The sequence below is a fragment of the Ursus americanus genome, chromosome 23, assembly GCF_024610735.1.
Source record: "Ursus americanus isolate L20-20 chromosome 23, mUrsAme1.1.p, whole genome shotgun sequence".
NCBI lineage: Eukaryota > Metazoa > Chordata > Mammalia > Carnivora > Ursidae > Ursus > Ursus americanus.
The window spans coordinates 29,564,128-29,852,485 of NC_142149.1; the positions used below are offsets into that span (position 1 = coordinate 29,564,128).

Consider the following 288,358-nt stretch of genomic DNA (forward strand, 5'->3'; position numbering starts at 1 on the left):
CTAAAGGAAGTCAAAGAATATATAAAGGAAAAAACTAAAAGCATAAAATATGTAAGTTCCCAAAGTATAGGCTTAGACTCAGAAAAATTAAAGTGCCTAATATTGTATATTTGACATGTATCAGAAACTTTGTTAATTGTTTATGTGAAACCATCTTTTATCCTCACAACAAATATATAGTATGGTTAGGGCATTTTTGGCTATAATACTCCAAGCAACTGACTCATTTAATTGAAAAATGCTGATAAGTTTGGCTTCAGATGGAGCTTGATTCAGGGTCCCAAATGATACTTTTTCTATTTCTTGACTCTGATTTTCTCTATGTTTGCTCATTCTCAGCAATGAATGGTTGCCCAAGAGCCTGGGCCAGAGTCTTATTACATTTCATTGACTCTCACCAGGTCACATTTCTAGGACTATGGTAATACAGCATTCTTATTGGCTAGATTTTACTCACACACAGTAGCATCCAAAGCACATGAGCTACGAGCAGGATAGAGGGCAGCACCATAAAGAAAACTGGGGGCTTTTTGACCAGGAGATGTGTCAGTGGACACTGAGCAGCAGAAATAACTCTACTATAGGCCCAGACTCTTACTAACCACAGTTCTACAGATACGAAACAGAGGCGCAGAGAGCTTATTTGGCTGCTCCAAGATCACACAGCTAGTATGGGGGCAAGAGCGGTCCAAATGCAATTTCCCATTTCTCTGACCCGACAAGAAACACTGAAGAGCTTGACAGAGCCCCCATATCTCTGACGCAAACATAACCTCATTCTAGTCCCTTTGGGGCTGGCAGTTTGCCTGGGTTCCTCCTTCAGCTCTGGGTCTCCACATAATTGCATTCATTCAGGCTGAATGCATTTATTCATACAGCCCCAGGAGGAGACTTCCACTCGTTCTAGCTTCTGGTTTAATGAACTCACAGTTAATATTGCAGGATTTGGAGGGCAGGCGGGCTTGGGTTTAATCTCATCTCTGAAAAACGTACCATGGGAATATTTACATGGAGTGAATGTCCCTACCTTCATATGGTGGTTGTGAGAATAAAGTGCGCTCATGCCCGCGAAGCTGTTGAGAGCCATGTCTGCTCTTTGTCGGTACCCACTGGTGATTGGTCATTTGGGGGCATGAAAGGCACTGTCACCACCTCCTTCCGTGCTATTACTACCCATCCTCAGCAAAGGTCGCTTACAATTTCAAATCGAACATCTAAAGTTGAGTGTAATGCATGGTAGGGAGACAACTAATGCAAGAACGATCATTCTTTCATAGCAGAAGATTTAACCCCTCCTTCAGATTGGAATTTTGCTGGTTAACAAGGAGGTGAATGTTACAAAGGGGAGTTTATGCTTATTTCTTAACTCATGAAATTTTTATTCCACTTACTCTCAATTGCTTATCTCCCCCCCCCCCCGAATTCTTTCTTACTCGTTATATATTTTGACTTATCATAGGCTATGTTTACATGCTTTAGACGAAGCCATTTTTTTGCTGACTGAGCCCCCAGCTTCACTCTCATTTTTCTTGAATTGTGGCAAGTTCACTTTCAATTTTATTTGAGGCAAAGGAGGCTATTCAAAAAAGTACACTCTGTGCACCATGGCAGTAATGTTTATGGGTTGCCCCTTTTGTTAGGGCTCTGCAGAGGAATAGAACCAATGGGATGGAGAGAGAGAGCTAGAAAGATGTATGTTATGAGGACTGGCTCACATGATTAGGGAGGCCGAGAAGTCCCATAATCTGCTGTCTTCTAGCAGGAGGCCCAGAAAAGCTGGTGATGTAGTTTTCATCCAAAACAGAAGGCCTGAGAATCAGGGGAGCCAATGGCCTAAGTCCTAGTCTGAGTCCAAAGACCTAAGAATCAGGAGCACCAGTGTCCTAGGGCAGGAGAAGATGAATGTTCCAGCTAGAGCAGAGAGCAAACTCACCCTGCCTCCCCCTTTCTGTTCTATTCAAACCCCCAAAGACTGGATGATGCCCACCCACATTGGTGAGGATGACCTTCCTTACTCAGTCCACTATTTTCAAATGCTAAATCTCTTCCAGAAGCGTGCTCACAGACACACCCAGAAATAATGTTTTACCAGCAATCTGGGCACTCCTTAGCCCAATCAAATTGATACATAAAAAAAACTATCACACCTGAACTCCTGAAATCCCAGCTGTAGAAATGATCTAGAATATAGGAGCCATCCAGGTCAGTCTCCACTGCCGCGTTAAGGGAATGACAGCCAACTGGTAGCTGTTGGGTATGTCCACTTTTGTTTAAATATTTATTACTAAACAGCTGTCAGTTCTCTTCTTGAAATTCTCCAGGAACAAATCTGAATTCAGGAGTCAATTCCAGGATTTTTTTTTTATTCCTAAAAATCAAAAGGTCATATTTCTTTTTTACTTACTCCCGATTGTTATACAATGTTGAGTTGCATGGTGTCATACAATATTCAGTAATAAAATGCCTATTTGACTGAATATTAATCATTAAAGTAATTTTCATTTTATTCTTAAGTGATAACTAAGCACTTTGTAGACACACTTGGTGAAAAATATAGGAACATATAATTCCAAATTCTATGAATTTGACTTGCAAGATGTCAGTCTTGTTAAGTCCTTTGTTTTTAAGACCATTTCTTCTCAGGGCACCTGTGTGGCTTAGTTGGTTAAGCCCTGACTCTTGATTTCTGCTCAGGTCATGATCTCAAGGTCATGAGCTCAAGCCCTGCATCAGGCTTTGTGCTCAGCAGGGAGTCTGCTTGAGATTCTCTCTCTCTCTCTCTCTCTCTCTCTCTCTCTGTCTCTCCCCCTGCCCCCCAACACACATACACATGTGCACACATGTTCTATCTCTGTCTCTCTCAAAAATAAATAAATCTTTTTTTAAAAGACCATTTATTTTAAATTTACCAACCTACAGAGTTCTCCTATGATGATATAATAGTAATAGTAGTAACTCTTGTGTATTGAGTGCCTAGTTTGTGCCAGACACTGTCCTGGGTGCGACACATACATTTCCTTAGGCAGTCCTCACGGTAACCCTGAGAATTAAGTATTCATATTGCCATTTTACAGAGGGTAACATCAGAGTTCAAAACATTATGTCCAGAGTCCATGATAGTAAGTAACAGTACCAGAATCAAAACCAAATATAGCAAACTGCAAAGCCTACACTGCTTTAGAACTGAGTTTGCAATCCTTCAGAGTTTGAGTTTTAGAAATCTGGCTCACTGCCATAGAATCGTATTTTTAGCCCAAATGGTAGAGATCCAAGGAAGTGACAGAGCAGTTTGATTAAAGCCTGAAAGCTAGCAGTGTAGGTAAATTTTTATGGAGGACAACACGGATCATGTGATGTGCAGAGTTTCCAATAACTGAGCCAGTGGTGTTGCTGTCACTGACATCTGCACACTCTTCAGTATACCACTCTGCCAACACAAGCAAGGGATGATACCCACCGTGTCAGCATGTCTGATAAGGCGAGTTTGAAAACTTGCTCCCTTTAGAAAGTAATCATTTATCAAGGAAACAAGAGATCAACTGGTCCTTTATTACGGATCAATGACTTTTTAAACGTAACTCCCTACAAAAGCCGATTTGAATTACCCATCCACAGCAATATCAGAATGATCAAAGCAGCTTCTACCTCATGCTAAAGCCTTTTCTTGTCTAAATGCTTCTTTGCCAACCTCTCTAGCATTCTCAAAGGTAACCACAGTGGAATACAATCTGGGTCCTCACGAGATGGCCCCCAAGGAACCTTCCCTTCCCTGCCATCTCATCCCCCTCCCTCCATTACCCCTTCCTTAGTCGTCCCCTTGGATCTGAGTTTTCCAAAATCCCCAAATTAGGTATTAAGTACATGTTTATTCCATCACGATTTTCTCCTCTAATCTGGGAGATAAAAATAACAGAACGAAATGTCTGTTTGTAGTCTCATTTTATCCTCCACCATCCCCAAAGTAAACTTCAGAATGCCGCGGATCTCATGCCTCCTCTTTCTTCCTTGGGCCCAGTCCAAAACGGACAGCTTTGAGGGTGGACCCCACATACAGCTCCAGTTTAGAAAAATTATTATCACTTCAGGAATATGCAGACTGATTCTGAATGCACTTCTGGCACATCACCAGTATTTTTTTTTTTTTAGTTCTACTACAAAAACTAGAGAATAGGGTGCTTTATTGGCAAAAGTAATTCTGAGAGTTGATAACCAATACGCAGCTTGAACAACAGCTTGGAAGCTGCCTTCTGACAAAACACAAATAATCATAAATGACTCCTAAGAACCCAGAACTTCTCCCTGACTGAAACTGCCTTCATTTGTCTTGAACTGCCTCGAAATGAGAAAAATCGTGGACCTGTGACGTTTGTTTTGAAAGATGTGCAATGTGAAGCTTAAAGGTGAATGATCCATTTAGCATGGCTTGTGTTAAAGCTTTGAAATAAGCAGTGTCCGATTGTTACAGTAAAAGCTGTAGGCCTTTGGGTAGAGACATAATGGGGCTCTTAGATTTTCTTCCTCAGTAGAGTAGTCCCGTGGAACACTCATTGACCACCCTCTATGTGCCATGGCCTGTGCTAATGAGAGAAAACCAAGGAAGACAAGCATGGCTTCTGTCCTCCAGGAGCTTAAAAAAAAAGCTTATGCTGGAGAGAGAAGCACTGCAGATTCTAATATCCTCAAGTTAAAGAACTAATCATTGCATACCATCAGTTTTTCTGTCTATTGTCCTGTCATTTCTCCTTTCCAAAGAGGATGTTGAATCCCACGGAGAGAGAAAATAAATGTGCGTGCTGAGCAATGTTCTTTTCCCTGTGATGTTTAAAAGCAATTTTCTTTAAATGAAATTTCGATAGAAATTGCTAATATTGAAGTTAGTAATATTATCAGATATTCTGTGTTTTTACCCGAGAAGCATAAGAACTTCAGTCTTCATGGTGTTTCTGCAAATAGTCTTTTGTTTTTATAGCTTGAACCTTGACAACACGAAGACAGCTATTGACTTGGTATCCAGGGGTAGAATAACACACCTGGTCCTGATGCCTGAGTTCTTTCTTTCAGTCTTCCCCCTCTCTCTATTCCTTCTCTTTGTGACTTCCCAGAGGAAATTCATCTTTAGAATTTTGCTCAGTATGATACAAAGAGCTAGATAACATTCTCTGCTGGCAAGAAAACGGCAGGTATTTCACTGGGTTGGGAACTGCGCTGGTGGGTGTTTTTGTAAGGTTGACATCAATTTTGTTGTACATCCATACGACGTTGCGTGAAGAGCAGTGGGTTTAGAGTGAGTCAGTTTGTAAGTTTTGTAAATTCAGGCAACTCACTTATAACTTCTGAGCCTTAATTTCCACATTTATAAATTTGGAACCACTAAACCAGTGGTTCCCAAACTTGCTTCACATTAGAATCATCAGGAGAGCTTTTAAAAATCCTGATGCCCAGGTTGCACACCAATTAAATCAGAATATTTCAGGGTGGGAGTCATATATATGTGGTTTAAAGATCACCAGGTGGTTCCAGTGTATAGCAAGGATAAAGAACCACTACAGAACACTGTAATTTGTCCATTGTCTTTTCCAGGCCTAGTATTCTAAACCCCATGGCTCTCTGAGCTTTGGTTTTCTCATCTCTGTCATGAGGCTCAGGTTATTAACAATGTACCTAGAGCTTCAATAAAATCATAATCAAAATCTCAGTGTGCTTTTTTTTTTTTTTGGAACTTGGCAGACATTCTTAAATTTTTATGGAAATGTAAAGGATCTAAAATAGTCAAGGCAATTGTGCAAGAAAGAATTTTGAGGGCCTCGAGATTGTCAAACTACGGTAATTCAAACATGTGGTATTAGCGTGAGGACAGACAAATATATCAGTGGAACAGAAGAGAAGATCCAACACTTGACCCTCACTTATACCATCAATTGATTTTCAACAAAGGTGCCAAAAAGGAAAGGAAAACCTTTTCAATGCATAGCACTGCAACAACCAGATGATAATTTGTATAAGAAATGAATCTCAATCCCTACCTCACATCAAATATAAAAATAAATTTTATATGAATCACAGACCTAAACATACAAGCTAAAACTACAGTGTAGAGCCTCTAAAAGAAAATATAAAATATTTGTGAAGATTCCTAAACAGGATACCAAAAGTACTTGCCATTAAAAATGATAAGTTAGGAGCACCTGGGTGGCTCAGTTGGTTAAGCGTCTGCCTTTGACTCAGGTCATGATCCCAGGGTCCTGGCATCAAGTTCAGTGTCAGACTCCCTACTCAGTAGGGAGACTGCTTCTCCCTCTCCCTCTGCCCCTCCCCCTGCTTGTGCTTTCCTCTCTCTCTCTCTCTCAAATAAATAAATAAAATCTTTTTTTAAAAATGATAAATTAGGGGCACGTGGGTGGCTCGGATGATTGAGTGGCTGACTCTTGATTTTGGCTCAGGTCATGATCTCAGGGTCCTGGGATTGAGCCCCCCTCCCCCGCCAACAGTTGGGCTCTGTGCTCAGCAGGGAGTCTCCTTGAGGACTGTCTCTCTCCCCCTGCCCCTCCCCCCACTCTCTCTAAAATAATCTTTTAAAAAAGGATAAATTAAAAATTTAGAAGACTCCGTTAAAAAATATGAATAGGCAAGCCACAGACCGGGAAAAAATATTCACATTATGTAGAACCTATATTCAGAATATATAAAGAGCTCCTAAAACTCAATAATCAAAAGATTATTAACAACCCAATTTAAAAATGTGCAAAATATCTGAATAGAATAAACACTTTACAAAAGACATAAAAATTACCAGTAAGCACATAGAAAAACATTCAAACTCATTAGACATCAAGGTGATGCAAATGAAACTTCGAATGAAATCGAAATGAAAGCTCCTTGCATGCATTAGAATGACTAAATTAGAAAGACTGACAGCACCAAATGTTGGCAAGGATGTGGATCAACTGGAATTCACATATATTGGTCATAGGAAGGTAAAATGGTACAATTACATTAGAAAACTGTTTGGTGATTGCCTGTAAGGTTAAATATGTATCTACCTTATGACCCAACAATTCCACACCCTAACTGTTAGACTAAGAGAAATGAAAGCAGATGGCCATACAAAAACTTGTAAATGAATGTTCATAGGAGCCTTATCCATAATAGCCCCAAACTGGAGGTGACCCAAATATTTGCCAGCAGGATACTTGGATAAACAAATTGTATATATTCATACTCAATGATAGTAAAGAGTGAACTATTCATACAAACATCAGCATGGATGAATCTCAAAAACATGCTGGGTGAAAGAAGCCAGACACAAAATACATGCAGTATGATTGCATTTATTTTTTTTCTAAAGATTTTATTTATTTATTTCATTTTAGAGAGAGAGAGTGTGGGTGAGTGGGGAGGAGGCAGAGGGAGAGGGAGAGAAAGAATCCCAAGAAGACTCAGTGCTGAGTGCAGAGCCTGAGGTGGGGCTCAATCTCAGAACGCTGAGATCATGACCTGAGCGAAAACCAAGAGTTGGAGGTGCCCCATGATTACATTTATATGACAATAAAATCAGAACAATGGCTGTCTTTGTGTGTGAGGTGGGAGGGTGTGCAATAGACTGGAACTCTCTGTTATGTTAGAAATGTTCTGTCTTGGTCGAAGTGTGGATTACAAGGGTATATATGTTTGTTAAACATTTGTTAAAACTCATCAGACTGTATACCTAAGATCTATATGTAAATTATACCTCAAAATTAAAATATAAAATAATCATTTTTGTAAACTATGAAGTGTACTAGGGAAAGCTTTAATTTTTAAAATCTTCCAAGAAACGGATGAATTTGGGATGGTTTGAGTGCCGAACAGATGTTCAACAATCGTACAGCACCGCATATCCCATTTTCTTCTGGATATTTGATGTGATTTGCTTCAGTATGATGAGTTTGTTTCATAACTTAGAAAATGAATGCAGTGCTTTCTAAGGACTCTTGCTAGCAATTAAAAACAACAACAACAACCTGGTACCAAGAGTGATCTATGCTATGTATGAGCGTATAGAATCTTGAAGCCTGACACAGCGTTGGCACGTTCACCTAGATACTGCAGTTGCTGCTGATTTCATTTAGTGATTATTTTTTAGTGATTTAGTAATTTTACCTTTACATCGAAGTAAAAACAAAATAGAAGTTTAAAACATATGGCACTAGAAATCACATTCTGTAAAGCAAATTCTACTAATATCCAAACAATGATATGGAAGTAGGTGCATGACGCTAAAAAGGTAAAAACTGATTTAAATATTTTACAACAAAATCTCACCTGAGAAATTCTCCAAGAACAAAGTCCTGTCTCCTCTTTTTTTAGCAGACACACACACACACACACACACACACACACACACACACACCTATACACCTTCCATAGAGCGTCGGCAGTAGCGTTCATCTGTAGTCAGGTCACAAGAGTACGGGAAGACTGAACCACGAGGATAGGTGCCCAGGACGAAACCCCTCGTTGCCTGCCTTCTTTCTCAGCACATGGGTATTCAGGTGTAAAGAGCTGTTCTGGACAAAGGTGTGAAGCTGACAGAGCTTGCTCCAGCAATACCCGCCTTCTTTCAGGGCTTTGAAAAAACTGTGGGGCTGTCCCCTATGCTAGATGTTAGGCCTAGAGTGCTCCACACACACTCCTTCCCATCCCCAAAATTATTCTGTCAGGGAAGCCCCAACCTAGGTCTCATACCCAAAACAGGGAGCCTCTCCTGCAAAACACTTAACTTCGCATAAAGGTGCATCTATTGGTAGAGGACACACTCACTGGGGGCTTTGCTCACTATTAATCCCAGTACCTAAATTGGAGTCGGTGCCATATGCATCTTGTAGACCATGCAGCTCAGTGAATGAATGCTGACCTCATGACGCCATTGTAACAATTCAATGTAGTATATTTGAAGTGTTAGCAGAGCACCAAATACGTAGGTTGAATTTCTGTTCCTTTTTCCCTTTCTCTTTATAAAGATTTTTCTCCTTCAGGGACTCTTTCCTCTTATTTGATGACTAGATCTTATTCATTTTAACTACCACAACCCAATCCCTTTGGAAAATAAAAAATAATTATTTACGGCTTTCAAAAGACTGGTGCCACTTTACCGTGACTGTGTCATGGTTTCTGTTTCCTCACCCAGCAATGGACTTTTAGACACTTCTGATTGGGAAACTCTGATATTTGATAAAAGTTCCCAGAGATGTCTGGAAATGTTGCTTGCGTATCTGTGTGGGGGATGCCTGAATGTACACACATGTGTTTGTGTATGAGAGAGAAACTGATTTGTATAATTCCAGCAATGGACTTAAGTGTTATAAATTCCTGTCCCAGGATGCAAAAAAGTATTATAGAATGTCCAGTTATAGGGGCGCCTGGGTGGCTCAGTCATTAAGCGTCTGCCTTCGGCTCAGGGCATGATCCTGGAGTTCTGGGATCGAGCCCCACGTCAGGCTCTTCCACTGGGAGCCTGCTTCTTCCTCTCCCACTCCCCTGCTGTGTTCCCTCTCTCGCTGGCTGTCTCTCTCTCTGTCAAATGAATAAAATCTTTAAAAAAAATGTCCAGTTATAATTCATCTTTGAAAGTTGTCTTGGAAGGTAAAATGTCAAAAATACTCCTAAGATCTTTTATTTTCCCTTTTTCTTCACAAATAAACACACTGTCCATCTTCTCAAAGGAATCCAGTCAGGGCTAATGATTTCCCACTTATCTTGATCTAAATTTCATTGCATCTAATGGAACAGCTCAGCATAGGAAAGCACATCTTAGGAGAGAAAAGGATGGAGACCAGTAGAGTATAAAAAGCGGGGTGCTTTGGGAAGATTAAGATTTTGTGAGATTTTTGTTTCAGTTTTATATATGCAGTGTGTGTGTGTTTACCAGGTCCCGATGTAAAAAGAGTGTTTCTTAGTGAAGTGACGGTCACAGAAATTTGAAGGCCACTGCTCTGTGTAACAGCGCATAATGCTCCGGCAACAACCAAGGTAGGAGAGTCCGAATCCGGTAAAAGAACAGGGTTGAGGTGCGCCAATGTACAGAAGTGCAGGAGGTTCCAACATAAACAGGGAATTTCCAGGCACCCTAAAGAGAGACTTTGTTTAGTTCATTGAGACAAGCTTAGTGAGATGAGGAAAGAGAGGCAGGCAAATTCCTCTCAACTTCCCAAAAGAGGAACAATTTCCATAATTGTAAGAAACATGTCAGAAAGAACCCAAATTACCTAGAATGAGCTATGTAAAATATGGAGCCCGAGTCAGGATTCTGTTTATCCTGTGACTATATAAATATTGCACTATTTTTTGATAGAAAGGAATCTGTGACTACTGCAGTAAGTCATCTCACAGAGAAATCTGCAACTACGACGTCCTTATAATCTGTTCCCTTCTCACAGAATTTTAATTGAGCCATGCCAGTGTCATTTAGGGTGACAGCAGGGTGTGGTTGAGGACTGTGTGTGGTCTTTCCCTTGCAAACAAATTCCTATTCTTTAAAGAGTGTGAGGCAGAGACTGGACAGGCTGCTAAAGGCTGATTCCTTCAAGCTACTGGGCTGGAGGTGGCATCCCACCCTTGGTGAAATCTTTAGGCTCTTTTGGTCAGAAGCGACCAGCATCCCAGCCCAAGTCTGCTTCAAAACATCCTTCCTCCAGAACTTCCTTCTACCCCGCTCCTTATTTCCCTGCCTTTTCTCCCTCCGCAGGCATGCACACACACCCCAGACGACTCCTGTACGCCTCTCTCTATCTTTATTCCATCTCCCATGAAGGAGTTTCTCAAAACAAAATGGATAGTTAAAATTCACCCTCTTGGTTAAGAGAGTTCTCAGAGTTGGAGCAGTGCAATGCTGATGTGTTTTTTCTTCTTAGCTTTCTCATCATTAAGACTGAGCCTCAGGGCGCCTGGCTGGCTCAGTTGATTAAGCATCTGCCTTCAGCTCAGGTCATGATCTCAGGGTCCTGGGATCGAGCCCCGTGTTGGTCTCCCTGCTCAGTGGGGAGTCTGCTTCTCCTTCTGATGTCACCCCCCCATGCGTGTGCCTTCTCGTGCACTTGTGCTCTCTCTCACTCTCTCAAATAAGTAAATAAAATCTTAAAAAAAAAAAAAAAAAAGACTGGGCCTCTCTCTCCCTACTTAGGATCCAAATCCTGCCTGTGCACCTGGCCTTGTGATTTGGCATATAACTGTTGCAGAGACGTCCCCATCTAGGTCGTCACACTGTTCTCCCTAAACTTCCCCTTGCTGTGGTCAGCCAGCTGACCACGACCCTCATCACCTCCTACTGATTGGCTGGTGTCCCACTAGTCTCTAAGTCTGGTATACCTAGGACATTGTGGAAAGTCACTTAGCCAACCCCGTGCTGCGCCTGTTTGGTTAGCTGTCTTCCTATGGCCTGCCCTGGGGCCATCCCTTAGGTGTACCATTACAGATTGGCCCAAACAACATCTCCTGCCTCCCAGCACAATCTTGAACTTCCAGAATGGAAAGCTACCCTAGCCAGATAAACCTTAAAGAAAACTGTGATGTTGCCTTGGGGTTTCTGTGACCCGGTTTTAATATTTCCAAATCTTTTCCTGCTTAACAACCCTCCCCGGCTTAGTGACTTAAAACAGTAATTATCGTTTATTATCCCTCACGGCTTCTGTGGTTCAAAAATTCAGATTGTTGTATTTTGGGCAGCTTGTCTCTGCTCCATCATGTCTGGGGCCTCAGCTAGCACTTTCAGAGGTTGAGGGCTGAAATTATTCAGAGGCACATTCATTCACACATTGATGCTGGCTGTCAGTTGAGCCTACTTGCGTCTGTTGTCAGAACACTCACACGTGGCCTCTCCATGGTACCAGGACTTCCTCCCCATATGGTGGCAGGGTTGAAGGACAAGTACCTGAGCCAGGTGGAAGCTGATCCTTTCTTATGACGTAGGCTCATTTAACATCAAATCCCATGGTATCTCTCCACTGTGGTCCACTGATCAAGGAGGTTGCAAACCACTATCAAGATTCAAGGGCAAAGGATGTTAGATCCCACCCCTTTTTAGCAGGAGAAATGTAGTCACATTGTAAGAAAATCATCTGGGATGGGAGATGATGGATGAATGGATGGATGGATGGATGGGCAAGCAGATAGGTGATAGATAGATGATAGATAGATAGATAGATAGATAGATAGATAGATAGATAGATAGATGATAGATAGATAGATGATAGACAGACAGAATATCTAACTTACGAAAGTAACCAGGCACATCTTCCAAGCACCCCACCAACCATAGGCAAACTGTTACCATCCTTGTTAGCTCCTTCTATCAAAAATTTCTAAGGATAAGTGCCTTGATACTATGATATGGGGTGACAATTTTCTCATCAGGAATACTACTCAAATCCCTTTTTACATGCTTGTTACAGTTTCCCAAGACTTTCCGTCTGATCCTCCCAACCCTGTGAGGCGAGAAGGCAGGGTTCACACTCCCCATATTTCAAGTGAGAAGGGAAGGGCAGCCAGGTAAATAATTTACCCAAAGTCACAGATCTGGGTCTCAGTACAGTCAGTCTGATGTGGAATCAGCTTTCTTTCCACCACCAACTAACATCTGCTAATGAGCAAGCAGGACAGCCCTGGGGTCTGAGCCCGGGCTTTGCACCAGACGAGCGTGAATTGGAGTCCTGGTTCTATAGCTTGGTGGCTTGGAACAAAGAGCTTACCCACTCGGAGTTTCCATCTTCTTATCCTTTGAATGAAGGCAATACGATCCACCTCGTGTATTTAGTTCCTGCTGTGGAACTAGATGATGTTCGTAAAGAGCCTAGGACAGTGCCCCACACGTCTTTGGTGCCCAGACAGTAGTAGCTGAGAAGTTAATTTTAACAATGATGAGTGACACAACCTATTGAGAGCCTGCCCTCGGGAAGTAAGCACTAATCCTGGCCACGACAGGCAGGAGATGCTCGACATCTGAGTGTAGATGGGAGACCATCCTCTAGTCACTCCTGCAAGACGATTTTTCATCAGTTGGAAGAAGAAAACTTACAGAGGGCCACCATGCAAATATTACTGAACAGGATACAGTCTAATAATGAAATCTCCAGCTCAAAAGACGGCCGACGATCTGGAGAGTTGCTTCGTCATGCAGAGCACACGGCTGGTAGATGACCTTGGAGGGCCAAACTTGGGTGGCTGAGCACAGGGTTAACACAGTGGAGAGGCCTTCAGCAAGTTACCCTTGGATGCTGTTGTGACGTAACTCTGTATTGTATGCACATCTGTGAAGGGAGACCCTGAGTCATTCAAAGGCCTTGCGTTTTGTTCTCACTGTTTCAAGAGGACAGTGTGCTATTGGCAAGGGCTCCCGGATAGTTGTCATTAATGGGAAACAAGTAAAGGTCCAAATTCATCAGTGTTTATAGTACCTGAGATCTATGCCATAGGGGCAGGGACAGTCCTACAAGATGCCTCACAGACCTGGAGAAAAAGGCATTTTGCTAGAGCTCAGTAGTAGTTTTCCTGTCCCTTATGTCCCATCACTTGGGCCTGGCTTTGAGGCCCCAATTCTGTATCCGGGGCCAAGAGGACAGCAGATTGGCTCATCAGAAAGCCCAGGGGATTCTTAGAATTTACGAGCCGGTCCTCAGCTCCTTACTGTGTACAGTTGTCATTCATGTCACTGGGAAGCCTGTCTACAGGGCAGAGCATCTCAGTTGAGTTCTTTCTCTGCTTCGCTGGTTCCCCATCAAACTTGCCCTGTGGCTGCTTGAAGTGTTGAGATCTTAGCATCGAAAAGCAGAGAGACAGCTCCATTTCTTCTGGTGCGTGGAGCCCGTGCTTTGGGACAGCCCACCCTCTTCCCTGTGGGGTTGCTTTGGAACCCTCACTGTTTATGAAGGAAGCCCACATTGGCCCTGTTGTCACTCAGTAGCAATGGGGAGTTTAAATGTCTTAAGTGACCTCGAGGGTAACCAAAACCCTGAATTCCCTACCGGAGTAACTGACTTTCTGCTACCGTGCTGCCTTGGAGTTGAACAGCACTCTGTTTTCCAAAGCTTCTTCATGTGCTTGGTCTCCCGTGGACTGGCAGACCCTCTGAGGAAGGCACAGCAGTGGTAGCCGGTCCCATTTCACAAATGAGAAGACAGAGGCAGACAGTTCCATCATGCAGCTGGTGAGTTGTGGAGCTGGGACCTAAACTCCCCACCCATTACAGTCCCCACAGTGGCTGGGTGTTTTCCTTTCTCCTCTTCGCCCCTCTTCTGCTTATTTTCCCCTTCTCATTCCCTCTTCCTCCCCTACTCCTCTCCTCCGTTCTCCCCTTCTTCACCTCTTTCAACCTCTCTCTCCCCTCTTTCCTCAACAAAGATTTCAGGCAGGACGATGAACACTGTAGAGTTACAGCACCAACGTCCCTGTTAGTCCCACGATTGAAACAGACGCTTGAAAGCTATCAGGAGAAATCTCTTTGCATCTCCGGGACTCATTTTCTCCATCTGTGAAATCGGATGCTGTGTGGATAACTACAAGATGACAGAGTTGGAAAGGTTCTTAAAAGCCAGAAGTGCCCAAAGGAGTATTGATATAGGAGCCACATATAACCGGTGTCTCTTTAGATCGAATTTATGTCCACCTCCATGTAGCACTTTTTGCTTTCTCTTTTTGGAGTTTGGAATTACGTTCAATTGGCACATTTGAGTTGCAGCCAAACCCAGAGCTCTCTCCCCACACCACCCTCTACTTGGGGAGACATGCAGACCAGGTATTCCAGAGGTGCAGGGGAGAGCTAAGTCTGTCTGATACTCCAAATAAGGATAGCTCAGCAATCCAGAGCAAGAGTATGAAATTGTCTGTCTGCAGCCCAGCTCAGGCAGATGGTAGCTGGTCTCATTAGTCACTGCCCGGTGCCCCCGATAGCCTCTCTCACCTCAGTCTCTATTGATTTGCAGATGTTTGGAGGAATATCTGATCAAAATTACTGTCTGAACAGTGTCTGATCTCATTTTCTCCCTCCCGTGAAAAGTAATGACATACAGACAAGCTTTCATGAGTGCCTGTCTCCAGTGTCCAAGCTATGAGGTCTATAATACTTGGAGAACACTGACTTAATAGAGGGATTTAAATACCTTCAACCTAATTAGAGAGGCAAAGAAAGGTTGTCTTTCAGAACTGTGCCCCTACCTCTTTTTTTTAATTTTTATTTTATTATATTAGTCACCATACAGTACATCCCCAGTTTTTGATACAATGTTCCATGATTCGTTATTTGCATATAACACCCAGTGCACCATGTAATACGTGCCCACCTTAATACCCATCACCAGCCTATCCCAATCCCCCACCCCCCTCCCCTCTGAAGCCCTCAGTTTGTTTCCCAGAGTCCATAGTCTCTCATGGTTCATTCCCCCTTCTGTTTACCCCCCTTCATTCTTCCCTTCCTTCTCCTACCAATCTTCCTATTTCTTATGTTCCATAAATGAGTGAAACCATATGATAATTGTCTTTCTCTGCTTGACTTATTTCACTTAGCATAATCTCCTCCAGTCCCGTCCATGTTGCTGCAAATGTTGGGTAATTGTTCTTTCTGATGGCTGAGTAATATTTCACTGTATATATGGACCACATCTTCTTAATCCAGTCATCTGTTGAATGTGCCCCTACCTCTTAAAAACAGTATTTCCAGCTTGCAGATAAGAGTCTGGGTCATTTCTGACCATCCCATCCTGAGGAATGACCAGAACCAAGAAAACCCTATTGAGACTGTCAGTAATTTCAGAGGGGCAAAATGTCTCCAGAAGAATGTCACTGGAGCATCTCAAGGGTCAGTGTGTAATTTGGTCCCATGTCCACGTCTCTGGCAGAATTTGTTCTTGGTCTTCCTAAACTGCTTGTCTGATTTTCCCTCTGTAAGGGCTTTGGATGGATGTTTTAACTCATTAATTGACTGAACATATGAGATTCTTCTATTTTGAGTGTATTTACTCTCATAACATCAGAGGAAACTCCTGTGATTGGGGAGTGCCTGCCTTACATGACCAGTAATGTCCAAGTAGGGCAGATCAATTCAGGTCAAGACCATGTCAATGGACATGGGCTATCCTACTGGATAGAACTGACCTTCTGATGCCCAGATATGTACTAGCCCAAAGCACATTTAGCCCAAAGCCTGATGTTATTCCAGCTAACTGAACCTTGGCTTCATCTAGCTGGGCTGACCTGGACACTGGACAGCTGCCTGTTGCAGTGGCCTTGGGTAGCCTTTGCTTCTTGCCCAACTTGGACTATAATCCTTTGCTGCAGGGCTTGGAACTTAATAGCAGGGCCAGCAGAGAGCCTTGCCACCCAGCATGCTACTGCCTCTTCCCATGGACCATCCAGAAGTTCTCCAGTGCTCTTTCGAAGCAAGGATGGGCTGTAGCTTCTGACGCTTGGTCCAGAGGCAGCTGTTGAACTTCACTAGCGTGTTCACCTATTTCTCTGAAGTACCTTTTTAGTGCCAAATACTTGCCTTGAAAATTAATTGGCAAATGACCCTAATTTAACAAAGAACCAGCAGTAAATTGGCTTAAGAGAAGGAACTTTATCCACTAAACTACATGGAATTCTCCTACAGTTTGTGACAAATGCTTTATCTCCTTTAGAGCTGCTGCTGGTACTTCTTCCTTCATTTCAGTAGGACGCGGGAGAGCCAACCAGGTGGCATCTCAGAAGGAGCATGTTGCCGAGAACGTACGTTGCTAAGTAGTGGGCATCATTTGTACCTCCCTGGTTTTCCTTTTCATCACTGGCGTGGAAATCACAGTGCCTTCCAAAGCGGCAGAGGCTGAGTCAGATTCCTGCTAGGACAAAGTAAAACTTGGTTTCCTGGGGAGCGTAGCTGAACTGACTCAGAGACTAAGGATCTAATAATCACAGGAAAAACAAACCAAATTTCAGTACTCTTGATCCTGTACCATCTTAGGGCTGCCTTCCAGGGAACAGAGGTAATGTGCTCAAAAGCAACATGTGGTCTCACCTGGATAGAGTGTGGCTCTGAGAAGCTGAGGACCGTACCTGGGGAGAAAAGACTTGCTCTGCCAGAGTGTGCCAGATTCCAAAGGAAACCTTTTTGGGAGAAATGGAGTATCCACTCTTACTGTGTGTTTGCAGTGGGTCTCTAGGTGGTCCTGTGGAGGACAGGGGTGCAGACATCAGTATGTATGTTTTTTTTCTCCAGACCTCTGTTTTCTCCATTCACCAAACCAGTTTCTCGGTTAGCATCTGTAACCATTTCTAGCTAACATCCATATTCCCTGAAGCAACTGGAAAGCAAAGCAAATAAATGTAGAATCTCTAAGCAAAGCAGAGTTTGATTAAAAAACAAAACAAAACAAAATCTCACCTAGCTCACCCTAGCGTGTTCGAAGAGACCGCAGGATGAAGGCACGCTGCCTGGGCTGCTGAATCAACCGTAGGAAAGAGCTTCTCATGCTGAGAAGCACCAACAGCTTTATTAAATAGGGTCATACTTTTCTCACCTACTCACTCGGACTGTGATGTCCTCTGGTGGCAGCAGAATGACCATCCCCAGGGAAGCTTCGCTCCTTGGTTTGTACCTTCATTCGTGCATGCGTGCGTGCCTGCGTGCATTTTTTCCCTCAGACATTTTTAAGCTCCCACTTACCTGCCAGTGGTTTTCAATTCCATCTGTCCATCCATTTGTTCATAAATTATTTGTTTCTGAACCTGACTGGTGGGCCAAGTACCACTGTCTTGGGTACTGGGCATGGGAAGGTATATAAGACACAGCCCATAACATGAAAAAGTGATAGTCTGTGTAGTAGTTTATACTCTAGTCCCTCACCTACTCGTTCATCCATTGATCATTCCCTTGACAGATCTTTGCTGAAGACCTGCTGCGGACCAGGTGCAGCGTTAGGCATGAGCCAAACGTATCTGTCCTTGTCTTCTTCCCTACCCTCTTTTTAACTCAGTGTCTCACACGTAACCACCACCAGCCGTGCCAAACCCAGATGCAGAAACAAACCCAGCAGCGTTTTGGGTTTGGCACGGGTGGATTTGTGTGTGTGGTTATTTTAGGGGAACGGGTGAGTGGGCTTCAGGTGGGCAGGCAGGGTTAGTGAGTTCTATAGCATTCTTCCAAGTAGACATTGGTTTCATTTGGGGTAAGATATAAGAAGGCAGGTAATGAATTCAGTACAGCACAGAGCCAGCCTCTGAGCCATAGGACCATGGAGCAGTGGGATGAGCTGCCACAAAGTGGTAGCCTCCCCCCTCCCCCGCTCCCCAGGATGAGGTCAGAGGTCAGGCAATGATCTGCCAAGGCCAGCACAGAAAAGATGCTGCCTCCCAGACTTCTGATCCTTGATCTAGAGTCTCTCCCTACTCTGAGATTTCATTAGCAAAACAGCCTCCCTGGCATAACCAAGTGTTCAGTAAATACTTGTCAGATGAATGAGTGAATTTGTTGGACCTTGAGCTCCTTGAGGGTAAGAGCTGGGCCTTATTTATCCCTTGTAGTCCCAGGGCCTCCAGTCCTCCCCAGGGCTCCAGGGAATAGTCCGAAGGCCTTTGTACTGGAAGCCCCCAAGCTCCCTTTTTAGCATTCCGGGCAGAAACATCTGGTAGGTTAGCCACCCGGCAGGTTCTCTCAGCAAGGCAGGCATGCTTTATAGTCAGATTCAATTGTCTTTTCCTTAAACTCCAGGCTTTGTTGTCTTCTCTAATTAGCAAATTCCTGGTCCTCTTCCCCACCATGAGACCTTATGTACTCAGGGAACAAAAATTTGTTTTGTTATCAGCTCGAAAGGCAAAATAGCTATATAAAGAAACCGAATGATGCCTTCCCAAAGCAAACAAAAGAATTGGCTTCTGGGTCTGGTCTGTTTGGGGTTATCTGTGGCTGTTTCCCTTCCTCTGGTGGCACCCGTAATCATAAAGAGAATGCCTGATTGCCTCTGGAAACCCGAGTGATGGATCTATAGCACTGTGGGCCAGACACCACTGCCTGGAGGGAGGCTAGGGACAGGGGAAGCCAGAAGCCGACTTCAAGATTCTTGGGCCACAGGCCACACCGTAATTCAGGTCATCACACTTTGCCAAAGAAGCTTATCAAAGAAGAAAGCAGACTGACATTTTCTGGCCCTCTGGTCTGCTCTCAGAATGTGAGGCTGGAAGTTAGCCTGGCTTTCTCCATCCTTGGGAAAGATAGTAGAAGTTTGAGAATTTGATTCTTTGATAATGCAGAATATTAGCCTAGTACAGCATCGCGGATGCTGTTTTGCTAAAGCAAAGACACAAAGCGAGACCCAAAGAATTGTACACTGGAGCACGGGCCTGACCTGCTTGCATTATGGCTGTGTCATTCAGGGACAGCCCAAGTCTGGCAGAAAGTTTCTGCCACCGAGCTCAACCCATTAATTTGGATGAAAATATTACTGAGAGAACACTGATTCTAAACACCCTCTACTCCCACTATGCTAAGAAACTTCCGGAAGCCGTGCACACTGCACGAGCCTGAGCCATCAGGGGGCTGGGTAATTTTTCACAGGGCATTTTGATGGGTGAATCTGGGAAAGCAATCACAGGTTTAGCAAGGGCATATAAGCTTTCCAGCCACAGGAGCAAGGTCCAATTCCTAGGATGGCTGCAGAAAATGACTAAGCTTGTTTGCAACCCTCTCTAAAATTACATCAAGGAACAAAGAAGCCAGTATCTTTTCACCTTATTGATGGAGAGGAGACTGTCGGAAAACATTGGGCCTCCTCTGGCTTTTATCTGTTAACGATCGCCCCTGGGATTTCAAGTGCCACGGCCATTCCTTGGGAAACCCCCTGTGTCATGATCTGGAAGACCCAGTTTGAAATGCGTCCGGTTCTCCGGGTGACGATCTCTCTGACCATATCACCAATCCATCATTTCAGCAGAAAGGCAGCGTGGCATGGAACTCCTTTTAAAATAACAGGCCTCTTTCTCTGGAGGGTAAAGCTTTGGCAGATCCTCTTCTCCAGCTGCATTTAGAGGTGCTCCCAGACCAGCAGGATCAGCTTCGCCTGGGGACTTGTTCGGAATGCAGACCCTTGGGCCCTACCCAGAAATCCCGACTCGGAAACTGGGGCGGGGCCCCAGCGGTCTGTTTTAACAAACCCTCCATTCCAATGCACACAAATGTTTGAGAACCACTACTCTATGCTCCATTAAGAAACAGGTCCCACCATGATATAAAGAAATTTCTCTCTATATATATAGTAATATATATACATTATATATTTAAGTAATGTATATTTAGTAATACATCCGTATATGTTTAATAATATATACACATGTGTATTTAGGTCTATGTATAAGTATATATGTGTGTTTATATTAGTGCTTAGTACTGCCATACACACACACACACACACACACACACACACACACACAATTAGTACTTAAGTTAAGGATTTTAAAAATTCAGTTTAATAGGATAGAAAGTTTTATTGAAACCTCTGGCTAATTGATGTGGTAACTAGGAGTCCCTCGTGAACGAGCTCCATGTGTTTCCTGTGATCTCAGTACCATGGGTGGTAAACCGGTAACCCAGGAAGTGAGAGGATTTTCTCCTGGCTGATTTAAAATTAACTATTATGAATCTACCCTACCACTGAAGATTCTCTAAAAAAGTGAAATGCTTGGTCTTCTTTGGCATTTCTATGAATCTGATGAAGAGAAGTTTACACAAATATGAGATACCTTCCTAAAAGAAGCTGGTTAGAGTGGTGATAACACGGACTTTGGAGTCCAATTAGATTTGGGTTTAAGTCCAACTTCATCCCTTGTCCGTTGAGTGACACTGGGCAAGTGGTTTAACCTCTCCGACCCTCCATTTCTTTCTTCATTGGTAAAATGGGAAGAGTAATAGTGCTGAACTCCTAGGGCCGATGTGAGGATTAGATCAGATAATACAACACCTATAGCATGCTTGGCCAATATCACTGTTCACGCAACACTTGGTCTCATTGTTACTATGAGTGTACGGGGTTCACCCACGGCAAATAGTACCAAAGTGCCCAGAGAGTCGTCACTGTGAAATGTAGCTTCACTGGATCTCTTTAAAATTCTTCTTCAGGGACAGTCCAAGATGATGAATGAGCACGAGAACCTCGACTCCTGTGAATGTTTGGGGAAAGTTCTGGGATGAGAAGCAAGGCGCAGGCGTGGGGTGAGGGGAATTTGTTGGCAGGGTGGAGGCTGCAGTGGGTCGCTGGCCTCCGAAGCTCTGTGGTGGCCGCAGTTTTCCTTTCTCATTGTTATGGCGTCTGGGCAGAGAGGAGCTCCGGAGCCAGACCTCTGAGGCTGTGTGTGGTGAGCCTGCAGGGGCTGGCAGTCGCTAAGGGCGGAAACCACTGTTTGGGAGCTGCTGGCGGTTTAACTGTTTCTGTGGCTCAGTGCTGAGGATGAGAAAAAGGCAGGAGGGCTAGAACATTCCACATCATGATGCTGTTCATGCTAAGACCCTGCTCACCGCGAGCGTCCGTCAGAGGTTTCTTCGGAACCATGAGCGTATCAAGAGGCTTCTGGACCTAGATTTTTAGCTAGGTGCCTGTCAGACATCCGTCTCGCAGACTCCTGTCTTGGTTCTCCTCTCCTCCTGCATATTTCGAAAGAACCGTTTGGCCCATCTCAGAAGTCAGTGATGACTGCCTTGTGAGAGACGCAAGGCTTGCTGGGGTCCTTGCCGCACACCTAAAATGATTTCCTCAGGACCGTTCCTTTCAGTGGTGTAGGCAGCATGACTCTCAAATCCGAAGTAACCGTGGGGGTGTAAATGTTTCTTTTTATCCCACAGCTTTAGATGTGCTCGCTTCTGAGTCTCAGGACATCTTCCTCACCTTAGTAGTGTTTTCTTCAAAACACGACAGCCTCCAGTCAACGGGTGGGAGGAGCTGTTCAACAGCAGGGCATGGTTAACAAATCATGTAAGGAAATGTGATGCAGCCCTGAGAAAAGATATTCTCCAACAACGTAACACCCCTGATGCCATAGGAAGCCATCCAAACCCCCCAGAGCCGTGGATCCCAGAGTGTGGTCCCCGGACAAGCAGCAGCAGCACCCAGAAACTTAGTAGAAATGCTCATTCCCAGGCCCCGCCGGCCCAGCGGAATCAGAGACTCCTCCAGTGAGCCCACAGCAATGCAGGACTTAATAGCCTGGTGACTCTGGTATAAGTTAAAATTTGAGAACCACAGGTACAGAGCATGAACTCATATAAATATGTAAAATATACGCACACGGAAGAAAATACAGAAAAAGATAAAATGCTCTTCTCTGCGATCAGACTGTGGACGCTTTTTGCTTTCCCCTATTTATCTGTTGTGTTTTTTACATATTCTACTTTTTCTACAATGGGCATATCTTGCTTTTACATTTGGAGAAAAAAGTAGGAGTGAAGTCATCAGATATTTGTCTCATACGTGTATCCTGTCAACTCACACCATATTCCCATTTTCTTGAAGACTCAATTCTTCATGCACCTTCACTATTCTTCAATTTCTTATTCTGACAAATCATCCTCCCTGTATTTTCTCTGCTAAAGCTTCTCAGCCCTGCTGCTTGTTTACTGACTTTCCTACCCTTGAGTCTTGAAGCCCCTACTTTTAATGATAAATAACATTTTGCAAACTGTCAGAAGTCTCTATGCTTGGTTTGTCATAGGTGAGCAAATAGTTGGGGGTTTTTAAGCAGGCTGTTTCTTGTATCTACTTAGAGGTTAATGTATTTTCATGCATTAGTAACAATTCTAGGCTCTACATATATTTGTACGCACAATTTACATTTTGTTGGGAATGATTTTTTAGAAACTTGCCCCTGCTAATTTTAAGGGTTCGTTTACAATTTACAAAGTAAGCAGAGACCGTGGATTTGCATTTATACAGGGGTTTAAATTCTAAAATCAGCAAATAAAATAAATATCACATATGGTTAAAATTGCTCCCTCTCAGTAACACCAACATAGACTGTTACTCCTCCAGCCGTGGAACTAGCTGATCCCCTAAGTACTAACAAAGATGGTGAAGGTCTGTGTTATGCAAAAATGGGCACCTTTCATCTCTAGAATCCCTTCACACTGTGAGATGCTCACATCACAAGAGGTTCTCAGAGTCAGAACCAACTGGAATGACAGGCTCCTCCTCCCGTCTTAGACTCAGTTTCTAGGCAATGGCAGATGAAATGGCCCACGCAATTTATTTTGGAGGGTTTGTTTTCTTTTGTTTCAGGTGATGGTTCATGATTGCACTTACCTGAGTCAGAGGTAGTGTTTGGTGGGATTTTTGTGCATCTCTGCGATACCTCCATTGTGCCTGAGGCTTCCTTCTCTCATCCCTGTCTCTCTCGGATGTGCTCCAGGCAGGAATGACTCTGACCTCTCCCCTGGTATTCCTGTGTTACCCAGCCTTTAAAACCTTATGCAAAAGCTGCTTTCTACACAAATCCTTCCTAATCTCAGTAGAAAGTAATCCTTGCCCTGAAAGTCTCTGGGACATCTATCACTCTTTATTATATTTACATTCAAATATGTCTTAGCTTGCCCAGGAGACTCTAGGATTCTTGAAGGCAGAATCCAAGTGTCTTTAACACCAGTTTTGGCTTTGAATCCTAGATCTGCCCTTTCTAGCCAATCTTAGGTAAATTACCAAATCCCACTGTGCCTCCCTCCTCCTCTGTAAAATGGAGATAGGCATAGTACCGACTTCTGGATGTTCAAGTGAGCATTAACGGAGACACTGCTCAGTAAGCCGCTATCACAATATCAAGCACGTAGTAAACCCCAATAAATGTTAGCTGCTTTTATTTCTGTTCTCCATTGTGATCCCAGAAGTACCTTTGTGTTCCGTAAGCATGTTTATTGAATGTATGAGTGCGTGAACACTATACAAATTCATACATACCCCTCTGAATTCTCAGTGCTCGACGGGGAGTTTATACTTGCCATCTGTCTATGAATCCATTATAGAACTTAATGAACCAATGATTCTCTCTTATTCTCAAGGCAGGTGCAGGGTGTATATGGGTAAATTTTCTGTCTTAAGAAAGCTGCCACCAACCATCCGTTTAAACCCCATCGAGCTCTGTGTTTTCATCCATGAAATGGGAATTATAACGCTGATCTGTGATTTTGCCTGGATACAAAGAGAACCCGAGGAGGACTAGGCCTTTAGGGAGAAATTTTATAAACAGGGACTGTTTTGAGTAATTTGAAGAATCAGAGCATGAGTTTGTAAATTAGCATATTTCAGTTACAGAGCTTCCAATCACATGGGACTCTAGATGTCGCTCAATGAGGGCATAGGGCAAACCCAGCTGCTTTTTGGGTTTGTCAAGCATCTCAAGTTATTTCTCAGGAGTTGGGGTTTGGCAAAGCCTGAAATCCGCATTGCCAAGTCCTTCTTTCCCCCTTAATTTTTAAGCCCATGTGTATTTTAAGGGAAATTTAATCCGTATGTTTCTGTTTCCTTTACACTTAACTCATAAAAATGGTTTGTCAGAGCAATTTGATGTCCCAAAAATCTTTGGAGCCTTTATAATGATATTTTTTAACCTTTCCCCCCTCCTTAGACACAGGAAATTGCGTTTTTTAGAAGAAAATGAATCAAACTGAAAGTCTCAAGGTCAGTATTGATGGGTCAGACACACAAGCTCAAGGAGCCATGCGTTTGCAAAAATGGCATCTTCCCTGGAGGCTCCTGCAGGCTCTGAGGGCGAGAGAAAGATCAGTTTCAGAGGCAGATGGCAATAATTGGCAGTGTGTTGTGATAGAGTCCTACGATATTTGATTATTTGCCCATCACACTGAGAGTCTCTCTCCTTGATGTACTCCTCCCTGAATTGGGAGGTCTGCTTAGACATGGCACACTACATCAAAAACTATGGGTGTACTGTATGGTGACTAACATAACATAATAAAAAATTATTATTAAAAAAAAAGAGTTTGGGTCCCTCCACTTGAGTCAAATCCCAGAGTTCAGCACCAGAAGTTCATGCACACAAGTCGTCTGAAAGAATTGAAACCACTAATTCCAAAACACAGTAATTGTTTTCTAATCGAGTTTTCCGCATCATCCCTAGAGAGAGAAAACAGGAGTCATCATGTGTTGACAGCCGTAGGAGTGTTCTCACAAAGCTTTGTTAGGACGGCATTCCTCCAGAGTTACGGAGCTTGCCGTCATGGAAAGGGTTCCCGTAATCCGCAGATATCCACAGCTCGGGCAGAAATGTGCCATGCATTGGTGCTGCATCTCAGCCATAAGAGGGACTGTCTCGGGTTGTTTGAGCTGCCTCAGATCCAACTTTGGAGCCGTGCGGCCTCTTTTGCCATCAGCTGGAGTTAAACTCTGGTCAGGCTCCTCTCTGGCAGCTGGATTGGATTGCTTCTTTCTGGACACTAAGAATCAAAGAGTCTCACCATGCATTGCATGTAATAGTGTAAGACAGATCAACCATAATGGCTCAGTTTAATTCAAAACACCCTACAGTGCTGGCTTATCCCATCCCACTTTCGCTATCTGGCATTAGAACTTGGTATGTAATGGCCTGAACTGATGCTTTCTCATGTGGACTTTTCTCATCTCTCAAAACACAGTTACAGATAAGGAGTCCCATCCGGGAATGCCCTGATAACTCTGCCATTTTTAAAAGGGGATAGGTGCAGAACAGCTGAGCCCATTAGATGAAGATTGAGAGCTTCGAAGGACCTCTCTCTGCACTAAGCTAGCTTATGACAGGCGGAACGGTGAAATTCCGGCCCTGGGCGGCTGAATGAAGGGTAAAAGGAGGGCATGTCTGTAGAACACCAACAGCAAGCCAGGCTATTGAGACTGCACGTGGCTTTGATTTTGGACCTTGGATGAGAATAGGAAATGATAGGAAGTGGCCAGTCTTGGAAATTCATTGAGTCGATGGGGTCTGATGACTCTGAAGCTTTTAGATGATCGATTGAGAAGTTGTAGGCACGTGTGTGAGTCAGAAATCTAGCAGTCTTGGGGCGCCTGGGTGGCACAGCGGTTAAGCGTCTGCCTTCGGCTCAGGGCGTGACCCCGGCGTTGTGGGATCGAGCCCCACATCAGGCTCTTCCGCTATGAGCCTGCTTCTTCCTCTCCCACTCCCCCTGCTTGTGTTCTCTCTCTCGCTGGCTGTCTCTAACTCTGTCGAATAAATAAATAAAAAATCTTTAAAAAAAAAGAAATCTAGCAGTCTCCCACAGCCTACGACTGTTCTAGAACTTGCTTCTAAAATTTCTTCTTGAATATCTTTTTGTGTCAATAATGCCTATCTACCAGATCCTTTTTAAGAGCTGCATGGTATTCCATTATAAGGATTGCTATGGTATATTTAAATCTATTGAATATTTTTATTCCAACTTTTGGCAACCAGAAGCACTACTGCAATGAAATGTGCACTGCTTATGTGTGATTGCACATTTGCAGGTGGAGAACCGTAGGCTACTATCTCAAGAATGGATTTGTTGGATGGAAGAATTCACAGCCCATGCTCTGTCTGCCATTCAAGGCCACTTCCTTTGGCTTCCTTTGGCTTTCTAGTTCCTTTGATTTCTGAGTAAGCTGAATACCAAATTTTCAGACAAGTAACTTTATCTTCCCCTTGTATTTCATTGCTAGGGCATCTGAGAGCCAACAATTCCATTAGATTTAAGGAACAATCAACATGGTCCAACTCTGAGGCAAAACAGCAGATTTCTGAAAGTGTCCTTTTCTTCAATATTACATTTAGGAGCTACTGACTGATTTTTAATTTTGTGCAAAGCCCTGTTCTAGATCCTGGGTAAGCAGTAAATTGGGTAGCATGCCGTTGGGCCACCGGAGACCTGGATTGTACAAAATCTCTCTGCTGCTCTGCACCGGATTACTGCCATGCAGGTAGACCTAGCTGCGGGGTTCCCAGGACCACGCCTCCGTGCTCGTGTCTGCGGAGCACTCTGAAAGGAGGTTAAATATCAGGCTACTGAATGAAGCAGGCTATTTTCACAGTTGATCAGCGTTTTAATTAAACTTTTAATTTTGAAATAACTGTAGGTCAGATGCTGTTGTAAGAAGTAACACAAGGCGATCCCGTGTGCCCTTTACCCAGCAACCCCCCCCCCATGATAACGTCTTGCATCTTATGACAACAATATTAACACCAGGTTACTGATATTGATACAGTCCAGAAACAGAACGTTTCTGCCACCACAAAGATCCTTCCTTTTGTCCTTTGACAACCACATATCCACTCCCTCCTTAGCCCCTGATAACCACTAATCTCTTCTCCATTTGGATATTTTTGCAGTTAAATGGGATCATACAGTATGTAACCATTTAAGACTGACATTTTACTCAGCAAAAAATTGTCTGGAAACGTATCCAGGTTGTTGTGTGTATCCAAAGTCTGTTCCTTATTACTGCTGAGTAGTATTCCATATTATGGATGTTTGTTTAACCATTCAGCCATTAAAGTATATCTAGCTTGTTCCCAGTTTGGGGCTATTATGAATGAAGCTGCTATAAACATTCAGGTACCTGGGCCAAAACTTGTCTCTGAGATAAATGCCTCCTAGTGCAATTGCTGGAACATAGGCTGGTGGCATGTTTAGTTTTTTAAGAAATTGCCAGTTTTCCAGAGCGACTGTACCATTTTACATTCCTACCGACAACATGAGTGATCCACTTTCTCTGCACCCTCACCAGCATTCAGTGTTGTCCACGTTTTCTTATTTTAGCCATCCTGACAGGTTTGTAGTGACATCTCATTGTGGTTTTAATCTGCATGCCCCTAATGATTAATGATGTTGAATATAATTTCATGTGCTTATGGTGTATTTGCCACCTGTACATCCTCTTTGGTAAAATGTCTCTATCTCTTGCCCATTTGAGAATTCTTTATATGTTCTAGATACCAGTTCTTTGTCAGATGTGCAGTTTGCAAGTATCTTGCCCCATTCTGCAGCTTGTCTTTTCACCTTTCCTCAAAGCAAAAGTTCATTTTGATGAAGTCCAGTTTATTGATTTCTCATTCTATGGAATGTACTTTTGGCGTCAAGTCTAAGAACTCTTTGCCTAGTTCTAGATCCTGAAGGGTTTCTCCTGTATGTTTTCTAGAAATGTCGTAGTTTTCCATTTTACACTGAAGTTCATGATCCATTTTGAATTTGTGTTTGTATCAGGTGTGAGGCTTAGGTTCTCTTTCTTTCTTCTTTCTTTCTTTCTTTCTTTCTTTCTTTCTTTCTTTCTTTCTTTCTTTCTTTCTATGGATGTTTAATTGCTTCAGCACAACTTATTGAAAGGCTGTCTTTCCTCTGCTGGGTTACTTTTGCACCTTTGTCAAAGGAACCCTGTTGGGCATGTGTGTCTGGGTTAATTTCTAAGTTGTCTGTTCTGTCCCATCAGTCTGTGTGCCTCTCCCTCTGCCAATACCACCCCGTCTTGATCACTGCAGCTGTATGATGAGTCTTGAAATTGAGTAGACTGGTTCCTCCCAGCTTAGTTTTCTTTTTCAGAATTATTGGAGGTACCCTAGTTCCTTTCCCTCCCACCTATATTTTGAAAAATCTGTTCTATATCTATAAAAAGTCTTGCAGGGATTTTGGTAGTAGGAATTGTGTTAAAACTAGCTGTCAGCTTGGGGAGAACTGACACCTTTACTATGGTGGCCTTTTCTAATCCATGGACATAGTATGTCTCTCCATTTCTTAAGATCGTGGATTTGTTTTTAATCAGTGTTTCATGGTCAGCATACAAATCTTATACAAGTTTTTTAGACTGATACCTAAGATTTTGTTTTTGGAGCAAACTGTAAATAGTATTGCATTTTTAGTTCAATGTCTATATATTCATTGCTAGTATACAGAAATACAACTAAGTTTTGTGTGTTCATTTTCTATCCTGTGTCCTTATTGAATTCACTTACTAGTGCTAGGAGTCTTTTGTAGATTCCGTGGTATTTGCTGTGTAGAAAATCATTTTGTCTGCAAATAGGGACAGTTTCAGTTCTTCCTTTTATATCTGATGTCTTGTACTTCCTTTCCTTGCTCTCCTATACCATAAGAACTCCCAGTACTGTGATGAATAATTAGAGTGGTAAGAGTTGACATCTGTGATTTACCCCTGATCTTAGGGGGTAAGTGTTCAGTCTTTCAACATTTACTATAATGTTAGATATGGATTTCTTGGTAGATGTTCTTTATCAAGCTGAGACCCTTCTCTATTACTGTCTATCTAAGAATCATTATCATGAATGAGTGTCGAATTTTGTCTGATACTTTTCTGTATCAATTGATATGATCAGGTGAGGTTTTTTTTTTTCTTCAGTCTGTTAATATGATGAATTACATTGATTGATTTTAAGATATTGAACTAGCCTTGCATGCCTTGAATAAATGCTACTTGGTCATGGTGTATAATTCTTTTATATATTGTTGGATTCTCTAGCTAATATTTGGTTAATGATTTTTACACCAGTATTTATGAGAAATTGTGCTACATGGTTTTATTTTTTGATACTCTCTTTGTCTGGTTTTGTTATCAGGGTAATACTAGTTTCATAAGATGAATTGGGATGTGTTCTTCCCTCTTCTATGTTTTGCAAGAGCTTGTGTAAAATTGATATTAGTTCTTCTTTAAACATTTGATAGAATTCTCCAGTGAAACCATCTGGGCCTGGAGATTTCTTTTTCGGATGTTTTAAAATTATGTATTTAATTTCCTCCATAGTTTAAAGACTAGTCAAGTGATCTGTTTCATATTGGCTGATTTGTGATAGTCTTTGTTATTTCAAAAAAGGGGTCTACTTCATCTAAGGTGTCAAATTTATGTTTGTAGAATTATTCATTGTATTTCCTTGTTATCCTTTTAATATCTGTAACGATAGCCCCACTTTTGGTTCCTTATATGGCCTACACAAGTTACAGGAGATGTCAGAGGAACTATTAATAGGCCACTCTATACATTTAAATTCAAAATTGAATTTAGATATATGCAAAATGACCTTGTATAAAGAGCTTAGTTTTCAGAAAAATTGTTCTGCAAAAATCATCAGCCATAGGTGTACTAAAAAGGATATTTCAAAGTTATCAAAAATTTCATTATTATTATTACTTATAACTTAACAGGTCCAGTAATAATTCCATCAACAGAAAGAGCCTCTCAAAATTAAAAATTATCAAAAAGTATCTATGATCTTGCATTTGCCAAGAGTAACTAAATAACTGATTTGCTTTCAATTATATCAACTGAAAATGAAGTTACTAAAATTATAAATTCTGATAACCAAAAAAATGAATTTCCAGAGAAGCTAGAAAAATCTTATGGCCAATCAAGATCACATTAGTAAAATGTATTACTGTATTAGATAAGATTCTGACGCCAGGATATTGTATTTTTTGCACATTGATGTTGTTACCCATTCTTGGTATCTTGCTCCTAATCCCAGCTGCCCTAGCTGCCCAGTCTCTGGCCTCCCATGGTCCTCCCCAGACCTTTGATCCCCTTCTGGTGTCCAGTTGTGTAGCCTTTGCTATCTGATCACTCACTGGGAAGGTCGCTAGCTTTCCATTTCATACCTCCCCAGACTTCTAGCTGATTTTGTCACTCAACAAACATTCACAGAGCAGCTGCTCTGTGCTAGGCACTGCACTATATTTTGGGGTATTATGTTGAACAAGAGGCGTACCCCGTGCCCTGTGGAACTCAGAGTCCTAGATGGAGGAGACGGATGAAGACCCCGTAAGGAAATACTAATTGCAAATTATTAGTGCTTTTAGGACAACAGGTGCTGAGATAGATTCATGGGGATGAGGGCAGAATATTACCCCCATGAGGAAATGGTGTTTATGCCAAGATCTGAAGGATGACAGAAAGCCCGTCCTGTGAAAACAGGGACAAATGCTTTAGGCAGGTAGAACAGTATTACAGATTGGCGAGAGCCCTCATGTAGAGCTTTGCAGGTTGCTCCTGGCACAAACAGGCCTGGCCCAAAGGGTAAAGAGTTGCTAATATTCCACCAGTCTCTGCTCCCTAGGCAGTGTGCCGCAGTGAGGGGAAAGGAAGAGGTTTGCTCTTCTTACTCTCACAAAGGCACCACAGGGGCTAGGAACAGCCCTGGCCTTGAGGTAGGAAGAGGATGGCTTAGTCCTTGGCCTGCAGCCTAGATTCGCATCCCAGGATCTGCACTTGGCCTCCAGATGCACGTCTCCAGATGCCTGCGCATAACCTAGTCTGTGTTTGCTTTTATCAATCAAACGGCAACAACACAGATTTATATGGCATTTTCCATTTGCCTTTGTTTCTCATTCAGTTTTCCAGCATCTCTGTGGGAGAGCTAGAGCAGACATTTTTTTTTCTTTAAGTTGAGATACAATAAAATGAATAGATTTTAAGTGTTTGGCTAGATATGTTTCAATAATTGAATACACCCACCTAACTAACACCTCAATCAAATACAGAACATTTCCAACATGCCTGGTGGTTTTCCTCTGCCACTGTCCATCAGATGGCCCCACAGGCCTAGGCCACCACTGTTTTGATTTCTATCCCTATTGTGATGGGGTTGCCAAATTTCTTCATAGAAATGCAATCGTATAGTAAGTATTCTATCGTGTCTGGCTTCTTTTGCTCCATATAATGTGGTGGGGGGGGTGGTGGCTGTTGTTTTCGAGGCTCATTCAGTCACATTGTTCTGTGGCTCCGCAGTTCACTCCTTCTTGTTATCCAGTCATAGTCCATAGACTGACTACACCACAGTTTGCTAATCTGTTATCCTATTGATGGCATTTGAACTGTTTTCAGATTGGTAATTTTGACCAAAGCTGCCATAAATATTCTTACAAGTCTTTTTTGTGGGTATTTCTTTTCCTCGCTTTTGGGTAAAACCCAAGGAAGAATTGCTAAATCACAAGGTACATTATATTTAATTATATAAAAGAAGTACCAAACCGTTCTCTAAAGTTCTTATACCATTTCACACTCCCATGCATTCCACTTGCTCCACACCCTCACCAACATTTGAGGGTAGCCGTTCCAGGCAGCGTACATTGGTATCTCACTGTGGTCTTATTTCACAATTCTCTGATGACTAATCAAGTTGAGCACCTTTTCATGTGCTTCTGGGGCCATTTTAAAATCTTCTGTTACAGTGTATCTATCCAGGCCTTTGGCAGGGTGACTACTAATAATTCCATTGTATAGATGAGCAAAATTGAGACTCAGAAGTCAAGTGACCTGCCAAAGAGTCCCTGCTGACAAGTAGCAAACCCAAGCCTTTTATTCACATCTCCTGACCCTAACTGGCATCTCGTTGCCAATATCCTAGACTTTTTCCTACAGTGGATCCCAGAGAAAAAGGATTCACCAAAAAAGGGATCCTGAAAAGGGATTCAGGCTCTAGAACAGAGTGAAGAAAAAGAAGTGGGACAGAGAAGTGTGGCAGAAAAAAAGGTGTACGTGTGGAGCAAGGAGGAAGGGAATGATTTTAGTTAGGGTAACTGAAAGTGGCAGTGATTCTTTTTCAAACAGAACTCAAAATCATTTCACTGTAAGCGCAGGATCTTTTGCTGTAAGCAGGTCACACCTGACGCCATCTCGGGCAGGAATCTACTGTCTCAACTACTCGGTGCTGCCACGCTCAAAATACACTCTTCCTGTTCCGGGGCGAATGTGTTTCACTAGGCTGCACGTACCTCTTCAGCCTATGTGGTTTTGATTTCATCAGTTTAAATGGCCACCGTTTCTCCTGTCCATATGCCACATGGCACTAAATTCCGATTTGGTTGATGAAGTGTCAGTGCTCCTAAGCACTTGATTTTCTCACTTATATATCCAGAGAAGATGGTGAGTATGTAGTGGAGTGTGTGTGTGTGTGTGTGTTTCAGTGTGAGAAGGAAATGCATTTTGGAGTTGGACTGTCATGGGAAATATCCCTGCTTTTCCTTAATGTTGCAGGTAAATCCCTTAGGAACGACTAGCTCAGGTTGCATGTGATACACTGAATTTGAATGTGGAGGAATGAAGAAATAAGTGAGACTTTATGACCTCCTTTCAAACCGAAAGGAGGCTGACCTAGCAAGATTGGCAGCCCTGATGGGAGGCGCCTGTTGCAGTCCTTTTAATCCTCTCTGAGCAGAGTCTTGGATTTTCCCCCAAATAATGAATGAAGTGAATAAGCCATTGAGCCTCTAATTCCATTCAGAGCCTTGCTCTCCTGCGAGGTGCATCCGGTCGGTCTGACAATGCCATAGAAGAATTACTTTGAGTACTTGGCATATGCGGTCCTTGAAAAAGCTCAGTGGAGCAATCTTACAAAGTGGCCAGAGCACCCCAGTCAGCCCCTCGTGGGCCTGCTGTCACGGTGGTGTTCAGACTCTGGGACAGAGTGAAGAAAGGAAAGTTGGGACAAAACAACTAGGCCAGGAATAAAGGGGCCGTGCCAACGTCTGTGATGGAAGGCAGGAGGAAGAGAGAGGAGGCCAAAAGTTAACGAGATGAATCTTGAAAGCCTTCTTTAAAAATACTATTACAACCTCTTTAACTTTCCTTTTATTTCGTCCTCTGTTTTTCTTTCTTCTCCAGTTCATTAAATGCCTTTTCGCTGCTGTGTGCTTTCAGTCGTATGCTCCTGACATTTGTATGGCAAACCTGATCCGGCATTTCAGGAGAAGGGGGAAGTTTTCCCTCTCAGCAGAGAGTAATTCCAGTGGGTCAAGTGGCATTTGCAGTCCAGTTTTTAAGTGACCGTGTAGACTCCCTTTGTAGCTTCTGGGTCCTGTTGTACGGCTGTAGGTCTTCATCCCCGTGTTTGAAGGTGCAAATACAATGAACGCCCTCACTTCTTTACCTCAGCATTTTGAATTCTCACTGTGATTAATTACAAAGACTTTTCTCTTCTCTACTAAGATGTGGTGTCGTGAATTCACGGACATAAACCGTTTGTCGAATGGGCGAGGTGTTTCTTGTGGGGCTGGGCAGGTGAGCCGTTGCCAGTAGACTGGGTCCTAAGCCAGCCGCACAGGGGTCATCGAAGGCACTGTCGGCTGCAAAGTAATGGAGAAAGAAAACCAGGAAAAGAGGGAAGACCTCTTGAGATTTATTTATCGGTTAACCAAGGGTCAGGGGACCCCCTCTGAAATTTGGTCTTAGGGATCTAGAATCCGACTTAAACCTAAACTTCATCGCTAAGCAGAAGTATCCCCGGACGAATTTATGGAAACCTGTTGTGCTTGGTGCTCAGGAGACAAAAACAGACGAGGGTGGAGAGAGGAGAAGTTGCTCTATGGCTTCCTTACCACCCAAACTACCCAGATTGCTCGTGCAAATCACTACCCACTGCACGGGCCACCTCGGGTAATCAGAGGACCCAGCCTTCCCGGGCAAGATGGCGAGCGTGTAGAGAGCCAGCCCCTCCAACGGAAGCAGCTTGTTGATTTTATCCAAAGAAAATCTCAATAGATCTAGGGTTCTGTTAATGAGTAAGATACATCTACATTCTTTTTCATTTTTAAAGCAGCATTCCTGATAAATTATACCTGCTGAAAGCCGATTTCATTGCACTCTAGGGAAAGAAAGTTCATGTCTGTTGGTTCTGAAGTATCAGAACCTATTTCCAATACAAACCAAGAGTCTCTGGGTAGAAAGAAAGCCTTTTGTCTTTGTGGCAGATATTCTTTTATGTGTTAAGCTCTCTAGTAGCCTCTTGGTTTCAGGGCATGTTAGAGCTGGGAGTTGCTTCAAAGTCGTCTAGTTTAACCTGCTCAATTATGAGAGGAGAAAGCTTCAAGTTGTTTGGCTTTTGTTTTTTGTTCTTCTGGGGTTTTTTGGGTTTTTTGTTTTGTTTTGTTTTGTTTTGTTTTTGTTTTTTAAGTCAGGAGACTCTTTGAGAGGATTCTAGTTGATGTCAACAGACACTACCTATCACCCTGCTCAGGCAGACCTTTCTGCAGAAAGGAACAACTCAGCCTGCCTCCATCTTTGACTCACAGAAGAGGTGTAAATCCCACCCACGTAGTTAAAGCTTTCTCGCTGGATTGCTGTTTATTTTGAGGTTAACAAAGGCTAAGCAAGCCCATTGTGAAATGTTTGTTTGGAAGGCCAGAATCTAAACTTACACTCCTTGTCATGGTCATTTTTTTAAAGAAGATGACAGATTGGAGCCACAGGAAGGGAAAGACTCCAGCCATGCCAGGAATAAGAGGATGTTCTTTGTGGTTTGTTGCTGTTATTGTTGTTTTCCATGTGCTTCTAGGGATATCAGGTTTATTACCGTGGCTGGGGACAGGGCTGAGAATGTGGTGGACAGTATGACAACTATTTTCTTCCTGGTGTGTCCCTGAATGGCCAGCACAGTCAACACGTAATCAGACAATCTGCGGCTGGACTGTGGCTGCTGACAACTTCATTGTGCCTGTGATATTCAGCTGGGTAATTCATTTCCCGAGCATGGCAATAGCTCCTGATATGTCTAATGGGTTGAATGTAATTTTCTAAGCTTTTGAAGATGAATGTCTCCCCTTGTGCTTAGCTATGCCCTAATATGGGAAACAATGATAGCTACCATTAGGAAACAACACTGTAGTGTTGGGCTTTTCAGAGCAGGTCGGGTCTCTAAACCACAAAAGCAGAAAACAGTAGTGATTGGAATGACCCGCTAGATGCAGGTCACTTAATGTCCCTTGAAACGGGTTTTCGGCCACCTCTGCATTGAACCTTCACGTGCCAGGGCATCCTACCAAATAAGGTGGCCTTGCCAAGGATATAAAATTAGTTAATTAATGGTTCCGGGGCGTGGGGTGGGCTTTGGCATGATATGCCTGCAGTCACTTACCAATGCTGTCTTAAAATGGAAGAACCAGATGACAAAAAAGAAATGTGACCCATGCATGGTTTCCAACACCTGAGCTACAATTTTTCTTGAAACCTAGGGACAGAAGTATAAAGTGTGCTCACCTGAATTCTCTTTAACTCAGTTCAACTAAACCTGTATGTGTTGACCATCCCCTACCATACACAGGGCCCAGGTCCTTGAGCTGAGAAGCGCATTCAAAAGTTAGGGAGGCCTGAGTCCTGCTGTCTTGGAGATCTCAATCCAGTAAGGGAAGTGAGGCCCCAAGTAATTCTAGCGAAGGAAGACTGTGCAAAGCACGTTAACATTAATTACAAATGCTACGGTGAGAGGAGAGAAAGACACTCATTCACTCCATTTGGGAACATGGAAAACAAGGTTAAGATGCCGTCTCTGAAGCCTTTCACCTTCATCCACCAGCCGATCTCAATTCTTTTGAGAGAACCTGGTGTCCTGAGAATCTTACTTGAGTCAACTTCTTAATTTCTGAGAGTCAGGACTCCTCATTTTATCTGATTTCTTCGTGCTTCTCAGTCATCGTTTTTGACGATCAGTTCCAGGTATCCCAAGTGAATATGGGGAAGTCAACATAAGAATAGGCCTAAGAATCTCTCAGCTTATCGTTTTATCAACCACCACACCTGTTTTCTTGACTTGGTAAAACTAAATCCTTCCAGGCAGACTCTTCTGAGCAGCCAGAAAATAGAGAGAGAGTCTGTGCTAATACTTGTAACTAAAGATATGTTTGATACGAAGATCTTCTTTACAGAAAAAAAGAGAAGGAAGAAGAGGATACATAGGAATAGGAAGAGTCTGCTGAAACCCAGCGGTCATTTATGCTGACTCATCAGCTTGACCACCTTGACTTGCGTATTAAGCACACGCTTACTTTATAGACTCCAGTTTTCATGCATATGAAGTTTCATGTGGTGTGCTGGGTGGGTGTACACGTACACAGGTTTTGAAACAACGTTGAAGCCATAAGGTCTGCCAGTTGCTTTATCATCCTGATCTGAGCAAACTTTCTCTGAATTATGAACCTCTGAATTTCCAAATCCTAGGGCATTAATGATTTCATTTTTAAATTAATTCAAAAATTCTGCATAACATTCTTAAAGTGGGTAAAGACACACAAATCATCTTTGGCTTCCTGTTGCAAACAAAAGACCTCCCCCAAAGAAATGGCCAAATGAATGTCGTGATTGGAGAGGGGTCCCGAGGTCTCTGTGATGGTGCCTTTCCCTTCGAAACAACCCACTATGGTCCAGATCTCACTCTCCAAAGGCAAGGTGGAGATCCAGTTAGTAGCTCAATTATTGTAAATGCTATTCTTTATGATAAAATCCAGTGCATCAAAGAATGTAGATGGCCTTGGGGGTGGTTGTAAGGAGAAGTGACCTGTGCTAATTCCTCTTGGAGAGATTTAGGTGAATACTGCCACCTATTGATAGGTGAACCATATGCCACAAATTCCTACTCCGACCTGACACGGTGCTAATACTTACCAGAACAGATCTCCATATTCATTTGGCCAAAATCTTTTAACAGCTCTAAGTTCAAAATTCTTCACGTATTTTTGATGAAAAAATAGCTACGTTATACTAATTTAAAATGACTCACAAGTTGTATTTCTGGGAGGAGACCGAGGAGAGAGGTACAAATGCCCTGAGCTTTGCAGTGAGAGATCTGAGTTTGAGTCTCAGCTCAGCCCCTGAATGCACAGAAACCAGTTCGTTAACCTCTCTGAGCCTTAGTTTCCTCACCAATAAGAAGTGGATAATCCTCTTCGCAGAGCGTGAGAATGCAGTGAGGTTGCTGCACGCCACACGGGCGGTGTTGGATAAATGGCAGCATTCGTTACTGTGTTTCCACCGCGCCATTAGAATTAACTATTGGTGATGCAATGATTGGTAATATGACAAAGCACATCGTGCATCAGACTCTGGTGAACTCTCCTGTGAGGTTCAATTATCCTTTGGCAATGCTGCTTGTCTCGTATAGTGTCTTTGACATTCAAAATTAGGACAGTGTGAACATAAATATTAGAACTTTAAGTGTGCCAATTGAGAAAATGAGGATAAATGGGCTTCATTACCAAACGTCTCCTGACTGCCCGAGAGGATATATGGGGCTGAGCAGATAAAGAATTATGATAAAACTCTGGAGCCAAGTATAAATGGGGCTTTGTGACCTGCTGGACAGGGTTGAGGCTTAGGACCAGACCTTGGAGGTTCACATTCCTTCCTCGGCATGGTGTGGGGGATCCCGGGCTCACACAGACAATAGGGGATTCAGAGTTTGAGAATTCTTATGATGACTGAAAGGAGGGTGGCAGCCAGAACAAGAAGACTTTTCAGAAGCTCGGACCCTGATTATCACATCGGTGCTACAGCCCGGCGAGAGGCTGCTGAGAGACGGCATGAAGCCGTTCTTGGAAAGCTTTCAGTGAAGTGTTTGTAACCTCCTTAAGAGAATCCCATTTCTCAAAAATGCAACACTGGAAAATCTCACATGATTAGTTCAGATAAACACTCTTGTCATCAAATCACAGCAGAAGCCACACGGCCCATCTCTTTTTGAAGAGTCTTTCTGAACGTCATGAGTCTAGTCTCCAAGACTGGGGGGGGGGGGACCCCAAGAGAGAGTTTCTTAGGATATTTTGGGACCTTTACTTTTAGTCTGAAAGGTCAGCTGGTGCTTAAAACAAAATAATCAAGAAATAGCATGCCTATGAACAGTCTGCACCTTTTGAAAAGGTCTGCTTTGGACTGAATAGCCACTGCCCTCCCCCACCCCTGTTTCCTTTTCTCTCTGGGGCTTAGTAATTGAGAGGGAGGAGGAGGAAGAGTTTTACATTCATTACTAACAACTTCGCACATAATAAGCATGTTCAGATACACCCTGGGGTGTTAGTTTTCTTTTCCTATTTTTTGTCTCCTTTTTAGCAGCTTTTGATAAGTAGCACATTTTATTTTTGAAAAAAGAATCGGAGCCGTTACTGGGCGGCCGCGCCCTGAGGAAGGTCAGGAGATTAGGGAGCGGAAGTAGGCTGGCCAGACTCTTTGCTGACCACAGTAAGGGACTGCTGCTTTCTTCCCATAACTTAATTTTGAGACTCCGATGAAAAGGCACCCCTAAAAAAAAAATCTTTGCTGAAAAAAAGAGTGAAAAACTGTTAGAAAAAGGTCATCAAAAAGTGATCAATTTAAATTTATGTCTTACAAACTAACCACATGGAACTAACCGCAGGGCAGACATGCATTTGCAGTGATATATGGACATTCTCAAAATATGGGCATGATTTCGCAGGAGAGAGTGGACATTGCTAGCCTCTGATGTTGGTGGGCTTTGGCCTCGTTTCACAAGTATCCTGAAATTCTCAATGTGGCACTTCACAAATCAGAGGAGATACACTGAAAGGGACCTTTGAAGTTAACTGGCCCTACTCCCTCACTTGCCAAGTGGGAAAGCTGAGACCTGGTGGATAGAAAGTAACTTGCCCAAGGTCACTCAGCCGGTGAGAAGCCCCTCGAGGACTCAAAGTCCTCACCCCCAGCTGGACTTCCACCACCAAGCTCCACAGCTCTGAGATGGGAAGCCCGGCATCGGAAGTCCTCCTGTTTCTGGGGATGCTCTGCCCCCCTTCCCCTGCAGATGGCCCCGTGTGTTGCCAGGGGTAGTTGCTCTGCCACAGCCTAAACTGACTTCTTTGGTGGCTGTTGAATGGCTTCTTCAGAGCAATGCATGCACTTTCCACGGGGCTGCAAGGATTCGGCCTCCTGCCCTTGTCTCTGCCTTCACGAGACGCACGGACCCTGCCACGAATGCCTCCATTATCCCCGTGTTTGCGCGCCCGCGTCGACGGATGTCGCCATCATCTGCCATCACTCAGGTTAAAACGTTCAAAGCCATCTTCAGCTTCTTTCTTACCCCCTCTCCCGGCTTCCCTCACTCTCAGCTGCACCACTGACAGGTCCTCCTCCAGAGCATGCCCCGCGGTCAGCTCCTGATTTCCAGTTCCACGGGCCCTCGCCATCCACGTCTTCCCGCTTCCCGGCTTTCCCGGCTGCAGTTCACCGGCCTCGATGGCTAGACCGGAGGGAGCTTAATCCACGGTGCTGCCGTTCTCCTGCCCAAATCCCTGTCAGCTCTAGGAAACAGTCCAAACTCTAACATCGCATCCATGCACACCCCAGTCCCAGCCCGGCCTGTTTCTGCAGGCTACATTCCATTAGATCTTCCCTTCCACATGTGCTCCAGCCCAGCTGGATTGCTTGTCATTCCCGAAACATTCTAGGAATTCTGTGCATCAACTCCATTTCCTTCTCTTCTGTTCAACCTCTAGAGGTCTTCATTCTGCCAGATCCAGGGCAACCGCAAACTTCTCTGTGAATCTTTCCTAAGCATCCCGGGAGGAAGTACTAATTCTCTCTCACTAAAGAGAGCTCTTTTATCTTCGAAAAGATACCTCCTCATCTTTGTTCCCCCCCCCGCCCCCCACCATACTGCTTTATCCAGCACTTTGCATAAATAACGTGTTTTTCCTTCTTAATATTGATTGAGCACTTAACTATCTCGAGACACCAGGCCAGGCCGTGTAAGGGCTAGAGAAGGAAGATACAAATTAACTAAAATCTAATCCCTGTCTTCAAAGGAGCTTGAATCAGTGAGACAGGTTCACAAATAAGCTAAGCAAGTGAGCTAACCGTGGGGGTGGAATTGGGTGGAGGGGAAGTGCTGAGTGTGGAACAAACATTCTCAGTGTTCCAGATGAGAACACGGGTATTATGATACGGAGGGTGCGGTGGTGGGGGAGGAGGAGGGAAAGAAAGTGCAAAGCTGTTTTTAAATTCTATCTCTGTGCTGTGGTCATTATTAGAGTGCTGTCTAGGTCTGGCCAATGCAATCCATTCTTCCCCCAATACCAGAGTAATCTTCCTAAAGCAAGACTCTGATCATTTCTTTCAAAGATTTCATTTATTTATTTGACAGAGAGAACACAAGCAGGGGGAGCAGCAGAAGGAGAGGAGAAAGCAGGCTCTCCACTGAGTAGGGAACCTGATGTGGGACTCGATCCTAGGGCCCTGGTATCATGATGTGAGCCGAAGGCAGACTCTTAACCGACGGAGCCACCCAGGCGCCCAAGACTGAACACTTAACTACCTGTTCAAGTGTCTGCTATTGAATGAATCAGGCATCAGATAATTGCAGGCTTATGCTAGGCGTTATAGAGAATACCAGTCCATAGAGAGGAGACAACGTCTAGGAAACAGCTGGAGAACAAAAAGCAAGAACGTGCTATAAAAGTGCTGGAGGACGGGATGAAATAAGTGTGTGATCGCTCTGGGCTGAGATTACTTGAGAAGTAATAATCACAGGAGGCACGACTTCACTGGATGGCCAGTTGGCAAGAAATATTAGATGTACTAAGTGAACTTTAGGGTTCCTTTCAATTCTTAGACCCCTATTATTCTTTGAAATGGTTTATTCATTCATGCAACAAATACATGCTAAGCACTTCAACAAAACACTCACTAAATATTTATTGAATGCCCTCTGTGTGCCAGGAATCCTGCTGGACTGGAAATAGAGCAGTGAATAGAAGACTTCACACTTGGGGCGCCTGGGTGGCTTAGTTGTTAAGCGTCTGCCTTCGGCTCAGGGCATGATCCCAGAGTCCTGGGATCAAGTCCCACATCAGGCTCCTCCTCTGGGAGCCTGCTTCTTCCTCTCCCACTCCCCCTGCTTGTGTTCCCTCTCTCGCTGGTGTCTCTCTCTCTGTCAAATAAATAAATAAAAAGTCTTTAAAAAAAAAAAAGACGACAACTTCGCACTTAAACTCTTATAGCAAAATAGGAATGGCTGACGTAAAGCAAGTAAGTATAACAAAATGTGATGGATGTCACAAGGGGCAAGTAGAAGGTGCTCTAGGACCGCAGAGCGGGGAGCCTAACAGCCCAAGGGTGAGAAGAGTATGGCGGAGAGATGATGTTTAAGCGAAGACTCTAGCTCTGTACGCGAGTTATCCAGACAACAGGGACGGAGTGTTGGGGCAGAAGAGTATCATATGCCGGAGTCTGGAGTTGAGAGACGGTATGGATGTCCAAAGATCTGAAGGACCTTTAAAAAGGCTGCAGCATGGAGGGCGAGTAAGAAGAGGGCAAGAAATTAGGCCGCAGAGGCAGGCAGAGCGGGATCACAGAGAAGGTTGCTAATTCTCAGTGATGAGCTTTTTGGTAACATTAAATATTTAGCACAATGTGACACACGGACTGAGTACTTAATAAACTTAAGTACTGTTTGTTAAGAGCGGATTGGGGAATGAATGGATGAATGAATGCAATGGACAGGAGATGCATGACATAACTCAGTCTTGGGCATTTGCCCCTGGAAGTGATGCCACTGTTACTAAGGCTTCATCCCCTTGGGTCTGCACAGCAGACAGAATCATGACCCCGAGGAGGCAGCCCCTAACCTTAGTAGAATGACTCAGTCACCTGGCTTTCCCCCGCAGAGGGAATTTAAGTAAATCTGCATTAAAGTCAAAGTTTGTTTAGAGATAAGGGTAAAGTTTTACCTGGCAATCGTTTAGGCTTAAGCTGCAAAAGGGTAGCCTGACTCTTTCTTAATCCTTGATGAAAAAAAAATAGCCTTCTGAACCTCAAGGGCATGAATACTTTCAAATTAGATTATTCATAGCAATGCTTCCATGGACCAATAAGTCTAAGGAGAGGAAGAGGAAAAAAAATATTCCAAAGAGAGATTCTGCCTGTCAAACGAGAAAAGAAAAAGTAAGACAATTGTGAAAAGCTAACCTGCGCTCCTCCTTTGGGAGATTTTATGAGTCATGGAGCCTCGCCTCAGATCCCAACTCCAGAGCAGACACTTGTCTGGGACGAGTCAGCCACCAGAGTGAACTGCTGTGTCTAGAAAGGGGGAGATTTTCAGGAACACAAGATGCCCAGGATTCTAATTAATTACCAGCCCAAAGACTAACACTCCACCCTCTTGTTTATAACTGAGACTTTCTCCTGATTTGCTGCGGAGTTGCACTCAAAATTTGGGAGTTGATTTGGCTCTCGGTATAAATAACATACCGGAGTCAGTGCCTAGTAGAAGGGTCCAAAACTATTTCTGAAGTCATCACAGCAGCTAAGCTTTCATTTGGCAGAGAGAGAATCTGAAGAAATCTTTAGAAAGATTCTTAATGCTGTTGCTAGGGATGTCCGTGTGTGTGTGTATCTGTGTGAGGGCAGGGGGCACAGGGTTTAAAATGTGCTCTCCATCAGCAACGTCTCCCTAGCATAAAAGCAGCCTGTGAAGGTCATTTGCCATTTTATTTCAGAGAGAAACATGAAAAATGCCTAAATAAGTGGCTTTTTAGGAAATTCATTCTGTGTGTTTCATTAGTCATGTAAGGCATAACGTCATGAAAGGAGCGAGGTGCACCCATACGTAGCCGGCATGAAAGGAGCACTGGAACCTTCCTCCTGAGCCTCTTGGCGTCCTAAGTCCCAGATCTGCTGACTACTTCCTCAGAATCTTTTCAGACGAAAACTCTAGCGATGCTTGAGCAGCCCCCACTGGATTGGGAGCTTTCGTAGCTCTTGCTGGGAGCTTGTAAAGGATTGCTCAGGTGCCTTAGGTGAGGGGGTGCGGTGGCCACCTGTGTGCCTCTCGTCCGGGGAGCTGTGGGAGCAAGGGGGCGTCTGGCCCCAGGAGAGCTGTAGATGATTTGCAGCCACAGATTGCTGGATGGGCTCTTGGATGCCAGACGATATGTCTTTGCCTGCAGTTGATAGAGTGCGAAGCTAACTGGCTGCCTTGCTGCCCCTCTGCTCATCGTGAGTGACAGCCCGTTCTGATTCCGGCTTGTTTGCCACGAAGCTTGTTGTCCCTGCACGCCGTTCCTAATGGACCTCACAGATACAATAGACTAAAGACACACTGAAGTCATGGCATCCTTTTACTACACGCACAGGAGATTGAGAAATCAAGCCTTCCCGGGGCTACAGTCCTGAGAATACACCTAGGTTCCGAGCCAAGCTGTTTCCCTCTCCCCTTTCCTCCCTGTGCATCATCTGCTCTTTTATTTTGCAGTAAGAGTAGCTTAGTGATCATGGACTTCAGCTCTTGCCTGTAGTGATCCTGTTCGCATTTTATTCTTTACACAGAATAGGAAGGAGGTTCGCTTGCTTTGCGCAGAGGCTGAGCCACAGGAGAAAGCAAAGCCAATGTGATTTATTGAATGAAAGCACTGGACAATTACCAACAACTTGTTCCTCTGCTGCCTCGAACAACCTAAGCTGGTAAGTAAAATTTATTGTTGTCTTTCTTCATATGAATGTGGGGCTTTCTAATACACTGATTATTTTTTAAATGTGTGTGTGTATTGCTGCCGTTTAAATGATATAAAAAAATCTGCATCTTCCGAAGTTAGCTGCAGGCAGTTCATGAAGAACGCACACAGGCACATACACGTCCATGTGGAGAGGCGAGAATGGGGGTGGGGAAGCCCCATTTGTGATAAATAGGCATTTTGTTTGTGGCAAGCTTGAGGATATTATGTGCTTGCCTAACTGATTAGCAAGAGCTATGAAACATAGAATATTCTTGTGTTGTATGAGATCATTTCCCAATCGGGTTCCTGAGTACCTACAAAATACTTGTTGGATTAGCTAAAGATGGATCCCATCGTGCTGATAATCCTGAATATAAACCCAGGCATCTTGTCTTTAATCCAACCAGACGTGCAGAGTGGGACAGCAGCATTCTGTCCATCCTGGGTCAGCCTGCCCATAAATAGCATCACGACTGTGATGTCGAGGATACCTGCTGAGGGCGCACAGTGGACATGCATGCAAACCCTAGCTTGATCCACCGCGACTTTTGTACCCATCTGCGTTACATCCTTTTTTTATTCTATGAAGATATGTGGTTGGTAGGGCGTACTAGGTTCAAAGTGGGATATTGTAAGGGTCTTGTTAGCCATGCTGATCTTTGGCCCTGCCAAGGCCACTGGAGGTACCATTGATAATCAAGTCTGATTTTGCTTCTATGCTGGGACACAAAATCCCTGTACTCACTTGATTTCTTCATGTCCTGAATAAGATGCAAGCCAACCTCTGCAGAGGGGAAAGAGGAATGGAGAAAGCTCTTGCTTTTCCCACCACCACTACCACTATCATGTCTTCCTCGTCTTTTCTTTGTCTGGCTACTATTAGGCTTTTTGGCAGCGCCAGTCCAGTTCTGCTTGGTTCAGAATCCATATCAAACAGAGTTTACTATCCTTGGTGCACTCTATCTGCAGTGTATCACTGGCCATTCAGATGAATCTGTGGCCTTGGGTGCTGACAAAGGTGGATGATGGTAGAATAGTAAAAAGCATACTTCTCTAAATAAAAAACAAAGTTAGGATATCTGAGAGATGGGCAAAGTTTTACAAAGTAGAAAGGATCCCAGGCCACTGAATCGTAAGAGCAGGGTCATTCTTGCATGTGATTTCGCTATTTCACAAATGACGGCATTCTAACAGAAAGGAGATGGAATCGCCTAATGGTTAGAAATAGCAGGATAGCAGGGCACTTTTGCTCATTCCCAGACTGTGTGTCTTTAGGAAATTCCGTTACTCTCCCTGGATCTCCATTCTTCCATTTTTTTTTCCCTTCCTGATTGTTTCAAAGAAGACATGCTAAGCTCAATTAATTTATGCATGAGATACTACTTAAAGCTTTCCAATCAAAGATGCAGTAGGTAATCAAGATCATTGTTTACACACGTTAATCCAGAGACCATGCATCGGAAACCTAGGGATGAGGGTTTATGTGGCGAGGAGGAGATATATACACCTTCCCCATCAAAGGGATACAGGGCACTCTGAAGAAAGCGTGATCACACTCAGGGGACTAGAAGGGGAGACTAGAGCTGAAAATGGCATTTAAAAAAACAACTTCAAATAAATAGGTCATTAAATAATTTTTAGCAATCCTGATCAGTAACAACTGACTTTATATACTTATGGTGCCAAGATGCTGAAGATCTTAAATGTTTTGCAATGAACATTCTGGAGGAGTTAGTCTAAGGATGAGTAGAACCCACGTATAGAATTTATGTTCAAATTACTCCCATACCCATGCATATGGAATTAACAGCAGTAAATGTACTATGATTTATTTGAGGACTTCTAGAAGACTCATTGACCAAAAGAATTGTCCGATCTCTAGGATTAAGGTACCTGAAATTCTTTCATCAGGGATTCAATTAAATATTGCTGTCTTTTATGAAACAAATATTCTTAGGAGGAATAACAAATTAAGACATTCATAGCTTATCATCAATGAATGTATTAAGTATTTTCTTCCTCGGGGGAAATCCAAAGGATGTTGCCTTAATGCTGTATTAGTTCTTCTGCTTTCTATTTATTTCATACCTGTCTCCAAGAACTTCTCTTGTAACAATCACTTCACTCTTTTTATTTAAGATTTATTTATTTATTTGAGAGAGAGAGAGTGTGTGCACATGCTAGCTGGAGGGGGGGGACAGAATCTCAAGCAGACTCCCACTGAGTACAGAGCCCGATGTGGGGCTTGATCTCACCACCCTGAGATCACAACCTGAGCTGAAACCAAGAGTCAGACGCTTAACCCACTGAGCCACCCAGGTGCCCCTTTATCCTTTCGCTCTTGATCAGAAAACTAAGTAGCCTTTAGGACAAGCTATTTCCTTCTTTTTTATGGGATGCTTGGACTAGACAATACCATCTAGATTTCCTCTAGGCCGTTAAGAGTCACATGTGGAAAGCTGAACTCACTATCTTTCCCCTTTCAGATCCACTCTTCCTCCTGCACCCTCCCCTCCTTTTTTTAATGATTGGTGGAACCGTTTGGCACCTATTCAACCAAGCAGAGCTAACAAAAACTATCCTCATGTTTCCTAACTCCTTAGGTCCCTCCAGCCGATCACTAACCAAATTTGGTACATCTTACTTCCTCCCTCTTTTAATCTGCCCAGCCCTCTCCATCCCCATTGTCACACATGGGAGTTGAAGTCACAGCTCTCACATGGGGACTTTTTCAAGGGCCTTATACTTGGTTGTCCCCTTTCACTGGTCCCTTTCAAACCACCCGCTGGATACTACCAGAGTGATTCTCTAAAAATGCAAATCTCAGCCTTTCTCTAGTGCTTCCCTGTTGTGAACAGGTTGAAATCCATTGTCCCTCATCATGGTATGCAAAGCCTTTGATGGTCTGGCCCTGCTATCTCTCCAGGCTTCTTTCCCAAGGTCCTAGTGTGATGGATGAAATATCCTTTGGAAGTGTCAGAGCCCAAAAGAATTCCATTAAGGGCCTTGTGGACATCAACCGACCAGCAACACTAAGACATGTCCTAACCTGAGCTCTTGTACCTGGATTGCCCTTCCTTTCCTTCCTGCTGGTTGATTGCTCACTCATTGTTCAAAATCTTGCTCAGTCATCGCCATCTCTAACTCATTCCCCCCATACCCTCCTGTCACTCACCCCTCTATGCTATTTCTTGCCTTAAATATTTGAGAGCAGTGTTGAGAGGCTAAGCTCTCAGATCTGTGTCACCTGCATTTGAATCCCAGATCTGACCCCTTAAAGTACCTCAGTTCCTTAATACATAAGGTGGGGATAATAGTAGTCCTTACTTCACAAGGCTGTTGTGGGATTCAGAGAGCTGTTGAACATAAAGGCATTATTCTATATAGTGCCTGACTCAGAAAGTGCTGCAGAAGTAAAAGCCATTATCATTATTCCGTGATTTTACGTATCACGACATACATACCCTTGAATAACTATCTTCCTCGTTAGCCTGTGAGTCGTTGGGGTACAGGTAGGGTAATCAACTTGTTTCAATTTGCCTGGGATTTCCTCAGTTTTAGCACTGAAAGCCTTGCATCCTGGAAACCCCGTCAGTCCCAGGCAAACCAAGACGGTTGGTCACCCTATGAGGGTGTCTTACCTCTGAAGGCCCAACGTCTGTCACAGGATACAGAGGCCACAAAGTAGATCACCCAAAGGGTTTATCGAACTATAGAATCAAAATTGTCTTTTCACCTTCTTCCTCATAAACATCCTTTTAAACTTCAAAATTCAGTCTTCTTCCTGCTGTGAAGTCACCACTGACTTTTCAAAACTTATCACTGAACAACTGAATAGATTTTTTTAAATGCACAGGACCTTGAAAGGTTGCTTCCACCCTATTATATATTATCAGTGTAATAGAATTGGCCAGTCTTTAGCAATCAGAGACATACCTGTCATGGTAACAGCGGGTGGGGAATCAGAGAGGGGTCATACTTTCTTTTCTGTCTAGTGACAGGCAGGTTGAAGTGTGAAGGTCCCTAGTTCACATCACGGCCTGAAGAGCAATCTTGTCCCAGTCAGAAATGTTCCCTTTGCTGAATGTATCTGTCTACGCTGCTGTCAAGAATGGCTAGAGTCCCTGTTTCTAATATGCTTTGTCTTACAACTGCTCCTCATCCAGACTGGCTCAGATCTTTTTTCACAGTACAAATGTGATGAGAAAGTCCCACAGCCAAGCTCCTGTGAAACAGCGACTCTGGACGTGCCAGAACTCATAACGAGGACAACATCTTCTCCTTAGAATTAAGGTCGAGGAAGAAGCTGACAGGCTGCCAGACAAAGCACCTCAGGCAGATTAATAGCAGAATTGCTAAGAGCATGGACTTTGGAGTCAGAATCAATCCTGCCTCCTCCATTTACTGGCTATAGGATCTTAGACAAGCTACCTAACCTCTCTGGGCCTCAGTTTCCCTGTTTGCAAAATGATGATATATAATAGTACCAACTTCCTCATAGGGCTATTATTTCATTTTGTCTTAGCCTTGAAAGCAGAAGCTGAGGCAAAACCAATTGTGAATGTTCTGTTGGGTATTGGGAGACCCAGCCTCAGGGCATCAAGAGTCAAGCCATCAAGGTAAAAGGGAAATGAGTTGAGGAAGGAGGGAACACAAATATAGGTGGTTTGTAACTGAACCAGCCAAGGCTTCACAAGAAAACACATCTAGTGGTTTGTTTGTGCGTGATTACTTCCAAGAAGCCCTCAAAACAATCCATAAGGGAAGAATGGAGAAGAAATTATCTGAGGGCTACTTCCAGTCTCCTGCCTCGAGTTGGTCCAGTTTTCACATTTCCAGGTAGTGTGACCCAGTCCCTCAGGGTAGCCGTGAGTAAAGCTGGAGCCTCCCTCCGTGGGTCTGGCTGGGTCAGAGCTGCTGCGGCTACTGCAGGCGTGATGGGGGCCATGCCAGAACCGCCCGTCACTTGACACAGCTGGTGTTTGGAGACAGGATAATGGTGGCAGCCAAGGCTCTTTACTAGAGCAAGTGGCCAGAACCCAGGGAACAGGTGGTTTTAAAGTAGGTCTGGGAGGCTCCACTCTCCACAGATTATTCTCGCCATTTTGGGTCTGGATTCTCCAGGCTACTATCACTCTTTCCTTAAAGCTTGGCTCCAGGTGTATTAAAAGTGTAGCTGGGATTAAGCTGTAATAAAGAGCAGAAGTTTTTAATTTTCATTAAGTATAATTCATCAATTTATTTTATGGTTTGTGCTCTCTTTGCCTCTTCTAAGAAATCATTGTCTTATTCAAGTTCACAAAGATTTTCCCCTGTTTTTTTTCTAGAAGTTTTACAGTGTGAGCTTTTGCACTTAGGTCTCCAATCTCTGTTTTTGCATACAGATACCTCATTGTTCCAGCGCTGTTTGTAGGAAAAGTTCTTCTTCCCTATTGAATTACCTTGACATCTTTGTTAACAATCAGTTGATCATACATGTGCATGCTATTTCAATGCGCTCTGTTTGGTTTCGTTAAATCTATAGGTCTGTCTTGAGGCCACAGTCTTTATCTGGAGAGCTATCCTTATACCACAGATCTTGATTACCACGACTTTATAGCAAGTCTTGAAAACAGATAGTATAAGCCTTCAACTCTGTTCTTTTTTTTCAAAGTTGTTTTGGCTATTTTAGATCCTTTACATTTTTATAAAAATTTCAGAATCAGCTTTTTTATTTCCTTAAAAAAAAAAAACCTGCTAGATTGGGACTGCATTGAATCTAGGGCTCAGTTTAGAAGAATTGATATCGTAATTCTTCTGATCTGATCCAGGAAGAAAGTATACACCTCTATTTATTTAGGTTTTCTTTCATCTTACTCATTCGTGTCATGTAGTTTCAAGTATACAAGTTTTGTTTTCATTTTGTTTATTGCTGAGTAAATTTTTGTAGGTTACAGTACTCTACAAAATGTTCATGTCATCTGCAAATGAAGACTTTCTTTCTTTCTTTCCAGTTAGTTTATGCCTTATTTTTCTTGCCTTGCTACTCTAGCTGGAATGCCCAGTGTAATAGAATAGATAGGAATGGACATCCATGCCTCGTTTCTGATCCTAGGTGGAAGACCTTGGTCTTTAATTGTTAAGTATAATGTTGTCTATAGATTTTTGTGGATTGTCTTTATCAGTTGAGGAAGTTCCCTTATATTCTTGAAAGCTTTTTTTTCTAATGAACAGATGCTGAATAATGTCAAATGCTTCTTTTTCTGCATCTATTAAGGTGACCATGTGATTTTTTTCTTTTATTCTGTTAATGAAGTGAATTACATTGATGAGCGGTTGAATGTTATACTAACCCTGCTTTCCTAGAATAAACTCGACTTGATTGTGATGTATTATCCTTTATGTATATTGCTAGATTATATTTGCTAATATTATGTTGAGCTTTTTTGCTTCTGTGTTCATGAGAGACATTGAGCAATAGCTTTCTTTTCTTGTAATGCCTGTTTTCTGGTTTTGGTATCAGGGCAATGTTAGCCTCAAAAATGAAACCAAATTTTTGGAAGAGTTTTATGTAGAATTGGTATTATTTTTTTTCTTAAATGTCTGGCAGGCTGTAGCATTTAACATTTTTATTAAATACTGTGGGAGAAAAGAAACTATGAGGATGGAAAAAGAAAGTATAAAACTAGAGACTAGCTTTCCCATACAGGGTCTCTTCCAGTCTCCTACATTCTGGTCCTGTAGCTATGTTGCAGAAACCAACCCACCTTCAATCAACAGATCTGTTTGCCCTTCTCTTTGGAGCTCAGGTCCCCTAAAGCCTCTCTGAAGGAAGAAAAGAAAGGATACATTTATTTCCTTAGAGAAACTCCAAGAGTTTTTTCTTATTAAAATAATGCCTAAAAATTGATTAATAGTGGTATACCCACCCATCCAACGAATACTACTCAGCAATAAAAAGTAAAGAACTACCGATAGATATAACAATTTGGATGAATCTCAAAATAATTCAGCTGAGTTAAAGAAGGCAGATTTAAAAAAAAAAGAGTATATAGTGATTATTCCATTTGCATGAAATTCTAGAAAAGGAAGCCTAATCTGTAGTGTCAGAAAGCAGAAAGCAGTAGTTGCCTGAGAATACTAGGTCTGAAATGAATATCTTTTGAACATCTGTTTCATTCAGGCACTTTGCTAAATAATTCATATGTATTATCTCATTTAAAACTCTAATATTCGTTTTAGACATGACTTTTATAATTGAGATAAGAAATACTGATAATGATAAGGAAATTGAAGCTTAGGGATGATAAATAATTTGCCCAATGTTGTGCAGTTAATAGGTAGAAAAGCCAAACCCAAAGTTAGATCAGCCTGATATCAAAGTCCTAGTATTTTTTTAAGGTTTATTTATTTATTTGAAAGAGAGAACACAAGGGGGAGGGGCAGAGGGAGAGGGAGAGAGAATCTCAAGCAGACTCCATGCTGAGTGCAGAGACTGATGCGGGGGCTCCATCTCATGACCCTGAGATCACGACCTGAGCTGAAATCAAGAGTCACTCGCCCAACCAGATGAGCCATCCGGGCACCCCAGAGTCTCTACTTTTAATACTGTGCTTAAAACCATCATGATTATCTTGAGGTTGAAGAATGAAATGAAATATAACTATGGATCTCAACCTGTTTTAGTAAAAGTGGCTAATAAGGAATGCCCTCTGAAGCGTGACATCCCAGACTTAACACAACAAAAACAATTTCCCCACCAGTTCTCCTGCTAGGATTCTGTATCTATTTTACCCATCAAGTACTTCATTCGGCAGTCAAGTCTCTTTTTCTTCCCCAGTTCAATGTAATACAAAAATGCAGAGAGTACTGTTGCTGTTGTTTTCAGGACACTTTTCTGGGTATTCTAGGGACTACATACTATGTTAGTAAAGTTCCCAACAGGAATGATATGGCACATGAAAACAGTAACCAAGGAAGCTTAATTCATTTTGTACTTCCTTCGTTAAATTTATTCCTCAGTATTTTAATCTTCTTAATGCTGATCTTCATGCTATAATAAATAGAATTGTTTTCTTAATTTCATTTTCATGTCATTGTTTTACATCAGAAAGGAGAATAAAAGAGTTATAAACAAAGAAAGACTTCTATTGTCTTATATTTATATTACCTTTTATGCCACCTCCATAGTTTCCTTAGCAATGTGCTTTCTTTCCTTGTGTGGACTTGAGTCACTGTCTAGTATCTTTTCATTTCAGCCTGAAGGATTCCCTTTAATATTTCGCTTTTTTAGAAAGTGTTACTATTTATTTTTAGAGGTGGGGAGGCAGAGGAGGAGGGAGAAAGAGAATCTCAAGAAGACTCCCACTGAGCAGGGAGCCCAACATGGGGCTCAGTCTCATAATCCTGAGGTCATGACCTGAGCTGAAAGCAAGAATTGGACGCTTAATGACTGAGCCACCCAGTTGCCCCTCCCTTTAATATTTCTTATAGGAAAGGTCTGCTGTCAAATTCTGTGAGTATTTTTTATCCAGGAATGTCTTAATATCACCTTCATTTTTGAAGCGTTGTTTTGCTGTATAGAGAAAGTCTTATTTAACAGTCTTTCTTTTGGCATTTGGAATAGGTCACTCCACTTCCCTCGGGCCTCTATGGTTTTCTGGTGAAAAATCAGCTGTAAATCGTTCTGAGAATTCCTTGTATGTAATGAGTTATTTCTTGTTTTCAGGATTTTCTCTTTGTTTTTAGCTTTTGGTGGTTTAATTATGGTGTATCTAGGTGTGAATCCCTTTGGATGCATCCAACTTGCTGTTCACTGAGCTTCTTGGATGTGTAGATTAATGCTTCTCATCAGTTTGGGGAAGTTTACCACCATTATTTCTGCAAATATTCTCTCTCCCGCTCCTCCTCCTTCTTAGACTCCTATTATGTGTGTGTTGGTACAGTTGGTAGTGTTCCACACTTCTCTGAGACTGTTCATTTTTCTTCATTTTTTTCTCTTTTTGCTCCTAAAACTGGATAATCTCAGTTGACCTATCTTCAAGTTTGCTGAATCTTCCTTCTTCCTATTTAAATCTGATATTGCATCCCTCTAGTGACTCTTTCATTTCAGTTATATGTTTCAACTTCATAATATCTATTTGGTGCTGGATTTGTTTTATAAATTCTACCTCTTTATTGATATTCTCTTATTTGGTGAGATGTCATTCTCACAATTCTTTATTTCTTTAGATATGGTTTCCTTTAGTATCATGTTTAAAGTTTTTGTCTAATAAGTAACATTTGGACTTCTTCAGGGCAATGTTTATTGACTACTTTATTTCCTGTGAATGGGACATATTTTTGTTTGTTTGTTTTGTGCATGGCTCATATTTTTCTTGTTAAAAACTAGACATCTTAAATAATATAATGTGGCAACTCTAGAAATCAGATTATCCCACCTCCTCAGGGTTTATTGTTTAGTGATTTTTCAGAATTAAATCTGTGAAGTCTGTATTCTTTGTCACTTCATTGCCACTGAAGTCTCTGCTTGGTTAGATTAGTGATCAGCTAACAATTGAACAAAAATTTCCTTAGATGCCTGAAACCAATAAGTCTTCCAGTCTTTACAGAAGAGCTCTGTGCACATGTTGGGGCACACTTTCTATATTTGCCAGGTGGTTGGCAGCCCTGCCTTACCCTTCACTTCCTGCTTGCACACAGCCTCAACATCAGACAGAGATAAGAGCTTAGGACCTTTTCAGGTGTTTTATGAGAATGCTCCCAGCTCTGGGCATACATGTGGTCTGCTTGATCCCTGGAAATGTGTCAGAGCTTTTCAAAGTCCTCTGTGGACATCTCATTCCCCAGCATTTCCTTTTAAGCTTTTTGGTTAGTCTATTGTTTGCCCCAACTTTTATCTACCATCTCAGGCAGCTGTGATGACAAAGTGCCTTAGAGGAAAGGGTTATTTGCACTTGGTGAACTCTGAGGCAGGTCAAATAAAGAAAAATCTTGTGAGTGGGGTCTTCCAGGAAACCACCAGTCAGGTCAAATAATGATGATTCTCTCAAAATAGGGTTGTGAAGGAGCTCTGTCACCATCCTGCACCATCCAGTGGCTGCCAGGCTACTGTTTTTTATCATGAATATACATTGATGGTCTTCAAGGCTACCACAGAGCTGGGGAAGACAGGAACTGAGCAAATTAAAAATGCCACAAGGCTCACTGTTCTTACCTAATCAGCTACTTTCCTCAAATAAACACTTCTTTGATTGCTGCAAACCTTTGGTTAATTTCCAGTGTTCTGAGAAAGTTAATTTTTACAATTCCTGCTAGTGTTCTTATTGCTTTTATGGAGGAGAGGATTTTTGGAGGTCATTACTTTGCCATTCCCACTGTCATACTATTCTTTTATTTTCAATCTCTCTGTGAAATGTTTATTTAGGTACACCATTTGTAATCTCAGTCAGAAGGGCACCTGGGTGGCTCAGCCAGTTAAGTGTCTGACTCTTGATTTCAGCTCAGGTCTTCATCTCAGGATTGTGAGTTCAAGCCCCATGTTGAGCTTCATGCTGGGCATGGAGCCTACTTTAAAAAAAAAAAAATCTCAGTTGGAAGGTTTTGTCTTTTATTAAGAAATTAAACCATGTGGGTATATTGCGCTCACAGGTATATTCAGTCTTACCCTTACTACTTCAGTTTACACGTCTATTTATTATGTTTTCTTATTTTTTTATTTTTCCCTAGGCTTATCTTTATTCTTTTCTTTCCATTAGTAGTTTGAAGTTCAATTTTCTGTTTTTCTATAAGTTACTGTAAACATCCACTTAAAAATATCTAAGCTTATATTTTTCTATCAAAATAAAACTAAATAGTATAATAAGTACATAAAGTCATATCTTAAAACAATGTTTAAAACAAAGAAGAAAACTATTTAAATTATTACACTGTACTTTAGTGTCTCTGGCTTGAGAAGAAAATTGAGGTAATCTTAACAATTGCTTCTATTTATTGAGTGACTGTTAGCATTAAACAGGACGCATGCTTTCATTTGTTAATTCATTTAATCTTCACAACTCTGTAAGAACTCTTGTTGTATATGGTGAAACGAACTCTGAGATTTTAATTAAAGTTCCTACAGTCACATAGATTATAGATAACAATATCATGATCCAAGCTTGGGTCTGCCAAATTCCAGAGCCAAAGCTACACTGCTTCTCAAAGGCTTGCCCCTTTCTGTAAGGGTAAAAATTTAAAGAGTACAGTTAGTTGGGAGGGGTATACATGTTTACGAGAACAAATAATACAAAGTGTCTTTCTCAATATCTTTCATCAGACAAAATTTTAAATATAGAGGGGGGAAAAGAAAATATAATGATAGATGAAATCTAAAAGAATAGAAACATGCTGAAAGATGGCCAGGAAGGAAGGGACAGCTGGGGCAGTATGAAAAGGAAGTCAAAGAGACAGAGAAAGTCAACCTATTTTGACTGAAGGGAACAGATGGGAGATGAGCAAAGACAAAAGGGGCCATGTGGGTAGGTGTCATCAGTTAGAGGGCAAGTAACTGGAATTTGATCAATCGACAAGAATTTATTTACTGGACTCCTGGGCACTGTGTGAGATACAAAAGAATGTAGAGTTATTTTGGGAATGATAATGATGTAGACAAGACAGATGGCTTGAACTGGGGCATTAACGCTGAAGGAAAAGGCTAGAGACAGAAGGCAGAAAGAAAGAGGTTAAGGCAATCTCCATGCGCGCCAGCTTGCATATCAATCTGGAAGTTTTGTTGGAACAGTAAGATATAGAGGAAATGCCGTGCTTGCTATTGAATCAAAGTTAAAGGATCTGTAGATGAAACGCGAAAGATGCAAATCACCTACTCCCTCTATTTTTGCTTTTGTATAAATTAAAAGATTATTAAAGATGAAAACACACCCATACGTACATACACACTACAGGTAGTGCTTTAAATCATCCTCCCAAATGTAAATATGACCATTTAGCTAAGACCAGGTGGGGCCTGATACATGTGACTAAAATTGAGTAGATCTGACAACCTCGGAAAGTACTAGGAAGTCTTTTGTGTTGGAAGAGATTGCAAGCAAGACTTAAAGACATCCAACAATGTAATGAGGATAGCTCTCCTTTTGTTAAAGTGAAAGTAAGTCAAGGTTAGTTGGCGCCAGCGGATATGGAACCCAATTCAGAAGCATGAGGAGGAAATGAGCTTTCTGAGTAGTTCCTTCGCATATCACTTTCCGTAGACTCTCATATGAGCATTCATTTATTCTAAAGTATTTGTTGAACATCTTCTGTAACAAAAATGATAGCTGCCATGAGTTTTTCCTATATTCTGAGCTCTTTACATGCATTATCTCATCAAGTCTTCATAACTGTAATGTGGTGTTAGTGTTATCCCTATTTTATAAATGATAAAAGTAAGATTCAGATATGTTAAGTAACTCACCCAAGGCCACATAGTCAGTAGCTGGAAGAGGAGCAATTCATAGCTTAATCTGTATTATATTTCTTGCACTTTGAGGCAGGGATATTTTAGGTATCAAAATTAATACTTGGTGGGCACCTGGGTGGCACAGCGGTTAAGCGTCTGCCTTCGGCTCAGGGCGTGATCCCGGCATGATGGGATCGAGCCCCACATCAGGCTCTTCTGCTATGAGCCTGCTTCTTCCTCTCCCACTCCCCCTGCTTGTGTTCCCTCTCTCGCTGGCTGTCTCTCTCTCTGTCAAATAAATAAATAAAATCTTTTAAAAAAAATTAATACTTGGCAGTCCTTGTTCTTGAGACGCGTACAGACTAGCTAGGAGACAGAAAGCCAAATAGCTGTAATACAATAAAAATATTTTCTGTAAGAGGCATATACTTAGTGAGTAAAGAAATACACAAATTTGCCTGTGGCTGTCAGAGACCACTTGAGCATAGACTTTAAGGATCAGCAATTGTTTCCTAAGTGATGAAGGCACAGATGGAATTCCAGTACAGGCAAAAGCAGTTCAAACAAGCACCCAGAGATAGGAAAGAGTTTGAACTATTTAGGAAACCCTAAGGAGATCAGAAAGACTGAAACATAAAACATAGAGGAGCAGTGAGATGAGGCCGGAGAGGCATGCACCTGTATGTGAGGCTAAACAACTTCTAATTTATCCTGTAGAAACTGGGGAAGTTTTGAAGTCAATCCTGTGAAGATGTGGGTTAATAAAAGAGGTTCTACATGATATTGTATCATGGGGTCCATAAGACTATGAAAAGTCAAGGACTGGAGTTGACCTCTGAGGGCCACAGCTAAAAAGTGTTGGCTGCATTTCAAATGGAAGACTCCATTGGAGATTCGAGGGGAGGTGGTGGGAAGGTAACAGCCTGTTCCAGAGAGACCTGGTCCCAGTGTACCAGAGGCTCCCCCAGGGTGGAGACACTTGGCACATAACAGCCAGTTATTTCATTCATGCATTTGCTCATCCAACACACAGATGCATGCCAGACAGCCATCGCCTCGGTAGCATCAATATTTCAGTAGCAATACCCAACTTAATGGTGGATGGCTTTTGAAATGGCATGGCTGATCTCCTGGAAATTGACTCTAAGGATGACATTGGTAAGGACCTGTTTAGAGATGTGTGAAACAGCAGTCAAGTACAACTTGGAGAATGCCAGTAGTGAGTGCCCTGGAGGACACTGTCTGGGGTATCTGGGGTGAGCAGGGATGGACCTATGGGTACAAATCCCCCAAACTTCTGGGCACTGAGGTAGCTCACCAAATCTCATACAAGAGGCACAATTTAGCACCTCAAGAAAAGGGGTATCTACAGAGAACAACCACACCCAACGGAGGACAGCATCTAAAAGTAGGTAGGTAGAAAGATCCCAATTACATATACCCAAGGGGAACTGAACAGAACCCCTGGGTTATAGATTTGAGACACTTCCTCCCAATGGGATAGAGACCAAAAGCCTTGAGTAGAGGCTCAGTGTCATATATATGTTTGCATGTGAATGTATATGTTTAGGTAGTAAATGGATGTTGTCATTTCATTCTTGCCCCCAATTAGCTGTGTGGCTGTAAACAAGCTGCTTTCCTCCCTGGGTTTCAGCTTTCTTGTCTAGAACATGAAAAAGCTGGACCTCTTCTCCAAGATCCCTTCCAGCTACAGTATTTTATTAGGATTCCAGATGGTTCCTGGAGATGATTAAATTCTTTGTCAACTTATAATTATCTTGTGTAAATGATACAACATCAGATTTTCCTCCTCTTAGGAACTGTCGTGTGAAAATGACCCAACAAATGCAGAATCTACATCTTTCTCAGTCGAAGAAATATAGTGCCCCATCGTCTCCCAATGCCGCCAAACGCCTGTACAGAAACCTCTCTGAGAAACTGAAAGGGAGCCACTCTTCATTTGATGAGGCCTATTTTCGAACAAGAACAGACCGGCTGAGCCTCAGAAAGACCTCAGTGGTAATAATGCTCTTTTTATTCTTGTCTCTGCTTGATTGGTGCAGTTGTGTTTGGGTTTGAAGATATTCTAAGATGTTCCACATTTACTTCGGAACCTGCATTTGCAGTTTTATAAATGCTGAGAGGTCGGGAAGGCAGGAACTGCACACGTCTGTGCTGTGAACTGAAACTTGAGTGAGTCTGAGCATTTCCCTTTCTTTTTCTTAGTTTCTTGCCCTTTCTTTTCTCTTAGTTTTTCTTTCTCTAATTTATCAAAGAAACAACAACAACAAAATGGCAGTTTGACAAATAGGGAGCATGAGTTAAATAGGCTTTCTGAGAGCTCCAGTGTTCATTCAGATATCAAATGAACAATGACCATTTCATTTACTTATTTATAATGTATGGCCCGTATGCTTTTCCAGAGGCATTCAGAACAGAATCTAGGCCAAAAAAAAAGTGTATGTATTAAATAGTGGGAAATAAAGTGATAGAGATATTTGAGGGAGAGTGAGCAAGGAAGGAAGGCAGGAAGGAGTGAAAAAAGAAAACTAGAGAATCATGGGGTTGGAAAGAGAACTAGATATATTAAAATCCTAGGCAAATATAGTACCTAAAACTTACCATGATATTTGTCTCTGAGCTCCTACTCAGTCAAAGCAGAAAGGGAAGCTCAGTTGGTTATGGCATCCCATTAGCTGATAACTGAAAGTATATCATTCTACCAGAAGAAATGAGTGTTTTCCTGTTCCTGAGTCCTCTGGCCTTTGTAAGATGCCACAGGGAATTGTGTTGTAGAGAAGGAAGGTCAGTATTGGTGATGTTACAGACATTGTCATAGAGTAGTTTCTGATACCGACCCTTGGTAAAAGCTGAGGGCATATTATTACTATGCTTGGCAAGGGCATTTCTGCAGGGGGTAATGGCACCACTTGTTTGAGGTTAACACAGAAATGAGCCCTAGCTTTTCCAGAGAGAAGCATGCTAGGGTTTGCCAACAAAAGCATGGAGGAGGAAATGACTAAAGAGTGAGAGCAAATATGGCACATGAGAAATTAGGCATACTAAGAATCACAGACAAATACACAACTGCGGACAGGCAGCACGCTAACTTTGTTCTCTCTGTTTTCTCATTTGTTGTCTCATTTCAAGCTCATCTTCTGGGAGGGCTTGGTTGTGGCTAAGTTACGGCCTCAGTAGCAGAGGCTCTTCCATTTGGCAGACTGTAGACAAAACACTTCTCCATTCAGCAGACTGTCCTGTAGCAAAGAGAGCTGCATACCAAAAATAGTTCTATCCCTTGGGACCCCATTGTCAAAACATGTATTTGCATAATAACGCTGTGTTTCCCTCAAGTTTCAATCATGTGTCATGTGCTCCGTTAGGCCGACCTGCAGCCTTCGATGGAGATAATTGATTTTTGGTGATACTGAAAATAAACCGTGCCAACCTAAATATTTATATTTGATCGCTGAAGACATTGGACAGTTTAATCAGGCAAGCCCTGTGCTATGTCAGGACCAATGATATTTCAACATTTTTAAAGAGCAAACAATTCCTAGAGAAGATACCAAATAGATGTGTAAATAGCATATGTGTTGCTCGTCTCCCATGAGCTGCAGAAATACATATTTGAGAGAATTCCAGAGCTTTTCTCATTTGTTTACTATTAATCTCTGATAGAGCTTTTCAATGTAAACCTATTGTCTAGCTATTATTTTTCTGTAGGGGATTTGTATCCTATGGATATTCAACTTTTAGCCCTCTCAGCACGGTTGGCCAGCCAGCCACTCAAACCCTCACTGGACACCACCTCTTGAGCCCTTCCCTTGAGGGCTCAGAAATGCCGGGTGTTCAGTGGTTCGGGCTTTGGGCTGAGAAGGTGCAGAGGTTAGTACAAAGGAGTCTTGGAGCTGGGGAGCTAGCCTGAAGGCAGTGAGAGCTATTCAAGAGTTGCAGAAAGGAAGGGGTATGTAACATCGTCAACTCTAGAGGGATTATTCTTGTGCCAGTATGGAGTACGGGCTGGAGGACACTAGGACCAGCAACGGGCAGGTCACTGCCATCGTCCAGGCAAGGGATGCCAATGGTCTGGGTCTGAGTGATAGTAGGGACATGGCGATGGGGAAGGGAGGGGAAGAGTCGGAGGGAAAGCGTGCTCTCAGTTCCAAGCCAGTCATCATTCCAGCAACCTGTGCTGCGTTATCTATGCCAGATTTTCCTGAAATGTGTTCTGCAGAGCACTATTCCAGGGGCAATGAAAACAAATGTAATAAAAAAAATATTCTGTGAACAAATATTTAAAACAGGTCATATTTCCCATCTATTGGAGAGTCATAACTGCATGTTAGAATTATTAAAGGCTCAGAGAGGTCTTACAGCAAAATAATGTGATAACCCAGCTTAATCCAGTGTGCACCAAATTTATATGACTGCATGCTCCATTCTTCATAGAACACCTCGTAATGACCTAGCAGACAGTGTTGCACAAAATACTGGTTTGAGGAAAGCTGATGTTTGCTCTTATCGGTAGACCAGCCATGCTATACTGTATGGTCTCAGTGCATCTAAATGTGCGGATCCATTCATGCTCATTAGAAGGATGGAGGGAGGGTCCAGCTGTGTTTAACAAGTCATGTGTGTTGGGATAAATTGCAGTTATAAGTGGGGATGCCGTCACTGACGTCAGAACAAGTAAGCCACAGAGGCCAGCTGGCGGATGAAAGTGTGCTCACCTACCTGTGTTCTTGCCCTCCAGAACTTCCAGGGCAATGACGCCATGTTCGAAGCAGTCGAACAACAGGACCTAGATGCTGTGAAGACCCTCCTGTGTCAGTACACACCGGAAGAGCTAGATCTCAACACACCTAACAGCGAGGGGCTGACGCCTCTGGATATCGCCATCATGACCAACAATGTGCCCATTGCCAGGATTCTTCTGAGGACAGGGGCCCGAGAAAGTCCACACTGTAAGTAAACCTGGGAATAAAAACATGTACTGTTAAGACTAGACCCAGCTTCCTGCCACCAAAATAGCCATTGCTGACATCGAGAGCATGAAGAGTTGATGAAGACAGGCTCCGAATTCCTTTACATGTTTTCATGGACTTTCACACAAATAGCGATAGTGTTTAACCAGTCTAGGCATCTAGTTACATTACAAACAGAATGCACTGAGTGGAATTGAAAAGGAACCTGGAAAGAACTTCCTCCTAAGAATTTAACCCAAGTTATAAAATATGTGAAACACGGCGAGCGAGGCTGTAGAGTAGGAAGCAGACACAGAAAGCATGTAAGTACGCATGTGCTAGTGTCTCGTGTCCACAGGGAATATGGTGGCTTCGTTCAGTCACTCATTCATTCAACAAACACTGAGGACAGGGCTCTGTTCTAGGTACCAGGTATGCCACGGTGAGCAAGACAGAGTCCCTATTGTCATAGAACTTAGATGCTAGTGGAGGAAACTTCCAATAAGCAAATTATAGGCTCGAGTAGTGATGAATGCTATGAAGATAATAAAGTGAGTGGCTAGAGATTGATGGAGTGGGGACTATTCTAAATAGGGTTGGGCAAGAAAAGCTTCTCTGATGCAGCGACATTTGAGCCTGGTCCTATGCGATATCAAGGAATGAGCCATGAGGAGATGTGGGGTCAAATTCTAGGCAGAGTGAACAGCAGACAGAAAGGTGTCGAGCAAGGCAGGAATGAGATTGCCATGTTCGAAGAACAAGGCCAGTGTGGCCACAGCACATCAACGGGGGGAGAGGGATCACCGAGGAAGATCGTTCGGCTCTTGCAGGCTATGGTAGATGCTCACTTTGATTATAAATGGGGGGGGACAGAGGGCAGCCGAAGCAGATGAATGACATATTCTGCCTCACGTTTTAAAAGATCGCTACCGTGCTCCGTGGGGAATAGACAGCGGTGGGCAACTGTGCAACTGGGAAGACCAGTCAGGAGGCCAGGAGACAGACGCAGTGGCTTGGACTGGCACAGTGGTGACGCTGATAGTGAGCAGGGCGTGGAATTCTGGATGGATCTTTGAACAGCTTTATTGAGCTATAATTCCCATGCATGTAATGCATCCGTTTCACGTGTACATTTCAGCGGGTTTGGTATATGCACCCTGTCTGACCGTGACCACGATCGGTTTTAAAGCATTCTCATCACTCATACCCTCTCACTCCCCAGCCACCCCTGCACTCTTCCCAGCCCTCGGCAGACACTAATCTACTGCCTCTTCCTATAGATTTGCCCATGCAGGACATGTCATGTAAGTGGAATCCTGTAATGTGTGGTCTTTCGGGACTGGCTTCTTTCTGGATATATTCTGAAGTAGAGCTGATAGTACTTTGCCAAAGGGAGCTGCTCGGGGGCCAGTGGCAGAGCCGGCCCAGGAGTGGACGGGACAAAGTCGTGGAGCCCTCAGCTAGCGCCAGGCACTATTCTGAGCACTTTACATGCATTCACTCCTTTAAGCCTCACGGCAACATTCTGAGGTAGGCACTCGCATTCCCCTTGGTGCAAACTCTGTGACCCAATGACCACAATGGCTCTGAGCCACAGTTTTTATGTTTCCTAAAAGAAAAAAGTAAACTCATCAAACTGTTACTTTCACTAATACTGATTCACTTACTTCCAAGTGGTGAGACCCAGAAGGCTGAAAGAGAAGCAAGCAAATATGTAATTAGAGGCCACATCTCTGCTCCTAAATTTCATAAACCCCCACCACCCAAAGACTAGGTACAGAGCCTGATCCTTGTATCAGAAAACTCTTTATTTTAAAAATGCTGAGCTCACCACATCCATGTCAAACAGAGTGAGGATTTGGGTTCAGTAGGATTGGGGCTTTTCGGTAAGAACTCCATCGTCAAAGTGCCACTTCTTTCAAGTGGAATGGGAGGCTCGGAGGGGTGGGCAAATAGAGATGGAAGAAACCAAAAAGTCGTCTTTGCTGCCTTCCAACTTACGTTGCAATAGTGTCTGTCCCAAAGATCCAGCGAGAGCGCGGTGGAGAATCAGAGGGTCTGAACACAGAGAATGCAGACTGAGCCCCATTCTACAGGAACAAGGAAAGCATTCATCCAGACGTTGCCTGCACTGGGCTGGATGAAACATTAGTCCCACTTACCTGAGAAGCTACAAAGAATTCTGCATTTTCCATGAAACCAGTGAGACTCCCAATCTCCCCAAGTCCCCTTGTGCATAATTAAATCTCCATAAAAGAATGCACGTCCTGAATATCGAGTTAAACCAAAAGCGAATTCATTCAAAAGGTCCCTGGTTCTTCTCATTCCCTCTGGCATGATAACCACAGTCATCATGACAACTTGTAAAGGAAGGTGAGCGAGAAACCCAGGTTTTAGCCTTCAGGAAATACGACACCTAAGTCACCTTGGCCACCCAAGAAGTCAAAGAGCGTATACCCAGTATAGACTCCCACATGTGTAAAGGTGGCAAGGGAGTATTGGTTGAGTAGCTGTGAAGCATTATCTCTGGTTTTCACAGTAGCACAGATTCTGCGAGGTTAAGTGACTAACCAAAGGTCACACATCTGGCAAGTGAATAGGGATGTCAAGGACTCAAACCCAGGTCTGTGGGACACCCATGCCTGGGGTCATCCGTCTATGCAAACTGACTGCCTTACCAGATAATCAATACGGAGGGCCGTGGCCGCTGGGCCTTGCATCTTTCCCTTTGTGCCATTTGCTAAAATCCTATGGTGTTTTTCTTTGTTCTGTCCTACACGCTAAGGTGCCATGCCTGTGGAAGAGAGGTGTGATAGAAAAGCACAAGCTGTTTTCAGGGATTTCTAATTCACTTTATATATCAAGTACAAAAGGAAGAGAATTGCTTCTGTGCATGAGTGTGAGCGAGCCCAGGAGAAAAACCATGGTCCGCCAGCCAGAGCCAGATAAGCAAACACCTGCTGCAAATCGTTCCCCAGAAGTTGCAGAGGCAGGATATAAGAGAAGAAAAATAACGATGAGGCCTTAAGCTGGTAGAACATTTCACATTGTGAAAATCCTTGTGCTTGCATCACCTCATTTGGTCCTCACACTGGCCTGCGAGATGGGAGTCCGTTTCCTCATTCTGATCAATGAGGAGACTGGAATAAGAAAAGTCAGATAATTCACCCAATGCTGCAAAACCAGGAAGTGGTAGAACTATGACTGGAACCCGGATCCTGTCTATTAAATGCTTTGGTACTTGTGTAAAAGCATTCACCGTCGTACCTCGTTCTTTCCTTCCCTGACCCTGCGTCGCTTCCTCTTCTGATGCCAGTCAAGTATCTCAAAACAGTGAGCACCGTTTCTAATAGGGTGACTTTTCTGTCTTCCTTTACCTGGGTGTTCCCTTCTGAAAACCAGCCCAGTACTCTTTCCACTCTGCCAACCAGGAATCCCAGCACAACTCAGAAGCAAGTCCTCTGTGGTGTGCCCCGATTCGTCGCAGGAATCACAAAGACACGAGTTTAGGGACTTAACTCTAAACCTTTGGTCAGGAGTGTCTTCCAGTTTTTAGCCCCCGAATCACAATGCTGTATCGAGGTGTTCCTTACAAACACGGCTTGAAACTCAACCAGGTACTCTCACTTATAGGGAAAGTACCAGAAGTGGCCACCAAACTTGCACACAGCCCCAAGGTTAAATACATGCACAGCCCCGCCTGCTCATTAGATCCATCTACTGTCTTTATTCAGCGACTTTTTCTGTTCTTCGCACCTTTAGGCAAGCAGCAAAGTAATACTCATTCCTTCTAGAAGATAGTATCAGCCATTATGAAAGTAGAATCCCAACTACTTCTACCCGGACTGGTGTGCTGCGCTCAGGACACTGGCAGAGACTCCAAAAGGACTGGAGCTAGGACAGCTAATATAGGGACACCCAGGGTCTCTGCCTTTGATGGTTCTAGCCATTCAGGATCCCAATTGCCATGACTCCTGCTCAATGGGACAAATGCTATCTGAGAAAGACTTACCTCTGTTAGTGGAAGTCCCCAGTCATCAGCCCTTCCCTTACTCTGATGAACTCGTGTCCTGCCCCCACCCTCCAGTCCCAGTTCAGGGGCCTCTGGGAGGACTGTGCTGACTCATCAGTGAGCTCCTTACCTTTCTGAGGCTGCTGTTTATCTGGCATCATCTAGGGCGTAGAAACAGCAATCATAAAGAAATGAGTTCTTTTTCAATACCTACCGTGTGCAAATCTGGTCACTCATATGGATTTTGTCTATCTTTCAACCCCAGTACCTGACACATAGTAGGTGCTCAGAAATTTTCAGTTGACATTTTGCACGCCCCTGTGTTAGGCTGCTGGGAATTACAGGTATTGAATTCAGGCACATAGAAACAGGCATGAGTTACATGCGTGCTGCATACACAGTGTGTGGGAAATACCTGTAAATCTTCCGGTGATTTATACCTGGGAATACCTTTGGCTATTGTTGTGTTGTTATTTTCCGGGTACTATTGTAGAATTTCGCTGTAAATGAGCCTGTTTTCAGTTTTACACTATTGAATAATGCAGACCAGGAAGAATGGCGGAATGTTCCTCATCTTTAGTCTCTCTGCCCTTCCCTACAGCCGTGTTCTCCCTTCTCTGCAGACCTCTCTGCGTTTCTCTGTGAACTCGCTCGCTTTCTCGTGGATAGTGTCTCTGGAACTCGGAGATGTCGCCCAGACTTAGTTGTGTGCGGTGACTTCATAAAATGGGATTGCTGAGTGGCTGTCATGTGAGTGCGGTGCAGACACCGCTGTTACAGTGTTGGCAGACTCGTCAGGATGCACCGCTGGTTTCTGCAGTAGTTGAGGGATCGTGTTGGTGCTGGGACCGGTTCAGGGCACGTCTAAGAGGTGTGACTATAAACTAATGAGCCTGGCTTTATATAAACAAACACCCCAGAAAGTCTACAATCCAAACAAATGTTATCCTTTAACATGGTCCTCATGGGAGACCCCCACACTTGCTCCAACAGAGCTGCCATTGCTCTAAACACTTTTGGATTTGTCCTCGGAGCCAGTTTATGAGAGAATCTGACTCGTTGCTTAGAGTCACACCTGATTTCTGTTCCAAAACAGCATTGCCCAGCGTCATCACCCTCCATGTTCACCAGACTTGGCTTCAAATGATTTAGAGAGGTTTCCTGAAATCAAATCCACCCTCAAAGGACAAAGATTTGCAGCCATTAAGAATATGTAAAGAACAAGCTTTGGGCAGGTCTCTAGAATGAGTCCCCAGGTATTTTTGTTTGCTTCATTAAAATAGGTGTACAAATCCTCACCCTGACTTACAGGCCTGCTCCTCGAGCCTCATCTCACACTGCTCACCCCTCATGCCCGGGACACCAGCCCCACCAGCCTCCCTCCCATCCCGTGAACACGCCGCACTCTCTTCTCAGAGCCTCTGTCCTGGCTGCTCCCCATGCGGGGGGCACTGGAATGCTTTCAGTCGTGAGCATTCCCTGGCCAGCTGCTTCCTCACATTTCCACTTAAATGTCACATCTTCGGGTGAGGCTTTCTCTGGCCACCAAGTCCAAAGTCACTTTCCAGTCACATCATTTTTTCTACATAGTACTTATCACTATATATTTTTTCATTTTATTTGTTTATTTTCTGTCTCTCCTGCATTAGAATGGAAGCTCCACAGAGCAGAACCTGTCTGTCTCATTCGTTACGGTATCCCCAGCATACAGTAGGCACTCAATAAGTATATGCTGAATTGAATGAATCCCAAGCGTACTTCTTTTGAAGGGTGTGATTATATAATTTATTTTGAAGGGAATGATTTTACCAAATACTGAGTGAATTGATCTTTTTTTGTATTTCCAAACAATTATTTAGACATCAGGCAGCCACAGCCTAAGGTCTACCGTCCTGCTCCTCAAGAGTTAATTGTCCTTTCATTCTCTTGTTTTTAATTTTTTTTAAAAGATTTTATTTATTTATGTGACAGAGAGACAGCCAGCGAGAGAGGGAACACAAGCAGGGGGAGTGGGAGAGGAAGAAGCAGGCTCCCAGCGGAGGAGCCCGATGTGGGACTCAATCCCAGAACGCCGGGATCACGCCCTGAGCCGAAGGCAGACGCTTAACGACTGCGCTACCCAGGCGCCCCATCTTGTTTTTAATTTTTAAATATTCATGGAACACAGAATATATTCTCCTTGTAAAAAATGAAAACATTCTAGATAAAGTTAAAAGATACCTTTGACAACAGACACAGCCCATCCTTGTGCCAGGCACACGCTCACAGTCGAGGCCCCCGTCCCTAAATTCCTGCAACATAACTGTTGCTATCACCTCAAGGCTCGACTGAGCTGGGGGATCCACATCTAACCTTACTCTGACCGACTATTGGCAAGCGACTTACGTTCCCTCCTGCGTGGGCCTCTCCAGAGGCCTGCTTCCTGACATGACCGTTAGCTTCTCCCAGTGCAAATGACCTGAGAGAGAGAGACACCAAGGTAGAAGCAACAGTGTCTTTTATGACCTAATCTCAGGAATGACATATTCTCATTTCCTGCTGAATGGTGTTGATCACACAGACCGACTCTGGTACGTGTAGCAGGGTGTGAACACTGAGAGACAGAGATCATTGGGGGCCCTCCTGGAGGCTGGCTGGCCCCTACCTATCTATCGGAGTTGTTGAGGATTAAATGTAGTAACAGTTTTAAACTATTTCCCTTGCACATTATAAATGGTCAGAAAAATTGTTAGTCAATATAAATAGCAAAAACAATATAAAACAAGCCAAGAGTTTCTGGTAAATAATTTAAAAAATATTTTACCCACCTGTTGTATAGTTTGTCTATTGAAAACACTGCCCAGGGGCGCCTGGGTGGCACAGTCGGTAAGCGTCTGCCTTCGGCTCAGGGCGTGATCCCAGCGTTCTGGGATCGAGCCCCACATCAGGCTCCTCCGCTAGGAGCCTGCTTCTTCCTCTCCCACTCCCCCTGCTTGTGTTCCCTCTCTCGCTGGCTGTCTGTCTCTCTCTGTCAAATAAATAAATAAAATCTTAAAAAAAAAAGAAAAAGAAGACACTGCCCAATACAAGCACTTTTTAATGTCTGTGGAATTCTGTGTTCTAAAACTGCACTGTCCCACACAGGGCCACCAGCCACGTACGACAACGGAGTATTTGAAATGCGTCCAGTCCAAATTAAAATGTGTTCTTAATGTAAAACCACCCTGAATTTTCAAGGCTTAAGATATGATACATATCACATATATTTATTTTTATATGTGTCTTATATATAATACATATACTATCTCAGTGATTTTACATTGATTACATGTTGAGATGACAATATTTTGGATCTACGGAGTTAACTAAGATGATTAAAGTTAATATCCCTTTTTTCTTTTTTTAACTTCTTCATGTTATTTATTTTCAAATTTTTATTTAAATTCTAGTTAGTTAACATATAGTGAAACGCTGGTTTCAGGAGTAGAGTTTAGTGATTCATCACTTACAAACAGCACCCAGCGCTCAACACAACAAGCGCCCTCCTTAATACCCTTCACCCACTGAGGCCATCCCCCCGCCCGCCTCCCTTCAGCAACCTTCCGCACTTTTTTTCTTTTTTAATGTCACTGCTAGGAAATTTTAAATGATGTGGTTTATACTATATTTCTGTTAGCACCAAAAGTATTGGCAGAAGATAAGATTTTCTTCTTTCATACTTAAGCCATGACATCATTTGGTGATCTGCTTTGGATTTTCTAAATAATTTCCTCAAGGCTTTTGTATGCTTGTGTTAGAAATGTCCATTTGCCCTTTGGAGCTTGGGAAACTTAGGATGGAAGTCTTTCTCTGTGTCATTGGCTCTGGCTTCTTAAAGAACCACAATTACAACTTAAACTATATAATATGGGCTTTGTGAATCCACATTCTGCTGGAAAGTAGCAGGGAAGAACATTCCAGAGCCCCATGTCCAGAATGTAATGAGCTCTAGGAGGAGAAAACACCACAGCAATTAAAATGAAACATTTAATCTCTAAATCTCTAAAACTTTTTGGAACCACATTCTCAAAATCCTTGGGAAAACCTGAAATTAAGACAACAGGTTGGGACCTGAGGGAAGCCAGAGTGAATTCTGACTCCCGAACCTCAGCAGGAGAAGTAAATTGCAATGGAGGTTTGGAGCTTTTCTGGTATGAGAAGTTTTGAATCATAAAATGGGCAGAAGATATGAACAGACACTTTTCCAATGAAGACATACAAATGGCTAACAGACACATGAAAAAATATTAAAAATCATTAGCCATCAGGGAAATTCAAATCAAACCACACTAAGATACCACCTTACGCCAGTTAGAATGGCAAAAATTGACAAGGCAAGAAACAATTGCTGGAGAGGATGTGGAGAAAGGGGATCCCTCCTACATTGTTGGTGGGAATGCAAGTTGGTACAGCCACTCTGGAAAACAGTGTGGAGGTCCCTTAAAAAGTTAAAAATTGAGCTACCCTATGACCCAGCCATTGCAATACTGGGTATTTACCCCAAAGATACAGACATAGTGAAGAGAAGGGCCATATGCACCCCAATGTTCATAGCAGCATTGTCCACAATAGCTAAATCGTGGAAGGAACCAAGATGCCCTTCAACAGATGACTGGATTAAGAAGTTGTGGTCCATATATACAATGGAATATTACTCAGCTATCAGAAAGAACGAGTTCTCAACATTTGCTGCAACATGGACGGCACTGGAGGAGATAATGCTAAGTGAAATAAGTCAAGCAGAGAAAGACAGTTATCATATGGTTTCTCTCATCTATGGAACATAAGAACTGGGAAGATCGGTAGGGGAAGAAAGGGATAAAGAAAGGGGGTAATCAGAAGGGGGAATGAAGCATGAGAGACTATGGACTATGAGAAACAAACTGGGGGCCTCAGAGGGGAGGGGGGTGGGGGAATGGGATAGACTGGTGATGGGTAGTAAGGAGGGCACGTATTGCATGGTGCACTGGGTGTTATACGCAACTAATGAATCATCGAACTTTACATCAGAAACCACGGTTGTACTGTATGGTGACTAACATAATATAATTAAAAAAATTAAAATTAAAAAAAAACATTTAATTTGGGGGGCACCTGGGTGGCTCAGTAGATTAACAGCATCTGCCTTCAGCTCAGGTCATGATCCCAGGGTCCTGGGATTGAGCCCCACACTGGGCTCCTTGCTCTGCAGGGAGCCTGCTTCTCCCTCTCCCTCTCCCTCTGCCTGCTTGTGTGCTCTCTCTCTCTCTGTCAAATAAATAAATAAAAATCTTTTTAAAAAATTTAATTTTTGAACTCCTCTATAGTATTTCTTTTGATGTCCCTACCTGAAAACAAGGCAGTTGTGAGGTTGTTAGAAGGTTGTCAGCAAAGATAAATTTTATTAACTGCTACTCTTGGTTGCCCAGAGGACTTTGGCTTACAATTCAGGGTTTATTCCTAAGTGACCTTGTTTTCTTCTCTGAAATAACAGATAGGGTTGAAATTGATACCACTTAGTATATAATATATTTCTGAATGGCAGCTGGGACAGAAAATGTTTACCTGGGGCAAGAGATTTTTTTTTTTAGATGAAAGAACATAGAGTATTTGATAAAACAAGTATTTGTTTTATTTTTGTGTGCCTCTAAAAACTATAGCACAGACCAATGAGTGTGATAATGATAATACAGAGCTCCACTAATTGAGAGCCATCTATGTAAGGATTACCAATAACTTACCGCAGCTTTTGAGACAGCTCATTACGCCACTTTTCAGATGAGACACTTGGCTTCAAGATGGCAGCGGAGCTGGGGAGGGTCACACGTTCGGAACAGGCAGCGCTTGATCTGGATCAGTAACCCAAAGCCCTCTCACCCCTTTGCGTCCAGTGTAGAAATAAGAGGAAAGCAGGTGTCAGCTTAGGATGAGGAAACTTTAAAATTAAACTCTTTCAAATTAAAACTGAGAGTGAGAATGGACAGGGCTGCCTTGGTGAGAAGCGAGTTCCCCTCCTGGAGGAAATCATACAGGGCCAAGGCTGTTACAAGAGTCATCTAAGGCTCCTTCAGACATTGAGACTGAAGGATTGCCTTGTGCCTCCTTTTCTCATCAATAAATTTAAAAAAAGAAAAGAAAAATACTAGTAACAATAGAACAGTGGTTGCTGAGTTGCAGTATGCCATAGCATTAGTCATAGGCAGATGTAGTCATTTTTTTTCAAGCAAATCGAATGAATTCTTCCCTAAAACTTTCAGTTAAGAATTAAAATTAGTTTACATCTTACCCTCGTTATATTTTCAGTCTCTAACCATTTATCAGCCAGGCCCAAACTCACCAATTGCAGGGCAAGACGAAATTAAGAAATGGTAGGTAGTAGGCGATCCATAGGTTAGAGTCTGAGGGTGAGGAAAAAACGCTCAGTCCGATCATTATTTATCTCAGGATTTAAACAGTAACCGTAATTGTATTCTTTGAACACCAAGTTCCCACCCCACCCCCACCCCCACCTCGTAGTTAATTAGCTGGGCAGGTCTTAGAACAAATACCCACTCAGACACTGGGTGGTAGAAATGCTGTTGATAATTAAACACCACAATAGCATGGGGCCTATTTCAGGAGCAGCTGAGTGGTCTTGCCCCAGCCGGACGGCTCACCACACACTCACAGACCCTCTATTGTGCTGGCTATGGCTGCTCAGAGGGATAGCTGCTTGGCTGGAGAAGGAACCAACTGCAGTAAGAGAGAGAAGACCAAACCTTGCAAACAGACCAGGAATTCTGCACTCAAGAGGAAAATATCCTGAGTGTGGAAGTAAAAGGGGAAGGGATCCAAGAAAAAGAGAAGTGGATGGGCAGGAGAACCAATCATATGATAGACATAGCCTTTCTAGTTTCTGTATCCAACCAGCCACCCAAAATGAGCTCACCGGTCTCGTGCCAAATCGATAGCAATTAGAAGATTGCAGTACATAAATATGGGGTTAATTTGCCTTCCATTTGGGTTAGAGGAAGTTCCCTGGGTTCCTTAAGGTTCTTAAGAAAATCTTGGATAATAATCTCACCTACTTGGGTCTTGATTTCTTCATCTTTATAACAGGCGAGTTAAAATAATAATAATAAGATAAGGGGGTTAAAATGTTCTCATTCTGGGGTGGCAAAAATAGGAAGGGTGCTCTCAGAATAGTTTGCAAGGTGTCAAAAAGCCTAAACTTCCCATCATCACTCAAGAGAAAACTACACAGTCTAATATAATTATCATATTGCTTCTGCTTAAAATATATTAACCCACTTTGCTAGGCTGATTATCTCATACTGAACAGATGCGACTGTTGGCAGTTATATAGGTCATTAATAATAGGGAGAAAATGATTACTTTATAAGTGAGCTGATTTGGTAGTCAATAAAGAAAATCTTTCAAAAGAGAGTGTTTTATTAAGCTATTAAAAAATCCATAGAAAAAAATAATAAACGTTTTGCTGTGTGAAATGGTTGGAAACCACTGCCTCTTCTACTCGTCCATGGAATTACGTCTAGCAACAGAGGCAAGTGAGCTCTCGGGGGCACCTGGGGACTTAGCCTGGAAAAAGGGGGGGCGGGTTTCTATAAAGTTCCTCTTTTTTTTTTTTTTAACTTTCAATTTTGGGGAAAATTTTCCATTCTCCTCCAGACATGTTTGTTTTGATTTCTAAATAATATGCTTTCACCAAAATCTGTATGGAGAAACTGATGCCCCAGGAAGATGCACGTATTCATTCTGTGGCTCCAGAGAGGCCCGCTGCCCCCCCCCCCCCCGTTGTGTTGATGTTCAGGTGCCCTGGTTTGAGAAGCACAGGGATCTAGATGGTCTTGGAAAATTCACCTGGCTATAAAATTGAACAGGTTTCCCTTTAGCCTCTGAAGAGGCAACATGCTTTACCTTAAAGATTTAGAATCCCTTCACCACTACAACTCAAATAGCGTCAAGGCCGCAGCCTCGGAGAAAAGGGAAAGTGTAGAAACAAAGCATGTTGTGCTAAGGAAAGTAGGAAAAATTTCAGGGGGAGCCAAGCATAGCTCAAGAGAAGCTGTCCATCTCAAATGCCACCTGGAATTCACACCAGTAATAACTGTTGTGGATATAAAAATTAATAGGGGGGATTTCATAGTATTAGAAAAATTTATTTTTATAAATCATGTGTCTATCACCCAAGTGTTGACGTATGCATGCAACTCAAGCATCAGGCTTACAATAAAAAGCTCACTGAATGACTTAGCAAGGACAATTCCCCCATTTTCTCTATAATTTGGAGTGGAAGAAGGAGGGGGGCCGTGGGTAGAGGGTGCAGTTACTGGGTCAATTAATCAACCTGAGAACTGTGACACAAACCCTGACGCCTAACCTATGTCTAAAAATACACAAATGTATACGGATTTGTTTTCAACTGTCAATGCCTATATTTAGGACCTTCCCAGCAAGGCCATAATGAGACTGTGTTTGAGGCCTTCAGTCATAGCAGACTCTACCATTAATCTGAAGTTAGTTAAATTAACAGCATTTAGTACTGACTTGTCAATCTCACTGCTCCAGGAAATTGCACCTTGAGGCTACTAATATTGCCAATTTTTCCACTGGAGTGTGCGCCCGCGTGTGTGTGTGTGTGTGTGTTTTTCTCCAGAGCCTCTGCGTTCATACGCCATCATTGCTTCCCTACGTCCACAGCACTTACATTAGCATTTACTCTGGCCCCCTTTAGCCCTCCCGGGGGATTCTGCATAGTGTAGCTGCTCAGTGAAAGAGTTTTTTAGCTTTATATTTATTTGTTTATTTTTCTGTCATGGCTCATGACTGAGGCTTTAAAAAAAAGGGTGACGGTATTCAGAGTACATGACTGACCTGCTACGGCAACATTCATTAACCGTGAGAGATCCGCAGCAAAACACAGTCCTGAGTGTTCCAAACAGCAACTTGAACAAGAAGAAAGAAAGAAAGAAAAAGAAAAAAAAAAAAAAAGACTTGACTAATTTTTCATTGACCTCATCTGTAAATAAATGGAGACTGATGGTGAGCAGGGGCAATAATAAATTAGTATTCATTTCCTGTAATTAATGCAAACATGCCTATGAACACAGAGAATATGAATATATAACCACCTAATTTCCATTTCAAAATACACCTAACACATTTTCACTTGAGTTATCTTCATAATATTTTCCCCCCTTACTTAGAAGAATGAAATGTTTGGATTTCTTTCCCACCCACCAGGGGAAATACTGTTTTGGTCACACGGAGTATCAAGCACACGCTGACGACAGAGCAGTGGGGCTTGACTCTGGTCCCTTCCGTTCTTTGTGCGGTTCCCTTCCACACACCCGCGCTGAGTCTGTCGCCCCCTTACTGCTCACTGGGGAGGGCTCCTCCCAAATGACCAAGGGACCGCCAAGGCAGCTCTCAAATGTATGGGAGCCATGAGGGAACCCCAAGAAGCAGCTTCCCAACCTGACACACGAATGCGAAGTGTTCTGCCACTGTCCCGAACATTCACTCGCACAAGGGTGGGTCGGAGGAACAGCGCGATGTGAATTTTGTGGAGATACCATGTATGGAGTAAAACAGAAATATCAAACTGTATAATCTCCCTCAGCAAGAAGAGCAGTGGAACTTCGCTGTTGAGCCTGGGCATCTGCAGAGACCACTCATTCCTTCCCTGAGATCGCAGTCGGAGATGGAGTTGATAAGTCATCACAGTCTGATCATACCCAGGCATCAGAACTCACTGGCGCTACTGTGGCAATGGTAGTCGAACATTTTGTCAGCAACAAATAAATTAATTACAACCGAATGATGCCACTAAGACGTACATACAAAAATGTCTATGAGCTGGGCAGAACGTGATAAGAGCAGAACATTCAAATCAGATTCTACCAAAAAAAGAAAGAAAAAAGGACCAAACAACTTTAACAGAATGCAGCTTCCCTCGTGGATGCCTTTTCCTATGACCTTCCTAGCCCTACAGAGCTTTTGCCCCTAAGTGTTTGTCTTTGCAAAGATCATGGAAACAACTTTGTGCAGTCTGGGTTAGAAGTGGGCCTCATGGGTACTTGATGGTGGAATTCTAATGAACTGTGCTAGGCAGCTATTCGGGGTGCATATGACAAGAGGGCCCCAGGGCAATGTAAGTATCTTAAATTGATGGACTTACCATTTAATCTAGTTGTCAGTGTCACCACTTAGATCTTGTTGGGATAAGTCAGTTAATAAGGAATATAGATCCCTCTTACCCCGGGGCATTTTTAAAAACCCTGCCAACAAAGCAGCGTTCCCCCAGAAAGAGAAAGGAGTCACCCATGTCTTTCCCTGCAGTTGTCAGCCTGGAAAGCCGAGCAATGCACCTCGCCACGCTGGTGCAGGAAGCCCAGCAGAGGGTGAGTGAACTGTCTGCCCAGGTGGAGAATGAAGGACCCAGTCTGGACAACACAGAGAAAGAGAAACAGCTCAAAGCTTGGGAGTGGAGGTGTCGGCTCTACAGACGCATGAGGACCGGCTTCGAGCACGCCAGTGAGTATAAGCAGAGGACTTCTGCGTCTAACTAGAAGCCAGGTTGGCTGGAGACAGCCAGGCCTTCTTTTACTGATTTTTTTTTTTCAGCTCTGTTCCAGGGTCACGGATGGCCGTTGTCAGCCTATTTGGAGTGAGGGCTCTGGGCGGCTGTAAAAGGATCTTTTGTCTTGCTTGATTTTCTGGCTCCCGATAGGTTCTCTGACCACAGCCACGAGGCTTCAGTGCTCCTGGCCTCTCTCCACCATGTCACACTCATCTAGTGCTTTCCACCCGATACGCCCTAATGCCTAATAACCTGGATGGTCTGATACCCTAAGTGGCTATATTTTGGGATGGGGAGGTGGAAAATATTTGTTTGCCTATTTGTCCAGTTTCTGCCTCCAACCCGAGTTTAAGTTGTTTTCAACTCTCTACTGCATTTTTTATAGAGAGCTTATATAAACCAACCTTCGAGTTAATACAGGCCACAGAGGATAGTCAGTCAGCCCCTGAATTATGCTTTGTCTGCACTTCCATTCTCTTCATCAGTTCTTTTTGTTAGTTTTAAGAAAAGCCTTGTTTCTGGATAATGCTTATTAGCACTGGAAGGTATGGTGTAGAGCAGTCCCTAATATAAAAAAGTATAAAATTCAAACACTTGGGGAATATTAAAATCTTGTTCCAAAAGTAGATCTTATTTAAACAACAGTTTAAAAAGTTAGACTTGAGAATTTAAATATAAGACACAGACCAGTTCATTAGTTTGGAAATATCTGCCTCTGCTTTGTGCGATAAAGACCAAAGGCAGTGAAAATCTTGTTCTCTGAAGCAGTTCTGTGTACTAAGGACTGAATCTAAGCCTAATCCTTTCTCTTAAGCAAACAGCTTAAGCGACATTAATGAAAGTTTGCTTTCAAAATCAACAATCTCTTCAGCAATGCTGATACATGGGTTTTTTATTTTTAAAAAAAGACATTCAGCAATTGTTTTAATAAATGCATTTGCGATTGTGCCTCATTTAGGACACGTTACTACTAGAAGCATCATAGTTTTAGACTTACTGCCGTTTGGAGGGTAATTTTCTTAATCACAAAACACCTTCTGGGTGTTAAGGAACACCTGAAACTATCAGGAGTCCTTTAAAACCTGAGGTTAATGGGCATGACATTTGTCCGTGAATGCTTTTTTTTTTTTTTTTTAAGATTTTATTTATTTATTTGACAGAGACAGCCAGCGAGAGAGGGAACACAAGCAGGGGGAGTGGGAGAGGAAGAAGCAGGCTCCTAGCAGAGGACCCCGATGTGGGGCTCGATCCCAGAACGCTGGGATCACGCCCTGAGCCGAAGGCAAACACTTAACGACTGAGGCACCCAGGCGCCCCTTGTCCATGAATTCTTTCTCAGAAAATATTCCTTGATATAATAGGAGGCAGCGTGAGAGAAGGCAGGTTGGCATTCTATACTGGGAAGAGCCCAGAATCAGGCAACCGAAGCCGTGGGCCTTCGTCCCAGCTGTGTGTCTTTGCTGTGTCCTTGAACATGTAGTGTGGACTCTTGGGACTGCAGGTTCCTCGTCCTAGATGGGCACATGTTTTACTTGCCTTTTCTACCCAACAGGGTTGCAAAAAGCCTCCAATGAAATGATTTCCATGAAAGTACTTTATGAAGTGTAACAGTCTCTATCAATAGCCGGTTCCTGATAACACTTTCTGGCCTCCTCTCCACTGGTCCAGGCCAATCTCTTGTTGTGTTTCCAGGATACTTTGGGAAGGCTTAAGGGGTATTATTTACCCCTTCAGAAGATGTTCTAATGCTCAAATAAGACCACGATGGCAACAAATAAAGGCCATTGAGACTTCTAATGAAAATGTTCAAAAGCAAAAGCTATTAGGCTCTACAAACAAATGTTTCCATAGTGCGTGTTTCAGGGTATCCTTTGAAGAGGCAGGAACATTGTTTAAAAAGGATTTGTGATGTTAAGATCCTTATGTTTTTCCTTCTGTCCCAGGAGCCCCCGAGGTGCCAACCAACGCCTGTCTCATGGTAACCGGCAGCACAGCGCTCACTGTCAGCTTTCAAGAGCCTCTGAGTGTCAACGCAGCTGTAGTAACCAGATATAAAGGTACTCTACTCCAGATTGTTTTTTCATTGCTTCTTCTTCAAAAACAATCCATTGTTTGGGGATCAGTTGTGCATTTTGTATGTTTGTTTTTCCTGCTGATAGGATTTTTTTTTTTTTATCCCATGTACTTTTTGAGTTGAAATAGTTCCATAGGCACTCATGTACAGAGCAAAAGGTTAATGAGAATATGTCACAGACAGGATGGACCACAGGACCAGGCTTTCATTATTTCAAGCCCCTCCAAAATATTAATAATTCCATTCTTGTTTGCAAAGGCCTGTTTTGTGCATAGTATAGGGTTGGGGACAGGACTAAGTAGGGCACATGGAAGAATCAGCCTCCATCCAAGGAGCTCAGAGGGTGCGATATGGAACATACTAAGTAGCGGGGCATAAGAATTGACACATGTAATTGCAGGTAACTAGGGTTAAGGATTTTAAAACAAACAAACAAACAAACAAACAAACAAACAGATGAAGGACATTGGGGGTCAGAAAAGAAAGAGGGAGGTAACATGATAGGATCAGAAAAGCCCCAGGGTGCAGGTGGCATTTGGCTTTCAAGGATGGCTAGGATTTGGACCAGAAGATGCTGGGGGAAAGTAACCTCCAAGTGGAGAGAACGGGGCACAGGTTTATACCTGTGAAGCAAGAACATGCTAGGACAGGCAGAAGAGAGTGAGGGAACTAGTCGTGGCTCCAGGGATGGTGAGAGGTCATGAGACGGCGCAGTGAAATATAAGAGCAGAGAGAGAAATGAGGGCAGGAGGCTGGAGTACAGTAAGACTTGAATTAAAAATTAAGGAGTTTTGACATTATTTGATGAACTCTGCAGAACACTGAATAAGGTGGGGACAGGATCAGAGGTAGACTGTGAAAGATTTGGGTCCAAAGACTGTGTACGATGTACTGAAGAGATGTGGGCCAGGAATAGGGAAGTGAGTTAGGCAGCTAGCCAGGAGAAACCATGACAGCCTGATATGGCCATGAAAGGAGAGAGGGAGCCCAGAGGAGACTGACAGCAGAGTGATGCTGTGATGGGAACAGCCAAGGCTACAAAGCGCCTGCTGTATACCAGGTGCCGTTGTCAAGCCATCATCTGTACTAACTCCATGTGATCTTCACAACAACCCTGGAAGTGGCACTGTTAGGATTTCCACTTTGCGGATGAGAAGACTGAGGCATTGAGGTTATGCCTAAAGACACAAAGCAGTGCGAGAAGTGTCACATTATGTGGATTCTCGAATGTGGTGGACAAAAAAAAGAGCGAAATCGATTTTCCCGACTCAGGAGGACATATGGAAATAGGCTGAATGGTCCTAAAACCTGATAAAGTCCTCCATGCATATATTCCACGATGCCAGCCCACAAGGCAGAAGTCCTATGTCCAAGTAGTGTATGTGCCTCCTGTCTCCTTCCCAGCGCCTACTCCCGGGAGAATCTTCTAGATCTGCAAAATTTACTCTGCCCATACCCTGTAGCTTTCTGAGGTACTTGGAATTTTCCAGATAACTCCACTCTGTTTGTACTACCTTCAGTAAGGCAGCCTAGAATTGGTTACCACTTTGGGTTTTCTGTATCAAAGAGAAGGCAGCCTGAGGGTACTAGTGACAAAAAAACAAATGAAGCCAGCAGGGAAGCCTCCCACAGCCATCCTTTGATACAATTCTGATACTTTCTCTTGGTTGTCTGCTCTGCCAAGACTTCCTGAAATTCAGAGCCAGTGTTCTCAGGCAGTGTCAGACTTGGACATTTTCCTCTCTCTCTACCTCTCTCCAGCTCAGGGTTGTGATGAAGGGTTTCATCGGTGCTGCCAAACTCGACATTTTCTTCTTACATTTGATTAGTGAGCTATCGGGAGCTAATTTATCCAGACTGTCAGCTATTTAATACTCGACCATCATGCCAGCAAATTCTATCAGCATTCACATATTAACACGTCTCATCTCGGGAGACTTGCGTTTGGGCGAGGTTGAAATGAAAGCCACAAGTGGGTTCTGTTAGTGACTGGAGGGGATTAATTAAGCATTATAAATAGAATTGTCTGTTGCATTATGGAGTAGGTTTCCTTGTGTTAATTTATAAGGTCATAAATTGAGTCCTTAACCTGACCACTCTCAGGGGGTTATTTAAAACAGCTGGCAGCCTACTGTACCCAGAGACAGCAGGACAGCTTTTAATTCAGAGTTGAAGTAATTATTTAATTATGGAAATATTAGCAAAATTACCCTGAAACAAGGCTAATTATTTTGTTTGCTTTAAAAAAGAAGAAACAATTGAGAAATCTACAGAATAAAATGTCAGTTATCTAATTGGTTAGAGGGAAGGCTTAACCGTACAGTATTTAGGTTTTGGAAAACATCTCAAACTGCTCTCCAGAATTTCTGGGTTCAGAAAACCTCAAGTCTGTTTTGACAACTGGATGTTCTCCCCCTTCATACCGAAGCCTGTGTTTCAAAGAAAATCTGAATCCTTCCATTTCTCCCATGCGTACACTCAACTCACGAACATGTTCCGGTGTTTTAAAGAGTTTGTTGATGTCCAGAAATCTTTTTAAGAGCATCTCTTTAGTGGCGCCTGGGTGGCTCAGTCAGTTAAGCGTCTGCCTTCGCTCAGGTCATGATCCCAGGGTGCTGGGATCGAGTCCCACATCGGGCTCCTTGCTCAGCAGGAGCCTGCTTCTCCCTCTGCCTGCTGCTCCCCCTGCTTGTGCTCTTGCTCTCTCTGTCAAATAAAAAAATCTTAAAAAAAAAAAAAAAAAAAAGAGCATCTCTTTATAAGCCCTCTTTAAGCCCAGGAGCAATGCACCAGGCCAATTGCTGTCACAACTTGGACATTAAAGGCATGAATTTCAGTTTAAAACCCAGAAACAGTTTTGAGTAAGACCCACTGGAGTTTTCTGCCTGCATCTCCCCTAAATGCAGGAAAATGGGGCTAAGAGAGCAACTGTCTGTTTCTAGGTGTTTCTTCCTTGGATTCAAAGAGCACTGGCATCCTTTGGTCCCATCTCACCAATTTCCATGGCTTACAGAGCCAAACTAGAGTTATTTAAAATGCTTTGATGCTTTGGACAACTGCCAGAACTTCCCTCCGCATTTTCTCCCCCCTGCCGTGGGTAACCTGCTTGCAGCTCCCAGTGCCAGAGGATATGTCCTTTCTCTGCAGTCCCAAAGCAGAGAACATTTTCAAAAGTGATTTTGCTGCTCTTTGCCGGGTTGGGAATGGAAAGGAAAGTATCCTCTAACAGACGCAGTGCGGCATCTGTTTTCTATCCACAGGATGAATTCTTTTCTATCTTTATCTTAAAAGCAGGGCTTGACATGGTCACCCTTTGGAGTTTGCCGATGATGGGCTGCTCCAGTAGCTGCCCCAGTGGGTGCGGGCAGGATGCGGTTTGGGCGGTGCCCTGCCCCATCTCTTCTCACCTTGTTCTCTGACAGATTAGAAGCCACCACCCTAATTCCTTCCTACAAAAGCTTGTAAGAGCAAACTATCTAACTGCTCTTCATTTGATGGCATTCTCAAAACAAAACAAACAAACAAAAAAAAAAAATGAAAGCATTTCTCCTCGCAGAGATTGCCAGGAGCTGGTCGTGGATCTGCTCCTGCAAAGACCAGGCGGTGCTTCTGGCAACTACCACCTCCAACTTCTTTCCCAGAAAGAAAGGAAGCCAGAGAATTCCAAAGAGATGTCCAGGGGCCCTGCAGCTTCTAGGAGGGAGAGTCCACCATTTGTCCATGAAAATCCTCTGGGTCAGCAATTTGTAGTACCAGTGTGAACTTGAGCATGACTTAATCATTTGGGCCATCTTTTCACAAGACTTAAGAAAAACTGACTTCGTGGGACTTGGATGCACACTGCTTAGTATTTATATTATTTTTACCTCTTCTATTATTTTTTCCCTCCTACATCTTATAACTGGAAAGAGAAAAGTGCATTGCATTAGAGACTAGAATTATCTTTCTTTTTTTTTTTTTTTTTTAAAGATTTTATTTATTTATTCGACAGAGATAGAGACAGCCAGCGAGAGAGGGAGGGAACACAGCAGGGGGAGTGGTAGAGGAAGAAGCAGGCTCACAGCAGAGGAGCCTGATGTGGGACTCGATCCCGGCACGCCAGGATCACGCCCTGAGCCGAAGGCAGACGCTTTAACGACTGCGCTACCCAGGCGCCCCTAGAATTATCTTTCATGTTTAATTAATTGAAGAATTAGTCTGATCCTAAGCATGAGGTAGCTACTGAGGTGATTGGATTTCACAAAACAAAAGGATTTATCATTTTAGGTAGCCTGTTTGGGCGGGGGTGAGACCAGAAGTTTACAGATGAGAAGCAACGAGGAGAGGCAGAAGATGTTATGTCCAGGGGACAGGAAACTCAGTGGGTTAACGTTTTTTTGCATGCAAGTAAAAATATGGAAATAAGTTCAGCAAGTACACGTATGATGAGGAAAAGCAGCAGGTCCAATGAGAGCAAGAGAACAGCAACACTCCTCAAGTTCTTTCTTCTAAGCTGCCACAGGCTTCATAGGCCAGTTCTCGATTCCTCCACTGGTTGCCGAGGATCTAGCTAGTTGACTCTTCCACCGTCTTGCGAACCACCTTAAAACCCTTCTCCAGTACGGTCTGTTGTAAAGCATAGCCTTTTTGCCTTTTCTTCACTTAGGAAAGTTTTTAGCCCTCAAACAGTACAGGTTATACAAAAGACAAAGTAAAAGATTTACCCTTCCCCCAATGTCACATCCCTGTTACAGAATTAATATGTTACGAGTTCCATGTATGTCCTTACAAATCCTTCCTTGGTGCACGTACCCACATGTATAAGCACACAGATGTATAGGTTTGTGTGCTAAAATTTATCATGCTGTCTAATGCTACAACTAGATTTAAGATTTTATTTATTTATTTGAGAGAGAGAGAGCACAGAGGGAGAATGAGAGGGAGAAGCAGACTCCACGTTGAGTGGAGAGTCCCATGCGGGGCTCGATCCCAGAACCCTGAGATCACCACCCAAGCCAAAGGCAGACACTTAACCAACCAAGCGACCCAGGCACCCCTAGATTTATTTTTAATTCACCAATGTATCATATATTTCAGATATCTTTCTATGTCAGTGTGTTTGGATCTTCATTCAATAGCTGTGCAGTATTCCTATTCCCTAGCTAGAGGTGCCGTAATTTAATCATTCTTCCACTGATAGACATAAGTTGTTTCCATTTTTTTCCTATTATATAATATTGCAAGCCTTGTCTGTGTCTCTGTTTTACTTGGAACAATATTTTCTTCTGGGATTATTAACTAGAAGTGGAAAAGTTTATGCAGTCCCATTCTCTGTCTCACTCACCTGTCTATAGCCATTGTTAACATTAAAAATAAAACCATCAAAAAAACAGCAAACAAACGAAAAACCTTCAGTCATTTCACCAGGAAAAAAAAAAATGGGTGTATTTAGCAAAGGTAGAGAGTTGCAAGTCGGCATAAGCAAGCTATAAGTCCAGAGAACAAAGGAGAAGAACACCCTTAAAAAAGGAAAGGGGGCAGTTGGGTGGGGCTGTTATAAACAAAAAGTCCATTGGAGTAAACTGGGAGTTTGAAGTATAGTGGCTTTTCATTGGCTGAGTTGTGAGGTCTCTGATTGGCTGGGCTGTTGACGAGGCAAGAGAAAAGCCTTTCTTCCTGCTGGGGTAGTAGGTAAAGTACTATGGTACTGAGGTACAGCTCTTCTCCTTGGGTCATTGACAATGAGTGGTAGGGTGTAAGAGCTCCCCCTTCTGGCCTCCCCAATCCATTTTAGTGTTTCCTTTTATTAATTTTCACACCATATAGTAACTTTATAGTGTATTTTAGCATCTGGTAGGGCAAGTCCCTCCCCATGGTAATCTTTTCAAAATGTCTCAGTTTTTTTGCACACGTTCTCTTCCAAATGAATTTTAGAATTGGTTTGTCAAGTTTAATTTTCAAAATCATATTGGTTGGGATAGCATCATATTCCTAAATTAATTTGGAGAGAGCCTTTCCATCTAAGACCGGTCTTGCTAATCGAGTTGTATTTTATATATTCAGGAAAGTTTCATAATTTTCTCTGTATGGGCCTTCTACATTTACTGTTATGTTCATGCAGGATCTATTGTACAGGTTTTGTGGCTGCTATGAATGAACTCTCTTTTCGAGGTACAGTCTCTAATTGGCTATTTGTGGGACAATAGAAGAGCGAGTGCTAGTTCAAAAGAAATCCTTAGGGGCGCCTGGGTGGCTCAGTCGTTAAGTGTCTGCCTTCAGCTCAGGGCGTGATCCCAGAGTCCTGGGATCGAGCCCCACATCGGGCTCCTCTGCTGGGAGCCTGCTTCTTCCTCTCCTACTCCCTCTGCTGTGTTCCCTCTCTTGCGGGCTGTCAGGCTGTCTTTCTCTCTGTCAAATAAATAAATAAAATCTTAAAAAAAAAAAAAAGAAAGAAAGCTTTAGTTGGTTGCTTTGCTGAACTCTCAGTAATGATGGGTTTTGGGGTTTTTTTCTTCAGTAGATTGTCTTGCATCTTATGATTTTTTTTTTTTTACATCATCTTCAAGTAAGGATCATTTTGTCCTTCCTTTTGAGTACTTTTTATTCTTTCTCAGATCTCACTTCATTAACTAGAGTCAGTGTAGTTTTTAGTTCCCACTACATTGAGTATAGTAAGTGGGACAATAGATATCCTCTCTCTTACCTGCTTTTGCCAACATGCATCTAATATTTTACCATCAAGTGTGATGTCTAGGCTAGGCTTCTGGTAGGTAACCTTTACCAAATTGAGGAATCTCCATGTGGATTATGATGGATGATAGAGTATTGAACGTAATTTTTAAATCTCCGCTGTGATCATGGTCCCTTTAGTATGTCAAAAGTCATGTATTTGTGCCCTTTCTTTTAGAATTGTTGAACATTTGTCTATTTTATTGGTTTGTTTGAAAAATTAACTTTTTTCATTCATAAAACCTATTTCTTATTTATCTTCTATTTTATTAATTTCTGGCTTTAGCTTTGCCAATTCCTGCTACTTTCTGTTGTTTATTCTTTCTTTCCCAGTTTTTTTTTTTTTTGAAAACTTAACTTACTTCTTTTTCTTGTTTTCTAACCCATATATTTAAGGCTATAAATTTTCCCCTGACTACTATTTTGTCCATATCCAAGAAGTTTAAAGTGAGGTGCTATAATCATCCTTTATTTATAAATAATTTAACATTTCCACTTTTAAAGAGAGTTTTTAGGCAAGCCTTTTTAAACTTCTAAGTGACCATAATTTTTTGCTATATTTTTAATGTTAATTTCTAATTTTACCATAAGAAGAAAAAATGTTAATGTGCTCAGTATACTGTTGAGCTATTTTAAAACTCTTGTAGCTAACCAATAAACCAGTGTATGTGTGCCATCGTTGGTGTTTGAAAAGAATGTAACTCCATTGGGTATAAAGTGTGAATGTGTGTGTGTTGTTTAAATCCCTTTTTCTGAAGTGTTTGTCCCTTTGATCTTTGATCTCTGAGAAGCTGCTTTATTTGTCTTGCTTAATGCTGTTTGCTTCAGCTTCTGTTTTGTCTGTAACTAACAGTGCTTTCTAGGTTTTCATTTGCCTGCTGCCTTTCAGTCTTCCTATTTTCATCCTTTCCATGACATTTGAGAAACATTTATCTCTTATAAAGAGTATATAGTTAAACTGATTTACTCAAACTGCAAGTCTGTCTCTTTTTATATACACTTTTTATTTTTGTTTTTGTCCAAAGTGATCTAAGAACGGGATTAAAAAACAAATTTGTACCAAAAGGCTTATAATAAAAAAACAAGTTATGTGCTCTGTTCTTCCCACCCTTCTCTTCAGAGCCAGCCAGTTTTAATTCCTCTAGTTCTTGCAATTACCTGTCTGCTTTCATTAATATGCTTCTATGGGCTCTTTCTTGATGCAGCAATTGCAGGTCTCACATATGCAATTATAACTAGAACAGAAAAGAATTTAACTCTCTCATAAAACCACACTCATTGCCAGTTCCTTATTCTCTCCACATAATTATATTTCCATTTTTAGTTAAGTCAACAATGTTTATACTATTATGAGTGTGGACATTTTTGGTTGTTGTTGTTGTTGTTGTTTTACCTAAAATCTTGACTTTATTCAGATAACTTTAGTTTCCACTTGATGTCTCTCTTTTTTTAAGATTTTATTTATTTGAGAGAGACAGCAAGAGAAAGAGAGAGTGTGTGAGTGGGGGGAGGGGCAGAGGGAGAAGGAGAGAGAGAATCCCAAGCAGACCTGCACACTGAGCCTGGAGCCCAACGTGGGGCTCGATCTCACAGGGCCCCTGAGATCATGACCCGAGCCAAAATCAAGAGTTGGATGCTCAACCGACTGAGCTACCCAGGTGCCCTTGATGTCCCTTTTTTGTCGCAGGACCTTATCCAAGACCCCATATGACATTTAGTTATCATATCTCCTTGAGCTCTTCTGGCTGACAGTTTCTCAGACTTCCCTTGTTTCTGATGACCTTGACAATCTGGAGGAAGACTGTGCAGGGATTTTGTAGAGTGTCCCTCTTTTGGATATGACTGATATTTTTCTTCATGATTGGACTGGGATGTGGGTTTGGGGGCAGAAGACCACAGAGTTAAAGTTTTAGCCATTTCATCCCATCATATCAAGAGCACATGCTCCCAATATGAAGTCATCACTGTTGATGTTGACCTTGTTCACCTGGCTGGGTGTGTTTGTCTGCTTTCTCCACTGTAAAGTTATGCTTTAAACCCCTCCCACCGTGTATTCTTTGGGAGGAAGTCACTATGTGCGCCCTACACTGACTGTGTAAGTTTTGACATTGCAAAGTCAAAGAGTGTACTATGATTATATTTCCTTACCTACGTATTTTCCTCAAATCTCTAATTGCTTCTTTTCTCTTTCCTACCCGACTTGCCATTATCGTATTCAAAATTTGTTTCAAATAATCCTTTTAGAGTAGTACCTATTTTCCCTCCTCAACTACTATCTATCTATTCATGTTCCACTATATAATAACTCATCGGGTTTGCATTTAGCAAATGTAAATTAAAAACACAATGAAAGGGGCACCTGAGTGGCTCAGTCAGTTAAGCCTCTGACTCTTGGTTTTGGCTCAGGTCATGGGATGGAGCCCTGAGTTGGGCTCCTTGCTCAGTGGGGAGTCTGCTTGAGATTCCGTCTCTCCCTCCCCCTCTGCCCCTCCCCGCTCTCTCGTGCATGCTCTCTCTCTTCTCTCTCCCTAAAATAAATAAGTAAATCTTTAAACACACACGCACACACAATGAAATATTGCTACATGCCTATCAGAGTAGCAAAAAATTTGAAAATCGTGACACCACCAAATGGCAAGGATGTAGAAACATTGGATTGCTCATACTTTGCTGGTGGGAATGTAAAATGATGCAGGCACTCTGAAAAACAGTTCAGCAATCTCTTTAAAAAAGAAACATGCAAGGTACCATACATCTTACCAACTGGTAGGCATTCACCCCAGAAAAATGAAAACTCATGTTCATATAAAAACCTGTTCACAACTGTTTATAGAAGCTTTATCTGTAATAACCAAAAACTGGAGACAAGTCAGGTGACCTCCAGTTTGGTGAACGGCTAAAGCAGCAGTGGCACATTCAAACCACAGAACAATACTCAGCAGTGAAAGGGATACATTGTCAGTACACACCAGCCTGGATGGATCTCTTCCAAATGATGCTGCGTGAAAATGTCAGTCCATAATACATAGCACATTGTTCCATTTATATAACACTCTTGAAATAACAAGATTATAGAAATCGAGAACAGATTAGTGGCTGCTAGGGATTAAGGAGGAAATGAGGAGGAAAATGGGTATATATGGCTCCCTTTTTTGTTTTCTAGCTAATAGATATATTTTTAAACACTGTATACCTTGTTTTCCTTTAAAGGATTTGGAGAGAAAAATGGTAGGCAGGCATGTGTGTCAGTTTGGCGTCTTGATTCAATCTCCAGGTCACTTCTCCCTCTTACGCAGCCTGAGTGCTCAGTAAACAGGACCTGATACTATTATTACCCTAAGCCAACATACTTATGAAAGCATTTCAGCTGTTTCAAAAAATAATATAAGTTACCTAGGGACAAATATGAAACTGGATTTTTATATCAGCTGGTGAAGGATTATTCCTCACAGTGATTTCTTCTTCTTCCTGTTATATTTGGAAAATCATAGATCCATAGAGTAATTGGAGTTTTTAGAATATGTGAGTTTTCCCCTAAGATATGAGTTCCTTGAAGGCAGAAATCTTGGTCTTTTATTCCCCTCACCTCCTACATTGCAGTAGCATTGACCACCTTTCTGTTCTAAAAGCGTTTACCTCACCACGGGACCTTTGCACATGACGATCCCTCTGCCTAGTACACTGCCCCTCCCATCCCCTGACCTCATATCATTGATTGTTAAGGTCTCTATTAAAAGTCATTTCTTCAGAGAAGCATTTCTAAGTATTTAATATAATCATGCCTAATAAGTTCTACCATGCCTTTTCAAATAATGTTCACAAATTACAAACATCTATTTTCATGGTATATTTTTAAGTTTAAATATATTTCCTTATTATATAACTTTTAGAGTCTCTAAAGTTTCTTTATTATATAACTTTTTAGAGTTTCTAATATATCTAGTAAATTATTTTCCAAATTTCATTTGACTGTCATTGGCTGTTTCATGGGAATAATGTTTCATGGAACCAGGAGCATATTTAGAGCATATTTAGAACCCTCAAATGAAGCTGACCATTAGAGTCATCTTAGGCTCCATGCCAGGGCCCCTTCCAAGATGAATCAAATCTTGAGTCTTCGCAGGATAGGGACCCAAGCATAGATACTTTTCAAGAGCTGCTAGGTCATTCTAATGTGTGGCTAGACTGTGAATGTGTGGTCATGTTGTTAATATGGGTCCCTCCCATCAGTCTGTAAACCTCATGTGAACAGGGATGTTTTGTTCATCTCTGTATTCCCAGAACTTGGCACAGGGCTTAACTTGTGTGTGTATATGTATATATATGTAAATATATATGTATATATATAAATAACACATATATATGGCATATATATAGCTAAGTCTGCAGTGAATTCATTGTGAGTCACAATGAACACGATAAACACAGTCCACCTATCTATGGGGCTTAGAGGTTAGCGGGGAAAAGAAGTCTCACCAACGTAAGAATTCACTTCATAGTAAAAAGAGAATAAGGCCCAAGGTGTTGAGGCTGGAGTTTTTAACTGACTTTGTCCAACACTGTCTTTTACTGAGCCTCGCCTCTCATCCCTTTATAAGTCACCCACAGTTCTCTTCTTGGACGCACCCCGAACCCCCACCTTCAGTCTCATCCTTCTGTACCCTGCCGGCTCCCCCAGGCTCGCTGTCTTCAACACACTTGCCACTGGAAAGTTTCTGCAAAGGTGATCACATCATACTGAGTAGAGTGGCTTATTTCTCCTCCTCCCCCTCACATACCCCTCCGGAACTTTGGAGCCACGAAGCCTCTTGGCGGAGAGGGAGGCCCACCAGGCAGCTCTTTATTGCCATGCAACTGTGAGATTCCTCCCCACACTTCCTCCTGGGGAAAGTCAGCCTGCCAATCGAGATTTAACAGCGGAGCAGTGCACGGTGATCTGCCAAACCCCCCCAGCCCCCCCCCAACCAGCCCCATCACCACCTCACACCGCCATCCCCACCCCCGGACTGAACAAACTGTATCACTTACCCCCTGGGAGCCTGGCAGTTGCTGAGCCCAGACGCCACAGGGGCTGGTGAGTTTCCAGTGGCCACAGAGGCAGGTCTCCACTCAAGGCCCAGCTCTGTCCGCACTGCCCAACGGGGCACACAGCTGGCACGGCAGGGGATGAGCCACTTCCGGGCCACCTTCTCCCCTTGGACATTTTCCTCTTGATTCCTTTTTGGCCAGATCCCTTTGCAGCATTATAGTTTGTCAATAGCCCGCGACTGCTTTCTAGAATTTCTCTCCAGGAGAAAGTGTGTTTTTCTAAGAAATAGGTGTTCTAGCCTGAAGCCTGATTTCATGTGAGGGCTCAAAAATGAAACAAAAATAATCACCCTCAAGTCTGGAAGCTGAGAGGCCTCTCTACTCCGTGAGGAGTGCTTCCTTTTGGGAGGTGGAAGGCAGGGGTGGTCCTTTGTGCTTCTTAAATAAAATTTTCCCAATTATAAAAATAATGTATGCTCCTTGTATCAGCCAGCGTCCCAGCAGAAACAGAAGCATACTCAGCTTGAATTCTGAAGAAATTTTAATGAAGGGATTATTTACAGAGAGGTGAGCAGGGTTCATGAATGGACAAGGGATAGCAAGGCACCCAGGACCAGCTACAATGGGGAGTTCTTATCACCCCTCCACTTGAAGGGAGAGGGGTAAAAGCTGGGGTGGGGGCATCAGTCAGGAATCGCTGTGTGAAAGGACACACCCATCGCCAGACCCAGGCACTGACTGAAGCCAACTAGAAGCCTGAGGGCAAGGGGCCCTGGCTGATGCAGTCCATAGGGATCAACCTCCTGGAGACACAGAGTAGGTCAGTAAAGGTCAAAGTTTTTCCTGGTGAAAAGAGAGTGGGGAACAAATGGAAAGACCAGTATAAGAATTATAGAATATTGCTGGGGCGCCTGGGTGGCACAGCGGTTAAGAGTCTGCCTTCGGCTCAGGGCGTGATCCCGGCGTTATGGGATCAAGCCCCACATCAGGCTCCTCTGCTATGAGCCTGCTTCTTCCTCTCCCACTCCCCCTGCTTGTGTTCCCTCTCTCTCTGGCTGTCTCTATCTCTGTCGAATGAATAAATAAAATCTTGAGAAAAAAAAAAGAATTATAGAATATTGCAAAGAACAGAAATTATAAATGAAGAGACAAATCACTCACCCTCAATCCTATAACCCAAAGAAATCTAGTCTTGGAAGGAACTTTTGATATTTTTTGACCCCATAATAAGTTGAGACCATACACTGAACAAGCCCATACTGCATGCCAGGCGTTGGGTCAAGGCTTTACAAGTATTACTTCTTCTAAACCTCACGAAGCCCTACAGAATAGGTACAATTTATCCTCTCGTTATGACCGAGGAACCCAAGGCAAACAGAGAACTTGCTGAGGTCCTACAGCCATGCAAGAGTCCAGTTTAACCCTGTCATCATCCCAGAGCCCCTACTTTAGTGACCCTGCGGTACTGCCTTCTTTTCTACTTCACATCCCCATGTTCTGACCTTTGCTTTGAAGCTTGGCATTCATTGCATGAAATACGTCAGTATGCATTTTACCCTTTTTTGATCATTGGCTGTTCCAGTGGCTCCCAGTTGTTTCACTGTTACAAATGCTGCTGCCATGAACATCTCTGGATTTAGGGCATTTCCTGCATTCTGGAGTGTTTTTTTAAAGGAGAGTTCTACTCAGTTTTCCCCCATTTTAAAACCAGTCTTGACTGTTCTATCATTTTAAGTGACATAGTTGTAAATAGCTAAATGTGGATATGGTAAAAAATATTAAAATTCTCCAATTCTGTCACTCCACTCATCTCCCCAAAAAAGAAAAAGAAAATTAAGTGAGGGGAAGCATAATGAGTCAAGGAGTCAGGGAACCCTAAATGGCATTCAAGCAAGCTGAAGACCCATCACCCCTACCTAATCCCACTGCCCTGGTTCTTAAATGGGGATACATCCATGAGCCGTGAGCATGTAACACGCAGGAAGTACTGTATACATAATAACCAAATCCAGATACATGGGGTTGTATCTCTTCTAATCAACCACTTCTTTTTTTTTTTTTTTCATGGACCAATCTAAGTTATTTATTTAAGCCATCTCTTGCCTTAAGCAAAGGAATGGAAGATCAGTATACTGGTCATCTTTTGATACAAGCAAGGAAGTTGAGCTTAAGGTCCCATATTCTCTTCTGGTCCATGTGTAGAATCATGGGCCAAACCAGTGCTGTGGTCCCCACTGGGCAGTGGTCCGGATTCTCTTTATTCATCTTCGTAGCCAGTTGGAAGTGGATTCACGTGAGAGTTATGAAACAGAGTATGATTACCACGTCCCCAAGAAAAGGGCTTGGACCTGATACAGAGAGGGAGGTGGGCAACGAACTCGGGTCTCTTGTACTCTCTCTGATAGACTTCAGAAGACGTTCGGCATGCTCACTCCCAAACCGGGGCGCACTACAAAGTGGGTGAGGGCCTCCCACATGAGAGCTTAGCCCTCCTTGCCATGGCACCACCATTTCCAACCCGGACTAACCACTTCCACTTCTGACGAGGTATGTGCTAAGGATGACACTGGTGGATAGAAACAATCTATCAAGAGAACTTAGGTCAAACTGTTCACCGCCAAAGAAAATTTACCCGTTGACAAAGAAAGAATTCAGGCTACCCTGCAAAGTACTCTGAATTCTAAAAACATGCACTCAGTTTAGGACAGTCCAGCTCATTCTTTAGTACAATAACTGATGAACCACTCAAGGAAAATAGGAAAAGCTATTTTCTAGAAAATACCTAGATTCATTGGCAAGTGTTTGTCAAAATCTTGATTTGTCTGTTCTACGCAGGGTGCTGATTATGGGGTGGTATAAACTAAGTCAAAGTGCCACAGTCTCCCGGGAGCCTGTGACTTGTGAAGAGTCGTATCACTGGGAACTCTGGTAGCAGAGCACGGGTCTGCACTGAGGGCATTTATACAGTGGAAGGAGCCCTAGAAAGAAAGTTAGGAGGTCGCTGCTCTAACTAGCTAGGTGACCTTTTTGGGTAAATCACATCTCCTCTGTGAATTTCAGTTCTGTCCTCTGAAGAAATGAGGGAATAGAACAGGATCAGTGGTTTTCACACTGATCCATGGAATCTTAGGTCTTAGAGATGCTGCAGGGACCACACAGCAGACTGGAGTTGGGGGTGGGGAGAGCAGTGGGAGGTTTCCCAGACTCTGAAGTCTAAATAATTAGGTCTTCCTGTTGTATTCTTTCAGAGCACCATATAAGTTTCCCTTATAGTCTTTTTCCCAGTTTGTAATTACATCTTTATCCATATATTATTTGCTTGATATCTGTTTCTCTTCTAGACTATTATTCTCCATGAAGGCAGCGACTGTGCCTATTTGGTTCACCATTATAAACCCAATGTCTAGCAAGTGCCTGGCACAGTGCCTTGTAAATTACAGCGTATATTTTATATATATATATATATTTAAGATGATGCTATCATCATTATTATTAGCTCACCAGAAAGCTCATGATTCTAACACATTATAAAGCCAAAATAACTCAACAGTGCCATACTGGTACATGATAAGCTAGTGGATTAGAAGGGAAGCTTCTACCATAGGTAGCTCTAAAATGCAGGAATTTAATATAAGGTAAAATTAATATCACACATAAGTAGGGGAAAGATGTAAAATTCAATAAGACTACTGGACAGAAAAAGAAAATGTAATTGGATTCATGTCTCATGGTTTACCACAGCATAAATTATAAATGTATCAGAGATTTCAATGTAAAAACAAAATGAAATGATAAAAGTTCTGAAAAAAACTGGAAGAAATCCTTTAAAACTAGAGTGGGAAAGGCCTTCATCATGATTCAAGATTTAGAGTAAATTCAACCTCATTTGAAAAAACTGTCTTCTGCAGAAACAACTATAAGCAACATAAAAAAAAGACACCATTTTATACAATAGGCATAGACTCATCTTTCTAATATATAAATAGCTTTCAAAGTCTATAAGAAAAAAATGAGGGAAGGATAGTTCATAGAGAAAGAAACACAGATGGCTCCTAAGCATATAAAAAGAAGTTCAGATTCTCCCATTATAAAAGAAATGCAATTTAAAACGAACCTGAGGTATCAATTTTCACCTTTCAGAAGGGCAAAAATTTTAAAGTTTTAAGACATGCTCTGTAGATTAGAGTTGAGGAAACTCACTTTTATAGAATGCTGATGGAAGAATACATTTTTAGGAGCCTTATGGAGAGCAGTTTGGCAATATCTATCAAAATCACAAATGCAAATAACCTTTGACCCAGCTGTCCTTATTAGGAGTAGTTATCCTACAGATACACTTAGGGATTTATAAAATGAAATATGCACAAGGTTATTCATATCAGCAATGTTTGTAAGAGTTGCATCATATACAGTTTATAAGAGTAAAATACAGAAAATCTATCAATAGAGGACTGGTTAAATAAATTGTCACACACATCCATATACAGAAGCTATAGGACAGAATGTGGAATCTCATTATGTATTTATATATGGAAAGATCTCCAAGATAAATTAAGTTTAAAAAAAATTTTGGAAGAGTACATATGATTCCTGTTACATAAAATGATGGTGGGGGGGGTCTATATTCATTTTTGGTTGTGTGAATAAAGAAACCTGGAAAGATACATAAAACACCAAGAACAGTGGATGCCTGTGGGGGGAGAGCAAATCTGGGAACTGGGAAGATGGCAGAGAGGGCTGAGGGAGACTTATCGCTGTATCACCGATTATACCTTTTGATTTTGAACCACGTGGATCTATTCAAAACATTAAATTTAATAAAAGGACCAAAAGAAAAAAAATAAATTTCATGGCATACAGGGGGAAACAGAGTGGGTCAAGAGAAGAACAAGCAAAGGCAAGAGACCTGTCAGACAGAAGAGGCCTAGGAAGGGATTTACAGAAATAGACCACCTTGAGAGACATTCTGTATCCCATGCGTGGGGGAAGAAAAGCTCAAAAGTACACCTCACAGAGAAAGAGAACAAAATTCTTCTGTCAAGGTCCACAGTGTTTTTCCTGTATTGACAAATAGGAGAGAATAATGCAGTAAGCCAAAGTGGGCGAATTATTTCAGATCTTTCAGGAAGCCAGAAAAAAATATCTTTTGCCATCATTTCTGTGACCATAGCGGGTGAATTTCATGCAGCAGGCTCCCAAATTCTATGAAATAACAAATTTCTCCAAAGGAGTCTTTTGTAGTGCTTATTTAAGCTATCAGGAAAGTGAGGAGTCTTAAATGACAAGAGTGTTTACATATTTAATTTTTGTGTAACATTAGAACCAGAAAAGCTCTCTCCTTAAGATGGGGAATATGTGACACATGCAGTTAATTTCCACATTAAATTATTGAATGAAAACTACACACATTATCCATCGCGACTCCAGGATTAGGTCAGGTCAAATTTTATTGCTTTTGGCCAAGGGCTTTTGTAAGACTTACAAGGCTAAGAGCAGGTACAGTGTGATCTCTGGTGTAAGTTATAGAGTTAGAATGAGGTTTGGAGTGAGAAAATACTTAGCATTTCAGAGGTAAGTTCATGAAGGTCATCATGAGACTAGCATCCCCATGTTGATCTAACTAGAACTTTATAAGATCACTTTAGCTCTGGTTTCTGAAACTGCCAACGTTCATGTATCCGCCTGACAATGAATAGCCAACCTTTTCTAGATTGATCTGTAATGGATGCTAATTTTAATTACCCCCAAGAAATTTCTGGCATAAGACCAAATAAACATGGTAAGGGCAAAAAGGGGGAGGAAATGCGGATGATTCCCTAGCTCAGGGGTTCCAAAAATAAACATTTGATGGGTTAAAAGTGTCTAATAGTATCTGCCTTCAAACCTGGTCATGGGCATGAAATCTGGAACGGGTTTAATTATTCTATTAGGGTAAAGAGAATTTGTATCTGATAAAAAGCAGTCTACCAAACACGGCATTTTGAACAAAGTGCTGTTCTTCTTTATGTGAGAAATGCAGTAGAAGTGGTAGCAGAGTAACAGTCGGAAATATTTATTGAGCTCTTCCTGGTCAAGCTAGTGTATGTGTTGTATGCATTACCTCATTTAATGCTCTCAACAGCCTTATTTGACAGGGTCTATCTGCTTCATTGTTTAGATGAGGAAAATTAGAAAGTTGCCCAAGCTCTTAAGTGATGAAGCCAGGATACATATTCCTCCAAAAGGCACACCCATAACATTATACTAAACTTCCATTTATATTAAAACATATTCAGGCTTTTATTGTTCTATAGTCATGGGTCAGAGCTTACTTATGATCGATAGATTCTCTGTATTTGATGGGGGCTTCTAAACCACAGACTCGAATTAAGGGGAATCCAGTCTCTCCCAGCTCAGAACTGCTGAAGTATCAGAGGACTAAATGTAGGGATAGGAAATAATGTATAATACTTTTACAAAGAATTATTGGCTACAGTAACCGTAGACCATTTTGACTCCCTGTGCCTGTATCAGACATAATTTAGGCTGGAATAATCTCTGAGCCAGAGTTTGGCAAAACGTCCAGATGCTTTCCTCAGTGATTGTGGTGACAGCTGCTATTTTCAATATGAACTTTCTAGAAGAACATTTCAGTAAGAGTAAATAGCTACATATTTAAATTCCATATATTGGTTGGCCCATCACAACATGGTGGGTGTCTTTCTGAAAATTATCGTAGGCGTTTTCATAAGAGTTTTATCTCCCTAAGCACATATGTTTGTTAACTATATTCCCTCCATTTCTTTTCTTTGACACATCTGGTTAAGCCTGGGTTCCTATTATGCATTAGCAGAGCTGTAAATTGCTAGTGGATTAGGATAAAGGCACCTGTGAAAATGATGGGAGCTTTTATGTGGACCCCTCAGGAATACTCTCTCATATTACCCTAGTGGTGGAGGAAGACAGCAATCAGATTCTTTATCTCCAAAACGACATTCAACTCACAGATCTTGTGAAAAAGCAACAGAAGAGAGGATCAGAGATACCAAGGCTAGACTACTGGATAAGCAAAAGCTTTCGTTTTTGTTACCTACTTCAAAAACATGCCAGGTAAAAAACAGAGAACGAAATTTTGAGGCAGCTTATGGTATCGGCATCCTTCCTGTTTACAAAGGTAAGCAGCCCCTGAGCCATCAGCACAGTGGATTCTGTGGAGATGGTTAAATTGATACAAAAACAGAAGTTTCTCCTCCCCTTTCAGACTGGGTTTGACCACAGGAATGAAAAATGACTAATAGCTGGGGGATGGGAGGAAGTCATGAGATCATGCTGCTTAGAAACACAAAAAGGTAAATGCTGTTAAGATTTTTTTAAGTCCATATCTTAGAATTTGTGTCTCTATCCTATGAGATTCTAAGGAAACAGCTGGATTGCAATAATCTTAAAATCTCACTCAGAGACAACTAGAATTTATAAGGCAGAGGAGACAGAACTTTCCCTATTCTTCCTAAATACAGCTAAAAACACTGGACTGATTTTTCTGAGGAGCCAGCTCAAACAGACATTTTAAAAGACAGCCTGGGTCTCATAAAATATGAAAATGTCGAGCTTTCGATTGAAAATCATTCATAAGAGCAAGAACCAGGATGGTCTCAAACTGGGTGAAAGAAGACAATCAACAGAGGCCGACAACAAAACAGAGATGTTAGAATTTTCTGACACAGTCTATAGCCATGATAAAAAATGTTTCAACAGGCAATTACATACACACTTGGAACACACGAAGAAATAAAATGCCTAAGGAAAGTAACAGAAAGTCGTAGCAAGGAAATGGAAAGTATAAAGAAAAACTAAATGCAAATGTTACAACCAAAAAAGGCAAGCGCTGAAACACCAACTCTCCATGAATATGCCCAACAGCGGCATGGAGGGGAAGGTGGGAGAAAATCGGGGAGCGGGAAGATAGAACAGCAGAAATTACAGTGTGAAACACAGAGCAAAAGCAGACTGAAAAAAAAAATAGATGGAGCATTAAGGACCAGAGGGATGATAACAAAAGATCTAACATTCCTGTCATAGGAGTCATCGGACGAGAGGAGGAAAAGGGGAGTGCTGGAAAAGTACTTAAAGAAATGATGGCTGAAAACTGCCCGATTTTGGCAAATGACAGAAACCTACAGATTCCAATAGCTGAGCAAACCCCAAACAGGATCAATCAAAAGAAATCCACACCAACACACAAAACAGTCAAATTTCTAAAAGCTAAAGACAAAGAAAAAAAATCTGGAACGCAACAAGAGAAAAACAACACCTGACCCACAGGAGAAAAACAATTCAAATGATAGCGGATTTCTCATCAGAAACCGCGGAGTTCAGCCAGAAGAGGAACACTGTTTTCCAAGCACTGAAAGAAGAAACTTGTCAGCCCAGAATGCTATGCTCTGCAAACGAACCTATCAAAGTGCGAGTGACATTTTTTTGTAGACACAGACAAGGCTTTTTTAAGTGGATACTGACAGGCAGAGGAACTAAAATAGCTACAGTGATTCTAGAAAAGCAGCATACGATGGGGGCAACTGGTCTGCCCAATCCCAAGACTTGACTGCAAAGCTGCGGTCATCAAGGCTGTGTAGCATTAGTGAAAGGAAGAGACCCCAGAATTTGAGCCACACAAATACGCCCAACTGATTTTTGACAAAAGCAATCCAGTTGCCAACAGATAACCCTTTCAACAAATGGTGTTGCAGCAAGTGGATATCTAGAGGCAAAACCAAACCAAACCAAACCTTTACCTGAAGTTTCAAACCTTGCATCAATGGTTTGATGCAAAGTGGATCATGGACTTAAATGTGGAAGGGAAAAGAAAAAATTTTTTTAAAAATTTAAATTTGTTAGTATTAGTGGTAACCAGCAAGTTTTTCATTTTATTTTTGTCTCCGTTAGTGTTATGTTCCTTATTTTAAAAACAAATATCTTCTTTAAGTTTATGCAAAAAGCCCATAAATGGGATGATTTCCATAAGTAATGACTATAAAACTACTCTGGGAATGCTGAAAATTTTAGAGGTTTCCATGGGAAGAAGAATTCATTTTTTAAAATATTTTCTTAGGGGCGCCTGGGTGGCACAGCGGTTAAGCGTCTGCCTTCGGCTCAGGGCGTGATCCCAGTGTTATGGGATCGAGCCCCACATCAGGCTCCTCCGCTATGAGCCTGCTTCTTCCTCTCCCACTCCCCCTGCTTGTGTTCCTTCTCTCGTTGGCTGTCTCTGTCTCTTTCGAATAAATAAATAAAAAATCTTTAAAATAAAATAAAATAAAATAAAATAAAATATTTTCTTAATTCCAGTATAGTTAACATACAGTGTTATATTCATTGCAGGCGTACAATATAGTGATTTGACGCTTCCATACATCACCTGGTGCTCATCAGAACGGTGCCCTCCTTCATCCCCATCTCCTGTCTCCCCCATTCCCCACCCACCTCCCCTCTGGCAGCCATCAGTGTGTTCTCTATAGTTGAGTCTGTTTCTTGGTTTGTCTGTCTTTTTTCTTTTGCTCATTTGTTTTGTTTAGAATTTATTTTAAAGTCTTATATACTTAAAAGCTTTTTCCTCATGGCATCTGAATAAATCCTGATCACTGAATAAATCCTGACTGGATAAATCCTGATCACTGAATAAATCCTGACTGTTCCATGAGGAGGGGAGCCTTACACAAGTTCATCAGCATCTCTTTAAATGAAACTCACATAAGCCTCCATGACCCCCGTTCCTCCTCCTTAAGCCAAGTTATCCCCAGGTAACGAAATCATGACATTAACACTGTTATTGTGCCTATTTTTTCCTAAAACCTGAGTTTTATTTTTTTTTAAAGATTTTATTTATTTATTCGACAGAGATAGAGACAGCCAGCGAGAGAGGGAACACAAGCAGGGGGAGTGGGAGAGGAAGAAGCAGGCTCATAGCGGAAGAGTCTGATGTGGGGCTCGATCTCAGAACACCGGGATCACGCCCTGAGCCGGAGGCAGACACTTAACGACTGCGCCACCCAGGCGCCCCTAAAACCTGAGTTTTATAATAAGGAAGAACAGTTACTATTTTTGAAACACAAGCAATCGCAATTCCTTTCCTCATCGATTTGAATTTTTTTCCACGTTCCTCTACTTGTTAGCTGCGTGAACTTGAGCAAGTACTTAACTCCTCTGGCCTCAATTTCTTCCTGAAATAGAAAGGCAGTGTTTCTGCTGTTTTCAGAGTCATAAAATGGAGCCACAGCTACTTAAATAATATATAATTTAAAAATAAGAACGGATAGTACAATAAGCAAGAGAAAAGCCAGGCCAGTTTTGAGAGTTGAAGCCCCAAATGACAGACTTCCCATTTTCTTTGCCCTGAGAATAACATCATCTTGTTATTACTGGGAACCTACTAGAATTCTCCAAAGTCTGTATTCTTCTCTTTCTCCAAGGAGTTAGATCTTAACATGGTTTTCTCCATGCAGGAGGAAGAGCACTGCTGGAGGCTTCATCTTCCCTACTGCCTGTTTCTGTGAATCAGTCTGTTCTGTTCACTTTGTTAGTCGGGAAGAGGGACTCTTAATTTCTTTCAAATTCTGTTTGAGTTGTTTTCACTTAGATAGCTCTAGCTACTTAACAGAAATAGTGTGCCAAAACGTCCCCAGAATTTCCAAGTGAATTTATTTGGTAATTATTAAATGGTTTCTAGCTGTATCCTTTTAAACCTACCTTATTTTCTGGTCATTTTATTCTTCCGTGTTGAAAGAGTTCCATCCGTTTGACACTGTGGTGGTAAATTCTCTGGGATTTGATAAGGAATTAATGAAGATAAAGAATGTGTTTGTGTTGATTTGATGGTCTTTGAGATCAGAGGATAAAGGTTTGGTTTTTGAATCTTTTGCTCATGTTGTCTGATTGACTTCTGGAAAATCAAAATCCAGTAAAAGTTAAAAAAATAATTGGGATTTTTTTTTAATTGTCTTAAGAGATGACCATTTTTTAAAAATCATTAATAGTAAAACAGTGATAAAAAAATAAAAAGGCATAAAAATGAGAATATATAAAATCAGTTTTAGAAAAGAGTTTTTACTTAAAATGGTGATATGGTGGGATCTAAAAAGCAAGAGCAAAATTGTAAAACACTATGAGCCATATGCAATATGTAATAATAAATAATAGAAGCAGCCCCAGGGTTTTAGAATTTAACAACCAAGGAAAAGCAGCGATCATATGGCCCAACCTATTCTTTTAGAACAGAGGAAACTGAGTCCCAGAAAGTTAAAAGGATTTGCTCAAGGTCACAGAGCCAAGATGAAAATCCGAGATCCCTGCTCCCAGTTCACTGTTATGTCCCCGATAGCATATACTCGCCCAAGTAAAGCTCACCAGAGAGAAGCCCAGGCAGGGGCCTTCAGGGGTTAATGTGCCTCACCTGTAATCGGAGCAATCTGCAGAATTATGATGAGATTGCTGGAGTTTGCAGAAGTTGAGAATCCTCAGCAAGAGGAGCTTACTCAGCTCTGATCTCCCCGCGATTAGAGTAACGTGCCGAGGGCTCTTAGACCCTTGCTACTTCTGCTGGCATTAGAGGTTTGTTCACACCTCAGCCCTCAGATCCCTGCACTCCTACCTGGGGTGGACTGTGGGAAGCAACATGGCAGGTAGGAACCTCAACCTTGACAGTTGGCCAGCCCCCAGCCAGTGTATGGGAGTGGCCCGTTGGCCTTCCCTCTCCAGCATGGTGGCCGTGATCTTAAGGAACGTGAATTCAAGAGTCTGATTTTGCTCTTTATGTGAATTCTTTCGAGCATGACCAGCTTTACGTGGTGATGACCACATGATCCATACCCCTTAATGTGCAAAGAGTCTTTTCACAAGCTGGCCCCAACCCTTCCTCCCGGTTTCATCTCCCACCACTCGTCCTCCTCCAACCCCTCCAGGGCTGACACCACAGAGCAGCTCACCTTACCTGGGACTCATCATACGTCTCGTGCTCCATGCCCTTGCACACATCGTTCCCTCTGCACAGCATGCCCTTCCATCTTCCTCCAGTGTCTAGACTGGACAGACAGACGGCTGGCTGGATGAACGAGTGCATGGGAAATGAACGAAGGAGTAAGCGAATATAATACGAGGTGCGCTAGAAAAGCCTGCCATCTGAAAGCGGCTCCAGCTCCCATCCAACAACTGAACATTCAGCACCGGTGCTGTGATGAGCAGCCATGACGTGTAGAGCAACCAGCCGAAGTAGTGCTGATGAGCCTGAAGCTGGAGTGCTGAGGCTGGCAAAAAAATAAATACGTAAAATAAAATTCCTTTTCTTAATGTTACAGGGAACTCAGGGATATTGATATAATATTACTCTCACTCCCTTGCATTTCTGGAGCACAGAAGAGGTGAACTTATGCCCGGGGTGCAGGTAATCATGCCTAACCCTGCCTGCATCGGGGGCGTGCAGCACGTGTGGGAAGACATGCGCAGCAAAGGAAACGAGCTTGGGAACTCGCTCTGGAAGAAATAAGTATTCTGTGTTGTCCTCTGACTTCCTCCTTTAACAGGAAAGTGCTTTGGGGGAAAAAAATAACTAAAATGCATAAATGAAAATAAAGAATCTCAGGGCATAACCACCACTCAAACTTTGATGCAAAGTAATTTATCATGAGATGTCTTTAATTTTTAATCAGAAGTTCAACTTTCCCGTGTGACAACCGGCTGTAGAGTTTGGATAACGAGAGAATGCAGGGAGGCAATTTTGGGAGGCTGGCGCCACGGTGCAAGTGAGGAGGCTGATTTCGAGGACTGGGATGGCTCAGGAGGGGCAGGTAGACCCTGTTCTGGGTGAAGGCCAGGAGAGGAGGAGACCCAGAAAAAGACAGAAAGCCTGAAGGACAACTGTACTACCTCCCAGTGTCTGTCCTCTCTTTCATGTGATACGCATTCAAAGAATAGGGCACAGCCCCGAGAAAATGGCACCCAGGCTCTAGAATGCTGGTCCTCAACCACTTTTGTATCATCCTCCCTTTGAAAAGTTCATAGCCACAGTGGCTCTGCCTGCCCAGGAAAAACACAAGTTTAAATTTCAAGGTCTTTGTAAACACTCTGCAGCTAAGCCTTAGGTTTTGCAGAGGTCCGTGAACCCCAGGTGAAGGACCCCAAAGTCAGTCAATATTTGCAGACCCTTCTAAAGTCTGTCAAGTATTTTTCATATCATTCTGTCTTTTAATGACCCAGTTAGCCAGGTACTCTCTCATTTTACCCGGGAGGAAACAGGATGCCCTCCTGGTAGGTCAGCATCTATTCTCTATTTTGTCTCTGTGGAAAATAGCTGGAAGCAGAGTCAAGAACAGGTATCCGTGGTGGCCTGTGGGAAGCAAGCTTCAAAGGAATATAGCCTTTTGTAGTACTCGCATTTTTTCCATGTGCGATGCCACTTGTTTTTTTAAAAGAAAGATATCAGATCTGCTACTTTCAAACCTGTATTTTCATCCCTTTAAATGGGTGAAATGATGTGTGCACATAGATAAGTCAAAAGATTTCCAATGTCTTCTGAAAATGAAATCTTTTCTATGCATATTCCTATGTCAGTTATCTCTGAATACCAGTCAAATAATTTATGGATAAATTATACATTTTAAAAGTAAATTTGTGGGACACCTGGGTGGCTCAGTCAGTTAAGCAGACGACTCTTGGTTTTGGCTCAGGTCATGATCCCCTCTGCCCCACCGGCCCCCCGCCCCCACACTCTCTCTAAAAATAAATAAATAAATCTTTTAAAAAATAAAATAAAAATGTTGTTGCTGCACGGTGAGACCACATCTTGCAAATATATGGTACTTATATTCCTAACAACTAAATATCTTATTAGGTCTCCTTGGCCTTTTCCTTGCAAATAAGTTTTCAGTAGAATTATTGGGTTGTGCAATTTTATGCCAGATTTTTTGATACAGTAAATACTAAAATAAAAAAAAAAAACTTTCACATCTCAATTTTCATTCCCAGGCAGCATTTAGCCTCCTCCCTGACGTACACACACATTTTCAACTCCTTCTCCTTGTATGCGATTCAATTTTTTGGGTAACTAAATAATCAGTACCCAACGTCTGCAAATGTTTTTTTTTTAAGTTGAAGTATAATTAACATACAGTATAAGACTAGTTTCAGGTGTACAGTACAGTGATTCAACAATTCGATACATTTCTCAGTGTTCCATCAGGAGAAATGTGCTCTTGATCCCCTTCACCTACTTCCCCCATCCCCCACCCATCTGCCCTCTGGCCACTGCTAGCTCGTTCTCTGTAGTTAAGAGTCTAGTTTTTTGTTTGTCTCTTTTTTATTTTGCTCGTTTTAAAAATCAAAACCCTGAAGCCTGAGGTGCTCATTACGTTTCCATTTTGAGGCTTAATGAAATACAAAACGCTAAGGACATTTATAAAACATGTGAAGCTGATGAACACCTTGATGTGAGAACTTACCATTCAAAATGATTTGAAATAAATTATTGAGTGGGGCCCCCTAAGATGCTAGAAACAATTTCAGCCATGACCACCTCCAGTAGGTTTTTTCTAGTTTCCGTTATAAATGGAAGAATCTATTCCACAAAAGGGTCAGCCAAAGCAGTGTAATTATTTTTAGCTTCTGCCTGGATTCTGGCTTTTGCTTGCGTTCACTGCTGGAGCTCAGTGGCAGGTCTGGTGTTGCAAAGTGAACTTCAAAGCAGAGCCCTCCACCAGGTTTGCTGCGACGGGAGAGCCCGCGTGCTGGGTCTGGAACTTCAGCTGACCAGGACCCCAGAGTCCTGGCCCCGTCCTAGCAGGGTGAAAGCAACAGTGGGCTCAGGTGGCATGGCTTTGGGGGTCTGCTGTCAGCACAGCTGAAGTCAGAGGACATAAGTCAGAGAGGACGTAAGTCAAGCATGTGTCAACACTGTCCAGCAATTCCTCTGAGGAGATTCATCTTGGCGATGAAGTTGAAGTAAGAAAAGAAAGAAAAAGAATCGTGTGGAAAGGTCAATGTTCTCAGGTATGACCGACCTACACAGGAAATCTAAGTTACTGTGCACAATGTCGGTGGTGAATGAGCTGGGCAGACCACCCCAGATATTATAAACCGAAGGCTCTACAGAAAACAGAGAGGTTCAGGGCCATGTGTCACACAGGCACGTGGTATTTATCGGAACTGAAGTCAGAAATTGTACAGCTGGGTTGTGATACCCGGACCTACCAGCCATCTGGAAGTCACCAGGACATGTTAAGAATCAGCTCCTTTACTTGAAATATAAGCGTGAGAGCTCACCTAGCAGAGCTAGTGAAGTTTAAATGTCTCCCATGACCCTCCTTACATCAACACAGGTCATCAGATTAAAACGTGAATTGATCATGTCATTCTTTTGCTCATGAGCCTTCACTGGCTCTCACGAGATAAAAACTCTCAGCATTACATTCGAGGATTTTCACGTTATCAGCCCATCCGTCAGCCCCCACATGCCACTTCCCTCTGCTTCAGACCATCCCTCCTTTACCGACCCTCAGTCTCCCTCCCCAGAATGCCCTTCTCCGTGTGGCAAAATCCTACCCAGTCTTTGAAACCCAGGCCAGACGTCACCGTCCCTTGTCCCATCCCCTTGCCAATTTTGTTGGTCCTCAGAACTTGAACACCACCTTGCTCACCTGCCTGTGATGGGGAGCATCGAGTCCTACTATAATCACCTGGGTCTTTATCCATCTGCCTGCTGGTGAGTCCCGATGCAAGGAAGAGGTCTTATTCATGTTTACATCCCATCACCCAGCATGTCCCTTCCAGCGTGAAAGATGCAGAGAAAAGTGTTGGCTGCTGTGTGGAAAGTTAGTATCACCACTAACGAAGGGGAAGCACCCGAGCTCCCAAACTGCGCTTGAAAGGAAAGAGGATCAAAACCCTTCCACATCGAAATGCTGCGTGTTTTTCCAGGGTCCTGCAGGGAAGTGGGTGGGTGCACTGAGGGTGAGCCCCTTGGGGTGCCCAAGGCAGCACGCCCTACCCCTAACTGTGGAGCTGTACCTTCATCTGATAGCTAACTAAACAATCAGAAGGATCGCCTGACAGACTTTCTCAAACCTCTACGATTCCTTCTCGGCAGCGACTGTTCTCACCGTGCAGCACCTGCGGAAGTGTCACTTAACTGTGAGGAAAGAGGCACTGGAACGGACGCCCACACGGACCTGTGTTCAGATTTGCCCCTCCCGTCCGTTGCCAGTGTGTGGCCCTGGAGAGCACGTTCAGTCTCGCAGAGCCTGTGATCTCACCTCTGAACTGAGAAAAATGCAGAGCGAGGTGAATCAAATGAGAAAAATGTGAAGGAAAGTATCACAAACTGAAAATGCTATGAAACTCTAAGATGTTCTTCCTATGACGATAAGTAGACAAGTACCAGCCACAGTCTGACTTTTGTGTGTTCCTTCTTCCCCCTTTTCTCCCACCTGGATTCCTCGCAGAGGAAACAGTGTGAAGGAACATCTCACTGGGCTTGGGTCTGCTTTTGCAGGAAGGAGCGTTGGCTCCAGTCCCTAATAAGGCTGATCGAGCAGACCGATTTTGGGGGGGAAATAAGAGTGTCAGCAGCCCCTGCGGTAACCACGTTTCTTTGATCTCTTGCTACCCAGTGTTGTTTTGAAAGTTATTTAAGTTTGAAAGCCTCCCCACAAAAAACTGTCAAAGGGGATTCCAGCTTACCTCAAATCCAACCAACTCTGTTTTGCGTGCGTAAAACTGAGATGGTGACCGCTTCATCAATATGAAATGAGCAATGAGAGGTCAGTGTTTTTCTTACTGCTTGCAGTGGAGCGCTGAGTAAAGCTGAGACCAGTTACATACATCTGCCGGGGGAGCATGGTTTTTGATATGACCACGGTATTTGATTTGGAAATTGAAAAATATACAGTGTTGTTAATAGCTCTTAGTTAAAAAGAAAAAAGTAGTTGAAGTCCAGTATTCACGATTTCCTATAAGAGCTGGAGATGCCAAGTCTTTGGGTTTACATAAACATTTAGCTCACAGATGCCTCAATGAATGGGAAAAGCTGTCTCTTGGTGGACAACAGGAAGTCAAGCAGTTTCTTCCTCTTCACAAAGACTGAAGATAGGGCCAACCCTGAGCTGGTATTCTATCTCCATGGATCATGGCACTAATCTTTCTGGTCTCCCTGGCCACAGCCTTCCCCGCCCCCCGGTTTTTCTCCCATAGGCTACAAGAGTGATCTTTCTAAAATGCTTTCTATCAATCAATATCTCCAAAATGCCTTCAAGATATGTTCGGATGATGAGCTCTTGCCCCTCTGTCAAATCTCTTCTCTGATTAAGGTCACACTCCCATCCCACCTCACCTCTTCTCCTGTTCCCCATAATTGCCTTGCAATCCCGACCACATCATGATTCTGTGCCTTTGCACGCACAGCAACCTCTACCTGGAACATCTCTGACCACTCTCTTCCCTCAGCAGACCTATGGACTTCTGGACTCTGTCTGGAGCCAGCTTGTCCAGAAAGCGTCCCTAGCCACCTTCTCCCCAGAATGCTGAGGGCACCTCTACTCTGAACCTTCCTCTCTCACAGCATGCATCACACTGCATTAGAACCTTGAGTGACTTGTCCATCACCATTGGACTGCCACTGTCTTGAGGGCTGGGATCAGACTTCATTCATAATCCTATCCCCAGTACTTTATATCATCTGGTCCCTACTAGGAAGTCAGTAAAAGTGTGACAAATCAATCCATCAAACAGCACTAGGTGGAAAGTTAGATTTGACTTCTTATCCCAAATATGCCAGCAATGAGCTTGGTGTTGCATAGTGGGCAAATAGATAGAAAATGCAATAATTTCAGCTCTATTTACTGAGACCCTATTATGTGTATTTCACTCCAGTGAGTCCACATAATTCTTTTTCTCAGTTTATGGGCCAGTACCTTACTCCTAAGAATTAAATATTGCCAATGACTGTCCTGCCCCACCTTGTTATCTTAGAATAGGTAAGAGACTTTTCAAAATCTGAAGAGCTCCTCACCTTCATCCTCCCCACAGTGGGTGACTGCTTTTGAGACCTCTTGCAAAATAGCAGTCTTGTTCTTCCTTTGTAATTGTGAATGTGACAAGAGTCATCTTTATTAAATTAATTATTGCATTTATTCATTTAAGACATCTTTATTAGGAATCTGCTATGTGCTAGCTGCTCCCATGGACCAAGATAAAAGACACAGGGGAATCTGCCCATTAAACAGACGAGTTGGAAAATAGTCAACAGTATACATTTTAGGTCCAGACTACTGACTCAAAGATGTTTTATAAATGCTAAAAATTTAGATATGTCCCATATAAGTAGAAATGTAGAACCAAAAGGCAACAAAGTCAAGATAACTATAGCACTACCCTCCAAAAAAGTAATTAAGCCCTTTGAATAGCTCAAGCTAGGATATACCTTGTGCATTGTGATGTGTAGCCTTTCATAGGGATCTGGGGGGGAAATACATCTATGTTGCTTACAATACGAAGGGCTTTCTTTGATCCCCTGAAGCCCATTTGGAATTCCTTGTCCCTAAGTAAAGAACCCCCAAATGGGCATACTGAGGTTTGTGCCCTCAACATCAGCCATTCTGGTCATCCGCACAGAAACAGACGCTGAGTCTGGGAATGGAAGATAGGACTCTTTGCCTCCCTGGGAAGCTCTGGAAGGCTTATACTTGCCTTGATGGGAAAAATGTAAAGATTGGATTTTTCAGGATCAATCAGGCACCTTGTTGAGTAATTTATAGTAGAATGTGAAAACAAATACAGAAGGGAAGCACCCAAACAGCACACTCCCCTTGGTGAGACAAAGGGAAGACGACTGTGGCTGACTGCTCCCAAGGTGGTCTTGTCCGTTCTTACTTATTTCTGTCCTCCCACAAATTCCTTTGGATCCTGGAGAACCACTCCTTCTCTGGAGTTGATCTGTTCCCAGGTCATCTACCCTCTCTCACCTCGGCCCCACTGTCTCTAGCAAGAAGTGAGGCTGGACTGGGGAGGGCCAGGACGGGCTACCATAGAGGGGAGGAAGGAAGTTTTGGCACAGGTGAGGTTATAGAACATGAACCAGGCTCAAATTATATGCCAGCAATTTACCTGAGTCTTCTGAGACTGTTTACACTGCTATTTATTTATATTTTTAAAATCAGTACTTATCTTGGCCACCACAGCCACATGTAGCTGACATGAAAATACAGAACACCTTCATGAGACTCACAGTCCCCAGCATCAGTAGAATCCCCTGTTCTGCTCCGTGGTTACTGCCCCTAACTCTCTCTCCCTCTTGAAACCACAATAAGGAAACCACAGTATTAGAGACAACGCTGGCCCTTGGGGAAAAGTGACAGAGACACCAACCAGGAGCCCCTGCCTTAGGTTCCCTCAGTAGAAGTCAAATATTGCAAATGCTTTCTGCAAGCTTTTCACAGTTGGTGCTTTCTCTCACTTAAAAGACCTCAATATGGCTGCCAGTCCATTTATCCCTTTCTCCTCATACGGGCTTGGGAAGCAGACAAGACAGACAGGGGTTCGAGTCCAGACTCTGCATTGACAAGCTGTGTTGTCTTGAGCCAATTGTTTAAAAGTTTAAAAGTTTGAGTCTCAGTTTCCTCAGCTGTCCAATGAGAAAAATATTACCTACCATGCAGGATTGTTATGAGGATTAAGTGAAATATTTAGGAGTGAAGCACAGTTCCCCGACAGATATTAATAGACGTCTTCCCAGGATCCTCTAAAGATCCCTAAGCATTAGCTTCCTATAAACCATTATCTGTTTTTGTTTAATTCAGGATTCCCTTTTTATCTTTAATTTTTTGTCACATTTTATACATGCTATATTTTAAAAGGTAACCTATTACCTTTTTAAAAAAATAATTAGAGCAATTTTCTTAGGAAAAACTGCCAGCCTCACCCTTGGCCAATGGTTCTTTCCCATCATCAGAAAACACCTAGCGTAACTCCACATCAGCTGAAAACATCCTCTTCCGGACACTTGATATACCCATAGCCACAGTGCCCGGAGGAATATGCTGGAATCCATGGCCCCTCCCTAAAATGTGCTCTCGAACAATGGAGTGTGGACAAAGTGAAAAAGATGCTGCACACGTTTTATTGTTTCTTGGGCTCCTGCTGACAGCAAGTGTTTTCTCACTTCGTCCCAGGAGGAAGAGAAAGTGGCATTTTATTTGGTCAAGAGCTATTTTGGGAACTATTACTCCATACAAGACACAATGTGGGCCACTGTGGGGGATGCAGAAATGAGTCAGACACAGTGTCTTCCCTGAAGAACTTACAGGGAAGATAAATGCTCATTTCACACAATTTTTGGAATGCCTACAATGTGCATATCCTCTTGCAGGCCCCGGGGACACAGTGAGTAAAAGCAGACCAGCTCATGTAGCTCATGTTTTCTTGGATAAGCAAGTAAACTAATAAATATTTTCAGGTTACAAAAATATGATAAATGCAAAGATAAAAGAACAGAAGATGTATAAGAGTGAAGTGCAGGATGAACTTGGTAGAAATAACTCAGGAAGTTAGAGACGCAGAGAGTGCAGATGAAGGAAAATGGGGAAAATAACAGGTCAGGGAGTTTCGCAGAAGTCAAGAGGAGTCAGATCATGACTATATGGACTGGGGTCTGTAGACTCTACAAAGTGTCAGACAATAAACATGTTAGGCTTTGTGGGCCATGTGGTCTGAACTGCACTGTTCAATTCCACCATTGAGATGAGATGCAAAATGATGAGTGGGTGTGTTCCAGTAAACTTTTATGGACACTGAGACATGAATTTCACATAATTTTCATGTTACAAAATAAATTGATTTTTTCCCCCTCAGTGTAGAAACCATTCTCAGCTCACAGGCTGTACAAAAACAGGCAGTAGACTGGATTTGGCCCATAGGTCCCACCTGCTCACCCGTTATAGACTCTGTTAGGGAGTTAGGATTTTACTCCAAGTGCACTTAGGAGGTTTGAGTGATGGAGAGTATTGTGATACGATTCATGCTGTGAAGAGACTGTTCTGGCTTCTGTGGACTGGTGAGGGGTGGCAGAGAGGCAGAGAGAGCAGTTAAGCTCTGAAACCATCACAGAGAACCAATGTAGAACGATGGGGATGTGGACGAGAGTGACAATAATGGAGTTAAAAGAAATGAAAAGGAGGCCAATTTGAAATACATTGTGCAGGCAGAGTTGAAAGCACATGTGCGTATGTCACTGTATTACAAAATAGAGTATTAACGTCAGGAAGAGTGATAGATACAATTACTGTTGGAAATCGGAGAGAGTGAGCTCCTGTGGAAGGAGCCTGGGCCTCTCACTTGGGTAGGTTTTTGACAAGAGGAGATGGGAGAGACATGGCTGGAAAGACGACTTGTTTCCTGAGAGTCTGCATGGTAGTGGGGAAGGAACTTTGGTCTGAGACCCACTCGAACTCTCCAAACCTCCTGTCTTCATCTGTAAACTCATATTAAACTGTAAGCTCCTTGAGACCAGGGACCACATCACTTGCCTCTCCATACCCCTGCAACCTAGCTGGCCCACAGTCTACCACGGATTCAGTGGGCATGTACTGACCTACGCCATGCTGCAGCATATGCCAGCTGTGTATATACACAGTTCGTGTCCCCGTGGAGCTCGTAGAATTAATGATAATTGCCCTCACAGTGCTCCAAAGGGACAGTATTTGGTGGTCTGTGAGACAGAACAGGGACTTCACGTTACCTTAGGATCAGAGAAGGCTTATACACAGGAATGACATTTTACATTGATTGCTGAGGGAAAAGGAAGGGATAATTCATGAAATCAAAGTCAGAAAGAAGGAGGAAGTATATTTCTGGCAAAACGAACAGTCTGTGTGAGAGGAAGAAGCCTGACACGTTTGGAGACCCGACAATCAGGGAGAAGAGAACAAGTGGGCGTGATGGGGCAGGGGCTGGAAGACGGAGACGGCTCAGGTCCCCAGGGCCTTCCCGGCCAGGGTGAGGACAGAGTTCTGATCCCAGATGGAAGAGGAGGCTGTAGGTGAATTTGGGGTTCACACAGACCGGCTTTAATTTCCAGCTCTGCCACTGGTTAAATCGGTAGAATGGCCGAACGAGCGACTCAGTCCATCTCGGAGGACTATTGTAAGAAATGATGAAATTATCTGTAAAACAATCTGGTAGATTTTCATTAAATGTTAGTTTTCCTTCGTTGGAGCACAGAGCAAATATAGGGAGTTGTGCGAAATAAGGCTCAGAAATTAGGTTAAATGCCCAGTGAAGGAGTCCTTATTTTGTAGTTCACAGGAAGCCAGACAGAACTACGAGGACTGTCCCTGACCTGTCAGCGTCCACACAGAAGTCAGACTTGCTCCATCTGAGCTCCTACTCCATGCTTGTACAAGAAAGGGTGGGGTGTGTCCAGAGATCCATATGGCATGGGTCCTGCCTTCAAGGGTTTTAATCGCTTAAAGTGATAAGGAGGAGCACAGGAGGGTGAAATGGGCGCAGCCAGAGAATGAAAGAACAGCCAAGCAGCTAAGAGTGCCAGGCTCTTAAGGAAGATGCCACGTCTGGCGGGGAGAGTTGGAATATGGTTACTTTTGCCCCTGGGACTGGTTATTTTAATTCCATGGGGGCCCAGAAGGATTCAGAAAGCTGTGAACTGGCCACCTATCTTGGACCCTGTGTGTATAAATCAGACAGTTGATGCTGGGCTTCCTTTCATGCCTTTTAGAAACATCAAGCAGCTTGCCAGAGCTCTCCCTTGCAGGCAAGAAGGGCATCTCTCTGCTGGGAACACAACACAAAAATCTCAGCATCCCAGGAAGCTAAGCCAAGAGAAGGGCTCTTCCCCAGTGGAAGAGGTGCCTGTTCTCAGAGGAAGGCTGGAGGGGCAACAGTCCTGGCCTTCAGCTCTCTGTCACTTGGTTTTGAGTCTCTGCTATTGTTCAACTATATCCACTGCAGCCTTCAAAAAGCTTATACTTCTTTAATTTGTTTAATTCTTTTTTTTTTTTAAAGATTTTATTTATTTATGTGACAGAGAGACAGCCAGCGAGAGAGGGAACACAGCAGGGGGAGTGGGAGAGGAAGAAGCAGGCTCATAGCAGAGGAGCCCGATGTGGGACTCGATCCCGGTACGCCGGGATCACGCCCTGAGCCGAAGGCAGACGCTTTAACGACTGCGCTACCCAGGCGCCCCTAATTTGTTTAATTCTTAAATTTATTATCTGGACAGTTTCTATTAAAAAGTACTCTAAAACAAGTGAAAATCTATCTGGACATCCTATAACTCAAGAATATGGCAGTATTCCAGGGAGAAAGGAAGAGTCTAAAGTCTGTCTTAATTAATGACCTGTGTGCTTATTTTCAGTCCATAGTGTCTCAAAAGTACTCATACATAGAACCCAGAGAATCACAAAATAAACCATAATATTGATATATAATAATAAAACATAATAAAGAGTATAATAATAATGAAGCCAGGATAATCCGGTCTAGGAATGGAGCTCTTTCACGCCATCGGAAGTACTGGATTGGCATGTCTTCTCCTACCTGCCGTCAACATGCAGGTTTCTGCCACCCTGGCTGCAGTCAAGGCCATGGATGCCTGCCCCGCAGGCTCTATTATTCGCCAGTTTCCAGGCCAGCCCTGGCTTGGGCTGGAAGACCTGACGCAGGAAGCCTAGACACCTGGCTTCCCTGATGTTGACTGCTTGGTAACTGAACTTTTGCCCCAGAGGCCCTCACTGTGCCACTCCTGCCTCTTAAAGGGGTTTGTGTACCTCATTCTTGCCTCCTGGTAACAGATGTTACCTAAATTATGCCTAAGACATCCACTGCCCCCGACACTATACCCTGCTGGTTAGGATACATCCACCCTTCGAGTCTGTCTGAGCAATCACTTAGCGCGTATTCAGCGGTATGATGGTAAACCTTTAACAACTGGCTCTCAGCGGGGCGGCGGGTGGTCTGTGTGTGTGTGCGTGTGCGTGTACTTACACCTAAGACTATCATAAATTTTACTGATAGGATATGTAGCACACAGTTTTCAAATCATCATAATAAAATATACAATACTCTTTTTTGTAAGTTTCTGATAGCCTCTATGATTCACCCAAAATGCTTTCGTTTATTTTTATCAAACTCTCAAATCTGTAAACCAACCTGTAGCTGCAGCTAACGGGTGAGCAGAGCTACCATTTAAGTGTTGGTGGATGTTTCCATCTACTTTAAGGAAATGAAACAAGGAGAAACAACAAAGCCTTATGGTGGAACTCCGCTCATTCATCAATGGCATAAAGCAACTTTTTTGTTTATTACAATCAAGTAATAATTTTTGAGAACTAGAAGAATATTTCCTCCGAGTTTTTTGTGCTATCCAGAGAAACTTTTAACCTGCATTACTGATATTCTCTTGATCGCTTTCTTAAGTCTGGACCAGTGATCAGCACATTTCTCCTGCCACGTGCCAGAAAGTAAATATATTGGGCTTTGTGGGCACGTATGGTCTCTGTCACATATTCTTCTGTGTTTCACAGTCTTCTAGAAATGTAAAAAATGTAAAAAAACGGACACCATCCTCAGTTCCTGGGCCACAAAAAAATTTTTTGATTTTTATGGTGTAAATATTCCGACCTTGGCCAATTTCAAGCTACCAACGAGTGTCCCTAAAAGAGATGTGCACTGGTGCACCATTGTGTATTATTTCCACTATTCAGAGACCACAGATCTAATCATCTCAAGAGCATAAATAATAGCAAAATTCAGTGAAATAGGGAGCATGAGTTTTAAATAGTTACTGTCTTTGTCTTTAATGTAATTTAACTTTAAGTTCATATAATTTAATTTCTCATGATGGCTGTGCTTAAACACTAGCTTGCAAAATTCCTGAAATTTTAACAGTGCATTCTTGCAAGCTATCTGGGTCAACCCCAGCTCCCTGCTGCATTTATCCCATTCAGACATGGTTGAGGGCCAAGCCCTGACATGCTCCGTCTCCCTATCTGTGCCGCCTCTCAGAGCCACCCTGTCACACCACCTCCTCTTTGATGTGCCATGATGAGTGGATTTTGCACTCTGTACTTTGTGATAAATCCGTGACCGTCCCAACTTTTAGTTTAATGTTCTAGGAAAACCAGGAGGTGAATCTACCAAGGAAAAATATCCTATAAATGTAAAGAGAAAAGTGATTTCTAGATGAGCTGGGGCTTGGGGGTTACTTCTGCTTCCAGTAATCCTAATGATGCCAATGATTCAGACTTTCTAAGCCCAGAACTGCAGAAATTACTGAAGGCAGTTTCGTTTGGAGGCATCCGGGGTTAAGTGTCCAAAGCAGTAAATGAGAGGTGAAGCTCCATGAAAAGGTAAAGGCTGGAAGCACCTGGGTCCCTGGAAAACTGGCATTCGTTCAACAAACATTTCACGCTAGGCTTGGAAAGAGAAAAAAACTATTAGTAATAGTAAGAATCATACAAATGATAACACCTTTCATTTAGAAAGCCAAAGGGATCAAGAGAAAGAGTAAATTTAGATAAGAACCATAATAGGAGGGAAATAAAAATGCAAATAGATCAGACTGTGGTTATTTGTAGTGCTTATGTACTTTTCAAAACCCTGAATTTTAGACAACCGTGCTTCTGCTCAGTATCTGTGTGTCATTCTGTCATTTAGGAGGCAAAACTATCACGATACACAATGTATAGACAGGGACGTGTTATTTTTGTGGTTACAAAATCTGACCATAAATACATGAATATAGCTCTCTGATTCCAACTTTGCTTTTAATCTTCTAGAAGTAGTGGGTGCAGGAGGGCTTTACTAGTGTCAAAAAAAAAAAAAAAAAAGCCTTTTGCCCTTAATTTAAATCATTGTTTTTCTAGGGAAATTTAATTTGGGGAAAAAAAATGTTTTTCTAATTAACTGGAAGACTGTGTGCTATGCAAACAATAAAGATTCTTGTTTGAAAGTAATGCATGCCCCTGCTCCTAGGACTACCAAGGGAATTAAAATAAAAAATGCAAGCAGCTCCGACCTGTTATTTTGCCAGAGCTAAACAGAATTCCCAGATCCAGAGTTTTCACGTCAGTTCCCAATTTAAAACCCACAAGTGTTGAGTGGGTTCATGCTTCGGCAAGACACATCTTCTCATCTCTAGAAATGACTGTATTTGATCTCTTTCTGGGTTTCTCGGCACGTCCCTCACTCCCTCTTTCTTCCTCTTGTGCTATGGTTGGCCTCAAAGGTTAGAAACTACACAATTAGATGGATCGGGGAGGATTTCATAATGCTCTGGTGCTGGGCTGGGCAGTCTAGCCAAATTCCGTTCATTAGCTAAGGCGCCGGGGTGAGTGTGGCCAGTAAGAATGCCGTTTTGGTTCCATTGAAGTGCTGATAGGGAGAGGAAATAAACTTTTATTTTTTTGGTTCCTGAGTGGCAGTATGGACAAGTGAAGAGTCTGGGATGCTGGGAATCTGGAGGCCAGGAATTAATCTCCATCTCAACCACTTACTGGGCAGCTCAAGCGACTTCTGTTCTCTTTTTTTCTATTCTGACACTGTTTTCTTATTCTCTATGTACCAGCATCAGATTTCCATCTACCTTAGACTTGAAGCATTCCAAAGTCGAGAATCAAGTAATCAGGTCACACACCAGTTACTGAGCCACCTATGCTGTGCTACGTGCCCAGACAGGTGCTTTGTAAATTGACATTAATCCAACATGCTCCCTGATCTCAGAGAACTTAAAGAAGACAGAGGAAGCAGATCTCTTAGAAAATGAATACCAAACAATAAAGCAAGTGCAGCGTGAGAGATATATTAAAGTTGCTATGGGAAAATGGGCAAAGGAGCTTTCCTTGGAAAGCCAGGGAAAGCTGTGGAAAGAAAGGGACTTCAAACCACTCCCGTTTGAATGAAAGGGAAGGTAATTTTGGGGAAGAGGAGAGCATACCAAAAGAGAAAAAACAGCAAAAACGATGGGTCTGAGTTCAAGTGACAGAAGGCTAGAAGTGGAGGGTTCAAGCAGGGCATGGGTAAGAAGCAAGAGTACACCTCTTACGGTATGCTTCTGCTGACGTGTGCACAGGATAAAGCAGCTCTGGGCTTTGGGGAAGAACCTGGACAATACCAGGTTTTCAATGTTTTTTATCAATTAAGTAGACATTAATTAGACACTGCTGCAATGTTATCTCTCTTTTTTAAAGAATTTATTTATTTATTTATTTATTTAGAGAGAAAGAGCATAAGTGGGAAGAGGTGAAGAGAAAGGGAGAGAGAGAATCTTAAGCAGGTTCCACGCTCAGCAAGGGAGCGTGACACAGGGCTCGATCCCAGGACCCTGAAATCATGACCTGAGCTGAAATCAAGAGTTGGACATTTAACCGACTAAGCCATCCAGGTGCCCCTGAAATGTTATCTCTTTATGCCTTTATTTTTGAAGGGTCTTTACTGCTCAAGAAACTGGCCTGAAAATTTAAGAGAGTTACTGGCCCAAGCAGGGCATATTAGTCACAGAACTCAGACCACGAGGCTGGAAATGTACACGCGCTGTAGACTGTCCTGCTTGTGCACCCTAACACTTCCAGTCATGGATTTTCTCCTCTTGCACTAACTCTGTGACTCTTTCCTCACATTATAGACTTTAGATAAGAACCATAATAAGGTAGACCTTCAGGAGCTTTGTTTCTTCTTAAGCTTTCAGCACGTGGTTTTTATAGCTGCCATCCGGTAAACAGAGGTGTTCAGCTACAACTCTCCTTCCCCAATGACTCTACTTGCTAAAGCTTAGATAAAAACGAAATATTTGTTAAAATAATAAAGTGTCATATTTAAAATATTCAGTTATTTGATATAAATATAGTGAATCACAGCTTGAGCCAGAGCCAAATTTTGAGAAATACTAACACCTAGGTTGTGTCTGGTACCTTTCTTGCTTATGTCCAACTGCTATGAGCCATTGCATGATTAAACCCTGCTTCGATTTCCCAGACCTAAGTAGAAACAGTTGCCCTGATCTTTATCTTAAAATTATAAGTCTTATAGAGTTTTAAACTTCATATACATGGCTCCAGTCCTTCAGGGATTTAGAGCAGGCTTATAAGTGATTTTCTCATGGCTTTAATATTAAGTCTTTAAACTACCTACACATAACTTTCCAGAGAGACCATGCTAAGTTGCCTTCTTAGAATTCCCAGTGGGCTCTCAAAGTGATTCCTGCTCGCTCTGTTTCCCCTCCCTGGTTTTTTAAATGACCAGAAGCTCCTTTCTTCATGTCGAAAGAGTCCACCAACCCAATGAAGTACATAGAAGAAAAAGACTGTTGGTTGCCCCAGAACAGATTGTCCATTCCAACAGAGAGGATTTTTTCCTTCCATGTGAATCTTCTTTCATGATATGAGATCTAATTAGACTTAAATGCTTAAAAAAACTTTCTATTAACTTCCAAAGCAGTACCGTATCTCCTTACAAAGCTGTTCTATTTGTTTTTTGCTTTGTCTTTCAAGAAGCCAGGTCCTCTTTTCCACCTAAAACATGTTTTGTAAGACATATTTCAATAGAACATGAACAGTTGTTACTCAAAAATAGTTTCTTTCAAATTCTAAAGACTGTATCTTTGAGGAACTTGTCACTAATTCCTTGGAGGTATTCCCACTAATCCCTAGCTCTTCTTTGAGGAAGTCACCCTGAATCCTTAGCCTGGAATCAGAAACCCTTGACTCTTACCCTTCCGCTTGGAGCTCCTCCACATCAGTCAATGATGCATGTGTCAGTGGCAACCAAGGATATTTCTGTTTCCAGAATTTTCCTGTATTCCTTGCTTTTACTAGATACCCTTGCAAATTTGCTACTGATTTTCATTTTGTTTTGTGATAATGTCTTCAATGGTTTCCTTTTTTTTTCTTTAGCTAGTTATATGCACCCTTAAGTCCAGGTTGACTTTCAGAAAGTTGGCTTCTTTAGAGCTAGTAGCTCATAAGCATAATAAAATATTTTGGAAAAAAAATGCATACATAGATACATATATAATGTATATATTAAATGTTTTAGAATATATATTTATAAGGAAGTGTAGGCCTAATTTGAGATTTAACATACAATCTTAATCATTTGATTCTAATTACATTTTACAACATGCCTGAGAGCTTCAAAGGGCAAGGGACTGGAGAAGGAGAAGATTCACAGGAAGAAAAATATCTCCTCGTTGAAAAAACCAGTCTACTCTGGGCGTGTGTGTGTGTGTGTGTGTGTGTGTGTATCTATGCATATAATCAAACTGAATATATTTGATTTATAAAATATTTAGGAAGCACATTCTATGCACCAAACGCACAAATCCATGTACTAGAGAAGAGAGAGAGAAAGGTATTTCTCCTATTCTCAAATTTGTCACAATCTAACAAGAAAAAGAGAAACATACAATAAAGCATAATATGTGTGTAATAAATCTTGCTTTCATATGAATAAAGGGCTTTGGGAGCACAGAATCAGGTGTATTTAATTATTCCTGAGGAATTTAGAGTTAACTTTGCTAGATCTTAACGGATTAGTAGAGTTTCACCAAGCAGTGGTTGGAAGATGAGCAAAAGACACAGAGGCAGAAAAGTACACAGAATAACCAGGTAACAGGAACTTACAGAGCAAGGACGTTGCTGTGAGACAGGGCAGGGGAGGAGGATAGTAGAGTAAGGTTGGAACCAGATTATGAAGGTCCTTGAATGCCTTATTAACCTTTCATTTTACTTTGTTTTATTTTAGTTTTTCTTTAAAGATTTTTATCTATTTATTTGAAAGAGAGAGAGGGAAAGAGAGAATGAGCAGGTGGGAGAGGCAGAGGGAGAGAGAGAGGTGCAGACTCCCCGCTGAGCAGGGAGCCTTATGCAGGGCTCAATCCCAGGACCCTGAGATCACGACCTGAACCAAAGGCAGACACTCAACCCACTGAGCCATGCAGGCGCCCCAACATTTCGTTTTATTTTGAAAGCAACTGGACACTATGAAAAGATTTTAGGAAGAGAAATGAAATAATGAGATCTACATTTTAAGATATAATTCAGGCTGTTGTATAAGGATAAGAAGATGAACAGAAAAATCAATTAGGAGAGTTGATCAGTTAATCAGGCCTACACCTCCTTGCAAAAAAAAAAAAAAAATCAATTGCAGATTGATGCACGTGATTACAAAGTCCTGCTCTAGACTAAGTTCAGTGTGAGGTGAAGAGGGAAACTTATGAGGGAGACATTTTAAAGCAGAACCTACCGGGTTTAGTAATCAACTGATCATGAAGAACTGGGAAAAAGAGGAGGCAAGGATGCTCCGAGACTCAGGGTTGGGTGATTGGGTATATAGCAATGCCATGAGCTAAAACTGAGAAAACAAGAAGAGACACCTGTTTTGGCAAAGAGAAGTACTACCGGGCACTCATGTGGAGATCTGCAAGAGGAAGTCTAAAGTCCTGGGAGAGGCTGGATGTAGAATTACAGTTTTGAGAGCCATCGTTGGCAGTGTGGATAAGGTCACTGCCCGGGAAAAGGATGTGAAGCGAGAAAAAACCAAACCCTCAAGGAACATCACGGCAAAGGGAGAAGGAAAGCAGGAATCAGGGAGAGTCAGGAGGTAGGAAGAAAGGGTGCAACCAAGACTAAGGCGAAAGAAGGCTGCAAAACGTCAGGGAGGCCAGAGTGGCAGGCTTTCCCAGGAAGAGGCTGTTGTGGACAATCAGAGCAGTAAGAACTTCAGGAAAGCAATTTCTAGAGCATGAGGAGAACAAGCTAGATTCCTAGGAACATACAGAGGAGGAGCCAAGGGTACGAGGGCAGCAGCCCTAAAGCAGAGGACTGTGTGACTCAAGAGAAGCAGCACGCTTTAGGGATGGTTCGGCTTAATTCTGAAGTACTGAAGTGTCATAGGGAATATAACTTAAATAAACTTAAAACCTATAGCTTGTCATCATGAGGTTTAGAATGTGCAGGCCTTATCTTCCATGTGCCTTAAGCTCCTGCTTCATTCAGGATTGCCTTAAACCCTGCCATGGGTAAACTGTCACTTAAGACACTTTATACTGATGAGGCACAATTTATCTTTCCTGACCACAGTGTTTTCAACCAGTGGAGAATGTTATGAAAAAACATGGCCTCACAGTAAAATGGGGTGTTAGACTTTGGGTATTAGGTTGAACTGTGAATGAACACTCACTTCAGTGATGTCAGGTGTGGGGAGAGCACTGAAGAGGAGAGCCATAAACCCCAAATCCTCAGGCTGAAGAGAAGCCAATGAAAAAGCCTGGAAGACAAGACCAAGGAGGAGGAGGAGAGCCTGGGGAGCAGTGTGTGGGACACTACAAGAAGAGAATGCTTCCAGAAGAAGGTGTCCAATGACATGGAAAGAAATGAAAGGAAGCTTATTGATTTGGAATGAGAACGTCCCTGGGACCTTGAAGTAGCACTTTCAGTAGCATGGTGCTAACAGAAGGGAATGTCCTAGTGTACCCTTTACTTCTCCTGTGCAATTAATAACTTGTCTTGTCCGTACAATGGACTGTTACATATAATGTGTCTGAGCATGTGTGTATCTATATCCATATGTACCTGTGTACACAGATGTATATCGAAGATATATTAATCACTGTTCCATGATTAATTATTTTCCTCTCTAGTTTTAAAAAATAACTGTGAACTTAGAAACTGACTTTTTATCCCAAGGAAGATTGTGAAATGTTCCAATACAGGAAAAAGAGGGCAAACTTAGCATTTTTGAGAGACACTTTTGCTAGAGTTTCTGTGATGCTTCTTGATATATGAGTGAATTTCATGCTGTCTCTTTCTCTCCTTGCAGTGGAATGGAGCATGTCTAAAGACTTTTGTCCTTTGGCTGGAGAAATCATCATGGAAAACCTGCAGACCCTGAGATGCACGATCACAGGACTTAGAACGGTAAATGCCAAATCCTCCCATTAGGCTTCCCCTTCCCTTGCCCCTGATGTTTGTGCTGGGATTTGGGTAGCAAATGCCTACTCTGGAAGCAACTGCCAACACCCAGGCCTCTGGCAACAACTGCCACTCGTTAAGTGAGATATGTCTGGTATCCATAATCTGAACCCCACAAAGGAGTGAGCAGACAGCATGAACCGTTTTGTAAGCTGCCATGTTCTACAGAGATCAGAAAAAGACTGGCCTCATGCAAGCCTTGAAAGCTGCTGCTTTCTGGATCACAGTCTAATCTTCAGGGGGGATCAAAGGCTCTGAGAGATCCAATTTTGACTCCCTGTCTGATGGTAAAAATAACAGCCTCCTCTAACCCTCACCCCCATAGCCTCGGTTGAGATCAGTCATCTATTGGAGTCATACAATTTCCTGAGAGAAATCCTTTTCCCTTGATTAAAAAAAAAAAAAATCTGTCTAAATCTGCTTTCACAGAAAAGAAACTATATATGGCGGCACTACATTTCTCAGTAACCTGAACCAAGTTCAACTGTGAATGAAAAACTGGAACAAACTGTGCTTATTTGTCTAACCGATCTAAACTCAAACATTAGTTCTTTATAGAACTGCAAGCCAGATGAGCATATGAAATGCAAAAAATAAAAACAGCTAGCAAATCCGTTCATACTGGAAGAAACCCTGTATCTCCTCAAATAGTTACAATGCAATGAAACAATCATCAAAATCATTTTTAAAGAAAAGTTTTTAAGGTATACTTCAGTCAAACCTGTATTTTTTTTGCTCCAGTTCAAATAATTAATACCTTAGAACTTTCTAAGTGAGAGAGAGAGAGAGAGGGAGAATTTTGTTGTTGTTGCGTTCTTCTAAAAGATTAGTCCTTTAAAAGGGTCATCGGTGAAGCGTAAACCTGAAACCCGGCATTAAAAAGCTGCATGGGGTTGCATCTCTTCCAGTGTGAACCAGCTTATTCTAATAGAATTCTCGGTGGTTGGGTCACCGCCACAGAATCTTGACTTTTAGTCCTAATCACATGTCTACACCAGGGGCCAAAACTGTGGATTACCAGAGCAAACAAACCCCGGAGTGGGTGGCCCCCAGAGATGCTATCAGCAGAGGACTGGTTCCCAACCCTATAGCTCACATGATGGAAGAGGGCCAGAAGAGAACCCCAGGGAATTTCCTTTGCTTAAACGAAAAAGTGATATTGTGATAAAAATGGAAAACTCTCCATATAGAGAGTTTCTCTAATATTTGAACTAATTTTTATAGGGATTAAGTTTTTCCACTTGGTCGTCCAATGAGAGCAATTCAGACACTATCCTAATCACATAAGAGCCTAGAAGGAGACTGACACTTCTGCAGAATCGCCATAACCTTGAAGTACATAGAAACCTATTTTTAATGTTAAAAAAAATTAACTTTCAGGCGCCTGGGTGGCTCAGTCATTAGGCGTCTGCCTTCAGCTCAGGTCATGATCCCAGAGTCCTGGGATCGAGCCCCGCATCGGGCTCCCTGCTCCGCTGGAAGCCTGCTTCTTCCTCTCCCACTCCCCCTGCTTGTGCTCCCTCTCTCGCTGGCTGTCTCTCTCTGTCAAATAAATAAATAAAATCTTTTTAAAAATTAACTTTATAATATGGTAAGGCCAACATTATTAAAATTTCTAGCAAAGGCTCTACAAAGATGCAGTGGTTCTTTGTTTTTTGGTTTGGTTTGGTTTTTTACTTCAGATGCTATTTTACAAATTTCACAAGCAATGTTTTATCAAATGCTGGCTTAAAAAATGCCTCTTTGGGTTCACTGGGGGGAAAAAATAACTTCTCAAAGCAAAAATATAAAAACATACAAAACATCTGAAAAGATTATAAGTAAACAAAAACTCCTAAATTTTTAGTGTCATAAGACATTAAAGAATATAAGCCATTATTTTAAAGATGGTTTTAAAATTGAAGTGAAGTCAAAGAATTAATTTAAAAGTTTTAATAGCTGAGCAAAGATATTCATTGCAGCATTATTTATTGTGGCATAAAATGTGGAGACAATCTTAATGTTCACCAATCGGGGGACTGGTTAAATAAATGACAGTATTTGCCCACAGTGAAGTACTATGCAGCCACTAAAAGAATGAACCAGATCTTTGATGTACTAATCTGAAAAGAAGTTCATTGTAACTTGCTAATTTTAAAAGCAAGTCAATCAGCTAATAAAAGTGATAGTGACTGCCTCTGGGGGGGGGAAATAAGGAGAAAGAGATAAGGAATTGCTGTTTTGGATAAACCTTGCAGAACTTTGTGCGACTTTTAATAATCAGTGTATAATTCGGAGGGGGAAAAAAGGTAATTATGACATTCCAATTTTGAAAGAAGAAAGCTCATAGACACTGAGGGCACCCCAAAGATGTGTATTACACTACACATAAATGTAATAGTCAGGAAAAGCTAGAAAGCTAAAGCATGGCTAGTGGATTTCCCAATGGATCAATGAGTTAATCAGACAAAGGAATCTGCTTCTAGAGTAAAAGTATTCAGTACAATTCCTAATGCATACATTCTCTCTATTTCGATACTTTTCAGGGCCAACAGTATTTTGTTCAAGTCTCGGCTTATAACATGAAAGGATGGGGACCTGCTCAGACCACGGTACCGGCATGTGCCTCGCCTTCTAGTAGGTGGTGGCTGTGAACTCTCTCAAGCCTGGCCACAGGCTCCAACTCCCCCCTCCATCCATCCTCAGGATACCATTGCCATTCCCTCTCCCCACAGCTTGGGACTAACAAAACCTCAGAGTAGCATCTGAGCCGCCTAATGAATGATTCCTCTGCAGAAATGTTCCCCTGGGAGGCAACTCAGTGGAATGAAAAGAGGGAATTTGGAACGAGCATGACCGAATTTGACACCCATGATACCTTTTATTAGCTGTGTGGCCTTCAAAAGTGCCTTAAACTCTCTCAATCTGTAGAATGAGTCCAATCCTACCTTTCCCAAGGCTTTTGTGGGGATGTTGTGAATGACACGGCAGGAATGGCTGGCCCATTCTAGCTCTCCTCTCTCCTCCTCACCCCCTCACCCACATCAAATTGACAAGAGAATGAGATATAGCAAATCTTATTTACCCGACATTTTGTCAGAAGAAAACGCTTTCTTATACTAACAAGCACTCTGCTACACTCTATAAATATATAACATTTGTAGTGGAGGCTGAAAACCCCAGCAAAGCCTCTTCTAATTATTTGAAGATTAATTATATTCGGTATATTTGGTAGCTATTAACCAGAAAATTTAATTAAACAGAAGAAACATCTCTAGATATACCGTATGATAGATTTTTCTGCATAAGGAGCCTATTGCTCTGAATTTGTTTTCATTTTTTTAAAAACCTTCATGAATGTGATAGTTTAAAATGGTATCATATGCTTCTTGTAAGAGTACAAACTGCTACACACTTTGTGGAACACAATTTGCCATAATAAGAACAGTCATGTCTTTTTACCCCATAATTATATATCTGGGAATCTAACCTAAGGAAACAAATGCAGACAAACATTATGAACAAATATTCACACTGTAACAGTGTATGGATATAGTGAGATACCCTGTATGGTAGGGAGAACAAATATCCCGTATTAATTCAATGGTTAAATAAAGTAGGATATATACATATCCACATTACAGAACAAAATGCAACCACTAAAAATGGTGTTTAAAAAAATTCATTGTGTGGAAGAAATCTTATGTAAGTTTTATGTAAAAACATAATGCAAAAATTTTTTTCACATATTTAAGCTGTGAGTTTGATTATTATTAGGTAGGCCTGTCGGCACATACCTATCAACATTTGACAGTGGATATTTGGGTTATAAGACTGGGCTCTTTAGCTTTCTTTTGTACACATCTATGTAATTTTCATGTCTTATAACAACCTTTACCTAGGATCAACCATGGATCAGGTGGCACGTTATGGGCTTTCATCAGCGTCTCACTGAATCCTCACACGGGTCTTCCATCACTGTTCCTGTCGTATAGCTAAGCACCATCATCTTCATCATCTGCATCACTCTGAACATCAGAGCCAACATAAGACTTATTATATGCTGGGCATTAATCTAAGAACTTTATCTGGATTGACTCATTTACTCTTCATAACCGACGCACTGAGGTGGTTTTTAATAGCATTCCAGTACTATTCACATAGAGGCACATGCATACATAGAGCCCAACACCACAAAATCAGCAAGCACTGAAGTCAGGCCCAAACCCTATGGCCCTTGTTCTTAACCACTATGCTGTCCTCCTCCTCTATTAATAAGGAAATTGGGACTCAGAGAGGATGTTGCCTTGTCCAAGGTCACAACTCTTGTATGTGCCTGAGCCAGGATTCAAGCCTGAACTGATCAAGCCCATGCCATGTCTCCTGTGCCATGGGAACGGGTGCCCTCTGCTATCAGGCAGACGAGCAGACGAAGAGCCAGCCAGCCAACCATTCCTGACTGCTGGTTCTAGCGGATTCACATAGCGACACACCAGGTGACAAGACACCAGAGATCTCCAAGGCCCCGAGTCTCATGGGCATTTGGTGATTTAATTATTCCAGTCTTATTTGGACATCTTTCTTATTAAAGGCATCAGAAACACAAACTAAAAATATTGCAAGATTAAGATACTAAGGGAAACCATCTCATTCTAGGGAGAAAAAAAAGAGTATATATTATCGATGAAGGGATTGAAGGGACAGAAAAGAAAAAAAAATGACAGTGTCATTTGACGTGAAGGCAGGACAGGGGAGAACTTCCCACTCCAAATGCAAATTCTAACCGGCATATGGATGCATTTACTTATAAACATCAGATGTTCTATAAACTTCAAATTCTAATCAGACACTCTCCCTCACAGCCTATCTGAAAGGGCTTTCTCCAGAATGACAAGAGCAGTCTTCCAGGACCGGGAAGAGTCACTTAGCACTTGCTAATTAACATAGCAACTGCCAACGCTTTCTAACTTGGCCCATTTGACTAGTAGGGGTATCTGGCAAAGAACTAAAATCCAAAAACATGTCATTATAGTTGCTGCAGACATGCTGTATCACTTGGAAAAGAACAATATGAACAATATAAAAACACTCCAACTCTATTTATAAACAGAGTATGACATTGTGATGCAACATATATCAGTATTCAGATATTTACTAGAGGACAATGTATTCTAACATGACAGAGTAATTGAAAATTTAGTAATATGTTCCAGTAAGCTATAAAACCTTTTTTTTTTATTTTTACAAAAGGCCTTAATGTGTTTTTATAGACTTATGTTATATGGTATGGTACATAATAAGAGAAAAGGACCCAGACAGGCTTGTCTGAGTTACGATCAGGAAAGCCCTGATATCGCCAGTGAATGTAAGCTCTGCATTGTGTTGCAACTGAAGTGTCTCATTACCAGAACAGTGAACTGTATTATGTGGCACAATCTGCTCTTTTCCTACCACACTAAGTTTATTCCTGTCAGGTTCCTGATTTCTTAATATATTTTCAATTTTCTCCCTCATCCCTAAAGTCTCCTATTTTATGTAGTCGTCAGAACCTTCCAAACATCTATGAGAAAAACTCATTCTTTCCAAAAACCTTGGCATCATGTCCAGTGCTCACTTGGGCTGCAATTTAGCATTAGCAATTTTCAAGTGTATCATAAAGTCATCAGCTTGAGCTCGCCTCTGATGTAATAGGGCTCAGCTGAAAAGAGCCAGCTCCATTTCATCTCCCCTTGCATTGATGGCAGTATTAACACTCATTACAATGTATTAGCATGTGCAGGGCCACATAATAACTCAGCCACCCAGAAGTCTTACTCAAGCAAACATTACTGCTCTTATCATGAGCACTAAAGACGCATTCACCCAACTGAGGGAATAAACTCCTAACAGCCTTTGGGAATCCATGATAGCAGCATTTATGATCACTGTGCCCAGATACCAGGGACACTAGAGAGAAGACGGAGGATCACTTGGAGTTTGATTCCTCAGATATTTCCAAATTTCCCAGTAAAAGCACCTTTCCTAGCCAAGGCTACCTGAACACCATCCTTCTATTCACAATGCCTCACCAACATTTCATGAGTGGCCCTGATGTGCCCAGAATGGTGCTTTACTTACATTATTTTTTTAAACCTCAAACAACCTTTAAAAAGTATTCGAAAACTCACTTTACAGAGAGGAAACCTGAGGCAAAGAGAAATTAAGTCACGGTTTCTGCCCACAGGGAACAGAGTCTAACAGAAAGCACCTATGCCAATTCCCTGTCTCCAGAGTTGACCACAACTAAGCCACACCACACAAACTTCAACCAAGCTCTGACCCTCCTTCCCAAAAGAAACAAAACAAGACATGTCCACTTATAAGGAAAGAAGCACTATATGGAGGCCACAAGACTACATTATGGTCCTGGCTCTGCCCCAGACAAGCTGAGTGACATAGAACTGGAATAGTTCTCTCTGGGCCTCCGTCTTCTGAGAGGGAAAATGGAGATGAGTACCTGGGGGAGGGTAGGAAGGAGGAAGAATTCGAAAATCTCTGAGGCCTCCTTCCTCATAGGGAATCACCTGACAGGGTTAAAAATGATGTTTCCATACTCACTACTCAGGGAATTCACTCTTCATCAATGAATTCCCTTCTTTTTTAAGTTATGATTTACACCATGCCATCTAACAAGCATTGCACTGGATACCTAACAAAGCCCTCATTTCATCCTCACAAAAAATCCTGCAAGGTAGATACTATGTTCATTTTTCACATTACAGAGTAGAGGGCCTGTCGGTGTAAGTTTAGTGCGTTACAGACACTGAGCCAGGAGCCGGAAGAGTCAGGATTCACACCCAGCTTTATCTGACTCCGGAACCCGTGTTCTTTCTAACTGTGCTGGACTGTTAGGCTGTGGGTGGACCAATAAGTTTTACCTAACTTTAACCATCAGGACATCTGCCTAAGTTTCTGAACAAGGGAGACTCCATATTTTAAAATAAATCTGGGGGGAGAGAATTTGAAACTGGTTCAATTAGAATTTAAGCCTCAGATACACTCATGAACTAACCGGCTTTACTAGTAAGAAAAGAATGACTAGCATTTTTAGAGAAAGCATTTTCAACCAAGAAGTGCTTTAAGTTGTTGCTTTTAAAAGGTTGAGAGAGCAAAACTGGGCTGGGGGCAGACAGAAGAAGGGATGGACTTCAGATAGAAGAAGTGACAGACCTGCTGAAAAAAAAAAACCCAGAGCTGGAGACAGCAGAATTACCATCTTGACATTAGTCCCATACGGGTTATTACTCTTGATATCATTATAGCCAAATGGAATGAAAATAGAAGGGGGAGAAAAATCTCAGTGGGTATTGCAATTCAAATTTGCCATGTAAGCTAATACTGTATATTTAGAGACTGAGCAGACAGGGTGGTTGGTGGCTCGGAGTATGTGCAGGGGTTGCTGTGCCAGCTAACCAAAGCAGACATTCATTAGAGCAAAATGTAGATTTCCATTTCTTGGCATCCGACGTGGGCTCTTTCCTTGGAAAGAAATGTCAATTTGGCCAAAAGTGTGAAACCTACAATAAAAGCATTGGGACTGTGGATTTCATCTAGTCTGCACATTCCCACCCCTTTCTTTTCTACTGTGGAAATCCAGTTGCGATTTGGGGTGCTGAGTGGAGAGGTGGCAGGGGAGCTGATTAGGACCCGGGATGCTGCAAAGGAGGGTAAGGAGCTGGGGAGGGGAAACTGGATTCCCAGAGCCCCTGTTTTCTTTTGGCCTTCAGTTACCACTTTCTCTTGCCCTAAAACTGCCCAACACAGAAAACCAACCACAATTGCTGTTTTGCACAGGGCCCTGAACAATGGCAGCCCCAAACTTTTGGCACTGCCTGCCAGCTGTGCAAGTGCTGGGTGCTTAGCCAGAGTCTGGGGGTGTGAGCAGAACCCAACTCCTGAGGCCATGCCTCAGGGGAGAGGCCTCCCCCACATTAAAATTTTGTTCTGTTTGTTTCTTTTGTTCAATAGACTGGAAAGACTATGACGACAGAGAGCCCAGACACAGGGGACAGAGTGAAGTTTTGGAAGGTCTGCTGCAGCAGGTCCGAGCCCTCCATCAGCATTATAGTTGCCGGGGTAAGGATAAAAATCTGCGCTGGGCCATCGACTAGGTCTCGGTGGCGCCGGTAATGTTAGCAGTTTCCTAACTGGGTCATACCTTCTCATTCATCAGGGAGAGAGAGATATTAATATTTGTACATCTGGAATCACTTTACAGCACTATCTTGCTTTAACCCTTCAGAAGAGACTTCCCTCTCCTTCATTCCCTCGCTCTCTTTCTCTCTCACCCTCTCTCCAATGCAAACAGTTTGAAAAAAAAGCTCAAGAAAAACAGCAGCTGCCAGTAGTTCCTTCCCTTTGAATTGTCCCTTCACAAAACTCCTCAGTGTGCTGGGTCTTTGGGATATTCACCCTCAAACTTCTCAGCCCTAAGGAAAATTCCGTGAGCATCCCTGAGGAAGTTTAGCCGATTTTAACAGCAACAAGAAATCTTCATGTATATTTGCAATAAAGCTGGCAATGCAATTTCCCATCCACGGTCTCTTTTTCATCCTCATTTTGGCAATCACCACTAAGGCTAAGTGACTTGGACCAAGGTCACAATGCCAGGAAAAGACAAAATCAGGATCCTGACCTAGGTTTTCTGTCTCTAAGTGCAATCTTCCTGCCACACCTCATTTTTGTGTCCTGCCCTGAACATCGGGACGGGCACTAGATCTTGATCTCACCCTAAATTTTAATCTTCCCCTGTACTACTGCTTAAGAGAAAGGAGAGCACACACATCTCTAGACCTAGCCAACTATACCCAGAAAATCTCTGAGAGGCTTTTAAAAACTTCTATCTGGGCTATTCAAATGGGACAGGGTCAGGTTTCTGATCTCTGTAATGATTCGTGGAACAGGCACTTAGTTTTATTTGGAGAATTAAAGCCTCCATAAAGTTTTCATTTTCCATGCTCCTTCACCCATCAGATCCCAACTGCATTGCACTCTCTAGATTCAGGGCACTGCTGGGCCAGCTAGGTAAGAAATCCATGGTTGAAACTAAGAGACGCTAGCTGAGTTTGAACTAGGTATAAAAAATCATACTTGGTATTAGCAAACAGTTGGTCCCAATTACTGTATAGCTGTAACAACAGAGCTCTTCAGAAATGTTGGCCATAGCTAGAAATGAGGACAAGTGTTTGCAAGAAAGTAATATTCTTTTAATGAGTAGTTCATTAGAAAATGTAAATGTGCATGGAAGAAGCTGAGAAAGAAATCCAAGTGGGTCTCATTCCCAGATGTGTAGGAAAACTTTACCCATACCATGGCCTTAACAATTCCACACTGACCAACGTATACTCGGTTCTCTGTTATCGGGGCTCATTTAAGCAGGCCAGGCATTATCTAGGCTCCGTTCTCTCCACTGCCTCTCCATCATTCCCCTGCCAGTTGGTTCTTACATGGCAGGGAAAGGTAATAAAGCAACTGAATAGATGATTCCTTGCAATTCATAAGTCATTTCATGTTTGGTCTTTACCAGAGGGGGAAAACTAGAACTACTCATGAGAATGGGGGGTTTTCATATTATCTGAGGATTTAGATGCTCTCCGTATACTATTAGGTTACTATCTAATAATCAAGGAACAATTATCTAGACAACCCAATTATTTCAATAGTTTCTATTCAACTTTTATCATGTATATGCTATTCCCCCACAGGAATGTAAATATGCACACAATGTCAGGAAAAATTTAAGTAAGGTATAAGTAGAACTTCCCAAAAATGATAAATATTTTTTATATTTAAATGTTCTCTGGACACTTAAACAGTACCGAGTGTTTTCTGATTTTTAAGATGCTCAGCTGAAAAGGGGTCTCTGGTCAATAAGTTTGGAAAATATTGCATTATATATCCCTTTCCTGGAAATGTAAAATTGGCATTACAATATTAAAGACTCTAATAAAGAGACATTTTGAATTTGGTTAACCAAGCATTTTCCAAACTTATTTGTAAAGTCACTGTGAAACTTTTTTCACAGAGTTAGTGTTCCAAGGCACAGACTTTGGGAAATGCTGACCTATTATATGCCAAGTTAAAGGAAATGACCTCATACCAAAAAAAAAGAATGATTTTTAAGATAATTTAACATTACTCTGTCTCAAATGATAAACCAAGGATAATTAGGTATTACATACAGAGAAACTACAAAATTGTTATTTGAAATACTCAACTACAAGAGGGAGGCAAACCAGAAAACAGACTCTTACCTACAGAGAACAATCTGAGGGTTGCTGGAGGGAGGTGGGTGGGGCGATGGGCTAGATGGGGGATGGGTATAAAGGAGGCACTAGTTGTGCCGAGCACTCGGTGTTGAATGTAAGTGAAGAATCACTGAATTCTACCCCTGAAACCAATATTACACTATATGTTAACTAACTAGAATTTAAATAAAACTTGAAACATAAAATAAAATACTCACCTACGTTAAGATCTGTGTGGTTGAGTGCATATACAAATTTTACACTTAGGTAAAAGAATTATTTCAAATCCCAGTTCTACTACTTTCTAGCTGTGTATCCCTGAGAAAACCATCTGACCTCTCTAAGCCATAGCTTCCCCATCAGAAAAATCAAGATAACAGTATCTATCTTTCAGGACTGTTATGAGGATTAAATTATATAATGCAGCAAACTCACCTAGCATAGTGTAGGCACTTCACAAACTCCAGCTTTCCTTCCGTTGCTCTTCCAGATGAAGAATGGAGACTCTCTTCCTCCTCAGCACTTTACTGATACATCCTAGAATTAAAATGTAATCACTGACTCCATTGTAATGGGCCCAGAGTGCTCAGTAAATACACAGCATATTCCAGATGCAGAAGTAATAATAAACAACACTTCTACTACCAAAGCCCTACATGGGAGATACTAAAACCCACGTTAATTTCTGTATTTTGGTTAAAAAAGTGGCCACAGTTAATCTGCATGTTCAGTACTGGGATGTGGATTCACTGGAGATGTTGAGCAGCCTTTATCGTTCACAGGGTTTATACCCTGACATATGTGATGAGTCATAAGCCAGTATATTCACCATAGCAGTTCCCTGTGGGAGTGAATTCAGTTATCATCCAATCTTTCAGCTGGCAAACATTAACTGAAACACAGCCTACTATGTGTCAGGTGCAAGACATATCAATATGGATAGAATAAACTCCCTATGTGCCAAGCACTTGAAAGCTAAAGAATTACTGCATTCAGAGTCCAGAACACCAACCACTGTTCCAGAGCTCTGAGCTACACAGAGACAGAAGCCAGAATAGAAGCCACTGTATCAGTCAAGATGACCTATATCATGTTGTAGTAACCAAATGACTCCCCAAATATGTGTTTCTCCCACAAGCTATCTGTCTACCACTGGTCAGCTGAGGGCTATCCTTCTGTGTTATCACCATCCTTTCTCTAGAAATACTTGCCAGCACCCATGGGAGAAGGAAAAGAAACTCCTGAATGTATTATATGGACAGGACTTTATGTATGTCACTTACATTCAAAACTCATTGGCCAGAACTGGCCACATGGCTACACTCAACCACAGGGTTCCAAGAAGTGAAATTCTTTCATGTGCCCAGAATGGAGGAGACCCAGAATGTTTAACATTTGCATGGGCCCCTTTCCCAACCAGTAGTAGTAGTAGTTTTCTTTCTTTCTTTTTTTCTCAGTTTAATCTTCATTTTAATTTACATTATGTATGATTATAATGTGAGACTGATCTTAGTGTAAGCAGCCAAGATCATGGATTAGCTGGGTTCAAATTCGGACTGGAAACTTACTAGCCGTGTGACCTTGAGCAATTACCTACCCTCTCTATAACTCGTTTTGCTCACCAGTAAAATGCAGATAAGAATTATCTATACTTGGGGTGCCTGGGTGGCTCAGTCAGTTAAGCGTCTAACTCTTGGTTTCAGCTCAGGTGATGATCACGCAGTCGTGGGATCGAGCCCCGCATCGGGCTCTGTGCTCAGCTTGCAGTCTGCTTCAGATTCTCTCTCCCTCTCCCTCCGGCTTGTGCTCTCTCTCTCAAATAAATAAATAAAATCTTTTAAAAAAAGGATTATCTATACTTGTCAGCTGTTTTTAAAGACTGAATGACTTAAGTACTTAAGAGCTTTATTATTTAAAAAAAGCAATTCCTCCTGTTCTCCATTTTTTATTCCCCAAAGACTCAATTCTTTTGGCCAATTCTTTTGATTTTTTATTCATATCTCTAAATAACATGTTTATATTGCTAGTCCTTGATTTTTTTAACCTGAGGCATTACCTCACTAAGAAAAGATGATTTCTCTTTCTTCCCCTCCCGCTCTTACTTGCACATTACAATTGCTGCCCTTCATCCTCCTAATATATCTGTATTGTAATTTTAGTAAGATCAATATTTATTGCTTGCATTATAATGATCACTTAATTCTATGATTATTTTCCTTTCCTGGATAACTTTTTGTTCTCCCTGTACTTAACAGTCATCTTTTATTGTATGTTTGCTTGTTTTTCTATGTGGTTATAACTAATTAATCCCCAAGCTATTCTCCAATTATGTCCATTTTCTCTCAATCCAATCAAACATATTGGTACCATTTCAACTGCATCTCCTTAGAGAAACCTCTCCAAGCCCTGTGACCTGCTCCCACCTAGACTCATTGCTGGCTGCGTGTGTCTGGCACACAGTGTGCCCTGGCACCTCCTCTCACCACCATATTAAGGACTCTCTGGCCACCCTCCAATATTGGACTGCTTCTTTTTGTATCCCAGGTCTTAGTTTCTCTTGGTTAGTCCTTCATTTTGGTAGAGTCCTCACTCCAGTAATGTCCTGAGAGGATTCTTGGGAGCTAACTTTTGGATACACTGAATGTCTAAAAATGCATCTATTCTCCTTCCCACTTATTTAAGGTTTCAGATTAAGTATAGAATTCTTGGTTGAAATAATTTTTCTGTCAGGTTTCAAAGGTGTTGCTTTGTCCTTCTCTAGCTTTCAGTTCTAAGAAGTCTGATGTCATTCTAATTCCAGAGGTTTTATAGGATACCTTTTTTTCTCTTTTTTTAATAGATTTTATTTATTTATTTGACAGAGATAGAGAAAGCCAGTGAGAGAGGGAACACAAGCAGGGGGAGTGGGAGAGGAAGAAGCAGGCTCATAGCAGAGGAGCCTGATGTGGGGCTCGATCCCAGAACGCTGGGATCATGCCCTGAGCCGAAGGCAGACGCTTAACCGCTGTGCCACCCAGGCGCCCCACCTTTTTTCTTCTTCTCCGGGAGATTTTTAAGTTTCTTTTTAACTTCAGCACTCTAAAATCTGCTTTGGTATTTTCTTCATGTCTCTGAATAACATGTTTATATTGCTAATTCTTGATTTTTTTAAATTTGAGGCATCACCTCACTAAGAAAGGATGATTTCCCTTTCTCCCCTCCCCACCTCTTATATGCACATTACAATTCCTACCCCTCACCCTCTTAATATACTGAATAATATAAAAACTGCACTGCCTTAGTGTGGGTATGCTGTTATCTGTTGTGCTGCGCACCTGGCAAGCCCTTTCAACATGAGAAGCTACGCCAATTATGGGATATATTCTTAAGTTAATTGTTAGTATTTCTCCCCCTTTTTTTCCTCTGCTCCCTCCTACTAGGACTCATAGCCAGATGTCAAACCTCCTAGGTTAGCCTGTTAATGTTTCTTTTTCTCTTCTACTTTCCATCCCCATGTCCTTATGCTCTTTCTCAGAGATTTCAGCAACCTGATTTTCTAAGACTTCTATTGGGTTTTTCAGTTTTTGATAGTACATTTTTTAATTTCCAGTGCTCTCTTTTATTCTCTGAGTGTTTCTGATAGAGACTCTTACCCTTTTCACAAGGGTGCAGTGCCTTTGTTTCTCTCTCAGGCTATTAATGATAGGCTTCGTTTCATTTTATAGTTTCTTCTCTCACCATTGTCTCTCCTGTAAATAGCTCTTTTGTTTATTTGGTTTTGGCCTCTGTCTTTCCTGTTCGATGCTTTTCACATCTGCCTGGTGATACCTGGATCTTCACCAAGATTTAAGAAAAGAAAGCTCAACAGCTGTTGGGGAGGGCTCTTTATCTATAGGCTTCACTGAAGGGTGATCTGGCATGGCCTCTTCTTTCAGAAACCAATGAAAGCAAAGTCAGAAGCTTTAAGTGAATTCTTAGTCTGGTCAGAGTCTCCAGAAAAGCTTCTTCCAGTATCCTTCCTGGAGGGTGTAAGTTTGAATACCAGTGTTCTGAGAGCCTGATGGGGAAATGATTTGTATGGAAACTTTCATCTCATCCACCTGTTTTGGGTACAGTACTACCCTCCCACCCCCATTTTTAACTGTACTCCATATCCCCACTCTAGAAACCCATTTTTATGTTTTTCAGAGAATAAGCCACTAGTTTTTATTCTAGAGTGGGGAAGGGGTATTTGTCCAGCTATGCAGGTTACAGAAGGAGATCTAGAAGTCTGACTGCTTTTTAAACAGACTTCAACAAATCCCTCTGATTTTAGCTCCACACTTATCCCCCACTTCCAGCAGTATGTGGTGCCCAAGGGGTGACTCGGGTTACCTCTCAGCCTTCTCCACTGCTGGCTTAGGATTCATCTTTCTCAAGTCTGCTAAATCCATCTGTCCATCTGCTTTCCAGCTACCAAAGTTCACGTGCTTTTGTTTCCTTTCCCATCTCTTTGTCTTTATAGATTTATGTAGTTTCCTTTTTTTTTTAATCTCTTTACTCTGATTTTAGTGAAATTTAGGGAGAGAGTAGTATGTAATGAATATGTTCAAAAAGCTGCCTTTAACCGGAAGTCCCAGCAGCATCATTTTCAAGCACGGTGTGACCAGCCAAATTCATGTTCAAGTCAGAAAAAAATGTTTTTGCTTTGTTCTGCCAGGAATAACCATTACCAGCACTAGCTTGAAGCTGGCATGAATGCTTGTGTCAGTCAGCTTATTCCCAACTGTTCCTATAGGATCATAAGCAGAACCACACTGGGCCTCAACCACAGGCTATCTGCCCAGCTTTCCATGCCTAACTGCAGTGATGCAGACCATGTTCTCACCCCAGTGACACGTCTGTCCGAAGTCTGGTGATGACCCCAACAACCTCAGCGTCCCTTCATGAGACAGAATGGGAGAACTGAAATCAGTGATCATTGAGCTCAGCTCCATGGAGTACTTATTTGTAAAAATTATCTGGGGAAGTCTGCGAGTTTTATCAGTGAAAGCTCCAGGCTGTAAATGGAAGGGATGAAGAAAAGCAATGGATGACTTGCTCACCAAGGTAGCCATGGCACATAGTAGTGTACAGAAAAATATTTGTTCAGTAAATTAATGTCTCGGTTTTTCTGGGTACTGGCTTTTCAATCTTGAGGAATCCATTTTAACCTCTCAATCTCAGTTTCTTCTGAATAATAATGATGACAATCATACCAATGCCTACTATTTTTGTAAGCCAACATATACACTGGAAAAAACTGCCCCAGAATGCTAGCCATGGTTGTACTGAAGTACGTGGAGTTTTGTTCTTTTTATCTATTCTCTAGACTTTCTGTAATGTACCTATATTAATTGTATAATGAAAAAAATTAACGGAATATATAGACTAACAAGAAGAGCTTTGCCAGCATTGAGAAATATATGAATATTAAAGGCAGTGGGAGGAGGGCAAAGATTGATTCCATTTCTTTTTATCCCACATTTTAATAAATCACTCATCTGGAAAATATAAACAAAATGCCTAAGTGGTTTCCCCTAGAGTTATAAATGTTACTCATCTCCAGCATTTCTGAGGAGCTGATCATTAATTGAGGTAACCACTGGCAACTCAAGATATAAGAGATTTTTGTAGGAATGAGCTGAATGAGCTGAATCCCTACGTGAAACTGAGGATAAGTGACACCAAGGGGATAGGGAAGAGGAAGGCAGGGAGGTGGGAAGAAGGTACTGGGAGTGTTGCACTGCCAATGGAATTTACACTGTATTTTTTTCTGTGTTTCAGAAACTTCAAAATTACAAACCACAGGCCGCAAGCAGTCAGTCTCAAGGAGCCTGAAACACCTATTCCATTCCTCAAATAAGTTTGTGAAGACCTTAAAACGGTGGGTCCAATGCAGTTTTTCCAGGAAGTCTTAACTTCTCAGGAATCAGCTGGTTTGGATTCTTAGTAGCAACATGATAGAAATTTCCTTTTTGCTATTAAAAGAGTATGAAATTCACTTTTCTCCTGAGAATTTGGGCAAGACAGTAATTTCACTGAGTTCTAGCCTGTGAACATGTGATAGCAGTACTGTGCTCATACGTATATTTTAAATGATCTTTTATCATGACCAAAAATATGTTTTTCCATGAGTCAAGCTTGGTAGAAGAGACACTTGAAGACAATTCTTTATTTTGCTTTTTCTTTTTAGGGGACTCTACATAGCCGTTATATTTTATTACAAAGACAATATGTTAGTCACCAATGAAGATCAAATACCAATTGTTGAAATTGATGACTCTCATACCAGTTCCATTACACAAGATTTTCTGTGGTTCACAAAGGTATACTAAGTTCTGATTTCCCCCAGTTTGCACCAATGTTTCTGTGCATAACTCTGAGACCTCTGTTGAGGAGTCTCCAGTGATCAAAGTATTGGGGTGGGAGTAAATTATCTCAAAGGTCTTCTTTCAGCCCTGTGCCATAAAAAAAATGTCAAAGTAGCATCTACCCTACATTTTCAAAGCAAAGAAGCTTGCATTCTGTCAGACTGTGTCTCCACTATTCTGAGTTATGGGATCATTTGGCAAAGACTAAAATGTGGATCTGACTATTTCATTAACATTCAGATCTTTTTCCAATTGGACAGAGATCAAAAAGTTGTTTTGCATGTATCTGAAAATGGACTGGAGAACAAACATCAGGGGTCAGGTTTCCTTTTCCCTGCTTTTTGCTTTGATGCCACAACCTAAATCATGTACTGGCTTGGATGATAATATGACCTCATGACTTCTTTTGCAGCTGTCTTGTATGTGGGAAGATATAAGGTGGTTGAGACAAAGCGTACCTATCTCCATGTCCTCATCCACAGTGCTGCAGACTCGGCAGAAGATGCTCGCAGCAACGGCCCAGCTACAGGTGAGGGGCCAGGTTTCAACCCAGATTCCCAAGGAAATCTTAGAAGAGCTCGGTCAGTTCAGTTACCAAGCCCACCTAGAAAGGAAAAGGATGGGCTTCTTTCTCTTTCAGATCCCTAAGCATATAAAGGCTTCTTACACAGTCTGAGCTGCACATCTGTTCATGTAGGGAAACTGTGCCTTTGGCAATTTCCTGGACAAGGAGCAAGGGTCTCTCTTCAAGAGTCTAGGAGTGACCCCCTAAACAAGAGGTGAGACTTGAGTTCTGGATTTGATATTAATCAGTCAACTCATTTCTCCTTTCTGGGCCTCAGTTTCATCACTTGCAAAATAAGAGGAGCTTGACTCAATCACAGGATTGATTTGCTGCTCCGGCACCCTGTGCATCTAACTAGTGTATAGCAATGGAAAAAGAGACCAGCAGATATTCTGAACAGTTTCTTGGCTTGATCTTTAGTTAAAGCACAGGAATTTGCATACATTTTTGCTGAAAGAAAGAAAGAAAGAAAGAAAGAAAGAAAGAAAGAAAGAAAGAAAGAAAGAAAGAAAGGGAAAGAAAGAAAGAAAAAGAAAGGAAGGAAGGAAGGAAGGAAGGAAGGAAGGAAGGAAGGAAGGAAGGAAGGAAGAAAATTCTTAGAAGGTTGCCTTTAATCCTAAATTTATTCATCCTTCCATAATATTAACCTAATCAGATCAGGTCCCCAAGCCCTACAAGAATATTTGTAGGTTACAGAGCCCCCTCCTAGAAAGGACACTGAATTTTAACCAAGCTCTTCTGGGTTTCCTTTCATTGTTTTCTGGTATTAGCTGAATTTGTGGTTCTTAGCTACATGGAATTGGTGTCTTTAAGAGACTACTGAGCCTTTATCAGCGATGGGTATTTACCTACAAAGCTGTCAGTTACATAAACCCCAGAAATACACATAACAGGAATCTATGTAAGCTGTGTTTGGCCAGGCCATACCAGCCAAGGCATAAAAATAGGATCATAACAACAAAAAAATATTTCTGTGGCTCCACCCCCACCGGCAATTACAGGAACTTCATTTCTTGACCCACACAATAATAACAATTCAACCACCTGAAATAGTAACAATTATTGTGTTGCTATTCTAATTCTGAAAGGCAACTCTTACTCCTCCTGTGCTATACTCCACTGCATAAACAGCTTACTGCCTGTGTGCCCAGTGGCCTCAGAGATTTTAGCAAACAATGCTCCCTATTTCAACTCACTCTTGACTTACAAAATCTTCTTCAACTCAAGGAAAAGTTCTTGGAGCTGGGCCATGATGACTGTACTGAATTCAAAGTGCCCCTTCCTTTTGTCACTGATCAGCTTGAGTTGGAACAAGCCACTGTACCTCAAACTGCTCTTTCCTATGGATAAAAGTTCATTCCCAGGAGGATCCTTGGTACCTTACTTAAGTTCTTTCGCGGGAGACTCAGACACCTTAGTGGACTCTCATTAACCCATCATACAGCCTACACATGCTTGGATCACAAACTGAACAAGCTTAGAATTTCAAATGGGGCTTTTTATTCCTAGAACACTTTCATCTCGTATCGGTAACATGAGAAGGGTCTGGCCGTGACAGCCAGTACAGCTAGATACTGAGGCGCTAAAGAGAAGCCATGATGGCCAGCGTGCCCCCTACTCAACTACTTCCATTGCAATAGCTCTTGGATTTCCCTGGCCCCCTAATATATTGGCCCCACCACTTTTCATAATTTATCAACCCCCTTCTGATGTCACTTCCTTCTTTGCCCAGCTTAGATTCCTCGGCCCATCCTAATCACTCCCTTGAAAATATTCTAAATTCCTGGCCACTGTCTCCCCCCATAGTATTTACTTGGAAAAAATCCAAGCCTGGATGAATCCAACATATTTACACTGGAGTATTTGCACACTGAGGCATAGTGAAGTCACCAAAAAAGGAGGCTGACTGTTTCTTTGTTAAATTCACGGCTACAGTTCTCACATTAAGTTACTTGGTGATCACACGCCGTTTCTCTACTAATTTCACTTTCCCAAACTATAAGGCAAGTATTTGAAACCTCCTCCATTCTCTTGCACCCCTATCCCTTCCCCACACTCTCCAACCCCATACCAGGTGATGACTTCACTGTATAATTCATTAAGAAAATAAATGGGAATTCTTTTCTCACTACCAAGTTGCAAAGCCTCCTGGCATTAACCCCACTTTCTTTTTTCATTGCTCCTATTACAACAGTATTGGTTGGATAAATAAATGTATTTGTCTGTCCAACCCCTGTACCCCAAAGATTATACCAGGGGTACTCTAGCTTATTAAAAAAAAAAAAAAAGGATCACAGAAATATACCTCATGCCATAGTCACCACCTGGATAGTTCACCAGCCCTGCATGGTGACCAGTGCCTCACAGTACTCAGTAAATAGTTACCCTTTACAGTGGCCATCAAAGGCCAGAGCACTGCTATGCATTACCTCTCTACTTCACATTTCTGTTTGCCTGCTTACATAACAGCAGTCTTCTTCATTTTTTCTTTTCTTTCTTTCTTTCTTTCTTTCTTTCTTTCTTTCTTTTTTTTTTTTTTTTTGTAGGACCTATCGCCCAAACCATTTGCTGATCTTTAGGATGAAAATGTCTAAAAATAGTGAAGCCACCTTTTATTTTTAGGCAGCAGGAAGGAAGTGACAGGCACAGAAACATATTTCACAAGAGGAAAAAACTGAATTTTGGGAAAGTGCTACTTAATATTTTAGGTCTCTTTGCTAATCTAACATTTTTATGATGTTAAGAGGAAAGTAAAAATGCATTCTTAAATAGCTTGATTGGCATCAGCCATACATAAATCCTGTGGACCTACCTCTGGTATATTTCACTGTACTGTCCTCCCCTTTCCAGCATCGCTACCGCTACCTGATTACTCCAGTTACATCAAAAGACTCCAAGTCATGCTCCTGCTTCCAATATTATATATACTGGAATGTATATAGTCCAATACACCCTCCAATCCATTCTCCACGCTTCTCCCAGAGTAGCCAATAAAAGACTCTGACCATGTCACACTCTGACTCTTGCTCTTTCAAGAGTGGCTCAGACATTTTATCCCCACCGTCGCCATCTTTCTCCTCCTGTTTCCATCACACACTGACTTACCTTCATCACAGTGCATACCAACCACTGTGCACCAGGTGTCTTATATTGCAATTTCTGCTCTATAGTGAGGTCCTTTAATACATAATAATAAATAACAATAACGAAACAACTTTCAGTTATTTCACAGAATACATGCCAGGCACTGTGATAAGTGCTTTACAAACTATATCTCACTTAACCTCCACCACACCCTAATGAGAAAGTAGGATTATTGATATTCAATTCACAGATGATAAAACTGAGGCTTAGAAAGGTTATATAACCTGCCCAGGGTTGCACTAACAGGAAGTAGCAGAGTCTGGATGCAAATACAGATCTATATAACTCTAAAGCCTACATTTTTTCCAGTATTTCATCATCTTATTATGTGTTCATTTACCAAAAGCAGATGAACAGGAGAAATTATCCACATTTAGCTTTAAAAGTAAAAGTAATCTATTCTGCATCATTTGGAGCTGATTTAGGAGAAGTGGTCTTAGATTTTATTTGAAAGAAGGTAAAGTGTGAACTGATTAATCGATTAATATGATCTAAGCAGGAGGAAAGACAATTATCTGCCAGTATTTGGAGTAAAAAAAAATAATAAGAGGAGAAAACCCATAAGTGGCCAAGACCCCACACTGTCTTTCCCACCCTTAGAAAAATGACAGAGTCCCCAGGAGGCAGAAGTGTACATTGCTCTTACACTGAGGGGTATCTGAAATACTTACCCTCAAAATACAGTAATGATCTGACTCTGTAGATCGGGTTACATTAAACTTTCCCCTTCCGTAGCTTTTAGAAATTAGCGCGAGTGAGTAAAAGCCAGGTAACAACTTATGAATACTATGTCTTTTTCATTTTTCAAGAAGGGGGATAAAGGTTTCCTCATAATTTTACTCTCCTTTTCCAAGCCTTTGTATCTCTACTCCGGATTTCCTTCAACTTTCCATGTCATCCCAAGTTGAATAAAGGTGTCTAAGTAGTGTGCTTATCTGTCTAAGGCTTATCGATAGTCTGTGGTTTGTTCTGATTATAACCTAGATGCTTCCTGTGAGTCATCAGGTGGCTTTTATTCCTCTTTAACTTGTAGGATCCTCAGGGTTCCCAGATCTCCCAATCTTGATTTCACAGCATGAAAGGTATTAAGGTGGTTTGGTTTTTCTTTAGGTCCTAAAGAATCCCAAATTTGCCCTCTTGGAATATGGTTGCAGTTTATTTTCACAAGTATATTCTGCTTTGAAATTGGGCTCTCCCCAGAGCTAGTTCTCCAACCCAATTTGATGTCAATGAAGAATTTCAGGAATACTTTTAGTGCTTTCTTATGCAAACTATCGGTCAACATATCCAAAGATGATGGTGAAACCACTGATGATAATTCTGCTTAAATGCAATGACCACCACATTCAATGTCTCCCCACCAGCTTTGGTCCAAATTAAATCATATTTTCCAGTGTCCTAATGATAAAATGTTAATTCAGTCAACAAAGACTTAACTGAGCTATTTATATGTGCCAGGCACTGTGCAAGTAACCCAGAGACACAGAAATGAAACAACCATGAGCTTATGACATCACGGTTGTCATGATTATCATGGTTATCTTTGAGCTTCTGTTACATCAACCTGCAGGACAGCCAGTATCACACTAAGACACAAATTTGTACAGGAAATGATAGGGGACAAAAGAAGGGATGGTAAATTCTGAGAGAATCGGGAAAGTCCTCCCAGAAAAGATGAAAACTAGGTGGAATCCTGAAAAAGAGTTAGTGTAAGCCAGGGCAGGATTCCAATTAGAGCATAAAGAAAGCCCATACCTACTTGTATGAAGCTTGAAAGTTTACAAGTTTACAAAAAATTTCTCATGCATTGTTTCACTTAATCCCCCAAACACTCTATAAGGTAAGAATTAGCATAAGGGTCGACCCTTCATTTTAGATGATGAAACTCAGGGCCTGAGAGGGTAAATAATTCCTCAGAAGTCTAAGAGTTAATGAACAGCAGCCGCTCTGAAACTCAACACCAGTGTAACTAAAGGCTTAGCAGCAGTGGCGGTGGTGTGCTGGAGCCAACTTCTACTGGCTCGAGAGAGCCAACTGTCAAATATTCAGGAATCCTGAAAGCTTGTTGTTAAACTCTTGGTGGCCTGGTAGCTTTAAACCAGCTAGCATCAGTGGGAGAATTTACACCACAGAAATTGGCCTATGTTGTAAATCAGGCCCTCTTTTTTTGATAGCCAGTTTACCAGTTTATTTACCAGTATTATTTGGCAACAAATTGCCTTTATATAAAACTGTATTACTCCAGAGGGCTGGATGAAAAGCCTTATCCAATTAACTTCTCTATGATTTAGAAGTCAGTTACTGGAAAGGAATAATCTGAATGATTAGGTTATTTTAAAAAAAATAATGATCCCACCAAATGTTTACATGTCAATAATTATTTTGAAATTTCTTACTTATGTGTCCAGTTCTAATGAGGAAAAATAAAAGATGTAAGATACAGTCTCTACCTGAAAGGAACGTTCCCATGTTTTCATAGCTGTAGATATGGACCAGCTGGCTCATTCATTTTTAGGTCATCCATGTCACTTTTCCAAGTTCCGGTTCTACTTTCGCTCTCCTGCTAACAGGTCATCAACATTTATCTGAGTTCACCAATGGCAGCTGGGAGCTCTGAGATGATTTATTTAGATTTTTGAAATATCACAGATATATAGAAGTAAAAGGGTATTTTATCCTATTCATCCAGTGTTCTAGGTTAGAAATCTTCAAACCCTGCATATTTTTAAAACTCTGTTTATTTTAGTAACATCTGCTTGGGCCCCTCCACATTTGATGTGGCATCTTTCTCCTCCTACCTTACTAAAAGTATTGTCTGCCTCAGTTGACCTGGCTCACAAACAATTTTAACGTAATTTTAAATAAATAGAAACCCCTGAAATTCAGATAAGTCAAACCAGGCCAATCTCCCAATTAAAGTATCTTGAAAGGAATGTGCAGTCATTTGGGGACCTGTACAATGTGCTACATTGTCAATTCACTTCTTCATTTTAAACAACCCCACTTCATACCAGCTTACTGTAGATCTCTTGAAAACTCCACAAGTGGCATACTTGAAATATCAGGCATTTTTCTTTAAAACATCTGGGATTCTCTTCAAGTGCTGGTAACTGAGGTCTATGTGCTGGTGTGTCTATGTGGGTAAGAGATATTTACAGATACTGAATTTGCTTAAAAAAACATAATTTTTATGCCTCTTGCTATAATCTTTGCAGGCTTATGGTGAAGAGATTTTCTTTGAGCTTCTGTTAAGTACATTTCTGTGGTGCCACATATTCCAGGTTTAAGTTTGCTTTAAAAAAAAAAGAACTTTTCAGAAATATCAGTTAATTATGCAGTGTCTTTTGTTGCAATTATGTTGCTTTGTTTGCACAATATCATCCCAGCTACCAGAAATCTATTTGTTTCTAGAATTTACTTGGAACACACAACTTGGGAAGAGTTTACTATGAACCCATTAAAGACAGGCATGGAAACATCCTCATAGTCACCATCAGAGAAGTGGAGATGCTCTATTCATTTTTTAATGGCAAATGGATGCAGATCTCAAAGCTACAAAGCCAGAGGAAGTCTTTGTCAACACCTGAGGAGCCAACAGCTTTAGACATTCTACTGATAACCATCCAGGTATGTAGTCTTTTCAGTTTTCTAATACCATGTATTTAAAGTTCCAAACACACTTATGGAGGCTCTAGTGAAATATACCAGGAGCCATTTACAAATGCAGTGATGGAGTGGAGAGGGCCCAGAGGTACTTCATTGCTTGTATTCCACACATAGGAAAGATTCAGAAGCTTATTTTTTTATTTATCACTCTCCAGATCTGGAATTCATCAAGCAATACAAGTGGTAAGCACTCTGAAAACACGCATGACCAATGAACCAATGAGAAACTTTGAGACAAATATTTGAGTAGGGGTCTATAGGTAGTATAATCAAAACATTAAACCAATACCTGAAGGGACTATAATAATAATACATTTCTGGACTGTGTGTGTGTGTGTGTGTGTGTGTGTGTGTGTGTGAGAAAAAGTGAACAAAAATACTCTTAACACCTATTTACTCATTTGTTCCTTATAATGCTTCCCTGGGTCAGAGAGGCATGATTAAGTCCATTTTAGGAAAAAAATGACTGAGGCTCAAAGAAATTATACGACATATGGCCACACAGAGAGGCGCCGTTAGTGAAGCTCTTCACCTGTATGAGTCCCTTCCAATGCCCTGGCAGGGATCCTAACAATTTTGTATCCTTCTCCTTAAAGAAGGCACCAAAAATTGTATTCACTTCAGTCCCCACAAAACTTGCATTTGTCCCTGGGCACACAGCTAGAAAATGGCAGGGCCGAAACCTAAACTGTGATCTTCTGACTAGAATCAGGCTTCTTTCTGCCATATCACATCACCTTCCCGGGCAGGAGTTAGGATTGCAGTCATGAGGGACTAGAGATGAAATACAGGATCAAAGATTCACCTGAAAATAGAATAGCCACCAAAATTCAAAATTCGGACAGTTTAGATCAAGATTCAGGCTGGCTGGCAAAACCAGGATACAAAGCACATCTTCTGCTCCTGAGTCCAGCACTCTCTCCATGCCACCATACCCCTCACATGTTCTTGTTCCTCTTTCCTTCTTCCCTCCCTCCCTCTCTCTGTCTCTTCTTTCTCTTTCTTCCTTTCTCTTTCTTTCTTTCTTTCTTTCTTTCTTTCTTTCTTTCTTTCTTTCTTTCTTTTTCTTTCTTCTTTCTTTCCTCTCTCACCTTTTTTCTTTTCTTTCTTTCTTTCTTTAAACCCAGTCATGGGGATGAGTTCTATAGTACTCACCAGTTAGGTGGTAAAGCTGGCAGAAACACCTACCTTGATTGAGCCCTGTGCAACCAATGGCATATATATACAAGACAGCTAGCCCAGAGTAATGGGAAAGAAAGGGCTCTGTCCCACATAAACAAGCCAAACCCCAGCCTTGGTGCCTGTAGCCCTTCATGATCTCCCTAAAAACCTAAGCCACCAATCCACTATCTTATTTTCATTCCCCACCAAGGAGTGTTTGATACAGTAATCTCCCTTTCCATTCCTTGCACTAGCCCAAACCAGAATGAAGTCCAGTGTAGCAAAAGGTAAGCTAATTGGTCAAAGCCAATACCTCTGGCTTTGATTTTATGGAATTTGTGTTCACATGAAATTGATAGAGGGTGTGTGTGTGTGTGTGTGTGTGTGTGTGTGTGTGTGGAAGGTGGGGGCAGAGAACACAGACACATCCGTGGCTCCCCTCTTCACCCTTTATAACCAAGTGCTAAAAGAAACATTTAAAAAATCATAATAAATTGAGCTTTTACAGGGTGACTAATATACTAATCCCCTATAGGGATAAACTGGGGTCTGGGCTACCTTTGCTCCTAGAAACACAGCACAGGCCCCAGCATGATATAATACCTGGTTTCTCCTAGACTTATTACATTAAAAATGTGTTACAGGTGCAGAAAAATTCCAATCTGGCAAAAGGTTGTTAGAAAAGGAGACCAAAAATAGAGGCAAGATCAGGTTTCCACACAGATTCAAGTGGAAAATTTACCCCCTCTGACTGGCACATTTCTGCTAGATGTCACTCCCACCCCACTCTCCTTCTCCTCCTCCCCCTTCTTGTCCCTCCCCTCCTTCCATACAGGTCTTATACTGGAGAGAAAATGGGGAATGAAACTACTGGGGCTGGTATCCAATCACACCTGGTCAGGAGTTGGCCCCACCAACTCAACATGGAAGTAGTCACAAGTTTTGGTGTTTACCCAAAGCAGGCTGGGTAACTTCCCACAATTCTGGGCCACAAACCACTCTCTTCTCTCATGGTCAGTAGAGTGATGACCACCAGGCCTTCAGATGGGAAGCTTAGGCTTCTTCCTGCCATATCATAACACATACTGAGGCACCACTTTGGAATCTGGCTGACTGGGTATGATTCCTGACTCCACCTTGTCTAGTTATGTGACAAGGGCAAGTTACTTAATTTCTGATCTCTCATATTTCCTCCTGTGCAAGAAACTCTACTTCATAGGGTTCTAATGAAGATTAAATGAGTTAATATGTAAAGCATTAGAAGAGTAGCACAAAGTGAACACTCAATAAATGTTAGTGATTGTTATTATTTCTCTACTCAGAAAAATCCAAACAATGCTTGGCCCTCCTCAGAGCATACCTAGGCCATCTCCTCCCATCCCTACCCTCCCACAAAACCCTGGTACTGACTCAATCATCCCTGGAGGCATTACACCACTCCTTCTATCTTTCCATAAGAACTAAGGAAAAGTTGTATAAAAATTGTATGATCTGCAATGGGGTTTTCAAAACAGGTAAGGGCTCTAACAAAATCTGGGTCCATAACTAATCTACTAATCTCTAGGGCCCTAAGGAAGCTCCAGGGTCTAACCCTCTCAAATTCCTGATCCTCTCAAGTCCCAGACCTTCATTACAGGCCTTTCTCATATCTAGAAGGAAGAAATTGAAAGAAAGAAAGAAAGAAAGAAAGAAAGAAAGAAAGAAAGAAAGAAGAGAAAGAAAGAAAGGAAGGAAGGAAGGAAGGAAGGAAGGAAGGAAGGAAGGAGGAAGGGAAGGAAGGAAGGAAGGAAGGAAGGAAGGAAAGAAAGAAAGAAAAAGAAAGAAAGAAAGAAAGAAAGAAAGAAAGAAAGAAAAGAAAAGAAAGAAAGAAAGAAAGAAAGAAAGAAAGAAAGAAAGAAAGAAAAGAAAGAAAGGAAGAGAGAGAGAGAGAAAGAAAGAAAGAAAAGAAAGAAAGAAAGAAAGAAAGAAAGAAAGAAAGAAAGAGAGAGAGAAAGAAAGAAAGAAAGAAAAGAAAGAAAGGGAGAGAGAGAGAGAGAAAGAAAGAAAGAAAGAAAGAAAGAAAGAAAGAAAGAGGAAGAGAGAGAGAAAGAAAGAAAAGAAAGAAAGAAAGAAAGAAAGAAAGAAAGAAAGAAAGAAAAGAAAAGAAAGAAAGAAAGGAAGAAAGAAAAGAAAGAAAGAAAGAAAAGAAAAGAAAAGAAAAGAAAGGAAGAGAGAGAGAGAGAAAGAAAGAAAGAAAGAAAGAAAAGAAAGAAGGAAGGAAGGAAGGAAGGAAGGAAGGGAGGAAGGAAGGAAGAGGGAGGGAGGAGGAGGGAGGGAGGGAGGAAAGAAGGAAACAAGGAAACAAACAAAGTTGTCTGGGAAGGGGAAGAGAGTTATTATGAACAAATTAGAGTCCCTCTGAGCAAACAAATTGGCAATGAGAGTATTTCCAATAGGGAGGCCCCTTTCAGGTGCTGAGTTACTCAGACATTGATCTCCAGGGTCACCTTAATAACTGGAAACTTCACAGGTGAACTCTCTTTGAAGATTAACCTTTCACATTCATACTATATCTTCAAGTTTATAACATTTTGTCACATCTAAAATATCATTTGATCTTCGTGAAAACCCAGTGAGATTGAGTGGGCAATTTTATTGTGTCATGTTCACAGATGAAGCTACAGATTTCAGGGAAATAACTCCTCAAGGTCAGATCAGCCAAAAAACAGCATAGGAGAAACCAGGACCCAAATCTTCTGACTCCTAGCCAGTCCCCTTCCCATTCTGCCAAGCTGCTTTACACGCCCTCTCCCTCCTTCTCTCTGAATCCTTGAAAAAAAAAAGCATCATCTTAGAGAAGCCCATGAAGCTTGCCTTCTGTCCCCTCCAGTCCTGTTCTCCTTCTCCTTCTCCTCAGGTGTTCCTTGTCACCGTGTCTCTGTACACCTGCGATGCCCAGGACCTGCTATCTCTTCTGCCCTTTTCTGATGTTGTTTCTTTTTTCTAGCACATTCATGCTCTTTCTAGCTCCAAGCAGCCCCTAACATGGGAATCAAAAACTATAAGAATCAGGAAGATGAATGAAAATAAGCCAATGGAGCTGGACATGAGGAACAACTGGGTTCACACAAAAACTTGTTTAGCAACGTTCATAGCAAAATTATTCAAGTAGCCAAAGAGTGGGAACAACCAAATATCCAACAACTAACGAACGGATAAACAAAAGTGGTATATCCATAAATGGAATATTATTCAGCCATAAAAATGAGTGAAGTACTGATCCATGCTGCAAAGTGGATGAATGCTGAGAACATTATGCCAAGTGAAAGAAGCCAGCCACAAAATGCCACATATTGTACAATTCCACGTATATGAAATATCTAGAATATGCAAATCCACAGAGACAGAAAGTAGCTGAGTAGTTCCAAGGGCGGAGGGAGGAGGGACTAGGGCATGACAGCTAATGAATGCAAGGCTTCTTTGTGGAGTGATAAAAATGATCTGGAATTAGGTAGTGCTGATAGTCACACAAGCTTGTGAACATAGGGAAAAAACACAGAATCTCACACTTCAAAAGGGTGAATGTTATAGTATGTGAATTTGAGCTCAACTAAAAAAAGAAACAAGCAGAAGCAACAGAGACTACAGTAATCCAGAGGGCCCTTATCCCATCTAAAGGAGAGCCCATTCAGCCTTAGCTAACTGCAGTGGAAGAAAGTGGTCCCAATGTTGAAATGTTTTCCAGTTTTCAAAGAGACATTGGAAAATCTAGAGTTCTGAATTAAATCTCTTTATTTTTAAAGGTTAGAAAATAATTTAGAAAATTTAAATTCTTGGGGTGCCTGGGTGGCCCAGTCAGTTAAGCATCTGCCTTCGGCTCAGGTCATGATCCCATGGTCCTGTGATTGAGCCCTGCGTCGGGATCCCTGCTCAGCAGGGAGTCTGCTTCTCCCCCTCCCTCTGCCCTTCCCCCCCATTCGTGCTCTCTCTCTCGCTCACTTTTTCTCTCTCAAATAATTTTTTTTTTTGCAGTCCACATAATCTTGGGCCCACAAAGACGGGGCCACCATTTTGTGACCTTTGCTATCCCCGAACAATTCAGTTTCCATCCCCTCTGCAATAAAACAGAAGCCCTGTAGTTACTAGAAAAGCATCTATCATTCCTCTAACAAGCTCTTAGGATACCTGATCAATGGAGAGTGATTAGATATACCCTTCCTGGTCCCTGCACTAGTATAGTGTATTCTCTCCCAGAGGCCCAGCCCCAGACTCCACTACCTCTGGGCCTCTCACTTCATATTTAATAAACATTTTTTTCAGCACCAGCTAGGTGCCAGGAACTCTTCTAGGTGCTATAGGAAAAACAAATGAATAAGTCAAGGTCCCTGCTCTCAAGGAGTTCAGTCAAGGGAGGGAGACAGACTTGTAAACAAATCAAGGTAATACAAGGCAGAATTAAACCAGAGCCTGATAGCAGTACAAACAGTGTACTATGGGAGCACAGACAAAGCAACTATTAATTCTCCCTGGAAATATCAGGGAAGGCGTTGTAGAAGAGGTGACATTTGGCTGAGCCATGAAGGGTACATTAAGTTCACCAGGTGGAGAAATAAAAAGAGAGAGAGAGAGGAAGAGAGAGAGTGTGTAGGGAGGAAGGAGGAGAGAGGGAGGGAGAAGGGAGGGAGAGAGAAAGAGAGTGAGGGAGGGAGAGAGGGAGGAAGGCAGTGAAGAAAGGAAGGAAGGAAGAAATTAAAGAGAGAGAATTAAATAGAGGACATGGTAGAGAAATGAGGCATAAGGTGGAAAAGCAGATCTAACCCTCCCTTGGGTCCACAATGGACGTTACACAACCCTTATCCCATTGAGTTAGAAAAACTTGCTGTACATGTCTCTCTCACACACTGAAATTTGAGTTCCATGAAAGGGAGGTGCATGTCTCATTGATATCATTAATATTGTAGCACGACATCTGATGCAGAGTAGGTGCCCAATAAAGTTGTAGAGTGAGTGAATTCACGTACAGACAAAGAACCAAAGAAGAGAGATTAGGACCTGTCTGAGGAAGGAAAAAGCAATCCGTTTTGGCTGGAGATAAGAGACACAAAAGGACCATCATGGAAGTAAAGGCTAGAAAAACAGGTTAGAAGTCAAACCAGGCAATATATAGGCCCACGGGCATTGGATTTGGTTTAGGAGGCCTTCCTAGTGTACCTCAGATTATGTGAATGGGACAGTTTCTTTCTCTTCCCATACATTTCTCAGGCTCCAAAAACCTTCCGACTAACGAAGGATACATGACTAGTAAAGGCAGGAAAACACAGGCAGATGCTCAGTCAGCCTTTTTAAACAATGAAAGAGTAAATTACTCCATCTAAGAATGGTGTTGGTTTTTACATAACCACAGTGTGTTCCTGACTCTCATTCTATTTGTGGTTAGTGCTAACCCCCACATATTTTTCTCTTACACCCATCCTATATTTGTACTCCTGGGTTTGGGTCTTTACAGACACACTTTCTTATTAAGTTTCAACTCTAATTATGATAGGCTTATTTTTCCAATGCATAGGATCATTCAGAGCTTTATACTATTTTCTAGAAAATCAAAACCACAACAAATTTGGGACCTGCAATTTTGATACACACATTCTTCATTTCTTTGTCTAGAACACCAATAAATAAGCTAAAGAGATAGGCCCTCAGGACGAGTCCCTACTGGGCCATCACTCGACATGTCTACTCTTCCCACACCATCTCCATCATCCACAAATCCTCAACCCAGATAGTCAGCTTATTGAAGTACTGCGGTCAAGATTCTACTTTTCCCAGATTACCCAGTGAAAGAGATCACACTGGAGACTTCTCCCGTGTCTATGGATTCTGCCCTTTTGTTGTTGGAAATTAAAGCTGTCTGTCTGATTTGCTCTTCACAAAACCATGTTGACTTCTATTTAGTGTCTCAGGATGCTTGGGTAACTACAAATTGATTATTTGGTGGTTCTTTCTCATTTTGCCCAAAAATCAGTAAGTTGGCAGTCTTTAATTACCATGGTCATCTGTGTTTCTCCCCTTCCTGTTTCAAAGATAGGTACATTTACCCTTTTCTAGTCTCTAGGGACTCTCCAGATTCCCCATCACTTCTCAAAAATAATGACCTGTGGGTTTGTGGCCACATCTGCTTGTATAGCCAAGTATCCCTAGGGTGCATGTCATCCAATTCTGCTGATCTGAATACTTCTATTTCCCCTTCTCTCATTAACTTCTCTCATTTCCTTCTCTCATTCGTTCCTCTCTTATTACCTGTTCATTTCTCAAAATTTCACTTTGACTGAACTTCCTCCAGTCAACTATTTACCTGTGATCTTTTCTAAAGAGGTAAGACAGAAGACATCAAAAAGTTCTGCCTTATCCATCTCCTGACAATAAAAATTCCTTCTTGATCACAAAATCCAATTTTTCTAGTCTTTTTTTGGCCAAATATCATAAAAGTTATTTAGACTTTGTTTTCCTGTACCTGCTAGGTATGCCTTCCTCCCAACTGTGACCATTCTTATTTTGTCCCTCTTCTGCTGTTCTCCTATGTTCTGGCTTAGGGACCTGTCCTGAGTTCCACATGTTGTGTATCTATTATATACAGAAATAGCACTGAGTACTAAGGACACAAAGCAATAGAAAACATAGCACTGCCATTAATTTCATAGTCTGGTTCAAGAAAATTTTGAACATAAATGGGAAAAATAATAAGTACTCCTTCCTCTGTATGCCTCCATTGCCTCTACTATAAAACAGATTTCAGAATACTGTAGTCATTTGTTTACTCATCTGTCTTTCTCAACCTCCTCAAAAGTAGGGATCACATCATGTTCACCTGAAACCTCAGTGTCTCCTGTAGTGCCTGGAACTCAATGTTTGATAAAGGATGGGACAGAGGAGATAATACACAATGGTGTATGTTAGATGTTGCAGGTGATGGTGAATTCTACAAAGGAGGGATCACTCCTTCAGAGTATACAGGTCAAGGAAGGCTTCATACCTCTCTGTTCCATATAGAATTCTGTACAAGTTTAAATGTTTGATTTTCTCTTCTTTTTAATTTTCCCTGCATTTCATGGTAGGGTTGGTTCCTTTTTTTCACTCCCTTGGAAAACCAGGCTACACCCTGGCCTATAGGAATTCTTCCGTGACTCCTCACTCCTAACTCTGTGTTTCAATTCCCCCAGTGCCCAAAAGTTTAAAAAGGTCTTACCTACTGATACATATCTCTAATTATTCACTGAGTTCCTGAAGTTGTATAGGGAAGCAAAAGTCACAACCGAAATAGTTCACTCTTAGAGGGCTGACCACATAAAAAACAAGACTCCACATCCCTCTGTGCTTAACTAGGTTGGCACTTCCTGTTGCACCAACAACTTCATTCAGTCTCTGCTGCCCGTAGATTATTATGATGTGAAAATACAATGCAAATTCAAGGCAAATCTATTACAAGACAAGTTTTAAAATCTTGTAAAAGATACAGAATTTCATAAAGCTGATGAAGATGATATGGAGACCTAAGCAAATCACAGGCAAAGCTACTGACAATTAAGAATCTAGCAGTGGTAGGCCAGTTAACAATCAAAGAACACAAAATGAATAAGAATCTTAGGAGAATGACCTGAATATCAACATTTTTTAAAAGTCAGGGAAAAAATATGAAGACTTCAAATACTCTTGCAAAAATACCCTCTTCATGATCATGTTGTGAAAGTTAAATGCGAGGAATAGCATTTCAGCTATCATACAATTTAGTCTAAAGAAAGTAAGCCAAAAAAAAAAAAAAAAGGAATCAATACCTGATTCTTTCTTCGTCCTCAGAATTAATAACTACAACTTAAGCGTTAATAATGTAAGATAAATAAATCTGTTGCTGTTACTTTTTATTTCATTTTTCAAGATAAAGAATCAACCAAGTCTTTTTCTACTTACTATAAAATTTTGATCCAATTTTAAATAATGTCATTTAATACTAAGACTTTTCCTAGATACCAATTATTCTGAAATAATGAGGCTTCCTGTACTGTTTCATCAGCTTTTACACTTGCAAATTTCTGTTTCCCCACAACTAAACGATAAGCCCTACAAGGCCAGAAATTACGAATTCTAGTTTTCTAGTTTCCCATTCCCAGTCACAACCCACACCCCTACCGTGGCCCCAAATACGGAGGGAACTAGGATGGATGGATGCAGGCTCTGTTAATGACTGATCGCTTAACTTGGAGGATAATTCTCCTGAAGGTAAAGCCTGACTGTACCACCAACACGTCCCCAACATTCATGGTGGTATCCAGGGCTTCTCACTTATTGCTTAGCTATAGCTCCTTTAATTTATGACACAGTGCACCTAAGAAAGGAAAAGGTTTTGAAATTACCTTTTCAAGGTGTTTTATGTGTTGTTTTGCTCTTCACCCTATAGGATATTCTCTCTTATCACAAAAGGAGTCATCAGCGTCTCTCTCCTGGATTATATCTGGGTTACCTAAAGCTGTGTAGCTCTGTGGATCAGATCAAAGTTCTAGTTACTCAAAAGTTGCCCAACATTCTCTGCCACGTGAAGATCCGTGAAAACAATAACATTTCCAAGTAAGTTGTGAGGAGTCTGTATTTTCCTTGTGATGAAACAATGGCTCAAGTGATGGGTTTGATGTGTCAGAAGCAAACTGACTTGGCGTAGTTTCTGTGGTGAGATGTCCCCGGTGCCAGCACACCGGGGCAGAGGCTTAGCTGCATTTTAACATTAGGATAAGGAGGGTTTGTGGTGGTGGTTGGTGGAAGAAGTGAGCCCATGAAGGAGGGGCACACTCCTTTCACTTTCCTCTCTATGGTATTCATGGTACAACCACCCATACTCAACAGGTTAATGAACAGATACCCTTTTCTTTCAACATTCTATTTCCAGGATCTTTTCTTCACAACTTAGTAAGTCATTTTTTTAAAAAGTATCACTTGTGGAAATGGGTTCTGGTAGAGCCACTGATTTCCCCTTAAAGAACCTCCCTATCCCCGTTCTCCCCACCCCTAACCCTCTGGCCTGAGGACTTTGTATGTTTCCTGTACTCTTTATGGTTCTCTAAAGAAGAAAAAAAGTAACAAGGCCTGTGCTTCTGGAAACTGCTCTATGGTTTGGCATTATGGTGAATTACCCTGTTAGCTTTGGGAAAGTTGCCCAACCTTGGTAATCTGGCTCAGATTCACAACTAGCCCTCTAGCAGGCCTCTGAAAGTTTACTATAATGAACTGAATTGTGCTCAATCTGAAAAAAAGGATGGAATAGATAAGAAAAGAAAAAGAACTCCCCAGGTTTCATCAGGCTTCACAGTACAAATTAGATCCCCAGATTCTAGTTACACCTATGGATTTGCTTAACCAGAAAGGATTCTAATTTGGTCATTTAAAATTTGGTCCATAAAGTGGCAAGAGCTTATTAACTGTAGTGTATTGTTTATTAAATACTATTTGATGACCACAAAGGAAATGATGATGGGCTCTTCAAAGAACTCACTAGCTGCCATAGTCTCATCTTTCACTTATCAACTACACCCAGACCTTAAGTCTGCCATCTGGTGGTCACTTCTACGGCAACTTTGGTTATCTTCTCAATCCTTCCCAAGAGGTTACATGGCTCATTTGTGGCTTGACTCAGCAATGGTTACTTTCATCCATTTTCTAGATTTGTGTCTTAAAGGTTTAGACTCTATCTTTTAGTGGCTATACCAACTAATTTCCCCTTGACAAAGATCCAAGTTTCATTTTTACAAAAGATTCCAGTAGCCCTCACTCTTGCCAGTTCCATCTCCCTCATCCTTATAGACTAAACTGCTTAGTTAGTGGCACATGTTTCATGGTATTCCTACTGGTAATTTATTCTCTAATTCAATTACAGATGCTATTTTAGCAATACGCTCTTTTAGGTTTTGTGAATGCTTGTACTAGTCAGAACCCCCTCGTTTAATTCAATATCAGTGATGGGAGGAAAGAAATAACTCCCAAGCAGGTTCTCAAAGATTTCAATTATTTGTGAAGCCAACAGCATACCAAATTGAAGTAGGATTTAATTTTTATTTTGTTTCTCTTATTGAGACAATAGGGTAGATGTTCCATAGTATTTTCCAGTGTGGGAATTGAAAGGAAACAGATATCTTGAACACAGAAACTTTTCTAAGAGGGTAGTTGGTTAAAAGAGATTGTTTTCTGATGAAAAGCTCATGTCACAGTTGATTTCATTTTCTGACGCACAGACTGGAGCCCAGGCTGGTATAGCCCACTGGGGAGAGCCCTCCGAGGGTTTTCACATGGGTGGGAACACATGTTAGCACCTCCTCTCCTTCCGTGCTCAGAGAGGAGGGCTTTCCTTCCCTCTCTAGCCTGCTCCTGAGAACATGTTGCTGCTCCCTGCAGAGTTAGAAAGAGGAGAAACTGGGCCAAATGAATGTGTTTAGAGTCTTGTGCTAGCATACCTGTGGAAACAATGTTCCCAGGAGGCATTTACCTTGATCTTTTCAAGCTCCTTTTGAAGTGCGGCCTTTGGGGGACAAACCAGATGTGTTTTCTCCCACCATCATTCTTTTCCCCTCCCTTCTGCGTGACATTTGGAAAAGTTCATTAGGAAGGCTTACAGAGCACGCAGAATAAAGACACAGATGACTGGTTTGAAAGGAGGATGGAAGCAGTGATGTGTGTCCCCTGGTTCCTTTTATTGGAATTGTCTGGTGTTCCTGTTTGTGATTCTCCTCAAGCTCTTGGAAGGGGTAAGAAACCAAAATAGTCCCCACGATTACAACAGGCCAGGGTTGAAATGTGCCATGTGGTTTGTTGCCTGAGTTGGACCAGAGTCCTGTGGTTACCCAACTGCTGAATTAACCAGCAGATGCCCCTGTGGTAAAATGAAGGGTCTTAGAACTTACAGAGGATCTTCAGGGAAAGAAAAATGAAGACAGTCAGGAAATTATTAACAAATATTTCAAAGCTCCAATCTCAGAAACTGATACAAATTAAACCTGCTGTTCTGAGGTATATGTGGTTTGATAGGTGAACTAAGCTTAAATTAGCAAAAGCTCATTTTAAACTCCATTTGGGTGGCAAGAAGTTCAAATTTCATGAATTGTATTGAGTTTTAACCACCAAAAATTGGTTATCCAGGTTCTGGACATATACACTAAAAATGTTCTGAGCTGTGTTCTGAACTTTTGTTATATTTCTAATTTTAACTTGACTCAACATACAGAGAGGAGTGGGAATGGGTCCAAAAGCTTTCTGGCTCTGAATCTATGGAAAGTGTGGATCATACTTCTGACTGCCCCATGCAATTGTTCTTCTACGAGCTCCAGATGGCAGTGAAAGCACTCCTTAAGCAGATCAATATACCTCTACACCAGGTACTAGTCTTTACCATTTTCATCTTCTTTTTATGGCTAATGGAAACTGCATTGTGTATAATACTTAAGAGGTAAAAAAATATATATATATGAGTTCATTTTCATTGACTTAAATACCACTTTGCACATGCTGCATACTTTGAATTTGACGCCTACAAGTGGACAAAGACTGCACTTCTGCCCCTTTTCTATCTCCTGCATGTTGACTTCTTCCACAGTTCCTGGACCCAGCTTTATTGTGGTCTGGTCAAGCAAGGAAAAATCACTGGCTAGCCCACCTTGAAAAGACACCAAGTGACACCAAGTCTCAGCTTGAGGATAGCACAAGTCAAGGAGAATAAATAAATAAGTATACACTTAGTTAGACATACAAATGATTTATTTAAGAACAGCAGACTAGTGGTAGTAAAAACCTATACCAATGGCAAGGTTATGCCATGCTATCTTTTCACAAATAGAGAATTTACTGTCAAAATTATTGTCTTATCTAAATCAAAATGTGCAAATCTAACCTCCACTAATAAGCAACTTCAGGAAAAACTGTTGGCACAGAAGAGAATAGTAAAAGTTTATTAGGCTCTGTCTAGTAAGTTAACATGATGTAGCACTGGGCTGAATTCTTTTCTCTTTTTTTTCTTTTTGGCCTAGGTTAACCATCTCCCCATCCATACCCAGCACACACATATGCGTGCAGACACACACACACACAAGAAATCAATCAAGTTTAGCCCACAAAACAGGAAGACCATACAGGAGTGACTGGCTCTCTTAAATAACAGAGCAACAACCCAGAAGTGGCCCCTGACCCACGGACACAGGGACATAGATTAGAGACTCCAAGAGTGTTCTTCCATTGGGGTACTGCTCAGATTATAAGTCAATACTGAAGGTTAGGTCGAAAACAGCCAACACTGATGAAGAATAAATTGCACAAGATACCATAAAGGCACTAGGGGAGCAACTGGATTATTCCAGGGGTGGCCATGTACTCAGGAGGAGAAAAAAACACACCAGCTCTACTTGTGACAGTAGATACTATTAAAGGGTTTCTTGAGCTTAGCAGGTTTGAAGCAGCTCATATTTCATTGGTGACTCTTGGGCTACATACACATGTTGGTAGAGGGCTGCCTAACTGCCTAAGAGTGCATACAACTTTTTTTTTTTTTTTGGATACTTGTAAAATTTTTTCAGTCCTTGGCCAGAACCTACATTTTTCCCCCTTAACCAACTTAAATTGAAACTAGTAGATTTTTAATTCAATCCATTTTTGTTGCTTCATGTAATTATATTCATCATCTTGAAAAACCCACAGAATGCAATCATTTTCTGCTTTTATAAGAAGCATAAATGTTGTTTTCAGAGTTTATGTGGAACATTACTGCCTTAAATCTTGATTTTATATAGCATTATTAAATGGGCTGAACCCTAATATTTATGTTGTATAAAAATTCCAAGCTTGAAGTCGTGTAATTTTGTTAGATGTTTTATGCCAGTTTGGTGTTGTTTATGTAAGTGCCATGTTGTAACTCTCCTATTTTTCCTCCGCGCGTGTCCCTCTGCAGGCAAGGAACTTCCGCCTCTACACACAGGAGGTGTTGGAAATGGGTCACAATGTGTCCTTTCTTCTCCTGCTCCCTGCCTCAGACGACGTCTGTACAGCCCCAGGACAGAATAATCCTTACACCCCACACTCAGGGTTTCTTAACCTCCCTCTTCAGATGTTTGAACTTGGTATAGTAGCTTGTTTCACCTAGAAATATTAACCCAGCCTCCTTATAATAAAATCACAAAGTTATATCTGTTCCCCCTTGTCCCAGTGGAGGGTCAATAAATCACATGATGGCTTTGGCAACAACCCTTCCTAGAACTGTGTACAAGTCTGAGAGAAAGCAAAGCTCCAAGACTATGTGCCTGAGCAATAATTATTGAAACCCAGCTAAGGTCCAATGGAGAGGAGGGAATTCTAAACAGAGTGTTCAGTTATCAGGCTGCAGTTCTTGCCTTCCCTTTGCTTTCTTAAAACATAAATACAAGAACTGATGTTTTCATGAAAAGCACTGCCCCCTTCTCTCTCTCTCTCTCACCTCCAAAGGGGGAAAAAATCGTGAAATTAAAATGTAAAGTGTGTATCACTCTGGAAGAAAAAAAAAGTCAATCAGTAGTGCTGATTTATTAAATAGACTCTAATATTAAACAGGCTCTAAATTTTTAGCAGACCATTTGAGAAAATTGACTGGATCTCCCAGGATGCAATACTGTGATTATAATGTGGGATTCTGAATGGTGGAAGATCTTTACTGACTTTCAAAAATGAATAGCCTGGGCCCCAGTTTCTCTATTTTTGCAGAGACCCCTGCTGCCCACGGAGAATGTGAATAGGGAGGCTTTGTCTCTTCCCCATGCTTCATCTTATAACAGGCCAATAAGAGGCAATTAGCAGGAGTTCCATCAGTTCAAATGAATTGTAGGATTTGTGGGAGGGTGAGTACTGGATGGGTGGAATGGAGGCAGACTCTCTTTGGATTGCTCCCCAGACACCAGATTTAGAAGCAGACAAGGCAACTGCCATTTTGAGACCTGGGCATCTGAGTCTGAATTTATCCCTTGAGGATAAATGGATTAAGCCTTTCAGTTTCCCTTGCTCCGAGCAGTTCAGATGCCAAAAAAACTGAAGAATAGCAATTATTATTTTCCAGAAGAGGAAGAGTTATTAAGAGAAACCTGAATCAGATTTGCAGACTGGGACTTGAGAGTACTGGGTCCTATATTGTGTGACAGTGGCAATCACTTAACCTTTCCGCACCTTTTCTGTCTCAAATGATTAATAACATTGGCCATACCACTCCCAAGAGGCCTGGATGTGAATATGACCCCATCCAATGAGTTCTCCATCAGAACATTCTTAGTCCATGATATGACCACACTGCTATTACAAAATATAGTTTGGGTCATGGTATTTCATTTCAAGTCAATAAATATATATTAGATACCCACTATGGAGATTCAGAGATGAGTAAGACAAAGGCTCTGCCTGCGAGGGGCTTTCAGTACAGTGGTAGCAATAAAATAAAGATACAAATTATTATTAAATGAGGTAGGATGTGCCAAAATTGTAAGTGATATTGAAAAAAGAAAAGGAAACACATTTTTCTAAAAGAAGGTATCAGAAAGCCACCTTGGAGGCGAGGATATTTGATGTGGGTGTTAAAGAATGGACAGGATACTAATAAACATGGACAACGAGAATTATAGACAAAACTACATGAAGTTCACTTCCCCATGTCTCAGTGGTCTTCATGGTAACAATCAATGATTTGGGATCAATCATAATAGTGTATGACTCCTAAGACCCTAGAGGACCAAACCCTGTAAGTGTCCTCTCTATCCTGCTTTCTGGGAGGCTCACGCATCTTTCCTGGACAGCCATACTTTGTCCTACTATTGTTATTCTCTATTCTACAATTTCCTCTCTCCACTCGTTTGTTCATTAATTCAATAAATATTTATTAAGTAACCTATGTGTTGGGCACTAGTCCAGGTACTAAAGGATCTGCAATGAACAGATCCATGAAGCTTACATTCTGGTGGGGAAGACAAACAGTAAACCAGTCAACAAACAATACTGCAAATGTCAGACAGTCGTGAGGGCTGTGATGAAAAATAATTAGAGTAAGGGACTGGAGTAAAGTGACAGGAGCTGCAATTTGTACAGGATGACCTGGGAAGGTCTCCCTGAAGAAACATGTAAGCAGAGACCTGAGATTTCCATGCAGAGGGAATGACAAGTGCAAAGGCTTTAAGCAAGAGTGTGCTTGGCTAAAAGATCAATGTAGGTGAAGTGTAGCAAGCAAGAGCAACAAAGATAGGAAATGAGATCAGAGAGTCAACAGCCAGATCATGCAGGGCCTCACAGGCCATGATAAGGACTTTGGCTTCTACTTTAAGTGTGTTGGGAGTCCAACTAATACTAGAACACAGAGAAAACAACATTTTAGGAACTTACAAAAGTAGGGATGTAGTTATCATAGTAATAGAATCCAACAGTGCCTACCTCTTTGACCTGTCTTACTTCTCCTTAATACTAAAAGCAATATAAGACTATCAGATACTATCCTTCATCTATGAAAGCCAAGCCATAGATCAAAGCCTGGGACTCAATAGTTCCTGACTTTAAGATGTTTTTTTCTAGAATAACATATACTTTCATATTCTCTTAGTCCTCCTTCATTAGCATATTATAGGTGATTAATGAGAACATGTAAGTTTCCAGAAAAGATCACCTGATTGGGCGTGGTTCCACTGACATACACAATTCTATTAGTCTTTTCTAAAGATCAGGAGGAAATGTTGCCAGTAGCAGGAAATTAGTACACTCTAGTACAATGTTTATTATACTTCAGCACTACTAGCAACAATTTTTAAAAGACTGCTGTGCCTTAGTAAGAATCATGACAGACTCTACCTTATCCCCAAGCAATCGGAGCTTTCTAAGAAGCAGATTATTGTACTGATTACCATACTTCTTCCATTAGACTTCAGCCCACAAACCATTTAATAACAATTTCTATAGGAACCTCAAAGAGCTTACTATAATGGGTCTAAGACCCTCAAGAAAGATGCTAAGCAATTTTTACTTGTTTTTTATAAGTAGGGACTTCTGCCTTCCATACGTAGGTCCATAGTAAAAGGTCAACAGATACACTAAGCATTTCTGAGAAAGAAAACATTACTGGAAATTGAATCAGAACTCAGAAAATCATAAGAACACAGGAATTTTAATGAAACCTGAAAAGGTGCAAATTATGGGAACACGTCAATTATAAAAAGTTTACACTATATTTTGGTTTGACTTGTACAAGTCATCCCTGTCCCAATGAAAGGATTTGAGATTTGGCAAACAGACCACGTTCCTGCCAGTGGCCTGAGTGATCATAAATAACTTGCTAACTAGCTACGGAAAACTCCATCTGTGCCTATTCTAGCACTACATAGATCTAGCAAGGACAAAGTGATAAAGGAGCTTAGCCTTCTGTCTCCTGGAGTAAAGAGTAGGCTGGGCAAACCCATAGGCTACTCCCTCACATGATTACTGCAGGGGAGAGGAGGACTGTCATAGAGATGGGAGATCTCTGTGAGCAGGGCTGAGCTGAGGCAAAGGAGTACAATTTCAAACCCATGGCCCCTCCATAGCCTGAGGGCTGACAGTCCCCCTACCCCATCCTTTGGATAGGAGCAGGACAGCACTCCACTGCAGTAACCAAGCATGTGCCTGGGGACCGACAAGGGTCACTATATAAACTGTTCCCAGGAACAGAAAGAAAAGCAGTACCATGAGCCTTTAGAAACTCTGTCCAGTGATGTGGCCTCTTGAGGATTTGCCTAGCTTGCACTGAGGAGGTCACTGTCCCGATCCTGTAGGCAGTCACAATTGACAGCAGGCCTATGATAAGAAAAGTTGATTTTATTGGTTTCCTTGATCCTATGATTCATACTGATTGGACTAGCAAGATTATAAAACTGGAGGATTTTTTAAAAACAGTTTGAAGCCTGGTATATATTTCATACTTAAGTGCTTGGCTGCATATTTCATTCAACAAACATTTGCCGAGTTGCCACTGTATGCCAAGTACTGTGCTGGGGCTGGACATTCAGATGTTAATAAAACATAACCTGCCCACCAGAAGCCTAGAATCCAGTAGAGGATACAGAAATACCAAAAGTCCCAATATAATGAAAGCCCTGCTGTAATAGCTAGGCTGTTGAATTTCAAAGGAAAGACATCCAATTCTCCCTTAAAGAGATAGTATTTGAGCTAGATCTTGAATTAGAAAGAAATTTTCAGAAAAGGAAAGAAAAGACAGAGCTAAAAAGGAAAATCAGGGCGCCTGGGTAGCGCAGTCGTTAAAGCGTCTGCCTTCGGCTCAGGGCGTGATCCCGGCATACCGGGATCGAGTCCCACATCAGGCTCCTCTGCTATGAGCCTGCTTCTTCCTCTCCCACTCCCCCTGCTGTGTTCCCTCTCTCGCTGGCTGTCTCTCTGTCACATAAATAAATAAAATCTTTAAAAAAAAAAAAGAAAAAAGGAAAATCATTTTAAGCAGAAGGAACAGCATGCACAAAGGCTAGGACACCTGAGGAAATGCAGCCCAATTAAGTACGCTCCTAGTAGCTCATTGTGATAGATGCTTATGGCATCTGAGAAGAGTGACAGGAGATGAAACTAAAAATTAAAAAGGTCACAATCACAAAGGGCTACCTATGCCATCCTAAAGAGGCTAGACTTTATCATGTAGGCAATGGGGAGTCATGAAAAGATTTAGGAATAATATGGTCTTATTGGGTTTTAGCAGCTCTATGGAAGACGGACTGCAGGAGAGCCAAAGTGGGGGTTGCTGAGACTAGAGGCAATGAGACAGTTGAGAGAGTGGTCCAGGTGGCAGTGATAAGAACCGGAACCAAGACTGCCACAGTAAGGGTGTAGAAGAGAAAGCAGAGGCAAGAGGACCTGAGGAGTTAAAATCAATAGGACTTTGTGATTGATTTAATGTGGTTGAAGAGCAAGATGGAGGAGCCAGAGAGTCTGAATAGGGTGCTGAGATGGATAATGTTGCGATCTACCAAAATAGGAAAGATGAGGGGAGGAACAGGTTTGGGGGAGGGGAGAGATGATGAGTTCAGTTTGACAAATGATGAGTTTTGAGGTGCCTGTGGGATATCCAGGCATTGAGCCTAATGGAATCCAGGCCACAGGCTTACAAGAAATGGCACAGTCTCAACCCTCATTCCTAAGGCCCATTTTTCATGATTTAGGATACCACTCCTGAATTCCAACTGTCAACTCATTCACTACCAGGAATCTTTAGAGGGGCATCTTGTGCCCGGTTCTTTCTGACACATTGGCAAAGAATCCTGGAACTAAACTGACCACAGGAGGTAATCTTATTGATATTTTTAGCTTCCAAACTAGGCTCCATGACCCAGACTGATTAAGATTTTGTTAAGTTAAAGATCTTAGGAAGAATATTCTAATCTCGACCCCGTTCCAATTTTCTAACTCTGAATGCCTCATTCTTTCTGAGGGGTTGGGGTAAGGGTGTGAAAAAAATTTTTGTTTTGTTTCTGGTAGGTGCTACATGCTATGCTGGGTACTGTATATATATGATATGATTTAATCCTAAGTAGGCATTACTGTCCATCTTTGATGTGGGAAAATTGAGGCTCCCAGAGGTTACATGCCCAATGCCACGCCGGTAATAACTGGCACAACTATGATTCAAACCCAATTCTGTCTGATACCTAAACCCAAATACTTTCTACTCTACTAATCCAACTTCCAGTGTTGGTGCCAAATGCATTTTAGTCTGTCACTATCTCATATATTAAAAAAAAAAAAAAGAGGGAGAAAAAACACTGCAGAAAATTAGCCTTAGTGTGTAAATTACTAACAAATCATGTGGTCCAGATAATGCATTGCTGTACCCTTATACCATTTTGTCTGTTAAATGCATGTGATTCACATTAGAAAAAAATTAGAAGCTTCCAGTCTATCCTCTCCTCCTCTGTGATGGCTACCAAATGTATCATTGCTAAACCACAAAAGACTATGTTAAAGTAACATTTGTTAAAGTAACATTAAAGGCTCTGGATAAAAACCACTAGCATGGGGAAGTGAAGCGCTGTAGTTGAAAAGTCCTTATAGCTTACTGTGGCGAGTGGCAAGGGGGGGGGGTGTGGGCGCTGTGAGACCACCCACTGATCCAAGGCTTCTACCACAAGGAGACACAACAAGAGAAAGTTGTGGACACCCTGGCGTTTTAGAATTCAGATGGGAATGATAGTGTTTCTTTTAAAGAAATTCTTTTGTGCCTCTTCCTAATCTTCCTATCTTCATATTTTAGAAAGAAGGAGAAAAGCTGATTTTTTTTCTTTCCTTTCTTTTTTCTTTTTTTTTTTTTTCTTCCAACTTGGTTTGGAAAGGCAGACTGTGAGACACTTCTCTCCTCACTCTCCAGCCAAAAGAGGACATCTGTCAAGTGCTAACAGGATATAATCCCTCCTTGAAAGGCATAAAGACACATTCAGGGAGTTACAAGGGTCAAGAGTAAGCTACAAAGTAATGGTGACTCTTTCCTGTAGAGCTGCCAGTAAATATCACAGACCTGAAATACACCTTTCAAAACAGGAAAATCAAGAGCACAGAGAGAAAAGAGAGGACGGAGGGAAAGAGGAGAATCTGGAGGAAGGGTCTGCCCTCTTCAGACCAGGGCATGCATTTTTTTGTTCATTCGGTCAATAAACATTAATTAAAAAGCTATAATGTTCCAGGTTTTGAGGAAATAAAAATAGGAGACCTGGTTCTTGCCCTCAGAGAAATCACAGCCTAATACCAAGGCAGTCAAGTAAACACATATTTCTAATAAAGCAGGGTAAGTGTCTTGATACATTTAGAAACAAATACTCTAGGAGCACAAAAGAGAGAGAAACTAATTCTGTCTGCAGAGGAAGACGTGTCAGTAAAGATTTAAACTGGCACTTAAACTGAATCTTCAAGTATCAGAAGAAGCTGACCTGAAGACATTGGTGTAACCTAAAGAAACTGGTAGAGACAGGTGTTCAAGGACCAGAAAAAGGCACGTGTAAAAGCATGGAAGTGGAACAGGACTTGTAATAAGTTCAGCCTGACCAAAGCTTAGGATTAATTTGAGTGGAGGATGAAGGGTGGTTGCATGATGAAAGATATGACTGAAGATATATTCAAATTCTAGATCACAAGACCCTTTCCTTCTGGTGGTAAGAGGTTTGACTTTGTCCTGAAGTCAAGAAGGAGCTCTGTAGAAGTCTTTAAGCAGGGAAATAGCATGCAAAGTAGATGGTTTGGGAGAAGCTCAATAGTATGTTGTTTACTGAGAGGCTATATGAAATCAGTTATTCTGTGTCAGGTAAAGACGTGCTAGAGTAGAGGAAGTGGGAAGGATGGATCTGACGCCAGAGAGAAAAATCAATCCTAGAATTAAGAAACACTTCCTTGAAATGGGGCACAACTTGAAATAAGCATGAGCCACAAAAGCCCTCACCCCATTCTTCTCTTCTACTTCCATATGAGGAAACACAAACACAGCAGGTTACCCTTACCCACACCAGAGACTCAGGAGAAAATCAAGCAAGGAAGTAGACAGTCGTAAGATGGGATCTGAAGGATGCCCAGAAATTTCTCAATATGCAGAGAAGCAGGACTTCCTCACTGAGGTGTAGGGATAACAAGATGCTCCATTTTGAGGCAGTGTGGTTTTAGCATCCCTAAATGGCCACTTCTGGGTCTCAGGAATCAACAGCAAAGAGGCCCAAGGGCAGTAATTAGATATTCTTCTTAAAATTCTTCATCAAAGAAGCCAGAATAAAAATGTTTCCACAGATTTGTGGAGCTATAATAGCCCTATTTCCAAAGCATGGAACACACTGATGCAGTTAGACACATAGAATAAATGAGGTTCCTGGAAAGTGAGTCTGCAAATTCAACAATGGCCAGGAAGAGACTGGTACTACACCAGTCTGATTCAGGATCCTTTCCTCATCCCACTGGAATCTGATGTTTTAGTATGTGATCAGAGCCAGACAAAGAAGTATAGAAAATCTGATCACCTCAGGGTACCTGCATAAGGCTAAGTCCCACACTCCTGTCTCCTTCCTCCATGATGGAGATGAAGGTTAGACTGTTCCCTCTGGCCTCCAGCCCAATATCTTTTGAGAGAGGAAAGCCAAGTCTGCCAAAGACAGAAATGTTCTGTTGAGGTATCAACCCCATCATCCTTCCAGAGTAGCTGAGGAGCAGAGAGGCAGGACAAGGATCAAAACCCATCCTACCAGGTCTTGAGGGAAGTTTTCCAGCCAGACAAAAGACATCCCGAGAAAAGTATGTCTTGTGTCTTCTGGGATTTCTGGCCTTGAAAAGAAGCACTTAAGGTACAAACTGGAAATCAGACATGGAAATCAAAACTAGGTTTCAAATTGCTACTTGACTTTTTTCTTCTTTAAAGTGATAAGCAAACTTATTTTCTCAGAATATATATATAGAGAGACACAGCCTCAACTTAAGGAGCTGAACATAAACTGCAGCTTGAGCCAAGCCCACTTCCCCATACCTTACCAGGACTTGGTAAACCTTAAAAGGGAATACTGTCTGACTAAAGCCAGACAACTGGCCCCCAAAGAGCACATTTATAATTTATTTATGGCTTAATATTTTCCACTGATAGGATTAATAAATCATGTTTTCATTCAACTTGTTTTCTCTGAGGTATGAATTTCTCTATTTTGATACCAGATCTTAACATGTTTTATTTTGCTTGTCCATTTTCCAGTTCATTTTTGCAGCTACAGGGAGAAATTTATTAGTCTGTATTGCCGCCTTTCTGCTGTTGTGGAGCTGGATTCTCTGAATACCCAACAGTCCCTGAGGGAAGCGATCTCAGACAGCGAGGTTGCAGCTGCCAAACAAAGACACCAGCAAGTTTTAGATTTCATTCAGGTACTAGTTTGTTTCTTCTGAGGTAGAATGAAGGAAGAAGAGGTAGAGTGGAGGGGATGAGAAACAAGCATGAGAAAGAACAGCAATCTGGGTTTATTTAAAGACCACAGCATGCAAGCAGCCTGTTGATTTGGTTAAAAGGCAGAATTCAGGAAGACATGAGTTGTTGTTGTTGTTTTTTTTAAGATTTTATTTATTTATTTGACACAGAGACAGCCAGTAAGAGAGACAGCCAGTGAAAGAGAGACAAGCAGGGGGAGTGGGAGAGGAAGAAGCAGGCTCCCAGCAGAGGAGCCTGATGTGGGGCTCGATCCCAGAATGCCGGGATCACACCCTGAGCCGAAGGCAGACGCTTAACAACGAGCCAGCCAGGCGCCCCGACATGAGTTTTTAAACAAAGGCTTAAGAAAAAGCTACATATAAAGCACAGCATTACTAAGACCTGCATCAGTTACTATGGTAGGTAGCAATGGCTTCCCATATTGGGAGAAAAAATCACTGCCAGAAGAACTAGTACTCAGATTATTATTATTACCTGGTAGCCCACAGAAAGAAAAATTGTATTACTTAACTCAATATCCCAGAGTTATGTTAACCCAAATCTAGTTGGACCTAAGATTCCTCATGCCTTAGACTCCTTTCTGGCAGAGCTGACACTTTAATGTGTGGCTACAGGGGCTGGAAAATGTGTTCCCTATCTATGGTCTTATCTGGAAAAGCCTTAAGGTGGCACCTCAGGTTCTTGTGCCTAGTCATCAAGACAATTTGGATCTCATCTGAAATTGCCTCTAAGTCCCTTGGACAAATCTTATGTTCTTTCTGCATATATTACCCAACTCACAAAATGATTATAACACCAATAGCCCATGATAAATATCATTATGATATATATTCAGTTCAATTTGGTAAATATTTGTTGAATACCTAGATGTCAGGCATTGCAAGAGAGATATGAAGTTGAATTAGATACCATAGTTTAAAATCCAGTAGGATAGACAAGAAATGTGTATAAATACTATTTGTAAAATGAGTTGGGCACCAAAAGAGAAGTACCAAAAAAAAAAATTGTGTCAACACGAAGAAGTAAAAATTTACTTACATTTGTGGGTATAAGAAAAGTTGCCATAGAGGATGTAACTGATATCCAAGCTCGGCCTAGAGGGATAAGTTAGACTATATAGTAAGGAGAAATAGATTGGGGGCATTCAAAGAAAAAGTGTAAACAGGTAAGGCAGAAAGAGCAGAAAACAGTAGTCAAGATTGACTGGGGCATAAATTGAGTGAAGGTAGTGAGAAAGCAGGCAAGAATGAAAGTAGCAATGAGATCAGATCCCAAGGGCTTTATTAAAGGCTATGGTAAGAAATTTGTACCTTATTCTGTAGGCAATAGGGACCTGGGCAAAGTGTTAAAGAAAGTAAGTTATAGCCCCTCATAGCTATTTAGCATAGATTCAAGCTGGGGGACAGTCTTTTGCAGTGGTATGGCCATACTGGTTGTTTATAGTAAGCACTCATTCTCATTGGCTATGTTCACTAGATAATTTGCATATCATTCCTGGATTTAAGGAGAGGAACAAAAGCAGGGAAATCAGATATGAAGCTATTATAATCACCTAGGCAAGGAATACTGTGAGCTTTAAGCAAATAAACTTCTCTAAATCCCAACCTCCTGGGATGCCTGGGTGGCTCAGTCAGTTAAGCGTCTGCCTTCAGCTCAGGTCATGATCCCAGCATCCTGGGATTAAGTCCCACATTGGGCTCCTTGCTCATCAGGGAGCCTGCTTCTCCCTCTGCCTGCTGTTCCCCCTGCTTGTGCTCTCTCTCTCTCTCTCTGAGACAAATAAATAAATAAAATCTTTAAAAAAAATAAAATAAATCCCAACCTCCTAATCTGTAAAATAGGGAAGGTAATAATACTACTAGCTCATAGCGTTACTGAGAATTCAACAACAATAAAGTACTGACCACACTGCCTGTACATAGTAAATATGCAGTAAATTATGCATTCATTTATTCATTCATTAATAAGGAGGGAAAATGCCCTGAAACAAGGATATACAAGATTTGGAATTTACTTAGTAAATATTATTTATAATATACTTGCAGGAAGGAGATATTATAATATACTTGCAAAGTGGTGAGCACACAAATCTTAACCTACTTTTCCCACTCTGTAAATGAGATATCTTAGATGACCTCTCAGACTAAAGAAATAAACCTCTTAAGAATTACTTGCTCTCTTGACCTGAGAATGTGATATTTAAAAATTCAGACATTTACGGCATTTATTTCATTTCCAGTAAAAGTGGAACATTGATATGGGGAAGGGGGGGAGGGAAGAATGAGGCACGAGAATCTGAAAGACTGGCTTATCTTTTGAACCCAATATAATGAGCAGTGGAGCATCAGAAAAAGAACAATGACCAGAAGTCAATTAGCATACATTTTTAGTCCTGAGTTCTACCAACAGACCTTGGAGTAATGAACAATTCATTTGATCTCCAGGGCCCCAATTTTCTCATATATAAAATGAAAGGGTTGGACTAGATGACTTTGAAGGACGTGGTCGTCTCTAATATTTCATGACGTCTTTAACATCATAAGTATTTTTAGAGAAGCACTTCTCTAATCATGCCTTAGGTTCTGTTTCTGCTTTATTCCACTTAAGCCTTCTCCTGAATCCAGTATGGTCATCCAACGAGAAAGCCGACTTTCTTCAGTCTTTCCCAGAGACCTTTTCCTGAGACCTCTCAGGAGTTCCTGGCTCCATTCTGACTCCCTTACTCCTATTCTTCTCTTTGCCCTCTTCTTTTTCACCTAGCCTAGGGCTCCACTGCCTTTTTCTCTCTTCCCTTTCACCACACCATTAAGTGGGATGGATAAAGGCAAGCCAGGCCAGCAATTCCACAAAGTTCCAGCCTGCTCTGGTCTCCCAAAGCAGGTAACTTGAGAGCCCCCTCTACATACTCTCCTTCCAGCCAGCCAGGTACACGCAGACTTGGATAAAAGCCAATTCCCAAAGGGTTCGAAAAATCATTTCTTGGCTAGGTAGACCCTGACCATCTCCTTGTACCCATAGCCTTCAGTGGACTGCTTTGCTCTATCCAACATGGATAACTTCACTTATTAGAGATAATGCAATATCATTTCTCCCCTTATCTATGTTGGGCTTCTCAATCTCTCTCTTGCTCAGAATGAAAACCAGCTGCAGCCACTCACCCATTGGCATTCACAGATCAGCCCACCACACACCATAACCTGCAGAGGCAACCGCCAGCCATGAGAGCATTTGTATGATTCCAGATCTAAGACAGTGTTGAAGTCACTACACAAACCAAACATTGTAAAGAGCAAGGGAGTCTATGTAAATACAGTGAGGAAAAGAAGCCAAGGAGTGCAGCCAGAAAAGGGGAGGGCCTGGACCAGGGGAGGTGTAGAAAATCATAGATAAGGTATACAGGTTTTATAGACAGCACACACAGCAGAAATGTCAAAGTGTAGAGACTTGGAGCTTGGCGTATTTTGAGCTGCTAAAGCCTAAAGGGCAATTAGGCTACAATTTATATACTGTAATGCTTCCAATGCTCCTAAGCTGTAATAGAAACACAGCTCATTAAATATAGCCAATCTATCATCCCCTCAAGCACCTTGTAACTGTGCTGCGAGAAAACCAATCACCTTTACATTTTAATAAAAATATTATCTTGCCTGAGTACAGAGAAAGGGTGTAATTTATGGGATGAAAACCAAAAATTTTAAAGGGCAGGGTGAGAAATGGATGCAGAACTTTTAACCAACAGACCAAGGGAGTTCATGGTCTTTCTTTTTAAAAACATGTCAGCAGGTCTTTAGAAGCTGAATTTGGACCTTAAAATAGGGGGATTATGTTGTCAGTTATTTTTAGATCAACAGTATAAGGTAAAATGGGTGAAAATTGTACTTCTTTTAAGGCTACTTAGCTAAGTCTGTTAAACTCAGTCCATAGGCCTCTCTGTACAAATGTTTTAAACTTTTATTCAGCTAATACTTCTTCATTCATCACTGAGAAAAAATAAGAAGTAAACATTGTTTATACACATAATTTTAAAATGTATACACTAAATCTCACTATCCATCTTCAGCAGTAAGGCTGAAATAATCTTATTCAAAGAGAATAAGTAGATTATTATTAACAATTGTATTAATTTCTTAGGGCTGCTGAAACAAGTTACCACAAACTGGGTGCCTTAAAACAAGAAATGTATTCTTTCACAGTTTTGGGGACTGTAAATCTGAAATCAAGTATTGGTCAGGCCATACTCCCTCTGGAGGCTCCAGGGGAGAATCTGCTCTCTGCTTCTGCCAGTTTCTGGTGGCTGTTGGCATTCCTTGACTCGTGGCCACATCACTTCCATCTCTGCCTCTGTGGTCACATTGCCTCATTCTCTTCTGTCTGCCAATCTCCCTCTGCCTCTTTTAAGAATGTCTTTATGAGGACATTTGTTATTGAATTAGGATCCACCCAAATAATCCAAGATAAACTTCCTTCTCAAAATCCTTAACTTAATCACATCTTTTGCCAGACAAGGTAATATTTACTCTTTTATCATATATGGTAATATTCACAAGTTCCAGGGCACCCGGGTAGCTCAGACGGTTAAGTGTGGGCCTGGGGCTCGGATCATGGTCTCCGGATCCTGGGATCAAGCCCCACCTCGGGCTCTCCCTGCTCAGGGGCGAGTCTGCTTCTCCCTCTCCCTCTGTGATCTCTCTCACTCTTGCTTCTCTCAAAAACTAAAAAAATTAAAATCTTTTAAAAAAAATTCACAAGTTCCAGCAGCTGGGACATGGACATATCTGGGGAGGCCACATTCAGCCCCATATGATAATCATGATTGTCACTGTAACAACTGAAAGCCTTATAACAACGTATCGTTTATACAGTGCACTCAGCTACTCACATTAATACTCATAATAACTCGGAGGGTAGAGATCTAAAGAATTAGGTAACCATCCATCCATCCATCCATCCATTCATTCGCTGAGCAATCATTATTGAGTAGCTACTCTTGGCACAGGCAAGAGCAAAAGAAAGAAAAGCACAGTCCCTGTCCTTGGAAAGCATTCTAAAAGCTGTCATGTAGTGCCTTTAAAATAACTTTGAGACAAAAGCACTACATGACGTAGGACCAGTAAAAGCCAGCTGAAAGAGCAACAGTCCCATCAAGAAAACTTGCCTGGATCTCCTCTGGGATTCCCACTTTGGCTTTACCCCCTGAACTTCAGATTGCTCTCTCTACAGTGCTCAGTGTGTCCTCACAACCTGCCCACCGCTGAACGTCCTGCCCAGCTCACTGCCTAATAAAGGCTAACACTCAATCAGATGCTTTCATTACCTCCCTGAATACTCTGCCAAATCCAGAACTAGAAAGCAATAGAAAATGGTTCTTGACCACACTAGTGCACTCTGGCTTGCTTGTCACTCTGAACATGGCAGACTGTCACAGTTTCAGACTCTACTCAGTGTTTGTTGGGAGTATCAAGTTTGTGAATACTCTTTAAAAACTACTATTTAAGTACAGATTAAGGCCCTAAGAAGGTATTTTGAAAACAAAATAGAACGCTGGGCATTCCTTTATCTTTAAAACTTCTATAATCAGACCTTAACCTTGCAGTATTCAAAACAGTTGACACCTTCTACCTGGAAGCTGAGTGCCACCAACTTCCCAAATGTTCTTCAAAAATAAATCATGAAGTGTCAGAACTGAAAGGGACCTTAGACATCATCTAGTCCAACTTCCTCTTTTTACAGTTGAGTAAATGGTCCTGAAGAAGTTAATGGCTTCCCAAGGGCACCCAGTGAAATTAGATGCAAAGACTATCACAAGTTCTAGGGCCCCATGAAAAAAAATATAGTATAACTAACAGCCCCTCCTTGGAGAATCAGAAAAACCAGCAAGGTTATGGCCAGTATCTATTAAGATCTGGGAGAATATCTGTCATCCACAGAGGTAGACACAAAAATATGAGTAACTTTTACACTAATATACTTCAGAGAAATGACTATTATACTTGATAATGAAAATATTGTTAAAATCACTTTGGTAACCCAGAAACCAAAATGATAACAATGTAGAATGAGGTACCCTAAAAATGTAAGGCTATTTTAATTGCTTAGGAATAAGCTATTAAGCTGTTTTCCACTTTAGAAGCCTTATTTTATATGTAAGAAAGTAATAACTTTAATACATAAAGTTATCTTTTCTATTAAAGTAGGTCCAAGAATCTCTGCTTAGCAGACTATTCCAGTATTTGCTTTGCTTTTCTAGTTCACATAGAAGAACTAAAGTTATATTTTTTTCTTCAAGTATTCTGAAATTTAGAATTTATTGTATCTCTTCCTTACAATATCCTAATGAGGGATATTTCATCTTATGCTGAGAATTAGTAACACTTCGTATGTGTGAGAAATGTACCCTGCAGTTTTACAAAGCACCATCAAATTCATCATTTCACCCAATCATCGTAGCAGTACTATGAGGTATAAAAGGGGAGGGTTTTGTCCACATTCACAAACTGGGGCCCAAAGAGGCCAAGTGACTTGCCAAAGGTTATGACAGAGCTGGGGAGGGCAGCTGGAATTCAGGTCTTCCACTACGCACTAAATGATATAGCCTCTCAGGTAAAAATCTGCAAGGCACAAGAGATTATAAGAAGAGGCCTATGTTGAAAATATTTTACTCGAAACCAATACTGTGGAAAATATATCATCTTGGACTCTCAGGGAGAGTCTTACCCATTTTTAATACCTGTTTGATAAACTTAAAGTCCTTTATCCTTTCATTCCAAAGCAAACAGACGAAGTCTGGCGTGAAATGAGATGGATCATGGACGCTCTGCAGAATGCAAGGTACAAACAACCAGTCTGTGGCTTACCCATCACGAAGCTGATAGACCCTTCAGCCGAGCGAAACCTCCAGAAGATCAGCTCTACATCATCACACATAGATTGTCTTCCCTCCCCATCCCCATCCCCAGAGATGCACAGAAGAAAGGCAGTAAGCGGTAAGCAGTAAGATCTCAAGATCTAGATTTCAGTCACCAGATTCTTGGTCCTGTCGCCACTGATGAGGCTCTTTTATGCTGAGGCACTGGTCCCAGGAAGCAGGAGGAAATGCTGCATAATGGTAAGAGTCTAAAAGCATAGAGGGAATAAAATCAGAACAACAGAGGGACAGGAAACTAGGGCAGTAACCTGAGATCAACTCCATCTAGGATCAGAGAAGCTTTAGTCCAGTTCTAGCCTGAGTTTCCAAGATACAAAAGGACAAAGAGCAATGATGGGGCTTCAGAAATGCAGAATGGGGACTGATGCGGTGCCAAGTGAGGGCCAAGTCAGCCAAGGGAATCTGACCAAAACCAAGTAAGGAAGGAGAACAGGCCCAGCCTCTAGTAAAGAGAGACTGACAGGAAAGAGGCAGAAAGTAGATCCTAGCCTGGGTAAGAAGTCAGGGCAAACTTCTCACCCAACATAGCATCATTGTCCTGGGGTGAAAAATGGGAAAGCAAGAAACCTTGGATAAACTAGCATCCTGACCCTGAGGCTAAATAAGTAGGTTGGCCTCATCGTGGACACAACAAGCAGGAGACAACTTACAGACAAGCTATGGAGATGCCCAGCACATCACCTCTACTTTTGGGAATTGTATTTGAGTTTACATGGAAATGCTAAGAACAAAAACATGGCTCCGTTAACACGGAGTTCCACAAAGGACCTCTTGGCTTATAAATAGAAAGCATACTACTCAAAGGCAATATAATGCTTTTGCCAAGGACATGTTGAGACTAGTGCCATTTTCTAGTCAATTAAATTAATGGCATTCAAAGCATCTTTCTTGATTATAAAACTTGTATGAACTCCAATTCTGTAAGTTTTAAACAATAATAATTAATATTTTTAATAAACAGCTCTGAAATATGGGCTTGTCCCATAGGGGGCAGCATGGTGTAGCAGAAAGAGCTTGGGCTAAGAAATCCGAGACCTGGATTCAAATCACAGTTTTTTTAATTCAATTAGCCAACATATAGTACATCAGTAGTTTCAGATGTAGTGTTTAATAATTCATCAATTGCATATAACACCCAGTGTTCATCATATCACATGCCCTCCTTAATGCCCATCACCCAGTTAGCCCATCCCCACACCCACCTCCCCTCCAACAACCCTGTTTGTTTCCTATGGTTAAAAACAAAACAAAACAAAACAAAAAACATATTACAGCTTTCTTTTACTAGTCATATGAGCTTGAACAGCTTATTACATTTGAGTCTCAACTTCCATGTACAGAAAATGAAATTAATAATATCTATACCTTTAAAAGTTACTTGTGGTTAAGACAGTATGTGTCAGAGACGCATGGCATATAATGGACAATAAATTGCAGGTATCATATTTTTAATGTTATTAGTCTTACTATAGAAAACTTTAGTGGGAGGGGTGCCTGGGTGGCTCAGTCGGTTAAATGTCTGTCTGCCTTTGGCTCAGGTCATGATCTTGGGGTCCTGGGATGCCCCCCCACCCCACAAAGACTCCCTGCTCAAGGAGCCTGCTAGCCTGCTTCTCCCTCTCCCTCTGCCCCTCACCTGCCCCTCAACCCCATCCCCGCTCATGCTCTCTCTCTCTAAAAAATAAATAAAATCTTTGAGAAAAAAAAAGAAACAAAGAAAACTGTAGTGGGGATTTGAACCTTTTCTATAAGTAAGTTTATATATGCTCCTATATTTTAAAAACCTCAATGTCTAAAACCAAAACTTGTCAAAGAAAGAACTTGAGAGACAGCTAATTTACATTACTGAAGTATTCTATGATTTACCCAATATTTTTTTTAAAGAATTCTTTGAGTAGAATTTCTCAAGTCTATTTTTGTAGATTCCCACTGAGCTGGACATATGAATAAAATACCATCCCTGTCATAAGCTAGTCTAGTGGGGGAGACAGTTACATTAACAAAATTTAATGGTAATTGCATATATGCTATGATGAGGATGTGTATAGGGTGCTAATGGAGTCTTCTGGATGTTTAACCGTAAACTCGTAAGATCGAAGAGAGCTTCCTGGAGGGGGTGACAAAGTACTAAAGGATAAGCAGGAGTTGAGTCAAAAGGGGGAAAGAAGAGAGCATTACAGGCAAAGGAAGCAGAGCGTGCAGCTGTATTGTAGTTCAGGGAACTGTAAGCAGTCTGGCTGAACTCAGGGTCCAAAGACATTGTTCAGCCTTTTTCTCTTTTCAGTTAAAAAAAAAAAAAAATTTATTGGTTATCCACTGTGTTCCAGGTACTCCTTGAGGTAACAGGGATATAGTGATAAAACAAAGTTTCCACTTCCATAGAGTTTATGTTCTAGAAAAAGTAACAATGAAAACATAAACGAGATAATTTCATATAGTGAAAATTCCGATGTATAATACAAAACAGGAATCAAGATGAGCGGGGAGTGCTGAATTCACTAGGCTGATCGGCAGAACCAACCATAGTAAAAGAGCCAGTATGCAAAGATCTGGAGTTGGGAATATTCCAGGCAATAAAAGAGCAATAGGCCCTGAAGTGGGTGAGGGATAAAAAGAAAGCCAAAGTCACTGGAGCAGCGCAAATAAAGGGGCTAGTGGTGAGAGAGAGAGGATACAGAGAAAGGCAGGGCCCAGATCAGGCATGGCCAAGGTAACGTAGTTTGGTTTTATTCTATTTGTGATGGAAAGCTATTGGAAACTTTTAAACAAGGATTGATATGATCTGAATTACTCTTTAAAATCAAATCTGGCTGTTGTATGGAAGAGACCACAGTGGGACAATATGGGAAGCAGGGAGATCAATTACAAAGCTAGTAACAGGATACCAAGTTTTCTGGCTTGAGTGTCTCTGAATATCATGAAGCCATTTACCAAAAAAAGGTCAGACCAGAGGAGAAACAAGCTTGGGTGGTTGGGCATGTTGAATTCAAGTTAGTTTAGGACATTCCACACAAAAAGAAACATTCAGTAGAGAAAAAGGATTATGGGGTCTGGAGCTCAGGACACCGAAGTGGACTAATAATATGGATTTAAGAATTATTGACATATGAATGGTACAGCTACAAAAATGCTTGGGATTCCCAAGAGATAGAAGTTAGAGTAAGGAGAGGAAAGTCTGGAAGGATCCCTGTGGAATGGACAGCAAGACTTCTTAGACCAAGAAACAACCGGAGGAAGAAGATAAAAAACAAGAGAGTAGTGTCACAGAAATTAAAGCATGTCACAATGGTGAGAGGTTAAATAAAACTGAAAAGCTTCTATTGGGTTTGTTTTCTTGTCAACAGGGAAGTCATCCGTAACCTGGATGATAGCAGTTTGTGAAGGGAAAGAGATAGAAACTGAACAGAGGTAGATCAAGGAATAAATGGGAAGTAAAGGAATGGAACCAGAAAGGATACACTCTTCAAAATCTTCGCTGTGAAAGAGAAGAGTGAGGAAGGGCAGTAGCTAGAGAGGTTCAGGGTTGAAAGGGCATTTTTTAAAAGGCAGAATAGACTTATTCCCTGTGTTGTTCCACAATTTACGTAAGTCTGCAGACAACTCTTCAATTCTCCTTCCACCTTCACAGCCTTTGCCTGCCTTCTCTGCTCACAGAACCTTCCCAGCGTCTAACGTTCTCTTGACCACAGGGTCCTAAGGAGGTCCCCTTGGCTGTATGAGGGTGGCCTCTCCTGTGCCACAGAAGTGCCAAACTCTCATATTGGCCAGATGACGGGTTACACACACTCTCTACTGGGAGGATCTGGCCAATTACATTTGGATTTTATTATTAACCTAAAATGTGAGTGATCATCATTCTGTTCCTTAAAATATAACTCTCTCTTGGGTCCATTTATTTCTCTGAAGCCAAGATTCCATGGGCTGTAAAACACAAAGACGTGGAGGGAAGCAAATGAAAAATGGAACCCAGTGACAGGGAAACTGGGGAGAAAACATTTAGTGGTCCGATCCCCTCACAAAAGCAAAAGCATTTCAGAGCCATGAAATCTGCTCCTGCACACTCTGTCCTCTGCACTAGAGGGGCTACTTTTATTTGGAGACCATTTATGAAGAGGAAAAAAAATCCAGTTTAGAGGATCATCCCTAGTGAGTTGCTCACAGAGCAGAGTTTGCAATACAATTCCATTCTGTGTGGGTAGGGCTCACCTAACTTCTGAGGAGCCTGTCACAAAACTGCCAGCCCAAGATTCTGTTTTGAGGCTGTTGAGTACCTTGGATTTGTCTGTGTGTATCTGCGTGTGTTGCGGGGCAGGGAGGAGGAGTGGAACTCTTTAACTTAACTTCCCATTTCCGTGTGGTTTTCAAACACAAAGTAGAACTCCTCTGAGTCAATTAAAATTAAGCATCTCCCAAGGACCCAAGGGGGAAAGTTGGCTCCTAGAAAAGGCAACTCAAGGCAGGGGGTGGAACGATTTGGTCCATCACATGGGTATTTTCTCTCCCACTCCTTTTCTGTGGGTATAGTGGTCACAGGCAGCAGCAATTTTTTTTTCCAATACTGCTGTTTCTCCTAGTGACGCATGGGTGAGGCAACAGAGGGGAGGGGGGCGTTGTTTCCTTCAGATGCATCTGAAGATTATCCTGATCTTCCAAATGTAAATCTTCCTGGTAACCTTTTCCCAGATGAAGTTAAGAACGCTGCAGTATAAACTAAACAGTTCAAAAAATCAACAGGAATATGAAGGTGTTATTTCTCTTGGGAAATCAGGTGAACAAACCCCTGAGGTTCCACCCAAGGCCTGATGAGAGATTTATTTTAATTCTTCATTTATAAATTATTTAAATTCTACTCAAACACACTGGAAATAGATTCAGTGAAGCACACAAAAAATACAGATTTGGACAGTGGTACATTAAAAAGGTGAAGACAGATTTTTTAGGGCAGATGGTGCTTATTATTTCTGTCTTTCTGTCCTGCCATGCCCCCTGCCTTTAAGAGAAAAGCAATAGCTTTAAATCAATTATTCTTTCCTGAAATGTCATCTCCACATTAACGCCCTCAAAATCCACATCAACTCTACCCTGCTGTTGTTGGCCTGATCCACAGAGACCAGGAGTTGCAACACCCATTACAATGGCAAGAAAGCCAAGCTTCCTAAGCCAGCACTAATACTATGGGCAGAACTTTCATCAAATAGCTCCTGGGTCAGTCAGAGGGGAAACGCAAGGTTCTACCAATGCTAGCCTGCCCAGGGGGCCTTCTAAGGGAAATTGAGGAGCATAACCAGGTTTAGTAAAATAACAACTGGGCAAGGTGCCTACAATGCTTAATGGAGCATATGGCCTGAATCTGGGGATGGAAGCTGCACTTTGCATTCTCTTCCAGGAAGGGAGGGAGTGGCAGTGGCCTAAGTCCCTGGAAACTCTCCTCAGTGCCCTGGCTGGCATCCTGGAGATTTTCCCAGCTTGTTCTGGGAGGGGTATCCCACTCTAAGCAATAGGTTCCACTAAGTCTTATAATAAATAATACAACCACCATGGAAGTCAAATATTTAGATTCCTACTAGAACAGTGTTTCCCAACTGTAGGTCCATGAACCTACAAGATAATACTTACCACTCCATACCCAAGCCCGTTTTCCTCTCCTTGGGTTATGACAATTACTACTAGCTCTTCTTTTAATTTATCTCCTATCTCCCTTGTGCTCAGGAGCTATGGTAAAGAAGGTATATCATTTACTAATTCACTGCTAAATCTAGGTTGGGAATTACAGACTGAACTAGATCACCACCAGCACAAGACGCCATACAGAGATTACAGTTCTCCTTTATTATCAACAGCATTCTCACAGCAAAATCTTGAAGTTATCTGATTACTGGTTTGTATTTTAATGAGTCACCTCTCAATACGTTTTCTAGTTACTCTCTAAATATTTAAGGGTAGAATGGCACTTAAAGTATTTTTAGCAGCCTAACTGAATCATTATCACAGCACCCACGGGGACAGGCAATTACCTACGTGCCGTAGAGGAAGGAAGGTTCAGAGTGATTTGCTCAAGATCACATACACGGTAAGAAGCAAGACAGGACTTCAGCCCAGGTCTGTCTGATTTTAAGACAGTTGTTCTATCTTACAGCTACAGTCAGGCTGATTCTTAAGTCAAGCATCACCAAATATAAAGTAAAATGATTTAGGTGATTGTTTTCAGGAATTTCTATGGCAGATTAAGTAAATTAGCTCCTTCCAGGCTGCTTTCAGTATTGTTTTTAAGAGGCAGTCAAATTTCACTCTTTATGCTCCCAGATTTCAGTATTTGTTTTAGTTTCAATCAATTCAACATACTTTACTGAGAGCTTTGTATGCACCAGAGAAAAAGCACAAGAGGCTAATAACGCAATGATGATTAAGTCGCAGTCTGCATAAGACGTCCTTATGGTCTACTATCCATGTTCGGATTAGATGATCCAGGAAACACAGAAGATTCTGCATGTCCCTCTGCTTGACTCCCTCCTTGATCCATTCCTTCACTGACTGACTTCTTCAACATTTACTGAGCAGAGATGAAGAAGATATAGTGTATGCCCCTATAGTTCATGGTTCAATAATGGAGAAAAACATGCAAATGGATAGTTTATAATAAACCTTGATAAATGCAATAACAGAGATATAAATAAAATGCTGTAAGAGAAAAGAGAACTAAGCAACTAACTGTACCTGGGGAAATCAGCACAGCTACTTCCTGAGAGTCTTAAAATATGACTCCTTGTTGAAAATAAGAAGGTCAGACCTTTGAGGCACACCTTCATATATTCCTTAGTCCCCTGCAAACAATAAACTCTCACTATTTGTATGCTGAGAGGTCAAAGTGCAAACTGCTCTTGCAGAGTGCTTGACCTGAGTGTGGGCTGGAAAGAGGAAGAGAGTGTACAAACTCCTCAGCAGTTGCTTGTAGTTACATTTTTACCATCAGACTTCTAGTGGATTGAATGGCAACCCTAAAATGATATGTCCATGTCCTAACCCCCGTAACCTGTGAATGTGACCTTATTTGCAGACGTAATTAAGGATCTCGAGTTGAGATCAGCCTGGATTATCAGGGTGATCCCTAAATCCAATGACAAGTGTCCTTATCAGAGACAGAAGAGAGTCCATGTAAATACAGAAGCAGATACTGAGATGATGCCACCACGAACAAGGCCGACAGCCACCAGAAGCTGGAAGTGCAAGAGAGTACTCTTCCCTAAAGCCTCCAGAGGGAGTGCGGCCGCACTGACACCTTGATTTCAGACTTCTGGCTTGCAGAGCTGTGAAAGAATACATTTCTGCAGTTTTAAGCCACACAGTGTGTGGTGATTTGCTACAGAAGCCACAGGAAACCAATGTAAAACCTAACATGTTCTCTAGCAGCAGCAACATCAGGAAGCACTTACTAGGACTTTAATTAATATTAATTGGGTTATTATTTAATTAGGTTATTATTTAATTGGGTTTATATTTAATTAATATTAATATCAATGGGTCCCACACAAAGTAGATTAAATGAACCAGGTGGCAGCCCTCAAGAAGCTTCCATGGAAAGCCATGAAAATGCTAAAGTGAATAGCAGTATGGCAGGTCTTTGGAGTGAGACAAATCTGCATGTGAGCTCCTATCCTGCTACTTATCAGCTATATATGAATTAGAAAATTTAATAACCCTAATATTTAATATTCTTATCTGCACAATGGGATTGTTATAAGCATGAAATAGGTTAAAGGACCTAGACTTTTAGACTAGACTACTTAGCATAATGGCTGGCCCACAGTAAGCACTGAGAAAATGTCAGGTATTGCTGTTACTAGTGTGGACACAAATGAATACATGTGGACAGCTGAAGAGACAACACTGATCAGACAGAGAAGCTCCACTGAAGTCAATTCTTTGGATCTTACTTGCAGCCCAATTTCAAATCTTCACTTAACCTCTCTTCCTCATCACACTGACAGTACATGTTGCTCCCATTATCAAAAACAACCCATAGTTCTGAGACCCTGTTACTTGTAACGCCCAATTTTTCTCACAAAAGATGAGGAAAAGTGCCATCTAAAACTTGTTTTAAGATTATTAAAGTTGTTCAGCCCAAGCCTTTATCCAATTATCTCCTTCTAACATGAAAATCTCTTTATATCTATCTTCTTCCCTACCTCATGCCCTTCTGATCTTCTTCACTAAAAACCAATGCCAGTACTGGTGCTCACAAGTGATCACCCTTCTTGTTGTGTCCATCAGGCTACCACTCTTATATCTTCAATAGTTCCCTCTCCAGTAGTTCCTTCTTCTCTACCCACAAACATCTTCCCTCAGCCTTGCAACCCACCAGACTCTCATTCCATCTCCTCCAAAATATCCTGGCCAACCCCTCAAGCTCAATCTGTCCCAAAGTAAATTTACCACCTCTTCCACTGCCCAACCCAGCCCGAATCCACTGCCTAACCCTGCTGCGTTTAACTCCTCCAGTTTAATGAAGATACCACCATTCAGACACTAAGCCTTGAAACCTGCTAGTCACTTCAGGGCCTTTACACTCACTTCTCCAAGTTGTCTGGGACACTCTTCCCTCAAACTGTCACACAGCTGGTTCCTTCTGATCCTCAAGGTCTTACCTAGACTCCCTTCTCTACAGGGATTCCTCCCCTGGCTGCATTAGCAAAAGAACCTTCCTCCCAAGTCACTCTCTACCTGATACCCAGTTTCATTTTCTTCACAGAACTTTGCACTATCTGAAATTAATCTTTTGTACTTTTCACTTATTTATTTTAATCCACTCTCTATGAGCTGCTTAAAAGCAGATACCCTATCTGCCTAGCACAAAACAGGTGCTTAGTAAACATCTTTGAATAAGTAACTTTCCTGGATTTCTATTTTCCTCCACATAACCACTGCTCCTGCACAGCCCGACAACCTGAAAAAGATAAATATTTAAAAGAAACATAGCTTGGACCTCAGCCTCCTGGTTGGCCTTCCTGCTGTCTGTTTCCTCTTCATCCAGTTCATCTTACATCCTAACTGCTACAGAAATATCCTAAATCCTAAATTAGGTACAAACTCCTTATCTAGGATTCACTACTCTCTTCTGGCTCCCCCCACACACACCTTTTAAAATATTCAATTCCCTCTTTTTAACCATTTATTTTGAAATAATTAAAGAAACATCAGGTTGCAAAGAAATATACAGGAATTTCCACGTACCCTTCCCCCAACCTCCCCAACGTCAACAACTTACACAGCTCTTATACAATATCACAATGGAGAAGCTGGTACAATCCAGAGCTTATCCAGATTTCACTAGGTATGTATACACTGTGCACACGTGAGTGCATGCATGTGCCTGCACATGCACACAAGCATTCAGGCTCACTTGTATGACTCTATGCACTTGTATCATATGTGTAGCCCTGGGTAATCACCACTATAACCAAAATACTCAACTGTGCCATCACCACAAAACTCCCTCTGTTCCCCCTTTATTGCCTTACCCCCCCATCTCTGCCCCTGCTACTACTATCTATTCTTCATCTCTATAATTATTTCATGAATGTTACATAAATGGAATTCTTTATTTTTATTGATAAGTAGTATTCCATAGTGTGGATGTACCACAGTTTGTTTAACAATTCATCCACTAAAGGATATCTGGGTAGCTTCTGGTTTGGGGCTAATACGAATAAAATTACTATGAAGATTCATGCACAAGTCCTGCATGAAAATAGCCTTAATTTTCCTAGGATAAATTCTTTAAATTTAGAGTGCAATCACTGGCATCTTACTTTTGTAGCCTCATTTTCCCAAAATTCCTTTCCTGTTCCCACATTACAGTCAAATAGGACTACTTGTACTGTTTCTTCTTCCTTTCTGGTTTCTAATCCTCTCATCATTTGCATATTATTATTAATAGCTGCCTAAATCACTTTTTGAAAGTGGATGAAGAAATAAATTAATTTAGGGGCACCTGGGTAGTGCAGTCGTTAAGCGTCTGCCTTCGGCTCAGGGCGTGATCCCGGTGTTCCGGGATCGAGTCCTACATCGGGCTCCTCCTCTGGGAGCCTGCTTCTTCCTCTCCCACTCCCCGTGCTTGTGTTCCCTCTCTCGCTGGCTATCTCTGTCAAATAAATAAATAAAATCTTAAAAAAAAAAGAAATAAATTAATTTAGACAGAGAATAGAGATGAATGAGGGAATAAATAAATAAGAGATGACAGAGTGTCTTATCAATCTGCCCCAATGAAATGTGATCTCTTTCCTAAAACCTGCATCATATTTGGTAAACTCCTCTTACAAAATGTATGTTCTTCTAGTCTCATAGATGCATACATGCCCTATACTTCCATTAGAACAGTAAACTCCCTGGAGACAGATCATTTCTTATTAATTTTATATTTACTTGGGCATCAAGTACAGTGCTTCTGTTAGAGCAGGAGCTCAAGCAAAACAGAATCTTCATTGTTGAATGAATGGATGAATTAAATATATTTGCCCTAAGAGGGCTCTGATCCAGCCAGGAATCCAGGATGTTATATTTGCATTAAAAAAGACAACTAATAATATAAGTCTATCCAGGCTAAGTGCCAAAGGATAATAGAAGCAAGAAGTGTTAGAGAAATGCAGACAAGTAAGCAATTTTTTCTGGGATAGTTGGGGAATGTTTTTTAAAGAAGGCTATGTTTGGGGGAAACCCTGAACAGATGAGTAGACCTCAGAAAAGTAGAAAAGGGAGTCCTTTTTGGTAAACATTATTTAAAGAACAAAATATGGGTTGATCTCATCCTTTGTAGCTGCTGGACAATATTCCATAATACAGATGTGCCCAAATTTTTAAACCATCCTCCTAATAATAGACATTCAGGTATGCATCAGTTAGGATTAAGTTTGGATTCATGTCACAAAAAACCCATATAAGAGTGTCATGAACACAAGATACTTCATTTCTCTTGTGTGAAAGAAGCCCAGAGGCAGACAATTCATTGTTGGTATGTAGACTCCATGATCCTTAGACTCCATGCTCCATTTTTCAGCTCCAACACCCTATAATATGGCTTTTTTCCCAAGGTTGCCTCATGAGTCTAGCCAACACATCTTGTTAAAGGCAACTGAAAGGGAAGAGAAAAAAACGAAGTGGCCTACCTCCAAGATAAGCCAGCTCCCTTTATGCAGCCTTCCAGAAGTTTCATATAGTACTTTCAGTTCTAACTCATTGGCCAGAACTTAGTTATAGGGCCATACCTAGCTGCAAGGGAAGCTGAAAAAAATGTGGTGTACATGAGTGCATTGCTGTTTCAAGAAAATTTAAGATTTGTAACCAAAAAAGGAAAATAAATATTGGGTAGCAGCCGGCAGTGAGAGAACAAAACTGAAATCTTGCCTGCCAGTGAGTAAGCGCACACATCATCTTCCATAGTCAGGAAAAAGAGAAAGAAAAGAAGCACTTCACGCCCTGACACTGAAATAAACAAACAAGCAAAAAAAGGGGGGGGGGATTACATCTGGTTCTACTTCCTAAAATAGAAGAAACCTTAATCCTGCTTGTGTAAATTACTAACTCCTTAACAAAACAAAAATTTTCCCTGAAGTCTGCAATATTCTTATGATAATCATGTCTGATTTTCCACCATGAACAATGTAACTATAACCTTGTAATCCTGTGGGTTTTTACTTTAAATACCTGTTGTATTTTTCAATCAGCAAGCCAGTCCTGAATTTGGACTCCCTTGCAGAACTTCGCAAATAAGCTATTATTCTTAAATGATTTTTCTTTTCTTAATAATTCTTTGGTGCCTCTAAGTCTTCCTTTCACACAGTCTCAGCCACGAGATTCTTTCTCATTTTGCTATTATAAATCACACTACAGTAAACAACTTGTAAATGCCTCTGTGTACACAGAGTGACAGTTTCTCAAACACAGATATCTAAAAAAGGACTTGCTGGGACAAATGACATGCACATTTTTAATAGAGTCTACCAAAACATTATCTGAAGAGCTGTGCTAGTTTATATTCCCAGCATCATTCTGTGAACGTCCCTAATTCCCCACACATCGCCAACACATGAGATTATCACTCTTTTTATTTTTAGCAAATCTGATGGGCAAAAACATGTCTTGTTGTTTCAACTAGCATTTCCCTAATTACCACCTAATTAGTAATTATAGTCTAAACTGAACATCTTTATTATGTTTATTGGCCATTTGTATTAATTATTCTTTGGAGAACTGATTATCCGCTGCCCATTTGGACTGTCTTCTTATGGATTTATAGAAGTTATTTATATATTCTGGTTATTAATCTTTTGTTATACATAGTATTACTGTTTTCTTCCAATCTATCACTTACCTTTTTACTTTGTTTATAGAATCATTTGGTTTACAAAGTATTAAACTGTGATGCAGTCAAATGTGTCACTTCTCTGACTTCTAGGATTTTGTCTTGCTTACAAAGACCATGCCACCCTAAAATTACAAACATATTGTCTTCTGTTACTCGTAGGGTTTGCCTGTCACATTTAAGCTCCACGATATTTATGTTTATATATGCCATGAGGTAGAATTTTCTCTAATTATTTTGCTAAAGGGATAGCCAATTGTCCCAACTATATCCTGAATAATCTATTCATTCCCCTACTTTGAAATGTTATCTTTACCATATGTTATCACACAGAATTACCACTATTTGTGGACTTTACTATTCTGTTCTACAGATCTATCTGTCCAGTTGTACACCAATACTACAAAGTTTTAGTTATCAAAACTCCGTAGTATTTTTTGGAGGCACCTGTGTGGCTTAGTCGCTTAAGCATCTGCCTTTGGCTCAGGTCATAATCCCAGGGTCCTGGGATCCAGCCCGACGTCGGGCTCCCTGCACAGTGGATCCTGCTTCTCCCTCTCCTTCTGCCACTCCCCCTGCTTGTTCTCTCTCTCTCTCTTTCTCTCCCCGCCCCCCCTCAAATAAATAAATAAAATCTTTTTTAAAAAAAAATTTTTTTTGATATCTGGTAAATCAGGCTCCTCCTTATTGTATCTTTAAAAAAAAATGTTGGCTGTTCTCATAAATTTTCTCTTCCAGAAAACTTTAAACATCAGTTTACTAAATTCCATTTAAAAATCCTACAGAGATTTTTTTTTTATTGGGATTGCCTGATTTGTAGATTAGCAATTTTTCATTTTCTTTTTTTATTTATTTCATTTATTTGAGAGAGAGAAAGAGACAGCACGAGCGGGAGGGGTAGAGGGAGAGGGAGAGACACTCTGGGGAAGACTTATTGCTGAACACGGTTTCCAACACTAGGCTCCATCTCTCAACTCCGGTATCACCGCCTCAGCCGAAACCAAGAGTCAACCTCTTAACCAACTGCGCCACCCGGGCGCACCTAGTGATTTTTCTCTTTAAGAGCACTTGCATGTTTCCAAATAAATATTTTTAAGAGCACTTTCATGTTTTTAAATAAATATATGCTTTCAAAATTAGCATATATTTACCAAGTACCTACCTTGGGCTGAGTTCTGTGGGAAATTCAAAGGATTTTTAAGACAGTCCTTGCCCCACGGAAATGTACAACCTGACTGAGGGAGAAAAAGATATGAACAACTAGTGCATTAAATGACAAATATCTATAGAACTAAACTTGTGGCTCACTTATGGTCACTATAGTATGCACTTTGAGGCTTATTTTTGCCTCTCATCTTACTTCTGTTTTTGTTTTTTGTTTGTCCTTACTTTTGCTTTTTTTTTCTTTTTAAACACCTGACCATTGGGGTAAATGTTTATAAACATAATCAATTTCTATTTTACAGTCGTCCTAGGGAAGAAGTTCTATTATCATCCCCAATTTACATATAAGAAAAGTAAAGCTCAAAGAACCTAAGTAACTCTCCCAAGATCATAGAAAAAGTAGGTGGAGAATAGCTAGGATTTGAAACCCAGTTAACCTGACTTCAGTCCCCATAGTGACACCTCTTCTTCCCTCCCTGCTACTTTTTAAGTTCCTGCTACTTTATCGAATGCAAAAATCATCTCTGAAATAAGGATAAGAAATGAATAAATGAATAACATTCAGCTTTCTTTCCTGTTTCATCCTCTCTACACATGCCCAGCCAATAATAAAAGTGCACGTGGGGAATGACGACACATTCCCCTCTGCCACTGTCCAGGCTGGACCTGTCCAAGTTCCTCTCCTTCCTTTCCCTTAAGCTAAGCACAGGACCCACTACATAATTTACAGAGCCCTGTGCAAAACCAAAACGTGGGGCCTACCTTCAAGAGGTAGAGAGACCGTTAAATAGAGCACAGGGCCCTTCTAGGCACTGGGGTGGGGAGGGCTCAACCACATGACTCCTACCTCCATGAACCAGGCACCGGCTAAGAGTTTCTCTCTTTTCTAACCGGGGTCTCTGGCTTTGCAGACTCACAGCCCTGCTCTGATGAAGAAGGCTGCTCAGAAGTCTTCCTCCCCACCGACAGCGACTACGACTCCAGCGATGCTCTGAGCCCCCGGGACCTGGACCTGGTGTACCTGTCATCACACGACATCTCCCAGCAAGCGCTAAGCGGCCTAAGTGGCAGCGCCCCCGACGTCCTGCAGGTGCATGACATGAAGAGTCCTCTGGGGTCTAGTCAGGAACCCCAGGGTCAGGTCCCGGGTCCAGATCCTGACCTCTCGTGCGCCGAGGTCCTCCACAGCCTGACACTCACCGGCTTCGCGTCCAAAACCCACGCCAAGATGGCGCCGGGCTCGCGGCCGCCGCTGGGCTTCCTGGGAAAGCGGAAGCCGGCCAAGCACCAGCACTACGCCGGCTTCAGCCGCCACCACCGCTGGCTGCGCATGCACAGCGAGACGCAGTCGCTGTCGCTGTCCGAGGGCGTTTACACGCACCACCAGTCCCGGGCCTGCGGCCTGGCCCAGGAACCCGCGGAGGCGGAGCGGCTGGGACCAGCCCCCGATGGGCCCCGGAGCCTGGTTCTAGCCCATACCACGAGCCTCCCGGAGGAGGGGAAGAGCAGCCTCCAGGACCCAAGGCCTGCAGTACGCCGCATCTACGTGGAGCCCTACTCCACGGCCCTGGTGGACGCAAAGCCCTGGGCTGCCTTGAGCCCGCCCCCCGGAGGCCACTCTGGCCTGCCCAGCCCCACGGGTCCAGAGATGAGCCCCGAGGGCCCGACCACCTCCCCAGTGTCAGAAATACTCAGCAGCATGCTTTAGGGAGAGTCCCAGTTCCACCGCACGTCCTTGCATTTTCCATCACCCTCCCTCCAGCCCATCCTCACTGTGTCCCCATCCCTTTTTAAATGGTTTGAATATTAAAACTCCAAAAGTTACAGGTTCAAGGCCCTCTTTTTTAGGAAAGAGTTGGGTGGAGGTGAGAGTTGTCAGTGTTGTTCCCAGTTCAGGACATAGAAGAGCTTTTGTGTCAACATGGAGTCCTAGACAGTGGTTCAAACATGCCGACCTGTTGGGGGGCACCCGTGGCTGAGGCAGGGCTACCTAAAGAGCCACCCTCAGTTCTGCAGCTAACTCTGTAATCTGACCTTTGGGTTTAGGGCTCTTTCATGAATTTGTGATTGATTGGGGGGGGGGGGGTAGTTCTAGAGATGAAAATAAGATTAGCATTGTTTTCCCTTACATTGCAAACCTTTAGAAGAGTTCAAGGAAAAGAAGCCCAGGTTGTATCTTCAGGGCACAAGGTCAAGTGGACTTGTTCTAGGTTCCCAGTCAGCTAAACCAAGTCATTGCAAAGTACAGGGTTATCAACTGGTCACCGTTTATCCATCAGCACCGATATATGATTAAGAGGCAGGCCTTTTCTTCATTTAGTGCTGTGCGGAAACCACCAGAAGCAGAAGTACAGGATGCTTTGCTTCTAGCTTTGTCTTGCAAACGTAAAATAGGGTACAAAGCAGGCCTTCCTACACACTCAGCTCCCATTCAAGCATGGAAATGGGCCTTAAATTATTCAGGGTGCAGGGACATAGCTGAATTAAGTGAAAACCTAGGTCAAAAATAAGACAGAGGGGGTAGAGAGAGATGAGCAAAAATGCATTTCCTCTACAATCCTAAGATAAGTATGTCCATGAGGCTTTGTCTCTGAAAATGAGAGTGGATCTGCTCAGATTCTTAAGTGTTGGAATGTCATTGAAGAAAGTGCCCTTCAGATATGGCCCAGCAGTTGATGAAGTTCTTACAGCCACAGTGGCTCATCTACTCACCCCTACATCACAGGTCACAGGACAGATTGTCCAGGGCTTGGGTTGCTGGCTTGAATTGAAAAGGGTTTCAACTCACCCCTTCAAGTCCTTTTTTTGCCCTGAGATCAGCTGGACTGTTGGCCTCAGGAAAAATCTTTCCCTAGAAGTCCCAGTCAGTGGTTCCAAGGCTATGCTTTGAGACACCTGAAATTCATGCTTTGGTCTCAATGCCTCCCACCCGCCTTTCTCACAAATGAGAAACCCAAATCAAAGAGAAATCACACTGCATATTCAAAAAAGGCCTGAGCCTTCTCTCATTTCCCGGAGCCAAGACTCATTCAGTTTACTGATATTCTAAATGGTCCTTTTCTGCTTCACAGGCATCCTGGTTAAATATTGCTCTTTATGGGCCCTACCCCTGTCCTCACAGTTCTACCATTCCTCCTCATGGGAGTTCATACAAAGTCCCCTGTTCACAATGTTATTCCGATCCATTCCATTTTTAAAACATTTGATTTAAACATAAATAATTACCCTGGTGGAAAGGTACAGATTTGGCCCATGGCCTATGGTCATTAGAAAACTAAGGCCCAGAGCTCAATCTTTATTTTTTTAAGAGATTTTGTACTCAGTGAACAACCCCCCCCCCACACACACACACAAAGAATCTTGAGCAGAATCACTGTGGCTCCTTTTCCATGCCTGCAAGGATTTTAAAATGCAGTTTTCTTCTGTTCTGAGTGAACTCTATGTATATGGAGTGTTAGAGCTAGAAAGGAAACCATAAAATTAATCCAAGTCCTTGTGTTTACAGATGAGACAATTAAAGCAAGAGAGGTTAAGTGACTTGCTCAAGGTCACAGCGCTAGTTTAGTCTCAGAATTAGGGTCAGAACGCAGAACCATTCCCTTTACAGTAGGCTGGCCCTTTGGGAATCGATACACGCCTAGTCAAATTTCGATTGCCTATAGGCTACTTACCTAGTTTGTAGATTATCTTTTAATTCTAAACTCAAATCCTTTTCTCCATCCTTTACCTAACAGATTTCCATTATCACAGAGCTCCTTGTTGCCAGGAAATACAAATTTCACATAATCGACATCTAAGCTAACTTAATTAAAAAGCAAATTTGAGAGAAATGTCATTTCAAATTACATACCATATGACTCCCCTTTAATAACAAAAATGACAGAGTCATCTGCACTCAGTTTCTACTTATTTCTAATTATGGGACAGATTATATATGTTGAAAGCTGGAATTGTCAAAAACTAAGAAACCAAGTGATTCTCTGATATGACCTTCCTGGTGGTGTGGAAGGAAGCTTGTGACTGTGCATTAGGTGGGAGGCATTCAACAGGCAGCAAAAGCAGAGACTGACCCACCCTTCTGGCCCCTCATTTGGTCAGCAAGTTCTGGCACATTGGACCAAATAACGACTCATGAAGTAAAATTGCATTAAACCCAAACCCACTAATTTATATTGAGAACAAGGGTTATTTTTTCACCTTCTATGAGGAAGAGAGGCACACCCATAAAATGAATACTGCACATTCGATTTCATGGGGCACAATGACTCAACTTGAAAAATGCATTTATCCAGAAGTATTCCTATATAGAAGTGGATTTAGGTCCTCAGTAATTCGCCATTTGTTCAAGTAGGTACCCTCCACCTGTACCTCCACTTTGCAAAGTCTTGTGAGCCTCGTTTAAATGAACAGATTCCTGTGAGAGACAATTACGTTCTCTAATTCACATCCTTTATTTGTATGTCCAGGCCTCTCATTATGGAGACTTCACAACTTCTGAGGATTTTTTGGTTTGCTTGTTTGTTTTATTTTATGTTGATGATTTTGTTTTGTTTTGTTTTGGATATGATGGACTTTGTCTTTTTTTTTTTTTTAAGTCCAGTCTGGAAGCCTCTCAAGGAAACTCTCCTGTCCCATAATTTTTCTACCATGCTTAGCTCTCACTTGTGTTGTCCAGCTCTCGTCAGTTGTGAAAACCCTCAAAAATCAATTACCAAATCCCTCCCATATGTCTGTCTCTATTCTAAGTCCCATGGAAAAACAAAAGAATCAAGAACGAAACACTCTCCTGGGCCAGAAGGAGCTCGCAGAGTGTAGCTATTATCAGCGTACATCTTCTCATTGCTCTTTTAGAAGAGGAGAAAGCCTGTCCTCCTCAGCCAGGCTGCCATAGGGCACATTGGGCTAGACATCATTGATTTCACTCTTGCTCACTACTCATTGAGGAAGACAGCCTGGAAAACGCAAGTCACAAATGTATACACTTGGCAACCATTTACAAGGCTATCACATTCTCTTAATTGGTGAGGGGAACTGGGAGACAGTAATTAAAAACATTTACTCTAGGGAATGGGTATTTTACGAAGTGGGTACTTAAAGATGAGACCCACTCCATTTTAAGAACACTCACTAGTGCTCAAAGCAATAATTACGCTGGATAAAATGGTTCCATTTGGTTTGAAAGTTGCAGCCAGTTAGTAATAATATTCCTCCAGCCCCCATTCCTGAAGGATCCCAAAGCACTTTATGAAAAGCAATGACTGAAGCCTTGTTGTACTCCCCTAAAAAGACCTTGTCTGGGAGCCACCTGGCAAACACCTACCCTATCCTTGCCAGGAGATCGTGCCAGACAAGTGGGAAAGAGGACTGGCCTCTCATTCATTGTTATCCTGCCACACGAAGGAGCACTCTGCTGAGCGTTCGGCTCTTCCCTTGAAGACAGAAATTTTTGACAAAGAGGCACACCAGAAATTCCCAACTCCTTGGCCTCCCCCTTGTTCTTCATGGTCTACCCAAGATGCACTCACTTTCTCTTGGGAGAACTATAAGGGGTCCGATTCAGTGGATTTAAGCTCCCTTAGTTTTGTCAACAGCACACAGAAGTCACTGGCTTCTTAAAATCGATACTGTTGGAAAGATGAGGACACTCCCTTACAGTGCTCCCAAGGTTGCACGGAGCGGAACTACAGCGGACAGTGCGCATGTCTCGGTGCGTTTGTCTGCTGGATTCTAACATACCAGTCAGAGAGGGTAGGTACAGGTTAACGAGAGAACACTCTCAGAGAGTTGCAAGTCCCTTCGCAAAGTCGAAATACTTTCCCAGATGATTCAGTGACGCAAACCTGAACTCTTTTTTTTTTCCTGGTCATACCTTGAAGGAAAAATTTAAGGGAGCTATTTGGAAAGCAATGATACGTCTTCACAGGTAGTAGAGGGAACAAGGGAAAAACTTGTTTCTTTGCGGGTCACCTCTCATAAGATGTTCAAACACATGGCTTACGACTGTTAAGCTCAACTTCAATGCCGCCTTACAAACAACAAGGGTAGTGTATTTCAAACTATGTTGCACAGCTTGGAAACTTATTCTAAGATCCTAATTCAGAGTTTTTCTGAGGTGTTGAACTTTGCCATTAGCAAAAAGTATTTTTAGAAAAATCCATTGACTGTTTATGAAGCACTGATTTTGCCATATTTCGGGTCTCTGGTTTTTCCACCACATCTGCACCCAGTGGGTTGTATTTGTCGTTTTCAATTATTTCTTCTATTTCCATTATTAATGAATTTGTAGAATGGTCATTCAAAAAGACAATTGGTTTTGTTTAACAACCAGACAGGTAGACGGTGAAAATATTCTGTTTTGATAAAGGAAGGAGGAGGTTTCTTGTGGTTGTTTTAAATATTACCCTGAGGTCCTTCCCCTCCAGATACATACTTTTTTTTTACTTTTTAGCGAAAACCAATATTTAACTTAGTGACAAATGTTATCAAGCTATTAGTTGATGCTCTTTGGTCCTCTTCCTTCAGTCCGTGACATGAAAGTCTGAATATGTTTTCACAGTAACCACTGTCCAGTAGCTGATTTATGAAAACCAAGTCTGGCAAATTGTTGTGTTGAGTCACTTTGAGCTGCCGTGTTGCTTCTTGCCATGTGACCAACCGGATGTTTGGGGATATCCCATATGCGTGGTCACAAGCATCAGTTTAACATTTGTGATGGAAAAAGAATTAAAGAAGTGTGTGACTGTGAGTGTGTGTGTGTGTGTGTGTGTGTGTGTGTGTGTGTGTAGTGGGGGAGAGATGTTTCATAGAAAAAGTAATTTAAGTGACATTCTATTAGGCAGCGTTTAATTGCTTCCTGCCTGATGTGTACATAGTGATTTGGCTGATTATTGGTTATTTGTTCAAAACTTAATGTATCTTGTTGCTATGTATGCAACTGAGTGTATGTAAAAGTTTAGACTTCAGTACATTATCTGCACAATTTTGTGTGCTTTAAACCTCTGTAAATGTACAGATGAATCATGTATGGTGTATTAAATGTGACCTCCACTCTTGAAACAATAATATTTTGTAGTATGTACTTTTGCAAACTATTTGAACATTTTAAATGGATATTGTAAATGGCCAGTACACTCAATCATAAACAATACTGGTAAAACGCATGCCTCTTCAACCTCCCAGTTTATAAGAAGAGGTCAGCAGTTAACAAGAATTAAGATAATTTTTCTAATGGCAAGTATTTTTGATAATTTCCTACCTGCCTAATTGTATTTGGAAGAAAAACTCTCAACAGAAGAAATCTTAGCTAGCAGAGGGAATGACTTTATTTCATAAGCATTAAAGAATACTAATATACTTTATATCTAACCGGATGTTGTTGAAATAGAGTTCGTGGGAGAGGAAGTGAAAAGTATTTTTGATTCTTCATAAGATCTTTTGCTGTTTCAAGGACAGTTTCCAAGCCCTCTGTCTTCAGTGTGGAGAAATGTCAATTAAATAATAAACTAATAGAATTGTCAGTGATTGGCTTACCTGCTGGTTTTTCCAAGTCTCGATGGAGACACACATTTTTCAGCCTGAGCTTTTAAAATCTTCTCACTGAAACTTTGAAAGTTTGGGGCACTGTTTTAACAATTATCGGAAATATCTGACCAGTTGGCCCTTGACTGATCAAGAGCATTGATTGGGTTATTTCTCTTGCATAATTAGTTATTGCCAAGTATTGAAAATACGGCAGCCGGCTGTCATAGCAAATATTCTCACCAAGTTGCACCCAGGAGCTTGGACACCTTAACCTTGCTCCTTCTTCCACTGCGTGCATGTTTAAATGTCTTTAGTGCATTTCTGCACGTGCTGTCCTATTTCTCTATCCCTTTATTTCCACACTCACAAAGCTCCTCCCTTACCCTTATTCCCTCTAGCTGAGATTTGAGATTTCTTGTTTTTGAGAACGCTGCAGAGAGATGACTTCAATCCCAGGAACCTGCACGAAGGTTCTCCTGAATTCCCAAGACAGGAGATATGCTGCTTTAGACCATATTTTTGTCTTAGGCTGTTTTACAGAATTCTTTTAAGTACACACGCATGCACATACACACACACACACACACACACACACACACACACACACACACAATTCGACTCTTTATTGGCATGTTTGTGGTCGGCTTTCCTGACAGCCTCAGAGGGCTGTTTTGTTGTCCTGGCCAAATGTGCTGTTTTCCCTATGTAAATTGTCATCTTTCTAAGCAAACCATTACTTTCTTTTCCTAATTCTGTCTTTGAATAAAAGTTTACCTTCTTTTTCAAACCAAACAGATGACATTGCTCTTTAATATCCTCTTTCTTCTATGAGCATTCCTGGGGAGGTATTCGGGAAGGGACAGAAAGGGGAGGCCTTTCCGATGCAAACTGCTGGGTAAGCAGTGTGCCTTCACTGAGCGCTTTGCCTTTTGATAAGCAACACCAGGCAGCAACACCCAGGACTTCCATCTGCCAACGAGAAATAACTCCTCCTTCTCTATAATAATAATTTTAAAAATTATGTTAGGGAAGTAGGCAAGTTTAAACCAGGAGTTTCTTATCAATTTACAGTGACAGGAAAAAAAAAAAAGCTCCTAAGGAAATTCTCTTGCCCAATATTATTTGTCCGGTAAGTGAGATCTTCATAATAACTTCTTGACTGTGAAAATGCATTTCCTCTTCACACAGCCTACGGCGTTCTCAGAATTTGCACAATGCTCCTAGTTCTGTTAGTAATAATAACAGCAATAATAATAATGCTTCTTATTCGGTCATAGTTCTGACAATTACTGCATTAAGTTATAGGCCACAGAAGGGACTGATGCTGGTATTAGATACAGACGAGAGGAAATTAGGCACCACGTGTATGCCCCACTAGATCAGATGCTCTAAGTCAAAGGCAACTGCCCCCTTTTTTCGGTCATCCTCTCCCACACATTTCATAGCTCCTGGCACAAATGCCCGTCAAAGGTGACACACTGATGAAGAGATCACTTAAAATCATGTCAATTCCCACACGTTGTTCAACAGCTCTGTAAAGACAGGGACTCAAAGACCTTGCCAAATGCCTGCCAGCCAGAGGCTCCTCTCTAAAATGGCTTGGATGAAGCTCAGTTTTTGCCTTCGGGGTGCCTCAAAGTATTTCTTTAGGACTTCGTGAGAAGTTCCACCAGCCCCCACACACCATCTCCAGAAGGCTCTGATTGAGGTCAGCCCCCCAGCAGAAGGAAGCGAAGGGCCTGGGGAGAAACCCACTCTTTACGTGGGGTGCAGCTTGAGCTTCCAGGTTGTTCCAGCCAGCGCTTATCTGAGTGTCGCCATAGCAACCCTGGTGACCAAGCAGCGAGGAGACTGACCTGAACATCGCCTATCCCAGCTGCACCCGCTGAGGTTTCTGGACTCACAAAACCTTCAAAAGTCTGGTCCCCATGCCCAATAAGGCCAACGTTAGCACACACCATTTTCCCCATCAAGCTTTTGATAACTGCAATGTCCTATATGTTTATAAAACACTTTCCCAAGCACCATGCTGTTTGAGCTTGATAAACAGCCCTGTGAAGTGATCAGAGCAAGTGTTTTTATCTCTGTTTTACAAATAAGAGGCTTGAGGCTCAGTAAAGTGAGCTGTAGGGCCCCAGACTCCTGACTTTCCAGAATGCCATATGCCATTGGCTTAAGAGCTATGGGAAAGGAAAAACAATGCCCAGATTGACCAGTGGAAGCTCTCTCTCTCTCTCTGGAACAGACCTCTGGCATGAACAGACATGCGAGGGACATACACAGATAATGACAATAAAGCACAGAGACCCTTTATGTGAGGTCCATGCTCTAGCTCCGGGTCAGGTACTCCGTGACTGCAAGCAACACATTTCCCCTCTCGGAACTTACAAATGAAGGCATCCATTGAATGTGCAGGATCTTTCCCAGCTTTGAAATCCCATGAATCTAAAATAGTCACACCAAGTACCTACCAGGGGTAAGTAGAGATTCTTCCCAGAGTGTTTCTGTTTTGTGATGAGTTTTGTGCTGTCTTGTGGGGGAGGATGGGTGGTGGCAGGTGGGTGGCATGGAGTCCACTGTACCTAAAGGAAAGTGGAGAGAGAAAGTAACTGAGGAATCTGTGCTCAGCATCCTTTCCCAATACCATCACCCCCAACAACTCCTCCTTTTGCCTCACTCTGACCCCAGTCTCTCTCAGAAAACAGTCCCATCTATTTCCCTTCCTGCGTCCGTGGCTGCCCAGGCCATTGTGGAATCACAGCGGACGGGGTCTGGGTTATCTCTTGGCCCTTCCCTGGCACCCTGACTTGGCATCAGCACCACTGTCCAGCTGTTCTCTTAGATCCTGCCCAGTCGCTACCCTGAGGTCCCTTCCCTGGAGTAGCCTGGAGGGGGTAGCATTGCACAACTCCAGGGGGCACTATTATTAAGTATGGAATGAACTCCATTAGCCATGTCCTAGAATCCAGTGAAGCAAGCAGACCTTTTGCTAGACATTGCAGGCTTGCAATGGGCATCTCTTTGGGGGTAGAAGGGAAGATGAGAGATTGGCAGAGGACAGAGCACGGGGCTGCTCATACCATCACCGTGGGGCTTGCTTCGAGGCACGATATTAGACACACATTTTACTCTTTCGAGTTTGGGGCAACTTGAGCACCCTCCCTTGGGCCATGTTGGTCTGGCCAGAGCCAAGTGCCAGGCATTGTTCTCCCTGTGCTCTCAGTGAAGTCCGTAAAGTCAGGGCAGCATCATTCCCTGACAAACATTCAGTACATTTCCTTGGGTCCCAGGAGGCCTGATATTGAAATGTTTTCCTCCCCATAGTTATATTTTCCTTGGTTGAAAAAGTTTTGTTTTGGAAGTTGCTACCCTGTCGAGGTAATGAGTCAGTTTGGGAGGCCGGGGCAGAGGGGAAAATGCACATCACTAGCAGAGGCCGAAAGGATGGGGGTGAGAGAAAATGGGAGATTCCGGGTGGGAGAGAGAGGTCCACACCCTCTGCCCCCTCCTGCCCTTTCAGGAAGAACACAGCCCCTCCTTCTCAGCTGGGGGCTTCTTCACTGAGGTCAGGGGCCAAGCCCCATGGCTGCCCTTCGGGCTTGCTCCTGGGGAGGGATAGGTAGGCAGGAAAGGAGCTAACATTATGGGTCATGTTTTGAGTGCCTTTATAATCTCCTGCTTTCTGTGGAATTTGGTAGCATTATCATCCACATTGCACAAATTGGGAAACTGAGGCTCAAAGGAAGGGAAACACGCCCAGTATCCCCCAGCCAGCAAGTGGCAGAGCTGGGATCAGGATTCAGAGTCCCATGCCTATTATATCACATGGTCTCTCTACAAGGCTCATTCCTATCCAGAGAATCAGACCCAAGTCACTCAAGGGAGGGACGAGAAGACCCAGATGGTGAGACAACTGAAATGATCTGGCTCAGAGCCAGGGGCATATTGTTGGGAGATGGAGGAGAGGAGGTTTACAGACTTGGACCACCCTCTCCTTTCCCCTCCATCCTCTTCTCCCCTCAGTTTTTCTACCCCATACATTTTCTTCACATGGAGAGAAAAGTCCTAGAGACACAAAAAACACATATAGACACACCCACACACTCAGATCCCACCCCTCCACTCACACACACAACACAAACACACCCGTCCGCACAAGCACAGAGGCACACACATATGGAGGTAAGTCTCAGGATTCAAGGGTTGGCCTCGTGCCAGCTCTGAGCCCCAAGTAGCCCACTGAGGAGCCCTGGTCTGCCTCACTTTGGGAGGTCAAATCAATGAAAGAGCCTGGTAGTTTAAAAAAGAGAAAGGGAGGAAAAAAAGAACACCAGCACCTCTCATGATGGGAGGTCAGAGCAAATGAAACCAGGAGGAGGGGGTCGCGGTATGGGGGCTGGGGCGAGAGCATGGGGGTGGGGAGCCTGGGGCTGGCAGCTGAATTCCTACCCTGGCCCAGCTCCAAAAGATTAAAATAGAGCTCTTAGAGTGTCCCCTCCACAGACCAGCCTGCCAGGGGCCAGACAATACGTGGGTTTGTGCTCCGGCACAGGCCTCCAGAGAGGTGATGTTTTTACCCGGACAGCTAAAGGCACAGAGGCAGGTCTAAGCAATTCCAAGGCTACTTTGGCCCGCAGTCCCAGAACAGGCCACAGCAGAGGGAGAACAGCAGGCTGCTAGGACGCACACAGATCTGCTCTTTTCTCTCCTCACCCCAGGGCAGGCCACTGCACTCACACGTCTTCGTTTTAGCCACCCCCCAAACGCCCAACTGGCAGGGCTGTGTGGGATGAAGTCTTAGCAAATTTGTTATACTTTAATTGGCAAAAAAAAAAAAAAAAAAAAAAAGTCTCAGCATGCCTGTAAACAGGAGGCTTTACTAATGAGGGACGGACAGGGCGTCCCTTGGAGTTATCTGAAATACTCAGATGAGTACAGACACCTCATTTTCCTACCCAAGGAGCACAGTTTCCCCAGAAGGAAGCCCCACTGGCCGCTTGGTGTTGCATCTACTTCCTTGGAATTCTCAAAGACTTTAGGCAGCTGGGAATCAAATCCAATATCTCAGACCCTAACATGGGAGGATGAAGACAGGTATATGTCAGCCAAGCACACAGGCTGTGGAGCCTGCCACGCATGGGTTCTAATCCCCACCTTGTCCCCTAGGAGCTTATTGAATGTGGGCACATTCATCTTTCTGGAACTTCTGTTCTTTATTTCTTAATAGCATCTACTAACGGTCATAAGGATTAAATGAGAAAAATGTGTAGAAAGTGGTCAAACCCATGCCTGGCATGTATCTAGCAAATGTTAGCCAGAAACAAAACAAAATAAATTCCTTGCTACCAGGTCCCCCAGAACTAGGATGAAAATATAATTTATCACTCAAACCAGAACACTTTTGATAGTGAGGCTAGGCACTAAATGGACAGACTCTGGGACACTGGCCAACCAGGACCTATCCCTAGAAAAACTGAGACATGTGACCCCCACTTTGTATAACTTTCTGGAGGGTCTGTACATAACATTCCATCAAGATAATCCCTTTAAAAATGGCCCTAAAGTTTACTCTATATCACGAAGTCCACTGGGAGTCAAAACCCTTTAGAGTATACCTAGGATACCCATATATAAAATTACCCTTTAAAATATAATTTTATTATATATCTGAAAATCATAAAGTTTTAGTCAAGTGATAAGAGATAAGAAATAAGTATGATTTGGACAGAGGTCTGGAAATTGATAAAATTCTATTGCCATCGTAATTGGTTCTTTTCTGCTAACTGGGCAAAGTAGCTGTTATTCAACTTTAGTGGAAACACTCCTCCTTCCAGCTCACAGAACAGCAATATTCCATGATAGCAAAGTTTGAGAACCACAGCCTGAAAGAGTCAATATCCCCTAGGGGGATGGGCAAAATGGGTGAAGGTGAGTGGGAGTTAACAGTTATGGAATGAAGAAGTCACAGGAATAAAAGGCACGGCCTAAGGATATATAGTCCATGATATTGTAATGCGTTGTATGGTGACAAATGGTGGCTACACTTGCGGTGAGCATGGCGATGGATAACGTATAAACTTGTCAGATCGCCGTCGTACACCTGAAACTGATGTGATATTGTGTGTCAGCTCTACTCAAATTAAAAATATAAGAAGAACTCCCAGAAAGTGAGGGATGGAGGGCAACTTTCATGGTCATGACATACCTTCTTTTCTTTAAACAGTTATAACCATTGGAGGACAATCGTCAAGACATAGGAAACCTCAGTTTCTCACGCCGTATCTCTCCATAGGGTTGCTTGAGTGCCCTCAAGGGGCTTGGCCGCTGGCTTCCCTCAAGCAAATGATCTGGGAGAGAGCAAGGCTATCCAGTGTGCCCAGGATTAAGGACACTGGACTTCCCTCTTTAAAACCGAGACTTTCCCAGGCACACCACTGAGCCGGTCGCCTTGAGGGAAGAAGAAAACACCTGAGAAGTATCCAAGGGCTCCTCGGCAAAGGACTGCAGCCAACAGCTTCGGTCTATCGAAAAGAATCTTTACCCCCAATGCCAAAACCAGACAGCTCTCCGAAAGAAAGTAATCCTCGTCAGTCAAGGGATATTTGGGTCCTCAAGTGCAGAAAATTCTTGAGCAGCTTTTTGTGTGTGACTGTTTTAAAATACACCCTTGATTGTAAGCCTCTGGAATCTTCCACTCGACCCAGACAGCCCCTCTCTAATGAGTGCCATTGGGATTTGCCCTCCTGGGTTTCTGAAGACCCTCCAGTGTAAGGTGGACAAAGTAGTCTCTTTCTGTGTGTATCTGTTTGTTCGCTCTTTGTTTAAAAGACTAGCATCTACTTCTAATGTGTTTTTCTTGCATTAAATACATTTAAAGCACATTTGGAAAGCTGTATGGTTTACAGCATGACTTCTCTTTTAATTCTCACAACTGTAATGGTGCCCATTTTTCTTCTGAAGACACCAAGTCTAAAGGAACATAGTCAGTTGGTAGGGAACCAGGAAATTCAGACCAAGGTCTTCTGACTTTAAATCCTATCTCTCTATATATCACACCTCAGCAGTGCAATCCATTTATTTGATTTCACATGGAATGATATCTAGACATGGGAACTCCCTGCATTTCAGCTGAGTCAATTAAAACACACACACATTTACACACGTACTCACCAACACCCATAGACCAACTAGATTAGCCCACCCTACCTCCCCCATCCAAACAGTGAATGGATGCATTTTCTGGGTTTTACTTCAGCCACATTGCCATCTTGGGAAATCAGCTACTGCATAAACAAAATAGAATAATGGCTTAGAGAGTCGGTTTAAAGGAGAGGGGACAGTACACTGTTTATCATACCAATAGCCGGCATAAAAGAATGGAAAACATGCTACCAAGTAACCAATATCCCACTTTGGGAAATCTATTTAATAGAGACAAAAGCACCAGTAGATAAAGATATTTGTACAAGATGCTTTATTGCAGCTTTTCCGGTTATGGCAAGACTACCTGGGAACACTCTGAGTGCCCACAATAGAGAAACAGTTGGACAAATTATGCTGCATCTATAGCACTATTATAAAGGATGAGTAAGAGCCATTTATACTGACCTGGAAAGCTCCATGATGGATTGAGAAGGAAGGAAGAAAGAAAAAGGGGAAAAGAGGGTGAAATGATAACATGTATTTTATGATCCAGCCTGCTATAAATGATTATTTAAAATCCTATCAATGCATACATGTACTGATACTCATAGAAATAAATATGGAAAGAAACACAGGTTGTAACTTCAGAGTTTGGACTGGGAGACGGAAGGGGGAGATTATTAACATTTTTGCACACTTCTTAATTATTTGACTAGATAAAAGGAGCACATATTATTTCTGTAATTTAAAACAATGATAAAGTAGATCAAGATAAAAATAAACTAAGGCCAGAATTTTGCCAGGTCTGATTTGAGAAAAGAGAACTCAGATCCCTCCCCTTACGTCTTTGAGTTCATCCACATGCACTCTCTTAATCGGCCCCAGACACAGACATCTGTTTGGAACAACTTCACTCTCTTACTCTCTACATTGGTTTTCAAAATGGCCGCCTCCGTGGGATGTTCCAACTGAGTTGAGACCCGTCCTTCCCACCCCCACATCTCTCTCCACCCACTCATACCCAAAAAAGACTTTGGTCCCTGCTTTAAAGGCCAAGAATAAATCCTTTCCACCCCAATTATTCTGCCAATACATCATTCTCCCCACTCTTTTCTCCCTAATCTCCAGATGGTGGCCTCTGGAAATGGGGGACTGTGGGAGCAGTGGAATCTCCCTTTCTAAAGGTCTTTACCAAGAGACACAGCCACATCTGTGGAGGATGGCTTGGATTTAAGTGCAGTTAGAACAAGTTAGTTATGGATGGTTTGCCATTTGGGGAGTGTTGATTGCATGCAGAGCTCAGTGAGAGGGAGAGACAGGAAATCGGGAGCCCTGGGGGCAGAGCAGATACACGCAGACGAAATAACTTGGTAGCCTGATGGAGCAATAATTCATCAATTACCTGTACGGACAACTCCTAGATTACATTTTGCTCCACAAATCTAGAAGAGAGAAATCTAGGTGAGATAACACACTGAGTGATGGACTCATGATTCAGAAAGACCTTGACCAGCAGATGTCATTTTGTAGGGATTCAAGTTTCACATCCAGGTTAAGAAACCCAAGAACAGAATGGGAAAATCTTAGCTGGGCAAAGGACTATAAAAAAGTTGACCTAGGCATTTTACTTCATAAGCTCAGATAGGCAAAAGTATGAAAAGCTGCTTAAAACCAATAAGACCAGGGGCACCTGGGTGGCTCAGTCGGTTGAGCGATTGACTCTTGATTTCTTCTTGGGTCATGGTCTCAGGATGGTGGGATCAAGGCCCATATCGGGCTCCATGCTCAGCAGGGAGTCTGCTTGAGGATTGTCTCTCTCCCTCTCCCTCTGCCCCTCCCCGTGTACTTTCTCTCTTTCTCTCCTAAATAATAAATAAATAAATAAAATATTTTTAAAAGACCAAAGAAAGGTAAACTAATGCAGCCTCCAGGTATTTGAATGGAAATAAGTCCATCCATCTAGTCATCTACTTATTCATTCTTTCAATCGCAAACATTAATGGAATACCTACTATGTAAGCACAGGTTAATGAGCTCTGACGATTACATAGTCTTCTGTAGTCATATTTTGAATCTTATGGACAATCCGAGGTGCCATTTTTCAGCTGCGTTAGCACACTAATAAAAGGATAGTAGAAAGTGGATGGAACATTGAAGGGATTGAGGATATCTAGCCGGTGGGGGTTAAGATATCCCTGCAGTCAAATATCTGGAGGACTACGGTAATAATTAAATAGGCTGATTTTCTATAGTATCGTCTAGAAGAACTATGATTCTAGTGGTTTCTAAATAGTCCTCAAATGCTTCTCTATACTCTTCCCTCCAAAAGGTGGAGCCTAATCTCCCTCACCCGGAATGTGGGCTGGGCATAGAGACTCACTTCGAATAGAATGTGGCAGAAGCGACAATATGTGACTTCCGAGGTCATGAAAGGCATTGTGGGTCGGACACTCAAGCAGCCCTATGGAGAGGTCTACCTGGCAGCAGCCAGCAACGAAGGTCTTCTGCCAAGAGCCATGTGATTGAGCCATCTTGCAAGCAGACCTTCCAACCCCCAGTTAACTCGGAGGACTGCAGCCCTGCCTGCAGGCTTGACTTCAACTTCATGAAATACTCTGGCCCAGGAACACCAAGCTAAGCCATTCCCAAATTCCTGACCATCCAAAACTCTGTAAGGTGATAAATGCCTGCTGTCTAAAGCGGCTACATTTTGGACTAATTTGTTATGCAGCAATAGATAACGAATATAACAACCAAAAGATCGATCTGGCAAGGAGCTCAACTTAGCAGTGGATCTTAACAGAAAAAAATGCAAATTATCACCGTTATCTAAGAGGGAATGAATGTGCTACCAGAAGTTGAAGCAGTGAGTTTGCTGTTGAACCAAAAGGCCCACCGCCTCTCAGGGATACCGTAAAGGTGATGCTTACAGCGGGTGCTTGAGGATGAGCTTAGAACCCAAATTCTGCCTTTTCTGTCTTTAGTCTTCATATTCCAGCCAGCCACTGTTGATTTCCTGACCGTTACACCCCTCTCTGGCAAGGGAAGTAAGGCCACCTTCATACTACATCCAGACAACCCTGGGATGATTTTCCTCTGGGTCTTATTTGGGTCTCAACTGGCTTGTCCCCATCAGGAAGAAGCCATCGCTTTGTTTTTCCAATGCCATCTCTGCCGTGATTAAGAGACCCACCAAATGGATTTAAGACATTGTCGGTCCTGGATTGCACCAAGAGCACCGTAATCTCTTCAAAGCCCGGTGACAGCAGCCAACATTCCCCCTGCTGCTACTGATAATTTGTGCCATCTTGACTAGGTCACTTAGCATTTGCGAATAGAATTCCTTAGCAGCTGGACGTCAAATACATGGAATAGCTCTTCATCGACCTGGAGCCTGGAGCCCACCTTCTCCGCCCTTGCTTTAGCCACCAAAATGTTGGGCAGCCCAGGCTGTCCTTACCGCCCACACACCCAGCTCCCTGCCCAGTTCCCGATAAGGGTAGAGACCTCAGCTGCATCATGCATGCAGCTTCTGGCGGGGAAGGAGGAGAGGACGGGACTGATGGGGACTAGGGAGTACTGGAGAACAAACACAAGGCCGGTGAAACACGCTTGGGTCCTGAAGGATCCAATTAAGCCCAATTCACTGGGACCCAGAGTTTTCCTACCAAATTCCTGAGGAAACCAAATCGAATAATGTGTGACTTATTCAGAAACACACATCCCGGTGTTGTTGGCCAAGGCAGGGGCAGTGTGGTGGGGGGCTTAGGCTAGGGGTGCAGGTGCACCAAAATGAAAACAACAGACTAAAACAACAAGCTCCCTGGCCTGTAAAGAACAGCTCCGTGTTTTTGCTGGAGTCCTCAGTCCGAGTGTGCGCATATATATAGGTGGGTTCTTGTGTGCGCGTGCAGCTGGGCCTGGGGGTGGGGAGGTGGGGGCCTTCCCAGGGAGGGAGCAAGAACATGTCTACATATTTTTAAACAGCAATTGCAGAGAAAACCATCAGAGGTGCTCTAACATACATTTGGCACTGCCTTTTGCCAGCTCCTACAATAACTTCTGAATCTCCTCCCTCATTTCATAAACATTTTATATACATTTTTAAGTGGGAATATTTTTGCTCATTTGGGAAGAGAGTGCCTTTATGCAGTTGAGTCGGCCTAATTTACACATTTTTTCGGGGACGGGAAGCTGGAGCAGTGACGGGTGCTGAACCGTGCGGTGGGGGGCAGGGTGGGTTGAGACGGGGAGAGAGTCTGGGGACTGGCAGGAGGAAGATGGTTCTATGAAAAAAGAAATTTTGTCATTGTCCTGCTTTGGGTCTGTTCCACACCTTTCCATGGAAAACCTGTTTAGCCTGCTTAAAAAAAAAAAATCAAAAAAATTGCAGCAATTGGAAGTTATGAGTAAGGGTTGTGTTGCCTTTCTGTTCGCCCTCCTCTCCTGCAGAACTGAACAATTCGATCTCTCTTTCCCCAGCCTACCTGTGGCATGTGGGGCCTGCTCAGCTTGAATAAATGGCTGTTTATGGATGATAGCATCTGGTATGCCCCTGATGAGGTCACCTTGTTATGTTAAATATTTCTACCTCCTGGTGGAGAAACCGAAGCTGACTGCTCTCAGGACCACCTCTGCCCAGCACATCAGCCCAGACAGGAGCTACACCTTTGAAAGGCCGGTTCAGCCCTCTGAGAACGTGAAGTGCTCCTTTCAGGCTCTAGCCCCAAAGCAAAGGCCTGCAGCTTTGGCCTAATAATGCCAATATTCATCTTCCCGAGAACCTATTCGTACAGGGCTCTGAACACCTCGTCTAGTGTCATTCTCACGGCGCCCCTGGCGATGTTGTTATTGTTGCTTGGCTCTATGTTCCCCAGATGAACAAAAACTGAGGTTTGAACTTGCCCACGGCCTCACCTGAGGTAAGTAGAAGACACGGAATTGGAACTCAGGTCTTTCTGGTTTCCAAGTGTACGATTCTCACACTCCAGATTCTGGGGGAAGCAACCCGGAAAAATGGAAGAGTCAGAAATGCCGCGTGGTCTGGTTATTTAATCTCATGGTGCCTCAGTTTCCTCAGCCATAAAATGTGAGAGGTGACCACCCTACACAGAATGTTGTGGGTCATCTGAGGGCTTGGAGATGACTTGCACATTTACTGAGGACCTCGTGGCCAGTTTGTTGACTGAAGAAATGAGCCAACGAATTAATACACAGATCAAATGAATGCCGCTGTTACTCAGAAGAACCCACTGAGGCCTACTGCTGGTGCCTGGGTTCCTGAATAGAAACAGCAGACTTGGGGCTCTACGTCCACCACTCCTCCTGTAGGAGGCAGGGAACCGAAGCCCTCTCCTCCCCGGAACTATTGACCAACCTAACTCCAAAAAGACATGTTTTTCCAATGTTCTTCCAGTAGCTATCCTAGGATGTGGAGGAACATGTGAAAAAAAAAACAAACGGATTTGTTTTTTAATAAGGTCGGAAAGGCATACCAAATATTTCGGAGCTCCAAGGTGTCTACTTCCCGCCAGCTGTCCACGGTTTTCAGCTGGGCCTCAGAAATGGAGTTCAGGACACCCAGACAAGTAATTCTAACCAGCAGTGCCAGGAAAATATTAGAGTTTAAAAAAATAAAGCAGAGATTCATTTACTTTTTATATATATACATGCCCTCCTATAACGTCCCTCACACCAAAGAACCCTGGACAAGTCTGCCTTCACCTGACCGGAATTAGCAATTTCAGAGCTAAATCTATTCATGTCTTGCTCAACCCAACCTTACAAGCGTCACCCCCAGCCTCGTTTTTCCTCCTAATGCTCATTTTCGAGAGTTCACTCCCCTGTGGGATGAATTGGTTCTATTCCGAAGATGGTGGGGGCGTTCTGCTGTGATGACGCTGTTGTGGTGAGCGAAGCCTCCAGAAGTACTGGGTCTGAAATCCTCTCCAGTCCTGGCCTTTAGACAGCCAGTTCCCCAGATGGGGCAGCCATGGCCTGCTGCCTCCCGCCTTGAGAATCAGCCCAGGGGTCGCAGAAGGAGACCCCAGAGAGCCGTAGGGTTAACCAACCAACCATAAACATTACCTCCTCTGTTGGTCTTCAAAGGCTTGGGGAAAGCAAACAAACCACATAAATCTTTATCAGAGCTCCTTACAACTGCCCCGGGAGGTGGCTCCCAGAAGAGCTGGGTGGTGACTCTGTGCGGAGGATAAAAATTATTTCAGTCGGCAGGGCCAGAGCCAGAAATGGATTTATTATTTTTTTCTTTTCTCCTCTTCTCTTTTCTTTTCCTCCCCGACTCCTCCTATAGGAATGATTTCTTTTGTTATTTTCCACCCAGAAGCTCCATAGTGAGAATCCTTGGTACGCTACTGGCTTCATGGTTTCCATTCTAGATAGTTGCCCAATAATTCATAAGAAAGGGGAGACTTTAGAACAAGAGCTATCATGTTTGTAAACCAAGGAAGGTGGTGGGGCCATGTCCATTTTAGAGGTTGACCAGGTAAGTAATGGGGTTACAGAGTAGGAACTATGAGGTGGCCACCCTCTGCTGAAAATCTTTCAATAACGTACCTTTCCATCCAGGAAAAATTCTCCAAACCCATTCCAAATTCCCAAGCAGATATACAAGGTGGTATGTCCTGTCCTCATGAGCGCAGGACCCAAATCCTACATCTGACACTCACTGGGAATCTGGCAAGTCGTTCACCCTCTCCAGGCTTCATCTTGTTGTGATGATGGTGGTGGGTCAGTTTTATGAGCCCACCGAATAACCCCAACTTAGCATGTTGCTTAGTGCCTTACATATGTTTTTCAGCATGCAATCCCCACCACAAGTCTCTGAGGTTTTACAAATCCCATTTTACAGATGAGGAAACTGAGTCTTAGAGAAGTGAAGTAATTCATCCAAGTTCACACAAAAACAAGGATTCTAGCACTTACTTCATAAATCTGTGAGGAGTGAATGAGATAATGTCTGCAACGTGCTTAGCAGGATTCCTGGCACCTTGTAAGCTCTCATTCAGAGAGTACTCCACCTCTGGAAATCTTCCCTGAACCCCTGACCTTCCTCGTCCCCCACCGTCACACACCTCTCTACCAGGTCTCTGCTCCCGGGCCTTTGGTGGTCTCCCCGCACCAAGAGCAATTCAGTGGCAAAAGCGGGTCTCACGTCTGCGGCGCTGCTCAGTGCCTGGCACACAGTAGGGGCAGGGTATGTGAGAGTGAAAACAACAAATGAATCAAGGAATCCATGAAATATTAGGAACAAATACCTAGTTAGGAGACAGCTTATGCAAAAAAAAAAAAAAAAAGTAAGAACAAATAATAATAAAATGACTTGTTATAAAGATGGTTGAAGATCCAAAATTTCCTGGAGGAGCCTGTGTGCTAGTGGAAAAATGTATAAAAGGGAACGAGGAACGAAGTCATCCTCTTTTTTTAAATACCAGCTTTCACCACAGTTTACGGGCTTCATAGACTTCCACAGAATGCCCATGAATCATAGGAAGAGAACTCAAGAGTCCTGAGTCCCAGCCACTCTGACTAACTTCAGCAAACATCCTCCGGCTCCATGGAAGGCGGGCTGGTGTGGAAACCACACCCATGTCCACCTGTGCACACACAGCCACGCACGGGCACACGCATGCGCGCACAAAGACAGACACCACACCAACAAGTCAGTCTCTTGGCATTGACTGAGCGCCTACTCCATGCAATGCCACTTACAAAATTCAGAAGAAATAAAGATCCTAAAGACCCCAGGACACTGAGTGTAAAGAATACACAGTCTAGTTGTTGAATGGAAGCCGCAGGGAAATGAGCAAGTTTACGGTGATAATAATAATACTCGCTACCATTTTCTGGGTCTGTGCCAGAGAATCAGAATCCCCAGGGACAAGTATATTCATTCACTCAACAGATGTTTCTTGGGCCCCTACTACGTGCCAGGCACTATTGTAGGTGAAGAGGCTATAATGGTGAATAAGACAAAGTCCCTGGGCTTGTGGAGCTTACTTTCCAGTCTTAGAAATTAAGAAATTTAAAATCTGTTTGAAATGACAACAAAATATAAAAGAAAGTTAAGGGTGACTCAATGCCTCTCAGTTCATGGGAATAAACAGAAGGTGGTCACTTGTAGGAACAGGGTGGCGAGTGGCCTTGGCAGTATCTCCCAGGGGTGTGGGGTGGGCAGGCTTATGTGTTTCTCAAAAGACAGGAGTTAAAAGAGGCCTCCAGAGAGTTAGGACACTTATCTGACACCCCCAGTGTAGAGCCTGGGGATGTTTCCTCCAGTAAAATCCCAACTCGTTCACATCCTAAACTTCATCAGCAGGATGTGGCGGGGAGGAGTCCACTGGCCTGGAAGCCAGAGGGCAGTCTCAGGACAATCACTCACCTCCCGGGGCGGTTATGTGATGGGGAGCCTGAGCCCGAAACTCCATAAATATCAGAATTTATTATTGTTGCTGTTGTGATTGGCCAGGCTTTCAGACTGACCCCTTGCTCAGTCTGTCTCCACTCCAGTCCATCCTCTGCCTTGAGGCTTAGGATGAATAATGGCAATCGACACCATTGACTATAAGACAATGTTAGGCACTATGCACACTTGATCTCGTTTCACCCCTGCAGCACCCGGAGAGGTACCTATGCCTGGCGACTGGCACAAGGTCCACACCCGGGAGATGGTTGAATTGGGCTTTGACCCCAAGAATCCAAGCACCTAATCACTGGGCCATACTGGCCCCCTGGGCTCCTGAAAGCACCGCCTTGCTTGTTCTCCCCTCCAACTCCAGCACCTCCACCAGCCCAGGTGACGGCCAGCTGCACCAAGTTCGAGTGCTCTCTCTGGTTGACCAGATCTCCCTATGAGCACCTGCCACACTACTCTCCTTCCCACGTCTGTGCTTTGCCCCTGTGGTTTTCCCACCCTGAGTGTCCTTTCTTCAGCTCTCTCTCTATTGACATTCCCAAGGCCTACCCCGCTTCATTTCTCTTCCACAGACCTTCCTGCGGCCTCTCTGTTCCTCACGGTGCTCCATCTTCTCTGAATGCCTACTTCACCTTTGCAATCAGCATCACCCAATGTAGCACCTATCTGTTCTCAGTCCAACAAGCATTTATTGAGCCCCTTCTATGTGCCAGGCACAGCATGCAAGCCCATGAGGGACACCGAAGTGGAAGGATCCTCAAGGATCCTACAGTCTGTCAGGGGATGACCAGACGGCATGCAAATAGCCAGGCATCACTGGGGCAGGTGCACTGGAGAGACCCATGCAGCTCCACGTAGCCCTGCTCGGCGTCATCAGCTAAGCGCATCTTACACAAAGTGAGGCCGTACAAGGTGGGGATTAAGAGTGTGCATCTGGGAACCAGAATGTTGGGGTTCACACCACCAACTGTGTGACTTTAGGTAAGTTACTGAACTTCTCTGTGCCTTAGTTTCCTTATCCATGAAAATGAGGATAAAAATACTCCCTGGAGGGTACTGATAATAGGGAGGCTATGTATGTGTGGGTCCAGGGGGATGTGGGGCATCTCTGCACCTTCCTCTCAATTTTGCTCTGAACATACAATGGCTCTTTAAAGAAAAAAAAAAAAGCCAGGAAGGGATTAAGAAGTCCAAATTCCAGTTGTAAAATGCATGTCACAGGGATGAAAAGTATAGCATAGGAAATAGAGTCAGTGATACTGTAATCATGTTGTGTGGTGACTACACTTAACCGTGGTGGACTTGTATAGAATTGTCAAACCACTGTGTGTTACACCTGAAACTAATATGATACGTCAACTATACTTCAGTTAAAATTTTTCTTAATTGTGTTAAGTCAGAAAGAAAGAAGGGAAGGGGGAAAAAAGAGAGAGAGGGAGAGAAGAAGAAAGAAAGAAAAAGAAAAGAAAGAAAGAAAGAAAGAAAGAAAGAAAGAAAGAAAGAAAGAAAGAAAGAAAGAGAAAGAGAGAAAAAGAGAAAGAGCAGGGAAGGGAAAGGAGAAAGAAAAGAAGAGAAAAAGGAAAGGAAAGGAAAGGAAAAAAATGAAAAAAGACGGAGAGAGAGCAGGGAAGGGAAAGGGGAAAGAAAGAAAGGAAAGAAAAAGAAGGAAGGAGGAAATGGTGGTTGTGAGGATTAAATAAATTCATATATGTAAAACTCCCACTTAGGTCTGTGCCTAGTATATAACAAGTGCTCAATAAATGTCTGCCTTTATCGTATCCATATTATTAGCCAGACAAAGGGAAACGCCTCAGCTCCACTGTTGTTGGTTTGCTGTGATTTTTGGTGTGGGAAGTTTTTTGCAGTCTTCTCCAGACACGACCGTTGTCAGACTCTGTCCCCTGAAGCCCCAGCAGTGGTCTCTAGCTGGCCGCTGAATGGGGCTCTGGCGGAGTCAGTCTGTTAGTCGTCCCTTCCCGCCCTCCACCACGTTAACCATTGCTCTCGTTTTCCCGGTCTGCGGAAGGAAAAGCGCAGTGCGAGTTTCCCCGCGAAACCAGCGCGAGGAGCAAGGAGCCCCGGCTCCTTCCCACAGCCACGGCCCCGCCAGCTGCCGCCACGCCTCCCGCCTGCACACAGGCAGCCCCTCCGGTTTACGCCTCCCAGCGGGACGGTAATTTTCGGTTCAGGCCGAAAGGCTTTGTTTAAATGTGGCGCTTATGTGGTAATAGAGCATACTGCGGGGGTTGTTTTCTCTGAGGGTCAATGTTGAATTTAGTCTCAAAATAAACAACTCAAGCCTCTTCCCTCCTCTCAGAGCTGTGGGTGGGATTGAAAAGGGGGCTGAGGAAGAAGCAAGGAAAAGAGGAGACAGGGGAGAGTCCAAGGGAGCTTAGAGAGGGGGGAGAAGAATAAGCACCGGTGTCCTCCACAAGCAAGACAAATCCACCTCCTGTCGGCCCGAATGATTTTCTAAACGAACAAGGGCAACCATTTGCCTGGAGTCTGTGGCGTCCCGATTTAATTTGTCCTAAAAAGTCCTCTGGCATGTACATGACTGTGTCCGTTTTACAGATGAGGACACTGAGGCTCAGAGAGGTAAAGTAACCTGCCTCAATTGCACAGCTAGTGAGATTGTCCAGCTGAGATGGGACCCTGAGTGTCTTAGAGTGCACTGACCATGATCTGTCTGCTCTCCCACAGGGCAGCAACTGAGGACTGTTCACTCTCAGGATTGATGACGGGAGAATTGTGCGGCCACATACTACAAACCAAGAATTGATGTAGAGCTTGACGCGAATTATACCAAAGCCATGTAATATCTGGTATTGGGTCTGCCTCAAAATATGTAAAAATCAGTGGTTGCCCTATGGGAGGATAAGGCTGGGGTGGGAGGCAACAGGACAAGTGGGAGATGATATGGGTCAGGTAGAAGGGAACTTGGGGAAACATGAGCCATTGGAGAGTAAGAGGAGGGAGATCTGGATACTGGAGCTGATGGAATCTTCCAGAAGTGAGCCTAGAACTAATGGAATACTGCACAAAGAGATCAAAGGAAGTCGTGAATCTTGCTGTGTTTGGGGCTGAAACAAGGGTGTGTCGCAGGAGCTTCAAGGCTATCGACTGTCACAGCCACCCCCAAGTTGTCCCCAAGTGGTGGTGTTAGACTCCTAGCACAGAGGGGTCTGCAGATATCCCAGCACTCCTGTAAGAAAATTTTTGAAGCGTTTACATTTTCTTTCCAAGAACCTAGCTCAAAACCACCTTTCTGCCAGAAGTGCTCTCCAGGAATTCTTCTTGCCCCGTTATTTTATGATGTGACCACCCTCATCTTGAAACAAATTGAACTGGTGGAAATTGGACATCTGGACCACCTCTCCAATCTGTTTCTAGAGAGACTTGAAGAACGAGGAGACACAGAGACCTCAGACAAAATTAGACAATATGGACACTCTGCTTCCTAGAACGGAGTTTCGTAATGACTTAAAAACCAGTCCTTTGTCACTTCAAGCCATTGACATAGTTTTGGGCTTGTTGATGTATTATTGATGTTCTTGCTCATCCCATGGAAGTAGTGATATAAGAACTAAATATCAACCCACAAGAAGAATAATGGCTGGCGGTTTAGTGATTGCGCAGCCTCGCAACCATGATGCATGCCTAAGGAGTCAAAAGTCAACTCTTATTAAAGCACCACAATCCACATTAATATGACAGATCAGAATAACTCTGAAGGAGCCATTATCGTCCATTACGAAAATAACATTCATTTGCAAAATGAGGAACATACCAAAATGCAAGTAGTTCCAGTTCTTTCAGCTAAATTACACATTAAGCAAGCAGACTTCCTCTTCCAACATTTTGAAATGGTTTAATATGCACTTGGGCTGGCCAGGGCATGGATTTTCTAAGACTGCCCCAAAGGTGAAGAAGCCTGGAAAAATGGGGACTAATCGCCAAGGAGACAGTCAGCCCTGCCGGGGTGTTAATTAGGTGGGCATGACTGTGCTCGGGAACTTCTAGGAGGACAGGACTGACCCCCACAAGAAGCCATGGATCCCAGCTGGCTTCATCCAAGAGCTTATTGGCTGCTGACCTCCAGTGGTTTGTTGGTTAGAGCTGGGGAATGAAGTATAGTGGACGTTTGTTGCTTTTGCCTTTCAAGCATTCATTCATACCCTCTTCTGGTAACAGTTCTGTGAATTTCCGTTGGGAGCCATCACTTCCCTAGTCTTGGTCCATGCAATAATGGCGAAGAATGACAACGAATGTGCATTAAGCTTTCACCATGTGTCAGACACTGGCCTAAGCATTTTGCATATGTTAACTCTTTTAATCCTTATACGAACTCTAGGATGGAGGCACTATTATTGTCCCCATTTTAGAGATGTGTCATCAAAGATGGAGATAAATATGTACTTTTCTCTGAAGTGGCAGAAGCAAGACTCACAAATCAAGCATTTGGCACACAGTGTCACGGTCCTAACCACAAGTAGTCGCAGCAGGGCTGGCCACCACCCTGATTCCACGGACAAGACCATGAAGTAGGCCTGGCCAGTCCAAGCATCTTAAAAATCTCCCTCCATCAATGATTGATTCAGAGAAGGACACTTCGGCCATGCAAGGCCAAGCCTGTCACATCAGTGCAAACCCAAGCAGTGATGCTTCAAGAACCAGAAAGAGTTTCATGTTTGTTTTTTTCTGAACATGAACCTGAGACAGGGAAGCCTTGAATATCTAGGAACCACCACGTAGACAGAAGCCCAATGAACCCAGTGCAGATGAGATCAAAGAGAAGGTCTTGATCGTAACACTGGAACCCCTGAAGTAATTATACCCCCTGGCCTTTTCTGTTATATAAGCCAATCAGTTGTCTTCTTCTTTAAGCCAGTGTGACTGGGTTTTCTGATGTTTGCAACATAAATAGTCCTAACTAATACAGAAATCAAGTGTTAGTCTAAGAATAATACTTTCCATTTATGTAGCACTTCACAATTGACGAGCTTTTTCATATACGTTGCCTTCACATTACGTTTTTTTATGCATCCATTCCATCAATAAATAAACAATTCCTGTTTATTTAATTACAGTCGCTGACATAAATCAAGGGGATCCCCACCTCCTCCCCCTTCTAGGTGTAGTGAGTTCCCATAATTTTGTGCCTATCATTCTTGCAGCACTTACCCATAATTACTGTATTTGCTTATGTACAGCTTAGTAAAATATAAGCTCCCCTGAATTAGCGATTTATTTATCCAGGAATCCCTGATGTCCTCCTGAGTCCCTGGCCCATACTCATTCATTCCTTTACCAATACTTACTAAATACCATTTGTGCCTTCATTACCGTTCTGGGTAGTATGTAACCGGTCATCTCTGGTAGTATCCAACAAAAAGCAATTCTAGCTAACATACACAAAAATGAAATTTCTGGAGGGATATCAAATAGCTCAGAGAATCACCAGTACGTTTGAAGAACTAACTTGTAAAATGGATGGGCAGGAACCAGGGGAAGCATGGCCGCCAAGCGCAGCCTGAGTTATACCTGAGAAGAGTTGGTTAGGGTGTCCAGGCTGCCACCACTGGACACTAAATGCTCCGAACAGAACTGATAGCATGAGTCCTAAGCCCTCCCTGCTTCTCTGCATTATTAGCTGCAGGTTCAAAGACTCAGGCAGGAGCATCCAGGTGGCGGAACTGAGGGCACGTCCTGTGCCACAGCTGTCAGAAACAGACAGGGAGTATTTGACTTTCCAGCTTTCTTGCCGAAGGGCAAAACCCTGCCTTCCCTGAAACTCACACCACAGCCGTTTCCCCAAACATGTTTTGGTGGCCATGAAGTACCAATCATCCACTGCAAATGGTGAGCCAAAAAGAGAAAACAAACATACAAAAAAAAAGACCTGGTCAAGATGGTCTTTGCCGTCATAAAGCTTATAGACTACCAAGGAAGAGAATCATTGAATTAAATAATCAGGCAAGGAACACAATCCCAGCTATGACAAGTCCAGTGAAGGAGAGGAATGACATGCCACAAGGAACATGATGCTAGAAGTTTGTTTCAGTTCTTCGTTGCTGTGTAACAAACAAGCCCAAAACTGGACCGCTTCACACAAACATTTATTTTTGTGTCTCATGGTTGTGTGGACTGACTGGACTCAGTGAGGTGGTTCTGGCTTGCATGCTATCGTACCGTATCTAGGTGGAGTCACATGGAGGTTAAACTGGGCTAGACATCCAAGGTGACTCATTCACATCATCGTCAGTTGATGCTAACTGTCAGGGGGGCCTTATGATGAGAGCACCTACCCACAGCCTCTCAAGATGCTGGGTAGCCTACTCAAGATGTAGCTTGGGCATCTCAGAGCATGGTGGCTGGATTCTGAGAGGGAGTAGTGTCCCCAAAGCAAGTATTCCAAGAGGCCAAGGGAGAAGATGCAAGGTTTCTTATGCCTCGTCTCAGAAACTAAACAAAGTTACTTCTGCCACATTCCATTTATCGAAAAGTGAGTCACAGGGCCAGAGTAGATTCAAAGAGAGAAAACTAGGGGGGGAAAAGCCTGATGCTAGGATGTGTGGTTCATCTGGCACCATCCTTGGAGACTTGCTCCCACAAACAGTATGTAATGGAAGAACATGACCCAGTACAAGGGGCTGGGAAAGGTTTCCAAGGAAGTGCCATTGATCTAAGATCTGAGAGCTGAGTAGAAGTTGATGAGGTAAAGATAAGACATCTGTCCAGAGCAGAGGAAACAGTATGTGTAAATGCCCTGTGGCAAGAAGAAGTATGGCACGTTTAAATACGTAAAGAAAGTGAGTTTGACTGAAGTGCAGAGACGAAGGCACGATGTGGATCAAGACAAGACAGGAGGTATTGGGTAGGGTACCAATTCTGGAAACCCTTCTATAGGTTATGTTTAATATTCTGTTTTTATGGGAATATTTCAAAGTGGCCCTCAGAAAATATTAGTAGATTAAATGAAAGAGTGAATGACTTCATTCATTCAATAAATAGCTATTGAACATTGACTGTGGGCAGAAATAGTAAGTGCTATGAATAAAATCAACTTGACAAACGTGGCTGAAAGCAGAGGATGTTTGACTTCTTTAGAGCAGGTCATCAGAGATGACCTCTCTGAGCATTTGATATTCGAACTGAGACAAATAAGAAGGCACCGGTCATGACAAGGTCTGAGGGAAAGCATTCCCAGTAAAGGAACACAGCAAATGCAAAGGCCCTGTGGTAGAAGTGAGCATGGTGTGCTCTAGGAACAGAAAAGAAGACCAGCATGTCTGGAGCACTATTGTCCTTATAGGGAAGAATTCAAAACTGGCTTTCTAAAAATGGCAGGGCCACCAGCAATGCTTTCATATCAGGACAGCATATCACCAGGGCTGCGGCTTCGGTGACTCTGGAATGTCTCTTCCTGCTAGAATGTTTGGAATGCTCTTTCTCTCTGGCCTGGCCCTGCTTGTCCTCGGCTATGAGACTCATCTTTCATCATGTACTTCCAAAGCTCAACAACCCCCAAGGAAGCAATTTGGCAGAATGTTCAAAGAAGCTTAAAGATGTTCATGCCCTTTGATTCAGTGATTCCCCATCTAGGGATCTAGCCAAAGGAAATAATCATAAATATGGAAAAAGATTATTACATGAAGAAGCTCATCCCAGCATGATTTATAATCATGAAAAATGATAGTAAATCAAATATTCAACCATAGGGGAAAGATTAAGTAAATTAATGTACCACTCCTAGATGTGAGCATTAAAAATTATGTTCCTGAAGGACTGAAATGACATCAGGAAATGCTTGTGTTATAATGGCAAGATTAAAAAGCAGGATATAAAATAGTATTTTTGTGATTTTTCTCTTCCACAACAATTGTAAAAATTACATGTAGAAAGAAATACTGACAGTAATCAGTCCTTTAAGGGGAGATTACAGGTAATTTATTCTTCTTTTCCATAGTCTTTCTACTTCCTGTAATGAGTATTATTTTTAAGATGGAAAATAGATTTTAAATCCTTAAAAAGAAAAAAAAAAACAGCAATAGTTCCCTACTGCTTTTAGGATTATATACAAACACCTTAACGGATATTCAAGGCTTCTACAATCTGGCTACAAATTACCTTTTCTACATTAATACTTTTTTAATGTATATATATATATACATATACTTTTTTGTGTGTGTCCAGTTTTGTCTTTGTTTATTTACCAGAATTCAATATCCCAGCTAGCATAAGTTTGCCCTTTTTGCCAGGGGACAATCCTTCTCAATGGTAGACATTTGGGCATGCTATCTTCTTCCAACTCCGGGCTTAAGAAAGGGAGCCAGAGGGGCGCCTGGGTGGCACAGCGGTTGAGCGTCTGCCTTCGGCTCAGGGCGTGATCCCGGCGTTATGGGATCGAGCCCCACATCAGGCTCCTCCGCTGTGAGCCTGCTTCTTCCTCTCCCACTCCCCCTGCTTGTGCTCCCTCTCTCGCTAGTTGTCTCTATCTCTGTCAAATAAGTAAATAAAATCTTTAAAAAAAAAAAAAAAGAAAGAAAGAAAGGGAGCCAGGGACAGAGGGAGACCTACCCAGCCTCTATTTGCTCTCATCTGGCTAAACCCTACCCATCTTTCAATATGCACCTGGAGCCACTTATTCTCCAGAAAGACTTTCCTGACCATACCCTCACTAACCCCTTTATCGAACCACTGGCAGCATTACCATGTCCGTCTGTACAGTTCACACCAGGGCCTGAATGCCCCGGCCTCAACCTGCGCCCCAGAGTCAAGGTCTGTGTCATTGTCCCCCATAGGATCCTCAGCTCCTGAGAGTCTCCTTGCCTTCGTACACCATTCCACCTTGACCTCCAGAACAGAATCACCTTGCTCATCCCACAAGAGTAAACCAGTGTCCCGTAAGTGAAGACATGAAGGACAGTGTTTGAATAAGCCGAAGAGACGAAACAGCCACTTTGGGAAATTTCCCTCCACACCTACTTCTGGCCTGGAGCTTGGTGGGGACGTCTTTTCTCCCCGTCCCTCTGGGCCACCCTGCTGCTCCCACCACTCCATCCACTACCCACACTAGCCATCTCCAGCTCAGAAGGATTCAGAAGGCAGCGTCAGAGAAAACTCTGCACAGAAACTACACACACCCGCCTACTCAAGAAAGGACCCTTTTGTTTTCTTCCCCACGGGCCTCCATAAATTATGAGCCACCGCTTTTCTTTTTGTAAGTGAGCCTAAGGTTAGTGTAGGGAAGTCGTAGCTCACCCCGCAGAAGTGCTTTCCGTGCAAGCAGATTTTCCCCCCGTTTTGAGCACATCCCCGCCTTAGGGCACAGAGGAGAAGCAAACTTCTCCTCTCCTGCACAAACACAGGCAGCCCGCCCTGCTTTGTGCTCCCACAGCGCGCACCTTGGAAATGCCTTCTGGATCCATCCGGGAGCTCCTTCTTCGCTGCATCTGTGAGCTCCCTGCCAGGGCTGAGCTGAGTCTTCCTGGCTTTTGTTTACTCAGCACCAAGAACAGTGCCTGGCACACAGCGGCCCTGACTTGCGTGTTTGTGGAGCGAGTGAAGGAACGAATGAAAGGCCTCTGAAAGCTCAGAGTAAACTGGTTTCTAACGATGGATTTCCAGAATAAAATTACTAGCGTGCGCCCTGTGTTCGTTTCCTAGGGCTGACGTAACAAATTACCACAACGTGGTGGCTTAAAACAACAGGAATTTTCTCTTTCACAGTTCTGGAGGCCTGGAGTCTAAAAGCAAGAGGTCAGAAGGGTCACCCTCCCTCCAAAGGCGCTAAAGGAGAATCCTTATTTGTTTCTTGCAGCTTGTGGTGGCTGCGGACTTCCTCTGTTTGCGGCCGTGGCTGCACAGCTCCATTCCCTGCCTCAGTCTTCACATGTCCTTTTCCTCTTCTATCTGTGTGTCTCTTCTAAGGACACTTATCGTTGGATTTAGGGCCCACTCAGAGAATCCAGAATGATCTCATCTTGAGATCCTCAACCCAATCGCTAATGCAAAGATTTCTTCTCCAAATGGGGTCAGACTCACAGGTTCTGGGGATCAGGACGTGTCTCTATCTCTAGGTGGTTACCATTCAACCCACTAAATGTCTTTTTTATGGTGCAGACATACCGTATTTCCATTTACCCCAAAACCTAGCATTTAGTCAATTTTTAAAATGGGACGAATGGCTGGATAGATGGATGGATGGGTAGCTGGACAGGTGTTCTGCAAGACCCACAACTCTTAGCACACTTAGTGCTTGCTAACACAGTGCGGCTGGGAGCTTAGTGCCTCCAAGCTCTAATACCTCCTGGGAACTTTCCTCCCACTACCATAGACCGATGCCGCGGGGATCACACACATACATTCCCTTCGGCGTATCCCTGCTCGCATAAAACACTGCAACAGCCAGTTGAAGAGAGGATAGATTATTCTACACAGATATCCTGGTGTACTAACTACACTGAAAGATGTAGTCGATGTTTGTTGAATGAAGTCATGCCAATTTAAATCGGAAGCCTTAATGAAGCACCTGATTCTGCCCACAGATTTTCCTGAATAAAATATTACCTTTCTTGGGCAAACAACCTTAGATCAGCGACCCTGAGTTGTCCTCTACTGTATGCTGAGTGTTCCTTTAAGTCAGCCTTCAAGCATAGCACCATGCCCACTTTCTAATTTGGCCGGCCCCTCAGGTTAGCAGGTCCGTAATCAAAATCAAACCTCATTTGTATTATCATTGACCCAAACCAAGCAAGGTGTTTTTCAGCCCACATTCTACTGTTGAGAGAGTGGAAGGCAGAAGGAGCGCGGTTTGCGGATCCTTACAAATGCACTATTCTGGGGCGAGCTTTCCAACGAGCAGCCCTCTTGTAGAACCCCAGGACATAGGTCCCCGCAAAGTTTGTGTGTCACTTGGAAATGTGCGAGCATTGGGCATTTTTGGCTCGGCCCGACACACCCTGTGAACGCAGCTATTTTGGCAACTTGAATCCCGGTGTCGGTAGAGGACAGAACAAACTCAAGTTAACCCTAGTTACTTCCTCGGGCTCGGCTCGGTGGGAAGGAGTCAGCCAGGCAGACAGCTGCCACTTCAAATGCCACTCCCCGGGAACAATGCACTTTATTTTTGGAAAGAGGATAGCACAAAGGAGAGGAGAGCAATGCCGACAAATATACATTTGCTCTTCTATTTCTGCAAAGCCTCTGCCCCTCCGTCACCTCAGTTACCAGTTGTTTAGAGCAGCCCTAGAATACAGAGCCTTGTAAACAGTCACTGGCCTGTATCCCCGCAGAAAACCACCCAGGTCAGCTTTCGGATGGCACATCCCACTGCTGAACAGAGCTATGCAGACAGCAGGACTGTTTCCATGCCATGCCGGCAGCCCACGTGGTTGCAATTAATGCTTCTATACACCAAATACTCTCTCTGGATACTTCCTATGTAAGTATCTATATCCTATAGCAATAGGATCCTAATTATGGCTCTTCATCCCACAAGAAAAAAAGAGTAGAGAAAGCTACCCTCCCATTATGTTGACATCATTTTCTGTGTCTCTGTGTTCGTTACTTCCCTACAATTTCAAACATCACCTTCGTCATGCCTACTTACTGTAAAGCAAGATCTTACACGGAAAGCCCACTAGTGGGAAAAGAAGCAGAGACAGAATGAGAGAGAGAGAGAGAGAAAAAAAAAAAGAGGAAGGAAGACAGAAAGGAAGGAAGGGAGGATGGAAGAAGGAAGGAAGGTAAGAAGAAAAGAAGGAGGTACGGAGAGCAGGGAAGAATGGAAGGGAAGGAGGGAAGGGAGGAATGGAGGGAGAAAGGAAGAAAATGAAGACAAAGAAAAATTTACAAATAGCTCCAAAGTTGCAATCACACTGTTTGCCCCACTTACCACTGCACTCCCGTAACCCGGCACACCTAGTAGCCCTGGCACGTAGTAAGCCCTCAATTATTTAATGAATAATTGTAACCGAGTTTGACTGTGATAAGCCCATTGGCGTATGTGGAGGAATTCTTCACAATGAGATCTTATTTGTAATGTATAACACCAAGAAGCAGCTTTTGTAAAGATACTAGCCCGTTTGAGTTACGCCCCATGAAACTTCTAAAGAAAAACTGCCTAAGTTAGGATCTAATATTTATTACTTGCTTATTGACTGTTTTTCCTTCCAGATTGCCAGCAATGGGCAAGAAAGAGCCACATCTTTTTGCTCACTATTGTAAGCCTAGTACCGAGAACTATACGGCAGCCCTCACTGTTCAAAGGACACAGTGCTGCTGATGAACGCCCCATTGGGTAGACTTTTGCGTCCCAGGACTGGGGCTCCAGGCAGGCTAGGATGGTATGTGCGAAGCCGTGGGGCGTTGATGAATCAAAACCACAGTCCTGGGAAACAGCTGGGGAAAATAGATCCAGGTTATGGAGAATTATTTCCTCCCACTCAGTTTTATTTCACATTCCTCCCACGTGAAAGGTCCCAAATCAGATGGAAAGTGGCATTTACTAAAATTTCAAGCCCTTTTTAGCTGCCACCCAGCATCCTCCAGTTTCTCAAATGCTGCATATGGCGGCTCCTACCATCAGGAGACCGTGGAAGAGTCTTGAGCTGCCTTGAAGGACTGAGTTTTCAGAGGTTTGGGGCCCTGACCCAACACCGATGAGCTCTCGAAATTGGAGAGCAGCTGAAAGAACCCGTGTTTGCTTTGGGGCATGGCCTTTCAAGACCAAAAGAAGCTTACATATCCTTCTCATTTATCACTCGAAAACACTGGCCTCAAGTCACCCACCTCATTGTGAGCAGAGACGAGACTTGATCTGAGGTCTTCTGACAGCCTCTAAGCCAGAATTCTTTTTACCACCCCAGAAGTAGATATGTGGCACAGGCCAGCACAACATGAAGAGGGGAGCAGATAGCCCGTGGCCACCCTCCTTGTGAACTAGACGGTCACTGGGCTCCTGAGCTAAGAGAAGGACAAAGAGAGGTACACACACCTGTGTGTCGGGCCAAGGAGGGCAGAGAGGAAAGTGTTTTGAACGCTGTCTGAGCCAGGCAGAAGTGGAATTCAGGAAGGGCATGGGAAGTAGGATGGTTCCTGAACTTCTCTGTGTCTCAGCTTTGTCATCTGTAAAGAATGAACAGTACCTTCATCACAGGGTTTTGTCCTCATCAAATGAAATAATGAATGCAGAATATCTGCAGAATTCTTGGCATATGGTGTGGACTTGATAAACCTCACATCTACCCCTCCTCCATCACTCTGGGAAATAGAGACAGTGGATTAGTTTATATGAAAAAGACTGGGATATTGGCAGGTGGATGACAACATTTCATTCACCGTGACTATGGTGCATAATGAGAATAAGACTTTTTAAATGTTGCATCTTCAACAATGAAGTCATGGTTCTCTCCTAAGGGAAACTGGTGCACTGATTGCCTCAGGAGAAGAGAAAGCCTTAGGAACATGTGTGGAATCATATGAAATCCGCCTAACCTTCCCAATTGACTAGACCACAGTTGGACTTCCAAACAAGGGCCCCTCAATCCAGCACCAATAACTATGGATTGTCGAAAAAGAAGACCAGGGCCAACCAGTTTTTTTTTCTCTTTAGAATTTGAACCGAGAAGTACCAAGAGGGTGAAGGATTTAGCAGCAGAAGACAAAAGACTGTAAGACAGAAATAAACCAGAAGCATCATGCTGTATCATGACCAAGGTGAAGTTACGAGGGTCGGAAACTAGGAAGTCAAGAAACTATAAACAACAGAAGTTGAGGAAATCAATCAGTAGGAAGAGGAAAATAAGCCATGGAGAAGAGATGAGTCATGAAAACGGTGGAACACCAGAGTCAAGGTCCATAAGCTCCTGAGGCCAACATTCCTGGAACCACGCAGGATTCCAGATGACCTTACAATTCCACTTTCAGTCTCTGTGTGGCCCAGATTCTGGCTCTTCAAGACCAGCTGAATAGCTTTTCCTGAACTCCCAGGCACATGTAATCTTATGACAAAGTTATGAATAACCTGAATGAATCTCCGTTTTTGCACCCAAAAAGCCTGATGTCAGCCTGCTTGTTATATTCAACACATAGTGTGGATTTCCTGGGATAAGTCCACATTTCATTAATTTACCCTCTATCTTGAAAGGAGATTCATTAAAATCATAACAAAATGTGATTTAGCTTTCACACTTTCTTATGACTTTTTCTGTAAATAAATTCACAAATAAGAGTGGCCTGGTTTGGGGTTTAAGAAATATGATCATCTTAATGCTGCACCGGACAATTGGTTTGGCTCTGTGGAGTAAGGAGGTGGGGAGGGAGGGCATAGAGCTTGATATCTCCCTCCCTCCACTCGAAAGTGCTTTCAGTTCAGTTCATTCAACAGAATCCTACAAAAAACAAAATCTTAAAGAAGAATAAATAATAAAGTTCCATAAGGATAGATAATATGTCTATCTTAGTCACTCAATATCACCAGTACCTGACACCACAACTGGAGCCTAAACAGCACTCCAAGCATCTTAACTGGTAAAAGAAAAGAAGGAAGAAAGGGAGGAAAAGGAAGCAAGGAGGGCAGAAGTCATGAAATCTGGCTCTCAGATCTCCTACTACCAAATGCATAATTGACTGATTGCTCCAGCTGCTGGGCTCTGAATGCATCACTGCGCGTGCACCAAGACCATGCATCCCACGGCTGCTCTCAAAGCGTAAGCTTGGCAGGAGTGCTAAGGCAGACAGTTCCTGCAAAATGTGGGACTCTTCTGTTGGGAGCTTCTCAAGGACTCCCCGTTGGCCTGACTGAAGATTTTTTAGAACTGCACTGCGGCCTAAGACGCTACCTATCTAACCTGCCTTCCTCTCTCCTTCTTAAGTGTGAGACCTGCGTCATGATCTAACATCTCTTCCAAGCTCCTCCTCTCCTTTTGTTTCCTCACAGGTATTTCGCCCCATAAATATAAACCATCTTATCATCTACATCTCAGAGAAGCTAACCAAAGCAAGGAGGGAGGAGATGAGAGAGGGAGGGAGGATGCTGAGCATGGCTATGTTTAGAACTAGCCTACCCACAGTTCCTGAGCTTGGAATCATAACCAGGTTTTTTTCAGTTCTGTCCCAGCGATATGGCTGAAGTTAGAATGACCTGCTTGACACACATGCCCGCATCCACTCTCTGCCCTGCTCTGCCTTACTCTGTGTCCAGGGAGGCTGACCCCTGTGGCCTTTGTCTTCTGGGCTCTTTCACTGGCTGGCTTTAGGTTGGGTTTGGCCATTGGGAGGCACCGGGAGGAGAATGGGGGTCAGGGGCGGAGAGGGAGCAGGGCATTTCTTCTCCGCTCCTCCATGCTTTGATTCTGCTAATAACTGCTTTCCTAATGACGACAGCTCCTACCAAGTGACTCCCTTTCTGTTGTTCCAGCTAAGATTTCAGCAACCATTTGATAGAAAAGAGTTTGGTTTGTTAGGTTGATTGCATTAATGTTGTACATTAACGTTGCACTTTCCCTCCAGGTTGCACAGCAACCTGGAGGGAAACTGTCACCAGTTAATGGCCTCCCTGTGTCCATCTTTTGCAGTGCAACTTCTTGGTTGCCTCTCATGCTGATGCTGGTCGTGGCCATGTGGTCTGCTTCGGCTGGTGGGAAAGCAGAAGCTTAAACAAAAACACTAGGATGATTCTACTTCCTCTTTTGCTTCTGTGCTTTCACCATGAGATGGTGACAGCCTCACCCCTAAATCTATGGCTTAGACTGCTGGAGGATTACAAGGAGAGTCCAGTCTTCCCAGCCAAGGCTTCCTGTACCAGCCTACAGTCAGCCAACCTCCTAACATATGAAAATATTTGACCAAGATCAGCAATCACCTACCAGATCCACAGCTGACTGCAGAAAATGAGTGAGCCCAGCTAAGACTGCAAAAGCCATCTGGTAAACCCTGGATTCATGAGCAATAATAAATATTAATTCTTTTAAGCCAGTGAGCTTTGGGGTGGCTATTTACACAGCATCATTATGGCAATAGGTAACTGACACGGTGTCTTAATTGGTTTTCATTGAGTAAGTAAAGATGCCCAGCCAGACTGGCTTTGGGGTTGGGGAGGAAGGGAACCCGGGGAAGGAGGAGTTGGCAGGGACTTCTTGCAGGGGACAAGTTGCCTCTCCCTCAAGAAAGGGCCAGCAATCCAAGGATTTGGTCCTGATTGACCTTCCTTAGCCCAAACCAGATCTAAGTCAAATGTTAGGGGCCTAAGGAAATCACTCCAGAGGGAGGAGACAAGAACACAACTCTCTATAGGACAGAGAGGCACTGAAGGCCAAATTCCAAGTGAGAATAGAATTCCATCAATTCCAGAGGATCCCATCGATGCAATAGCAGGATCCAGGGGACTGAGGACTGGTAAGAAAAAATAGAGTGGGTCTACTGGCTGAGGACCTCAGAAAAACTTCCACATGGCCCGCACCCTGAGGAAAGCCTTGAGCTGAGAATCACCAGGCAGAATTGGACCTAGACAGGGTCTACCGATCCAATCCAGGCGTAAGCATGGGTATGACAGAATGGTCATATCTCCCTGTGAGTCTGAGAGATCTGGCATTTTGCTGGTGATGCCCTCTTCCCCCAGAGAGGGCCACCATAGTCTATCAATGCCCCTGGGAAGTACATTCAGAATTGAAAATGAAGCTCGGGAGGAATTCATCACGAAAAGTCAAGAGGGACTACATATTCTTCCAGCTGCAAAGGTGACGACACACATTCTCTGTGGCTTCCTAACAAATAACCTCAAAATGTCTGAGAACAATACCATCCTATCATATCTTGCATGTTCGTGGGCCAAGATTTGGGGCAAGGCATGGCTGGCTGGTTATTCTGTTTCATGGGATGTCAGCAAAGGCCCCTCAGTGGTATTCGCCTGGCGGACAGACAGGAGACAGCTTCACTTCTTGCCAGCAGGCAAGGCTCAGCACGGTGGTACCAGAGTAGCCAAGCATCTAACATGGCAGCTCAGGGCTCCCAGAGAGTGTGTCCCAAGAGCTCTAGCCCAAAGCCTCAAGGCTTCATATGAATTAGCTTTCAAGAAGCAAAGAATTTGCAGCCATCTTTAATTTACCTCTCCATGATGTAATACAGTAAATGGTCTCCAAAGTTGGTTTTCACATTCCAGAAGATGTGTACAATAATCCCCAGGACTGAAAGAAAATATTAGCACTTCAATGCATATTTATTTTCTCTTAAAACAGAAATGAACCTTTCTGACTATTTAATACCTACATTGTCACAGGCAATATTCTTTCATCCATATGTCACATGTCCCATAGCACGAACAGCACACAAGGCACACCGAGGTTGTGTGGGGACTCCCACAATAAGGCGCTGACAGTGATACCCTCACTGGTTTGCTTGATTCGGGAGCATTTCTGTGTATTACAACTCACATGTGCCTATTTAAGTAGACTAATGCTTTCTATTACTGGTCTAGGCAGAATATTTATGTCCCCTCCCCAAATTTATATGTTGCAATCTTAATCCCCAATGTGATGGTATTTGGAGGTGCGGCCGTAAGAGGTGATTAGGTCACAAGGGCAGAGAAGGGGCCCCAGAGAGCTCCCTCTCCCCTTCCGCCACGTGAGGGCACAGCAAGAAGTCAGCAGTTGCAACTTGGAGGAAAGCTGTCACCAGAACCCAACTGCACCAGCACCCTCGTATCGGACACACAGCTACAGGTGAGAGAGATTCTGTCGTCTATAAGCCACCCGGTCTGGGGGGCATTTTGTGATAGCATCCTCAACAGATTAAGACAATTATTTGATTTTAGCCAAACTCATCTCCACTAAATGGACAAATGGCTTAAAAGAATTCTTGCAAAAATGTATAAATGGAGGACAAGTCCAATAGTGCAGGGAGCAATCAGAACACGGGAGATGATCCCACCGTTCTTACTTCTAGTAGGAGCTCTCCGCCAGCTGCATCATCAAAGATGAGGAAACTGTCAAAAAATCAAATTACTGAAGACACTATTTGCAAAATGAGTGGCTGTAAATCTACCATTGTTAACAATTAACTTTATCCCAAATGCATATTGGTTAATGTGTATTTAGCTAGCACTGTTAGCAAGGCACTTAAAACACTATTAATTTTATTTTTATTCTTAAATTTCCTACTTCTGAATATACTTTTATAGTTGAGTAATACATTTGCATAGCAGCTGTATATGTATATGTAATTTATAAATATATGAGTATTACACAAATATGGTGACAATTACAAAATTATTTTACTGATAAAAGGCCGATCAAAAATATTTGAAAACCACCACCAAAAAGAACAGACAGGTACCGAAGTCAGTGGCTAAAAGGAGTGGAGACCGGTGATGGGTATTAAGGAGGGCACATATTGCATGGTGCACTGGGTGTTATATGCAAATAATGAATCATGGAACATTACATCAAAAACTAAGGATATACTGTATGGTGACTAACATAATAAAAATTATTAAAAATATAAATATAAATAAATAAATAAAAAGAATATTATATTTAAAAAATAAAAATACTTTTAAAAATAGAAAAAAATAAAAAGAAAAGGAGTGGGGAGAATGTAGGGAAGAATGAGGATGGAGCAGGTGAATTTTTTGTTTGTTTTTGTTTTTTAAGATTTTTATTTATTTATTTGAGAGAGCATGAGAGAGAGCAAAGAGCACAAGTGGGGAACGGTGAGGAGAGGGGCAGAGGGAGAGGGAGAAGCATACACCCTGCAGAGCAGGGAGCGGGATGCGGGGCTTGACTCAGGGCTCAATTCCAGGAAGCTGAGATCATGACCTGAGCGGAAAAGCCAACGCCTGACCGGCTGAGCTACCCAGGCGCCCCTGGAGCGGTGAATGTTGATGGGTCTAGACAGATCATCTCCTAATAGGAATATTTGAACCTCGTTATGAGCATCCATAGCTCCTGATCAGACATCAGTTGTGGCTCCCATAGCCTCACCAGCTAGTCATGTGTTACCATGATTTCCGTGCTGGTCTTGTCCCCAGCCCCTTCCAACCCAACCCTAAAACAAGAGCTCCAGACCTGGGATCACCTACTGCTCACCTCCACCCTGAATCTGTTAGCAGCTTACCCACTTGGGAAGTCTGTCCCCATCTCCCGTCGCTCCGGGGCTGGCTGGCATCCTCCGTGTTCCCAGAGCACTGGTCTTCCAGCCCTGCACTGTATTCTAATCCCACTACTGTACTATCTCGCACTGTACCTTCACTGCCTCTTCATTTGTTTTTCCAACTAGACTATGAGCTCCTTACGGTTAGAGATTTCCCCTTATTTTCATAGCCCCAGGTCTGGCACATGATGGGTGCTGAATAAGTGTGTATTGAATAAACACATGAGAATGAACAGAGGTGGGACTGAAGACCACGAGCATGCATGATGTTCATAAAATGATTGTTCTTAATTCCCTTCCTACTTCCTCTCTTCTCCTCCTCAGAAACACAGGTTTAGTTGTCCAAGGCTGAGCCACAAGCCACTACCTGTGTTTTAGACAGGACTCTCTTAGTAGCAGCTCAGACTCGTTTAGAATTAAAAAAGAAGGGACAAGGGGACCCTTTTGACTCATTTAACCAAGGAATCTAAAGATGAACCTGGCTTCAGCATACCTAGATCCAGGAATTCTGGCATGATCCACAGGCCCCTCTCTCGCACTCTCCTCCCCACTACGTGGTACTGATGGTGTGTGTAACCTTCATTCTCTCTTATTCTATAAATAGATCTTCCCCAAAACATAAAGAAGATGCCTATCAGCCATCCTCAAGTCATATCCGTTTAGCCCTCTGATCTAACCACAAGCCACCTTCTCTACCAAATCCAAAGGCCTAGGGAGAAAGAAAGAAAACGAAAGTTCTAGGGAAGGCTCCTGACGGGACCATCTTGGGTCAAACGTCCGTTTCTGTGAAGGAAATGGAGTTCTGTGATTGGCAGATAGGACTATGCCCCGCCCCTGCATCCAAGGGCAGGAAAGCCTGTGATAGGCCGTACCACCGAATCACGTGATTGGGAAACGGGACCAATGTCTTAAAGGATGGGCGGGGTACAAGGGGCAGGGGCACAAGGGGCAGGGCAGGGCAGGGCAGGGGCAGGGCAGGGGCGGGGCTGGGGGGAGGGGGAGGAGGTAGTGCTGGACAGACAGAAAAACAGATGTCTTCTCCAAAACTCTCTGGAAATTGACTTGCGTAAGAGTCCCCAATGCTCCCTGGAAAATTCAGACCCAATCTTTGGGCTAAGGGGGGAAAAATCCTTGTGACAAATCACTTTGTCCCTGCGCCTGCCCATAACCTTCTTCAAAGGGGATTTTGTTTCTCACTTAAGTTCCTACCAAAATGACGCTGGGTGGTCAAGCTTTCAAGCCCCCCTCAGAGCCTGCAGCCAGACCCCAACAAGCAAGCCCAGCCCCACCCTCGGCCCAAGAAGCCTCTTACCACAGGGCTTCAGTTAGCTACAGGCTGTGTTATGCCAGGCCCCAGGGCCATTCTGAAGGCCAGCACCGCACTGCTCCAGGGGGCCGTCTCCTGCCAAAGTGTGATCGGCAGGCCTCTGTTCCCAAACGCTTCGCGGCTGGAAGACGGGTCTCAGCCTGGCTTTGACAGCCGGGCCCCTGGCCTGGCTGGGAGCTGCAGATCAACGGCACTTTGTCAACCCCGGGCAGGCACACCTTCTAGAAGCTGAAGTGCATACTGAATGGAGGCGTCTGCAGAGCTCCTGGCCTCGGCAGGCGCTCGGCGTGTTTGGGTAAAGAAATATGCAGCTTGAGCTGTAGCCATTGCTGCCTGAGCCACCGAGCTGCAATCAACATCAACACCGCAAGGACACAATATTTTCTCCCAATTTACAACACATTCATTTATTTGGGAATTTCTGTGCCAGCTGAGGCTACAGGGCGGTGACAGTGGAAAAGTTGTCCTGGGGCCAAGCAAAAGAGAGAGTTGCAACTGAGCTCCTGTTCTGAAAAAGGGTGCTCGAAAGCAGCAAACAGCAAGCAAGGCTAAGAGGATGACCTTCACCAGACAGCAGCCCACAGACCATGGTGTGCAGGGGGTTTGGGAGACTACCGATCCCGAGGGCCACTGTTGCTCCTTCCAAGAGGGTCTGCAGAGAGGTCACTGGGGGTTCCAGGGAAATTACTGACACCTCGGGCGTTTTCATTATACAATGTAATCTGCCTTCTCTCACAAAGTTCTCTGGGGAGTCAGAGATCATCGATTTCAAAGGCCAGCCCCTATCCTCCACAAGCAGGCTTTGCTGGAAAACAGCATGGGATTTGGAGGGAAAAAGAAAGACTTGAGTGTGAACTGTTCACACTGCTCCTTACTTACTGAGCACCTTTGGCCAAATGTTTTACATCTCGTAGCTTCCATCCCACATCTGTTTTTAAATGGACATAACATCTAACCAGAAAAATTGTCATGGGAAGTAGGGTTCTTTATTGAAGGACACAATATAATGCCCAACTTTCAATGGGCACTCAGCGCATGATAATTCTGACCCCTTGTCTTCCTGTTTTTTATTGACCCATTTTAGATGCTCCCCACTTGGCTTTATAGTGTACCTGTAAAACAGACCGGAATGTTCCCAGGATGTAAGGCCTGTTTGCTGTGCTCCCTGTGACTGAGAACGTCTCCAGACTGGTGGATGCTCCAATGGAAGGAGGCGGTGGTGGAGACGGGACGGGTTCCACTGTGGTGAGCAATGACTGCTCCCCCCACAACAAAGCATCCTTAGGAAAGGCCCACTCCAGTTATTGTCACAAGACTCTTTGACAGAAAGGTTGGTCTGAGACACAGGAAGGCTGTCACCTGGAGCTGCCTTCCCCAGAGAACCTCTCCAAGCAAGTAACCTGCTTCTCCTCAACTCAAGGCAAAGGGGAAAGGCAACTCAAGGGCACTATTCTCAACCTTCTGAGAGAAAACTGAAGTCTGCCAAGGGGAAGTGACTATTTAACATATTATAGCGAGTAAGAAGCAAGGGTGACTAAATAAAGGTGATTCTTATTATTCGTGGTAGTTGCGACCTATAAAGACACCTGAATTAGCGAAGACTGAACCATTGCTCTACAGGAAATGAGGGTTAGGTCCCTGTGAGCCTCTTTTCTGTGAACCAATCAATCCCTAACCCTGTGTTATGTGTAATTTCTATTTAACATCCTATGTAATATATGGTGCTGACTCATTAAGACTGAACTCATGCCCAGCAGCGCCGTAACTCATCCCGGAACAAGGCTTATCCAATACATGCAGGCTTTCCACATGCACCTCACAGCCTCCGTGGGCTCAGGAGCATGAGAGAGCACAGGAGCACTACACTCGAGGGCCATTTTAAACAGCACAATCGCCAAGAAAAGGCAGGGGTGCAAAATGTGGCAGTGAACAGACCATGGAAAGGACCGTCATGAGAGCTGAAACAAGAAGGCGGAGGGTCATCTTGTCCGACCTCAGCTAAAACATGCACACCGGGCAGCTCAGTCTTCCCTGCTCTGTATGTCCACGAATGACCACGGAAGTCCTGGAGTACTGATGTGGGAGTGACAGATGAATTTTAGCAAGCAGGCACATTTGCAAACACGGGATCTGCACATAATGAGAATCAACTGTAATTTATTATTCACTCCAGGACATTTTTATGAGCGAAAAGAGTTACTATTAACAATTACACCAGGACAACTGGTGTAACCTGGAAGCGTCCCAAGCAAATCGGGATGCATGATCACCCCAATTTTAGCCTTTGAGAGCCCTTTGAGAGTCTGATGAAAGCCATGATCGCACACATTCTTTGCAGACAATCCCAAGGAAATCACAGACCTGACGGTTCCGCAGGTGACACCTCGCAGCCCGAGAGAGCAATTAAAAAGAATAATATGCCAACTGCAGTACGGTAAAGATGTGCCTAACACTTGAGGCCAAAGTAAAGATGAGATGAGCTTAAGTAGGGGGAGCTCTCTTTGGGGACCCCAGGCACTCATAGACAAAGTCACTACTGACGTACCTTTGTCTATCAGGGCCATTGTCTCTTGGTCCTAGATACAAATTCATTCTAAATTTGAATTCAGACACCAAGAATCTAGACAGGGAAGGGAATGAAAACAAGCCATGGGGAATCCTGAAAGCTCGACATGGGTGTGCTCCAAGCCTACCCATTACCCCGTGCCAAAGGCACCGTCCTCGGTACTAATGCGGAAGGTCAGGCATGGAAAGGGTCTGCCCCCGAAGGGGGAGCAGCCAGAAACTAGTGTGGACTTACTTAGTAACACACAGAAAGCGAATGCCCCCCCATCAACTGGGACCAGGAACCAAGAGTCACCAAAATGTTAACTGACACCCCCCCCCCACCTCACCTCCAGGGAGGGAAAAGAGGGAGCCAGAGACAGCTCTGAAAATAGCTCTGAAAACTGACAATTCCCGTGAGATGGGTTGGATCCCTATGGGTTGATGGGGGCTGAGGGCTGCTATCTTTAATCGCTGACCACACCCCTGCCCCCTTTGCTCACCTCCTCACTTGGGAGAGCACAGCTGCCCAGATGTGTGTTTCCCATTAACTCCACCGGCTCTAGCCTGGGATGAAGGAGACATTTTCATGCCAAATTAAAAACGACTTGGAAATGTGCATTGTGTTGGGAGAATTGGCCTTTTCAAAGGGGTATAAAAATGAGGGAAGCTGATTTCATCACCCTGCCTGCAGACAGGCCATCAAAGCATCCTACCCCTGGGAAGCAGGCAGGCCACCTCTGCTCTTTTCCTTTACAGACTGTGTTAGCATCTCCATTATTTACCCCCAGGGTGGGATAAAGGCGCCATGCAAAGGCTAAGATCTTTAAACTGCCTTGAGTGCCCATTAAGCACATTAATAACATCCACCATCGTGAGTCTTACCAATATAATTTCCGACTTCAAGCCGGGCGTGAAAAAAAAGGAAGTCAGCTGAGTTTATCAACCGAGGAGACCACCTTAAATAAGAAGAGATTACATGGCAACGGGGAAAGGAGAAAGGTAGCTGAGAAGACAAGGAACATTCTTAGCCATTATTTGGCTACTATTTACCCTCCCCCTGGCCCTCCCACTCCCTACCCTGCCTTCCGTCCCAGCCCCCCCCCCCACACACACCGTGTCATTGGAGGGAATGGACTGAGCCCATCTTAAGAGTATTTCTTCAGTGAAGCTCATGTTTCGATGCAGTGGGGAGGGCAGGGTCCCCGCACTACGATGAGTCATGGAAGGATCAATTTTAAAAGAAAAGGAGTGAATGCATGTTGGGTGTGTGTCAGCCCTGGAACTGCCAGCTCTCACATGTGTGTGTTGGTCAGGGGGGTCAAAGGAAAGAGATTTTGAAAATAATAAAAGACACTGCTTCCTGAAGGACTAGGTTCCAGGCAAGTTGCAGCTCCGAACTCACCACTTTTTCACAGCCCTCTGAGCCGGGTGTCAGTGTGTCCACCCCACAGATGAGAAGACTGATGCTCAGAGAGGTCAAGTGGTCCATCCCGGTACCCGCAGCTCTCTGTGGACGAGCTGGGATGGGAACTAAGATCTCTGCAGCTCTGAAGGATGTGTTCCTAACCTCTCCTCCGTTCTGCCTGATCTAATGTGGGAAAGTGTGTGTATGGAATTGAGGGATGGAGGTTGGAGAGAGATCTGTTTATTTACTGCCTTGGAACAGATAAAATTTCAGAAAAGCCTGATCCACAAGCCCAGGGCATGAGGCCTTGGGCCTCAGAACTGTAAGGGGTCAGAGGAGGGCCTAGCCAGCCGCCTCCTCCCCTCCTCTCAAAGCCCAAAGCCACAGGACACAGCCTGCCAGACTCCTCTCTTGCCTTCCTCGTTAGCTGGGATTGGGACCAATTTGTGGATGCCTTTGGTGCCCTAAGGCAGCATTTGAGTCATCTTCCCTGATGCTAAAGAAAAAAGAAAGGAGGAGACAGCCATCCCCCAGGAGACTGGAGACGCCGGGCGAGAGGAGCAGTGATGGATGGAGGCCAGAAGGGAGAGGCCAGTGTCCGGAGGTCATCCTTAGTCTGGCTTTCTTTAACCTCACTCTTCCCTGAGGACCTGCTCCCCCATGAGATCATCTCCCACCCCAGACTTCAAAAAGATAGGCTCACTTGGGGATAGGCCCTATTTTAAGGCTTGTTAACTTAAGAAGTCCACACCCTTCCAGCTCGCTGGTCCTCCTCGGGCTCTAGGGAAAGAATGCAGGTGGAACTCCTCAGGATTAGAGCCAGTAAAGAGGCTAGATCTCCTCATACTCACCCAGATGATGGGTTCCGTTTGCTTCAGAACTCGACAAATGCCCGTGGGCCCGTGAGGCTGGAACAGGAGCCAAGTCAGGAAAGTACTACAGAATTAGCCTTAGGGAGGTGGCCTGGTGCAGAAACGTAGCCCCAGCACTTCCCGCAGCAAGAGCTTGAGGAAGCTACGTCTCCTCTCTGAGACATAGTTTCATGACATCTCACAGGAGGAACAGCATGAAAGTGGTTGGAGCGCACCAAACGTTAGCTGTTGCTGTGGTTAACGCTCAACTAAAATGATGTGAAGGAGGACCACCTATGACCTCACCCTGGAAGAGCACCCTGAGCCGTCATTTCTCCTTGGGCTCACAAGAATCCTAAGACAGTTCGTGTCAGGTCTCTTCTATAGGCGGGGAAACAGTGCTGCGCTGGGGTGAGCCCTCTGTCCGGTATCAGCCAACAAAGGAGGTGGCGAAAGTGAAGTCGGAGCACAGGGGTGTCTGCCTGCAATGATGATACGGGCTGGTCCCCTATGCCACGCACACCCCAAAAAAGCAGAGGAGGGGAAGGGGAATCAATATGAACTGGGCCACAAAGGGAGGGTCCAGACACAGAGGGTGGAGGGAACGAAATGGGAGCGTTGACTGTGGACTTCCCGTAAGTCAGGCACACGGTGCCAAGCACCCACATGCATCATGGCCTGAAGTCAGAGAGCAAAATATAGGGGGCTGGCGCGTGGTCTCCAGCTCAAGGTCAAAGGGGCACGCGTGCTCTTGGGTTGTAAGTGAGCACCGTTCATGTCTCCACTCCATATGTACCAATCCAGCAGAGGCAACCGTTACCCTAACAGTCTTGGGCAATTACACACCATTCTGTCATTCTCCCCCCAACTGCCTCACACCATTATAAAGGGGCCTCAGAAGCCCCTCGCTACTCATCCCATTCTCTGAAGCTCAAAGAAACATGGTTTAGAAACTCAACCCAGGGGCGCCTGGGTGGCACAGCAGTTAAGCGTCTGCCTTCGGCTCAGGGCGTGATGCCGGTGTTATGGGATCAAGCCCCACATCAGGCTCCTCCACTATGAGCCTGCTTCTTCCTCTCCCACTCCCCCTGCTTGTGTTCCCTCTCTCGCTGGCTGTCTCTATCTCTGTCAAATAAATAAAATTTAAAAAAAAAAAAAAAAAGAAACTCAACCCAGGACACTCTCCCAAAGCACTCAGACACCAGAGCCCCTTTTTATTGCAATCTGATATCCATGCATAGACTTAAATACTATCCACATCGCTCTCTGTATCTGTATCGGGACAGTAGTCCTCCCTGCGGAACACTTTCCCCTCCTACAGAGGGCATGTTAGCTTCACAGCTATGAGGTTTGAAGAGTATAGGATGTAATCCTGCTCGGCATGTTAGGGAACTGGGGTCCTTGGGTTTCCAGGTAGTGACCTGCTCCAGACGATACAGCTAGTTAGTGGCAGACACCAGGTGGGAGTGGCAACCGGCCTTCTCCTCCCTCCTTCTAATCTACTTTTGCTGGGAATGGTTGTTTTCAGGGAAACTTAACAAAAGCTGAATTCTCAGGACAGTCTTGGTTTGACTTCCCTCCCCCACTGGAAGATCTGTCATGGAGCCTGTCCCACTGGCCAACTCCGGCAGTGACCTTCATGAACAGCAAAAATGCCCATCGTAATAGGTGCGGATCGAGGTCACTCTTTTGTTCGGTGTACATGCCGGTATGTGTTTTAAGGGAAATTGGCAGTATCAAAATTATAAATGCACAAACCCTTAGACTCAACAATTCACTTCTAGGAATCTATCCTAAAGAAATATTCACATGAATAAAACAGAGGACATGTATCAAAGCTGCTCCATTGCAGCTTTGTCTAGAATAGCAAAAAAGAAAGTGGAGAAAACCCAAATGTTCCTTCTTAGTAAAATATTGCTTTTTCCCATCGTGATACCTCATGGGAGAGCATGCAACCATTAAAAAGAACGAGCCCTTCTGATGGTAGTGTCATGGACGGACATCCACGTTGCTAAATAAGTGTCTCCACGGTGCAAAATAACACGAGTAATAGGATCAAACACTTCTGATTTGTTTAAAAAAAAAAAAGGAAAAGAAAGGGAAGAGAAGAGAAAAAAAGTAACTCAGATTGAGGCCTATCCTATGGGCCTCAAGTAGAGGCCGAGGCTGTCCTGAGCCTGGGATTTCAGGTAAAGTGAGGCAAGGAGAAAGGGCTGTGAGAGGTGCCTTGGACTCTTCTTTTCTGAACATTATTAAAATTCAATCTTGAAATTTCTGGTCTTTATGATATCCTGAGAGGCCTCTAAGAGATGCCAGCAGGTGCAGATCACAGAACTACGGTTGTGATTATCCAGTCCAATAACTGAATTGTTGCTGCCCTGTACCTCCACTTGAATACGAGTATATACTGTATATTGTGTGACAATTGTGTATGCATACCACGGGGGAAGAATATACACCACCACACCATCGAACACGCTGGCCACTTGAGGAACAGATGGGGGAGACTTTCATGGTCTTCCTTTTTATACTTCTGCATTATTTTATTTTCTTACAAGGTATTATCTTGAAGTTTTTAAATTAAAAAAAATTTTAAACTGAAAAATTCATTTAAGTAAAATAGAAGGAAATAAGAAAACAAACACACGAAAACATTAGATACAATAATTGCCTCCAAGTTGGAAAAAGTCAACTGGGCCTCTCGCCATCCAAACCTCACCAAAATAGTGATATGGCACAGCAACAGCTCACAAACAGGTGAGTGGGGAGGAGAGTGGGGAATTAGTCTGTTTTGTTTATAATCTGGAACAGTGCCTGACCCATATGAGGCACTCTATAAAAAATTACTGAATGTGAAATGAATGGAGAAGAACTCAGGTATACGCAGAAAGGCGATTTTACTTGATTTAAGCGATTGAGATCAGCCGACCGAACTGTGACCCAATAGCGACACTCCTGAGTGCAGGTAACATCGGAGTGCAATTAACATAGCAGATGTTTACCTACCTGTAACCACTGGTAAATTGCTTTTACACATTCAGTCATCAAATATCTATTAAAGCCCCTAGAATCAGTCTTTGCCCTAAGGGGTTTCAATCAAGCTGTACTAGTGGACCTATAAACCCAGTGCTAGGGAATTCTCCTTGTTGGCAGAAATAGTCCTGGGCTGAGATGTAATCTTGGTTGTGACCTCATCTGCCATAACTGTGTGACCTTCTTTGGTGCCTCACCTTGCTGAGCTGTAAACGGTGGGGCTGGAGCTAGAAAAAAAAATATCATTCTGTTCCCAAGAATAGGTTCTCAGAAGTCCAGGAGCCCTGGACCCTAGTTTGAGACACCCTCCCCTAAATGTTGCTCTCAGATGCCTTCAGCTCAAAACTGTTGATTCTGAGCCTATTGAATGAACTTTGTCCTTGCAGTATCACCAGTGTCCTAAACCCAGCAAGTCTTTAGAGCTCAGACTGTAGATAGTCTTAGACTTCCATCTGGTTCCAACCCCACCTTCCCCACTTACCCACTGGGTGACCTTGAATAAGTGACTGCATCTGTCTCAGCCTCCGTTTCCTCTTCATAATTTAGACACAATAATAACACCCACTGCACCTTCAGCACAAGGGCAGCCCTCCGCCTGGGGCCAGGAGCAGGGTAGGTGGTGTAGAAGTGGGAGTTCTTCTTAATAAGTGAGAGAGGATAAAGAGACAAGGGTTCTAGTTGTAGGAGGGGACACTGAATTGAGGTCCAGCAAAGCAAGGGTGACTCTGAGAGCATCCTCTCAGGAACTGTAGTCACTGTTTCCTCCCTGGGCTGGGGGCCAGGGCAGGGCGGGAGGCCTGAAGGTGCTTCCCCCAGACTGACTTCTCCTCTGATCACCTTGGATTCCTCTCTTGTGCCCATCCCCATGCACAGCACCTCTTGAATCCATTCCCCTGAACTCCTGTGTTGCAACAGTGAATCAAAATCAATACTGCCCTTGTTACGAATTCCCATCTGCTTAAGGCAGTCTGAGGCCCTCCCAAATCCCAAAACCAAAGCCTGACTGTGAAGGAAGGTCACTCTGGAATAGACCAAAAAGAGACTATTTCCCAACGGTTTTGGGGGTCCTGGGCTAGGAAAGCAAGCTGACAACAGAAAGTGTGCAAAGATGTGATGGCCAAGCCACCAGGTCTAAGCTCTGGGAACCCCAAACCTGCTTTAGAGCGTTGCCCCTCCCACCCATGCATCTACCCACACAATTTCATGTTGCCTCTAACTTACCCTGCAAGGAAATGGGTGCATCGGGACTCAGGCGGCGTGGGAGCGTTTGTAAAGACAAGATCTTTTTGCTCTGTGTTTGTTTTAATGTTCCCGAGCAGCTCAGATCTAGCATGAAAAGTGTAATAAACTGGGAGTATCCGTGTGCACTGAAAATATCACTTCACAAGTGAAAATATATCCAAACAGCCAGTTGTAGTTTGAGAGGCTCACCCTCCTCAAAAATGCAGCTGTCACCAAAAATATATTGGAAATCTGTTTCCCTCTCTCTCTCTGTCCCTCCCTCCCTCTCTCAATCTCTCTCTCTCCTTCCCGTCTTCTAGCTCTCCCTCTGTCTTGCAATTTAGCTTTAATTGCCCTGTCAGCTCTAAAGGCTGCTAATTGACGCCTTTTATTCCGCCTTACAACTCCTGGGGAAGAAAGGAGCTCGCGGGCCCCCAGAGCTGCGAGATCGGGCGATTTGGCACGCCTGTCTCCCCGCGGATTGAAGCTGGGTGCTTCCAGCGCTGGGGGCAGGCGTGGGGGAGTCGCGGAGGCGGGGAGGGGGCTGGGCAGGGGTTGGAGCGTCTATTTTTAGTGAGGGTTTTATAGAGTGGATCCCTGTGGCTTGGCTCCACACTGAAATATTGTCCTCGTCTCAATGACATAAACACAGGGCAACTTGGAGACCTTGGCGCCAGCCCTGGCCGGAGCCTGTGAATGGGCAGAACGCGATGGGAGCGAGAAGCCTACTGTAATTACAAATAAATCCGCCCCCCCTCCCCCCGTCCCCTTCCCTGGCTCTCCGGGCTCACTTAATACCGCAAAAAGCCTCCGCTTTTGTGTAAATAGGATGAACTGAAGTCACTGAAAGATCTACCAAGAGGCAGCTGATGGAATAATGACTTGAGTAAGCTCAGGTTAAAAAGAAAGGGGCATTCGAGAATTAATTCAACAGCCGTGGTCATCAGCGTAGACCAGGCAAAGTATGGAAGAAGGCTCCTTGGGCTCCTGGAGGGAATCCAGCGCGCTGCTCCCTCGGAGAGCATCGAGCTTTCAGACCTGGCCTTGCTACATGAGAAATTGGAACTGATAAATTGGAACCAATTAGCACAAGGTCTCAAAATGATTCTTTGGAATGTCCCAGGCCAGGCTGCATGAAGCTGTGGCTCTGGACTGCCTCAGACACGGAGCCACACTTTCCAAAGCATATTTAAATATAGCCTTGCTTCCCTCCATATGTAATCCCAACCCTCATTTTTATCCCTGGAAGCTCGGGGGTGGGGGGGGGGGCGGTGGGGAGGGCAGGGTGAGGTGGGATTTTCATAACCCCCCTCCCCCACTCCCACAACCCTGTAAATAAATAAAAGATTACACCAAATTCCATTTGAAATTGTCAGTCCCGGAATGGAACTTTTATCCCATTATGAATTTCATGGGTGAGACCGGTCCGCCTTTGAATGTGGCTGACACCTCCATTGAAAGTCCCTAATTGCAGTTGTAGGAATTGACGGCAGACACCACACGGTACACACCGTGGCATTCCTGTGAAGAAAGAGCATCCTATGAGAGCAGCCCCAGGCCTCCCCTCAAGTCCGTAGGACTGTCAAGGTTTCACTTAAACTTTAAACCAAAGTTGCCCTATCGAAGGGCCAGGTGCTAATTTGGGATTTTGAGGTCGGGCAGATTTGCCTTGGCTGACAGGGCTGTTACTATACTCAGGGGGCTGGCTGCAGTCAAGCTGCTGCCTCAGAGTGACCAGGAAGGGAGTCTTTCAATCCATATGGACCCCTGAAGGACTGCTTTTATTTTCAGATGAACTTCCTCTGAGCCTGAAAGTGTCCAGTGCTTGGCGGAGAGATGGAAGAGGGAATGGAGAGACATGCTTTGCACCAAGCTCCTGGCCCACCTGAGTCAAGAAAGCTGCCTGCTGACAGAACCCCTGGGAAGGGTTCTCACTTCAATCTGGGTCCCATGTCCCCTCATGGGGACCAAGCCAAGGAAAGATTACAATGACGGAGGCTGTTTATAAGGCTCTTCTACTCTTCTCAAGCAGGACACCAAAGATTTTTTTTTATTATGGTAAAATAGATATCATGTAAAAATCCCCATTTTAACCATTATAAATGTGCAATCTGGTGGCATCAGGTACGTTCCCATGGTTGTGCCACCATTACCACCACCCATCTCCAGAACTTACTCATCTTCCCAAACTGAAACTCAGTCCCCGCTAAACACTCCCCAGTCCCCAGCCCCCGGCCTTGGCGGCCAGCATGCCTGATTCTATGAATGTGATTACTCTGAGTCCCTCACAGAAGTGGAATCATATAGTCTTTATCCTTTTATGATTGGTTTGTTTCACTAAGCACGATGTCTTCAAGGTTCGTCCATACAGTCACACATGTCAGGATTGCCTTCCTTCTTAAGGCTGAGTAATACTCCATTGTCCGTATCTACCACATCTTGCTCATTCACTCGTCTGCCAAACACTTGAATTGTTTCCACCTTTGGCTGCGATGAATAATGCTGCTGTGAACGTGAATGTTCAAATATCCATGCAAGTCCCTGCCTTCAGTTCTTCAAGGTACTTTATATGGTCAATCTATATTTTATTTTTTAACACCCTGTTTTTTTTTACAGTGGCTGCATTGTTTCCCCCCAGCAGTGCACAAGGGGGGGTTCCAATTTTTCCACATCCTCATCAACACTTGCTACTATTTTTAATAACAACCATTCTAATGGATATGACGTGGTATCTCACTGTGCTTTTGGACAGCAAAAAAAATTTTTTTTTAATTTTTTTTATTATATTATGTTAGTCACCATACAGTACATCCCTTGTTTCTGATGTAAAGTTCAATGATTCATTAGTATACCAAAAAATTTTGTTTTATGTTTGCTTTGATAGATCTCCCTTAAAAAAAAAAAAAAAGAGATACTAACAAGAAAACAGACTCTTAAATACAGATAACGGATGTTTGCCAGAGGGGTGGGGGGCAAATGGGGTGGGTAAAGTAAGTGAAGGGGGTTAAGAGTATACATATAATCATGAGCACTGATAGGGTGTTGAATCCATTATATTGCGCACCTGAAATAATATAGCATTGTATGTTAATTATACTGGAATTTAAAAAAATAAAAATATTAAAAAAGAAAAGTTCTAAAGACACATAAATACCCACCAAGTACTTTACCTTCTCTTTTCCCCAGAGGTAACCGCTGTCCCCCACCTGGTGTGTATAATTCCCATTCATTATAAGCTTTACCAGGTATATTTGCATCCACTGATAATTTATACATTTTGAGGGTCACCTTGGATTCCAATTTTGTATCTCTCCCCACTCCCACCACCACCCACCCTATTTCTCAGTCGTATAAGGAACACCAGAAGCAGAATTCCAGATGAAACAGAAAGAGGCCGTAAAGAATAGACCACAAGCTTTGGGGTGAGGCAGAGAGTTAAACTATAGCCATGCCACCGTCTATTTGGGGTGACCTTGGGTTTTAGTGTCCTCTGAGCTCCCCGGGTTTTAGTGCCCTGGCTTATAAACCGAGATGTTTTGAGGGCTAAATGAGATAACGAATATAATGCCCTATACCAGGCACGTAGCAAGAAATTGCTGGTCAGAAGGAGGAGGTGATTGGTAAGAAGGAGGAGGCCGAGAAGAAAGAGGTTAATATCAATTTTCTTGTGGAGCTGTTGCTTGTGCCCAGCTGTCCTTACCTTGCACTCAGTACTTGTACAGTGGGTACTCACTCACAGTACCCGCTGGCTATTCTTGCCCACACCTTCACGTTGCCACGGGGTAGGACAGAACACGTACGGAAGTGTGAGAGAAGCAATGTGACTCCATGTACTCTTTGCTAAAATGTTGATTTAAGTCATGGGGAGGGAGGGTCCCCCTTGGACCCTCCCCCTGGCCGGAGGGCAGCAGAGACCTGAGGAAAATAAGGAAGGCGGGAGGGAGGCCTGGAGTGTTCTGCCAAGTCACCCTACTTGGGGGAGGACATTCAGCTCAGGCCCTGAGCCTGGCTACAGAAACTGTAATCCAATACCTTAATCCATTTCTTCTTCAAAGCGTTGCCCTTTGTGCCAGGTGGACAGAACCCGAGTGATGTTGCGCTGCCCCTGAGAAGCTCTTGCTCTGGCTGTGTCATTCCTGCTGAGAAAAGAATACCCAGAGGGGCACCTTGACTCGGTTATCTGGACAATTGTGACTAAGGAATGGCAGCTCAGAGCACCTAAGGACGTTGACGGAATCGTGCCTCATCAGTGTTGCCCACGAGCGCAGTCATTGATCCCATCACCCCGAGCGAGCAGAGTGTGCTAAATGGTGTGCAAGGCTCTTTGACTACACAAAGAAGAATCGTACACCAAAGGGAGCCTGGTCTTCAGAGAGATCGGGGCTCTTCTGCCCTTTTGGAAATGGCTTCCCAGAAGAATCCACCTCTCTGAGAAGACAACAGAGCCTGGGAGCCCGAGGGTGGAAGGGAGAGAAAATCGTTCCAACAAGGACTGGATTCTGGGGTCTCAGGGATGGGGGTGGGGATTCCACCGTCTTCCTTCCCTTGGGCAGGGGCTGAGTTTAGCCTGAGGTGTCACAGCAGCTGTGCCTCCCCAGAGCAAGCTGGGGTCCTGAGACTACTCACCGACCCCCACCCCAAGCGGCAGCTTCCTGGGAGAGAGCCAACCACTCTTCACCACCCCCGCCCCTTGCCCTGGCTTGCTTCTGCTGCCAAGGTCAGCGGACCTCAAGGTACAGAGCTGCTAACTCGTGAGGATTCAGGCTGCAGAGGGGAATTGGTGTGCAACAAGCAGAGCAGACCGTCTCCAGGTCAGAATGGGCAAGCCAGGTGTGTGTACCGCTTAAATCGTAAAGCAACTCATTTGGTCCAATTGGTGTTTTTCTTTTCCAGATACCTCTGAGGGATCTGATTTCTAAGAAAAGATCAAATATTATGAGCCATCACTGTCTGGATTTGCAGCACCATAAAGAGAGGGGCATAGTTTTAACCCCCATGGTCTCCCTCCACCCACTCCCCGTATCTATGAACGGTCCCCAAAAGCAATTAAACAAGCTCCGGGATTCCTCCATTCACTAGGCACCTACCGTAGGCACTACTAGGCACTGTATGCAGTGCGAACACTGCAGACACGCACAGAACCAGGCACCGGAAATGTGCAGCCGGATTCCCTAGAGAGCCGGCGGTTTAGTGGTCGAGAGAGACGACTGCCCAGAATGCAGTGCGGCCATCGGTCGGGCAGAGGAAGGTACAGAATGCGGGAGCGTTTGAGAGGAGGGAGCAACTAATTCCACCCCGACGGAATCCAGAAGGGAAGGGGTAATGTTTAAGCAGAAGTTAGAAAGTTGCAAATGATTTTGCCAAAGGGAGAGAGTGAGCAGACCGAACACACCACAGGGAGGAAGAGCAGGTGACGTGTAGAGACCTCCAAGCAGTTCGAGACCAGCTAGATACGAGGTGAAGAGCCGGGAGAGGACAGAGGCGCTGTGGGAAGGTAGGTGGGAGTCCCATTGGCAAAGGCATCCAGTATCATAACTTCGTCTTGAGAGTGACTGGGAGACTCCTTAGAGGTTTTTGACCAATCGTAAATACTTCCCTTTCTCTACACACGTTTATTTTAGCCTCTTTCTCCTTCAGGAATACTAAGATTTGGAGAGAAATGACACTCCAGGGCACGTCAGCAGGAGCTCTCTGGCCTTGGGGAGGCCAGTACTACCTTCAAGCCCTGCTTCTCAGTGGTGAACTTAGTCCCCTTTGATGAGAGATGAGGGCTTCACCTAGGACCCCAACAGCTGTGGGACGAGGGAGGACTTCTACCAGGGACGAGTCAGAGACCACACCAAACCCCCACTCTGCAACCAATGACAACCCTGTAGTCCTTACAAGAGGACAAGTGCCGCAAGCCTTGCCTGGCTGTCAAAATATTTAGAAGCCTATTGAAATCACCCACCCATAGTAAGACGACCTCAGAAGTCAGCATGCATGCCTTGAAGAGGCCTAAGCCATAAACATTTAGTCTCCAATGTAGCTGCCTATCCTCCGGAGCTAGAGCCTTGAAAGAAAAGCAGAGTTCTGTAAAATGTGATCTGCCAGGATTTCCTTACCCCCGTGGCATGATAATTACGATGCCTCTTATTACATTTAAAGGCTCATCTGCGGTGACTCAAACCCTAAAGAAGGCGATGGAGGCAGCTTTGCATTTTTCTCAATGTATTTTGCTGAACCACTGCAATCATTCACTTTTGAAACAATGCAAAGTGAAAACGAGTTTGGAACCACAACCTGGCCTCATTACTGGCCCACACCCTCCCTGACACCTCCAGGCACTTCAAGGGCCCTTCTGCCAGCATTTTAGGGATTATCTTTGCGAATTTAATCAAGCTTTACATTAACTAGTTAACATGGTTAAGCCTTTGTGTGAGGAAAGAAACACTTGTCTGAAATTGTAGTGCCCCGGATTCGTTTCGTGGGGAGGGGACCAAGGCGCCTCTCGTCTCTCACCTTACCCATTCTCTTTCTCTACCACGGGCTGGAAAAAAAAATTTTTTTAATTTATATGTATACAAATATATTTTAAAAGAATATATATATAACTAATTTTTTCTAAAAGTCCTACAAATAATAAATCATATCTTGGAAAAATCCTGTGATGAAACACCATTATACCCACCACCTGTGCTGGTGAAGGACAAGTCGCTGTTATATTTACTTTTGTGTTCATTTTAACTAATACATTTCCTTATGAACTTAATTTACTATGCAAAAGAAAAGACTGGAAAATGATTGTGGTTAGAGGACGGGATGCCTGATGGGTTAGAGGGATGGTAAGGAATGCCTTCTAGAAACTTAAGGTGGTTTTTTTCCCTAACTTTGAAGCCACTTTCATTTTCTGAAGGTATGTTTTGTGAATTACAATAACGAAATGCCGTGATTTTTTCCCCCCTCAATTGAAGACATTTTTTAAATGAAGCTGGGTAAAGACACTAAGGTGAAACCTTAGATATAAGAAAAATAAAAGCAGTTGGGGGTTTCTGAGACATTGTTTGTCTTGAAAGTGATGTGGAGAAGCTTGATCAAAAGCCTCGTTTTACTACAGTCATGCTCCATTATGGAGGGTGGGACCAAGGGCGAGGTGGGGGAGGGGAAAATGAAATGAGCCTTTGCCCAGACTTGACCAGGTTGCCAAAAGTCACTGCCCAGAGTAAATCTCCCCAGCCTGCTGGTGCCCACGACCTCTGAGGTAAGTCAAATACGGATTCAGATCAAGAGAAAGTAAGAGGCCAGCAAAGATCAGTCCCTTTAGGAAGCCCCCTGTGTCCACATCTCTGAGCTAAAATGCCTCCCCCTGCCTACTTAGATGATCCTGAGTCAAAGAATGTGGCCCTGGAAAGTTTCCTCCCCTCTCTGGACCTCAATTTCCCTATCTATAAAATGGGGAGATAATCATCCCTGCTCCAGAAGCTCCCGGATGATGTAGATAAGGTAATGCTTGCAGGGCAAGTGGTGAATTCCTGGCCCATGTTAAACGTGTCGTCTTGTTTTTAAGTCTGGCAACTGGGACAGAAAGCCCCTTGTGCACTTGTTTGGGGACCCCATCCTCTGAACCCCGACTCAGGTGACTGACTTCCAGTCCCCAGGCCCCTCCCCAAACTCACTCCAGACTGCAGAGTTTTGATCCAGCATGAGATGGGTTTTTGACGCATTTTAGGTTTGTTTTCTTTCTCAGCTCAGTGGTGGGTTTTGACGTGGTATCACTTTATTTTCAAAGCAATCTGGTTTCTCTGTGGATGCCTAAGATGGGAGATTAAAGTGTCATGAAACCGTGTTTGTCACATATTTCTAGGCGTGCACACCAACACACTCCCCTACACACAAAAGCTCGTCAAGCGGGCTTCTCCCTTACCTTACAGTCCTACAGGAGCTCTGAACCGGTTAACAAACCTGAAACAAAGATGGACTAAGAATACAGATGGGCCCCGCCCCGCAAACCGGTGCTGCCTTCACAATTCTCTTCAACATGAAGAACTTTAAACACCATCTCCAGCCTAATGGTTACTTGGGGGCAAGTTATTTCCTCTAAATGCACAGGTTCTAATCTTTTATTGATTTTTCCTTAAATACGAAAATAACGAGTGCTCTAGCCTTTTTTTAAAGATTTACATAAAGATAATGTAAAGTAAAAAGTGATTTTCTCTCCCCTCTTCACCCCACCCCCTTATCTATTCTTAAGGGCTAATTGTTATAAGTCATAATTTATAATCCTATTTCTAGGAATTTTTCCATGCACATAAAATAATCCCTACACAGAGATTAAAAGCAAAGGTTCTAGGGCTGAACAGCCTAGATTTCGGTCAGAATCAAGTTTTGTTCTTGTTTTTAACAGGGACTGTCTTAAAATATTGAAGACTTACAATCAGCATATTACTATGATTCCCCAGGTTTCTTGCAAGGATTTCTAAACTTAGATTGAATGTTGCATTCGATTTCAAAGTGCTGAAGATGCTCAGGGGCCCACCATACAAGGGCCCGCTGGTCTTTCAGCCTCTAGACCTCAAGCCCTAACACGGCACTGCCAGCTTGTCTACAGGATTTGGGTTGTGTTGTCTGCTCCTTCCACTGCCCAAAATATGATGTGGCCAGTGCCCCTTCCTCAGCCCTCTAGCCTATGACCTCTTATTGGACACATCAAATTTCTTGGGAAGCCTTTTCGGGTCCCCCTACCCCCGACCCTACCCCAACATTCCTATGCTTTGTCATGGCAACTGACATCCTAAATTGTAATCATTGCCTTGTTTTTCCTCTTTTCCCCAGTAGTCATTGGGCTCCTCAAGAGAAGGACTCCGTGTATTCCTTGGCAAACCGAGTGTCTGGAATCAGCGTGCGTGGTTGGTGAGTAGAAGGATGCACGACTGTTGGATGACAGGAGTTGGTTACCCGGAGTCCTTGCCAAGGCTGCACCGTAGCTGGATGGGGAGGAGACAGAGTCGGGGGCCAGGAAAAGGTTTCAGAGATGTGATCATGTTGTGTTAGCTGGATTCAGTAGCTGAAACCTGCGAGTCAACCCACCCACCTGAAATGGGGTAAGATGGCTTTTCACTTTATTTTCTACTCCATTGAGTTCCTGTCTCCTTGTTATCTTGAGTCTTTGAGGGGATAAGGGAGACTAGACTATATTATCTCAATAAACATCTATCTGAGGCAGCAGGATGAGAGGATGTGGGAGAAATGTGAATCTAGGCTGCAATGGGTGCTTGTGTGTTTGGGGGGAAGGAGGGGGCTGTGTGTGAAGTCGTCATGGCACATGGCTAAGGAGGACTGTCTCCAGAAACCTGTACCACCCAGGTGGCAAAGGGAGAGGAGGGAGGGTGCGTGAGTGGTATACATGTGTGGGAGGAGGAGGGTGTGCACCCTGGCCTGCTTGCCTTTATCATCCCTCAATGTGCTGTTGGGGGTGCGAGGGGCAGAGAGGTACGCTCAACCGATTCGTCAGTACCTGTACTAGTGTGCATCGGTCAGGGTGAGTGGTGGGCAGTGGGAACACATCCCCAAGCGCGTAGAGTTTAAATTTCTAGTAACTTGGTGACCGTTGTCTTTTCCGGGAACAGCCCCTCCGTCATTTTGGAGAATCCTTTCCCACACTAACAATACTGTAGCTGTGGCATTCCGTTCATCTTCCTTTTGAGATACTGGGTCACACATGGTCAAGTCCACAAGTCAGAACCAAGTTTTGTTTAAATTTATTGAGAGAGAGAGAGAGTGTGCGAGCGGATGTTTAAGACAGTTGGCTGGAGAGAGGACTGCAGAAAATGATCCTTTCCAGAAGAAAACCTCGAGAACACCCTAGCCCCTGCCTCCAGCCGAGGAAACGCAGCGGGAAGCAGGAGAGCCAGGGCCTAGCACAGAGGCAGCGTGGGGCCTCGAGGAAAGGGCCCAGGAGCAGCCTGCCTGCATCGCCGCCCCCCCACCCCCAGGCCCCCCACATCAGGGCAGGCTAAACATGAGGAGGCTTCTGTCTCCACGGCTGGAAGAGAGGCGCCCTCGTTAAAACTCAGATAAACAGTTTATCAGGAGATGAATGAGCCACCGGGCTCCAGAGTCGGCTCCCCTTCCCCAGCGTGGAGCCGGCTGGGGAGGAGGCCCGCAGGCGCCCTAGCCAGACCCGGGAAGGGAAGGGGCTGTCCGCACTGAGGCGAGCTCGCCAAGCGCCTTTCCTCCTTTGGCCTGTAGCTTTGTCTCTATTCCTGGAAATTCATTTCACGTTTATTTACCCATTTTCCCAGCCCACGACTTGGAGTTGCGTCCCTTCCTTTCTCTTTCTCTCCTCCTCCCCCCGCCGTTCCCCTTCCCCATGCTGTGCCAGTTAGAACTTCACTGTTAGAATCCCATCACCAATTGGACATGCCAAAAATGAGAATATCGTGTGAAGCTGAAGGGGCCCCATCCTGGCTGTGAGTCCTGAACTGGCCGGCGCTCCCCCAGCCCCTGGGAGGCAATGGGGAGTCCACCACCCTGGCCTTGAGCTCACATTCTTCCGGCAGTCAAGAGAGGAAAGTGACAAGCCTTGTGGCTGACTTTTCCTCACTTTGTGAAGTTGGGTCAAGTCCAAAAATGCCATTTTGGGTCTCACTAAGAAAAAGCCCATCAAATTTGACATTTATGGGACCCATGAGACAGAATCAGAGGGTGATGATTTTCATATGCCTGGGATGATGCCAGGCCTAAAAACTGGCAGCGCTCCTGTCCTCTTTATGATACCTCATGGTCCCCTGGCCTCTCGGTGTCAAGGAGCCCCAGAGAGGTAAAGTGACTTGCCCACGGTCACAAAGCTGGTAGGTTGCAGGTTTTTTGACATCAAGCCCCTTGTCCTTCGCAGATCACCCGCTGCAGCCTCAGGTCTGTGTTTCTAAGGCCAAAGAAGCAAGAAGATTGTTGAATTGTTCTTAGGACTTGCTTAGAAACAGCTGGAAATAAGAAAGATGCATAAAAGCACCCTCGGGGTCCTCTTGCCCTGACCTGGAAATGCTGAAGCTATCGTTCAGGGGAGCACTTGAGTTTTCCTTGCCCAGAGCATTTTGCAACCACAGACATCTTGGGATGCAAATAACCAAAAATGGACCTGCGCTCCTGATTCACTAGACTCTTCCTCTGTGGCTGCCTGAGTCCCTAGCCAATCCCCACAAAAGTCCAAACACCTCCCAGCGCTAAGTCCTGATCAGAAAGCTGAGTGTACAGCCATCCTTCTCCCTACAGGTCCCTCTCCCTCCCCACAGCTTCCTTTTGAAGAAATACAACCCTCTTTGTCCAGCTTGTCAAGCTCCTTTTTCAATAGAGCCGCAAAAGCATTGAAATGGGTTGGCTGTGGAGTCCCCCAAGAATTTCCAGTCTTTGCCCCACCCCCAAACTCCTGAAGGCCAGCAGCCACTGAGAACAGTTCAGTTGCACGTGCTAAGTGGACAGAAAGCAGGCCCCAAATATCCTGGAGTTACTTCCACAGCATCCCCAGTAGCTTCCAGCCTCTCTGGCTCAAACCTGAGATGATTGCTCCATTGAGGGCAGTGGGTGCCCTGATGAACTAACATTTGTTGACAGAATATTGCTCACTATACACTCTGCCCCGGGGGCTGTACTAAGCTAGACGTTCTTTACCTCTGCTACGTAGCATAGAGAGGTGCATGGCTTTCCCACTTTACAGATGAGGACGTGGAAGTTTGGAGGTCGGATGCCCATGCTAGGAAGGTAACACAGCTGGCGAAAGGCAGGCCAGCATTCCAGCCTTCCAACCGGAGACCCACCTGGTCCAGAGATTGTCTTTGTGTTGAGTTTCCCTGTTTATGCCATTCCCTCCTCCACTCCCCACATCCCAGATCCCCTGTCTGTCCCTGAATCATGCAGATTCAAATTCTATGTCTCAGGTCTCCTCCTCTCACTACTCAGATATATTTATCCCTTTTCTTTGTCAAGCCCAGAGAAAGCTCAGCTCTACCATTAAAGTTTTAGTACAGCTTAGTCTTTGAAAACAGCATCCCCCAGATTCACTCCACACCTAAATGCATGGGTGACCCGGGTGCGGTGGAGAGTGCAGGACGGCAGGTCCCCAAAGTGGGGCATTTTGGAACCCCACAGTGAAGCAGGCTAAGTGTAGTTTGAAAACAGTATAGTTTGTATTCAATTCTTTTGGCTTTGGGGGGGGGGTGTCATCATAATATATTACAAAATTTCAAAAATAAAGGATGGCCAAGAAATTGTAATATTTATCAAAAGTGGATTTGGGTTTTAAAAGTTATGAAACTCTCGGGGCGCCTGGGTGGCATAGCGGTTAAGCGTCTGCCTTCGGCTCAGGGCGTGATCCCGGCGATCTGGGATCGAGCCCCACATCAGGCTCTTCTGCTATGAGCCTGCTTCTTCCTCTCCCACTCCCCCTGCTTGTGTTCCCTCTCTCACTGGCTGTCTCTATCTCTGTCGAATAAATAAATAAAATCTTAAAAAAAAAAAAGTTATGAAACTCTCGTCTACAGCCTTATGGGAATTTATAGATTTTTTTTCCCCACACTCTTTGAATGTTTTCTTCCTCTGCTTGCCATACCCCGCTTAACTGGACTGCAGAAGTCTAGGAGGGTGACGATTGGCTGTGAGTTTCTCCCTTTTGTGTTTCTTCTCCTAGTCTTTACCCAGTGGACACTCTATAACCAGGTCCTCCAACCTATTGTCTAACATGGTTTGTTTTTCATTCCTGAGGGAACTTTTTTGCTGTTCAGTCAAACCCTCCCAACCAGGACTGAAGGAAATGGGTTGATTTCAAACAAAAATAGGTGATCTGAAGAAGAGGAGATGGATGAAACAGAAAACAGCACAATAAAATGTTACTAAATTAGAACCTATCATCTCAGGGAGACTGAACCAGAACTTAGCTTTTGAACTCTTCACGGAAAAATTATTTAACCAGTTAAAATTCACAGCAGTGACAAAATCGCTCTGGCGACCATTTCATCTTCCTAAGAAAATGAACCAACACCAAGCCCCCATATTGCACACGAGAAAGAAATGGCTGTGCTTGTAAGAGCCTGCTATGCACCAGCTTCTGATCATACCATCATTTCCCAATCAAACCAAATTCAACCAACCAATGGGTTGTTCTTATCCCCAGTTCATGTATCAGTGTGTGTGTGTGTGTGTGTGTGTGTGTGTGTGTGTGTGTAGGCTCAAAAGTTCGAGGATGTTTAAGAAAATGTTTTCAGCTGAAACTGGCCATCCCTCCCAACTGCTGAGGTTTTGCAGGAAGACTGTTCCGTAAAACCAAGTGTGTTTTCTTCCTTAGACAGATGATTAAGTCATGGGGGGTGGGTTGGGGCACAGACAACACAGGTTGAAAGGAAAAAAAAAATAGATCTTTGGGGAAGGAAAGTAGAGTGATTTAGGCTGTCACAGTGAGATCTCCTAACACCACTCCGTGGAATGCTGGTGAATACTTGAGTCATCTACTCCAACTCCTTCTTCTCCAGCTTTTTCCAGACTCCAATCACATCTACCACAAAGGAAACCAAATTTGAGTTTTAAAGCTTAGATTCACTTCTTCATCCAAGGGAAAATTAACTAGAAGTGTCATTTCAACACCCATCTCCCATCAGACTGCTTTAGGAAGAGAAAGCATCATGCGGGTTTATTTAGAATCATAGAAAGGTAGGGCTTGAAGAGGAATGCAGCTGTGTCACTAAGGCAGAAAGGAACATGGCGCACAAAAGTGACTTGTCTGGGGTGAACATATGAGGGCAGACCCCAGCCAGGACACAGGCCCCCTACTGCCAGGTCACCTTTCTTAAGTTTTAAGTCTCCGCTCTTGCCCACTGAGGCCGATTTAGCGGAAGCAGAAGGTGCAGTATATTCTTGTGACACTTGGGGGGCGTCCGGAAGAATCTCAGCAAGTTTGTTTACACTGAGGGCCTGGAGAGCTTGGAGAGAACAGACGGAACCAGAACAGACCCAGCAGCGCGCGCGCGCGCACGCAAACACACGCACACACGCACTCACACACAATGACACGGACACAGAAGCAGAAGCTAGCTGGGCAGGGTGGACAGCAGACGGACCCACCTCGCAGGGCCGCCCCCGCCAGCGCCGGGTGAAGGACTTGCTGGGCGCCAGCAGAGGGCGCGCCGCCCCCAGGGAGCCGAACAGCAGCCGCTCGGAACCCGGCAGGCTAGGGGAGCCGCAGGCGAGCCGGACGCGCCCCTGCAGCTCGGCCACTCAGGGTGCAGGACCCGGCCAAGGAGGAGGAGGAGGGTGAGGAGCGGACCCCCCTCGTGGGCCCGAGTAACAGACGTGCAGGAGTGCTTCCTAGGAATTACATCACGCTGCGCAACGCTGCGGCTCTCGGACTCCTCCTGCTCAAAGTGTGTGTGTGTGTCTGTGGGGTGTGTGTGTGTGTGTGTGTGTGTGTGTGTGTGTGTGTGTACGCTCTGGGGGGAGGGGACTTAGACCAAGCTTGGGAGAGAGGAAGGCTAGACGCGCCCGGGGAAAAAGCTCCGTGCACATGGAGAAATTCCTTGCGCCGGACTGCACTGAGAAACGAGCCCCCAGCACCTCCCCGCTGCTCCCCTCCCAGTGCAAAGCACCCAGCTAATGAGAACCCTCACAGCCCCACCTCGAGCACCCCCCGAAACCGGCCCTGCACCCTCCAGCCCGGCTCCAGCGCCGCCGCGAGCTTTCCCCAGGACTGGCCCTGGCGGGGCGCCTAGAGCCCCAGTTGCATTGCTCCAGGAGAAAGGAGGGGGGCGGTGCATTTTGCAGGAGGAGGAGAAGGGGGGTGGGTGGTGGGGGAGAGAGAAAATTGCGCGGAGACCTGCCAAGCGCCACCGCCGCCGCCACCACCGCTGCCGCCGCCGCCGCCGCCGCCGCCTGTGAGCTCCGGCGGGCAGCCGGACTGTCGGCTTCCCGGGGCATCTGGGTCCGGCGGGGCACAGCCCTGGGCGCTGCCGAAGCCGCCGCCGCGGCGAGTGCAGGCGGCTTCCCCCGGAGCCTGTGCCGCTCCAGCTCCTCGGGGGTGGAGAAGTGGGGGGTGGGGTTGTTGTTTGGGGGGAAGAAGGGGGAGGGGGCAACGCCGAGAGAGTCAGTGGTTTCCATGGTGATGGAGCTGAAAGTGCAGGAAATTTAAAGGCTTGGACCCTGCGAGACAGACAAACCGGTGCCAACGTGCGCGGACGCCGCCGCCGCCGCCGCCGCTGGAGTCCGCCGGGCAGAGCCGGCCGCGGAGCCCCGAGCAGGCGGAGGGAAGTGCCCCTAGGACCCGCTGGGCCAGCGGCGCTGCACAGAGCCGCAGGACGACGAGCAGCGAGAGGAGGAGGAGGGGAGAGCGGCTCGTCCACGCGCTCTGCACCGCCGCCGGCCCGGGAAGGCAGCGAGGAGCCGGCGCCCCCCGCGCCCGCCGTCGCCCTGGAGTAATTTCGGATGCCCCGCCGCGGCCGCCTGCCCGAATAGACCCGGGAGAGGAGTTGCGGCCAACTTGTGTGCCTTCTTTCCGCCCCGGTGGGAGCCGGCGCTGCGCGAAGGGCTCTCCCGGCGACTCATGCTGCCGGCCCTGCGCCTGCCCAGCCTCGGGTGAGCCGCCTCCGGAGAGACGGAGGAGCGCGGCGGCGCCGCGGGCTCAGCGTGCTCTCCTCCGGGGACGCGGGACGAAGCAGCAGCCCCGGGCGCGCGCCGGAGGCATGGAGCTCTGCCCCAGCCTGGGGGTCACCCTCTACGCCCTGGTGGTGGTCCTGGGGCTGCGGGCGGCACCGGCCGGCGGCCAGCACTATCTCCACATCCGCCCGGCTCCCAGCGACAACCTGCCCCTGGTGGACCTCATCGAACACCCGGACCCTATCTTTGATCCCAAAGAGAAGGATCTGAACGAGACGCTGTTGCGCTCGCTGCTCGGGGGCCACTACGATCCGGGCTTCATGGCCACCTCGCCCCCCGAGGACCGGCCCGGCGGGGGCGGGGGGGCGGCCGGGGGCGCCGAGGACCTGGCCGAGCTGGACCAGCTGCTGCGGCAGCGGCCGTCGGGGGCCATGCCGAGCGAGATCAAAGGGCTGGAGTTCTCCGAGGGCTTGGCCCCGGGCAAGAAGCAGCGTCTGAGCAAGAAGCTGCGGAGGAAGTTACAAATGTGGCTGTGGTCGCAGACCTTCTGCCCGGTGTTGTACGCGTGGAACGACCTGGGCAGCCGCTTTTGGCCGCGCTACGTGAAGGTGGGCAGCTGCTTCAGTAAGCGCTCGTGCTCCGTGCCCGAGGGCATGGTGTGCAAGCCGTCCAAGTCCGTGCACCTCACGGTGCTGCGGTGGCGCTGTCAGCGGCGCGGGGGCCAGCGCTGCGGCTGGATTCCCATCCAGTACCCCATCATTTCCGAGTGCAAGTGCTCATGCTAGAACTCGGGGTCCCCTTCCTGCACCCGGACAATTGATGGAACCCCACCGACGCCCTCCCCCGCCCCCCGCACCGTCTCCAACCAGTTCCACCACCCTCTCGCGAGGGGATTCAATGAACTTTTTTTTTTTCTGGCTACAGAGACCTAGCTTTCTGGTTCATGTAATGCACTGTTAACTGTGTAGGAATGTATATGTGTGTGTATATACGGTCCCAGTTTTAATTTACTTATTAAAAGGTCAGTATTATACGTTAAAAGTTACCGGCTTCTACTGTATTTTTAAAAAAATAAGCAAAAGGAAAAAAAAGAACAGAGCAAAGAGAGACTTATTCTGGTTGTCGCTAATAATGTTAACCTGCTATTTATATTCCAGTGCCCTTCGCATGGCGAAGCAGGGGGGAAAGTTATTTTTTCTTAAAGTACAAAGAGAGGGGAGAACTTTTGTAGAAGGACTTTTAAAAAGCTATTTTCCATTCTTCGGAAAGTGTTTTGGTTTTCCTTGGACCTCGAAGAAGCTATAGAGTTCAATGTTATTTTACAGTTATTGTAAATATAGAGAACAAATGGAATGACTAATCATTGTAAATTAAGAGTATCTGCTATTTATTCTTTATAATATCCCGTGTAGTAAATGAGAAAGAAGTGCAGAGCAGGATTAAAGAAAACCACTAAAATCGACTGCGTTCGACACTGCGATTCTCTGTGTTGGTGATTGATGGGGGGTGTGGGGGCTGGAGGGGGCGGGTAGGGGTGCCGCTGTGCTTACGATGCCTGTTGGGAGAAGGGGCTCGTCCCCTCTTCTGGTGTGATGGAGATGACCGCTCAGTTTTTCTCGGGGGGGGGGGGGTTATTCTCAAACCCCTCACTTGAGCATCACGTGGCCTCCGCCCAGTCTCCCGGCTTTTTCTCCCTATGTCACCAAAGCTCGGGCCCGTCCTGACCTCGACACCCAGCCGGCCCCCTGGAGCTGACCCCAGGCTGGGCCGAGGGGCGGGGGGGAGGGTGGGCGGCCGCTTTGTCCTGCCTGACAGGCCCTTCACAATGGGGACACGTGTCTTTCACACCTACCCTGGGGGCGGAGTGCCGCTGAAACTTGACCCCCGAGGAATGGGGGGGGGGTAGGAGAGATCAGAGCGCGCCCACCCAGATCCCGCCACCCCTCCCGCCTCGCACGCCGCCCCCCCCCCATCAATAACCAGCCCAAGTTAACCCTTTGCACGCCCGGAAGCTACGGTGATGCAAGCTGGGGCGATCCAGTCCTTTGGAATCAACACTCAGGCTCCGGGATCCTGCAGGTCTGAGCCCCCAAAACCCCAGGCCCTCAGCCGGAATTGCTGGGGACAGCTGGGTGATTTGACACTCGCCCCCCCCCCCCCATGCCCTAGGACCTAAGGAGGACTCTGAGGGTCAGGATTTCGGAGGGGTCTGAATTTGGGTGAAAAACGCCACCACTGGGATCTGCAGTTGGGAACGGGGTGCGCCCCCCTTCGACCCCCCCCCCGACACTTACTCCGCTTGGGGGTGGGGAGGGAGGAGAACTCAGAATCGGGATCTTTGAGCTTTTGGGTTAGAGAGGGGCAGAAGACATGTTACCCCTAAAAGGGACGTGCAAAATATCACCCTCACCCCACCCCCTTTAAAAAGCCAACTTCTTGGGGCTGGCGCTCGACTCGCGTGCGTCCCTCCGCCTCAGTCCGCGGTGGCGCCCATCCGCGCAGCTCCACGTGGGCCGGCTTCCTGACACTGCTCAGCGCTCCCTTTATTTATCTTGGACTCCAAAGTCGCTCTCCTTTGCTCCCTCCCAACCCCCCTGCCACCTCCCCGCGCCTCCCTCCCGGCATCCCTCCCCCGCCACCCCCACCCCGGGGCCGGAGTCCCGGCGAATCTATGCTAATTATTTCAAACCTGCGCCGGGTCCCCAGCGCAGTCTCAATGCCCCCGGCCCCGCCCGCCCTGTCCCTCCAGCCGGGCGCTTTCTTCCCTCCCGACGCAGCCTCGGTGGCTCCTCATTTCAATAGCCTGGCCCGGGAGCCGGAGCCCCCTCCCCGGCGCTGCCTCCGTCAGCCGTGGGACAGACGTTAGGGTATTCATTAACTGAGAGCCGAGGAATAACGGCATTATTCCCCCCAGAGAGGGCACCCTGCCCCCGCGACTATCTGAGGCTTCATTGTAAAAGGATTAAAAGTTAAAGACCTCCATCTTATGATTCTTTCATTTAATCTTCCTGGCGCCTGGGAGACATGCTCGATGGATGATGGCTTTTAAAATATTCCTAATGTCGGCTACCTTAAGACTCCAAGCCCGGCAAACAAACGTAATTTATTTCCAGAAGAAAGGGGATATTGAGATGTTTAAGTTTATGAACCGCCGTCCCCATGTATATTTGTTAAGTTCTGACAAATACCCAAATAACGTTAAAATCAGCCATTCATCACTTATGAATTTATGCAAAACTTTCTGTGCCCCGGGCCAATATTTTTTTAGACAGAGTTTCACTCGCGAGGGGCGGAGGTGGTGGGGAGGGGGAAGGGGAGGGGGCTTACGGGGCGGTGGGGGGGGGAGCCGAAAGCAAGAATTTTCATGCCTGGTAAACACGCGAATTATGCGAAGAGAGTTATTCCCAGCTGGGCGGGCAGCCAAAACTCGGAGAGCGCGCCGAGGCCAGCGCCCCCACCCCCACGTTGGCAATGTCATTGGATTACAATGCGAGGTCTTCCCCTCCGCGACGCCCCCTCCTCCCTCCGCCCGCCCGCCGGCCCGCGCCCCTCCTCCCCACCCCTGCCCACTTGGAAAACCCGCTCGCAGCCGGCGAGCTTCTCGGCTTTCAGAGCCAGAGCCGGTGTGAGCTAGGAGGACCCGGGCTGCTGCAGACGTGACGGGCAAGAGACAGACCACCAAACAGACAGACCAAAGGGCAGGGCCCCAAGCCGCTCCGGACGCGGAGAAGAGGACCCAGCAGGATCCAGGCAGTCCCAGAAGAGAAGGAAGGAGGTGCTGGCTCCCGGAACATTGTGACTAATGCACAGCCGGTTACGTCTCCATTATTATTAATGTTGATAATACTAATAATAGCATCGACGCGGAAAGGAGTAGAGAGCTCTGGGCAGAGAGGCAAGAAAACTGTCCTCTGCGGTCACCTAGTGTCTATCTCCTGTGAGGAGGAAAATTGATCTTGGTGTCTTCTGTGGCTTTGACAGCCTGTGCTTACGAATTTATGCAGCTGCTGGGGACCCGTGCCTCCCCAGGATGGAGATTTAGAACCCTGACAGATACAGACACATCCCCTTTTTCAAAATCCTGGAAGAGAATGGCAAGGTTTCCGCCACTCCAGCCCTCCTGCCATGATTGCGGGAAATCAATCATCAACCCTCTATTTTCAACTCTTCCCTTTATTCCTTCCTTCCGCCCTTCCAACACTCCCCACACTTCATGCACAAGAGTACAGAAGCCAAATGTCCACGGAAAGCCAGCACCCTCAGGGGAGGGCCCTCTGGCCCCCAGAGTCTGGGAACGGGATCTGGTTCCCTGTTGAGATGGAGAAGGCCAGGGGTCCATTATCAGTCTTGCTTCTGAGACCCCTGGGAAAGGGGGTTGAAGTTTGGTGGCAGCTGCAGAAGGAAGCTGGCTGTGTATTAAGAGCTCTTAGCCGAGCTGGATGGGGACAGCAGGGGGAGGGCCCAACCCATATTGGTATTTTGAAGGGGTGATTCATCCTTTTTCTTTAATGCTCTTGGAATGTCAGCGCTGGAGGGGAGCTTAGATTCCAGTGCCCACCGCTCAATTCACAGATGAGAAGACTGAGACCCCAGCGGGGCAGGCTGATCACAGGGATTAATAGAGCTGGCCTTGGCCAGGTGGCCTCCGCTGTGCCTTTGCACTCTTCTCTTGTTCTTTGTTCTTTGCTCCTTTCTGAAATTTTTAAACTTTTTAAAAATGTGTTCATTTTTGATGGGGGAGAGTTCTCTCCACAGTTGACATAACAACAGTTGAGCATCATTGGAGGGTCTGTTCTGCGCTGTCTACTCAGCAAGCAGTTGTTAGTGGCCTGCGATGAGCCAAGCACCAGGCTGGGCCTTTACATACATTCTTATCAGGTCTCTAGTTTCCAAATAAGGAAACTGAGCTCAGAGAGTTCATGCATCTTGCCCAAAGCCACACAGTAAGTGACACAATTAGGATCTAAAACGTAAGCTGACACCAAAGCCTGTGCCACTTCTGAATACCCTTCCTCCCTTCAAGCACTTGCACACCTGGCTCAGGAGACACAGTGCGCCAGATTCTGTGCTGGCAAGTCCCAACTCAAGCTCTGTAGGGATTCATGCCTGGTAGGCCACACACATGTTTGTATGCCTCCTTATGTGCTTGGGCCCCACTCCCTAACCTCCCCCTCCACGCATACACACACACACACACACACACACACACACACACATATGCATGAGGAGGGGGTAAGAAAGGAAGAACAGGGTAAATGAAGGAAGAAGAGTTAGAAAAACATCAAACAAACCAGGGATGGAAAGGGAAGGGCTCACTGCTGGACTGGGCAGCCAGAGAAGGCGTCTGACAAAAGTCTCAAAGGACAAGTTAAATGTTGACGTCCTGAGGTGGGAATGTGGGTAGAAAGGACATTTGGATGGAGAAAGCAATATAGATAAGTAAAAAGACATGATGTTGGAAAAGTATCTGGAGAGGTCTGAAAAGCAGGACGACGCCAAATTATGGAGGACATTGAATGCCAACTAAGGGCACTAAACATTATTTTTCCAGCAATAGGGAGCCATTGAGAGTTCTTGAATAGGGCAGTGACACCATCAGTGCACTACTGCCAATGAATCCTTCAATCATTCAACAAACAGTTTTGATCAGGTTTTGGTTAGCTATTGGTGCATAACAAGCTACACCAAAACTAACAATCTTAGAACAACTATTTTATTTTGCTCATGATTCTGTGGGTCAAGAAGTTGGAAAGGGCTCAGCTTGGCGGTTCATCTCTGATACTCATGGGATCAGCTGAGTACTGGAGATCCACGTCCCCAAGCCATTTGGGGAGCTCGGCTGACCTGTTGACTAGAGCCCCTGCAAGTGGCTTTTCCATGTGGCTTAGGTTTTCCCACTGCCTGATGGCTTCAGAATAGTCAGACCTCCTACATGGTAACTCATGGCTCTGAGAGAAAGTATCCCAAGACCTGGATGGAAGCTGTGAGGCTTCTTAGGACATTGTCTCAGAAGTCCTGCAACCTTGTTTCCACATGGTCTGTTGGTTACCAAGTCTCTAAAACCAGCTGGGCTGGAAGAGAAAGGGAATTAGACATCACCTCTCAGTGGGAGCAGGAGCAAATAATCGGGGGCCATCTTTAATCTACCACAAGCACTTTCTATAGGCCTGGCTCTGTATTGTATGCTCAGGACACAAAAATGGGAAGATACAGTCATTTTCCGTTTAGGTTTGGTGCCGGTGTCTAGGACAAATTAGAAATGGGATAGTGGCCCTGGAAGGATAGTTAACGAGGACCTTGTTATGAACGAGGAAGAATCAATAAGAGTTGATACTTGACAACAAACACAAAAATCATTTGCCAAAAGACCAGAGAGGACTTGGGGACTGGCTGGATGTGGGGGCTGATGGAGGAGTCGGAAAGGGGCCTGCTGTTTCAGGCCTGCAAGGGTCCATACCTAGAAGAGGATGCTCAGAAGAAAAAGCTTCCTTCGCGGCCACCTCCAGGCAGGTACAGAGAAGTTCCAGACTTGTCCAGAAGAGAGAGGACTCTGAGGAGCCTGGGGAAGATTCCAGTTCATCGAGTTGAACAGACGAATACATGGATGGAGGGGGGACGGTAGGGAGAGAGCCAGACCGGGAGGGAGGGGATAAACAAGCAGGTGAGCAGTAAGAGTCTCCCCAGCAGACCGGAAGCGTACTGACGAGCGTGCATCTGGAGACTGTGTGAAGACAGGGGGAGAGACCAAGGTGCAAAGGTGCAAAGAAAGGCACCAACACTCCTGAGTGACACTACCACCCGTGCTTCGTATTTGTCATCCCATTTCCCCCCTGCGAAGCGAGGATCATTGCTATTACACAGGTGAGAAAAATGGGGCTCGGAGAAGTTGAGGGACAGGCCCGAGGACACGCATCTGGGAAACAGAAGCACTTGGATTCCAATGCAGGCCTGTGTGATTTCAAAGTGACGTCAGATCTGCCCCAGAAAGACTTCCCCCCGCTGGAGGGAACCACCCCCTTCTCTATGCTCCTCATCACACTAAGACCTGAGTGTTACACCTTCTGGGGCGGGGTGGGGGGGAACCCTTAACCTGCCGGGCTTCATGGAGGCTGGCTCTGCAGTGTGCGGAAAATGTGTGTGCGCGGGTTTTTTCTGGGAAGAGTCTCATTCTCATCAGATTCTAAGGTCTGTAACACAAAGGTTAAACTCCGTCCTAGGCTGTGAGAATTTTTAAGTGATAGAATTTTTTAATTGTAACTTTTTTTTTTTTTTTTTTAGTCTCCACAATTACCAGAGTGTGTTCAATAAATACTAAGTAAAGAGGGAAGTGGATGGGCTTGGGGGTCCACAGGGAGCCATCATAGGTTCTTGAAGAAGAAATGAGGTGGGAAGATTCTTCTGGATTAGAGTTGTGTAAAAAAAAGTTTAGAAAGCTATGCCTGCAGGCCAGAAGGCCACAGAGGAGACTGCTACCACCATCTAGTTCCAGAGGACAGCGTGACCAGGGCGGAGGGAGAGAGGAGGACAAAACCGAGAGATGTATTAAAGGAAAGCAGAGGTTAGATGCAGCCTGCATTTCTGTATACAGCAATCATTTGGGGGGCGGAAAAGCAGCTGTCTTCTTTAAATGGAACACACCCCCCTTTCTTTTGCCAAGGTCCTCACCCCTCCCTGTTGCCCCCTTCCCTCATTCTATCACCCAGCAGAACTGTTGTAGCATCTGTGGTTGGGACCCCCGGATTCGCCATGAGAAGGGGACTGAAAGTAAAAAGTCAAGTTTGATTCTTCGAAATAAGACAAAAAGCAAGGCCCGAAGGAAACCACATCCATTTGGGAAGAGGATCCGGATTTTGAGGGAAAAGATGGTAGCATTACAACATTTAAAATAAGATGGCCTGAAAGTTCTTTACTCCTTCATTTGGCTGCAGAAACTAAGGCTCATCAAAGCCAACTGACTTGTCTCCGTTCTAGTTACTTTGGAACAAAACTGGCACGAGAAGCAGCATTTCCAGATTTCTAGTCAACCATCCCTTTATAGTTGTTATAAGTATAAACAGCGTCAGACTCTCACAAGCACTTTCATGCACATACTTTTAAGTACAGTAAGATATGAAAACCGAAGGGCAGGAACTAGGTCGGTCTTCTGTCCCCAGAGCCTAGCACGGTGCCTGAGCCGCGGCAGCACATCACAAATATTGACCGGAGCGATAAATGCACATAGGCATGGCTCTACAGAAATCGAAGAAAGGAGGGTTGCTCGCCGAGCGCCCTCCAGATGGTGGAGGCAGGAGTAGCCGGTGCCGTCCGTAACGGGAGCTCCAGCTGCTGCTGTTTCTCTCAGTCAGGATCGGGCTCAGGAAGCCAACCGCACATCTGCCGACGGCTCAGTGAGGGCGTCCAGCAAAAATAAGGAAGACGGTGCGAGTCCGCACCTGCCAAGTGATACAGGCCCTGCCGTCACTGGGTTTGGCAGCCTCTTCTCCAGCCTGCATCATAAAGGACTCCTGACTGGTGTCTGATTTATTCAATGAAGGGAACAGAATTAGTCAAGCTAGGAAAGAAGTTCTTCCCATTTTACAGGGGTGGAGACATGTAAAAACAGCAAGGCTGGGTGACTCGCCCAGGATCGCACAGCTAGCCGGTGGTGGAGCCAAGGTTCAAAGAGCACTAGCCCTCTAGCAGGCTGCTGGGAGAAGCAGAGTGGTCTCGTGCTCCCTGAGTTTATAATCCCAACCAGTCTCCCTGATTCCATGCTCGCCCCAGCTCCAATCCATTCTCCACGCTGCAGCCTGAGTGACCTTAAGACACACATGTGGTCTTGTCACTCCCCTGCATAAAACTTCTCAATGGCTTCCCATGGCTCTGAGGATAAAGGCCAGAATCCTTACCAGACTGAGGCCTCTCTCCACCTGCCTCCGGGTTCAAGCCACACAGTCTCACTCCGGTTCTCTCACGCACCAAGCTCCCTGCCTGCTCCAGGGCCTTTGCACATGCTGTCCCTTCAGGCTGGGATGCCTTCTCTGCCACCAGCACACCCGGGGCCACACTGGCGTCAGATCCTGTTTATAGGGAAAGCAGGAAGTCCCCTCTGATCCATGCTCTCTGGGCTCTCAGGACGTTTTCTTCACAGTGTGCAATTGATATTTATAATTTTCAGATGTTTGTGTCCTCCATCTTTTCCACTGTCACCTCCCTCCATTTCACTCACCACGGTATCCCTGGACACTGGTGCAGTTTGGGACACATATAGACACTCAATATATATATAGGGTGGATGACTGACACACGGAAGAAATGAAGAAATATTAATGATCAGATTCCCAATATAAACCAGGTTCTATCTGGCGCTCTGAGGATGCTGGAGGACAGAGTCCAGCTCTCGTTAAATAGTGATCCAGGGAGTGTTTAAGAATATACCCAAATGTGAGGGGGGCCTGGGGGGCTCAGTCGGTTAAGCATCCGACTCTTGATTTCCTTTCGGGTCATGATCTTAAGGTCATGAGATGGAGCCCCGTGTCACGCTCCATGCTCAGCAGGAGTCTTGAGATTCTCTCTCTCTCCTTCTCCCTCTACCCCTCCACATCTCTAGCCCTCTGCCACCCATTCCCCAACCCCCCGCCCCCGCCCCGTGCACAGGCTTGCTTGTGCGTTCTCGCTCTCTGTCTCAAATAAATAAATAAATCTTAAAAAAAAAAAAAAAAAGAATGTACCCAAATGTGGATACAGAGCAGGGAGCCAGGACCATTCAGATGACCCTACGGTGACTCTATCATTCTGGGGATTAGTGTGACTCCCAGTTTACTGACTCCAAAGGCCCCTGTCTGCTTGAGTGGGTGGGGAGGGGTGTCTGAGCTGCAGATAACCTCTTTCAGCAAATCAAGGAACCTCCCAGTAAAAGGGAATCCACCACCTAGAGAAGCCCTCCCATCAGAGGCTAGATAGTACTGACTGATTCCATAGAGAAAATTCCGAAAAGACTCTCCAGGGCTGGGTAGAAGATTCACCTTGCCCCACATCTGAAATCCTTAAAAATGGGAGAGATTACCTTATCTGCTGAACCGTTAAAACGTGATCCTTCCTGCCCAGGGAATAATAAAATTAAACAATGACTAACTCATGCCTGATGCTTTCCAGTTTAAAAACCACTTTCACATTCATTATCTCTTTCAAACCACGCAAGAGCTCAGAGCCAGAATTTTGATTATCATTTTAAAGATAAGGAAACTGAGGCTTGAAGAATAATTTGTCCTGGGGGCAAAAAACCTTTCTACTGGGAAAGGAATTTGATATTTAAGGGGGTGGGGTGGGGAAGAGATACCCTGAACCAGCCTGGATTTGAACTCTGTCTATACGGCCATTAGCTGTGGCTTCCCCAAGATTTTGTTTCCACATACTTAAAATGGACATAATGGTATCTACCTTACCAGCCTGTTGGGATGTTCCAATGTGTCCCCTATGTGTAGCTCCTGGTAGGACATAGGAGTCTAAGCTACCATGCTTTCTTTCTGTCTCCCCAGTACCGAGGCCTATGCTGTACCCCCGTGGTTGGGATGAAACCAGATGTCCCACTACCCAAAGGCAGTGACCTGCTACTTCCTCAGGTCCTCATCCCTGCGTGGTCTACAGCTGGAGGAAAGAATCCAGTAGATTCTTCTTTCTCTCCATTGACGAAAAGGCTTTGTATTTAGTGCCAGTTGATTTCTGGGTTTTGGCTGTCATTGTTTTTGTTTAATTATAGACCAAAGGATGGACGGAAGTGGGAAAACCGATGACCGAAGACACAGCTGAGAGAAAAAAAAAAAAAAGCAAAATCAGGTTGGAAGGAAATTGGGAAACCAGGGAGTCTCCTTTACATAAACAGAGGCAAGAATCCAGCCCAGGTAAATTAGCTCCAGTTTATTCTAATTCTAGAAATTCCTCAATCCTAGTTATTGGCTCTTAACCAGAAATCACCCAGAAGTGACTATCTCCAAGAAACAGTCTTCACTGATGTCATTCTCACCTCACTTCAGGGGCAGAGACCCGGCAATGAGAGAGACAAGCCTACCCAGGTAGGGACAAGGACCCCAAGAGACTTAACAGGCAATGATCCTTAAAGGGCACCCACCCACTCACGACCACCACCACCTCAGAGCATGAAAAAACAGAGGCCCAGAAAGGGGAAGTGACCCGGTCAATGTCAAATCTCAGGTTAGAGACCAAGACTAAAGGAGAAGTTTTGATAGGAGCATGGGGCAGCTGGTAACTAATCTGTGGCCCCAAGTGCCTGTCACCCCCAAGGTTGGACAACTTCCCCCAAATGCCACACTCCAAGCAGATTTCCCAAGGGCCCAGGCCTTTGCTGCTGTCTTCCTTCTTCCCACACTGTGGCCCCAGACCCCTGGGACCCCTAGGGGACATGCTCACTGTGATTCCTCTCTCTGGCTGGACCTTTGGTGATTAATGCTCTCCTCTCCTTCCATGTCCTCTGCCTGAGGGCTCACTCTGGGATTTCCACTGTGGAACGTCTATACACCTGTACGGCCAGCACCCAGATGTTTGCCCTGGGCCAGACGTCTCTCCTACTTCCTACACACTTCCGGTGTCTCCCCTTTCCTATAGAACCATGGTTAACTTCCTTAGTATGGCACCCAAGGTCCTTTATAGTCTATGACTCCAACTTTCCACTGTAATCTGCCACCATTTTCTGTTCCACCCCACCCCCCAAACCAACTTACTCATGGCTACCTAAACCTGCTAGGCCTTTGATGCTTGCACCATTTGCTTTACCTGAAATGCCCCCTGCCCCACCCTTACCCCATCACCCCAAGCCAGGATTCCACCTAGGGAAGACCTACTCATACTTCGGGGCGCAGCTCCATGTTACCTCCTCGGCCCTCAGCCAGGGTGGAATTAATCAAGCCATATTTTGTCCTCCCACAGTGCTGATGATTAATAATAATAATAAATAATATTCACTTCCCGTATGTGACAGGCACTGTCCTGAGTCCTTTATGTGCATTGCATCATGTCAACTCCAACAGTAATCCTATGTGTTATTACTGCTGCTATGGGATAGGTTCAGAGAGATTTGCTGAATTACCAGAGGACCTTTTTTTTTTTTTTAATATTTTTTGTTTATTTGACAGAGAGAGGAAGAGCACAAGCAGGCGGAGTAGCAGGTAGAGGCAGAGGGAGAGCAGGCTTCCTGCGGAGCAAAGAGCCCAATGAGGGGCTCCATCCCAGGACCCTGGGATCATGACCTGAGCCGAAGGCAGTCACTTAACCAACTGAGCCACCCAGGCGCCCTTACCTAGGGACTCTTAATTAGTTCGTGGCAGAGCCAGGACTCAAAACCGGGATTCGAACCCCAAAACCCATGTGCTTTCTCATTTGCATTCTGCATCTCATCCCATCAGTTGAGCGCTTACAACATGGCACTCGCTGCTACGGACCCGTATCTGGCTACCTCCAGATTCCAAAGCCCTTCGAGGGCAGCCACTGAATTTGAGCCTAATGTCCAACCATATTATCCAAAATAGTGCCTTATGCATAGTAAGCATTTCATAAATTTATGGCGAGTAAGTAATTGAGTGACTGGCTATGTGAAGGGGCTCTGTTGCTGTTTTTTTTGTTTTGTTTTGTTTTTTTCTTTTTAAATCAAATCCAAGTAGAACTTGTTGGTTTGTTTAATGAATGCTGGTTAATTCCAACTTCAACTTATGTAGATCTTTTGAAGGCACAGGTAATGCAGGGTTGTTAAAAGTGTAGACTTTGAAGTCGAACCTAAGCTCTTTGCTCTACCCCATCCCAGCTATGTGACTGATAACATTAATGCCTGTGTAAGCTCTCAAGCCTTGAGCAAACACAAGTCACTGTCATTAATAATTTGTGCTTCTCCAAAGAGCACTCAGGCTGTCCCCACCCAGACGAAGAGAAAAAGCAGAGAAAGTTGGCCCCAAAGATCATAGGAGTGTCATGGGAAAGCCCTGTGAACAGCAGGTAGGGACGGTCTTCTCTAGATACTGCTGTCTTGTGAGAGCTGGGTGATGAAGGATGGGACAATGAGGAATTGTAGCCTCTTTAAACTAGGAGAAACTGGGGATAAAGTCATAGAAGACCAGCATGGAAGGGACATTAGAGCAACATGACTGCCATTAGTTCCAGCCCTCTCACATTAGAGGCGGGGACACAAAGGCCTGGAGAGGTGTGGCGACTTGCCCAAAGTCATAGAGCTGGTTAGCAATGCGACTGGGACTGGATTCTAGTGACACCCATGACATGCCAGGTTGTCATCTTCCCCAGATTAAAATCATTTTTAAAAACACTTGATACGATTATCTTTTTTCTGTGCTCCCGAGTCAAGCATTTAGCTTTAAAATGTCACCGTTAGACCCCTTATCCCACCATGTCAGAGAAACACTTCTACAGTCTCCAAAGCCCTGAGAGGTGTGTGGAAGGGACCCGGGGGTATTGAAAGGGCCGTGTTCACAGGATCCCTGCTAGGCCGGAGTCCGGTCTGGCTCTCAGAGACAGGGCAGTGCCTCTCCTACCCCTAAATATCTCCAGAGGCACGACCTTCACAGGCTGGGAAAGTCAAACCAGCATCTGAGTCAGATGACCACGGCAAGGAAAAAGAGGTCAGGCTATGGAGTAAGAGGGATCTGGAGTGGCAGGCCCCTCTGAGATCCTAGCCATAATCCGCCTAGTCCCTCCCCGCCCCCGACAGTGGCAAACCCGTCACGTTATCCCTCCATTCCTGTGTCGAGCACTTATCCCATGGCAGCTACTGTGTAGTAACAAAGACTTTAAAAACACCTTCCTTTCCACCTGTCCGGGAAAAACCAGTGATAGCAGCAATCATTCATGGGGCACTGCCCTGAGCATTCCACGTGCCTCGGCTGACCCCTCACAATGCCCGGATGAGGACACTGAGACACAGGGCCGCGAGGAGGAAAGGGAGGTCTGGGATTCACTGGGCATTCTGACTTCTCAGCCTGTACCTTTAACCTCCTTAACCCCCGCCCCCCACCCCGGTATACTAGGAATAGCCTCATCTACCCTGCAGGGCTATTGCCAGGATACAAGCAAGTAAGAAATGCAAGAGCCTAGCACAGTGCCTGCCACACAAGGCTCTTAAGAAATGCATTCTTTGTTGCCCATGTGGAGTGAGGCAATCGGTAAGGAACAAGAAGAGAGACAGGGGCCGAGATTCTGAAGCCTGTTCTGACTAGGTAGCATCATGCAGGCGGCCACCTAATACGGAGAATGGAAGTGTTAATCCACCTTGGACAATTTCAACCTAATCATTAAAATGTCAGGCCTCCTCAGAAATTACCACCTTTCTTTTTCCTCTGGCTGTCGTACAGGGGAGTGCGGGCATGCACGTGCCACACACGAACACATAAATATACACATACCACAGCTTTTATTTTTCTTCTGCTTCTTTTGCTTCCCTGCATTTGGTATCCATGGCAACACATCCCAGCAGCATGAGGAGGTGGCATAGTTGCTCTTTCCCCGAGCCCGCTATCCTGCTTATCAAGGCTGTCCATGCAGCTCAAAGGTATCCTTCGGAGGGCCAGGCTATCCTTGCCCAACAGGCAATGGAGATGTTCCCAAGGGAGAGGACCAAGCGGAATTGGGTAGAAAACCTCCACTTTAACAACCAACAAAACCACCTTCTGTCTAGCACGGAGACAGAGCAAAGGAACCCAAGCCCCTGACTATGCCACACAAGCCTTTCGAAGCATGGCCACTGGTAAAGCTAGTTTGGGACTTCAGCCCCTGTGGTATCTATGACTAAGGGCTGTTAGCTCACTTCCAGCCTTTGGGGCTGGAAGGCTTCCCTAGATGGAGAATTCAAGCCCAGTCGCTCTACGTCTGCGATCGCAGAATCCATACCTTGTGCCACCTATCCGATGTGGAAAGTCACAGCTCATTTGAGTCCCTCTTATGGGAGACAGGTCACTGAGAGCCATTCTCTACAGTTACCCTGAGCATGAGGGTCCACAAACCACATCACACACAACACCCCACTTGATCCTCCCTCAGCCTGAGAACAGCCTTATTATTACTGCCACTTTTTGAGGTGAAAAAACACCAATCACTTGTTCACAACCTCTTCGTCAGATGTCAAGTCTGGTTTCTCGACCACCATGCTATGACTGGTCCTTCCCCGAAGCCGCCGTTCACATACCACGCCACATTACAATGGTGTAATGTCATGCCAGTGGAATTGATGTGGGGACTGTGGCATTTAGGATTTGAGGGGACCTCAAAATTACGTACAGTAATTCCCCTTCCTCCTCCACTTCACAGTAGAGGAAATTAAACCTTATATCGTGTCTACACGTAGTAGTAACGCAGTATGTACCGACGGAAGTCCGAAGAGGGAAAGCGATACCCTCCAGACCACACAGCTAGTAAGATTAAAACTCCTCGTTTAACTCCGGATAAAGTCTGACTCGACATCCATTTGCTAAGCACCTGTTAAACCACGTGCTGGAACCATCTAGATGCAGCAGAACTGGTTTCTGACCTCGAGGTGGGCAAATGTTGCTGTGTGAGCTCTTGGTCCAGTCCAGGAGGAGCCCAGCTGAAGGATAAGTAAGAGTGAGTCAGGCAAAATGGGGAGGCAGAGGGGGAGAAAACAGGCATTCCTGGTAGGGGAAGTGGCATGGCCACATGCACGGAGACCTGAAGTAGCTTGGTGTGAACCGGCCACTCTCTACGGTTCAGAGTTACTGTAACAGAGTGTGAGCCTAGGAATGGTGGGAAAGTAACGACTGTGGTGGAAATCAGGGGCCATGCAAGGGAGGGCCTTGTGATCCAAGTTCAGGAATTCAGACTCTATCTTCATGACCATTAGGAGCCATTGAAAGGTTCATGTGAAGCCATTGAAGGGTTATGTACATCACGTAGAGGAGACATCAGAAGAAGAGATCAATTAACAAAATTTTGCAATGTCTGGGCTCAAGATTGGGTGGTCTTTTGTCATGGAATGATTAGGGATGGAGAGGAAGGAATTGATGCAAGAACTTCTTGAGAGGTAGAAGCAACAGGTTTTGGTGATTGATTGGATATGGAGGGTAAAGAGAGGGGGAGAAGTCAGGGTAGCTGCAGTGTCCTTTCCATTACATCATCTTGACTACCTTCTGGAGTGTTCCCAGCCCAAGACTAAGGTACCAAAATATCTAACATCATTCTGAAATTGCATAGAGACCACAGACTGGGAACAAACAGAAAGAACAGTATTGAACCAATCCAAGGGCTGTGTCCAGCATGGCTCTGCCAGCAATAGGCAGGATGCCTTCTGGACTGTTATTTAATTCTTAGATTTTGGTTCCATTATCTGAGATGGAGAGTTAGCTTGGACCACCTCTTAGGCGTCTTCCAGCCCTACCTAGCTTCCTCCTTCAATTGTCATTAAGATCAAGTTCATTCACTCATTCACACAGCAATACCCACTGAGCACTATCCATATGCCTAACCCTGTTCCAGGCTCTGGGAGTCTAGATGCACAACAGCCAACACTGGGTCTCATAGGAGGAAGACGGGAAAATGCAGACACATAGCAGAAAATTACAACAGGAGCTATGGGATGAGAAAACACTCAGAAAACCTCTCCATCCAGGGTGGAAGTCGAATGGGTCAGGAATTATTTCTCTGAGAATGAGATAGGTAAATTGATATTGAAGGATAAAGCAGATAGTCTGGCAAAGAGAGGGAGGAGATGTTCCAGGCAGCAGTAACAACATGGTACAGAGCTCAGAAAGTACGAGAGTGCATAATCAACTCAGGAATTGAAAATAAGAACCGTATGCGGACGTGTGCTGTAAACAGCCAAGTACTATGTCGCCGTCATCACCATCACCATCACCATGTTCGCATGGTAGAACCTGGTGAGACACACCACAAGCAGGACGCACTGCACTCTTCTACTGACCAGATTGTCCAAAGCCATCAGAGTCTGTATCTCTCTCCTCTGGCTTGTGTTGGTGATGCAGAGAAATAGTCTCACTCACCAATTCTTTTTACTGTTCTCCGTGGCTTTTCCTTAAGAAAAGAAAATCAGAGCTGTTGTACAATGCAGTTTAATCATCCATGATGCCTTTAGAGTCTCAAACAATCTTCCGGTAGCAAAAAAAGAAGAAAAAAAAGGAAAAAAGAAAGAAAGTGATAAAGAAAGAAAAAAGAAAAAAGACGTTATTGTCCCCAATTTACAGATGAAGATGGTAAAGCTCAAAGAAGTTGAATGATTCAGCCAACAGTGGAGTTACCAGGACTTGAACCCCATTTCTCCAGCTCCAGGCCACCCTCTCTTTTCCAGAATCCATATAGACCTTCTGATTGTACTTATCATAAAACCACACCCATCATTCTCCCAGACTTTCGCGGTAGACTGCACTTGCCGAAGTCGGCCCTCCCTTTCCATTGATTATCTTGTAGGTGGGGCTGCTTCCTAAACCTCTTGAGTTAAGCCACCTCCAAACTACTTTGGCTAGAAGATAGGATCAGTTTATGTCTGAGAAGGTTTCCTGTAGACAGCAAATCTTATCCATAATAGGAAGATTTCCCACGTTTAATCAAGGAAGGTGATATTTCCTGTCTCTGGGGTTCTGGCTTTTTAACCTTTTATATAAGTCACTGCTTGCTTAGAATTTGGAATCCAATTCACCTGAAGGCTTAACCCACATGGTGGAGTGGCAGAGGACTGGGTCTCTTCCTGGAAGACCACAGTTGGAGCCTGCCTTGGCTGTGCCCCTTACTGTCTTAGGACCGTGGGGCAAGTCACTCCACTGTGTCTGGGGTTCACACATACCTTGGTTTATACCCAACACTGCTTACGATTGGTTCTATGACCATGTGCAAGTTATCCAGTTTTTTGAAGCCACAGTACCTCTGTCAGGAAAACGAAGATAATTCTTATACCCCTCAGGATAATGCGATACTAGAATATGACAGCTGTTTAGCTGATATTTGTTGAATAAATGGGGAATTTAAAATACTTCCTTTCAACCTTCTTTCCTTCTTTGGCTCACTTTCCTCATCTATTGAAGGGAGATAAAAATCTCTCTTCTGTATATCTCATTGGGCCTCTGAGCAAATCCTATACAGTCATGTTTGCAAAAGCTCTTGTAAACTGTAAAGAGCCTATAATGGTCAAAGGTATAATTTTCTCTATCTAAGGAACCATGCAAAACTCTAAGGAACCATATGAATGGTATTTATCTTTCTATGAGTGTCCTACAGGGTGGGTATCATCATCATGTCCAGTTCCCAGATAAGGAAACCAAAGATGGGGGCAGGGAGTGCTTTCCCAGGTCCGCAAGATAGAGCGTGCAGAAGTAGAGATTAGAAGCCAGGTGGGTCTGACTTTAAATCCAATGTGCTTCCTATGAGAGCCAATGATCCCCTTGAGTCTGGGGGTTATGATCCTGTCCCTGGAGCCAGGCTACCTGCAGTCCCATTTGAGGTCTACCACCAATGAACGATGTGTCACCAGGGGGAGAGTTATCTTCTCTATGCCTGCTTCCTCGTTTGTGACAAGAACATATCAGTAGTATCTAATGTGTGTAAGACTCTTTACTTCACCAAACTCCAGTTTCTTTAACTCAAAAATGAGAAAATAACAACAACGGTGCTGTGCCAGACTAGAGGCAAGGGGTAGACCTCCCTCGAGGTCTTGATTCTAGCTCTAAGATCTAGGATGCTCTTTATTTGAGACTCATGTCTCACCTTCTCTGGGGAGCCCTCCAGGATTCTTCAGGGACTGTGTTTAGAGTCCTCAACGCACACTGGAGAATCAGTTAAAACTCATTTGTATGTTGCCAAATACATTTATTTACATATCTTTTATGCCTTGACTGATACTGTGAAATTCACAGCTTTTTAGGCTCTCATAATAATTACCGTTTCTTGAGTACCTACCATGTGCCTGAAACTGGTCAGTTAATCCTATGGAGTGAGTTTTATTATTTCTGTTAAATAGAGGGAAAAAAACTGAGGCTCGCAGAGGTTAATTTGCCCAGGGGCACACAGCTGTTTGCATGGATGACACTAAAAAAAGTTTAGGAGGAAGGAAGGAAGGAAGGAAGGAAGGAAGGAAGGAAGGAAGGAAGGAAGGCAGGCAATGGTATGTCCTCAAAACCACTGATAATTTGGAAAACAAAGCCCTTATCATTTATGCTTTGTCGCCATAGCATCTAGAATAGAACAGACTACATCATGACGTAGTGCTCAGACTCGGACAGAGTTAAGGCCAAGATGCTGATGAGCTTTACAAAGCCTCCATCCGGCGGACACACACCGTGAGCCTTGATGCAGGGCGCACACACACCCGGCCAGGTATGAATCCGGCCCTGTGCAACTGTAGAGGCCTAGAGCTGACACTCCTGCCAAGTGACCACCTAAATTTTCATCTCTTTGGGGACATTTAATTCTTGGGCATAAATTTATTTACAAGTGGAGATCTCACCACTGGTTCCTGTTTGTGATGCAAATTGGATTCCCAAAGGCCAGTTCCCCTTGGATACCAATGATCCTCGTTCTCCATAAGCCGCGCTTTAAAAAATAAGATAAAATCCTCAGGGTTCAATGAGACTTTTCACACTCTCCACAAATCTATTGATGTCTCTGCCATTTGGCACCCAAATGTGACATCAAGCAAGCAGGAGGAAGGGGGGGCGCACACAGGTGGGGGGGGCACAGGAGGAAGTCAACGTTCTTATTTCCTCCAGGCGTTCCACAAACTTTTAATGGAGGTCCACCTGATGAGGTAGAAGCCATTGTTCCTATTTTCTGGAAAAGAAACCCGCAGCTCAAAGAGGCCCGTCAAGATGATTAAGATATGGTCCCTACCCTCAAAGAACCCCCAATTCAATAGAGGTGACAGACATGGAGGCCACGACCTGTGACCCAAGAAGAGTGGGTACAAAGTACTCAAGGTGTGTGGAGGATAGCGTGATTATCTTAAGAAGGAAGGCCTCCCTTTGGGAAGTATTTGCAAATGCAGTGAAGTCATGCCTGACAATGAATGACATTTGGCAATGACATTTGACTTTTCCTCGAATCCATTGTTTTGTGATAATATGATAACATGTGTCCTGACTCCTTCACCCAAGTGTGTGAGGAGCACCCAGCTCTTGCAGACTTTGCTGTGTGACATTAGACGAAGAACCCTGTAATTTTAAGCCCCAGTTTCTTTATCAGCGGGATAGGAATAAGGACGATCCTAACCCTTGCTAGGGTTATAGGAAGGACGGTCGTTTCCCCAGCTGCCCGCAGAGCGAAACGTGCCTCCCAAGGCCCTGAAGCCCCCACAGGCTCCTGTGCGTGTGTCAATGATCATATTCTTATTGCTTCTGCTGAAGACCTGACCCTTTATTCCTGAGCGACTGGATCCTCTATATTGATTCTTCAGTCGATTACATCTCATCGCAAAGACGAGTCGGCCCCCAGACGATCTCCCTTCCCTTCATGCATCTCAGCACAATTCCATGCTTCAGGGTTGGGCAAACTTGACACTGGTGACATTTTGAATCAGACCGCTCTTTGTGGCAGGGAGCTGCCCTGTGACTGTAGGGCGGTTAGTAGCGTCCCTGGCCTCTTCACTTTTAGATGCTGGTACCCCGCCCCCACCCCTACCCCAGGTTGTGGGGACCAAAATGCGTCAGCACATTGCCAAATGTCCAGGGAGCCGGAGGGCAAAATCTGTCCCCGTAAGAATCAGGGTGATTGGTCCCCGTAAGAATCAAGGGTGACAATGCATCCCTAGGAGGTCTCCCAGGCTGGGGTTTCTGCCTCCATGTCGCAGGTGAAAAACAACCTGAGACCCAGCACCGGAGGGAAACTGTGCAAGGTCACGAAGGAGCCTAAGAGCCAGGGTCCTGACATCACTTTCCGATGTAGAGCTGAAGCGCCTTCCACAAAGGATCTGCAGAGAAGGAGAAAGTTCCAGGGCCTGGTGACTGGATCTCTTCTTTCTTAGTCCTGCCCGGACCCCTCCTCACCCCCTCCCACCCCTAAGCAGTAGCCTGTAGGAATGCCTGCTCCTCCCTTCCTTCTGCCCTGCCCTCACCCCTTCCACTTGTATTGTGGGAGGGGGTCACCCACAGGATGCCAGGTAGACATAAGGCCATCCACGTAGGGAGGGTGACAAGATGACAGGGAGGATAAAGCCCAGACGTAGCCCTGCCCCAAACTCCAAACTGCAGGGGGATGTGCTGTCACCAAGAAGCAAACATTAAAAAAATTACACCTCAAACGAGATCCCTCCAGTGCCTTGGGAGCGGAGGCCTCCGCCAGCTCTGTGCTACCAGGGAGGGTGGGGGTGGGGGTAAGCAGCACGGACAGTAGATTCTGGTTCCCTCCCGGGTCCCCACCCCCCCCGGCCCCGCCCCCTTTGCATCCCTCTTGGAAGGGCCCCTTAGAATGCACCAAAATAACCCCTCCCTCCTCCTTCTCCTCGCTGTCCCCCCTGCAGACGGCCGCATGCAGCCTGGTGCACGGGTTAGGGGAGTGTAACATTTTGTCTGAATAGGCCCCTATGTTCCCATAATTTATAGTGGTAAGTAATCTTATTTGCAAAGCAAGCCCTTACAGTTATAAAAAACAAGTTAATTGACTTGCATAAAAATCAAACATGTAAAAGTTTTCCATCTTAACACAAACAGCACACTGAGCCCATTTGTACAATAGCTATGATGCAGGGCGGCCGCGTCTGGACTACCTAGGACCCGGCCTCTTTCATAACCCAAAATGGAATCTTAAACCCTGACAAGGCCACATACCGATGGGAGTTACTGAATTTAGAGTCAGTCACTCAACTAATTATACGACGTTTTATTTTTTTCCTTGTGTCAATAAACAAACTTGGGTCTGACTTCTGACACTGAGTCCTAGAAGCCAATTAAGAGGCGTTCCCAATATATTACAGGGTCTACAAACAAGGATGGCTTTTCTTGGAAAAGTGAACATCATGTTTCTTTTAATGAGTGTGAAAATATATGAGTTTCTTAATCACTGGCAACTTCGATGGAATCCAAGACAGGGAAATCACTGACTCCCGGCTCAGGAGTGAACAGGGGCCAGATTCTTGATGGGGTTTTTACGATGGGATCCTCCGGTGGGAGACCCCTGGGAAGGCAGTGCCCAAGAAACGCTGCCTGTAGTTGTCACGTGACATACAGTTGGTGGCAATGACTGCTTCATCAACCCCAGAGAGGCAGGGAAAGGAGCCCCACTGTGGTCAGGGTCTTCTGCAGGAAAGCAGTGAGACCCCACTTTAGTGGAATGGAGGAAAAAATCACAAACTCAGAAATGTGCATTGTAAAGGGCCGTTCATGGTGCCTTCCCGGTGATCCCCACCCTCTCCTATCCTGAGAACCCATTTCCCAGTTAAGGGGAAAGGGGGGGTACTAATATTTATTAAATACCCATTGCTGGATGCCTTTGCTTTCTATCTCCTGTTTAACTCTCAGAAGAACCCTGTCGAGCAGATATAATTGTTCCTGTTTTACCATGAAAAAAACTGAGGCCCAGAGAAGTAGAATGACTCGGCCAAGGTCACACAGCAAGTCAATGGCAGAGCCAAAGTCAGTTCCAATCAGCCTTCTTACTTGCACACTGCTTTGATGGGGCAGGAAGAGTCATGCCTGGAGCTCCAGGGGACCCAGGATCAGGCATGATCCAGGTGTCTACCCTTTCTGGAAAGTGGCTCCATCCACCCACCCACCAATATCTACACAGGCCCAAAAAAGCAACAAGTATAAGAGGGTGATATGTGTTCTCATGGAGGTACTCCCAGAGGAAGCACACCCGACTCATCTGATGGTGGGTGGGGTGGGGGTAATGGTCAAGAGATATTCCTATGAGTGAATAACCCTTCATCTGCAACTTAAAATACGTTAGTATTTTAAAATTAACTAGGGGGACAATTGGGAAAAGAGCATTCGTGAGGACAGGCCAACATGAGCAAAGGCGTGGAGGCCTGAGAGCAGAGCAAGCATGGCCCACGGGGTTCCGGCTCATGGGCTTGGGAGGATGCACAGAGTGCCAAGGAGAGAGAGAGGCCAGGAGACCCCACTGAGGGTGAGGGAGCGGGAAGGACTTACCGCTGGAATGTTCTTTGGCCCAGATCGAGCTAGTCAAGCCTTGAGCTGGGACAGACCCCTGCCGGTAATCAGATCTGAGGAGACGGGTGGCAGCTGGTCCTGGGGTTTGGGTCCAGTGCGCTGAAGCAGCACGGTGAGCCAGGCTGCCTGGGCCCAAATGCTGACTCTGGGCAGACTAAACTTCTCTGTGCTCCAGTTTTTCCCCTACAACGTACGATGATCAGAGGACCTCCCTCACAGATTTGTTGGGAGACTTGCATCAGCCGATTCGTGTAAAACTGTTAGGATAGTACACAGTGTATGGCAGGGGCCTCCTGAATGCAAGAGGCTAGAGCTCTCATCTGGGCCCCTCTAACTTCCAGCTCTCTCGCCCTGACAGGTGTCCAAAATTCCCAGTAATGGGAGATTCATGGGCTCTTGGCACATAGTAGGCGCTCAACGAACAGACACCGTCCACGCTGCTGTTTGTGCTCTCGTATCATGAGAGAACGGCCCAGGGATCCCTTGCCTTCCCCAGTGAAGTCACGGCCACCGTTCCCTCATGCGACCTGTCCAGGCAGGCTGACATGCCACCCAGGCAGGCAAGACAAATGGACTTGCCACCTACGCGGAGCGCGCGTGCGCACCAGGGCACGTAGACCGGCCGGCCGGCACAACAGGGCTCCCTTCTTCTCCGGCTGCCTCTCTGCTCGGCATGTGCTCAGCACTGAGTGGAGGTCCCCGTTATTTATGTTTGGAAAATGCATTCAGGGCAGTTCCCAGAAGCACTTACAGAGCTCTTATTTAATTGCTACTTTATAAACTCACTGCTCCGAAGAGTGAGGGATTGATGGCCCGGCCTGGCACCTGGAGTGGCCTCGCTGCAAATGCTTTTCCGAGAACGGCCTGGGAGCCGAAGTCCCAGGAGCCCACGGCCCCGTGCAGCCCTGGCCTGCAGCCAGCTCCGGAGGGCCCTGTGGGCCTCGTCACCCTAATCCCCAGCTTTGGGAGGGCAGCAGCTGCCGGTCACACACACACACACACACACACACACACACACACACACACATGCGTGAAGACCCTTCATCAGCTCAGGGCCGAGGGCTGTGGGGCTTGCAGAGCAGGAGAGGCCCCGTTGCTCCCCGTTCAGCCTCCCCATGCCACCGAGCTGCAAAAGCCCATGCTGAGGTCATCCCAGGTTCCAGCTATGGAAGGAGGGCCATGATTCGGGTCCTGCTGAGCCTGTGTCTCACTGGCCTTACTGCCATCCATCCGGGTCAGGCAGGCCTGGGCTCATTTCCCCAGATGCCCCATTTTCCAGGCAAGCTATGGAACCCCAATGAGCCTCAGTTTCCTCTCTTTCTGAACAATGCACTTTTGGGATCCCATTTCCCAGCATCGTTAAGAGAATGAAATGAAATTACAATTGTGCCCTCCTTGCATGTAGAAGAAAAAGCCAAAGATCACTACGAGCTATTTATTGGACTTCTGCAGCCCCAGAAATAAAGGGTGAGCGTCTCTCACGCGATCCTTCTAGATTCCCATCCAGACGCAACACTGAACTTCACAATGATGGCTTCTGTTTATGCCGTCAGTTCACACAGCACCAGACTATAGTGCTTTATGAGTTCCCAAAGCATCTTCCAGAGCTTCTCTCAGGTGGCCTTCACTGCCATCGCCCGGGACTGGATCATGAGCCGCTCGTTGTGGATGAGGACCAAGGCTCATCTCAGAATGCAGGCTGGGTGACGACTCGCTTACCAGCTTCTGTCCCCAAGCCTTACTCTCCTTCACGACACACCTACTCTGCCCCCAGTCGGGCCCAGGCCTGTTTGTGCCTCCAAGACCACTCCGGACCATCTCAGGCGCACGTCCCCTGCCTCATGAATTGGGCAGGTGTGCATAGCCAACAGATACTGTGGAAATGACTAGGCCAAGGCAAGGCCGGCAAAGACATTGCCGCGTCCACCTGGCTCCCTCAGATGGCTCCCTGTGGGGAAGCCAATGGCCAGGACGCGAAGACACTCGAGTAGCGCTACGGAGAGGTCCTCCTGGGAAAGAGCCGAGGCCTTCTGCCAAACACCAGCGTCGACTTGCCGGCCAGATGAGTGCACCGTCTCCATGTCGGGATCCCGAGCCCCAGCCAAGGCTTCCACCTCAGCCTGGCTGCAAACTCACGAGAGAGCCGGAGCTGAGCCTACCAGGCCAAGCCACTCCCAAACTCCTGACCCACGGACGTGGTGAGAGAATAAATGGGCTTCGTGCCGCTGACTCTGGGGCTAATTTGTTACGCAGCAACAGATAGCTAATACGGCATTCATCTCGCCCCTGCCCGCTGCACCTCTCACCCTCTCCACCTGCTACCATCCCACACAGCTCAACGTACCCGTGACCTGTTCTGCAGTCAGTACTTGCATTTGCTCCTCTTTGGGAGACGTTTTTCCACTATTTGTCTACATTGTGTGTGTGTGTGTGTGTGTGTGTGTGTGTGTATAGATGTGTGCACACTCCCCAGATACAGGCCATGCTAACGTTATTGTGTGTGTACGGTCTCTTCGAACGAGGACCCCAAGAGCCATATTTACATAATGCAGGTAATTAGTGCATATTTTAACATTTCAAGACCAAGGCTTCTTGGTCTTTGGGCTCGCTGTCCCCCACCCCGGCCTGTTCGTGTCCCCAGCTCAGCCCCTCATTATTTCCCACCCAGATGATAGCAATAGTCCTAGTTATTTTCCCGACTTTGAGCCTCACTGCATTTCCTCCACATTGCTGTCATGAAAATACTGTCTCATAAAAAGATGATCTGCTTAAAAACCCCTTTGCTCTGTTTCTGTTGTCTGCTAGGAGAGAGCTAAGTTCCACAGCATGCCCTATAAGGTCCTCCCTGATGGGCCCCCACTTGCCATTCCTCTCCAGTGAATCGTTGATAGGTCCCTGACATTCTTGCCTCCATGCCCTGGTGCTAACTCTTCCTTTTCTCTGGAAGCCCTTCCTGCCTTGTCTGTCGGCCAACTTCTATTCATCCTTCAAAACCCAGCTCAGACATTGCTCTCTTGAAATCCTCCTCCATAAATCCAGACGGAGTTAGGTCCCCCCGTCTTCCTGACTGTATGTCTCTGATAACACTGAGCACATGGCTAAAATTACATACGCATCTGTCTCCCCTGTTAGGCTGGGGACCCCTAGGGTTCCTTTCATTTTTGTTCTCTTGACATCTCCTTCAAGGGCTTGGCTCATAACAGCTGCTCCATAAACATGTATTGAATCAGAAAGTTTTGGGAGGAAGGAGGCAGTTTTCATTCTGCGAGCTGCTGTGTGTGAGACTCAATGGGGTGGTGGTAGGCATACAGAAGGCACACTGTAAATATTAAGGTTGGCGCTTTTTTGTCCTTTGCCCAACATGCAGAAGCACAGGCTTCGTATGCTTCATTACGGTCCTACAACTTCTTCAAGCACTTTCAGGAATTCATAGGATGGTCTGGTTTTTCACTTTCTTTAAACTCTCCCTGAACTCAGTGGGCTGTTGCTACCCCACAGCCTCCATCCGTACCAGGTCCCTGGAATCTTTGTGCTTTGCTTTTATAAATCCTACTAATGGGTTTCATAAGGTCTTACAGCATGTGCCTTTCCTGTCTTCAGCTCATAGAATCTCACTGAATTCATTCATTCATTCATTCATTCATTCATGCACTCACTGTTAGCATGGGAGTTGGAGCTTGAGCTCTGGAGCCTTAACTGCCAAGTTCAAATCCTGGCAAGCTCTGTAACCTTGGGCAAGTGACTTCTCTGTGCCCTTGGTTGCCACATCTGTACAGTGGGGATGTATCAGTGCCAATGCCATAAGGCTGTTGTGAGGATTGCGAGAGATACTCTCAATACGGAGCAAGAGTTCAATGGATACTAGTGTTTATTCATTCAACAAACATTCCTTTAGGACCTGTGTGGGCCAGGCACTGGGAGATGTTGGGGTGAGTGAGACAGGCCCCCTGCATGCTGGAGTTCACAGATGGGGGGGGCAAGGAAAGATACACATAATTACAAATGGTGCATTATGTGTGCTGAGCTGGAGGCAGGCCCTGAGCGCTTTACTGGGAGCAAAGAGGAAGAAGTAAATATCCTTGCTAATGAAGGAGTCAAAAATGTGTAGGTGAAGAGGTGGCAGTCCCCCAGGTACACAAGTGAGAACCGCCTGGGCAAGGGGACCAACATGGGTAAAGGGTAAAGGGGTGGGACAGTGAGTGCCATGCTTGGGAAACTCGGTAGTCCATAGGGACTAAAATACCAGCGAAGGTGTTCTCTGCTACATCTTCCAGATGCAGGAACTGAGATTTGAGTATTTGTGGGGCACACGAGTAAATGAGAGTGGAGAGGTGGCTGCAAACAGCCGTGGACTCGGGGCACTTCAGATGGCAAGCCACTCACACGGCAGACACTACAAGACACGGAAGCACATGAGGGCCTGCCGCAGCTGTGTTTGCGTCGAAGAAAGCTCACTCCAACTGTAACCAGCTTGCTGGCTACTGCAGTGGTCCAGGTGAGCCGAGATGAGTTAATAGGGAAGAAGAGGAGAAAACTCAAAAGACATCTGGAGCAGAAGTCGGCACGCTTTGCCTGTAAAAGGCAGATAATAAATATTTCAAGTCTCGTGAGTTGTTGCCACTACTATCATTGCAAAAGCAGCCATAGACGATCTGCAAATGATCATGGCTGTGTTCCAATAAAACTTTATTACAAAAGGACGTTGCAGGCCAGATTTGACCTACGGGCCAAAGTTTGCCAGCTCCTGGTCTTAAAGGTGGATGGACAGGGATTGACATCCACAACTATAGGGAAAGTGCTATGGAGGAAGAAGGAGGATTCCAGAATTGCAAATGATCCCCAGGTCCAGCCTTCTGCCTCTCTGTCAGGTGGTTTAGCTCTATTCCACAGCAGGTTATTTGCTTCCAAAACATAAAGATTGGGATTCAACAAGGTTCTCTGTATCCAAGAAGGTGCTCCTTCCTACAGCCGTCACCTCCTGATGCTGCATAGGATTCTTGAGCTTGCACCCATTTTTGGAGAGGTTGGAGAAAAATGGTGAGATATTGATCCATGTGATAGCCTTCAAGTGCCTGGCTCCCCACTGCCAACCCAAAGCCGCTCCAAGCCCGTAGTAGGGAAAGCCAGAGCCAGCACTGCCCTGCTGAGCTCCCCAGCTGGGAAAGGACTGACCCAGAAGGCAGCACACACTCTGCAGCCAACTTGTCCAGATCTGGCCAGTGACCTGACTCCCCGGAAGTGGCACATGAACCGCACTGAGAAAGCTGGCTCTTTCAAGAATTCTTGCAGATAATTCTAACGGAAAGTCTCTCCCATTGCATCCTATGCACAGTGGGTGGGAATACAATTTGCTGCAAAACTTCTGAAGGCGCTTTGGTTCTAGCTTACACAATGTGAAATACCCCTTTCCCCAGTGTTTGTACTCGTAGGAATAGATCAGCTAGACACACGTGCAAGTCATTATGCCCTAGGTTATTTATTTCAGAACATTCGTTGTGTTACGGACTCTGTCCACCAAAGTTCATGTGCTGAAACCCTGACCCCCAGTGTGATGGTATTTGAAGGTGGGACCTCTGGAAGGTAATTAGGGGTAGATGAGGTCGTAAGAGTGGCGCATCCGTGATGGGATTGGTGCCCTTCTAGGAAAAGGAAGAGACACGGAGCTCTTGCTCTCTCCATGAGCACACACCGAGGAAAGCCTTGGGAGCACGCAGGGAGAGAGAGGGTGGCTGTCTACCAGCCAGGAAGAGAGCCCGCACCGAGAACCGAATTTGCCGGCACCTTGATCTTGGATTCCTCAGCCACCAGAGCTGCAAGAAAGTACGTGTCTTATTTAAGCCACCCAGTCTAAGGTATTATGTTATAGGAGCCCAAACGGACAAAGACACAGGTGACAGCAAAATTAAATTTAAATGTTCATCATTACGGAAGTGGCTAAACTATGGTTCATTCATAGTATAGAACACTGCACAACTGCTGAAAGTTTGAGATGGATTTAAAGGAATTCACACAAATGGATCTTGATTCACTGTTGAGTAAAAAAAAAAGTCACAGTAAAATAGAAGTTATTTTGGTTTTTGAAAAATAACTATATAAATACCTTCATAAATATATGCAATGCCCAGCAGGGTGCCAGGACCAGCGTGGACTCAAGTGAGGTATCCAAGGAGAAACATTTAAGGAGGCGGCCCCCCCACACCCCTCTCATGGAGGTGTCTACCTTGCACTTGCACAAAACCAAGGGCGAGCTCTCCTTGAATTTCCCACCCTAGGCACCTCTTTGCCCTAATCCCAACCCCCATGCATAGAAAGAAGTTGGGGCTGATCTCCAGGTTATCTCCGGAGAGCAGTATCGAGAGGATGGCTGCAAAAACGCTTCAGTTTTGACATTATACCTTTTTGTAGTGTCCATTTTTTTCTGTAAAAATGCATGAATTAACTGGGTTATTGACACCGTGGAATTTCCTTTTAAAAATCTTCCATCCATGTATTTCATTAATAAATACAGATTTGCATAAGTTGAGTGTTTCTTAAAATGCGCATCTGTACATCACTCTAATAATCGCTATCATTTATTGATTAAGTGCAAGTCTATTAGGGACCATTTATTGAAGTCCTTTCACTGTATTAGATAGAATTATTATAGCCACACTATTATATAATAGCAGCTTAACCAAATACGAATTTTGTTTTCTCGTGTAGTAAGAAGTCTGGTGACATGTCAATTAATTTTGGTACCAGCTGGCACCGAAAACCATCCCTCCTCCAAGGGAAAAAAAATCACTGAAACTAGAGAGAGGACAGGTAAAGAGGTGCAAAGGTAGAGTAGAAAATGTAAAAAACTTGAGTGTAAGTCCCAGCTCTGCCTCATGCCAGTTACGTAAAAACCAACCCATCTATGTTTCTGAATCACTCCTCTGTATTTTCATCTGAAAACTGGGAATTATAATGTAGACCTCCAAGTGTTGCTGGAAAGATTCAATGAACTAATACAAGTGCAATTAGCGAGACAGGTCAGCTCTCCCCAGAAGTTACTTTTCTCCCTTCATGAGACTTCCGGAGACTTCATCACAGTGTCTCGTAAATCAAACCCATTTCCCATCAACATGCATGCTCATCTTGGAGCAGCTGCGCCTTTATTCCTCATGGGTTGTTGGTTGGCAGAAACTCTCAGCATTCTTGTCTTGCCAGCCCAAGAGTGTGGCAGACTGGATCAAGTTTTCGTAAGACAGTCCAGAGGACAAGCCTTGGAAAACCAAGAATACTGTGAACGTCGTTGGATTATCTGATGCTCTGAGCTGATTATTATTTGGGGAGAACCCACCCTAGCCTTCTCTTCATTCATTTTATAGGTCTACACCAAGAGGCTCCTTCTGTGGAGACCCTTACCAGAGAGGAAGACCCCCCTCCGCCCCCGCAG

General features: G+C 43.8%; 2 protein-coding genes across 3 annotated transcripts; both read left to right on the forward strand.

Moving 5' to 3' along the window:
• Nucleotides 1-58,439: 58,439 nt before the first annotated feature.
• Nucleotides 58,440-191,322, forward strand: ANKFN1 (ankyrin repeat and fibronectin type III domain containing 1). Of its 2 annotated transcripts, XM_045773607.2 has the most exons (17): nt 58,440-58,640; nt 61,378-61,588; nt 75,939-76,133; nt 78,123-78,236; nt 121,835-121,932; nt 124,512-124,602; nt 129,973-130,080; nt 138,036-138,135; nt 138,445-138,577; nt 139,035-139,151; nt 145,743-145,958; nt 155,587-155,753; nt 158,395-158,545; nt 160,108-160,276; nt 168,904-169,070; nt 175,901-176,114; nt 190,487-191,322. In XM_045773607.2, the coding sequence occupies exons 1-17, from the start codon at nt 58,455-58,457 to the stop codon at nt 191,281-191,283; spliced, it is 3,234 nt and encodes a 1,077-aa protein (XP_045629563.2). In that variant the 5' UTR covers nt 58,440-58,454; the 3' UTR covers nt 191,284-191,322. The 2 variants fall into 2 exon arrangements, 1 of the variants encoding a protein (XP_045629563.2); XR_015721399.1 differs by lacking the exons at nt 58,440-58,640; nt 61,378-61,588; nt 75,939-76,133; ... (11 more) ...; nt 175,901-176,114; nt 190,487-191,322 and adding an exon at nt 157,810-157,918 and having other exon boundaries at nt 158,395-158,482.
• A 65,979-nt stretch (nt 191,323-257,301) lies between these two features.
• On the forward strand, nt 257,302-259,277 carry NOG (noggin). The gene has a single exon (XM_045773363.2). The coding sequence runs from the start codon at nt 257,908-257,910 to the stop codon at nt 258,604-258,606; it is 699 nt and encodes a 232-aa protein (XP_045629319.1). The 5' UTR covers nt 257,302-257,907; the 3' UTR covers nt 258,607-259,277.
• The last annotated feature ends 29,081 nt before the right edge of the window (nt 259,278-288,358 follow it).

Bases quoted from the DNA above. Each gene is read 5' to 3' on its own strand.
- NOG (XM_045773363.2), top strand. From the start codon at position 257,908: ATGGAGCTCTGCCCCAGCCTGGGGGTCACCCTCTACGCCCTGGTGGTG.
- ANKFN1 (XM_045773607.2), top strand. From the start codon at position 58,455: ATGACCCAACAAATGCAGAATCTACATCTTTCTCAGTCGAAGAAATAT. The intron at 130,081-138,035 runs GTAAGGATAAAA...TCTGTGTTTCAG, and splicing joins TCAGCATTATAGTTGCCGGG to AAACTTCAAAATTACAAACC. The intron at 139,152-145,742 runs GTGAGGGGCCAG...ATTTGTTTCTAG, and splicing joins CAGCAACGGCCCAGCTACAG to AATTTACTTGGAACACACAA.